The sequence below is a fragment of the Carassius auratus genome, chromosome 14 (assembly GCF_003368295.1).
Source record: "Carassius auratus strain Wakin chromosome 14, ASM336829v1, whole genome shotgun sequence".
In the NCBI taxonomy this organism is placed as follows: Eukaryota; Metazoa; Chordata; class Actinopteri; order Cypriniformes; family Cyprinidae; genus Carassius; species Carassius auratus.
The window spans coordinates 23252279-23497809 of NC_039256.1; the positions used below are offsets into that span (position 1 = coordinate 23252279).

General features: G+C 36.3%; 15 protein-coding genes and 2 long non-coding RNA genes across 37 annotated transcripts; 11 read left to right on the forward strand and 6 right to left on the reverse strand.

Moving 5' to 3' along the window:
- Positions 1-13872: 13872 nt before the first annotated feature.
- Positions 13873-17683, reverse strand: LOC113114511 (uncharacterized). Its single transcript, XR_003293754.1, has 3 exons — positions 16445-17683; positions 16191-16363; positions 13873-14918 (listed from the first exon to the last, which is right to left on the reverse strand). It is a non-coding gene; the product is annotated as an uncharacterized LOC113114511 (long non-coding RNA).
- Positions 17684-30346: 12663 nt separating this feature from the next.
- LOC113114044 (dihydropteridine reductase-like) lies at positions 30347-37209 on the forward strand. Of its 2 annotated transcripts, XM_026280741.1 has the most exons (7): positions 30347-30505; positions 30706-30798; positions 31529-31625; positions 32141-32281; positions 34745-34853; positions 35520-35603; positions 36615-37209. In XM_026280741.1, the coding sequence occupies exons 1-7, from the start codon at positions 30419-30421 to the stop codon at positions 36715-36717; spliced, it is 714 nt and encodes a 237-aa protein (XP_026136526.1). In that variant the 5' UTR covers positions 30347-30418; the 3' UTR covers positions 36718-37209. The 2 variants fall into 2 exon arrangements, with proteins under 2 accessions (XP_026136526.1, XP_026136527.1); XM_026280742.1 differs by lacking the exon at positions 30706-30798 and having other exon boundaries at positions 30349-30505.
- Positions 37210-50375: 13166 nt separating this feature from the next.
- On the forward strand, positions 50376-93537 carry ldb2a (LIM domain binding 2a). 2 transcript variants are annotated; one of them, XM_026280743.1, is made up of 9 exons: positions 50376-50642; positions 63428-63530; positions 77613-77785; positions 80766-80888; positions 83592-83675; positions 85238-85361; positions 87449-87502; positions 88139-88278; positions 93255-93537. In XM_026280743.1, exons 1-9 carry the CDS (start codon positions 50511-50513, stop codon positions 93483-93485), a joined length of 1164 nt encoding a protein of 387 aa, XP_026136528.1. In that variant the 5' UTR covers positions 50376-50510; the 3' UTR covers positions 93486-93537. The 2 variants fall into 2 exon arrangements, with proteins under 2 accessions (XP_026136528.1, XP_026136529.1); XM_026280744.1 differs by having other exon boundaries at positions 88139-88272.
- Positions 93538-100024: 6487 nt separating this feature from the next.
- On the forward strand, positions 100025-117320 carry LOC113114046 (transmembrane anterior posterior transformation protein 1 homolog). 2 transcript variants are annotated; one of them, XM_026280745.1, is made up of 15 exons: positions 100025-100235; positions 101401-101549; positions 104774-104892; positions 106110-106142; positions 109966-110128; positions 110370-110505; positions 110815-110912; positions 111055-111124; positions 112656-112736; positions 113252-113361; positions 113516-113575; positions 113701-113769; positions 114017-114093; positions 114928-115091; positions 115209-117320. In XM_026280745.1, the coding sequence occupies exons 1-15, from the start codon at positions 100040-100042 to the stop codon at positions 115451-115453; spliced, it is 1770 nt and encodes a 589-aa protein (XP_026136530.1). In that variant the 5' UTR covers positions 100025-100039; the 3' UTR covers positions 115454-117320. The 2 variants fall into 2 exon arrangements, with proteins under 2 accessions (XP_026136530.1, XP_026136531.1); XM_026280746.1 differs by lacking the exon at positions 106110-106142.
- A 1305-nt stretch (positions 117321-118625) lies between these two features.
- On the forward strand, positions 118626-163616 carry LOC113114047 (prominin-1-A). 11 transcript variants are annotated; one of them, XM_026280747.1, is made up of 30 exons: positions 118626-119164; positions 138063-138121; positions 139352-139378; positions 141073-141278; positions 148488-148608; positions 149550-149613; positions 149692-149781; positions 149954-149977; positions 150319-150536; positions 150637-150711; positions 151287-151350; positions 151943-152102; positions 152197-152349; positions 152422-152545; positions 152831-152934; positions 153206-153290; positions 154419-154565; positions 154661-154732; positions 154892-154984; positions 155189-155206; positions 155804-155857; positions 155963-156043; positions 156123-156191; positions 156306-156395; positions 157766-157881; positions 158765-158788; positions 159188-159256; positions 160856-160962; positions 161502-161536; positions 162240-163616. In XM_026280747.1, the coding sequence occupies exons 1-28, from the start codon at positions 118933-118935 to the stop codon at positions 160923-160925; spliced, it is 2709 nt and encodes a 902-aa protein (XP_026136532.1). In that variant the 5' UTR covers positions 118626-118932; the 3' UTR covers positions 160926-160962; positions 161502-161536; positions 162240-163616. The 11 variants fall into 11 exon arrangements, with proteins under 11 accessions (XP_026136532.1, XP_026136535.1, XP_026136533.1 ...); XM_026280750.1 differs by lacking the exon at positions 159188-159256 and having other exon boundaries at positions 118933-119164; XM_026280748.1 differs by lacking the exon at positions 149954-149977 and having other exon boundaries at positions 118933-119164.
- Positions 163617-165008: 1392 nt separating this feature from the next.
- Positions 165009-166942, forward strand: LOC113114512 (fibroblast growth factor-binding protein 2-like). Its single transcript, XM_026281423.1, has 2 exons — positions 165009-165791; positions 166202-166942. The coding sequence occupies exon 1, from the start codon at positions 165062-165064 to the stop codon at positions 165782-165784; it is 723 nt and encodes a 240-aa protein (XP_026137208.1). The 5' UTR covers positions 165009-165061; the 3' UTR covers positions 165785-165791; positions 166202-166942.
- A 7887-nt stretch (positions 166943-174829) lies between these two features.
- LOC113113323 (annexin A5-like) lies at positions 174830-183790 on the reverse strand. The gene is made up of 12 exons (XM_026279441.1): positions 183635-183790; positions 179504-179588; positions 179173-179267; positions 178683-178796; positions 178430-178520; positions 178007-178086; positions 176892-176942; positions 176317-176410; positions 176135-176230; positions 175548-175606; positions 175213-175335; positions 174830-175139 (listed from the first exon to the last, which is right to left on the reverse strand). The coding sequence occupies exons 1-12, from the start codon at positions 183788-183790 to the stop codon at positions 175080-175082; spliced, it is 1104 nt and encodes a 367-aa protein (XP_026135226.1). The 3' UTR covers positions 174830-175079.
- A 761-nt stretch (positions 183791-184551) lies between these two features.
- LOC113114048 (Bardet-Biedl syndrome 7 protein homolog) lies at positions 184552-190797 on the forward strand. Of its 2 annotated transcripts, none has more exons than XM_026280759.1 (19): positions 184552-185071; positions 185251-185316; positions 185808-185870; positions 186228-186403; positions 186543-186729; positions 186880-186952; positions 187038-187154; positions 187229-187359; positions 187443-187527; positions 187641-187743; positions 187855-188047; positions 188803-188877; positions 188970-189035; positions 189144-189283; positions 189365-189529; positions 189633-189742; positions 190004-190107; positions 190238-190352; positions 190513-190797. In XM_026280759.1, the coding sequence occupies exons 1-19, from the start codon at positions 185036-185038 to the stop codon at positions 190644-190646; spliced, it is 2139 nt and encodes a 712-aa protein (XP_026136544.1). In that variant the 5' UTR covers positions 184552-185035; the 3' UTR covers positions 190647-190797. The 2 variants fall into 2 exon arrangements, with proteins under 2 accessions (XP_026136544.1, XP_026136543.1); XM_026280758.1 differs by having other exon boundaries at positions 185036-185071; positions 190229-190352.
- Positions 190798-191749: 952 nt separating this feature from the next.
- LOC113114049 (cyclin-A2-like) lies at positions 191750-195098 on the forward strand. Its single transcript, XM_026280760.1, has 8 exons — positions 191750-191950; positions 193073-193313; positions 193406-193512; positions 193596-193819; positions 193905-194109; positions 194196-194309; positions 194487-194620; positions 194693-195098. The coding sequence occupies exons 1-8, from the start codon at positions 191750-191752 to the stop codon at positions 194742-194744; spliced, it is 1278 nt and encodes a 425-aa protein (XP_026136545.1). The 3' UTR covers positions 194745-195098.
- A 731-nt stretch (positions 195099-195829) lies between these two features.
- LOC113114050 (transmembrane protein 33-like) lies at positions 195830-199865 on the reverse strand. Of its 4 annotated transcripts, none has more exons than XM_026280761.1 (8): positions 199741-199865; positions 198975-199048; positions 198730-198824; positions 198013-198200; positions 197839-197906; positions 197613-197746; positions 196971-197054; positions 195830-196768 (listed from the first exon to the last, which is right to left on the reverse strand). In XM_026280761.1, exons 2-8 carry the CDS (start codon positions 199020-199022, stop codon positions 196639-196641), a joined length of 747 nt encoding a protein of 248 aa, XP_026136546.1. In that variant the 5' UTR covers positions 199023-199048; positions 199741-199865; the 3' UTR covers positions 195830-196638. The 4 variants fall into 4 exon arrangements, with proteins under 4 accessions (XP_026136546.1, XP_026136547.1, XP_026136548.1 ...); XM_026280762.1 differs by having other exon boundaries at positions 196548-196768; positions 198975-199045; XM_026280763.1 differs by having other exon boundaries at positions 196548-196768; positions 199762-199841.
- A 5136-nt stretch (positions 199866-205001) lies between these two features.
- On the reverse strand, positions 205002-207745 carry LOC113114052 (beta-crystallin A1-like). The gene is made up of 6 exons (XM_026280767.1): positions 207592-207745; positions 207146-207228; positions 206822-206940; positions 206565-206706; positions 205840-205982; positions 205002-205522 (listed from the first exon to the last, which is right to left on the reverse strand). Exons 2-6 carry the CDS (start codon positions 207218-207220, stop codon positions 205375-205377), a joined length of 627 nt encoding a protein of 208 aa, XP_026136552.1. The 5' UTR covers positions 207221-207228; positions 207592-207745; the 3' UTR covers positions 205002-205374.
- Positions 207746-208868: 1123 nt separating this feature from the next.
- Positions 208869-211617, forward strand: LOC113114051 (beta-crystallin B1-like). 2 transcript variants are annotated; one of them, XM_026280765.1, is made up of 6 exons: positions 208869-208968; positions 209322-209419; positions 209508-209626; positions 209711-209843; positions 209921-210063; positions 210936-211107. In XM_026280765.1, exons 2-6 carry the CDS (start codon positions 209327-209329, stop codon positions 211105-211107), a joined length of 660 nt encoding a protein of 219 aa, XP_026136550.1. In that variant the 5' UTR covers positions 208869-208968; positions 209322-209326. The 2 variants fall into 2 exon arrangements, with proteins under 2 accessions (XP_026136550.1, XP_026136551.1); XM_026280766.1 differs by lacking the exon at positions 208869-208968 and having other exon boundaries at positions 209327-209419; positions 210936-211617.
- Positions 211618-212007: 390 nt separating this feature from the next.
- LOC113114513 (calcium-binding protein 2-like) lies at positions 212008-219229 on the reverse strand. The gene is made up of 7 exons (XM_026281424.1): positions 219004-219229; positions 217812-218054; positions 213288-213318; positions 213064-213195; positions 212748-212857; positions 212520-212667; positions 212008-212254 (listed from the first exon to the last, which is right to left on the reverse strand). The coding sequence occupies exons 1-7, from the start codon at positions 219088-219090 to the stop codon at positions 212229-212231; spliced, it is 777 nt and encodes a 258-aa protein (XP_026137209.1). The 5' UTR covers positions 219091-219229; the 3' UTR covers positions 212008-212228.
- Positions 219230-223459: 4230 nt separating this feature from the next.
- On the forward strand, positions 223460-225340 carry LOC113114053 (uncharacterized). The gene is made up of 3 exons (XR_003293673.1): positions 223460-223608; positions 224452-224601; positions 224753-225340. It is a non-coding gene; the product is annotated as an uncharacterized LOC113114053 (long non-coding RNA).
- A 5646-nt stretch (positions 225341-230986) lies between these two features.
- Positions 230987-235286, forward strand: LOC113114054 (histone-lysine N-methyltransferase SETD7). 2 transcript variants are annotated; one of them, XR_003293674.1, is made up of 8 exons: positions 230987-231179; positions 231894-232023; positions 232722-232923; positions 233054-233243; positions 233407-233513; positions 233699-233816; positions 233939-234096; positions 234235-234253. XR_003293674.1 is itself a non-coding variant. In XM_026280768.1 (8 exons), exons 1-8 carry the CDS (start codon positions 231140-231142, stop codon positions 234434-234436), a joined length of 1122 nt encoding a protein of 373 aa, XP_026136553.1. In that variant the 5' UTR covers positions 230990-231139; the 3' UTR covers positions 234437-235286. The 2 variants fall into 2 exon arrangements, 1 of the variants encoding a protein (XP_026136553.1); XM_026280768.1 differs by having other exon boundaries at positions 230990-231179; positions 233407-233488; positions 234235-235286.
- Positions 235287-235451: 165 nt separating this feature from the next.
- Positions 235452-237775, forward strand: LOC113114055 (uncharacterized). 2 transcript variants are annotated; one of them, XM_026280769.1, is made up of 8 exons: positions 235452-235545; positions 235667-235733; positions 235825-235996; positions 236709-236768; positions 236861-236992; positions 237082-237228; positions 237327-237387; positions 237472-237774. In XM_026280769.1, the coding sequence occupies exons 3-8, from the start codon at positions 235832-235834 to the stop codon at positions 237576-237578; spliced, it is 672 nt and encodes a 223-aa protein (XP_026136554.1). In that variant the 5' UTR covers positions 235452-235545; positions 235667-235733; positions 235825-235831; the 3' UTR covers positions 237579-237774. The 2 variants fall into 2 exon arrangements, with proteins under 2 accessions (XP_026136554.1, XP_026136555.1); XM_026280770.1 differs by lacking the exon at positions 235667-235733 and having other exon boundaries at positions 235477-235545; positions 237472-237775.
- A 2396-nt stretch (positions 237776-240171) lies between these two features.
- LOC113114056 (ras-related protein Rab-33B-like) lies at positions 240172-243949 on the reverse strand. Its single transcript, XM_026280771.1, has 3 exons — positions 243816-243949; positions 243471-243707; positions 240172-242794 (listed from the first exon to the last, which is right to left on the reverse strand). Exons 1-3 carry the CDS (start codon positions 243825-243827, stop codon positions 242312-242314), a joined length of 732 nt encoding a protein of 243 aa, XP_026136556.1. The 5' UTR covers positions 243828-243949; the 3' UTR covers positions 240172-242311.
- Between the last annotated feature and the right edge of the window lie 1582 nt (positions 243950-245531).

A 245531-nucleotide genomic window follows, 5' to 3' on the forward strand; every position in this document is an offset into this window, starting at 1 on the left:
TGACTGTCGGCCATTTTGAATTTTGTGCTAAAATGCTGTATTTTAAGAACGCATCAGCAGATTGTTACGAAACTTGGTATGGTTCATCAGCACAATGTCCTGAAGGAGTGTGAGAAGTTTCAAAACAGCGCCACCTAGTGGTGATCTTCTTTTTTTAAATGCTTATAACTTTGGGTGTGGTTGACTTATTTTCACGAGACTCATCAAATTGGACTCCTGAAACCTTACCGAGTCCTATGATACCAAACATGCTTGGTTTTGCCTTTCGGTTTGTGTAGCGTTGTGATTTAGCGCTTAAAAAACATTTGGCTATATCTTCGAAACCGCTTGTCTGATCGAGACGAAACCACCGTCAGAAGTTCGGAAACATAGGTCGATAGCTATACGCCAATGCCCAAATGCCAAAATATTGATAGTAAGGGGTAGTAATATTCAATCAAAGTCAAGAGTCAGTCATTTTTTACGTGCTTTTTCATATAAATGTCTATAACTCTGAAGTGAATTGAGATATTTTCACCAAAATTGACACACATATGTATGGGCTCACTCTGAGCACACATAAAAAAAATGGTGGGACTGAGCCTCTTGGTGGCGCTATAATAGAACAAAACATGAAATTCTCATTGACTTCAATACAGTTTTGTGAAATAAAATGCTATACTAAACAAATGCATTGGTGTAATATTACGAAACTCAGAATGTGCCAACAACACCATCCCCTGAAGGTATTCAAAATATTTTGAAACAGCGCCACCTAGTGGTCAAAAGTTATAACTCAATTTACGTAAAGGCTAATAACTTTTGAATAAATCTGGCTATTGACATGACGCTGGTCTTTGTAGATTCCTTGGGTCAAGTCGAGAACATAGATACAAAGTTTTCCTTATTTGGCTGAACTTCCTGTCCGCCATTTTGATTAATGTTGAAAACCTACTTTTTCGAACTCCTCCTAGACCGTTTGTCAGATTTTCACCAAATTTGACGTGGCTCATCTTCAGAAAATGCTGGCAAAAAGTTATGGATTTCGTGTCGACATACGAAACGGTTCTCATTTAGCGCATCAACAAATCTGCTTGAATGGTGCCAAAATGCATTTGAGGCTGTATCTCTGCAAAGCTTTGACATATTTGCACCAAACTTTGTATGTGTCATCGACACCTCACACTGACCGTTCCAAACTAATTTGGTAACAGCACCACCTATTGGTTACACGTGATAAGCGAATAAATCCTATTACTAGTTGTTGTGTTGATTGTTTTCAAGCCATTTTGCCTAAAATAATCTTAAAACTGTCTAAATTACTCATTCCTGCCGTTCGTCTGAAGCTTGCTTCTGTAGTGCTTGGCCCCGTTATTGCTGCTTGCAGCTATATTTATTATTATTATTATTATTCTTCCGACTGGGAGTCTATGGCAGCCCATAGAACCGAATGCGGGAAAGTTGTTTTGGTTTGACATTCTGATAGAGGACAGTGCCAACATTAAGTACACCAATTTTGGTGTGTCTAAGACATTCCCTCTAGCGCCACCAACTGTCCGAAATGTCACTTTAATTTTGTTAATAACTTTTTAACCGTGAGGCCAATCAACAAAATTCTTTTTTCCTCTGATTTCTGAGCTCAAGCCAATTCGATTGCACCCTATACAGTCATTTTCCGTCATAGAAATATGGCCGCCATTTAGAATTTTTTTAAAAACATACTTTTTTCGAACTCGTCCTAGACGGTTTGTCCGATTCACACGAAAATTGAACCAGGTCATCTTCAGGCAGTGCTGACCAAAAGTTATGCAAATCAAATTGATTCGTCAAACCGTTTTTGATAAACGCTCTAACAAATTTTACGTAACGCTTACAAAAACAGTCGTAAGGCTGTATCTCGGCAACGACTTATCCTATTCAGACCAAACCTGGTACATGTCATAACAAGCATGACTTGAGGCTACTTGCTGCGTTTCGGCGCAGCGCCACCTACTGGTCCGGAGATATGGAAAATTGCTATTTTTGCTTATAACTTCTAAACAGTTTGTCCAAAAATCATAACATTGGTCTTGTTAGATTCAGGGCAACATGCCGAGTCGACTGATATCCAATTTTACCATCTCGGCCATTTTGACTGTCGGCCATTTTGAATTTTGTGCTAAAATGCTGTATTTTCAGAACGCATCAACGGATTGTTACAAAAAATGGTATGGGTCATCAGTACAATGTCCTGAAGGAGCGTGAGAAGTTTCGAAACAGCGCCACCTAGTGGTGATCATCCTTATTTAAATGCTTATAACCTTGGGTGTGGTCGACTTATTTTCTCGAGACTCACCAAATTGGACTCCTGAAACCTTACCGAGTCCAACGATACCAAACATTCTAGGTTTCGCCTTACGGTTTGTGTAGCGTTGTGATTTAGCGCTTAAAAAACATCTGGCTATATCTTTGAAACCGCTTGTCTGATCGAGACGAAACCACCGTCAGAAGTTCGGAAACATAGGTCGATAGCTATACGCCAATGCCCAAATGCCAAAATATTGATAGTAAAGGGTAGTAATATTCAATCAAAGTCAAGAGTCAGTCATTTTTACGTGCTTTTTCATATAAATGCCCATAACTCTGAAGTGAATTGAGATATTTTCACCAAAATTGACACACATATGTATGGGCTCACTCTGAGCAAAAATATTAAAAAAATGGTTGGACTGAGCCTCTTGGTGGCGCTATAATAGAACAAAACATGAAATTCTAATTGACTTCAATACAGTTTTGTGAAATAAAATGCTATACTAAACAAATGCATTGGTGTAATATTACAAAACTCAGAATGTGTCAACAACACCATCCCCTGAAGGTACTCAAAATATTTTGAAACAGCGCCACCTAGTGGTCAAAGGTTATAACTCAATTTACATAAAGGCTAATAACTTTTGAATTAATCTGGCTATTGACATCATGCTGGTCTTTTTAGATTCCTTGGGTCAAGTCGAGAACATAAAATACAAAGTTTACCTTATTTGGCTGAACTCCCTGTCCGCCATTTTGATTAATGTTGAAAACCTACATTTTCGAACTCCACCTAGACCGTTAGTCCGATTTTCACCAAATTTGACGTGGATCATTTTCGGACCATTCTGGCAAAAAGTTATGGATTTTGTGTCCATATAAGAAACGGTTCTCATTTAGGGCATCAAAAAATCTGCTGGAAGGGTGCCAAAATGCGTTTGAGGCTGTATCTCTGCAATGCTTTGACATATTTGCACCAAACTTTGTATGTGTCATCGTCACCTCACACTGACCATTACAAACTAATTTGGTAACAGTGCCACCTATTGGTTACACGTGAAAAGCCAATAAATCCTATTACTAGTTGTTGTGTTTATAGTTTTCAAGCCATTTTGCCTAAAATAATCTTAAAACTGTCTTAATTACTCATTCCTGCCGTTCGTCTGAAGCTTGCTTCTGTAGTGCTTGGCCCCGTTATTGCTGCTTGCAGCTATATTTCTTCTTCTTCTTCTTCTTCTTCTTCCGCCGCAAGTCTATGGCAGCCCATAGAACCGTTTGCGGGAAAGTTGTATAATTTGGCACACTGATAGAGGACAGTCCCAACATTAACTATAGCAAATTTGAAGTCTCTATCTCCTACTCTCTAGCGCCACCACTTGTCCAAACTTTCAATGTTTGTATGCTAATAACTTTTGAACCGTAAGCCAAAAAATGGAAATTCTTTTTTCCTCTGAATCCTTGGCTCATGCCAAGTCGAATGAACCCCAAAATTCAAAAATCGCAAGGTTTAGTTTTTTCGCTATTTTCAATTATTCGAAAAACCTACTTTTTCGAACTCGTCCTAGACGGTTAGTCCGATTGCCACGAAAATTGGCTCAGATCATCTTCAGACCATGCTGGCAAAAAGTTATGGAATTCAAGTTGATTCGTCCAACTGTTGTCGAATGACACGTAAACAAATTTGACGAAAAGCACGCAAACATGCACGTGAGGCTATATCCCGGCAACGGTTTGTCATATTGAGACCAAACTTGGCGTGTGTTATAACAAGCATGAACTGAGACTACCTGCAGTGTTTCGACACAGCGCCACCTAGTGGTCAGGAGATATGAAAAATGCATATTTTGGCTTATAACTACTGAATGGCTTGGCCAAAAATCACACAACTGGTCTCTTTAGATTCAGTGAGTCATGTCGAGTCAAAGGATATCCAATTTTCCTGTGTCGGCCATTTTAGGCGTCGGCCATTTTGAATTATGATTTAAAATGTTGTATTTTTTGAACGCAGCATCGTATCGTTTCGCAAATAATTACAAAAATATTCGGCTCCATGCCCTGAAGGTACTCAAAAAGTTTGGTGGCAGCGCCACCTTGTGGCCAATAGTTATAATGAAATATCACATAAATGCTAATAACTTTTGAATAAATTAGTCTATTAAAATTAAAATGGTCTCGCTATATTCTGTGGGTCATGCCGAGAGTATTGATACCAATAATCTGAAAATTGGCCTTACTTCCTGTCCGCCATTTTGCTTAATGTTGAAAACCTACTTTTTCGAACTCCTCCTAGACCGTTAGCCCAATTTTCACCAAATTTGACGTGCATCATCTTCAGACCATGCTGGCAAAAAGTTATGGATTTTGTGTCGATATACGTAACGGTTCTCATTTAGCGCATCAACGAATTTGCTGGAAGGGTGCCAAAATGCATTTGAGGCTGTATCTCTGCAACACTTTGACATATTTGCACCAAACTTTGTATGTGTCATCGCCACCTCACACTGACCATGCCACAGAAATTTGGTAACAGCGCCACCTATTGGTCAAGAGTAATAAACCATTCATTAACCATGAGTAATTACACTTTTTAAAATGCTAATAACTTTTTAATGCATTAGCCTATTTGAAGGAAACTGGGCTCAAAATATTCCCTGGCTTATGCCGATAACATAGATACCAAATATACCACGGTAAGCTGAACTTCCGGTCCGCCATTTTGATTTATGTTGAAAACATACTTTTTCGAACTCCTGATCAACCGTATGTCTGATTTTCACCAAATTCGAATCAAATGATCTTCAGGCTATACTGATTCAAAGTTATGGATTTTGAGTCGATAGACAAAACCGTTTTCGCATACCACATCGACGAATTTGAGGCACAATGAGAAAATGACACTTGAGGCTGTATCCTTGGAATGCTTTGGCATATTGACACCAAACTTTGTGTGTGTCATTGAAAAGACACACAGAGTACACCAAATTGATTTTATAACAGTGTCACCTATTGGTCAAGCTTGATAAACCAAGTAATCATGCTACTAGAGGTGGTATTGGTGTTTTTTTTTTTTTGCCATTTCAAATACAATAATTCCAAAATTGCTGTTATTGCTCATTAATGTATTTGGTGTGATGCTTTATGCGATGCTTAGCTACTACATTTGCCGTTGGAGTGCTTGGCCCCGTAATTGCTGCTTGCAGCTATATTTTATATTTGTAATTAGGGAAATTCATTTCAAAGACACCATTTTCAGCAACTACATGACTTTCTACAATTGGCGTTTCGTTTACATTTGAAAAACCTTTGTAAGACTATAATTCATATAAGAATGTAATAATTCCTGTGGTCTGCTTTGATTGGTTTTTAGTTAGAGAGTTGGAAACATAAAATAACTTAAGATGAAACCAGACAGATTGAATGTATAAAACATGAGGGTCCAAGACCTACAGTACCATAAAATGATTCTACAATAAATACATGTCCTCAATGATAGTTATATTGCAAAGGTTACCCACAAAGACTTCTTTTCATCTTTACAATATTGTGAAAATCAAGAGGGAAAATGACAATACATTCCATTAATGACATTTGCCACATTAATTGAATCCGAGCACTATGAGTTACAGAACAGCCATGTAAATTGTAATTTGTAATTCAGTAAGCTGCTGAAGCATGAAATCCATTTTTCACTTTCCTGTGAGAAGGCTCTTCAAATTCAATTTAATATATTTTTATGAAGGTTTTTATTTTCTTTGTGAATAACAAGAAAAGGTGTCTTGATGCAAATGCACTAGAGAACAAGAGGAATCTATAGTTATATATCTTGCCCAACTTTAATATGGAATTAAATAAATATATTTATTGTGCCCTGTATCATATTTTCTTTAACAGTTATTAATTTGTGAGGGAGGCATTTTTTTGCTTTTTACGCTTAATTATTAGCTTAGCACATGTAATGGAGAATAAGAAGATGAACCTAGTTATATCTCTTGTCCCACCTTAATCAAATGAAAATACATTTCTATATTATAAAAATACAATCAATGGCCACTTCATTAGGTATATCTTGCTAGCACAGGGTTGGACCCCCTTTTGTCTTCAGAACTGCCCTAATTCTTTGTGGCATAGATTCAAAAAGGTGTTGGAAACATTCCTCAGAGATTTTGGTCCAAATTGACATGATAGCATCACACAGTTGCTGCAAATTTGTCAGCTGCACATCCATGATGCCAATCTCACATTTCACCACATCCCAAAGCTGCTCTATTGGGTTGAGATCTGGTGACTTCGGAGGCCATTTAAGTAAAGTGAACTCATTGTCATGTTCAAGAAACCAGTCTGAGATGATTTGAGCTTTGTGACATGGTGCATTACTCTGCTGAAGTAGCCATCAGAAGATGGGTACACTGTAGTCATAAAGGGATGGACATGGTCAGCAACAATACTCAGGTGGCTGTGGCATTTAAGCGATGACCAGAGTGTATCAAGAAAATATCCCCCACACCATTACACCACCATCACCAGCCTGAACCGTTGAGACAAAGGAGGATGGATCCATGTTTTCATGTTCTTTAAGCTAAATTCTGACCCTACCATCTGAATGTCGCAGCAGAAATCGAGACTCTCTCTAAACATTTTTCCAATCTTCTATTCGTGACCCAGTGTGGTCTTCTGCTACTGTTGCCCATGTCCTTCAGGGTTCGATGTGTTGAGCATTCAGAGATGGTATTCTGCATAATTTGGTTGTAACAAGTGGTTATTTGAGTTACTGTTGCCTTCCTTTCATCTCTAACCAGTCTGCCAATTCTCCTCTGACCACTGACATCAACCATGTATTTTCGTCTGCACAGCTGCTGCTCACTGGATATTTTCTCTTTTTCGGACCATTCTTTGTAAGCCCTAGAGATGGTTGTGTGTGAAAATCCCAGTAGATCAGCAGTTTTTAAAATACTCAAGCCAGCCCGTCTGGCACCAACAACCATTCCACATTCAAAGTCACTTAAATCCCTTTTCTTCTCCATTCTGATGCTCAGTTTGAACTTTGGCAAGTCGTCTTCCTCACATCTAGATACCTAAAAGCATTGAGTTGCTGCCATGTGATTGGCTTATTAGCAATTTGTTTTGCAAAGCAATTGAACCGGTGTTCCTAATAATGTGGACAGTGAGTGTAATATACTGCATGTGCCATATTTTTCACAATGACAAATATAGAACTACTGTATCTAAAATATTTTTCGAATATTTATACAAATAATTATATAATCATACATAATCAATTATTATTAGGAATAAACAGTGTTTTAGGAAAGCACAGAGGATCATCTATGACTCAAGCCACCCGTACCACAGACTGCTCTCCCTGCTGCCCTCAGAAAGACATCTCCGCAGCATCCGATCCCACATTAGCTGACTGAGGGATGGCTTTTTCTAATACACCCTACAGCATACTCCCACTATATGGTGTGCCATACACTGCACTTTAACTCCAACACAGTTCTATACTGGACTTTACATACACATTGCACTTAATACAGTAATTTATCTATCTATAAATCTGTAAGTATGTCTATACTTAATTTTTTTCTGCAGCCGGGTTAGGGTTACTAATATTCTGCAGGCTCTAGCACGCTGCCAGGAATTTCACTCACCAAGGCATATGTGCTGTGACAATAAAAGCCATTTGACTTGATTTTTATATATATATATATATATATATATATATATATATATATATATATATATTTATTTATTTAATACTATCATAATATTAAATATAAGAATATATTTAATATTATTAGTAATAATATATATTAATTAATAAAATAAAGATATTTATAACAAAATATCTTTAAATTTAATTTATTACTTTGTGAGGGGTATACATAAATTCAAAACCCCAAAAATATATATTTATAAGAGACAGTTAGCACATTTTAAAACTTTAAAACATTTCACCACAGTTTACATTAATTTAAAGCTTAGCTGGAAAAGACAGAGCTTAATCGCTGAACTGAATGCAAGCACAGAGCCATTGTTTCAACATTAGAAGCTCTGGGCAGCTGCGTTTTCCTGGCACTCTCTGCAGGATGAGTCGCCCAGCTACCTTGACCCCACACTGTCTGACATTTCTCCAGCACTGGGCTTTCCGGCACGCCTGCAGCTGTCGAGATGCTCCAGTGTTTGGCAGGAGAAAAGAGGGATTTGAAGGTTCTGAAGCAGCCAGGCAGGAACCCAGAACCTAGACCCAATCCCATTGAGCCCCATGGGCACATGTGTGTGATTCCTGCGACCATCTGGGTGGCCACATGTCTGCCAGGAACACACTTCCTTACCTCCCACCTGTTAATGCTTTTTGTTCCCGTAATACTCTGATTTGCTGGTATTTTGCAGCCTTGTTCGTGAAGCAAATCCCTGCTTTTATTGAGGAATCCAGCACAGGTGGCAGCCGCCGTTTGCACTGGTTCACAGAAAGCCGTGTGAAAGATCTCCAGTGTTTTTAGATGTCAGACCTAATGAAAGAGTCCAGAGGGAACGTCAGAGAACAGCAGGGCGTCTCACAGCAGCCAGTGAAGGTGTGGAAGAGAATATGAAGAATCAAAAAATCACTCTAAACAAACACGGGAACCCTGTGGAAATATTTACACCTCAGGCCAGCACTGGTTAAGCTGTTTACTGAACACACACACACACACACATGGCTGCAAGTCAAGAGATGGTGGGGCTCACCTGCTCTGTGTCTGTGAAGTCTTGGCAAAACATGTGTTTGTGTCCAGTGCTGAGAGTGATTTGTTCCAAATAAAGTCATGTGTTAACCTGGCACATCTACACCATGATAGCTGATTTAAATTGTAATGCATTTACGTAATAAACTTACTGATAAATATAAATTAAAAGCCTACTCATGTTAGGATTTAGGATAATATTTTTATTCATATATATATATATATATATATATATATATATATATATATATATATATATATATATATATATATATATGAATAAAAATAGTATCCTAAATCCTAACATGAGTAGGATATATATATATATATATATATATATATATTATATATATATATATATATATATATATATATATATATATATATATATATATATATATTGTCATATGCAACTTAAACTAGCATTGAGTTTTCTTATGAAATAAGTTAAAATAATAAAAAACACAACTGAGTCAGTCTGTGTCTGTATTCATTATATAATTTAATTAAACAATATTTGTTTTTTTCTGTGACCATTTTGTCCTACTTTGTAAAAATAACACAGTTGAGAGAAATAATGTAGCAATGTGGCTTTCTGGAAAGCGGGATCACCACAGGCGGATGGCAGGAGGGTAATTTAGGCCGGTGACACACTGGCTTCGTGGCGTCTCTGCTGCGTGCTAGAAGCGTGGTGGCTGCTTCGCGTTTTCTGTGTCTTTACACACCAGAAGCGTGTCTGACGCAGCGCTGGCGCGCTGCTTCTGCTATAGATGACATAGAGAGAGGCCGCCGAAAAACCAGGCTCTTGCAAAATAGAGTATGTTTGACAGGTGCAATATTTGAAAATCGATAATTATTTATTTATTTATTTTTTTATTACATTTATATCTGAATTTATGCCAACCTATAGACTTTCAAATATCAAAATGTCATGAATTAATATGTATTTGTGTACATAATGACACAAATGGCATATAAACATATTTTCCTAGTTTATTTTGCCTGGAAACGCTTCCAACACGTGCGTGTTCGCGTGAAAATAGGCGTCGGTTCTATTTCTAGCATGCACGCATTTTCCGCGCGGCTCGAGCTGCGCCTGGGATGCGCGTCTCACGCAGGCAGTCTGCAAGCTCTAACCTGTTAACATGGGAGCCGAATTAAAAACAGACACGCCACGCAGCTGAGACGCTTGCGCCATGCATCCAGTGTGTCGCTGGCCTAACGTCTCACGTCACAAGAAAATCACCAGTCATTGGATGTATCAATCATACATCAATTTAAAGAAACATTAACATACAGTAATAATCATGACATATTTTGATTGGGACTCGAGTGGACTCGGGCATAAGTCCGATTCCTAATATGTTCGAGTCCGAGTCAATACCGTGTCAAAATGCACACGAGTCCATGACAAGACCGAGACCATTAAAATACGGTCTCGAGACCGAGTCCAAGACCGAGTCCGAGTCTCGAGTACTCAACACTGAAACAATGACTTTATTCAACAATTTCTTCTCTTCCGTGTCATAATTTGACATGCATTCATGATAGTATCATGACGCATGTGTGTGAATTCTCGTAGCTTCATAAAATCACAGTTGAACCACTGATGTCACATGGACTATTTCAATAACGTCTTTACTACCTTTCTAAGCCTTGTACATGGTAGTTGCATTGCTGTCTATGTACGGTCAGAAAGCTCTCGGATTTCATAAAAAAAAATCCTAATTTGTGTTCTGAAGATGAACAAAGGTTTTACAGGTTTTGATTGACGTGAGGGTGAGTAATTAATGACAAAAATCTAATTTGTGTGAGAACCAATCTTTTAAGTAACATATCAACCATAACTATTAGGCAGTTGTGGACTAATGGTTAGAGAGTCAGACTTGACAAATTCCTAGTATGGGTTTCCATAAATCTTATCCTAGACTTGCCCTTATAATTCAAATTCACAATTCATATTTAAGACTCCGCTGAGTTTATTTTCTTAAGCAAAAAACCTGATATAATATGTATAGTTTTGTGGTATTTTTATTGTTGTTGCATAATTTTTGTTGTCTTGTTTTGCTTTTGTATATTTGTAATACAGTTGAAATATATAAAATAGTTCACAAATACATAGTTATAGATAGGAGGACACTTGCTTTCCCCACTAGTCGTTCTTCTAACCGCTACCATGTTGACATGTATTGGTTAACAATTGAGTGAACACATTATGCAGTTACTTGAGCCGTAAAATTAACTTACTTTTATAAAGCGGCCCTCAAATTGTTCGCTGTTTGTGAAATGACCCAGATAAGGGTGAATTAAAGGGTTTTATCAGCTTGTCTCTGAAATAAACCTACAAGCTAAACTGTCAGCTGTGACGCATGGCGTCCAGGGCCAGAGCTGCATTTATTTTGCCATTTGGTGGATCAGATCGATTGACTATTTGTCTCTTTGGTCAGACTCCAGAAGTCAAGAAGGAGCAGAATTCTAATTAACAGAGGACAGCAGAACACGGGAAGAGGCACTTAGCCCACAGTGGAACAATATGAGTAGAGCTCAAAAAGCAGAAAAACATAGTTTCAACACAATTCTGGTAGAAAAATAAAAAAAAATACAGAAATTACATTTAATATTTTTATGGCTTAATCCCTGCAACATGTGCATTAAAATGTCTTACAGTACACTGGTATGGCTCTAAACCTGCCTGTAACACTTTAATGTTATTTGTCTCTTGTGGCTTCCTGTATTTATTGGCATAATTTGTTATCTTTTAAGGGAAGACTTATGACCATCTAAATTATAGTTCACAACCTCATCGTTTTGATAGGCTGGTCTCGGTTGGATCTTCTCCATGATCAAGAGGCTGATTTAAGTGATGGAGGCATAGTCATGAATAAGACATGTGCTGAAACACAGAGGAAGCTATGCTAATAGCGTCCTGGGCTGCAATACGCTGAGATGAGGTTGGGAAAAAAATTAAGGAATTTTGAGCTGTTCTGGGACCTGTGGGTGGGTTCATGAGGGCTAATAATGAATAAAAGCTTCCTCACACTGACAGTTATTAAGTTTAATGGCTATTTTAGAGCTCCTCCCAGGGCCACTGGATGGCTGAAGATAAATGAAATATTTCTTCTTCAGCAGTTAGGGAAATGTTCTGGAGTGGCAGTTGTAAGTATTTAAGATCAAATAAGATGAATTTGAAGTGATTAAACACATAACTTTGCATCCTTTACCTTTGTAATAAACAGTATTTGTGTTTTAGAGGAATGATACATATTATTAAAAAAAAGGCACTGGTTGGCAAATGTTAGGGGTTTCTTTCTGCAGGTTACTTTGTTACACCAGTAGGTGGAGGTTAGTCTTTATATGAGGAGGTTATGTCAATTAACGACTGATTCAATTTAATTGATTAGGGTTAGGGTTAGGGTTCATTTCCATTCAACCAACGCTGGTTCATACAGGAACGAAACGTAACCTGCCTTTGTAAGGGCTCTTTGAATCATTTGAATATTTGAATCATTCACATGAAAACAGTTATCCATTCATTTAAAAAACACCAGAACTGTTCAAAGACTATTCCTTTGAAACAAAAAATCCAAAGTAACTGAAAATACTTCAGCTGTAAGTTACTTAACAGCATATAACTTTATATCTTTTAAAAATTTGTACACAGCAATATCACATCCTCGATGTTCGGTTATCAACACTCCTGTGCAGCACTCATCTGTTTGAATTAATCCTTAAAATAACCAGATTATAAGAGGTATTCTTAGCTGCTTCACTTGTGACGCTAGATGGATATTGAACCGGCTCAAATGAATAATTTGCTCATGGATAAGGCTATTCCGCTGAACATGTTGATTCATTAAAAGAATCGACTTATGCAGATTATTTATATGAATAAGATTGCACTACTATTACGCTGAATGTTTTTGATTCATTTAAAATATCAGTCTCATTTGTTCATAAATCAAACTACATTTTGTTGCATGCTTGTTTTTGTGTGCAACCCGCAAACAACTCCATGCAGAAATGTTATTTTGCAGTACATTGGGTTGTTATTTTTATTATATTATATTCAATACAGGGTGCGAACTCACATTCACATTCCAATATAATTAAAACTGATTTGGCAGTATTAATCTATTACAGGCATAAAACAAGGATTATATTCTCCATGAAGGATGCACGCAAAACTGCCTACTTTGGCAAAAAGGATGATACTAAGTATATGCATAATTATTTTGCAACAGTGGTGTCATGAGTTGAATCTGTAAACAGTCGGTGAAGAGGAGCTTACTGATTTCTTGTAAGGCTTGTCTATTACACTGTTAGACTTTTAAAGGGTTTTTTACAGTAACTTACTGGCAACACTGTTGCCAGTAAGTTACTGTATTTGAGATTTACAGTACAAGAACCGCATTTTAGTTTTACAGTAACTACATGTTACTGTAATCATGTTTTACAGTAACTACATGTTACTGTAATCATATAATACAGTATTATTACCATTACTGTAAAAACACCTTGGTTAACAGTACATTAATCCTAATCAATCATTAATTCTTACTAAATTAAAATTACACTTTTATAATTTTTATCCTACACAAGTCCTGACATTTACTCCAAAAAGACACAATTATTATGAAACATGAAATTCTTTATTTAAAACATTGCAAATACTTAAAATTGAAAATGTAAATGTGTGAAAGTTCACTTTAAAACTTTCTCAATTCATATCTTATTTTCGAAAAAAAATACAAATAAAATAGAGCATGAATTTACATGGATAAAAGCAATTAGAGTGCATTCAATGGCAAAAACACTGCAGAAAATTGTTTTTAAAACAAAGTATCTGGACTATGCATAAAGAGCTGTCGTTAAAGATTCAATGCTGGGACAGTGCAAACATTTTTTTGTCCTTTGTCTGTATACTGGATTTAACATCCATTAACAAGGAATAAATTAAAGAATTGACAAAATAACATATTATTGAATGTGCATTAAATTATTAAATTCATAGGAAATTACATGAGAAATACGTCACTTAAGAATACTGTAAATTTGGTGTAAAATACTCATATACATGACTAAAACCTAAATGTCCAAAGCAAATATATTCTGAAAGTAGGTAAGTACTCAAGTTTCTCATCTTCTTTGGAAGTCAATAAACCTGGCACATTTGATGACTTGAAACAACCATGAATATTCTTCATTATGTCAAGGAATCTGTCAGAAGTCCCTCTAGGTAAGAATGACAAAGTTAGTCATAAAATTTGCACATTTACACAGAGAATTTAATTTTAAAAAATCCTAAAAATGAACCCTATTACATTTCATCATATAGTTAAACAGTATTTTATACACATGGTTAACACTTTGAGGTAAACTAACAAAACAAATGCTGTTTAATCCAGTCCTGCAATGCCATCATGAAGATTGTTGAAACTATTTTAGGGAGGTGGTGATTCAATGCTATGAATATTTTGAAGAATGTTCTTTGTAGTGATGCTGAACCTGATTCCATATTACAGAGAGGTGTTTTGGATATTTAGCTTAACAGAATAGATAATTAAATAGAAAACTGTCAGTAAATAATAGAAGCAGCACAAACTACATCCTCCAAAATCATCATATTACTGAATCACCTCAATTCAATTTAATCAAAAACAACATTGTAATCATTATTGCAGGATGAATTAAAAGTAAACTGCATTAGTATCCTCAAATTGAAAGTGTCTGTATACAGTAGATGTCCTGTTAAGAAGCATCTCACCTAGTCTGAGTTTCTCCACTCAAACTCCATTAGGTGGCGAAGAAAGGATGACACTGTTGTTGATTACTGTTGTCTTTCTCTTCACAACTTCCCCTGTCCTCCGACTCACTCCGGTTTTGGCGGTGCATTTTGTTCCCTCCTTTGGGTTTATCCTCACAAAAAACCTTTAAGTAAGAAACAATGAATGTAAGAACAAAAAACCCATCAAATTCTTAATATAAATAAAATTTAAAGGAAATTTAATTTTACTATACAATTGAAGTACAAAAGAATCTTAAAAACAGGCTTAAATATTTTTAGAGTCTGTGTGCTGTATTTCTTAAGCAATGAGCAAAAAAAGGCATTTTAGATTTCTTATCCCTCAGTGCCTTTGCTTTAAATGTTTTTGGTAACACTTTAGAATAATGGTCCTTCGTTAAACAGATAGTTCACCCAAAAAATAAACTCTGTCATCATTTATTTCATTTTGGGGCACCATTTACTTCCATCGTTTTTTCCCTACTATGGAAGTGAATTGTGCCTCAAAACTGTTTGGTTAAAAACATTATTCAAAATATATTATTTTGCATTCAGCGGAACAAATACAACTTGAGGGCTAAATGATGACTGAATTTTCATTTTTATTGAGTGAACTGCCTTTTCTAGGTTAATGCAGGAAGTAAAGCAGGACAAATGAGTAGTTCTACAGTATCACTACAGTTACTACCAATAACTTACAAGAAAAAAAAGAATAACTAATCAGTACATAATTGTAAATGTAGGACTGGGATATTTTTATTAGGTAATCAATAATTACTGAATGAGATTGGCCTCATTAAATACTAATGATTATGACAATTTTGTGAAATACCTTTTTAAGTGAATTACTAATCACAACATTAACCTGTGTATGAGATAAAACCACTGGTCCATATTCAGTGTAAAAAAAAAAAGAAAAGTGATAACGTCTAAGACACAGGTTAAGGTTGTGATTAGTAATTAATTTAGTAAAAAGGTATTCCATAATTATTAGTATTTAATGAGGCCAATCCCATTCAGTAATTATTGATTACCTAATAAAAAAATATCTCAGTCCTACTTTACTATTACTTACTGGTAAGTAAATCTTGTTTCCATATTAGTTATTAATCCTGCATAGTTACGTAAAATTACAGACCATCATTCTAAAGTGTTTTCATAAATTATATTTATCTGCCAAAACAATCCAAAGATTTTGTTTGTCAATGACTTAAATTCCACAAGATAATTTTATCTTCTGGAATTTTTAATTTTGTAGTTTATTTTGGCAGATGAAATATAATGTTACCTGGCTAGTTACAGCTACAAGAAAGTAAAAACCTATATAATTTTGTGATTTAGTTAAACAGACAACTAAACACGTTAAACTTTGAATTAACAGAACAAAACAAAGTGTGGAGAAATGAAGATGTACTTACTGTTTTATGAGTTCCAGTGTTGCACAGGCAGTCTCCTGGTATTCAATGTTGAAAACGTTGAAGAAGAAGATGAATACAGAAAGGCATCTGCACATCCCAGGTGCTCATCCAAAACATAGGCCACCTTTCCCTCAATGCTTACCATCCACTTTGTGGAAGAGAGAAATTGTTCCCTAAAAAAAAAAAAAATTACAAATGTTTAAAAGGCAAACACTCAACGAAGTACACTAAAATTCCTCAAAACCTTCTCTTACCAAGCATTATGAGTCTTGGTGTGGCTGGAAGGCTCATGTCTTTCTTGATGGATGCCTTTGTTGAAGCTGTTTTTAAAACACAAAAAGACCTATTATTACTACATGTTTAAAATGCAGCTTAAAAATAAAATTTAATGTATTTCACAATAGACTAGGCCTAATTCGTCTTAAAATAAATATTAACTTTGCTCGAAAAAAAAAAAAACATCTGGTTTTTAATCGTAACTCAATACACTCGTCTTTTCTTTTCTTTTTAAACGTTAAGTTTACCTCAGTTTTTAGCCCCAATGCTGAAAAGAAACCGTTAACAGAATCCAGAACCGTGAGCTCTGGCCTCTGCACTGCACTGTTAGTTCCTAATCAAATTCTTAAAGCATACTGTCGACCCAAATGTCAAAAATGAGGAAAAATATAAAAATGACACCGTTTAAATGGAAAAAAACACGATGCTATTACTCAACTAAGTTAGAAGCCAACGTTATTTACTAACTAACTTCGTCTTAATATAACGTTAAGCTTAACTGTGCTCGATAAAAAAATGCTTTTAATCGGTAATTCAATAAAACCACAAAATATTTTTGTAAATAAAACGTTAGGTTTAACTTACCTCAGTTTTTAGCCTCAATGCTGACAAGAAACCGTTAGTCTCCAGACAGAACCGTGAGCTCTGGCCTCGAGCAAAACTTGCGACTGCAAATACACGACGTAACAGTTCCGTGTTGTTAGCGGGGTTAATACAATAAATTCAACTCACAACGTTTTTTTATATATATAAAACATTAGGTTTACCTCATTTTTAGTGCCAATGCTGACAAATGTTAACCTATAAAATTGGGGTGCGGACAACCGCGGGCACACGCAGTCACACACATATTTACCTTGCTTGTTTGCTGTTCTTCCTCTTAAGGGATGAAAAAATCTTCGCAAGGTGTCTGTCCTTGGACGCAGCTCTTATTATGTTCTCCGGCATCGTCAGCTGATCACTCTCCTCAGGCAAAACCCTGCACTTGATGGTTCCTAATCTAAATTGTAAAGCAAATCCTGACGATCCAAATAGCGCCAAATAGTCCGTTGTGGTAAATACAGTATCATACTTTATTTTTTAAAAATACAGCAAATCACTGTATTTGGTGTTTAATGTCACAGAAAATTCCCATGATGCAAAGGGAATTACAGTTATGAACTGTAAAGAGAATTTACAGTATTATACTGGTTGATATATGGTAAATAACTGTAAAAATTACAGAAAAGTCTAACAGTGTACTCTGGCCTTGTTCTGACAAGCAGAACAGGATATGGTTTGAAATGGTCAGGAAATTATTGGTTATGACTGCTTGTGTTTGGGGAGCTGGTATAATTGTTCGGTCTCAACCAGAGATTTGCCTGACTTGCTGCTCCATAATGGACTTCCCATGAGTCATCGCTCCTCATCTGAGAGGTGTCTCATGAGCAAAGGGCAGCACTGCTGTCAAAGTCAACTGCTCCAAGAAGCTGCAAGCCCATTTGTCATCTCTTCCAACTGTCTCATACACAGTCTCTGCTTTTCTTTTCTTCTTTACCGTTTAACCACAGAACCCATGTGCTATTAGAACTCTCCTCTTGTGTGTGTGTGTGTGTTATAGGCATACATACCTTTGCCCAGGTAGCATGTTTTTTGTCTTTATAGAATCAAAAGGGATCTTAAATAGATCATCCAAGGGGTGTGCATATTATACCTACAAACACTATTTTACTTGTTGGACTATGATATAAAGACAGCTGTAATGGGCATTTCATGCAAGACAATTACAAAATGATTAAGGCAGATTCAATTTGCACTACCATGACTTGTTTTCCTGTCTTTTATTGTTTTCTCCTCTCTTTCTGTAACCTTCAGCTATGTTGCATCCTGCATGAACAGCATCCACCAATATAACTGCAGTTGGATTTCAAATAAATGGTGAAGGAGAGAACTGAATGCAAGGTGAATTTGCACAGGGTCTATACAATGAAAGCCAAAGGAAACTGAAACTATTTAGCCACCAGAATTCTTCAAAATTTTGTGTTCCACAATAGAAAGTAAGTCATACAGGCATGGAATTACATGAGGGTGGGTTTTAATTTTTGGGTGCTTTAAGAATGTTAAAATTAAAAATTAAATGTTTTAACTGAACGATGCAAATTCAAAAAATTAAAATATTAATTATTCATCCGCATGTCAGTCCAAATCTTTATTTGTGGAATAACAAAATATGAATTTTTGACAAAATATTCTCCTGGGCATTATTTTCAAAGTGGAATTGAATGAGGACCTGGGCTGTCAAGCTCTACAGTGACAGAAAAACACAATATAAATATCCTAAAAATGATCCACTATTTTCCAAGTCTTCTGAAGCAATACAATAGCGTTGTGTGAAACATAATAAACAATAAACACTCCCCCTTAATACAACGCACAGATCATATTGACTACTCTTATTATACTTTTATAGTCAAGTTTTGTTCTGTTTTTTTGTTGTTGTTGCTGTTGTTGTTGTTTTTAACAACACATCTTATGCACTTTATTTCAAGTCTTCTGAAGAAATACAATAGCTTTATGTGAAACATAATGTGAGACATTATGCACTGAAACCTTGAAACATTCTATCTGAATATAATGCACAAGTCATATTGACTATCAGCTTTATAGATTATTAAAATGTTCTTCACACCAAGAAAAAATGGATACATATAAAAGGAAAACTCCATTGAAAGTATCGTTAGGAAACCGTCAATGGTTGTTCTGGCATCATTTTGACCCCCCTTTTAAAACCTATAATTTTCAGAAAAAACTTGAACCCCCTAACACTTGAGTTCTATTTCCATTATAACTTTTTATTTATTATTTAAAAAATGACCCTCTTTCGTTCTCTATAATTTTTATATTCTATCTACTTTTTATTTTTATTTAAAAAAAAATGACCCTATAACACTATTATTCTCTATTCTTTTTCTGTTCTACTTGTTTTCTTTTTATTTATTAAAAAAAATGCTACGTTTACTTGCTTAGACTAACCTAAACTTGTCATAGCACTTACATACTGCTTTTTCATTGGTTTTGATTGCTTCTATTGTCCTCATTTGTAAATTGCTTTAGCCAAAGATTGACTAAATGTAGAGTGAGGTATTGAGTGTTAGGTTTCATTATGTTACCTCCATGTTGTTCTTTGACTATATCAAAATTAAATTTCATTTAAATTGGTAATCACCCCATTACTGATGTGGTAGACACAATATTATTATTATCATTAATTTTTTTATGTTTCTTGTGCTAGCTAGCAGTCATGCTGTTACTGCAAAAGAACTAGGACCTTGTGGCTAAGGTAAACCTCATAAAACTTGACACCAAAAGCTCCAAGAGCATGCTATATATCATACCAATAAACTCAACTGATCAGATACTAGGCCAGTTGTTCCCTAAAGCATTCCCCTCGTCTGTGGCAATTCATGAGCAATGTGAGCGTGAATCATGCTTATGTATGTATTAGCTATAAGGTTCGACATTATTATAAACAGGGATCAGTCACAATAACATTAATCTAACAGCGGCTCATTGATGCTGTCATGCACTCATTTACATGATGTAATTTTAATGACTTGGAGAATGAGAGAACAGGTGGCCATGGATATGCCTGAACTCTCTTTTATCTCTCCTTTTATCTGTCTGTTGCACCCGCTTCTTTGTTTCTGGCTCAGATAGTGGATGGTGGTGTTTGATAAAATGAGCTGCTCAGAAAATGAGAATAGACAGTAGTCACAGCCAGGCAGCAAAATATCTAAGTTCTGATCATGTAACGCCTGCCCTCTTCGAAAGGCAGTTGCTATGAAGCTTAATAAAGGATGCCGCAGCAGGTACAAACAGCCTGCTGAGGAGAGCAGATGGGAGATGAAGGGAACGAGAAATGGAGCCTATTTAGTCCTCTTTTGGGGGTATATTCTACGAGAGATACAGGCCTCATTTACCCACTAAATATCAACAAACAAAGCAAGTACCATCCAAAGATCACCCTAGTAAGTGTGGGTGGGTTGATATCAGGTTTAAAGCTCTCAGCAGGTTACACTGTTCACAGTCAAGATCAGACTGAAGTGTTTTCACTCGTGACCATCTAAGGCCTCTGTGAGTACCGCAGCGTATCACTGCAGACAGCCAGGTGAAGAGAGTCTCTAAAAAACAAAATCTGGACTTCAATTCCTGAAACAGCTTCTTACTCACAGCGGGACTGAAAGCTCACAGGGCTATTCATCCTTCTCTCTGTTCTCTTCCACTCTCCTATCACTTTTAGCCCGCATCACACCTCTGTAGATAACAGCGACCTCATCTGAATGCACTTGTGACATAATGTCGTATCTGCTCTGGACTCAGCTGGCCAGAGTTATCACCAATGACGGCAATAAAAGTGTTGACAAAAAAAATGACCATGTTATGTAAATGTGATTTTATTTTATTCTTTATTTTTTTCTGAAGAAATGCTTCAAGATGTTGCACAAAATCATAATTAGGATTTACATGACTTTTTTACATTTAGAAATTAAACAGACTGCTTGTATCATTGTTCCCTCTAAGATTTTTATATGTACTGACCACTGTAAACTCTAAAGTTATTTTTTGAAAATCTATTCATTAGATTTCTTAAATAGAATCTTACATTCTTTAGAATGGGCAAAGAGTTCATAATAATATTTGATGTAAGTGGGCAGTAATATGTTAACTTGTCTTGATAGCACTAATATTGTTATTGTTAACTTAAACTAAAACTATTAAAAGTTGATTTGTTCATTAAAATTTAGCTGAATTAAAACTGAGATCAGTAAAGTTCAAGTGCTTAAACTGTTCAAACTAAAAACAAAACAAAAAAAAATAAGCTATAGAAATATTTAAACTAATTAATAAGATATTATTATAATTCTGAGTATTGGTCACCCCCACTTTGCGGACCGTTATTATAAACAGTGCATGGTGTCTATAGCAAGAAACTGAAGGAAAGGCATTGTCATCTTAATATGAAACATCAGACATCATTCAATGCAATTAGCAAAAAACCACACTGAGGTTTGGGCAGCTGAGAAGCACCTTGGCTAGAGTCAAACACCAGAAGTAGCACTGACCAGTGGCAACCATCCCAAGCCGAGTTCTATTTAGACGGTGGGGAAGAGCCAGACAGAAGAGTGGCGAGGGAGAAAAGATTTAGTGAACAGATGGTGGTGTGAAGAGCATTTACCCCTCCGTCTCTAATCACAGAACTAGCCAGAGCTTGCTAAGAGTTTGTTATTTGAAGCTGTAATATTCAAGATGTCTTCTCAATGCTTGTCATAACTAATAATGAGAGTCTCACATAAATAGTATTTGTTTGAGCTATGTCATGAAAACTCATCTTTTTATGTTGTTTAAATTAGTAAATGTTTATATGTTGAAAAATATTTATTTAAGAATTTACGTGACAAAATCTTGTCAAAATTTAAAGAATTAAATGTTTAATTTTGTGAACGAGGTGAATATGCATGTGAAATAAAGTCACAAAGCATGTGTATATTATGTTGTTTTCATAGATGCCTTCAGAAATGGTGGTACAAAATGCTTTTTACATGTGTTAGACCTTGTGGTAAAAGGAACATCAGGGAGGTGTTATTTATAGTGTAACAAGTACACAATGAATGCGGAGACAGGAGAAGTACGCTATGTGTCTTGTAAACATCAGATCATCAAACATATAACATTAACATTTTATTCCTTATGACCCTGAACACAGAGTAAAAAGTACAAGTGCCTTTTTGTATGAAATGCAATACGGCAGATGGAACATGGCATTTGTATAATAGCGCACATTACTGACAGTGAGTGCCTCTATAAAGACTTTTTCCTCCAGGAGACCTTTTCGTGGTTGTCTTTACCTAATTCTCCTGTCGTATAAAGGTAATACATGGTGTAGATTAGTGTTGAACATCCCCTGCAGGAAGCATATGTCTGCTTTCATCAAAACAGCAATCCCAAGAGACAATGGCCAAACCCTCAGGTCACACCAGTGATAATTACTGCACTCGAGCCTGTGCAGGTAATGCATCTGGACAATGCTTTACAATGTGCACTTTCTCCCAACATGCTAATGAGATCAAGCATTTCTGTTTTCGCCCTTTGTCTCTGTACGAACTGTTGAAGTAGTTGCTTGGTGCTAGTACAGTGCAATTTCAATTGCATTGTACGAAAAAGCTTGTACTTGAAACATTCATTGATTTCTGAGGAATACTACAGCCTTGACATTTTAAACTTGACGTTATCTTACAAAGGGAATGATTTGCAATGTATATCAGATTATGAGTGGTTGTCAACACTCAATAGTTGATAAAAGTGCATTTGTGTATCTATCTATCTACCTTCTTTTGCAAAGTTTTTCGCAAAACTCTAGCCTTATGTATTTGTATAAAAGCATCTTGTACTCAGAGCATGGAGCTAAACTGTGTTCTCATAAGCAGACACATCTCACACTGATCTCCCTGCAATTCTATACCACTCCACGTTCTATTGCTGATCCTGAATGTGAAGGGACGGATGGAAACCATTTCATTCAGAAATGCAATTTTAGCACTGAGAGACCTTAAAGGCCCAGGTAAATGATACAGGGTGGGATGCATATGAAGAATCTGGCTTTAAAGAAATCAATAGAATGGCATGCAGGGGAAGGAATTACATTGCGGTGCTCAAGGTTACACCGAGCAACAAAGATGTGGGGAGCGAACATTTATAAGCACTTCTTTGTCTCTCTCAGCACTAAACAGTGAGGCAAGAATTTATTAGGAAAGAGAGCAGGGATCTTAAAGGCTATGAATATGACAGCAAGGTTGGTTTGAGAGGATGTTTTATGAGGCCGTTATGGCAGAAGTTGTGTAGTAAACAAGTCACTTCCAGACGTCAGTTTCTGTGGGGGCACCTGGCATTATTCATAATGATCGTTCCAAGTCTCATTTTTCAGACACACTTCCGGCCTGTCAGATGGTCCACCTTGATACCTGCTATTATTGTAGTTTTGTAAATTTGCATCAGGTTTTGACTGATTGCTGTACATATGATCAATAGTATAACAGTAATATAATATATGCATTTAAATAATCATTCAAAATATTTTTATGAAGCACAAGAAATACTAATAAAATGGCTTGCAAGGTCTTCAGTGCAGTTTTACAAAGTTAATACTAGTTCTCTTATTCAACAGTGTATTTTGTATCTTTCATCTTTACAATGGTAAATATGTTCATTTGGGCTCCCAGTGAGCTTCTATTTTGATAATGCACTGCACAGCAATGAGGTTTCTGAATGATTTTAGCAGAATGTTTTTTCCTTTTTTTTCAATATTCATTTGTTTCTAGTGTCAGAACTGTCACAGTGATACCAGCAGCGTGCTAAAGATAAGTCCTGTTGTTGCCTAGTTTGTGTATTATTGAATGGCTTTTTGTAATTGTGTGGTTAATCACTTGTAATCAGATTTATTTTAGCTCTGGCATAATTAATCAGTGTGGCCTATAAAGACTGGTGTGTTAAAGAGATCGATCATCATAATACTCGAAATAAACAAAGGACTGACCAATCAGCATAAAATGATGTCACAGCATCTATAATATTTCCACAGAAAAATATCTTCAGTAAACAAAAAGGTGTGTACAGTAATGCAAATATAGTGGTTATAAGGAACACATGTGGTTATAAGGAAAGGAAAAATTAGCCTTTCACTTCTAAACTTAAAGAAGCATAGTCACCCTCGCATAGAACGAACTCAATCAAAACCAAACAGGGCTTTCAACTCATTCATATCCCACATTTATGCATTCAAAAAGGCAAAGAACAGAGGGATTGATTGAGACATCTCCGTTAATTAAAGACATCCAAAAGATCTCGGTATGATGGGCCTTTTGAAAAACCTCACAACTCAGGCTTCAAAGAGCCATGCTAAGAGGAAGGAGAGGGCATCATGCTATATAGATCCGCCTTTAGAGCTCATTCAACATCAATAAGAAAAACATTATCAAAGTCCAGTGAGAGCCACCGATCTAGCCATCAGAAACTAGATCTCGGAGTCCTCTGGAAAGAAAAAGGTTGAAAAAGACTAAACTCAGTTCAACTATATTCACATTTAAGCTTTTGTGGTATATACGTTTTATTGGTTGAAAGGTATGACATAAAAACCTAAAAGATCTGCCAGGAACTTCTTGGATGGAAAAGTAAGTGGGAAGAGGGCTATTAAAATAATCTAAGAGCATAATTCTGTGCATCAAGTGTTGCAGAAGGAACAAATAAATAACTTGGAACACTTGGCAAATTGCTCCAAAAGAGCTTTTAAATCTTTAATAAATGTTTGTGCTGGAACTGAGCTACTAACAGAAAACCAGCCATGTGTGTTGCCAACAGATGCTAGTTTGGTAACACAACATTCGCTTTCACAAACACATTACCAATATATTAGTGTTTTAGCTGTGTGTGTGTGTGTGTGTGTGTGCGCGTGCGTGTGTGTGTGGATATTGCAATACAACTGTTAGTAAGCACTCCATTTTTAGTCCAGACATCTGTGTTGTCCTCCTGACCTTGATAGATCATTTAAAATTGATTTTTCTCCACTGTTTCCTGCTAAATGATATAGGATACATGTCTTATTAGCATTGACACAGAGACGAGCATGAAAAGCTGAAAGTGTAATTAGAAAATAGGTCTTGAAGTACAGTATCAGTGCTTTCAATATTGATGTATCAAGCAGAAGGGACAATTTATTTGTGGTGAGAGATTCTGAAATGAATTGCTTGCAGCACCTTTAAAATATTTAACCTTTCGTCTGGAATTATAATAACTTTAAATAGAAATGTTCTGTTGTTGGTGGTGGTGGTGTTAAGAAGAAGAATCCATACAGTGTTAACGAAGTCAAAAAAATTTATTTAGTGTGTATTTAGTGGAACACAAATAATGACAAAATTTTATTTCTTCCTTTCTTTTTTTCTCATAATATTTTAGCACAAAATCCGTGTGTGATCAAAAAAACTAACAAAAAAAAAACACGACTACTGCATGTGCTGCAGAAAAACTTTCAAGCCTAAAAGATTATTTGAGAGAAGCAAGGCAGGTCCCTTCATCTGTCCATCACAGACACTCAAAGCTCTATATTTAGTTCAGGTCAGCTGAAGTAGAGAGATGGTTCTGTGCTTTCAGGATGAAAGAACTGAAGAAGCTGGAGTTTGAAGCCCTTGATCTGGTCAGTGCAGCTCCAGTGGAGCAGGAGCACTGGCAGGACAGCTATGTGTCTGATGAAGAGAAAGTTATGGCTGGGTAATTATGGTTGATATTTACCATATATCTTGTTTACTAACTGAAATTGAGCCTCAATGACACCATAGGCAGTAGAAAAGTAATGAACACTCAGTGTACTATCTGACAGTAGTTTATGATCAAGGTCAGTGGCATCCACAACAGCAAATATATAAGCAGCGATGGAGTACGTTTGAGCAGCTTTCTAACCTTTCTCCAGGGACGAGCCACCTTCAGAGGTGTGCACCAAGCAAACATCAGAGAATGTCATCCATAATTGCTTCCCAGATTAATCTCGCTCTGTGCTCAACTCGCTGGCCTGGGTGGAGATGCCGTAGGCAAGCCTGTTTCACAGAAATGTCACAGCTGCATCTTGTTAGGGCTGCATGCTACAGCAATGATCACCTGCTTGGGCTAAATCGTGATTACTGTTGCTCATGCTTAGTGTAGGAAGTACTAAACTTCAGTTAAATCATATTAATATCTATTACATGTATATACATATTTACACTTACAACAGTTGTCATCCAGTGAAAGAGGGAGAAAATTATACAGTTCATTTGGAATGTCCAAGGAGTTTTTTTTTTTCAAGGAGTCATAAATTTGCATATTTTTAAATATTAATTATATATAGCTTTATATTATGTATGTTTAGAAAATATTTTTTTTATATTAACAACTTTTTTGTTTTTTTTTATTATTAATAGCCTATTATTATTACCCTTGCAGCGTTTGGCATCCTGTTAGAAGGAGAAAATTATCATAAAACAGCTCTCCCAGTGTGATGCCTATTGTCTGTCAGTTTAATTTAATTCTCCATTAAAATGAGTGACGGTGGGCACTAAATGAATCAGCTCAGGTTCAGACTCTCTGTAACTCATCTCACCGTTGGCCAGCAGACTCATTAAATCAGTCAAACCTCCGCCCTCGTTTGACCAACCTCTTCCATGACGCTTATGAATTTAATGAACACTCTATCTGCGTGAGATTAAGGGAGGTGTTCAGCAAGGACAATCTCACATAGGGGGATATAATGTTCTGTCACTTTCAGTGGTATGGACCATTTAGAAAATCATAAATTGAAAATCATGAATTAAAGATCATGAATTGAAGTATGCCAGTATAGTTTAGTTTCTACACAAATCTAATAGAGAAGACACAAAACTCCACTTTGGATTTTATGAGGCCATTAACTTCTATAGATTGCTAATCATAATCACTCCAATAGACCAGCGGTTTCCAATTCAAGAACTGGGATCCACTGCATTAGATACATTTCAAATGTACGAAAGTGAATCAAGTGTAAAGTTCATAATCTTTTCACTGTTTACTCGAGCGGCAGATGTTCTTTGAGGGTCTGTGCTTTTAAGACATAGAAGACAGCAGGCGTGCAACAGGCCAGCAATTCTCATAAGATGCAGCAGAGGACAAATATCTTGTTTTTATTGTATCCCTCTTCTTTTCTTTCATGGCCCATTAAGATGCACACAGCGAGAGATTCTGGTCTTCAAGTCATTGAGTTCATTGTAATCCTGCAACCTTGTGCGTACCATGGAGTGCTCCTCGTGTAGGCTGTCGATTATGCCCGCCACATGAAAGTCTGCTGAAATGTTTTGCTTGTTAAAGTCTGTTTTGCTCCAGTGCCGTGGTGTGTCAATTAAAGGTTCAAGAAGAATAGAGAGGAGGAGTGTGATTGTGGTCGTGATGTGATTTGTTTTCTGACTTCACTCATTAAAGCTATTTTTACAAATGCGCTTCAGAAGAGACCCTTGTACTGTAAATCTTCAGACAAAGTCTAAGGCCAGACACTCCTCAAACCCACTCACTACTTTAAAAAGATAAGAATTGCACAGAACAATATGTACTATGAAGACTGACCAGGTTTTATTTTTTTAGATTTGAGGTTTACTTTGTATGTGTATTTTCATGTTTTCAAAGAGACTTACTGTTGTACTTTTCAAGGTCACTTAAAACTCACTTATGTGTGTGTGTGTGTGTGTGTGTGTGTGTGCGTGCATGCGTGTGTGTGTGTGTGTGTGTGTGATGCTAGTGAAGTTACAGTACATTTAGAAAGTATTAAGTATTCTTACACACATTGTTTTGTTGCAGCTTTTAGATTAATATGGAAAAAATAGCATATGGCTGCATGACAGAAACACTGAAAAGATAAATGGTCTGAATATTATCTGAGTGCATTGTATATATTGTTATATAAACAAAACTTTAAATACGAGATTTGATGGGTAGAATATTTGTCAAAATCTACACAGCCTTTTGATTAGAAAATGTATTTTCAGCGGGCGTCCTGGCTAGATTGAATTCATCAAATTTCATAATCGTGAGGCCCACAGTGGCATGACTGTCAGCCATGACATCTTATTATCAGCCATGACGGCAAGCAATGAGCCCGTTAATGCAATAAGACAAATGAAGATGGCCACAGATATGATAAAAGACAAGCAAATCCACTCCCATGGCTTTTCTTCATAATATTTCACTCATAAAAATTCTGGCCATGAGCTTAGATGGTTTTCTGCCACAATAGAAATCACTACTGCGGCCACACAAAATAATAATAATTTCATTTAGGAATTTATTTCTAGCTGTTTTACAGGCATTTTGACTTCATAGCAGGCTTAAGTGGATATCCTGTATGTTTCTAATTGCTCTTAATTATATTCTGACAATTTAATTATAAGTCTTCTTTATCTCATTTACATTTCATGTATTCCAAATATAATTAAAAACTGCACAAAAATTTGAGTTTTTTTTTTTTTTTTTTTTTTTGCAAAGCATGAACCATTATAGCTGTTGCAGTGATATTCAATGTTTCCAGTATACTGTTGTTATTGTCATTCTCAAAAACATGATGTTTTCTCCTAATGTATTCATCAATCACGCCGGGGACCTGCAGAGCCTGAAGAAACTCTTTGGAGAATGCTGAATGTAGAAAGAGCACAGGTTCAAACAGAGAGGCTTCCCTTTGGGGTTAATAACTCTGCTCCGCTGCCTGTTGAGACCCGAGCGTTTGAATATGAAACCCAAAAGCCATCCAATGTCAACATGCTGCTGATGTTCTCTCTAGAAGATGCATAACATCCATCTTTAAAAGCATTTATAATTAGACTTGTGATCTCTGACACATAACTTAAGGCTGCAATGTGTAATGTGCTTATAGTATGCTTATTAGATAAAACTGCACAACATACTATTCAACAAATCATTAGAAATCATCTCTTGATACCCATTCTCACTCCCACCTATCTCCTGCTTGTGACGGCCCTGCTCAGGAGCACATGGGACGTGTTTTCACACCGTCTCTGGTTCTTCACAGGAGCATGCTGCTCTCTTGTGGTAAAAAATAGATATATTCAGCTTTAACAAGGAAAAAAGTAACAGCTTTGTATTAAATGCAAGTGCATGAAGCTTTACATTACTGGATTTGTGAATTAGATTACGGTTGCCATGTCTTGTTCATTGTTCTTCAGGTACTTTGACACCCCCATCCATTTCACTCTTTTATTTGTTATAAAAGTAACTGAAACTAACTGAATGCTAAATAAAGGGCCTTCTGATCCTATCTTTTTTTTAATTTTCTCCCCAGTTGTGATTTTGCTCTTGTAGCCTACAGAAAGGCTTGCTGAAGTTACATCACCATGACTTGGCAAAGGAGATGAGAGAACTTTGTACTTTATTATCTTCATGCTTAAAGGGCAATAATGTTGCTTTCGGTTTGTAGATATTGTAGTGATATAATTTTATTTTATTATTATTATTATTTTGTAATAAATTAAAGGGGTCATATGATATTGCTAAAAAGAACATTATTTTGTGTATTTGGTGTAATTAAATGTGTTTATGCTTTTTAGGCTGTCATTGATTTTTAAAAAGCTCATCGGTCTGAAAAGCGAGGTGTGCTCTGATTGGCCAGCTATCCAGTGCATCGTGATTGGCCGAATGCCAAGTGTGTGATGGAAATGTTACGCCCCTCACCATACTGTGATTCGTGTCCTGGTCAGAACACCAGCGCAACAGGACAAAAACAATAAAACTCATTACAAACGAGTCATTTGTTGCATTCATGGGGACACATATAATGACTGAGTCAGTGGCAACCGGCGGCTAGAGTGAGGAACGGCTGGGGTCTCCATGACATGGCACCGGTAACACTCCAAAGAGAAAGGAACAATTGAAATAGCATCATATGACCCCTTTAATATAGCTATGTTTTAGGCTATTGTTGTCTTTTTTTTTTTTTTTTTTTTCAGGTGTCAGGATGAGGGAAGTGAATTTGTTCTTCTGGGTAATAATGGTGAAGTGTTCAAAAGATAAGACAGAAAATTCATGGGAATCAAAAGTGTGACAAGTAGGACCTTATTAGGTAGACTGCAGGGTGTTTCTAATGCGAGGTGATGTGATGTTTTTTTTTTTTTTTTTTACTAAACTTTTCGTTATAATTGTTGAGGCCTGATTAAGCTTCATCTTTTCTCAAGTTGGCTTTCATTTTCTGTAGAGTTTAGGGCGGAATGCCGGATTGAACCAATCATTAGCTGCTACACAATCGAGTGTGTATCCCACCCTCTTTCTCTCTCTCTCTCTCTCTCTCTCTCTCTCTCTCTCTGCGCTGAGAGTATACTCATCATCTTTGCTGAAGCGTCTCACAGCGGAGAAAAGCCATGGCAGCTGCGAACCGTGTCCTTGTTTACGGAGGAAAAGGAGCTCTCGGCTCGGCATGTGTGCATTATTTTAAGTCAAAAGGCTGGGTGAGTAGAAACGCGTCTTTATTATGATTTTGTAGAAGCCGAGTCACCGTGAGTTGCCGAGTGTGTGGAAACTGACACCTGTTGATGCGACTGCGACTGGACTTTGCTTTCGCATTATTAGCCTATACTTGCAGGTTTATTTCAATTGCATGTATTTATAACTTGAAGCATAGCTAAAACGTGTTTCTCTTATGTTAAAGTGGGTTGCCAGTATTGACATCGTAGCGAACGAAGAAGCTGACGCAAACGTCCTGGTGAAGCTCTGCGAATCGTTCACCGATCAAGCCGCTCAGGTGGGTGGAGCCAAAGCCCTGACGTCACCACGCCGTGTGTCTGTCAGCACAAAGGGCTTATTAAATTGCTGTCTTGTTGTCAATTACTTTCCATTTACACTGCCAAAGTAATTTCCCGTCTTGCCATCACATCCCCATTGTTCTGGAGAAGCAATCTTTTCTCATTATTGGCCTTATTGTGTCTGCCATTGACTTTAGATGCTGTTAATAATAGTCTCTGTAATATGGCACCTATCGAAATTGTCCTCCTTATGCCACAGCATTGTGTCTCTCGTTTTTTGCTAATGTACCACTATTATGCTTTCACACTTGAAATTGTTAACCCTGGGTCATTATTAACCTTCCTCATCACTCCTCTTATAACACTTGCTCTGCTTTTGTATTCATTGGTCATGGCATGAATTTATCTGTTACTTTAATAAGCACATAAATATTTCATGAGGTATTTACTGAGACAGATTATGATTGGTTGTCAGTTCTCAAAACAACTTGCTGCAGCATTCTGTCACCTCATTATTTAACTCTGGATCATAACCCAAGGGGTTTCTGAACATCCCCTTTCAAAATGACAAGAGTGAACTGAGGGTCCAAATTGGCCTTGTGGTGTGTAGAGTCTATTTTGCATTATTAGGTTTGCAATTGCACTGTTGTTTTCAGTAAGCTGTAACTAATTACTATTTAAACAGAGCCTAGTAGAATATCAGCTCATCAATAAAGTGATTTGATGCAGGTGACATCGGATGTCGCCAAACTGCTGGGGGAACACAAGGTCGACGCCATTGTTTGTGTAGCAGGAGGATGGGCCGGAGGAAACTGTAGCTCAAAAGGTCTGTGAACCTATTTGTCACCCCCAGACAGAGTTTGCAGACTTTCTTTTTGTAATTTTAAACTTATTTTTTATTTATTTCTTTATCAATTTTACATTTAAATTATTTGTATTTGTATTTTTTTTCTTTTTTTTCTGTTGAACATGGTAAAATGTGTTGAAGAGATCTGAGAGTACAGCACTCTTATTATTGGTAGCTGAAAGCATTATCAATTTAGCTAAAAAAACAAACAAAAAATGTATTACATTTATAGATTTGTCAAATTTTCTGAATATCAAAGTAAGAGGGTGTCATTTTTTATAGATTGCCTGCTTATTTGATATTCCACTTTACTCAAGGGAAGCTAATAAAGATACATTTATAATCCATTTAGTGAGACCTACATGTCTGCTGCATACAGTATTTGGGATGCATTTTCTCTCCTAGGTTATTTTTTTAATAGTATATTTCGATTAGTTAATATTGTTGGTTTTACTGGAATAATATAAACTTTTCCTCTCTCTGACTCATTTTAGACTTGTATAAGAACTCTGATATGATGTGGAAACAGAGTGTCTGGACCTCTACCATTTCTAGTCATCTTGCATCGCTCCATCTGAAGCCAGGAGGCCTGCTGACCCTCTCTGGTGCAAAGGCCTCACTAGAAGGCACTCCAGGTACAGTAGAAGCATCCATCCCTATTCTCCTGAGATGTGCTGTCTACTGGAAAACACACTGTAAATGTATTTTCAGCACAGGTTTACCTGAAGACTCTTCAAATTGAATGTTACTTGTGTGAAGGTGCATTTATACCCCCAGAGCGGCTAACTGATATTATGTACTAGGAAAATACTTTAGTCTTCATGAGTTTTTCCCTTAGGTGGGTATAGTCAGTAATAGTGTTCATTTATAACAACAAAGCTTTTTCCACTACTGTTGAAAGTGTATATACTTTTGAATTGGCTGTCACTTCCATTGCACTTGATTAGTTTCATGTATTGCCTCAGATCCCAAATCTTTTCATAGCCTCAGATGTGAAATGTTCGAATCATGTCATTATGTCTTTAGTGACAAAACTCAATAAAGCACACAACAGAGGTCGCCTCCAGCCAATTCAAAACCTCCAGCATCAGCAGACTGCTCTCATTGGCTGAGGGGCCAGGGAGGGAGCGAATGAGTCAGCAGGTTTTTTGGAGACGGGAACACATGTGGACTGTGTTTAGGACTTTGTATTCCTTACCCACACAGAACTGATTTAGACAGGAAATGCCCTGCAGCGAGGTACGCTGCTTTGATATTAAATGAAGGGAACCTCTAGTTGGAGTGTTTGATGTATCTTGTTCAAAGAGACAGGAGCAAGCTCTGGTGAACGTTTCTGATAGGGCTGTCAGCTCTTACAGCCGTACATGATCAGTATCATGTGCTAGTCACACCACAAGCTGAAAACTGGTACTCTGATGACGGGGAGGTAAGACAGCTGTTATGATAAATATGGTTAAGTAGATAACTGAGTAATTAAGTAATGTTGCATTTCCTGTTTATATATTGTAATTTGGAATTTTGTCAAAAAAAACATTTAATTACAAAGCAAAAACATGCAAAAACGAAAACTACAATTACATACAATAAAGAATTAAAAGAAACAACATCCTAGTAGTAAAACACATTCTAAATAAAAATGGGAAATTTTTAATAATAATAAATTCATATATCCCACCAAAACCCTCAGAATATGTAATGTTGCATTATAAATTATTTTAAGATTAATTTATTTTTTGTTATAATCTAAGTTTTAACCATGCATTTAACTTATATATAATAAATATATATTATACCGTATAAAATGCACAGTATATTATAAAGCATAAATCTGCGCTGAGCCGAGATAGTTGCAAAGTCCTGGTTTGCAAGTTCAGTCTGGAAATCAGACATACCAAAGAGATGTTAAGCCAAATCCTGAGGAATGGAGCATGTGATTAAAATTGTGGCCCACAAAGTTCACTCAGTCATGAGGGGTCATGCAGTATGGCTGGAACGATCAAAAAACACTGGATTCTCATGTTTTAAAGAATATTAAAAAGAAAAAAAATATGGAGCTTCTCCACCCCTCTTTCTTATTGGCTCTGTGGGTTTAACGGGTGTTTTTTGGAACTGCTATCATGCGTTTTGGGTTTGAGCCTGAAAAATAGATTTTGAAAAAAGTAGCATTTACTCCTTTATTACATCAAACATGCTGGTTATATATTCCAGATGCCAAGCCAACAAACATCTAGAGAGGGGGAGCTGGAAAGACAAGCACATTTTAAACAAACATTACTTTCAAAATATCCGGAGTATTCCCAATAAAACCCCATCATGAAGTTAAACTATTTGTTTATCTTTAGTATTTAAAGGGATTGTATCATTAATTCATTAATTGTTTCCCCTGTGGTTTGATTATAGTGTAATACCAAAAATAATTTTCGTTATTTTATTGCAGAAAGAATAGAAAACATAATACAAAATGTGTTTGTATGAGGATTTATCCCTTCATTTTACAGTTTTCTTTCCCCCATCCACTGTCTAGAATCCTACGTAAATAGTTCTAACAATAAGTAAAAAATACATTTATTTTACATCAAACCGTAAAATGCCACTGGTGTAGAGAGTGAGGAAACATTTTAAATAATAGTTAACTCTTCACCCTCTCATTGAGGCTTACAATAAAAAAAAAAATGTTTTTTGCTGTTCCTCAAAGATTTCTGTGTAGGCGCCTTGTATAAAGTTTGAGTTTAAGTATCAAAGTAAATTGGAAAATCAAATGTAATTTCTAGTATTTCTGCATACAGAGCTTCACTTGTGAGAAAACATACTCTGACTGTGTGGGTGGAATCAAATTCAATTAGCTTATTTTGTATTGCAAAATCCATTTTATTCTTTGCTTGAGGCATCAAACCAAATGATTATTGACCAAACCTCAAAGCAACAGCTGTTGCCTGTGAGACATTGTTAGGCAGATTGTGTAGTTGGCACGCTCTCAAGTGCTGTGAGCGCATGCATTGTGTCCCATAGTCTGCTTTATGGAGCGAGAGCTGCAGCACTCAACCTGTGAAGAGGGCTCTGTGCTCCATTCACTTCTTTATGCTTCTCTCTGGATGCAGGTATGGTTGGGTACGGTATGGCCAAGGCTGCAGTCCATCAGCTCTGTAAGAGTCTGGCTGGCGAGAACAGCGGCCTTCCATCTGGAGCTGGAGCTGTGGCCATTCTTCCGTAAGAACATCTGTCAATCTATCATAGCTGTCTAGGATTCTTTTCACAGTTCAAAATACTCAAAACCTTAATATTTTTTTATATTATAAATGTCTTTACTGTCACTGTTTTACAATAAAAGTAAAAAAAAAAAAAGTAAAAAAAAAAAAAACGTTCTCTAAAAGTTTGAACAGTCAGTGTTATTATTAACCAGCGTTATTGGTACATGAACGTCAACAGAAAAAGGCATTTGTACCTCACTTCACTTCCATAACGTGACACATTACACAAAGAAACAGGAGATTTAACCATAAAAAAGGTTTAAAACTTAAGATCCAGGGCATTTTTTTTCTTTTTCTTTTTTTTTTTTCTTTGAAATAACAAAATGTTCTCAATAACACCAGAAATGTGCAGGAAGAAAGGAAATAGGGTCAGTTTTGAGACCTATATTTTTGTATTCATTAATCTGTGTTGTAGATATGTAATATATTAAAGAATTGCCTCTGCAGTCATTTGTACTGTTAGTGACCTGCGTGGTACACATTTGACTGCTGTCTGTTCGCATTAACTGAACATGTGGGGTGTGAGTTTTTTCAAAAGGCCATATTAGTCTAAGCTATTGCCTCAGGCTCTGTTCCACGGTCTCATCTTCCACTGAGATAACAACATTATGACATCATCCTCCAGGGTTACCTTGGATACACCAATGAACAGGAAATTCATGCCTGACGCAGATTTTGGGAGCTGGACACCGCTGGAATACATTGCAGAGTGAGTGCATGTTTCCCATGTCAACTGAGCATATTTCATTGTGCTGATAATATCATAAACCGCAGGTTTGACCTATTAAAAAGAAAATAGAAGTCTCAACAATTGGATTAATCAGAAAGTTGCAATTTCTCAACTGTAGAGGGCAGTAATGTTCTTTCAAAAGACACCTGATGTCTGCAGGATGCTATTTGGGGATGATCTGAATATTATGAAATATACATTAATCCAAAATCCATTGTTATTAATTATTTCACCTAGGTCTCATGTTAGAATTATCGCTATCCCAGATTTGCGTTCAACAGAAAATCTGACTTTCGGATCAACAAAATGTTTTAAATCGGGTCTTAAAAAGCATCTTCAAATGTTACGTTTGATTTGATTCAGTAATATTAATCAAAAAAGCCACAGGCAACTGTAAAAGCCTCTTAGAAGCAAACATGAATGATTGAATTACATCCGAATTTAAGTGAATAATGTCGAGCATCAACCCAAGAACAGACCTCTTAGAGAAGCGCATGCATTTATATTCAGCGGAATTGATATTAACACAAATGCCACTCAGAATGATTCTACCTGTTTAGAGGTTTAGCACTGTGAGCGATTGTACTTTTTTAGCGCATCTCTGTGCTTCGCTCGGATGTGGCCAGTCTGGCCAAATCTCTTCTGCCAGTCAGCACAGATTAGGACGAGGATTTGATGCAACTCCATAATCCCAGAGGAGCCACAGCAAACCCTGATGGATTAGAGACCCACATGAGTGAAACAGGAGAATAAATAGTCTTTGTGTTCGAGGTAATTAATGTGTATTCTCACTTCGGTTGCTACAGTTGGACTAAAACATCTTCAGTTTCTCCCGAATGTTCCAGAGTAGACAAGGCTTGTCGTTCGGTTCTTATTTTCCTCTCTCTCCGTCTCCCTCCTCCCATCTGTGTTCTCATTATCTAGCTCTCTCTCCGCCACCATCATTTTACACCTGTCTCTCAATCCCCCTCTCTCTTTCTGTCTCTCCAGAACCTTCTACAGCTGGGCCACTGGGTCAGGCCGGCCAGCCTCAGGCAGCCTCATACAGCTGGTGACTACTGGGGGGAAAACCGAGGCCTCGGCTGCCCAGTAAAGAGGGAACAGAGAAAAAATGGAAAAACAAAAAGATGAAGAGTGGAGGAGAGGAGAGCGATGTTTACCAATGTACTGTGCAGCAGAGGAGAGAGAGGTCATACAGAACGCTGATGGAAAATGAGAGATAGGGTAATTTCTATCATCCAGTCTCACTGGAAATACACAGTACAGTATCTCTGAATGGGTCAAAGGATTCATTTACATGTTTAATGTTGTGTCAGTCTATACATGAGAATACAGCCTAGATGATGAGTGTATGTCTGTGACTTTCTTCTCGACAACAAAAGGTGTGCCGCTGTCGTATGTGAAACGTACAGTCTTCTATTCAGAGAAGTGACCTTAGTTTGTGTTAGTGTGAGTGTGTGTGATTACTGGCTCTAATTTCATGTACGGATGCTGTTTCTTACGAAGTATTTTCTTCCCAGTGTGTCGTGGCTGCTGCTGTATGAGTATGGACCATACTTGCATAATAAAGAAAAATTAAAACGATCATTATTAATGTCATTATTTGAAAACGTATTATTTGCAGGAATAGATTACCTAATTTCTGACATTTACACCCATGTCAGTTCAAGCCTACTGTATCTATGCAGTTATTTTGTTTGAAACTGGCTACATTGTGCAAAGGAGAATCAATGTTGCTTTTGCATTGATGATATAAACAGTGGCACATGAGGTGAGAATTTAAACACAATCATAATTAAGATTTCTAAACTGCAGAGGAGGGGACAAATGATCAAATGACATCTTAAATTTAATGAAGTGACTTTTAATGTTAGTTTTGTTTATGCAAATCTACCATTTGAAGTCAGAAAACTTAACACAAGAAACCTTATGTGTTTTTTTTTTTTGTTTTGAAAATCTTTCATGTTATCCTTTATATGATATTAGGCATATCTTATATAATGGAAACTATTAATGAAAAATATTATAATTCTGTTTTTCTTTTATCTCGGAGATGACATAGCCTACCATTAGCCAATTAGCCTGCTAGCTTCCGTACAACTGATTGAAAAACACAAGCAGAAATTGTATTTTGATTTTTTTTTTTTCAAGGACTGAAGAAGAAGAAAAACTCCTTTTGTGTTCCATTAATATAAAATGAACAGCATATAGATTTCCAGACAACTTTGTGAAAATAATAAAATAATTATATTATGAGGTCATCTGTTCCTTCAATAGATATTAGTTCTACCAGATGTACAATGTAGTAGGTCAAATTAAGCCCACAGTAATATAAAAAAGGCTTTTGTCTTTCCTCATTAATTTATTTTCTGCTGGTTATTTGAACAAATAGTTTCTAATGCTTTGTATTCAGTCAGGATGTGCTGAGGACAAGGTTTGTCTTGTATCTTGTCTTGTTTTGTTTTGTCTGGCTGGTGGTTTCTCTTGGCTGTGCTGGGTTTTGTTGGCTAAATCTCTTTCTCTCCCTGCAGTTGTTGTTGTTCTGTCTGATTGCCATGTGGAAGCCATTTTGTCTGGCATGCGTGGTGACTGTATAAATGAAGAGCTTACAGATGGAAGTGGTTAGTTCAGCCGTGGTAACTTGAGTGTGAGTGTGTGTGAGAGTAAATGATACAGTACAAACATTGTTTCTTCCAAATGTTTAGCATGCGCATTTTGGCTGGCACAGGGCATTTGTTTCTTACTCACAAATGTAAACTGAATTGTTTGGTGTTGTACAATTTACAATAATCACAAGGGAACGTTCACCTCTTGTACAGTGTTTTCCACGACTTCAACTCTAGATGGCGCTAGTAAGCAACCGCGCTGACCTGGACAACAATCAACACGTTGAACTCTCTCTCTCTCTCTCTCTCTCTCTCTCTCTCTCTCTCTCTCTCTCTCTCCTGCTTATATCCTTGTCAGTGTGCTTTAGATTGTCCTCTGTCTCACCCTTTTTGACTTTTTGTTGGTTTGCCCTTACGTTTTGAATGTCTCTACGGAATTCTGCATTGGTTTGAACTAAACCAGGCGTTCTGTATATTTGAACCAAACTGAAATAAGTGCATGGAGGTCAGAAACCACCAAAGGCAAAAGCTATAGCAGATATTTCAGCTAGAAAACGATAAAGCCTTTTTAATTAATGTTAAATATGAATTCGGCTGGGTAAAAAGGCATATTAGATTGTTAATTTTAGCATGACCTGCTTCAAAGAGAGTCAATATCTAATGAATGTCAACATGCTGAGCAGTTTTCAACAAATCAATAATTTCACAAGCAGTTATGTGGCTTGTTGGGAAATGATTGTCTATATACTCTACATAAGAGCTAGTTATGCATAAAAGGTTTTCATAGAAGCGGTACGGCTTTTTATGCTCAAGTGTCAATCAAATTACGTGACAGATTCTCTACAAGCGTGACATGCTATAAATGGACTGAAGTCCTCAGATAATATTGTAGAGTCTCTCTTGACAGTGCCTGAGAACTGCAGAATGGTTATCAATTATTGAAAAATGCAAAAACTTCATTTTTCGGGTGTTAACTTTAACCTACTCTGCTTTCTCAGCACTGTCAAAACCAAAACTCTTCAATGCCTTCGCTCTGTGTATATTTAAATGATTTATTTTATGAATATTACACCTTTCTGAGAGAATATTCAGTTTGTTTTGAGACAAAAGTTTACATAAAATGTGAATGAAGATAGAGACTTTGTTCCCCTGTCTTGTAACTTTGGATCCCCCCACAGTTATGAGTAGAATTCACATTACATTTCATAAATATGTGACTGTCATAATTACATTATAGCTGTAAATGTAAATTGTTTTGACCACCCTTTGTACCCTCTCACCAAACTTACATTTTCCTGCAACAGACACTTGGGAAGAAGGGGTAAGAAAAAAATATTCCCATATTAGACAATCAGAATGATGAAATTTATATTTTAAGATTAAAAGAAAAAAAACTACCGTACAGTTGATTTAATATTAAAAACAATGATATCAGTGTTTTCATGTACAAAAATGTCTGTGAATTTTCCCTTCTAAAGTGTTGTCAAATCAGCATGATAGTAAATTTAACTGACAGGTTACTGTAAAACATCTATAACTTTGTATCAAATTGTACTATTCATGTACAAAATAATATAAAAAGAAACAAAAGCATCACCACAGTTTTTTAAGCAGTTTAAGGTTCAGTCCTCCATTATTCATGCTAATTTATGCAATAGAATATAAGCCTAATGATATTTTTGAATATGTAAGTGTCTCTGTCAGAGGTAATGAGATATGCAGATAATGATATGCAAATTTGGTGAATTATTAAAGAGGCAAAGCTGAAGATTCATATTAGTTCCCATTTTATTTCAAATAAATATCTTTCTTAATCATTCCTTGCACCATTTTCGGTGGTAGTTTACGTTGCTAATTAATTATTAAGCCATTTATTGGAATATAAATTGTGTGAGCACTGTATATACTGGAGAAAGAGCAGAGCAACAGTCAATTACAGCTAAACTCTATGCTTTAGATACATTTTACATATACCTGCTTCCTATTCAAGTGCATGGCAGTTGTCTGGTTATTTTGAATGCATGTCAGATATGTAAAGTTGTGCATTTGAAGCCTTGTTATTTATTCAGTGTAAAGAGGAGTATTGTCAGATTACAGTTTAAGTGCCGTTATGGCATCTTATTGCAAGCCGGCCGACGTATCTTGTTTGAAACAAGATAATGGTTGGTCTCCAAGCAATTTCAGGAGTTATTTTATTCAAAACTACATAGTTATATTTTATGGTTTGATTCACTGTTGATTTATTCATCAGTCACACCAACACTCATGCAGTCATTCTCTGCATGTTAGTGCTCTGCTTCCCTCTCTTTTTCCTCACTCTCCGGTTCTCTTCTCTTCTTTGGATCTCGGTTTAACTCTGTCACTCTCTTTCTCTCCATCTCCCCTATCTCTCTCCTCTTCCTGTGCCTCATTTGCAATGATTATGTTATCAGGGCAGCCAGGCAAAAGGGTGGAGCAACCATAATTTCAGCGCTGGATTAGGCTGAAATAACGAGGTCACCAAGTTACTGTTGCCTTGGCAACGGCACATCCAAGAACACAGGATGCCATTGCAAATCCAGGACCCAGGAAAATCTTTTTCCCTCTGTCTTTGTCTTTTTTTTTCTCTCCTTTTTTATTTTAGAAACAGCATTGTTTATCTTATAATGGAACAATTTGGCTTTGACACAGAAAAATGAGAGACATTTAGAAATATTCAATTTGAATTAATGAGTTTATTAATTGTTTCCTGGTACTGTATCATGAACTGCTCCTGTGCTGAGCATTCAGCATTGAGGCTGCGGTAAAATTATGAAAAAAAAAAAAGTTTATGCCTATTAACTGTAACAAAGTTCTATGGGGAAAAAAGGTGAGGGGAACAAAGTGACAAAATTAAGTCATGAACTCATCTACAATTTACCTAGACATTTAAAGAGGAGAATAAAATGTCCATTTTAATATCTTAAATCATAAAAAAAAAAAATGTTTTAGAAACAAATCCACTCATCCTGTCAGATTTTCAAATGTAATTAAGATAAGTTGAATCTTAATTACAATATATTGAAAAGACTAAATGATTTTGAAACGGTTTTGATATCGAAATAATTATAAAAGGTTTCGGAATGAAATAATTAAATAGGAAAATAATTTTATTGCATTTTGTATAATACAACCTATTTCAATGATCAAAACTACCAGTTTTGTTTGCAGTAAAACACAGAAAAGAAATAAGCCTGTTGCTCATGCCTCTTTCTCTTCACATACACACTTATTTTCATCATATGTGTTTGCCTCCTTGATTTGTTTTTTTCTCTCTCTCTCTCTCTCTCTCCAGTACTTTTTTCTTCTTCTTCTTCTTATTTGTGCTCTTTCCATCTTTGGCAGACATCTGTGTTGCCATAGGACCGTGGCCAGACTCAAAAGGATGAGAAAATGAGAGAAAGATGTTGAGCTTATGATAATGATGATCAACTCATTTGCTTTATTGCATACTGAGTTTTTCTTTAAATAATGACAAATGTTATATGCTTCATTATATAATGACTTCCTTGTCTGATGGAATGAATTCCGCACACAACAAAATAACTTTGTGTGATGTTTTAAGTGGTTACACAACTCGTACATGTTGTTATATGATGAAGCGGTTCTCTTTGCGCTCCGATTGAGTGAAATGAGCGACTGTGAGGCTGTGATTGGCCAGGGGCAGGTTTAACAGGCTGGCTTTTACCCCCTGGAGTGTGGTACATGGTCCTAAGATGACCCCTGTCATGCGGTCTGTGCTCTCGGTGCCAAACCGGCATCAGTGCTGGTCATTGTGGCATGGCAGCAGAGAGAAATGACCACCACACTCATACTGGGCACTAATGAAAAACATTAAGATATATGTGACAGGAGAGGAAAACAAATGAGAGCTGGGCGAGAGATCGGAGAGAAGAGGAATTCTGGAAAAGGAGATACAGCAGGGGAACAAGCTGGAGGGATGGGGGGGGGGGGGGTCAATGTTACTGTGACTGCACAGAAAAGCACAGAAAATCCCCGTAGGAATTTTTTGAAGGCTTAAATCCAAAAAGAAAGGGGGGAAAAAAACAGCAAGGAAACCCATCTTAGACTACACAGATAGAAACTGTTTGGAGCTCTGATGCTGAAATCACTTTATGTGCTTATACAGTAATGTGGATGGTCACACCTCCCCTGTTCTACACACACACTTTTATGTGTTTGCTTGTGTTTTGAATGATAAAACAATGAATATGTTGTTCAGATATTATCGAATAGATAAGTATTGTCACACGGCATATGTTCATAGTTAGTGATGAACACCTGTGGTTACTCTGCTACACTGTGAAAAGTTTTTTTTTTTCTGGTTACATAAAATGTGCATCATGGGGGAGCATATAAATTAACTGATTTTATTTTTGAGTTCTTTTTTAACCTCATGAGCTTACTTTTGAAGGACTCTAAATTAACTTTGCTGGAAAAAAACTGTTCTGCTCCTTCCATCATCTGATTGATAGTCTCAAGCTGTGAAAGTCTTTTTAGCATATTCGTCATCATTGTGTTGCATTGCATTGTATACATATTTTTACCAAAAATAAAACTACGGAGCTATTATTGGGAGATTTACATTTTAATGTATGCACTTTATGAAAGTAGTCCTCTATACTGTTATAAAGATCTCAATGAATCACATTATACGCCATCAGAATTGTATCCTACTTTCTGGGCATATAAATATCAGCTCTGATATTTATATAATCAATTATTTTTAAGATATATCAATATTTATATCTTTAATTATGCAATCCATATCCTCCTACATCATACTATATGAGCCATGAAAGTCTGAAGTATTTAATAGAATATTCTATAAAGGTTCAATAAACACTTTCATATTGTCAATTAGCCTTTGATATGTCGGCCTTCAAAGGGTTAAGTGATTTAGTGAAAATAATTCAATCTAATAAATTACCTGGACCACAAAACCATTCATAGTGGTCACTTTTTTGAAATTGGGATTTCTACATCATCTGAAACCTGAATAAGGCTGAGGATGCAAAAAAAATTAAAAATTCACAATATTGAGAAAATTGTTTTTAAAGCCAAGTAATGCATAGACCTTAGTAATGCATAGTCAAAAATTAAGTATTGATATATTTACGACAGGAAATTCACAAAATATCTTCATGGAACACGATCTTTACTTAATATCCTAATGATTTTTGGCATTAAAGAAAAATCGCTAATTTTGCCCCAAGAAACTTATTTTTGGCTATTGCTACAAATATATCTGTGCTACTTATGGCTGGTTTTGTGGTCCAGGGTCACATTTATGCATCTGGCACATGCTTTTATCCAAAGTTGCATTCAGAGTATACTGCACATTTTATCAGTTCACGCATTCATGGAAATCAAACCCATGACCTTGCCGTTTCTCACTGAATGCTCTTCTGTTTGAGCCTGAAGAATGTAGAAACAGATCTTTGAAGCAACAATTGCATGTTACCATTTATTTTTCAGTGTAGGGCATCTCTATGAACTTGAGCAAAATGACTTCATACATCCATTCAAAGTCACCTTGAGGCCAGTGAAAATCATTGTAAAGATGGCTCATAAAAGTGACACCAGAGAAATGCAATGCCGTCATTGGTTTGCAGATGCCACTCATTTTGTTATCTAATGCAATGACACGTCCAAGTGTCCAGATCCTCATTGTATAACATACTAACATGAACATCAGCTGCACATCAGATGCTGTTTTTCAGTCATAACTGCACTGCATCCAGATCAGGTCCAGTTCTGTGGACAGTCGTAATGTTCAGTAGAAGCAGACTGCTATCTTCCAACAACATTACTTCAGAATCTGCGAGAATGATAATCTCATCAGGGCTGCCGGGGTAATCTGCAATGTGTGTGTGTGTGTGTGTGTGTGAGTAATCTGTCGATACAAAGGGTTTTGTCTTTCTCTCACTCTCTCTCTGTATCTGAATGCCTGCAGCTCTGACCGCTGATGTTCATACAGTCATGCTGTCTGTGTTTGTGCTTGTGTGTATGTGCATTTCTTGTTGCAGAGTGGTTTTTCCTCATTTACTGTCTGCACTGCATCTGTTACATTTTATTGTACAGTATGCAGAAATAAGGCTGTGAACTACCGCCATTTTACCATGTTTTTACAGTTCAGAAGATACGTAGCATGCAATGGATCTATTTCTACACTTTCTAAGAGAAAAAGGCTTCATTTATGTAACATACAGTAATGTATTTAAATTGATTCAGGCATGCTATGCAGTATGTGCATTTATTTACACCAATTAATTTAGATGAAGCACATTTAAAATTGTTATAATTCAGAATAGAGGATTGTTTGTTAACTGGAATTGTTTACGGTTGCCAAGCAACTTGGCACATATTTATCTGCATTATTATAACAATGCAGCTCATCCAATTAGAAATGAGAAAACTATCCATTTTATAATTCTAATTAAGACACTGCGAAATCTGTTTGTGCTTGACTGTATTTGTTGCTCTGCTCATCAGCGTGGTGAAAAAATATTTTCCACAAACTTGGGAACTATTTTGGTTTTGTAAAGACAGCGGAAAACATATTGCCATCTAATTTATCTGTTGCTTGTCTCATTTTATCTTAAAAGATATTGTTGTCAGCTCAATCATCAGTGTCACATCTGGCAAATCAGGCGAACGGTATAACTTCAATCGAATACTTCTACTAGTCAGGTGAAACATCAAACCCTCAGATGTGAGTGAGATGCTAGTCATCAGGACTGCTTCTGAATCCACAGAGAGGTGGGAACGCGTGTCAACACATGCTAGTCATTTTCTGTTGTCTGGAATAGAAGGAATAATCATGACGCAGCTTTGGAGAACAAGACAGACAGGCTGAGAGAGAGAAGGTGCGTGTGTGTGTGTGTGTGTGTGTGTGTGTTCAGGTCTCCTGCTGAGGTGGAGTGTGGGTAAAATTCCACTCCCTCGTTCCAGCAACGTTCAGCCTGAGACTATTCCCTTGAGACTGGACTGTGTTTGCCCTAGAGCGACACACACACACACACACACACATAGAAATTACAGCACATACTCACAAACAATATGATTGCATATTTTAAACAGACATTTGTCCATGTGGTTGAACAGTTGTCGTATATGGATGTCTGTGGGTGTTAAAATATATGCCATGGTTTACATGCTCATTTTGTGTGTGTGTCTGTGTGTGCGTGTGTGCGTGTGTGCGTGTGTGCGTGTGTGTGTGTGTGTGTGTGTGTGTGATTCAGTCAGACTGTGAGGTTCAGGCAGGCTTCCTCTCTTATTAACTGACCTGCAGGGGGATGGGAAGCAAGCTTCAGGAGAGGAGAGGAAGTAGAGATGGGGGAGGGAATCGTTGTGTGTGTGTGTGTGTGTGTGTTGCTGGTTTTATAGATGTGTGTACTGTATTTGACATTCTTTCTCCCTCCCTCTTCCATATTCGCCATCAATAAAACTGGGTGTTTCCCAGTACAAAATGATGAAATCAAATCACAGGATACTGGGACAAAGTCATTTATCATGCTCGGAACAGATCAGCATGAGGCTGCTGTGTTAGTTGATATGTAAGTGTTCATGAAGGGCCTCAACCCCATGACTGAAATTGTAAACAGATGTTCGATGATGGTGAAGATCTATGTAGACTTGGAGACTGGGCAGAGGGTGAGAGTGAGTTAGTGAGTGAAAATGTCGAGAGGGAAAAACTGTGTGCTGAAGACAGAAAGACAGGAGACTTCAATACCGAATCAATGCAATGCCAGTTGTTGGCATAGTTCAGTGGCGTAGTGGTAGAGAAAGATTTTTGCAGAAACAATAGCAGAAGGATTTTCAGGGTTTATAAAGTACCAAATCTGTAGCAATTATCAATTTTGAAGTATAAAAATTGAAATTTATAACTTTGAAAAAAGATAGATAGATAGATGGATGGATGGATGGATGGATGGATGGATGGATGGATGGATAGATAGATAGATAGATAGATAGATAGATAGATAGATAGATAGATAGATAGATAGATAGATAGATAGATAGATAGATAGATAGATAGATAGATAGATAGATAGATAGATAGATAGATAGATAGATTTGGTATGTATCATAGATTTTGGCTGTATACCTCGATGTAGGGCTATCTGCCCCATAGGAAGCATTCAGTATAAAAACCAATCAGTTTAGTTTACTCTCGTGGTTTAGTAAGAATAATTACCTTGATTCTTTGAGTATAGCCTTGCTTAATTTACTTTTATGTCCGCTACTCAGGCACAAAATATAATGTATGTACAAAATACACAAATAAATTATGCTATGCAGCTCGCAACTAAACTAAGTCATGGTAATTGTTTCCCATAAATCACTCGGGGGAAGTCAACAGTTAGGTTTTGCAAGCCCAAGTGACACAAGTCAGACAAGCCAAGCATGTTTAACTGTGAAATTAGATTTTTATTTATTTATTTCTGTTTTTTATTACAGTTGAAAGTATAAAGGGTTTCCAGATCTCCAGGTTTGGCTTTAGAATGTCACCATCAAGGAAAAATGTGTGAGACTGAGATACTGGCGTTTGGTGACAACCAGCAGGGCCAAGTAAATATAGCTTTCACATCCCAAATATGTTATACGCCACTGAAATGAAGTCTGATATCGAAGTCAAACAAATGGAGACACACAATTACCACATGGAAAGGTCAACTGTAATGAAGTACGCAGAGGAGATTTCACATGCTTACAGTGAAGGCATGAGAAGAAATTGCCTAATGTGCATTAAAACAGTTGAAATGTACATAACAAAAAATGTTAGTCTTTAATTATCCTAATTTTGAGATAATATTGTAGCAGTCCTTCAAAAATGTGTTTGTGTTCCTTATTGCTCAAATGTCCTCAGGTGACACATTTGTTGCCTTTCCGTAGTTTCAGATTAATTGAAGCACAAACTATGATATTTTTGTTTATTTTGTGATTTCTTTTTTTTTATAATGAGAAAAAACTAAATATTGTTTATCTCAGCAGTAATGGATGTTTTCTCTGCAAATGCTCAACAACCATTTGTATCTAATAAAAGTAGGGAAACATAATTGAAAGGCGTCTTTCAATTAGAATTTATTTAACTTAAATAATGAAATAAAATATGGAGCTTCAAAGTTTTAGCTTTTTTTTTACCAACTCTCTCTCTCTCCTTTATCCAAAGGAAAAAAAATCACTCTTGGCAATATGCAAATAAGGCTGCAAGCTATTACGATGCTAATGAGATTCTCCAGCAAAACTAGCAGTTCCTCCTCGAGCACAGGGGTACATTTCATCCATATTCAGAAAACATTAGAGTGTGTGCGTGCATGCGTGTGTGTGTGTGTGTGTCCTAGGTCAAAATCACAATGTTCAGTGCCTCTGTTCTTGCATTTATCCCCGTGTCCTGCAGTGAAGATTTGTGTATTGAGTAAAGTATTGCTCATCAACAAGATCACACCATTATTCATTATTCATTTCACTAAGTTTGTTTGTGTTGATGGAGATGCTTTTTCATACAGTAAATTGATCTTACAGGCTTAATGATGCAGTTGTTTGTCATAAACTACTGTTATGTGTTTTGGAGCATTGTGGAAAAAACTAAATAGATGTTTGATTGCTAATTATGTGGATTTTTGCATTCAGTAAAGCTAAAAGTGGTAAAATCATGAACCTCAAGACCATGATCATTAACCACAATGAAAAACAAACAAACAAAAAAAATCATATAACATTTTTTTTAGGGCCCCAAGTCCGTGATTTTAGGATGCCTATTTTATCTATGCCCCAGAAAATAAATCAAGCCTGAAATGGTAGATAAACATACATTTTCAAAACAATAAACCCAGCAAGGAGATTTCTGCAGGTAAAAGCTGTGTTTATGTATGTGTGTGTGCATGTGTGTGTGTTTGGGTTCAAACCTGCCGAGAAGGCGGCATCCGCCACGCACCATGGTACGTTACCATAGTAACAGTAGGGAGCCTGGCGAAGGATTGTCTATATGTGTCCTGACCCATTTCGATTTCCCCCAGAAGTGCTCTTCTTCTTTCACCTTACCACATATATCTCCCTCAACACCACTAACTCCACGCTCGGGCTCTACTTCTAATTAAAAAAGAAAAGAAAAAAAACGCTCTAATTCCAGTCACTTTCTTCTTACACCCCGAAATAAATGTAGATGGCAACCAAAGAGAAGACACAAGGTTTTTTTTTTTTTTTTTTTTTCTTTTTTTTTTTAGCTGCATAGCTTTTGCAAAAAAGTGCTTTGGGCAAACAAGCCCATTCCTTCTGAAATGTTGAATGGAAACTTTTGAGATATTAAATAGTCATGTGATTTTTAATTAAGAGTTTTATTAATAGATTTTCACCCTAACTTTCATAATTACCTCTCTCTGTGCCTGGAGTGTTAGGAGTTGAACTTTCATTTGTCTAAGATGGTTGAGTCTCAGATACTTCAACAGAACATTCGATATAGGAATAAAAAAAAACAAATCTTATTATGGTTAATTAGCATAAATTGAGGAAAGATTTTGGAGAGCATTTTGTCTTTGAAAAGGCTTCCGCTGCTCAGTATGCAAAGGTATGTATCAACATCGGCATTAGATTAACAAATTAGCATAAAAAGAAATAGACATCAACCGAATCATTGTTCAATCCTGAATAACTCTAGCAACCTTCTTTTCAGTTTTCAAGCACATTTGTATAGCACTGTATCTATTTACTGATGCAGCTAAATCCGAGAAGCCTCAGGTGTGGCCATTATTCTCATATACTGTATGGCAGTGTTGTGCTATAACATTTCTATATTATATTATCTATATTATCTATATTGTTATTTTTGGAACTACAGAATAATGTATTAGGATTCTGTGCCATATTAACAGAAAAGGACGATCACAATTACAGATGAAACATACAGATGCCAAAGCCTTTCAGTGTGGGATTAATAGTGTTTTTGTAGTATATGCTGTGCATTTGTCAGTCTTATTCAAGGTGGGTCAACATGCATCCCAAATATTACATCATCTGTCGTTTATATCTGCAGACATTATAACCTTTTAGTGGACTTAGTTTTATTTCACCTTCTGTCTCTTTTATTTTATCTTTAATTTTTTTAATGAGATTTTGAGCACATAAAAACCCGTAGAATAGAATCCTTTTTAAGTAATTGAATTAATTAAATTAAATATATAAAAATGTATTTTAAAAAGAGTACATTTAACTATATATAATTTTTTAAGATACATATTATGTTTCAAATTATAAAAAAGATAATTGTGGTTATATTTTGCCCCCACATTCTGAGTTACAGTAGCATTTTTATCTCAGAGCCTCCATTACTTTCTGACACTGGCATCACTAATAATGTCCATCATTTTGACCCAGGAAATACAGATACTGTTCATATGTAATTTATGTTTATGTGGCATGTTGTCACAAAATATGGGAAAAGTTGTCACAATGAGAATCGATGCTTAATCTGAAACACTGCAATAAACGCATGTTACAATTTGCCCCAGCCTAGCCATTGCTGAGTATATTGTCCTAAACTTGATAATAACTTGAACTTAAATTATGGGCTAGCCTACATTTGAAGGTTTTTTTTGTTGTTGTTGTTGTTGTTGTTGTTTTTTATTTTTATTTTTATTTTTTACATTTACACAAAGCAACTTGCATTGCATTTAAAATATTAAATGCATTTGTGCATTAATTACATTCTCTGGGAATCGAACCCATAACCTTGTCATTGCTAGCTGTGTACACTACTGTTTGAGCAACAGTAAACCTACTTAATCTATTAAAATATGACTAGAAAACAAATCTGACGGATATAATTCACAAAGGATATACTAACTGAATAGAATTTTGAACAAAATGCTTAAAACCAACACTGCAAAGGAAACAACATTTTACTTAGCCTACTCCCCATGTGACAACTAGCCCCGGTTATGTACCAGGCTGCCACACTAATTAGAAAGTTAACCGAACACAAACATTAACATAAAGGCCAGTTGGTTTTGGTGGGATGGTAAGACTTGCCTGGCTCACCCTCAACAATGTTCCAGTGCAGCCTGCGGCTATCCAATGAGAGCCCAGCCCTCCTCCCCCTGCTCTCCTCTCCTCTCCCCTCCCGCCTCCTCCGCGAGCTCTCATCCCTCCGCTCCGCGTGCAGCCAGTGACTGCTGCTGTCTCGCGGCGTTTGGAGATCTTGCGGGCGCGCTGTATGGATGCTGAAGCTTTGGCGCTGCTGTAAACGCGACACTGATTCAACATGTCCAACCCTCCGCACGACCCGTTCTACTCGTCCCCTTTCGGACCGTTCTACCGGAGACATTCACCGTACATGGTGCAGCCAGAGTACAGAATCTATGAGATGAACAAACGACTCCAATCCCGGACAGAGGTGAGTTTGGAATTGCTCCACATGAGACAGTAACAGCTGTAGTTAGGGAAAAGTTATGTTGGCCAGTGCATTTGCAAAACGATTCTAATACTTTCATAAATGGACAGAACTGAGAGCGTGAACTTAAGTGATCAGAGTATAGCCTACCTGTGTGACTTTGTGAGCACTGTAAGTTACATAGATGCACAAGTGTAGCCTACTGTGCATTGTGATAATGCTGAGTGCATCATATTGCTCGGATTACTTGAGATCTTTTCGGCACAGTGATTCCTAAAAATTCCGGTGCACTTCCATGGAATGATTTCCAACTACGAGAAAACAGATGTGCGTTGTATACACATTTTCAGAACGTAATTCACATTTAAAGACATATTTAAGGTTTTCTCAAGCATTTTTATGAATTCGCATCATTTAGGCACTGTGTACAGAAGTAACATAAGCATCCACTTTGATCACAAATTAAGATCCACGTGGAGGCAGTGAGTTAATCAACAGCGCACGAGCGCAGAGCAATGATGCTCTTCTTCCAAAGCAACACAACTGTTTTAAATAAAGATTTTAAAATTAACTTAACAATAAAAACTATACAAGCGTTTCTACTAATAACCTGACTGATAATTTAAAGGATAAAGGAAATGAGTTAAACGTGCGAAAGATGGCAAAAGCACTTTATGGTAAACAGAAGCATTTGATTTGCCATGAAAGAGCAAATGAACATCCCACAAACTTTCCGCAAAAGCGATATCAGCTTTAGACTGAAAAACATAACTTGATTTTAGTATTTTAGATGCATTCAAAAATTCAACATCTGCCTGTCGTCATCCCCACCAAAAAAAAAAAGATTATCTTAATAATAAGGCTAATAATATATATATATATATATATATATATATATATATATATATATATATATATATATATATATATATATATTGTAGTCAAAAGCTGAAATTCCAAGGTAACAATTGTGGAATATGACTTTTGTCAGACTGAATTTGTTCACATTCACCTTTAGCCGATTAATTAAGTCAACAATATATATTTCATATTTTTCAAATTGTCAAGTAGCAACACAAAATATTTGAATCTTCTTTAAGCATTTAATCTCAGATCAGTTTTATATAGATGCACACAGACTTTAGTAGACAAACAAGCATAATAAGATTTTGGCATCACCACACAAAAGAACAGTGACAACCAAAACATCATAAATTCAGAAAACAGTAAAACAATAATCCTGTAGTAGTAAACACATAATTTATTTATTCCATTCTGCAGTGCATACTGGGGACTCACATATACACTTAGAAAATCAGCAGTATTGTTCGATATTAAGTTTATTTAAACAACTCTGTAGCTGAGGGAATATTGTTGGTCTAACATGTGCTTAGATTGAAAGTCATTCTCATTATCTGTGACTCAGAAAACCTATATGCTGGATGAAATGTAATTGCCTGCTTGCTTTTTTTCTTATTTTTTTAACAGTAAAATCAGTTTAATGACAACAAAACATGGACTGTATGTACTCAAAGCACCCTTTATACCCTTTTTATTGTACTTTTAAATAAAAAAGTACAACAGCTGTATATAATAGCTGTAAATATTTGTGCTGTGATACACAGACATGTCTATAATCCTGATCCAAATGGAAAATAGTTTTCTTCAAAGATCTGCTGGTTGCAATGCAAGTCTGCCCACAAAATCCCCTTGGGTCTCCTCTTGCAACTTCTACCTCCTAAAACCATCTCCAAATTCCACTCACCTGTCAAAAAGCAAGATAAATAAATTGCAGTATTTATCATTATCACAATCTGTCATACCCATTTGTGAACATCTGACAATTCTCCCTTGAAAAACAACATTAAATAAACTAATGAAGTGCACTGTCGCAGTTCTGGCAGGTGAGCTTCTGCTCATGTGTTTGATGGAGGTGTTGTAACTTTAAGGAGACCTGGGCTAAATGGAACAACATCATGAATAATGCATAAGCAGCAGCGGCCCGAACCCTGAAGACTTCTACTCGGAAACGCCACTTACCAAACAGCCCATAATAAACATGTGCCAATATATCATTTTAATCTTCACAACCTCACTTTGGCATAAAAGGGCATTTGCTAAGATTAAATCTACATGAGTGATTGATCTTGATAAGATATTTCATTGTGATGGTAACAATGAGTTTAGCTGCTGAATGTGGTTTGCCTCTGCAAACTGTTGCAATCTGGAACTCAAAAGGGGCAAAGTGAGAAAGCATAAAGATTTAAAAGTATAAAGTATCAAGATTTCCAAAACAAATTGTTATTGGAATAAATAATTGACTCACTCAAATGAACAAATATCTGCTCTATGCACACAAATCCATCTGGCAGATGCTAGAAATGTTTATAAAAGGTCTGATATCTTGTATCCTTTTTGCAAATTGTAGCACGTATTAGGTCTAGCGCCTTGCCACAGCGGCATAATAACGCAACTCTATTGCTGATATCTTTGCAAACAGTGAGCGCAATATTTATTAGCCGAGCACGCTGATGTGCATTTGAAGCCAGTGGTAATTTAGCACCGATTTTACAAGGGAGAGTTCCCCCCACAGCCATCCATCATGTAGACATGCAGACTTTCTTAGTTTAAGAGCTTTAAGCAAAAACTAAAACAACAAGGGGAGCGCAATGCTAAAGTAGCCACTGTCAAACAAAGTGTTTAATAACCACTTGGCTCTATATTTCTATGCATCAGTCATTTAATGACTGTACATTAACGCTAGCTAATTGATGTATTAGAGCTTAAAAACATGGGAATTACGCTTCATGGTGCACATCACATGACTGAAGTGAAAGTAGAATTGGACAAAAGCAGGAAGGAGCTCAGGAAAGCTAGACAAGAGGGCTCAAGAGTCCCGACTCTTGACTCGAGAGTTCTCGGTACAGAAGCTGGTGATTGATGTATTTTATTGTCCAGAGGCTAAAAATGGTCAGCCCATTTGCTAGCAGCAAACTAACTTCAGAGCAGAGCAGTTAGACTGTTGCATTTTAAAGAGTGCCAGAAATTTTTGTCATGAAAATGATATTTTAAATATTCTGTTTAAATGCTTTCTCCAATCCCAGTTTAATATGTCAAAGATGTATCATTCATTGGTTGATAAATAATGGGATCCTGTGATGCTATCAATCATCTGGTAGATCTAGATCTTTAAAATCAAAAGTTAAGTTTTTTGGCTATTAGTATGAATATGTTAGCCTTAAGTTTATTCATACGCTTGTATGTTGACAAATTTTGCATTTAGAAAATAAATCCATTCAAAATTAAGTTTCTCTCTACATATCAATGATTTTAAGTGTTCAAATGGTTTCTAGAATCTGAAGCTGCTGAAACTGAGGCTGAAATCAGTCGCTTGTTCATGCATTTACTATGTTCTGTATGGCAAATGACACACAGTGCACTATGTAAGAGATAGGGAGCAGTTCACATAGTTTAAAAATGCTTTCTATTGGTGTGAATGAAGTCTGGTTTTGTGTCGATGTCAAGCAAAACTCCACAGAGTGGAGGAATCATTTGCACGAGTTGATGCAGACCACCAAACATATCCGACCCACCTGAATTTTACACTGATTATTTTTAAATGCACTAAAATACACTTTTAAACTACACATCATCAGCTTTTTTAAAAAAAAGATCTCTATTTAATTTTTTTCTGTAGTAACAGTTTCAAATCTAAAGGGGGAGACTATTAGACTGATCGAATTCAGCTAAATAAAAATGCAGCTTTAACAGGCTGACACGTTAATGAAATGCTTTTGTAAAATGCTATTTTTAAAAAAAGGGAATGACTAGCTTCTCTGTTTTTCTATTCTATCTATTTGTTTTCTTTTCATTTATTATACAATTAACAAAAGCACAAATATAGGCAGCTTGCTATATTTTTTTATTCTATCGGTTTTCTTTATATTTATTCTATAATAAAAAAAAACACGTGAAAGCAATTATTTTTCACACTTAAACGTGTTAGTTGGTAGTGGTTTGTATTATGTAAAATAGAGTTAACAGTTGGGTTAAGGCTGTTCAGGAGTCTAAAACTGAATTTACTAATAGTGAATTTGCTATTCACTTCACAAGAAAGTAGTTAGCATTAATTACAGAAATTGATTTGCCTATGGAAATTTCCAACTTCAAAAATTTCCAAAATAGCAGCTTCTCTTGTTCAAGAACTTCAGTGCATTTTATTTTCATGTAAAGAAAACATGTTGGATATTTTCCAAAAACAGTCTATAAGGTCAAACCAAAACAAAAAACCTGGTCTAATAAAAGCTCAGAGATCAGATGACCAGCTAAATACTACACTCTCAGAAAGAAAAGTTATAGAAGCTGTTACTGGGGCTGTACCCTTTTGACAGGAATTAATATGTAACTTTAAGGAAACAAAGGTGTACATTTTGAAAGCATACTTTCCACATTCCATCCCCAGTAACTGTTTTTACACCTGAGTGTATCAAAAACTGTATGTACTGTACATCAAGATGGTTCACTCTTATTACTATGGGAGTAAGTATAAAGCACAATATGATAGAATAAGTAAAGTAACACCTTCCAAATGGTAAATTCATCACATCATCACAGCTGCTGCTAGAAATTTTAGAAGTTCATGTCAGATTCTGTTGCTAATTTAAAATATGTTATTTAAATGTGGTTTTTGCAAGTAGTTTTCATTTGCATGGCCAAAATGCTTGCTGCCCAGAGCCATTGCAAATAAGGCTGCTGAGTGAATTGACTTTTCCTTGAAATGGACTTTATCTTCTTTATCCTGCTGATTTTTGGGCACTTTCACTTGCAGAAAAAAATGAACCACGGGTAACTGTGAACAGAACAATTAAACAATAGCATGATTTTGCCTTATTCTGCATCCATGCAGTTCAGTTTGTTGTATCAGCCTGTACAACATAAACCAAACATAGTGTGCTTTTTAAATTTTTTTATTTTGTACTCTTTTAAACATGCATTTGGACATGTTTTCCTTTAGGCCTGCATTCTGAAAGAGATGTTTCCTGACATTTAAAATGTTTGCTGGATAACCTGCCACGTAAGCATATGCAAATAAGCATGCTGCTTAAGAATCAGAGGAGGAGTTTCATCAACCATAGCTGGTAAAAAATCATTAGCATAACACTTCTTAATATTCACAGGCTCTGAAAGACTGTGAAAAAAGGACAGGTCACTAAGAAGACAACAAATGAAAGACTAGCTTTATTAATCTGTCTAATGGTTTTGGAATGGGATGCATTTATGCAAAGGAGCAGTGTGAGTTCACAGTAACGTTTCGTTTTGATCTGAGTGCGATCGATAATGCATTTCACTGTGGAGAAACTCAGTCTGGTAAACCAATCATCTCAGCTCCTCCACAGTCCCATAAGAGCTTAAAATGGCACCAAATGGCAAATCAGTCTAACCATGTCCATCATCATTTATATTACATGCTGCCTAATTGATTTTGTAGGAAGAAGGTGATGGACAATGGATTTTTTTAAGAGCACGTGATAAGTCTAGCATAAATTGATGTGTCCAAATTGATGAGTTTTGTTAAGCAGTCAGCCAAATAGGATTGAGAAATATTTCACCATCAGTAATGTATCAGTGACATTGTTTTATTTTATTTTATTTTTTATTGGTAGCAGTGGACCTAAAAGTCTTTAAACACTATTTTGCACTCTCTATGGGATGAAGATAACGTACAAACCTCTTATCAATTGGCTGCATTATGCAAAAACAGGTTATGGGGTCCCGGCTGATCTGTGACATATTACATTGAAAACAAAACAGAAGTAAAAAATGGAATCTCTGGAACAATAAGGTGGCGTTTAAACTGGCAGGATACTAGGACAATAGTCCCACCTTTTTCCTGCGGCTTTCCCAAAGTTCCTTCCAGGCTACACTGTTGTGCTGATAACAGATAAAGAGGGTTCGCCCATTTTTACCAACTTCCTGTTTTCAGACTTTTTCTGTACAGATCATATTTTTGATTCCTTTTGTCCAGCCCTGAGCGATGATGTTTTTGAGGAGCCTCGGGTGTGTTATCACCGGCAAAACATCACGTTCTCATCCGTAAGTGTTCTGCATGGGTTGATTTTTCACCGCACTAGCTTCATCAATATTTGGATGGGTTGTGAACCTACTCTGTAAAAAAAAAGGGCATGTGCTGGTTAGGTATGTTATGAAGCATATTAGCCTGGTTTGAGCTGGTTGGTTGCTCAGGACCAGCTAAGGTCTAGCTTAAACCAGCTTAAACCAGCTACCATGCTTCAAACATTCCTAACCAGTATATGCGTTTTTTTAATGCATCTTTGCTGAATAAAAGTACAAATCTCTTCTTTTTTTTAAAAAAGAATAAATAAATAACTGACGGTGTATGTATTATGTTTAATGGGTGTCAAATGCAGTAAGGATTTTCTGAAGGTCTCAAGTTTACTTCCCATGCCTTATTTCATTTGCATAATTCAGATCATGTGCACTTAACCTTATAACAGAGCCAAATATTGTCGACATTCAGTTGTTCTTAAAACAACAGCAAAACAAGGACAAGCAGGCGAGAGTAGCTTGCTTAAAAATATCCATAGATGTTGTTTATACTGTCATTGTTTACTAAAATGAGGTATCATGAATCGATGCATGAATTGTTTACGTGCTTACTGCCATTTCTACCACGGTTTTGGCTTGTTTACGTCGTTAGTATTCCTGAGATCTGTCGGCGGCTGTCACTGATATGTAGGCGGAAGAAGTTCAACAGCAGTTGTACAAACCCTGCGCGTGATTGCCCACACACAGCTCTGTTCAGCTCATCAAAGACCTTGTGTACATTTCATGAGTCCTGAAAGGTGAGTCTAAATGGAGTCTGCCTGGCTGAGGACTTTTTAAATGTCAGTTCGCAGATGTGGATATATAAGGACAATTTACACCAATTCCCATGTCGCATGAACGATTAGGTTGCCTTCAGCGCAGTACCATTCAAAACAGAAATGTTGATACTCCTTATAGTACTATTAATGCTGGATCGCACTGCCTCTAAATAAAATCAATATTCCAACCATTCTGAAACTGACTAGTGGATTTAGGTGGTTAGGGAACACAACAAACAAACACCAACAGGAAGAACACACTGATGCAGTGCAGCAACGATCATTGGCTCTAAACTCGCATTTAAATTATTAAACAAAAACTATTATGAGGAAATATATTGTAATAAATTACTTTATTAATAATAATAATATAAAAGTAAATAAAAAATTATAATTAGTGCTGTCAAACGATTCTTCACAATTAATTGCATCCAAAATAAGTTTTTATTTACATAATCTATGTAGGTGTACCGTGTATATTTATTATGTATATATTATTATAATTACACACACATGCATGTATATATTTCAGAAAAATGTATTATTTTTACAAATTAAATATATTTCTTTATAATTTTTATTTAAATAAAACGTTTATTTTGGATGCAATTAATCGCGATAAATCATTTGCCAGCACTAATTATAATAAATAGAAATATTCTATTGAAACCAAATAAAACAAAAACAAACAAAAAAACTATAAATGTGCTCTACAATACTAGCAAATACTAAACAGGGATTACTGTAGTTTATGAATTTCAATTAATTTTGGAAGTTTTTTATTTTTATTAATATCATTAGCTTGATTGTTGACTTGAAATATCTAGTTGCAATATCCAGTTATAGACAGAACAAACTGTTGTTGATTCAGTTATATTGTTTACTTTATATTGTTTATTTGGTAACACTTTATTTTAAGGAACAATTCTATTAACTAATTACTTATTAGCATGCATATTACTAGCATATTTGGTTTATTAGTACATATAAAACACATTTTAATGCCTTATTCAGCATGACCATATTTTAGATCCATTAATCCGACCACATACCTAAACTTAACAACTACCTTACTAACCTGGCCCATTGTTTCGGAACCTGGCGCATTTTCCCCTTAGCTCGGTTTATTTGGGCATATGTGAACACGGCAATCACGCTCGGATCACGGCAATCACGCTTACCTTCATTTTTTGTACATCGCTAGTGGCAGGTAAATCTGACCCAAGCGGAACAATAATAAGACAGCATTCACAAACTCGCAAACAGCAGTGCAACCATCTGCATGAAACAAAGTAAATTAAAATGCAGATAATCTCAATTAAAACTCACAATGATAAAGAGCCACAAATCTGGCAAATGTAGCTTTTTTTTATTCATTTATTACTAAACTGCAGGTTTATTTTAAAAATTAATTAAACTAATCAAACTCAAAATGAAATATTCAATTTTTTTGAGATATTGATTTTTTTTATTTTCCTAAGCTGTAAGTCATAACAATCAGAATTAAAACCAAAAAACCTCTTGAAATATTTTGGTTTGACTGCAATTAATCTAGAATATAAGAAAGTTTGCTTTTTTGAATTTAATAAAAAAATAAACACATTTTCCATGATATTCTAATTTTTTGAGAATGCACCTGTATTAATGTGTGCGTGTGAAAAGAATACATATCAGTTACTTGGTGTGTGCACAGTTTGTTTTGAAAAAGCAGCCGCTATTGTTATTTACAAAGGATATGGGACGTTGTTGTTCCTCTAAGCTCTTGGATCTACTATAAATCTGAGCTGCTTGGCCCCTGCGGAGCGGTGACTGGGTCGAGAACCAGCATTGGCACATTGATGAATCCCTTTAGACGTTCCAATCAATACGGCTTTATCTTCAGGCAACCTGTGCAGACACCCATGTTAGTTCACCTGAGGTCCTGAAGAACTGATCGGTGCGCTGTACATCAAAGCTCACTATCAGCTATAGCACGCTAGACAGCTACAATCAGCACTGAAGGCAGGAACCTCTCATTTTCTATGTCAGCTAAAGATTACTGATCTATAGCCAACTCTCCCTTGGCTACAGTGTTATATGTCATCTTTATCAAACATGATCTATGTCTCTGAAATGCAGCAGCTTTGGTTTATTCCATCAGTCAGTCAAGAGCAAAAAATATTTATATAAGAACAATGCAACTGGGATGCACAGAACAGATATATCACTTTAAATGTAAATCACATGACTATGGAACTATGGTACAGTAAAAGAAATGATCCTATTTAACAGTAAAAACAAAAGCATTTCTTTCCCATTTCGGCACATCACATACCTTTACGCAGGTTTACTGATACTGTTTGTGAGGGCTGCTGAGGCATTAAATAGGGTTAATTAGTGCAAATGGGCAATCAGATTTCCTATTGATTGTGACAGTGCAGATTGCCTTCCAGATAAATGAAATCCTATAACTCTGAGTCCTGCTGCAGATACTGATAATGCTGTTAGCAGCCATTAATGCTCTTCCGTAATTAGCTTATATCAAAGTAATTAAAACAATGACATTGTAAAGTAATTACGTTACATGCTAACTCAATATTTCGTCTGTGTTATCTCAAACTATATGCTCGATATTTGGTTTTCAGAGCATAATCGAGGGCCCTTTCACCATTTTTGAACATGGGTCATTGTATTCATTATGTACCGAAGTGATTTAATGGAATTGATTTTGATTTACAAGACAAGGCTGAAAGAGGGCTAAAAAGATCATAGACTATATAATCATGAGTTATGTATTGTGTGTGTATATATATATATATATATATATATATATATATATATATATATATATATATATATATATATATATATATATTGTAAACACAATGAATGTTCTATCACAGTTATTTATCAGGACCTAATCTGAGGTCAAAGCTTCTTGGTGCTGATGAGGTCATTGGTGGTGACTGTATAGTAAGATGGATCCCCTGCGGGCCATTGACCCATCATCAGGAAGATGTTACAGTGGAGAAGATCAATGAACACTCAAAGAGAGCAGTCAACACCTGCTGATACAAACACTGTTTGATAAGCTCAGCTCAAGAGCGCCCATCAATGAGCTGCAAAGATATTGAACTGAAAAGGAGCTCAGAGAATTGTGGGATTTCAATCACCACTAGATTGACGCTGTAGATTGAGATGTGATGTGGCTGAAAAGGAGCTAATACTTACCCAAGTCAGTCAGATACAGGCCAACAACGTCTGTTTTTCAGACCTTAAACGGGGTAAGTTTTAGGACTGGGTTAATAATAGTATTCATTTTGATTAACAATTATCAATACTTAAATCCCTAGATCGTTTTTTTTTTTGTTGTTTTTTTGTTTTTTGCTGCTGTCTGCTGTTTTCAGTTCAGAAGCATGAACAAAACTTCACTTAACGTAATGTGTAGCCCACATTTTAGCCAATAATTAAAACATGCTTTATGTATTGTGTTTTAATATGTAACATATACACATCTTTAAAGTTCTGTTTATTTTATCATGAAATTTAAACAGTGAATACCATTTGGCACTCTTTAACATCACCGTAGCCGCCTCAGTTCAGTCAGCAGCATAGAAGGCATCTCAAGAAAGCCAAAATGTCCACAGTTAAAAAAAAAAAAAAAGATAGGTGCATTGATTAATATATCCAGTAAATAACATACTCCTTATATTCTTACTGAACCTGTTAGTGATGTTTCATTTTATTGTGTATTTGATTAACTCTGTCATATTTTAGTTATTTATACAAATTTGAGAATTTGAGTAGATACATATAAAAAGTTGATTGTGATTTAAATGTTTGTTTACAATTCAGTTTGTTTTATTTGAATGTTGATTACTGTCTAAAAATAAATAGAAACTATTTTGTTAATTTTAAACTTTCAAATTATAGTAATGTACCATAGTAATGTATAATAGTCTACATCAGTTATCCTTAATATATGCACACTTGACTTTAACTCAAAGCTTCGGCAACCCACAAGAGGCCAAGATGTGAAAAAAGGTAAAAACGAAGAAAGCAGGACTATCTGATGAAGTCATGCATCCTGCTGAGTGTGACTACGAGGTTTAATCACACATGCAAACACACATTCATTCACTTACTCACAACACATACACAAGTAAAAAAGCAAGGAAAATAGTTTTAGCCAAAACTGTGTGTCATGAGTGATAGTGTGGTGCTAATAACCAGCTGTGTTGGAAAACATCAGCGTCCTGCCTTATTGAATGGAAAAAACGATCACCGTTGTCAAAACTGATCACTCACTTACAGTGACTAAAACGGCAGGTTGTAATAGGGCACTGACTCACTCCCAAAACACAGAGCAGACGAGGCTGCTTCCTCCATACTGGAAAACAGCACTTCTCGAATATGGAACGCGGGACTAGAGGTCTCCAGGGTCAGCCTCTATACAATGTGATGCTGCCTGAAGACGACAGCCCTAATTGTAAACATCTGAGACGGCTTGTGATCTGTCACCAGGCAACATCGCCTAGATGGCAACATTGGCCTAAACGATGTCTGTTAGAATCAGAACTCTGTCAATCACAGGATGCCGCGGAGTCTAATTTTACATACGCTGAGTGTGTTCACAGCTAGCGTGCCATCTGATGGAGTGGCTTTAATTTAATTCAAGTCAATTAGCAAATCTTTCCATTAGCAGTGGATTTGGAGGATCTAGGTGCCCTGAATGTACATTATTTATAATGAATTTTGTTGTTATTGTCGACTTTTAATAACAGTGCGCCGGTGCTCTCTACATTACCTTTAATCTTTAATCAAGGAAAACTTGCATTTATAAGCACTGCGCTCATGTTATTTGAATGCTGGATCACAGAATGGTCTAAAAATGAGCTTTTAGGAGAAAAGAGCAAGACATCAGGGAAGGTACAGGCCTAGGCTATTTTAAACTGATACTTTCATGGTCACAAGAAAGCAAGTGTTTGGAGTTTCTGTGTTTATTAATTATGAATTGCTAATTCAAAAAGCACACAGAGGTACTTGTCAATGGATGATTACATTAATGCTGCTAACCTCAAGACTTTAAAAACACCCAAGAAATTACAAAATAAACATAAATCGTAATTTTCTATTTTTAGTGATGTTGAGAAGGGAAATATTTTTGTAGAAAGGATTCTTATCGTGTGCAAAAGAACAGCATTTATTTGAAATGGTTGGAATTTAACAATTTACTCAACTCACAATTCAATACAATTCATGATACTTATTCCACGGTTTTCTCATGATTTTTCTAACAAAGTAATTTTTAAGACAAGGTATGAATGAAAAGATGTCTTTTTACTATTTCTCAGACAAAATGCTGCATATTTCTGCACATTTGAAGCAGAATGGTCTGACTTTAACTTTTTGACTACAACAGCAGACGGGCTGAATGAGAACGTAAATTCACTCACTGCCAGCAGGTGGCACTTATGTAACAGCCGCAATACAGCCTTTCCTTGTTTATCGCTGTAAACAAAGCAGCTGCGCTTAACATTACTTTAATGGGCATTACACAGATGATAACTTTTCTGTAGAAGGTTAGTTCCCTTCAGAAATACATTCGTATAAACTCCCACCCCAAACAATCTCAACCGAATTTAATCGTAACATACAGTAGTCTATTTGTGTCGATTTTCAGCTGAAATCTCTAATGTAACATTATGAGTGTCTTTACTGCCAATTTAATGCATTCTTACTGAATAAAAGTAACAAATTTACTGACGGATGTGTATTAAATCACAAAAATGAGTGGAGTTATACACAAAATATAGTTTTTTTAAGAATTTTTACTCCTATTGAATAGACTTGTAAGAATGACAAAGCATATCACACAGTATAATTAACTCCCATTAATTATCCGTGACTCTCCTTCTTTCCCAGGAGAGTGATAGTCTGTGGTGGGATGCATTTGCTACAGAGTTCTTTGAGGAGGACGCTACATTGACCGTTGCCTTCTGCCTGGAGGATGGACCAAAAAGATACAGTAAGATTTAAGCTTTTATCATGTGACAGTGTCGTTTTGTCTGCAAATTTGCTTGTACTGGTGCCAGTTGAAACCAGGCTTGACGGTGCATGGCTGTATCTATGGAGTCTGGAAATGTAGAAGGTAATGATCCATAAAAATTTGTAGAGGACTTTGAATCAACTAAATCCAGCAGATCTTATTGACTTTTATTGGTCTTCCAGGAAATAAGTTCCCTAAACTTCCCATAAAAACAACACTATGTGGTTAATGGCCTTACATCTCACTATGGAAAAGTAGACTAAGAATGTGTTGTAATTGGTAAACTGACTTGCAAGGTTCATATTTGTGAATTATTTGTCCTGCAGCTCTGCCAGATTTTGTCTAAACACCTTGAAAAGCATGAGAGAGTAATTGTTTGCAGTGAGCTAGCTCATCTAGATTTGGCTGCATTTGCCAAAGCTCTGCTAGCTTGTCCATTTTTTAGTTTTTGTTTTTCCTTTTCTGCACACTTTCCCTATCTTCCTCTCTGATGATTTGAGCTGTGTTGTCTGTCCTTATTGAGTTCTCTGCTTTTGGTTAGTCATGCAGAACACTCTGCCTGTTGCAAAGAAACGTGTGAGTCAAACATTCACTGAAGCCCCCTCCCTTTCCGGGGGTCTTTGTAGTGCTGATAGATTCCGAAATATATACTTTTATTATGCAAAATGAATATGCCATTGGACTGTGCGGGCAGCATTACAATAGCCTCAGCTTTATCCTCTTCTTAAGACATGGCATTTTATTCTTCTTCATTTGGTGAGGTTTGAATAGTTTTAATTGAACAAAGGCATAAAATCCAAACACTAAAATGTTTAATTTGTCATTTAAAATGTTATTTCAGATGACAAGTTTCAAAGAGTTCTTCTTTGCATGTTAATTCGACATTGCAGCATGTAATATTTTGTAATTCTCATATACACCATTTAAAAGTGGAAAGACCAAAGCTTGCGTTGGCTCCGGAGGCCCATAGGGAACCAATCCTCCATATCGATTGAGGAGAGAGTTCAGTCCGTCTCTTGTGACAGCTCATCTTTAGTCTTCAGAGATGATTCCTCTTAGTTTCAGCCACAAACATACACCCTCACTCCATCACTGTCACTCACACACAAACACAAGCACTGCATACTACATCTGCTCAGGCCCTTTATAAATTTCTCAGTCCTCACTCCAGCAAGCATCATTAGGGATTTTCTGCATCGGTGTAGCCTCACATCAGTATGCTTGTTTTATTCTTGCTTGTCTTTGTATGACATGTTTACAGTAATCACTGTTCAGGTTCCATTGAGTAACTCATTCCTCTGCTTTACATTTCAAGACATCAGATCAAAGATAATCTAATCCACTTTTTGTTCACCATGTCCTGATTTAATGTATTTACTGTTTATGAATTATTTATTTGAAATAAGGTCATATCGCACACATCCAATGTCGCATTTTTAATGCACCCTCTAGAATACTTGATTCTGTGTCCATTAACCTGTAGAATTGATTTGTTGTCCAAGGTAACCTTAGCGGAAGCTTTAAGATAATCTACAAGTAAACTAATAAAATAATTGAATCTTAAATCAATATGTACATTTATCTGTTTATTTGGTCAGTAGCCAAGTAATAAATGGGATAATGTACAGTCAACAGCCAGTCATTATTGCCAGTAAACCTAAATATTGTACATTATCTAACTCTAATTTTGGAATTCTAAGGTCTAAATTTGATGTCTTAGTTAAATGATTTCTACATTATGTTTTAGATGATGTAAAAAATATAGATTTTCAGCATAGTTTAAGCTAGAAGATATCGGTTAGAACATTATTCTGCACTAAATTAAACATAATATTGTCCTTTCCATTTTACTTTTATTATTTTTCAGGCAAAAATAAAAGGCTTATGCTTGTATAGAGGAGATTCAGCTAAAAAAAAAAAAAAAAAAAACCCTCACTGTACAACATATATTTGACATTATTTATTTAAAAAACAGGGACATTTCTACGAACTTCAAGACCTTCATCACTGACCCGAAAGTGATTATTTCCTCATTATTTATTTTACATTCATAGTTCCCTAGATGACTGGTCACATTGCATTTTAACAGCTGTTTCAAATAAAGAAAGGTTCCTAATGATTGTTAAAACTACGGAGCCCCTCTGGTCCGACTTTGTCAAAAAAAATAATTAGCACTTTCTTGTGGCCTCAAGATAGTAACTCGTGGCCTCAAGATAGTAACTCGTGGCCTCAAGATAAGTAACTCGTGGCCTCAAGATAAGTAACTTGTGGCCTCAAGATAAGTAACTCGTGGCCTCAAGATAAGTAACTTGTGGCCTCAAGATAGTAACTCGTGGCCTCAAGATAAGTGACTCGTGGCCTCAAGATAAGTAACTCGTGGCCTCAAGATAAGTGACTCGTGGCCTCAAGATACTAACTCGTGGCCTCAAGATACTAACTCGTGGCCTCAAGAAACTAACTTGTGGCCTCAAGATACTAACTCGTGGCCTCAAGATAGTAACTTGTGGCCTCAAGATAGTATCTTAGTATCTTAGTATTTTTTTTTTTTTGGACAAAGTGGGACCAGAGGGGCTCCGTAATTACCCATTTAAAAAGGAAATTAAAAACTTAACATGATTACACTTAAAAACTCTTTTTATAGTTATGAAAACCCTGAGCAGATTATTTCAAGTTCTAAGAAATCTTGTCAGACCATCTCCAAACATATATAAAATATTAGTTTCAAACATAAAAAAAGAAGCATTTAAGAGACAAGGACTTTACACTTATATTCACAAACAAAGTCTGTGATGATAAGATGAGGGCGTTTTTTTTCACCACAGTACCATACCATTGTGGATGGATGGATAATGGAGGGATTATTGAAATGCATTAGTTTAAATGGCCTCACATTCTCCTTCTCTTTTCTCTTTCTTTCATTTTCACTCTCCAGGACTGAAGCTTAGTCTTTCTTGTTCTTCTACATATGTCTGTTCTCATTTCTTGTCTCCTGAAGTGATAAAAGATTTGCTTATCTATTGAATGTTTATCTGCATATCTAATTCAAATAATAAAAAATAATACATCTATAAAAAAAAAGGTCAGAAAATATTTAACACAATATGCTATTTTTATTAATATTAGGTTAGCTTAGTAACATTAGTTACCATCAAACTCCATTGAAATCAATAGTGGGTCAAGTCCCTTGTGTTCTTCACTTGAGTGTGTGGAGCGTGGAGCTGTATCGATGTAGACCGTTCTGAATCAGCCACTTATGCGTTTCCATTTCAGGTAGGATTTTGCCTCAGAAGGCAGATGCCTATATAGGCTACAGACAGCAGCCCACTCGCTATGGAGTAGGACTTACAATGTGGTTTAGCATGTACCACCCTAGTGACCTGATTTTAGCTTATTGATCTGCAGCACCCAAACCTGAACGCAGGACCATATACAGCCTGTTTCTGGAGCTGATTTCTGAAATACTGTGAAGTGCTTTGATTCAGTATTTTCTTCACATCTCTCCTCATGGACATTATTAGCGGGGGAATAATTAATATCTGAACTGAAACACTGTTCTTGTTTTGGGTTGAGGCGAGGAGAGTTTCAAAGCGTGATGCAATGCCCCTGCAACTGTGACATCCTAGAAAACTTCCACCACTGAAGCGCAACACTTCATCAGACAATAACAAACAAACCAGAGACGTATTTATTAGCAGATTTGGAAGAAGACTGTTGGAATCTGTTTTGTTTTTGTTTGCTGCTGTAGAATGGCATCAGTGTCAGTTTAAGTGAAGAAGAGCTGAGGATATTAGGCTCATTAATCAGGTTCGAGTTGAACTGAACAATTCATAAGCTCTTTTTGTTGATTATATTGATGCATGTTGAATATGCTATTCATTTGATTTATTAGCATACAGTTAAGTTAATGAAACATTTTAATCAATTGGCAGTCCTAGATTGCAGACATTTCTGTGGTGGAGAGTCTATTGTTTAAGATGACTTGTGAGGGAAAACACGGCAAAGAGAGATTGACAGTGTGGGGAGTTGAGAAGGCTCAGCTGTAGTCCGGCGCTGGCAAAGACACAGGTCTTGTTGACTGACAGCCCAAATTTCAAAACAACCTCGAGATGGTCTCTGTCTGCTTATATGAGCACTCTTATATGCTGTATCTGCAGGTCTGGATTGATACCGTTAAGATTACAGAGAGATGTTAAATGCATCTATGCACTGGATGAAGATGTGTATGTGTGTTTGTGTCTAATGCCACTGTTTCCGAGCATGTGCACGTATGTGTGGGCAGCAGGAAAAGAGAACAGCTGTGTGATAGGATGGGTCTTTCTCTGCTCTTCCTGCTTTCTGTCTCTCTCCAACTCCTTATTCAATGTCGAAACAATATCACTTGAACTGTATGTCTTAATTCACCTCCGGATCAGCGTCACACTTATGCGTGTTCATGTTCCAGAGTTTGCCTGATGCATGCACAGCCATGCAAAATATGCACACACATATCAAGGTATTATACAGATGTAGAAAATTGTGTCTCTGTTGATCGTGTCATCAGGTAACAGGTTGAATGTTTACTGTGTCCATTAAAGCTCAGTGAAATGAGCAGGGCACTGTTATTGTTGTGCATGTGTGTGTTTATTACACAGTGTTATACAGTGTGTGTGTTTTACCCAGGAATGGGAGCAGAAATGAAGTCACGCTGCACGGTAGATTTGGTAAAAACAGAGTCATAAAAAAAATAAGGAGTTATGAGGAGCCTGGTGCACTTTTGAGCCAAGAACCTTCCAGAAAGTCAACATGGCCCATGCATAATGAACGAGAGGTGCTCTCCTCTTATATGCTCAGAGACTGTATGGATAAGAAGCTTTGGCACGTAGTTTGTAGACATACACAAACTCTCACAGAGACACATAGCTAGCTATATTGATAATGCATGCATTTGGCCAGGCTCTTTTATAATGGACTAATGTAATTCTAATGGACGGAGAATATATGTGTGTGTGTGTCATCAGGATATTAAATGTTTATGTAGCTCTGTTTCCCCTCCACACCGCTGTTATGTGCCGAATATGGACTCGGGTTAACCTCTAGTATCTCGTTTTCCTTTTCATTCACTCCTGACCTCCCTCTTTTTGTGTTTTCTGCTGATGCCCCAAAGTCATGTCGTCTCAGTTGACTGCAACATTTTAAGATATAGATTTAGACTTTTTAAAGGTTTTTTTTATATGTTTAGTTTTGGGGCAGTACAAATAGTTTTAAATAAATGGAATTATGGAATTATTAATACACACTACTGTAAAAAAGTTTGTGGTCAGTAAAACTTTTTAAAATGTTTTTGAAAAGATCAACCATTTAAAATACAGTAATATTATGAAAAGCGTATTACAATTTTAAAATAACTGTTTTCTATTTTAATAGATTTTAAATTGCAATTTATTCAACAGCTGAATTTTTTTAGCAGCCATGACTCCTGTCTTCAGTTTAACACAATCTTTCACAACTCATTCTAATAAAGTAAAAGTAACATTTTATTATTATAAATGCTGAAAACAATTATGCAGTTATTTGAAAAAATATATATTGCATTTTTGCTGAATTAAATTTTACTGCCCCCAATTTTTGAACAGTATATTAAACCGATATGTTATCAGTTATCTTGTGCTTCTTCAAGAGAACTAAAATAAACATCAATGGAAAAGCTAAGGAACAGTTTTATCTTTGTCTCTTCTTCCATCCTGCTCTCTTCTTCTACACTTCTCAAGTTCATCCAACAGCTTCAGCTCCTTTTCCAGCTGATGTGTGGCTGTGTTCCTAGGCCTGGCGTCAGGTGCACGCAGCAGTAAAGCGTGAGGTTATTTAAACAAACCCGGCAGGAAACCTCCCCTCCCACTCCATAATTCACTCAAGAGGAATGGGAGGGAGGTGTTGGATTGATCGTGGCACAAAGGGAGGAATTACCTCTTGGAACAAGACTTCCCACGTCCTCTTTATCAGCAGTGGAGACAAGGCCATATCTGGAAGCATCATCTTGAGCCCAGCAGAGGGCTAAGAGAGGCTTAAATGCTGCACTGAATCCTGACAGTGACAGTGATACAGGCTTCAAGAGTCCTGTGGTGAGACAGAAACTTTGGAGATGTTTCTGACACTGGAAATACTTGATGGAGAGATTGCTTTAGATCACATTGTGCCTATATCTTCCAAGTAAAGGCTCCAGTTGGAACCAAAAGGCTTGGGTTTCACAGCATGATTATATTCCAGAAAGAACTTTTAATTCACTGAAATAAATTCTGTAAAACCCCATCTACTGTACTGATGCTTTAAAACCCAGAAACTCATTTCTTTTAAACTGTTTTTGGCTATACTATAAAAGTCGGTTGGGTGCAGCTTTTTCTTTTTTAGACCACACTGGCTTCTGTTGTATGGGGGGAGGAGTATGTTTTGTGTTCCACAGAAAATTGAACTTTGTACAGACTTGAAATGACAAGTAAAAAGACCTCTGAGTTTAAGATTTTCTTTCAAATATTCTTTCAAAAACACAGATGTTTGCATAGACTTAAATAATGAAAAAAGACTTGATTTGCCTTTTTTCCACATTAAATTTGTGTGAAAGGACCTTTAAATTGCAGGCTTACATGTTGTAAAAGGCATTTTAATATTATTTCTAAAAATGCCATCCTTCAGGTCATGGTACTCATGTCCATTGCTGTGATATCTTTAATAATTTTTATAATGATATTTATAATTTTATAAGACTTTTTAGGAATAATAATATTTGTTTTATTTTAAATTGACATTTACTGGACTGAAGCAATTCAGTATTACATCCATTCATCATTTTTAGAAAAATCATGCTAAAATGTGATTTACCGAAATCAGACTTTTGAAGAATGTTTATTTGTCCTTCTTTTAATCATCCTAATCCCCCACCCCAGGTTAATAACAGAGATGTGATCATAAAAAGCATTTAAATATCATCTTACTATGACATTATTGGAATATCCGGGAGTGTTAACTGATGTTTATATGCATTTTATGAATTTCATGTTTTTGCAGTTTGGACCTCTGAATAAAAGCCTGTATTAAATATGATACTTAACATAAAGCACATATGCAATTTTTTTTTCTTCAAAAAACTGTTCCAAAATAAAACAATATTTTTCTGACTATGATTTCAAATGTCAGGTTTCACAGGGCGAAATGTGCGTAAAACTTTGCAGCACATATTGCAATACTGAAAGTGAGATTCCAGCTTGTCTTATCGGGACTGTGTTTTCATGTCGATGGAGGACAGACATTTTAATAAATCAGATCTGGAAGATGATGGGAAGTCATACTGGTTGATTTGGTTGTGGTGGCATCCGTCCGGAAGCCCTTGAGGAGCTGTGTGCCCCATGAGCTTGCGGTGAAGTTGGGAGGAAGAGTGGGCCAAGCAAGCCTCTCCTAAATTATGGATGGGGGGGAGGGGGGGAGGTGTGGATCAGGACTCATGGGAAAAGCGCAGCACACATTCAGACACACACACACAGAGGCAGTGGTGTGAGGCCAAGCGTGTTGTGAGGGCGGTTGCGGGTGAGTGGAGCTGTTCGCCTGTGTCTCGTTTTGGCGCGGATGTCTTCGGGGATTACTGCTGGAGAGGGGAGAACTCCGAATCTATCAGACAACCTCCCTCTCATGCTATCTCCCATCCTCCGCATCAATGAGACCGAGATGTGATGAGTCAGAATATTCTCTGTGGTGTATCATAATCACAGCGCAATTCTGTCTTTTTATCTGCTGGATCTGTTTTCTAATCAGTCACCGTAGCACAGATCATTTGAGACACTGTGACCTTGAAAATAACAGAAACTCGCATCGAGCTGTGACCTAGAGTTTTCTCAGGAGCAGTTTACCCAAAAATGTAAAGTGGGTCAACGTTTACTCCCTCCCATGTCGTTTCAAAACCCATGGTTTGCAGTGGAACACAGAAACAGTTATATTGAGTCTGTTGAGCTCCAAAAAGACAAAAACAATAATAAAAAAAAAAAAACTAAAAAGCATCATAGAAGTTGTCGATTTGACTCGTAGAAAGCATTCAGATTCACTGGCAGGAAGAGCAGCCCAAGGGTCTGGGTGTTCAGGTCCTCCGGACAGACATTTTGTGCACATGATTGTTCACCCTATCAACCATACAGATGTCATCATTTCATGTTATCTCTCTTTTTTTTTTCACCAACAATATTTTATTCTTTGAGATCAATGCACTTTGACGAAAGTTTGAGGGAAAGGGAGAAAGGAAGGAAGAGAGAAAGAGGGATTGAATTAAAGTTTTATGAAAGATGAATATTTCATATTCTGGGCACTGAATTCCATACTAGTGTGGTTGTGTGTGTATGTGTGTGTATTCATTTATGTGCATTTTTTTTACCATTTCCTGATTTATTTCCTTGTTTTTATTATTAAAGTGATGATACCAGAAGTCTATTAGCATATAAAACCAGTTGTTATCTTCAATTTATATGGTATCCACAATATTAACTTGTTCACCGTTCATAGTTGTATTATAATACATAGCTGCATTCTGGTGATGATACCTGTCCTTTGCTGTAAGGTAATTTTATGGTTAATATATATATAACTTTCTGCACTAATTGATCTATATCCAGTTTTAAAAACAAAACTTACTTTTGATAAGTTTAATACATCCTTGTTTAAATTTAGACCCTGAACGTGTGAACTGTAGTGTATATATAAAATTGTTAAAGTACAAAAACAAAGAGGTATGTAGAATTTTATCTATAGACTGCATTTGGGTTTCGGGGCTGAATTAAGTTAATTCTTCGGGTAAGTCTTTAGATTAGGAAACAGTATTCACTATTAAATAATTGCTTATTAGCATGTATATTACTAGCATATTGGCATATTTTATTAGTGCTTATAAAGCACATATTAATTTTTTTAATGTCCTTTTTATGCATGACCATATTCTAGATCCCTAAACCCTAGTTCATATCAGAGAGAAAACTGAAAATGTGTTGCCTATTCTAAGTGTTATACTTGGTCATGCCGAAAGACTGGTATATGTTGTTGTTGTTTTATTTTTAATATTGATTTATTATTTGTGTATATGACAATAATTTGTAACTGCATTTTGCAAACAACAGAATTTTAACGGCTGCTTGAACTATTCAGCTAGCTAGCAAAAGCACTACACGATCCTTTGACAAATCATCTCTCTGGTATTATTATTTCCAGTTTCACCTCGCCAGCTTATCCACTGAGAGGGTTAGACTGTGTATTCTCACATCTCTGTCTGAACCAATACCTAATCATTATCTATTCATAATTCACGCTGACAATCTGAATGTTGTCCCATCAGAGAGGGTAAAACACAGAGTCATGGGAGCTGCTTTTGCATTTTAGCTTTAGAATTGATGTGTGCGAGAGAGAGAAAGCGAGAGAGAGAATGTAAGTGTGGGTTGTGTTCTGGAATGGAGCGATTGTCCCCAGAGAGATAATTACTGACAAGGAAGGGCAGAGAGCTGTTCTTCTCTTTTTTTATCCTTTTTTATAAACCCCGTTCTTTTTGGAACCCTCACTGTGAGTGTCTCGCGCCAAATGAAAATCTCGCATGCTTCTTGTAGTCAGTCAATATTGAAGTCGAATAACTAAAACCGCAGTTGTGGTGTTTGATAAGTTCACTGTTGCGCTGTGCTTTGAAACCCTTTCTTCATTTTTACTCGCTTACATGTTTGTTGCTACGACCTCGTAAGTTCTTATGGCACACTTTATAAATACTGAGTTATTTGTAATTGTGGAAATAAAGTTTAACTCTCTCACAGCGGGTGGGATTGTGCACTTTTTGGAACGCTGCTTGGAAAGTCACAGTGTGACCTAAAAAATTGTGGTGCAATATTCCCTTCCCATAATGCTGAAGCACAATTAATGATGCTGCTGTTGCAGTCCTTTTCAGCATTTCTCAGTTCTAAAAATATTCACCTGTTTTCTAATGGGATCTGGCTGTTTATTTTTTTGAGGCAGCATCCTAAATTAAATGAAATGCTTTATATTGGCAGCAGCTCTGTACATTATAAGTAGTGCTCTTCACACAAAGTGATTATATTTACTGTTGATTTCAATACAGAGGAGGTGTGTAATACTCTAAGAAGCATAAATACACACAGACAAATTATTGGGAAAATAATTGTTTCTATATTCGTTATTAATGTTATTAATATGTATATTAAATGGAATTGATCAAAAGTCACAGTAAATATTTTATTAAAGTTTAAATTGTTACAATTTTTTTTACTTTTTACTTTTCATCAAAAAATCCTGAAAAAAACTATCTTTTATGGTTTCCACAGAAAAATACTCAGCACAACATTTATAATAATAACAAATGTTTATTAAGCAGCAAACTGGCATATTAAAATGATCTCTGATGGATCATGCGACACTGAAGACTATAAAAAATTATATTTTAAATCCACACAATACTGTTTTTACCATATTTTAAATAAATGTAGCATCAATGATCTCTATTAATGACTTCTATAAGAGACTATCAAAACATTTAAAAAAGCTTACCAACCTCAAACCTTTCAACAGTTGTGTATTTACATGGTGCATTAATGGCAATAAAATAATCTATTCTTGTATAATTTAGAGGACCTGAAATATACTGTACTAATTATTTGGACCACTTTTATGGAATTTATGGGGCTTTTCTGTCTTTTATGAAGCCTGAAAGTTTCATTGTTATAAGATAAGAGCGAATGGTACAAGAATTTGTGTTGAGGTGGTGAGAAGGTAATCAGACATTTTTTATTTGAAAAAAAAGGGAAAAGGTGGACCTTTGTTTTGCATGTTTGCATGTTTGTCTCGCAGCGTAACCTTTCTGTCCACCCTCTGTGTCTTTTGACTGTCTCTCTCACCCTCTCCTCTCCGTCTGCTGTGCCACTTGAAACTGAACTCCTCTCTTGTCTTTTTTGGCTGCGAGTGTTGGCATCCGTTCTGGAGCCTACGCTCAGCGTGAATTAATGTGCCTAATTAACACGATGTTAATTATTTGTAAATTGCGTGTTTGGGTACACATTACTTGAGAGGCATATGTTGCACGACGTGTTAGCCGAAACAAGCGACTGCTTAATCCAATCTCTGGAGTGCTCGCTTCTGTAGATGGGCCAATCAGTCTGGAGTCCCCTCACAACTCGCTCAGAGGAAAAAGATTCACAAAAGCATGTGTGTTTTTGTCAGAATCCTGCTGAGGCTAACTTTTATTTTAAAAGAGAGGTTGTTTGAAGTGCTCCCTCTACAGGCAGCAAAGAGAAATCTACGTCCCAGCAGGACTTAGTTCGCCATTTTTGTCTCGTCTTTTATAGATGACTATGAATACATCATGAAAAAATAAACAAATGAACAAAGGTGTCAGAATAAAACTAAATAAGCTTACCTTGAAAATGACCTGAGGGAAGTCTTTGATTGCTTGACAAAAGAGGTTACGGGTAAAAACATACATTTCATATTGTAGGAGTCTTTTATTCCTACTTATAGAACCCCTATATTCTCTTCTTTTGTCTCAGTGGAGGTCAGTCTCTGGATGATATGGTGGTATTTCCAGATATTTTATGAAGTAAATGTCAGCAGTTAAAAACAAACAGAAGTCTTGGTGACATTACTGTCTATTTATAGTCTTGCCATGGGATGCTAATGGACCAAGTTGTCGATGTTTGCATTGTTGGAATAATCCAGTTAGTTCACTCATAGAGGGCATAACCACACCAATTTGATTTTCCATGTAAATAGTTGTAAAACCATGTATTCTGACTAAATACCTTGTTCACATTTTCTGGATACACTTTGTTTTGTTGCCCTTGTTACAGTGTTAAGTACTGAGTAATATTAATTCACTACATGGAGCACCAGCTGACTGACAGCTATTTAGAGGAATGGGAATGCTAACAGATAGCTTTCTCTAGGTATTATAGAGCTCCTTGTTTGTCCAAGCTTCCCTGATACCACACACACACACACGCTAGTCTCTTATTTTGGTGTGTGTCTGTGATTTTATGCCCCGTGGTTAGGCATATGGGCCGCTATGCCACAGTGCTCAAGAACTTTAGCGGGCAGTCAGGTGTGCCCTCAGTAACAACATCTCCCTTCAGCATGACACCCCTCGCTGTCACCCTGCCTGTCAGCCTTTCATTTTGTGTCTCTCTCACTTTCTTTCTCTCTGTCCTTCCCTATAGCACTTTATTTGCCTGTATTCTGTGCTGTTCTTTCATTCATGGGTATTTCATATTTATTTTCAGCATGCCTTCGAAGCACTCCACCATTCTCTCTCTCTCTCTTTCTTGCTCTCGCTCATTAACAGTCAGCTCCCGTCGTCGGCTCACTCTGTGTCTTAACCACTAGGGAGACCTTCATTTATACGCTCAAGCTAGGGCTCTCCCTCCCTCCGCTCTCTCCCCTTCTCCCATTTTTCTCACTCTTTCCCCCTGCCAAGTATTTATGTGTTGATTTAGTCATGCCAGACTTTAGCCAATTTAAGAAACAGGCCGCGTTTGCAGCCGTTTCATTTTCTCCTTCTGCCGGTGCAGTTTTAACCGGTGGCGGCAGTGGCGTCTGTCTTAAGGGAAGCTGGGTAAATGAAGTTCTCTCTCTCTCTCTCTCTCTCTCTCTCTCTCTCTCTCTCTCTCTGTCCCTCCACCACCCCCGTTCCGCTCCCTCAGGGCTGGTGGCACAAACATAATTTCTCTCAAAGGGGAGTTTGACTGTAAGATGGATTATTTCTGCCTGAAATCAGACGCTAAGCTGGATAAGGCTGCTCGTCCGTTCAGTTTCAATATTAAAATAAGTTAACACTGCAGAGCCACTCGCAAAAAGTACAAGTTGTTTCTGCAGGAGTGTCTGCTGCTTTCTTGGCCAGAGATGTCCTGATAAATGTGCATTAAAAGGGTTTGTAAAGCTTTTTAATGGGTGGCTCAGAAAAAGTTTTGTGTTTACATTTTTAATATGTATTTAAAATAAATATACACTACTATTAAAAAGTTGGAGGGGAACTTTCCAGAAAAAAAGAGAAATGAATCAGAAATGATGTATTAAATTGGTCAGATGTAAGACTTTAACATTGTAACTTTCCACCAAAATATTAAGCATCACAGCTGCTTTTAAAATGTATAATAATCATGTGACTGCAGAAAATTCAGCTTTAAATCACAGGAATAAATTACATGTTAAAATATATGTAATGATAATTCTGAATATCACTGTTTTTACTGGATCTTTTATCAAATAGTTGCAGCTTTGTTGTACATAATAGACTTCACAAACATTTTTTGAATAATAGTAATCAAAAATTAATTTCATTTTTCTTACCTCACTTTTATTACTCTTATTTTTTGGTAATATTTTATTGTTCATTAATTCCATCTAAATATAGTGACATCGATGTTAATGCTTTAAGCGTGTTTAAAACTAACTAACATTAAGATACATTTACTTATCAGTTTCTTTTTTCTAATTAATTAATTGTTGTAGTGTGTATGGATTCCATTTTTTTTTTTTTTTTTTTTTTATGAAGCAAGAATGCAAGCTAAAAAAAGAAATCGAACAAGATATACCTGAGGCCACAAATCCAGACAGGGGCTCTGTCTTTATTCGTTGTTAAAAAAACAACAGAAAAAAAAAAAGTTGCATAATTATCTCCAGCTGCAAGGAAGAATAAGTATTCCAACTCAACTTTTTGAAAGACCTCAGGCAGGTTACTGTAAACACAGTTTGCAAAAACAAACTATCGTACTTTATATCAGTTAGGCTAATCTATAACATTTGTTATCAAAAAATCCCAGTTGTACTATGTCAGTGCCGATGCCAATGCACGGTTACAACATTAGGAACATTTTTGTTCATTTTTTAAATCATACCAACTGTATCTCTGAAGTTGCAAGAAATTGCTAGGATGTAAATCTTACTTGTTAATAATGTACCGTAACAAACAGTGCGAAATTAAGAGATGCATAGACATTTCAAGTCACTTTAAGAATACATTAGACAAAACACAATACAATGTAAATGACATCTCGTTTCCCCCCTCAGCAATCGGCCGGACCCTCATCCCTCGTTACTTCAGCACGGTGTTTGAGGGTGGCGTGTCAGACCTCTACTACATCCTGAAACACTCCAAAGAGTCCTTCCACAACTCCTGCATCACTGTAGACTGCGATCAGTGCACCATGGTCACGCAACACGGCAAGCCCATGTTCACCAAGGTAAAGTAGGAGAGTGTATGTGTGTGTGTGACACCATATCCTAAACACGCACAACGATTTCAAATGAATGAATAAATCATGAGGTGCAGATACACTTAGTTTCTATGTTTGTCAACGAAACATGCATTCTTTGTTCTCCTTGTGCATTTTTGCTCATTATCGTAACCTCACATGACACAGTTATCTGCTTCCTTCAGTTCTTACACTCCCTGTGATAAACCCCGTAAACTGTCTGACAGAACAAACAAACATGGCAGGCGTGATAATTTACTACTTTAATCACAGCCAATATTCTATGTGTTTACTGATGGAGGTCGTTAGGAATCCGTGTGAAATATTTCTGGCAGCTTTGGACTCTGCTGAGAAAGCTCTTTATGAATCTATTACTCCGTACTCAGCCTGTGTGTTGTCATATACTTTAGCTTTTGATTCGTTTCTTTGTCATAGTAAAAAAATAAAAATAACAATAATAGAAACTGGTGAGATTTAATTTCAAAATCACAGTCTGAATTTGCTAAACAAGGACACAAAAGCAAGCATAACAAACATTTTACTGTATTTGAAAGGTGGAGAGCAAATTACAAGACATGGTTAATTTTTGTGTCAGTTAAGCATTTTACTGAATAAATATGCAGTTTGCCATTGATCTAAACCAAATGGGTTTATGTTATCGCTTGTACCATAAAGGTCATTTCCAGTTAACATTATTGTATTTCTATTATGCTTCAGGATAGGCTTACTGTACATTTTAGAATATAAGATAGAGCTACTTGATTCTTCGCCACTTTTGCAGCATCAATTCTTGCTGTCATAAATAGTCATAATAAAAAACATAATGGCCTATAAAAAGTACAGTCGTGTTGTCAAATTATGAGGAAGGGTCAAAGGTCATTGGCCCATTGTGGTTTGGAAGTAACATCATGCCCTCAGTTGTTACAAATAGCTTTTAAAGATCTGTCAGCTGTAGTGGACATCATGCATCGGAGGGTAAAACCACTTATCAACAGATTCTGTGTTTCCACCTTGTCCATCAAGCACTTTGGATTATTTTCACGCACTGATACGGACTAATCCATTCTAATCCATACAAGAGCCTGAGTACTTATCATTACAGAGGAATAGAAACCCACCGGTCTTTGAGCGACTGATTACAAAATCACAGCTGTACTTTATTAATCAAGTGCTGTATTCAGAGAGATGGTCAAAAACATAAAAGCAGGTATTTTAGTCACCTGTGTATTTGTACACAATTGAAGAACATTTTATTCATAAATGTAGCTCTTGTAATCTAGAGGCACTTTTATGTCCCAGGAGTTGATTGAATGATTGATTCATTTATCTGTTCTGTTAAAATATCATTATATTTTTTTTATTATTTATTTAATCAAAACTAACATATTTAAAATGTTTTATTTTTTATATGAGGGTAAAACTGTCTTGCAAACTGTTATTATTGTGTTTCTTTTATTGTGTGTATTTTATGTTTATTTTATTATTTTATTTTACATTATTTATTTATTTTTGGTATTTATCTGTAGATCTACTTTTACCCCATCCCAGAGCCAGATAAACAGTCATAATCTATGGAAGTCTGTTATGAAATGATCAATGTTTAAAACTATGAGAACTTGTATTAATTGTGTAACAATAATTTCAGATTTCAGACAAGTTTCAGCTGTGAACAATTTTTCACCCAGTAAAGTTTCATTCAAAAGTCAGTGTTCTTTTAAACCAACTTATTATATATATATATATATATATATATATATATATATATATATATATATATATATATATATATATATATTCTTTTTTTGCAAGAGCATTTCATTTGCAATAACAGTTTATTGTGCTCATTTAGAATACATGAAATGCTAACAATAAAAATAACCGTATAAAGACTAAGGAGATTGCAAAATGTAATTTGCCTCTTTATGATGAATAACTTGTTATATTCCTCAATAGTAAGTCGCTTTGGATAAATGCGTCTGCTAAATGAATAAACGTTAAATTATATTGTAAAATGTAGTTTCCTTCACAAAGTAAATGATGATTTCAGATATGGTGGAAATGACACGATCATAGTGTGAAAAAACATCAAGAGAATAGTATATCCAATACTGCACGTATGAAGAATCACCCATATTTCAGTATTCAAATGATTGGCTGGACCAGTTGAATTTTAAAGCAGAGTTATGGAGCAGTACAGTGAAAGACAGATGCTTTCATTTTCACTTAGCTTTTTTCCTCAGCATGTTACGTTGTTAAGAGATAGTGCCAAACGATAGATGGAACTAAGGAGAGCTAGAGAAAGAATAAGACAAACCAAAACAGGAGAAGCATACAGAAGATGAAAGAAGAGCGAGAGAATGTGAAAGAGTGTGGTCATGTGATGGCGCTGTGCTCTCCCGCCAGCCGCTTTTCTTGTTGATCCTCCAGAGACCATCTGTGCTGAGGGCATTGATTAGAGTGGCTCTGGCGGGATTACATCTTTGCTGTTGCCATGCCAACTAATCAGCTGATGCTCTCACCCCCCAATCCCCCTTCCTCCCCCTCCCTTTCTTCCTCCTCCTCATCCTCCGGTTGCCCCAGCAACAGAACACTGGGGCTATGAGTAGCGCAGCTCTAAATTCAGCAAAATGTTTTTCTCATCCTGTTGTTTTTTTTGTTTGTTTGTTTTTTTAAGTAATTGCTAATGGTTTATGACCTCTGCATGTATTCAGAATTTTGTTCTTTTGTGTTTGTGTAAGCTCTTCTCAAGAATTTCCATTACGTTGGCCTTCGGTTCAGGTATACAACATAAACACCTTTCATTAGGAAATGGCTTCGAAATGCTAACATCTGGTTTGAAAAGCCCAACTGACATAAAGTCTGAAAAATATCCATTCTGTCATGCTCAGAGCTAAAACGTATTTCTTTGTGATGAGAAAAAGACATAGTCTTTAATACATCATAGGTTTCTGAATGTTTGCGTTCTCAGGTGTGTACGGAGGGCCGGTTGATTTTGGAGTTCGCTTTCGATGATCTGATGAGGATCAAGACGTGGCACTTCACCATCAGACAGTATCGGGAACTTATCCCACGGAGCATTCTCGCCATGCATGTGAGTTTGATATCATAACTCTATCCTAGGGCTCTCCTGTCACATGGTTTGGTTGCAGGTGTGTGTGTAGTATATAGGCTGTAGGCTTTTCATTTTATGAAATGTAATGTTTAAAATGTTTGTTTTTGAACTCAAATGCTGCACTACCATTCAAAAGATTGAGGCCGGTGTGTTTATTTATTTTTTTTACGTTTTTGAAGGAAGTCTTTTATGTTCACCAAGGTTGACCATTGAAATATGGAGACAGTGAACTTCAGAGAAGGACAAGATACAGACTCTCTGCCTTTTTGTAACTTCTTATAATAATCATATATTAATTGCAATAATGACATTAATAATGTCACATGATGAGCTTATGTTTAAAAAGTTTAAAAAGTTTAAAAAATAATTTTGGCTGTTTAAATATCACACTTATACCAATAAAGGTCATTTTCATTTGACACTATCACTGACTACGTTTACATGCTGTTAAAATTCGGGTTATGGTCGGGTTAAGGTCACTATTTGGGTTTCTGAAACATTCGGGATAACCTGTTTACATGCGTGAGCAGAGAGAGTTACTCCTGTATACATGGAATGTGTAATCAGTCGTCAATATCCCGATGTAAACGGCGACGCACGGTTAGCATCTGGACGTAAGACGCAATATGCGTCATTTCCGACTCTTCTTCCTGTATCCAAAGACTCAAAAGACCAAGATTCCTTGCGAATAGAACATGCGCAGAACACACATTTTGATGGGGATATGCCGAAACGCCTTTACAAGACCAAATATTCGGGTTAGAAAAGGGGTACCCCAGGTATAATATCCCGGTTTTTAAAAAACGGGATATGAGCATATCCGGGTTTTTGCCGGTGTTTACATGGCTGTGCGCGACCGGGTTATTGCTAATATTTGCTAATATTTTTGAACGGGTTATTGGCTGCATGTAAACGTAGTCACTGTTGTGTTTCTAATAGTATGTGGGTTTATGCCCCTGGAGAGACTGTCTGGATCTTCAGAATATAAGCTACATGATGCTCCCCCACTTTTGCAGCCTGATTTCTTGCTGTCATAAATAGCTCTCTGCATTTGTCATTACTTCTGATAATCATATATTAATTATAATATAAGAATAATGATATTAAAAATGTCGACAAACTTATTTGTGGAATATTAAGACTTTTTAATGTTTTTTGAAAGAAATCTTTGGGGGTTTTTTGGAAACTTTTTGGTCACACTTTATTTTAATTATGACTTTTGCCTCAATTTACTTCCAGTTTGCTGCTTATTGTTGCTGCTTGTCTGACTTATGAATAATTGTATATTTTGGTTTGCGTCCATCAATGTTCAAATAAAAGGAAAAAATATAGTTACGATTTTTGGTTTGGATCATGAGTGCTATAACGCATGTCTACACCAGACACTGTCATAATCACGTCCCTGTCTATATACTGGATGCTTCAAAGCAAAAGTGCAGAATCCATTTCTTTACTGAAGTGGGTCAGAAATAGAATGAGGCATCCAGTTCAGATATTATATTGGGCTCTATTTGCATTTGTCGTGTCACTTCCGTCTGGTGTAAACGGAACTGACAAGAGATAATAATTATAGAATAAATTAAGAAAATATTTTTACAGCCAGTTTATTCAGAGATATCAAAGCTGTCTTGGATAGAAAAAAAAAAGGTAAAAAGTACAATCAAAAGGTCAAATGAGTAATATGTAATGAGTAATGAATACAGCAGACATACTGCGATGAAGGAAATAAAAGCAATTAAAAATCTGGGATTTGTTTATATTATTATAAACCTTAACTTTTAATGACTCATTGCTTATCGAGCTTTAAACCACACTTGAGTTTTAACTCATTTCTCCCCCTTGTAGATTCAGATATAGTGTAGTTTTAGAAAGTTTGTTCACTGCAACTTGTGAAATTCACATGCTCTTAAATTGGGCCCTTTGGGGCCCTGTGTTCTGGTGGAGAGGGAGAGAGAGTGAACGAGGGAGAAAGGGCTTTGAAAGATTTTTGACAAGGATAGTGCAAAAGTTACTGCAGCATGTTTGATCGTCTCATTCTCGTACACAAGGGTAAAGTTGCACAGAAATTGAGTCAAACTCATCTGATCAAGACTAATGAGGATATGAGCAAACTGGAGGAACCTCGTTTTAGATTCTCTATACTTTGCTATTTTACTCTGCCCTGCCCAATCAAACGACAGTAGCTCTATGATTGGCTGGTGTCATTAAACTCATGCTGCTTAACACAATTTACCTTAATGAATCTGGTCAATGATTTTGCCAGTAAGTACACAAACAGCTTTAGTTTGTAATTCATAGTGAAATGCACTATAACATTTCAATTGACATTTAGTCAATCAATATTAATTAGCAGCTGCAGCACACTCCTGATTCAATGCCCCAGATCTGAATCAAAAATGCATTCAGTGTAATCACAGTGATTCAGATAAATTACATCACTGGAATCTCTCCAGCACACAGATAGCATCTCATCCAGTGCCACAACCACCAGACGCTGAGAGCCCCTCAGAAATAAAGATCTGACAAGTGTGAATTTGTGGTCACATTCAGGGTCTCATAAAACACACATGAAGAACAAGCATCATATGTGTTGCTTTTGGTCAATATCATGCTGTGGATTTTGGGGGTTTGTATAAAGTGATTTTCTTTTTTTTTTTTCTTTTTTTTTTTGTCCACCTGCAGGCACAAGACCCTCAAGTCCTGGAGCAACTCTCAAAAAACATCACCCGCATGGGACTGACCAACTTCACCCTTAACTACCTCAGGGTAGGAGGAACTAAAATAGTTTGATTGTTCAATTTCCATTACAAAAAAAAAGTATTGATGCGATAGCATGGTGAGCTTATGGTATCAGAAGATAATACCATGGTGTCAATATGTATATACACACACACACACACACACACACACATATAAATATATGTATTAGGGAGTTCCTCAAATATTGTGTTAGACAATAGGGGCTCTTAAAGAAAAAAGTGAGCTCCAAAAACCCATGATATTATGGTATATGGTATGATATACTGTGGTATATGTCCAAAAAATATGATATCACCCTGGTCCCAACTATAATTTATCAATTATAACTTTTATATGCTTATGTTATTCCTTAAACTGTGCATATATATTGAAAAATGAATTATATATATTTGTAATATGTATTTGTACATTTATGTGTGACTGAATGTGTGTGTGTGTGTGTGTGTGTGTGTGTTAACACGGCTCAGAATTTATTAGCCAGCTTCATGGCGGCTTTGTTTATTCCCGTCATTTCAGTGTGAGTGACAGCTCCATTTTGCAAATGGGAGAACAAGAGAGGGAGAGAAAATGAATTGGATAAAGAAAATTAGCATAACATTAATGAGCTTTCCCGGTTGAAGTGCAGCGTTGTGGGTCTCTCTCTGCGCTGCGCTGGAGCTCAGCAAAACACAAACTTGTTTATAGCGAGCTACTGGGAGAAGAGAGGAAAAATGCCCTTTCAAGGTTTTCGGAACAACCGTTTTTCTCCCACTGAGTGTGTCTTTCTTCGTTGTTGTTCCACGCATTAAACGCACAGCTTCGCTTATAAACACAGAGTTAAAATGCAGCGGTGCTGCCTAAGCTGAATTGTGAATTAAATTTGGATTAGATGTAGCTCTTGTAACAGCAAGTCTGTGTGCCCTCAGCCAAATCTGCACCTGTTTTTTTATTGGACAGGACTCTGTATACTTCACTGCACAGGATCAGTATATAGTAAATACAGTCATGTGGCTTGTCCAATATTTTTTTTAGAAAAAAAAAATCAATGGGCTCTGAAAAAAGATTAATCATTCATAATTTTTTGCCTGATTTAAATGAGAGGTCAACCTCATGGACTTTAGTAGCACACTGTTATTCCTGTAAACAAGATTATTTTTCCTCTCACCGGGGTAATTTCTCACGATCCTTACTTTGGTGTGCTGTAAAAATACCTCGTAAAAGTGACTCATTAGCATCGCTTGAAAAACCTCCACCGCGTTTATCAGTAAATCCACACCGAGGACGTTTCCTGTGCTCGGACGCAACAAGACCACTGTCCGGTGAGATGGACAAGGAAGCTTGTAGGTTTCCTCACATTCAGACTAGAAATAGCTCTGCTCTGTGGGCCCGGATCCAGAGATTGTTTCCCTGGACCTGTGGAAGTGAGAGGATACAGCAGCGTTGGGATATGATCCTGTCAGTGGGAAGTGATTTGTGTGTGTGCGTATCCGTGTGAGTTTCTGTGTGATTTTACATGATAATATTGTTACATTGTTACATGACAATATGTTTAAAATGGTTAAACTGGTGACTTTGTGCGTTTCATTTAGTTGTGTGTCATTCTGGAGCCGATGCAAGAGCTAATGTCCCGACACAAGACCTACAACCTCAGCCCCAGAGACTGTCTAAAGACCTGTCTGTTCCAGAAGTGGCAAAGAATGGTGGCCCCTCCAGGTAACAGCAAATCACTGTCATCTGTATTACAGGACGCTCCTAACGGCAGCAATTTGTGCTCTATCAGATCTTTACGGATGTGTGTGTTTAATGCCATGGCCTTTGGGGAAATATGCTCTAATTCAGCACTTCTGTGTGACCTGTCAGGATCGAAGAGTTTTACAGTCTTTGGTGGACTAGAACAGATCTGCAAACTTTACAGTGACCCCAAAATGTATTTGGTCAAACAATGCATACAGTTGTGCTCATAAGATTACATACCTCTTGCAGAATATGCATCTATCTATCTATCTATCTGTCTATCTATCTATCTATATATATATCTCTATATATATTCATCTCTCTCTCTCTCTCTCTCTCTCTCTCTCTCTATAAAAATATATATATAAAAAAACATAATTATGTTGTAATAAAATGTATTACATTTTATATATATATATATATATATATATATATATATATATATATATATATATATATATATATATATATATATATATATATATATATAATGTATTACATTTTATTACAACATAATTATGTGTAATACAAATACATTAACAGACAATTAGAAATAAAAATAAAAACAAATAGCAATTATAATGCATAAAAACCCTGACAGCTGTTGCTAACAACAAGTGCTAAAATTAGCATCTGATTAAACATTAAATGAAAGACAGTAGAGGGAAAAAGTTAATAAATAAAATGAAAATAAAGACACAATGACACTTCAAGGATTACACTATGTTCTGTTATCTGCTGGATTCATACATAACATACAGTACATTCAAGTTATTTAAGGTAAATATGTTTCAGCTAGAGTCCATTTCTATTGAAAAATTTCAGCTGCAGTTTAGCAGTGTAGCTGTTCTCTTTTTTTCTCTTATCCTTTCTAAAAACTCTCATTTGGTAGAACGTGTCAGTAAGGATTAGACATCAGTGAATATCTCCAGCTTTTGATGTCTATGTAGGGTTCTCAGGGGGTCAAATCAATCAATAATAATGATTTAGACTTGTCTTTAGATCGCATGACGGGTTTACATATCATGGAATATGATTTAAACACTGACAACATGACATGTAAGAGACTGAAACATCCTCCATCCGCTCCCTGTGGGTGAAACCCTGTATGACCCCCGTCCAGTCGTCAGCACCGGCCTTCTCACAGTCCGTATCCAAGTGGATCTTCTGTAATTGTCGTTTCCTTATTAGCTTCGCTTCCCTCTTTCCTCCCATTCTTCTGAAATCTGGAGAGCGTTTGTGTTCAGAACAGGAAGGAAAGAAGGTTGCCTTTATATGCTGATAAGTTTTTTTTGCCCCTTTTTTCACCTGTGCATGTGTATCTGTGGAAACAAGGGCGTTTTAGTACGTCATTCACACACTCGCACTGATAAACATACAAAAATGAAGGTTCTTCTCCAGAAAATCAAAACAGATTTCCTTCTACAGTCTGTTTATTATTATATTTGACTTTATTTTGAATCTATCGTGTAGAAACATCTCCCTGGGTGTGGTTAGTAAGAACCTCCAAAATGTATTTCATTTTCAGGCATCAGTAATGACTAACAATGTGTCAAACGTTTTGATTGTTATACTAAAATTAAATTAATAAAATAACAATTCATGGCTATACAGTATTTACAGCTTAACAAACTATTATTTTCAGTCGATTTGGATTCATTCATACTCAAAACCAGTTCATATACAATAAACATTTGTCTTTTTCATTAATGCCATGTTTGTTTAATTTAATTGATCCTTGCTTAATTATTAATTTCTTTCAAAACCCTAAAAGTCGACTGATCCCAAAATTTAAGCAGTAGTGTATAAAGCAAAAATTATCTAATTAACATTTCTGCGAGAAATGTTCATACAGGGTTTGTGCACAAATATGTGTGTTTGTATGATTAGCATAAGAGACCCACAGATTTTGCCATACATATTTCAAAAAATTTCTGCTGTTGACAGCAAGCCTGCAGTCTTGCAGTTTACATTTGCATATGTCTTCTGGTCTTAGATATGCATAACAGCTTGATTTGTCATAAGTATTATCTTGGAAATAAATCTTGCTTTGGATATGATTTCAGCTGGACATCCACAGAACTTCAAAACGGAAATTTTCCCCTCAAATCACAAAAAAGGTACTCTTCTCATCTTTTGAATCGCCTTCTAATAGGCAAACTGCACTCTGTCTAAACTGAAACCCATGAAATACATGAACCATGAATACTCAGCATAGAAAGAGATATTTCAGTAGTCACTCTAAAAATGCAATTTGTTTAAAAAGCAAGATATTTGCTAAACGTAATCACAATTTTTTAGTTGCATTATTAAATGTTTTTTTAAGGATTTATCTTCCAAAAAGGAATTAGAAAACACTTTTTAATGATAGTGTTAGTGCTATTTATTGAAAGTAAACAGCATTTGTACATTGATGCTATAAGTATGCATGCATGACTGGCTGCAGAGACTGCAGTATGCACGCTTGAGCTTTTATGCAAATGAGGTTCTCTCTTACTAGTGCATGTCTTGGGAGATGTTTGAATGTTCTCTCTCTCAGAAAAAAATAGATGCATTTCTTTATCTTTTCCTATGTGATCACATATATGTGTTTGCATATGTTGCATATGAATATTGCATATGAAAAGTCTTTTTTCTTCATCTGCGTGAATGCATTTGTGGCATGTTCATGAGTGTGGATGTGTGTTTTATTAATACTTTTGATCTGTGTGTGTGTGTGTGGGTGTCTGCCTGCTTGTGTGTTTTGTGGAGAGCAGAGCCCACTCGACAGACCACGACCAAGAGAAGAAAGAGGAAGAACTCCGCCAGCAGTGCGTCTAACAGTAACCTTGGCAACAGCGCTGGCGGCAAGAAACGCAGCCCTGCCAACAACTTCAATCTGACCAGCCAGGTACCTGTAAGCATCAGATCTTCTTCTTTGCACACACACCTACATACACACATTGTAACCATCCAAAACGTTAAGACAATTTTGCTCAGATTGCTGTCCTAAGGGTATGATTATGCTGTCAAAACACATATAAAAAGGCGCTGTAGTTTTGATTCACAGCGATAGTTGTGTGACAAGAGCTTATTCAATCATATCCCTGTGACCTGTGTTTAGGAAGAGTTCCTTCCATAATGAAAAGCTTTTGTCATTTTTACTCAGTCTCATGTTGTTCCAAACCCATAGGACTCTCTTTTTGTCATGCAACACAAAATGTATTCTTTTAAGAAAGTGTATTTGCATCAAGCAAATTATGAAAACAGATGGCTGTCAATCTCCAAAATTGACACAAAAAAAGCCCCACAACATTGGCACACAAACCTTGTGCACTGTATAAATCATCTGACAGTTTGATTTTGAGCAAATACTTTTCATTAAATCATCTAATTTATTTTATAGAACTATTGAATGATTTGTTTGCATAGGTTTACAGTCAACTGAATAGGATTATTATTGAATGATGACTAAATTTTAGTCTGTTCTTCTAAAAAAACTACAGTATAGCTTCCGAAGACCTGTTCCACGGAAGAAAGAAACGCAATACAAGTTTGGAATTACAAGTTTGTGATTAAATTACAGAATTTACATTTTTCTGGGTGAACTATCCCTTTATCTGTGTCTCTCACAACTAATGAAACATTAAAGTGCTGTTATGACACGTTATAACAATGTTATGCCAGTTTTTTGGTCCGTGAAACAGATATAAAGCATATTAAATCCCAATGCCAAAGTAAATACTCTCTCTCTCTCTCTCTGCACCTTTACAGAGAGAGACTCCTTAGCCCTCATTTTCAATTCCTATATTACCCACTTACAGTGTTTAACCCCAATTCAGAGGCATTTATCCCAGAGTGCCTCTTTATCCCCCAGGCTTCCTCTTCAGGCATTACTCTGGCGGTCGATGTGTTCTCCCAGTTCACACACTACAGGGTCAAACACACAGCGCGCGAGTGCTGATGCTGTTTTTTTGGGAAGTGGTATTGTGAGGCGGTAAATTTGTTTGCAGATGGATGATGGGATTTGTAGTGCGTGGCTTTTCCCCTGGAGTTCAGGGAAACATGAATGCCGTAGAGGAGATTAGAGAGGAGAGACAGTCGCGTGTTCCAGCTCAGTTTGTCAAACCCAGTTTGTTTTCCTACTGGAAATGTATCAAAACTACATTTTTGACAAGTAATATGCATTGCTAAGAACTTTATTTGGACAGCTTTAAAGGTGATGTTCTCAATATTTTGGCGATAGTTTTATATAGTTATATATCTGTATCATGGTAATTTTACTATTATATATGATGTTATAATATTCAGTAATATTTTAAATTAGCTTTCTATTTTCATTTTAGACTACCTTTTAGAAATTTAGTTTATATAAATGTATTTAAATGTATTATTTATTTATATATATATATATATATATATACACACACACACACACACACACATATATATATATATATATATATATATATATATATATATATATATATATATACTGTGTATGTATGTATATTGCTTAGATTTGTCAAAGTTTTGTTTTATTACTTTAATTTAGGCATTTATTTTATTTCAGCCAGTTGGTTTCAGCTAAATTTCTTGTTTCTAATCCGATATTTATATTTCATTTATTTGAAATGATATAAAAATGTATTTTATTTGAAATTAGCTTATTTAATTTAATTATATCATATATTCCTGTATATGGCCATATAAAATGATTTATATATTTATGTGCATATCTGCTGAAATGAAATATTTTATTTACACCATATTTTCTTCTCTCTTGGGAAGTTTTGTCTCTCCATATATGTGACTCTAATTGCATATATTTTGTCCTGCTTGTATCTAGTCAACGTCCATCACTTGGGCACCAGACACATTCACACAAGCAGAGAGGAAAGTGTTGGTGTGAGCAACTGGCTCGGTGCCAGTGCTAATTATCATATAGATCCTCTCTGTGTGTGTGTGTGTGTTTCACAACACTTGTCATTTTGCTCCCCATTCGAAAGCAGCAAGTTTCATTGTAAGCAATGTCATGGAGAAGAACACACTGGTTACATATGTAGCGTGGCCACTTGGCTTTGTCTGTGCAGTCATCGCATGCTGCCTGATCGGTTTCCTACGTGAGCCCAATCACAATGAGCTGATCATGTGACCACCAGGTTTTGGGGAGGATGGGGGCTCAACAGCATTACAACAGTGCCCCCTTGTGGTTATGTTTTTGGGCTAGAATTATGATTTCAGTACTATTATGACAAGCTGGTCAGTCATGCATGTGTAACGTGCCTGGATTAGCACATGCATGCACATCTTCTGAACTCTTAAACAATGTCTAGCTCAAATGAGGGCTTTCTATGCTCCTCAAGCTCAGATGGAGGTGGATGCTGAGCTAGTCTTTGTGGGCGGCAGGTAGTCGGTCTGTTTTACTCTGGGTTTAGCCACAGGCTACATCTAATTAGACAAGAGCACCGGACAGCCTTTCCATTTGATAGCAATTAGAGCTCTCCGTCAAACCACCTGCTGGAAACCTGTAGGTTGCATGAGCGCGTCTGTATTTGAGTGTGCTAATGTTTGTGATCCTGGCCCTCAGTTTAACACCCAGACTGCAGGGAGACAATTGCCTTTCAAAAACAGATGGCAAATTCAAGGCTCGTTGGCAAGCGGTGTTCATTTTTTTTCTAATCTGAAGTATTTCAGCTAATGACTTAATTAGCTATGCAAATTGACAAATCAGTGTGTGGATATTGTTATTTAGTCAAAAAGCCCACCTTAATGAATGAGAGTAATTAAGAAGCAGAAGGGTGGGAAGGACTGACAGTGACTCTGGGTCACAGCCAAAGCTCTCACGAGACGACACGATAGTCAGCGCTCAAATAAACAGACAGGAAACCGTAAAAGAGCTGAATCAAGAGAGTCCAGTAGTGTGAAGGGTGCAAGGAGTCTCATAGCTTGTAACCTGGAGAATGAATGGGAACACTTTATGATCAATGTTCAGTTGGATAACACTAGTTAACCAACTTCATTAATCTAGGTTAATGGACATTTCTACATATATTATTGTTAATATATGTGTGGCTTAAAATGGAAGTCAATGGCTACCAGTACCAAGTACTTACCATACTATACTACTACTATAAAGTCTATAAAGGCTTCCAGAAACTAAAGTTATGTTGAAACTTAAGTTGAAACTTATTGTAAAGTGTTACCGGACTACTCACAGTTTCTTGATCTTTACATTTGCTATTTAATTAAGGGAGAATAATAAATATAGTGCTAAAATGCATTTAAGATGCAATCACATTAATTTTGTCTCACTGACATTCAATTTCATTGTGTCTGTTATTTAAAAAAATCAATTAATTTTAATGTCATACTAAAGTGTCACACGCTACTACACATTTCAGTTTAACCTGTGCCAATTTACAGTATGGCACTAAAGAATTTGACTGTGTGTGAATATTTCATTATAAACATCCTCAGCTTTTTAATGCTCGTTTATTTTAGACATTTTAATTAAAGCAACAAATCCAGTGGGAAAAATATGCAAACAAATTGTCTCTGCTTTTATTGAAAACATTCTGATGAGGAGTACAAAGTGCAAAAATATAACAAATAAAAGTGTTAAAAATAATGTATTAATAATCTTCTTGTTCACGTCTCATATGTACTTGTTTCTTGCTGCAGTGATTTTGTCAGCTTTTTTATTTGTAGTCACTTCTTGCATCTTGATCAGTTAGATTACTGTCTGATTGCATATGCAAATTTGATTTACACTTGGCCACTTTCATGTGTCTCAGAAAAACAGATATTATTGCAGTCTATAAACATGCTAAATGCAAATTTACTTGATGCTAAAGCTAGGCAGCAAAATGATCTGTTGAAAACACACACAAAGAAAATAGTGTTTGCTCACGCATGTGGATTGTGTGCTCCCAACTTATATATGCTGATGAGGTTCTCTACCATAAGGATCAAATATGGATCTTATATTAAGTTCCCTTAAATACGGGCCAATTCTGTATGTGACAGCTGGCAATCGTACATAGAACTGGAGCTAGAAGAAGAGCATACAGAGAGATAAAGAGCTCCCATGCCATAGACACACATGATCAGCGAAGCGTGTGCTCCAGTTAACTGATCAGTTAAGCCTGAAAGAGAGAGAAAGAACAGAAGACTGCACTAGAACAAAGCTCCAGATACAACATTGTGACTAATTAATCACACGATTGATTGCAATTATCACACAAAGAATCCACATCGATTTCATGTATTGTATTTTCATTTAAGATATTATAAATTAATATATTTTATACATTATTTAAACACATTACAAAACAATTGAAACATTGTAACTCCTCACAATTTATTCACAATTCATAACATCAGTTTTTAACACAAAAACATACTAATTACAGTTAATTGCACCTAATCAAACATTATAATCACAATCACATCTATTTTTAACATATTATATTTTAATTTAATATATACATAATATATTATAACAATTTTGATATTTTTTTAATCATTTTTAAAAGTTCCAACTAATCTATTTTTTATGTAATATTTTTCAATATATTTTTGTAACATTTTAAAATGCAAATAGTTTAAATTTGTTAATATGTATTACTTAAATAAATAAAAAACGAGTGTTACAAATAATGTATATAAATATATTTATGAATATATATGAATACTAATGATTTATCCGACTCTACGTGTAAAAAAATTTACATGGTAAATTCAAGGTTAGGGATTTCAAACAAAAAACAAACACTATCATATGTCTGGGTCTGGTTGGTCTGTTTTCTCTTTAACTGCACCCAAAGTTTCGTCACAAATATGAAACCTGTCTTATTTTGTTGTTTGACTGTCTAACTGTTTGTGTTGCAGGATGTGATGGTGGTAGGTGAGCCCACCCTAATGGGCGGGGAGTTTGGAGATGAGGACGAGCGTCTGATCACTCGGCTAGAAAACACACAATATGATGCCACCAATGGCCTGGACGATGACGACGACTTCACAAGCTCGCCGGCGCTCGGCAACAATGCTCCCTGGAACAGCAAGCCGCCCACAGGACAAGACAGCAAGCCGGAGAGCACGGCCTCGCAGCCGTCTCAGTAGGAGACAACATGCGCAATGCCCTGCTCTTTCTCTCTGACCTCACTTTTTACCCTCGATGATGTAAATCCCGTGTCATGGTGTCAATGATGTCATCCATTTTCACCAGAAACTGATGGTTCCACTTCTTATTTTGGGTAACATTTAAGAACTTCACAGCCCAAACTTTGGCAGCAATATTTGCTCACTGGATTTTTTCGAAATCATCTAGCTGTGCTACAAAGCATCGCAAGAAATGTGACTTTTGGAAGAACTTGATTTTATCAAGGCTGAGTGAGCAATCTGAATTTACAGAGACCTGAAATTGGGACAACTTTAGCCCAATATTCGATGTAAAAAAGCTTTCTGTCTCGCAGTTCATCACACATCTCCATAGTGACTCTAGCTGGCTACTACACTCGATATCAACCAATCGCTGAAGAGACGGACGTGTTGACTGTCTTGTCACTGGAGACCGGAACTGCAGAGGCATCCACCGAGACCAATCCCTGAACATTTGCATTTTTATTGGAAATTCGTTTGGCTATTGTCTTTTTCTCTCGGCTTTCAATTAAAAGTGAACCGCCTTGCATTCCTTCAACACAGCTGACTGTATTAACAAAGACGGATTGTACAGATCGTGCTTTAATTCCTAAATTCCTATTTGATTTCTGAGTCAATGTGCTATTTCAATCATTTGTGATTTTTCTGTATTCTCCTTGTACTGTACCATCGGGATTAGGAGTTTATTCACGGACAGGCAAGCACATATGAAAAGCATATTTGTCCATCTTCCGCTCTCCCTGTATTGACTTATTTTCATAATGGAATATGATATGTTTCTGCATGACATTTCGAAATCGGTAACATGCTTTTGAGGTCACGTTGGACTCTGGTTATAGATTTGGAAGCACAGTAACCAGGGTTGTGACTTTGACAATAAAAATGCTTTCTGCTTCATCTGATGTAATGTTACTGAAGTCATCAGACCTTGATGTAAACGGCAGCTGTTTTGACGTTTACTAGTTGTTGTTTGACTTTTTTTTTTTATCTGATAATAACAGATTTCATACTCAGGAATGAACACCATACTGAGAAATGAGAACATTAAATATAACTTACTGTAAATTCAGTCACAAATATACTGTTCATAAGCTGTGTATGAGTTTAAATAACATTCATCATGTCTAGCTTCAACCCTAATTTTAACAGGAGAACAGCCTTTTTATCTAAAAATCATTCTAAAAAATGCAATGAATGCCCTTCTAGCAAATCATGTGATCAGGTTTACACAGCTTTATGTCATTTCTGTAGCTAGAGACACTTTGTTTTTACAAAAACATTATATACTGTCCACTGGATTTGGAAATATTTCTTTAAGGCCCTTTAAGAGTTGTGTGCTTTAATGATTGAAAAGAATATTACGGTGATGATGATGATGATGATGATGATGATGATGATGATGATGATGACAAACAGCCAAATATTTTTTTTAATTAATCAAATTCTTTGTTGTTGTGTTTTGTCATTACAAAACATTTCCTGAATATTTTTTCCTGAACATAAGGTATTTCCAAAACCAACTAAATTGTATTACTGAAACTCTGCACAGTTTGTAAAATATTTAGCAGAGCTGTTTTTTTGTGTCATATCCAAAGTCTTGTACGTATGCTTTGCCATTTTGTGTGCCAATAAATTGTGCTTATAAAACCTTTTGCTGCAATATCTCTGCTCCCCCTTACTCAAGTTTTACTTTGCACATTTCCAAACATGTTCTTCAAGTCTCAATGGCGCCACCCTGTGTTCAATATTATGCATGTATTGCTTGTATTGTTTTGTATATTTAGATGTTTTATATTCCGCATTTCTTGCATATGTTATTTTGTATATTTACGTAGGCTATGTTATATATTGATATGATATATATATATATTTATACAGTGGTGGCCAAGATTATTAGAACTCTAGTATTTTCACCAGCTATGATAAATAATGGTTTAAGTCAGTTATTCTTTTGCTGTCTGTCAGTTAGAAATATCAGTTTACATTTCCAAACATTATTTTTGCCATTAAATGTAATAATCCAGTGAGATTTTTGTTTGCACAAGGAGTCTGACAGCAGACGGTGCTCCACACAGAGATCTGATCTCATCATCATCAGTCTATCTGGAAGAAACAGAACAAACTGAGACAGACTAAATTCAATTAATTTAATTTAAAGATTTTAAAACATCTTTTGCTTTAGGTGCACTTGCACATAGTTTTTCAGGTAGCTTTGCAGGTAGGTGATGTCCCTTATGAAACAAAAATATATTGCAGTATATTGGAAAATATCATGTAATAGGCATATTTTCTTATATGTGGGATTTAATATTTATTTTTTCCAATATATTGCAATATATTGAAAGCGGCAATCATTTGTATATTTTGCAATATATTATATAATATATGTATCATCAATATATTATTCAATGTATTCAAATATATAATATATTAGAAAATAAAAAGGAAAAATAATATATTACAGTATATCACAATATATTTCTTAAAATATATTGGTAAATATATTTTCCTTTCGTAAGGGGTTTGATTTAGTCTGTCTCAGTTTGTCAGGCACGTGCCCCAGTATAAATCTGCTGTGCCCCAGTATAAATCTCAAGTTTAAGATTTAACAGTTACAGAACAGCAATCCATGTCCGCACATCTTTGTGGCACGTAGCCTGGTGACGACACGCAAATGAGTTAGGCTATGAAAACATGAAGCTAAAGTAAGTCTCTAAATAAAATCGATTCTCTTATTTTGACTCGATCATAATGGGCTCCTGTATATGGACATCTGAATTTTCTTTGTGCAAATCAGGGAAAGGGAAGCGGAAAGGAGAGATGGTGAATTTGATGGAGGTTAGATTTTAACAAACTAGGCCTACAGTACGTCCCCAGCCAGACAGGTCTCAGACATCAGAGGAAAAGGTCTCAGGAAAACTTGGCAAGTCTGTAGAATTGCAATATTGCTGAGAAAAACAATTATGTGTTCTGTGCTTTCAGATATGAAATTAATATTTAATTCACTAGCTCTTGTTTAGGACATTACATAAAAAGTTGGAATTAACTATGGATGAGACACTGTAAAACCCGACAAGTTAACTTAACTCAAATCGTTTGAGTAAACCGATTGCCTTGACTGTAATACCCGACAAGTAAACTTAACTCAAACGGTTTGAGTAAACCGATATCCTTAAGTTGTGTTAACTCAAACCGTTTGAGGAAACCGATTGCCTTAAACCATTTAAGTTGAAAAAACTAACAGTTATGAGTTCTCTGAACTTAATTCAGTTGAGTTCCCTGAAAGAAGATATACATTGCAATTAAGTGATTAAGTGATTAATTGAGCTTTAGTGATGAACACCTGCTGTTAACAAACATAATTACTGAAGAAAAGAGAGAAAGGAACAACAGCTGACTTCAGACACAGCCTCACTCAAACCTGACAAGTTATGTTAACTCAAACCGTTTGAGGAAACTGATTGCCTTAAACCATTTAAGTTGAAAAAACTAACAGTAATGAGTACTCTGAACTTAATTCAGTTGAGTTCCCTGAAAGAAGATATATATTGCAATTAAGTGATTAAGTGATTAACTAAGTGCTGATTGAGAATTAGTGATGAACAGCTGCTGTTAACAAACAGAATCACTGAAGAAAAGAGAAACACAAGAACTACTACAACTGACTTCAGACACAGCCTTAGATGAAATCAACTGAAATAAAATACATGAAATCTCTCAAGATCTGATTAAACAACCCCACAAACAGCATCACCAGCTCCACTTATTAATAACCAGACTGACTTTATTTCTGTCAGACGTCTACAGAAGATCTTATTGAGAATGAACTAAGGTTTAGATGTTGATTTATTGTTTCATTTGAAGTAACCATGTTAGAGATCAGTGTTTGCTTTAGTTGGGCTCTTGACCCTTGACTTCTGTCTCAGTCTTTTCTCTGGCTGTTATAACCGTGTGTTTCTAAAACACATTTGTTGTAACTCAAAAGCCCAGAAGAAATGCCATCAGGTGTTAACCTGTACCTAGGTGTAGGTTGTTATACTTCATATAGGTGATGATAATTATTCATTTTTATTCACAAATATTGATCTGTACAGAGTCTGATATCTGAGGAAACAAATGTGTAATTAGTAGAAGTGGATCTAATACAAGTGACCCTAAGAGTCTGTGATAATCAGTTAACATAAAAATGCTTCATAAACATTTTGTACACATACATTTGTATTCCATCCCAGTAGTTGGTCAAACACAGACATCAATAATCAGAATATGAACCTCAACAATGGTGACAAAAAAACATGCTGCAATGCATGCTGGGTACTATTGTAGTACAAAACTAATCCATGGCTCCCAGCATGCTCTGCAGCATTTTTTTTTTTTTTTTTTTTTATGGTCACCATTGTTGAGGTTCATATTCTGATTATTGATGTCTGTGTGTGACTGCTTGACACCGTAGAAGACCACACTGTTTGGAAAGTCTTTGTATTAACTGATTATTACAGAAGCACTGTCTCTTAGAATCACTTTTACTATAACCAATCAAATTACACATCACCGATTTCATCAGAGATTAGACTCCAAGCAGTTCAATAATTGATGATTATCATCACCAATATAAAGTATAACAACCTACATCTAGGTACAGGTTAACACCTGATGGCATTTCTTCTGGGCTTTTGAGTTACAACAAATGTGTTTTAGAAACACACGGTTATAACAGCCAGAGAAAAGACTAAGACAGAAGTCAAGGGTCAAGAGCACAACTAAAGCAAACACTGATCTCTAACATGGTTACTTCAAATGAAACAATAAATCAACATCTAAACCTTAGTTCATTCTCAATAAGATCTTCTGTAGACGTCTGACAGAAATAAAGTCAGTCTGGTTATTAATAAGTGGAGCTGGTGATGCTGTTTGTGGGGTTGTTTAATCAGATCTTGAGAGATTTCATGTATTTTATTTCAGTTGATTTCATCTAAGTCTGTGTCTGAAGTCAGTTGTAGTAGTTCTTGTGTTTCTCTTTTCTTCAGTGATTCTGTTTGTTAACAGCAGCTGTTCATCACTAATTCTCAATCAGCACTTAGTTAATCACTTAATTATTTGAATGCAATGTTTTAAAACTTACATGGTTTAAATCAAGGCAATCTGTTTACTCAAACGGTTTGAGTTAAGTTTACTTGTCAGGTTTTACAGTGTAACTATTTGCTAGGCAGTACCATTTAATGGTCAGTAATAATAATAATAATAATAAAGTGACTGGATTCTTGAAATATTGTAATTGTAAATTCTTTACAAATATATATGTGATTATTCACTGTTATCAATGTGTAATGTAGAAGAATGGAGATGTGCAAGAAAGAATTCTCTCTGCTTTTATTCTTTCCACACAGGGCCGTATCCACCACTGAGGTATCTATTTATTTATTTAATAACAGAAGTTGTAAAATAATTACTTTATATTAATTATGCTTTGGTGATGCGAGAATAAAAAGGCAAGATTATGTATGTTCTCAGATGCCTCAGCGGTGGGGGTTTGCGATATAGCGTTGATATATATCGTCTGCGATAATTGTTATTTTAATAATGTGCGTTTCGACATTATGGACACCTCTACAGAGAGCACGCATATTACGTGAATTCTAGAGTAGGGCACGTGCGCATTTTGAGTGCGTTCTTCCACTGCATGATTCAATCTATTAAAATGCATTTAGAATGATCACAAATTCAAGACATGGGGGCAGAAAATGTATCTATTTATACCACTTTATATAGTTCATCAATTCCACACCAAGAGTGCCGTTTTTCATGATTAAAAATGTAATATATATTTTTACAACAGCTCAGTTAATTAAAAGTTATTTAAGATACTTAAGATTTAGACAACATAATACCTGTTTTTGCTCTATTTCGCATTTCGAGCCTTAAAACATCTTATAATGCACACATGTAGGTCAAGAAAACCCAAATTTTCCACAGTGTATGCAATTTATGCCTTAAACAGTGTTAGTTTTGATAAATATATTAACATTTCTATATACATGCATTGCCTTCCTCAGTATTTTTGCAATGTAGGAACATTGGTTAAAGCAACGCAAGTTTGTACAGTGCATTGTGTTGCACACTTCTTGCAAACAATGAGCTTTAGGTCTAGCAACGCCCCTGGTAAACACCATTGTTTAGCTGGTGAAAATAGTGTTCTAATAATCTTGACCACCACTGTAAATATATAACATCTAAATATACAAAATAATACAAGCAAGAAATGCGTAATATAAAACATCTAAATATACAAAATAAATAATACAAACATATTTCGATTTTTCAATGTATGCATTTTTAGTTTTAAATTAAAATATACTATAAATATACTATATTATCTATTTTGTAAAAAGAAAACTACTTAGAATGTAATATTTCTGGATTATTTATGTACATAAATTCTACTATAAGATGCTGCGCAACAGTGTACTTACTGTTTATCAACATCACGTGTGTGGTTTGATGACGCCACAGCGAAGATGGCGGATTCGCTGTGTGGCGGAGTGTCCGAGGAAAAAGATCCCGAAAATGACGATCATAAAGGGGTAAAATGTCCCTGGGCTGCTGCAGCTATATCGAGGAAGACAGACGTCTCTGGGTCGGCGGCGAAAATGACGGAAACTCTCGGATGCTACGAGAAGCCCGCCGTTAAAGACGAGCGGCACGAGCATTCAGGTGAGCGCGAGCATCTGACAACTGACCTTCGCCTTTGCTTCCAACGTGGCTTGAGTTTACCTGGATTTACGAATGCATGTACAAGTCTAAATTGGCCACATCTGAATTGTATAAAATGTTGTTTTGGCTAATATTCTAAAAGCGTTCTTGCTAAGCAGTCGTTGAAACAAGTTTTAATTTTACGCTGTGTTCTTTTGTTAAATAGCCATTTACATGACGCTTACTGTATATGCTGTTTTATTCATTTTAAACACATGCATCATAAATCTTTAGGTCTAGTCTAAAGTGTTTATGGGAAGCCTGAGTGGGTCATCTGAGGTCTCGTGTCTCTTAAACAGCCTGACTGGTTCTGGTCCAAACATGGTGTTAGGAACACATCCAGAGAGAAATGTGCACTTAAAAGCTGACCTCTCTAACGTTAGCTCTTTCCCAGTCTAGTATTAACCGTAAATCAGAAAGTAGCCTACTGCAGTGACAAAACTAGTACAAAGTTGTTGCTTGCATCTGTCAAAATATGTTGCAGGAAATAGCAGCTGTGAAAACGCATCTTGCTATCTACAACTCTGAAATTTCATTCTAGTGGTTGAACGCTTCATCTGTCCAAATATCAATGTGACAGAGATACTCTATATACACATAATACACCTTAAATAAATAACATAAGTTCAGAAAACACTTTAGTATTGTATCAACTAAAGTATTATTTCCCCAAATATAAGAAGTTCTATACAATCAAAAATGTTTTCACTTTTATATCCAAGTTCAGGAAGTTTTTGTAAGTTCTTGCATTACATTGTAAGTTATTGCTGTTTATTATTTCAAACCGCTTATACTAAATGGCCTAAAATTGGCTTTGCTTCATTAATGTAATGCCAACATTTCTCCATTTGAATTCTCCAATCAACCTTTAAAAAATAGTTCTAAAGACAAATGACTATAAAAACTTTTAAGTTTACTAAAAAAAATCAAAAAAATTTCTAAAATTCGTAATTTGACTCACACACTTGATTTATTTACTACTTGTCAGTTTGTTTAAATAATTGTTATGGATATATTGTGTTATAATTTTTCTATTTTTGCAGAAATGTTGAAATGACTCGATCACTATAAATGTTGACATATCAAGTTAATAGCATTAAACACTTTTTTTCTCTCTACCCCACAGACTCGAATGACTCTGACACTCCGTCTCTGCTGAGGTTCATGTGTGCAGAGCTCACCAGGGGCTACTTCCTGGAGCACAACGGGGCCAAGTACACTGAGCGAAGGGAAAGGGTGTACACATGCATGAGGATCCCCAGAGAGCTAGAGAGGGTGAGTCCCACAATGCCCTTCTTTCTTTTAGACTGTAACTTAAAAGAACATTATAAACTTCAACTTCAAATTTGGTCATACACATAGGCAAAAAAAATCCCAGATTGGTGATGGATCCACTGTGTAAGCAATAATAACGTTACATGCTTGACAGATAGTAATGTCTACAACGGACTGCTTTGAAGTAGTCTAAATGTAGGGCTATGACGGTTGCTGTGACAACCGCGTCACCGCGGTGGTCGGTTGCCACCGCTGTTGTCTAATGTCACCGGCGATAGTGCATGTGACGTCACACAATCTATAGCAAGCATAATACCAAATTTTGTATATAAGTGTAATAACTGTAATAGTTGCAAATTTTAAGTCTATGGTCATTAACAGATTACCTCAAACACACCGTTTCCTTTAGATTAGCAGATTTGAGCGCAGGAAAATAGTTTATGAATTCAGCACATTAATTTAGTGTTGAGCCATCTGCATTCATGTCACCCATCCGCGTTTGCACAAGTTCTCATGATCGCAAACGCTGGCTGGTGAGGTTTGGTGAGGCTTTCTCCAAACTGGCCAAATACAAACAAGACAGCGATAAATAAAAATAACAAGAAATATGGCAACGATTCCTATTTCAAAGAGAGCGCGTGCAGATGAGGAGTTATTGAGCTCGCTTGGTGGTGGAAAAGTAAACCGGATGCAACACCACCGCGATGCAACAGGTTTCGTGTCTACACAGGGCATTTGAACTCTGTGTCAGTACCTCACAGACCGGACGGGGATTTATCATGTCGTGTTGTGCTACATCCAATGTAGCATCACTGATTATAATGAGTATTTTGTCACGCTGCGCGCTCGCGTCCGTTAGACAGGGTGTATTTAATTTTCTTATTTAGGCGTCTTTCTTGTTTAACTGCATTATTTTTTTAAATATTTATTTTAGTGTTTTGCAGGCGGCGTTCACTGACAGAAGTTCTCAAATAAACACGAACTGACGAGTTAAATAGGATGTGTTAGATGAGTGAGACAATGCTGGGCTGATTTCATAGACATGTGCATACATATATATATATATATATATATATATATATATATATATATATATATATATATATATATATATATATATTGGCTATATATAAATATATCCTGTATATAATATATATATAAAATATATTACATGCATGTTAAACATATTTCTGTATTTTCCAACCAGAAGTATGACTAATGAGGTAAAATCTGTGGGGAAAATGCTCATGCATTTAAAATGCATGTATTTCATGCTGGAATACTTTCTCAAATTTCAAATTAGGAAAATTTATAAATATAAAGAAGGTCATCCAGCAATTTTTTGCCAAAAATAAAAGCTCTTTAGTTTAAGACTACTGGAACTGTAATTTTTCTGATTTGTAAAATAAAAATGATTAAATATTTTTTTATCAATGGTAATATTACATTAGTAATGCCTTTTTATTTTATAATTTTTATAAAAAAATATTTATTTAAATTTATTTTTGGGGGGTCCTTTGCTGATCACATGCCTGACTCTTATTTTTTATTTCATCATATTATCCATACATTTATTAAATGAATATACAGAGTGTGCCGAATTTTCTGCTTGTTCATAAGGCCTCATCAGTCGCATCATTTTACATTACATGTCAAGATATTATGATATATCTAATATTATAAAATATATTATAATATATTATAGACCAAAGCTCTATAATTTCAATGCTTTGTAGATGTTATCAAAATATTATTTCAGATTAAAGAGCCCGAATCTGTGAAGTATTCCTGCCTCACTCTTTCTCTAAAGGTGTTGAATTGTTGAATGCCACTAGATGGAGATATTTGACCAAGCTGGGTCAAACTGTATTCTTTTTATTTTATTATTCTTATAATATAAATGAGATGTTAATGATTTATATAATGGCAATATGTCTGAATTCAAATATTCACATAGCATTTTTTCGTCATGCTCAAGTCCTCAGGATCACACTTGGTTGGGGTTGACAGCTGAGGTATGCGCACACAAAGACGGCTCTGTGACCCTGAAGGGGCTCTGCCTCTCAAACCCCAGAAAGAGTTCAGCAAACTCTCTAAATACCAGTGAGATGAGGGTTCATTGATGACCTGTGAACAGTTTGTTCATTTTGTTTGCAATGCACTGGTGAGAGGCTAGATCTGGAACTTCTGATTCCTGGTCAGTACAGATGGACTGAACACCAAAACAAGCCAGAAACAGCTTTGCTGTTCTCCTCTCCTATGTTTCTGCATGCTTTTCTGGAAAAACCATCCATTTGGTAAAAAGTTGAGCTGCATACCTAATAGATTTCTACTTTGATTTAGATTGCTTTCAGCCAGTGTGTTCACTCCGAGCAGGTAGGGCTCTTGTTTTCATCATCTTGCAGAGCTCTACACTGGAGGAATGGCTGTTGGGTTCAGCTGATGAAACCTATCACCCTGTACTTTGTTTGTGTTTTTATTTTACACTTGTAAAAGTATGTTAATAAAGTTTTAGTGATCACAGTGTAACACATGTAGCTGTGCAATTTATGCTGTTATTGCAAAGAATAAGAATAAGTATAAACTATTTATTTATTACTTTCTTGTACAGAAATCATGAATGTAATGAGAAAAATACATATACAAATATGCAGAATGAAATCGCATGGAAAGTTCCTTGAAAATATAGTCTTTGCAAGCTCTTATCTGAACTACAGGCCTGCAGAACAGCTCCTCTTTGTTAATCCCTGTCTTGATTCATCTTCCATTGCCTTTTATTTTCTTTGTGCTTTGTTGAGAGGGTTCTAGTGGTCTGTGTTCATCTCCTAACAAACTCTCTTTGTTTTATAGCTGCTGGTAAAAAATTGTCCCCAAGGATTCACGCTCGTCCTTGACTGTAAAGAGCCAGTTGCTTGCGGTGCATGTTAATGTTTTAATTTGGTCTTAATGGTCTTTGTCTGAAACTAAGGAGTGCCTTCTAAAAATGAAAAATATTTTAAAGGTTACCGACTGCTGGCAGACATATTCAAAATCTCCTTCAACACATTACATGCCTCGGTGCGCTCAAGCATATGAAGCATCAGGATTCAGGGCCGAGGGCTTCCTTAACATGATGTCACAGTTATTTCTGTATATCGTGACTGAACACAATGAAAAACCAATGAATTGCTGCTTTGTGTATTGCATATCTGTGTGCAGGTGCTAATGTCTCTGTCTTTCTACAGTTGATGATCTTTGGGATCTTCCTGTGTCTGGATGCCTTTCTGTACGTGTTCACCCTGCTGCCCCTGAGAACGTTCCTGGCCTTTCTGAGGCTGTTGACGATACCCTGCTGCGGCCTTGGGTAACATGCAATACTCAATATCTCTCTCCAAAAAGAAAAAAAAAGATACACTGACATTCAAAAGTTTGGGGATTTTTTTTTTTTTTTTTTTTTTTTTTTTTTTTTGCTCATCTGTTATGCTCACAAAGGTCGCAAAAATACAGTAATATTGAGAAATATGTTAACAATATAAATTAGCTGTTTTCTAGTTTAATATATTTTTAAATGTAATTTATTCTTGTGATGCACAGCTAGACATTTATTCTTATTATGCATGTTGAAAACTGTTGTGCTGGTTCTCTCAGTGTTATTTGATGAATATAATTGAAAAAAGAATATGTTTACTGTCTCTTTTGATCAATTTAATCCAAGCTTGTTGAATAAAAGCATGTTACAAAATTTCTTTAAAAAAAATACAATCTTACGGACCCCAAACTTTTGAGCTGTTATATATTTTCAGCTGAACTTCTTAATTTTGAGGATGTTTCACTTCCAGTCATCTTACAGCTGAAAATTAGATTCAAATAAAGCCAGGTGCACATTGTGGCACATTTTTATTTTTATTAGACTAATTTTAGTAATTGTTAGTTTTTTGTTACAAAGGAGAAAGAGGAAGATATTTAGTTAAAAATGTTGGTACTAGCTTATCTACGTGATACTCTACAAAGTATTCATATCACATTATGATCATACCATCAAAATGACCTCAAGCTTTTGAAGTCCGTGACCTCTGTTGCCCATCCACAATTCACTCCGACAGACACTCCGACTCTTATCGTGCTGTTGTCGTCTCTCATGAACAACATTTCCAACATGATTGAGTTTGTGCAGTTTAACTTCAACTTCACATGTAAATTAAGATGTAATAACACATTTAACTAAATCATCCATTAAGTTGTTGGAAACATACACTTCAAGATCTCACTGGGGTGCTGTCATGCTATGTGACAAATAACAATCTCACAGTACAGAGTGTAAATGAATGCAGTACACTGCAGCAAAGCATCTTCAAACCACAAGAAAGGAGTGGGGTGTGTATTTGACAGTGACCCGACTCTACTCGTTAGAGATTTGTGAATCATTTTACAATCGGATTGTGAACAAATAAATTCTTATATGGTTTTAGAAACTAAATCTTCTGCCAGGTTCCTAATGAACAAGTGTGTGTTAATATTGACTTTTCCTCATATTAGAGTACAGTATAGTGCCTAATGTATGCCTCTCCCTCCTCTCATCAGCCCTAATGTTTGCCCTTATTGCAGACGGAGCAGGTAGGACACCTGCCTTCACCTTTTCAAACAATCCCATCCTTCTGTTTGATCCATGTTTTATATAACATGCATGTCACGAAGCATTTGCCATCCTGGTAGTGTGTGTATGTCGCTGGCAGAGATAATAAATCCCTTTTAGCTTATGATATTATGATGCATTAGTTTTAATTTGAACTCTCAGCTGCTGGCAAGTGAAGAGGTTTCATTTTGAACTGTCAAGTGTCAGTTTTGGCTGGCAGTGTTTGTTTCGTGACTGGTGTGTGTCTGGTGCCAGTATGACAGAGAAGTGCTACATTATACGCCTTCCTGCTGAAGAAAACAGTTTAAATCAGCCCAAGATGCTATGTAGAGTTTAGTTAGCTAGTTAAAGCGGATTTACTGTAGCTCGTTGGCCAACGGCTTTCCCAGCTTTACCAGCTGCCAAAAGAATCAAACTAGACTATTTTTTTGACCATCCAAGACCAGCAAACCACTATAGGCTGGTGTATACTGTTCTTCCCTGCAGAAAAGCAGGTAAAACCGGGGGGGGGGGTTTCACATTTTTTTATTTTTTATTTTTTTGCTCTACTTTGGTATATTTGGTGAGGATCCCTTAAAGGGTTAGTTCACCCGATAATGAAAATGTGTCCATCTTCTACTCACCCTCGAAGCATCTTAGGTGTATGTGACAATCTTCTTTCAGAATAATAATCCAATCAGAGTCCTATTAAAAATTGTCCTTGCTCTTTCAAGCCTTTTTTATTGGAGTATGTGGGTGTTTGTTGTCAACAGTTCAGAAGATGTGAAATAAAGTGCGCGCATCTGTAATAAAAATTCATGCATTTTTGTAAGATAAATATCCAGATTTCAAATGTAATAAACATTTTTTTTCTCCCTTCTGCTGACTTGGAAACCGGAAGACGTGCAGACAGAAGATGGAAGACGTGTGTGCGCGGCTCTGTGAAATGTAGGAGAAAAGGAAACAAAGTTTCCATACTTTAGCAAAGGAAAACCAGTCTCCTCTTGGCTTATTTTGAAATCCTCTGACGTTTTTCTTTACAAATCCTCATTTTGTGTTTCTAATTCGTGACCAGCGTTTTGTTTAGTTCTCTCTCCGCGCTCGTCACTAACCACGCGGTGACCAACTACTGCATCCGTCTGCACGTCTTCCGGTTCCCCACAGTCGGCAGAAGTGAGAAAAAAAGTGTTTATTACGTTTGAAATGTGGATATTTATCTTACAAAAATATATGGATTCACTACAGTGGGCCTTTATTCTCCCCTCGGAGCCGTGTGAGGGACGTTTTATCACAGATGCAAGCACTTTATTTCACATCTTCTAAACTGTTGACAACAAACACCCCCTAACCCCCATTGAAAGGCTTGGAGGGTGAGTAGAAGATGGACAAATTTTCAGGGTGAACTATCCCTTTAAGTCACAGCGGCTTTTCCCTTCACTTTAATCAAACTGCAAAGACTTTTAACTGAATCCTAAGATCCGTAGCTACACTTAAAGATTTTATTAATACCTCACGGTCACATTTCCAGCTTCAGGAGATTATGTGCCGAAATATTCCTATTTAAATGTAACTGAAGAGCTTACACGTCACACTCATGTTTTGGTCAAATCTTGATCTAATTTACCTTTACCTTAAGGACCCCCCTCATGATGAATAAGATCCTTCAAATAATATCACAGTAGCCTTTCAGGACAGTTCACTGCAGAATTAAAACCATGCAGCATTAAAACTCTACATCTCATTACTTCAGAATGAGTCAAGGATATAAAGGACAAAAGCTTTCTTACACATAAGCCTGGCTCTTTAGCACAAGCAGAAGCTGCCACAGATGAAAGTCAAATATCACTATGTGCTTAGTATGCTTTTTTATCCCAGCTGTCAACTTTGAGTATGAGAGACTTTATATGAATTTCATATTTAAAGTGTAGATATTTAAATATACATTTTTGAATTATAGTTATACTAATGTATAGGGGTGTAATGGAACACAAACCTGACTGTTCGCTACAATATAATAAACACTCGATTAAAAAAATTTGTATGCAAACATGTAAATTGCACATTTTTAAATTAACTTCTAAATTATGAAATTTCGGTTTGTTGTGTATATATATTTATTTACACTGTGGCTGTCATAACTTGTTTCATAGATTTATTAAACTGATCAACTGATTTATTTAAACGTTCATTAAATAATTAAGACATCACTAGTGGGTAAAGTAAAATATGAATATAGTGTAATGTTTTCACAAAATGCTCTTCTCTAGACTTCTCTTCTCCTAGCGAACTAATGAGCTGTAGACACTAATGACTTGCCTGAGGTAAATGAAATGCTACGTGACATTTTGATTTGACGCCTTTCCACAGTTGAAACACGCTGATTGAGTGATTACATGAGTCATGGGATGTTCATTCATGTTTATTTTGCGTTATAACTAGAAATAAGAGGAAGGGACGATCACGCTCACTTGCACTCTGCACAGCCGACTGAACCGTGATCTGTCACGAATCATCAAAGAGCGCCAAAACACCATTTATTGTTTGAATTTCCACAAGAAGAAAAAAATGCACTGGAAGATGAGACGTTGTTTCTTATCAAAAGTAGCAATATATAAAACTGGAATTTTCCATTGAAGTTCCATGCATTGGTTAAACCGAAAGACCCACATCGAAATGTTCGTATACAAATACATATACATTATACCCCTAATAAAGTAGTGTTTGAGCTTTTCTCAGATAGTAAACTATCTCTGATTTGTCATTTGCTTTGTCCAAAAACTTCACTGCTGTTCAAAAGTTTGGAGTCGGTAAGATTAAATTAATATTTCTCAAGAAGTATCCTTTAAATTGATCAAAATAGACAGTAAAGACATTCTACTGTATTTTGATCAAATAAATGCAGCCTTGGTGCATTAAAAACAAAAAAACATTTTGAACAGTGGTGTATATGTTTTCTTTTGGCTTTTTATTTGCCAGTTCTGAGTCTTGCTGTTTTCCTGAGGATGTTTGTGTAGATTCCTCCTCGCGAGTGGGAGTGTGATGCCTCAAGTGAAAATAAAACCTCCGTCTAGTTCTTTCCTTTTTTATTCCCCCACCCACACCCAAGACATCTGAATCACAGCTCAGCTCCAAGAATAAATCTGATACCTACCGTTCATTAGTTTTCTGCTGAAAGTGTCTTAACTGTGAACTAAGCAGGTGTGATAGATGTCAATGCTAAACTTGTGTTATTTTTGTTTCTCATTGTCTGTACATGAAGACCATACATCAGATATCTGCATGGGTTTTGAGTTGTTTTTCTCCGGGCGTTTCTTCAGCTGCAGGCCAGGCGTCTTTGATCTTGGGATCTCTTTTGCCAGTTTAATTGGTCTTTTGGCACGTCCAGCTTTCACAGAAAACACACTAAATATTTCACTTTGTGTTTGGCTCATCATAGTTTTGAAAATGTAAAAAAGGACCATTTCTAAAGGACTAAAAAATCTGGGTCTTGGACAAAGGAAATATAATAAATCTAGACAAAAATGTGAAAAGTAGTGAATGATGATATGACCATTTTAATTTTGACATTCGTACAAAGAGAGAAAGTGAAGTCTGTTAGTTAGTCCCTTGGCTGTAGTTGAAGAAATGCCCGTCTGTACATTTCTCTGGTTTGAATTGAAGCCAGTGCTTTCAGTGCGATGGTGTTTTGAAGTTGATGTGTGTGATCTTTGCATTTGGCCTCATTTTGTAAATTCATAGGGCTATTTATAATTAATGTGTTAATTAAGCTTTTTCTGCAACTTTCGGGCCTGTTTCATACACTTCTTCTTTGTGTTTGTTTATTAGTGGCTCTCGGTTCCTGCAGCCAGCTCAGGTGTGTGACCTGCTAAAAGGTTTAATAATGGTGCTCTGTTACTCCATGATGCACTACGTCGACTACGCTATGATGTACCACCTGATCCGCGGCCAGTCTGTCATCAAACTCTACATCATCTACAACATGCTAGAGGTATTGAACCACTCTCAAACCCTTTTCCTTTACTGGATCATGTGATAAAGGAATTAATCACTGAAAAACTTTTTAACACACTCTTGTTTTGTTTCAAACCTGTATGCTAACACAAAAGAAGAATGTTCATGCATTGTTTCCATATAGCATGAAGCAGCATACAGGTTAAGATGTGCATCAGGCTCTGCATTGACATTTTAATTTTGGGTGAAGTAAACGTCTGTGTCATTTCATCACTCAGGTGGCAGACCGTCTCTTCTCATCATTTGGACAAGACATCCTAGATGCTCTCTACTGGACGGCCACTGAACCAAAGTCACGGAAGAGAGCCCACATTGGAGTCATTCCCCATTTCTTCATGGCCGTCTTCTATGTCTGTATCCTTTTTTTGTCCTGCAAGTGCTCAGAATATACAATGTGTCATAATTTAATGTGGGTATCATTGCTCTATTTTCACATTGATGTTGAAAGTGTGGTGTAGGTTTTTTTTTTTTTTTTAATCAGCCCTGGTCATATGTGTCATTCAGTCAGAATTTGTCTGATTTCTTGTTTTGTTTTTTCTTATAGAGATTTTGTTGTAAATGATATTCTCTTGGATCTGATTCAGTATTATACAACTTGTAGCACAATATCAATGACAAAAGTATTTAAATACAATTGTTTTCCTCAATGTATATTTGTCTCAGTTCTGCATGCCATCCTCATCATGGTCCAAGCCTCTACACTAAATGTGGCCTTCAACTCACATAACAAATCTCTGCTCACCATTATGATGTCCAACAATGTAAGTATATATACACACAGACAAACATTTAATGTGCAGACAACAGAATCATCAGAATCATTCAGTTATTGTGTCACTATAGACATTTAAAAATTGTATGATCAGAGTTTATGGGCTTGCATTTGTTCACGTTGTTCCACAGTTTGTGGAAATCAAGGGAAGTGTGTTCAAGAAGTTTGAGAAGAACAACCTCTTTCAGATGTCCAACAGTGGTGAGTCAAAGTCCCAAAAACGACCTAGTTATAGTGGGCTCAAGTAGTTATTCAGGGAAAACATCACTTTTGTTATTACTATGATAATTTAATATCCAATTTTGTTTAAAAGTTTGGGGTTAGATTTTGGAAATAAATAATGTTCAGCAGGGGTGCATTAAGTTGATTTTTGTCATTACATGACATGATTTTTACCGTACATTTCTCCCATATGGACATCAACCTAAAATAGTCACCACTTGTAAGCTATTACTAAATATAATGTAGAAACTTACATTTTCTGTAAAGCTCCTTTGCAACTATTTGCATTGTGAAAAGAGCTATACAGATACTACTCAGAACTTGAGTAGAATTCAGTTGAAAAGTGAAAGTATGGGTATTTGTAATATTACAGGTTTTTTTTTTTTTAAAAGAAATGCTGTTCTTTTGAACTTATATATAATATATTAACTAACATTATCAAAGTTTTTTATATATATATATATATATATATATATATATATATATATATATATATATATTAGGCTGCAACTGTTTTCAGCATTGATCTGAGAAATGTTAGAAATGTTTCTTAAACATCAAATCAGCACATTAGAATGATTTCTGAAGAATCATGTGAAATTAAAGACTGGAGGAATGGCTGCTGAAAACTCAGGAATAAATGACATTTAAAAATCGAAAACTGTTATTTTAAATTGCAGTAATATTTAAAAATATTAAAAATAAATTTAAAAATAAATTCAGCCCTAGTTTGCTTAGAAGACTCCTACTGAATCCAAACTGTGTGTGTCATGGTACTATTGATTTACTATATTGATGTTATTTAAGGTGCTGCAAAGAATACTATATTACCAACCAAAAATTCTTCCAAAAAATGGTTAATTCCCCTTTTGTTGGTACAACATGCTTTAAATGTGGATTATACACTGGGAATATTACAGCAGTGTGCCTCAGTTCTGGTTATTCAAAGCAACTAGTAGGGTGTATGTCATCTTAATCACTTAGAGAGTCTTTGATGGCAAGGCAGGTGAAGGTGCAGCCTTGGACATTGTGTGTGGGCTGACTCAGAAACATTATAGCATCTTTTTGAAATGCTAATCAAAGCTCTCAAGAGCTTTCTGATAACGCTCTGTGAGGTGCTGACAGACTGTGGTGCCGTTTGAGTGCCTGTTTCCTACAGCGCCCATCCTCTTTATGAAAGCCACGCTGATATGCTGTAATCAGCACCTATTCTCCCTTCCGCTGTTTACTCTATCCCCACTTTCAAGCGGCCACTAAGTCTTGTGGTCAACCATTCAAGCCTTTGTGATGGAATAATTCCTCGAGGTGCTATTCATAAACAACGTGCTGCAAATAGTGCATGCATCGCATGGATTACCGTCCTTTGAAGTCTTCTAAAACTTCAAGCTTTATTTGTTGACCGTCGTTTCCCCTCACATTTTGCTTGGATTGTAGAGAGAGGGGCTTTGTGAATAGAACGTGCAGAATTTGTGTTCCTTATATGTTCTATGTTTATATTTCTGTCCTACAGATATCAAGGAGCGGTTTACCAATTACGTTTTGCTCCTCATTGTGTGCCTGAGGAACATGGAGCAGTTTTCCTGGAACTCAGGTCCAGATAAAGACTCTTATTAAAACTCTTAATTGAAAATGCAGGCATTTTTTAAAGTGCAGTCTGTTTTTTTTTTTTAGACCAGTAGTTGGTTTATTGTAGCATCATTATGTAGCTTATATATACTTACCTAGAGGAATAGACCTATTTCACACAAAAATAAAAAAATGTTGCTGAAAATGTATTAACCTCAGGCCATCCAATATGTAGATGGGTCTGTTTCTTCTTTAAAACCGAATGAGAGCCCAAATAGCTATAAAAAACATCAGTAATCCATGAATTAACCAGGATTATTGTGATGTTTTTATCTGCTGTTTGAACTCTCATTCTGACGGCACCCATTCACTGCAGAGGATCCATTGCTGAGCAAGTGATGTAATGCTGAATTTCTCCAATACTGTTCCGATGAAGAAACAAACTCATCTACAACTTGAATGTCCTGGGTATACGTACATTTTCAGCATATTTTCAACAGTGCTCGGGTAAACTGTTAACAGTGTTGATATTGCTCGTAGATCACCTCTGGGTGCTGCTCCCTGACGTCTTCATGGTCATCATGTCTGAAGTTACAGTTGACATCGTCAAGCACGCTTTCATCACTAAATTCAATGATATCACAGCTGAAGTGAGAGCCACAGATTACAGATTTGTACTTGATTTTCAAAATAATCCATCTCAAAATCACAAGTGCACATGGACAGGGCTGTAAAGTGCGCTGAGAACATAGCTCTAAATATAGGCACCACATATGAATTTGGCATTTCCATCATGTTCTTTAGGTCTACAGTGAATATAAAGCCAGCTTGGCCTTTGAACTTGTCAGCAGTCGACAACAGAATGTAAGTAGACGTTTAAATTATGGATGTGGAATGTACAAATTTTTAAATACTTATTTAAAAAAGAAAAAAGGTTTAAAAAAAAAAAAAAAGAATATAAATAGGAAATATGGTTGATTCATGGACAGGCCTACACAGACTACAGCGATTCAGTGGCAAGAAGGATGGGCTTCATTCCTTTGCCTCTTGCTGTACTGGTGAGAAGATATTTTCACTTGTTGTTATTACACATGTCTTTTTGGATTCATTTGTAAGGTAGCCAAAAAATACTTTCTGGAACAATATAATATTTCTTTTTTACTATTAATTTTCATGTTTAGCTAAATACGAATTCCAAATTGCAAAGTGACACATTAAACAACAAGTTTAATGTAACTGATATTATTCAAGACTAAATCATTGCATATGTGGTTCTGAGGATGGTTTTGTCTTTGTCTCCGTCAGTTGATTCGAGTGGTGATGAACTCCGTGAAGATCCAGGGCGCTCTCTCGTCTGTCTGTCTGCTCCTCTTTTACCTCGGGTAAATGAATTACCTCAAAGTGTATGGTATCACATAATGTGTAATTATGACTGCATCAGCTAGCATGCAACATAATCTCCACAGACCTAGAGTATTTGATTGTTTTGTTTTCAAACTGTCTAAATGTACATCTGTGAGCAGTTTTGGCCGGTCTCCTCATTAGAGGTGGTTGTACTGCTATAGTTCTTAAATCATGTAGCAATGCAGTATGATTAAGTTGCAGGGAAAGGTTTGTGGTGAGTAAATTTTGTTTATTTTTGTTCTGAAGAAATTACTATTTTTATTCTGCAAAGATGCATTAAAATTGATTAACAGTGTCAGTAAAGGTGCTGGACACATTTCAAGTATTTACATTTCAAGTGCTGATTCCTGAAAAAACATTTCCACAAAAATGTTAAGCAACCATTCGAAATGCATGATTGATGATCAAACCCACCATAATCAGCATATTAGAACGATTTCTGAAAGATCATGTGAAACTGAAGACTGATGAAAATTCAGCTTTGCCGTCATATTATGTTTAAAAAAATTTAAAAATAGAAAAAAAGTTTTTAAATTCCAATAATATTTCACAATATTACTGTACTGTAATTTTTTACCAGATAAATGCATAAGATTTGTTTCTAAATGTACCGAACGCAAACATTTAAATGGTAGTGTATTTTAAGTTAAAAACTGCTTAATGTACTGTAGTGTGATTAGCAGTCATTTTTAGCCAAAGTAGGTGATCGTAGAGTAGTTCATCATATTTTTGGCAACATTTTGTAAACATCCTGCCCAATGCAGATTGTAATTGCAAGCTTAATTTTTTTATTGTTTTGTTTGATTCTGCAGGTTGATTACAATGAAAGTGTTGAATAGTATAGTTATTCTGGGCAAGTCCTGTCACTATGTGAAGGAAGCTAACATGGAGGGTAAGCTATTTGAAAGACCGACTGCTCAGACCTCAAAGCAAACTCCCAAGAAAGCAACCCCTGCCAAATCTCCCCCACCCTCAGGTAACACCGGTTTGATTATTCAATAGGTCAGACGTGATTTTTATTTTATTTCTAGTGCTGAGGGAATTTTCAGAGAATCATGTTGCTCTTTTGCTTTGTTTCTTCACCTCTTTGTAGCTGAACCTAAAGTGCAGCGGCCCTCCACGTCCATCACCAAGCAGCCGAGCCCAAGAGCCAGGCCTTTTCCCCCGGCTCCGCCTCCTGTAACCGAGGTGACCAGTGACCCGCCCCCAGATTCTCCTCCTAAACCAGAGGAGAGCAGCAGCGAGACGCCACAATCTACTGAACTTAAACACAGAACCCTCAAAAAAGATCTGTTGGAGATCGACCGCTTCACAATATGCGGAAACCGTATCGGGTGAACTTCAACCCCATCACCATAGTAACTGCTCAGGAACGAAAGTGGAGAAGACTCAGAGTCTGAGTCTGAAATAATTGCAAAGGCCTTCAAATGAATTATTCAGAGGTGGCTACTGTTTAACTCTAACTGAAAAAAATGACTCGTTTTGCCGTCCTCTCTGCTTCCATTTCTGTGGAATATCTAACAATTAAATGGAAGCAGATCTTGTGCGTGAAGCATTTCAAATCAAAATGAGTGTGTTCACGCTCGGCAGCCTGGCACATCACATGACCTAGAATCTGCTATATGTTCCTTTAGGACATATTTGTCTCGATTTAATCCGAAAATCTTGAACTTCTTTCAAACCAGACCTTTAATTGGAAACTGAAAAGCATAAATTATTTAGTTTTTAAACACTTGAAAAAAATCAGTTGAGTAATTTACATCTGATGCATACAAATAGATGCTGTAGCTATATATATTCACACACTTTTGGCTTAGAATAACATGCTAAATGGGTTTGCCAATAATGCTGCCATTTAGAATTGGCAAATATTTATTTTTAGAACTTGAAGTTGAAGTTTGTATTGTAACCGATACATTTCTTTAAAACACATGACTCACAGAAAGGGAAGGTTTAGCTAATCTAATGCCAGGCTGCTTGATAATTCAGCTCTGTATAATATACATGGTGCCAATCCAGCTGACTTAACTTTGCACTGATTTACCACATTGTCTTAAGCTGTACAGAGTATGAAACAAAGTATGAAAGTTTACACCAGCTATGAAAAAGCAAATAACTGTTTCATATGAAGTGTAACAAAATGAGTGTTTTTTTTTTTTAATGCACATTGTAGTGTATTTTGAAATTCAAATCATCTGTGACCAATCATATACTGAGAGACTATTGTTTGATATAATTCATATTTTTGTTGTTTTAAATGTTACTAAATTATTATCCAGTAGTTAATAGTTCAGTATCATGTTTATACTATTTTATAATGTTGCTTGGAAGGTGAGGAAAGTTGAATGTTAATCTAAATATGTGCAGCCTATGTCTAGAATTTGCCTCCAGTAAAGTCATGAGGTGCATATGTACCAAATGACAAGCGACTTGAAAATGGATATTCCATCATTCTATTTTAACTGGAAATGTTTTTTGAGGTGTTCCTGCCATGATCTTGATGTGATGATGTGCATCTTTTGCTTTTCAGTATAGTGTATTTTGTTTTATAATCATTGTAAGCATCGAATTACTATTTTTGGAGAGATTCTGAACAGGGTTACACAGGTACTTATCCTCACAGTGTGTTCGCATTTTTTGTTTTTAAAAAATGTACCATAGTGCTTAAAAGTAGTTTCATATGTAAAGACTAAAGCATTTGTTTTTCTGTAATTCCGTCCCTGTTTTTGGGACGGCAAATAAAAGTTGTGTAATTTGTGTCATATGTTTCATATTACATGAGTTTACACAGAAACGTGTGTTTCTGGTGCTGTGACTCGTCATATTGTATTTGACAGTTTTTATTCTCCTTCTAGTTTTATCAGTCAGAATGCCTTCTCCATGCTGTGCTCTGGTATTAAAGTGTGCCCACGTTATCTGACAGCCTGAGACAGTAATCTGCCACTTTGTGACCTTCACTCCTACAGAATTCACCGACGGTGACGGACGGCTCGTAAATCTGCCCTTAGCCACCTCCATCTCCATTTCCATGTGTATGAGGTCATGTTTACCTCCCCTACTCCCACCTCAAACATCGCTGTCCTTATTCATCAAGACCTCCAGATGGAAAGTACCTATCTGATGCTAAGACATAAGCACGGAGGAGGAAGAGCAGTAGGTTGTTTCTGTATGGCCATTTAGAATAAAGAAATTATTTTGTATTAGATATACTTGATGGTTTTTTTTATCTCAATGTATTTATGTTGTTGAGAGTATTTTGCAGAACTAACCAGTGTGGTTGCCCTTTTTGATGTGACGATGGTAATCTGTCATTGTCCCGCTTGCCATGTCGGAAACTAATAATTTCTTGTCCAAACAGGCCGTCTGGGTTTTGACACTGTTGTATTTTGTCTTTGTTCAACACTGTCTGACAAACAGAACATTCTGCATTCTTCACAATATCCCTTAATCCACAGCTAGAAAGAGAATTTAATCAAGTGAAGTCCTGCTCTGATATCATGAACACACAACATTCTGAACCTCCCTCACATTCTTTATGAATTAAGCAGTTGTTTCCCAGAATCTAGAGAAGGAATAAGAAGCCTGGTTTAAAATGAAAGGAATTTAGCTGTAGATAAACTTCCACTGGCCTTGTGGACTTGGAAAAAGTAAAAAGTGACATAACAGTTATGGACTATAACTGGGATGTATATCAGTATTGTCTAATTAAATTAGACGTGACATTAGTGTAATATAGTCTCTGTGTATATGAATGAAATACACAAAGTACTTTGTGTGCTTGTTTATTCTAATGCCTTTGATGTCTTAATAAAATCAGAAAAAATGAGTCATGTTGTAAGAGATGTAAGCCCACTCAGTGGGTGAACTTATTGGCTAATACATGAAAAGCTGAACGAGTATAGAATCCAGAAGTTTGAAATGAAAATCCTCCATGTTACTTACGTAACAGCATCTCCCACATATCCCCCCTGCTGCACCTTATAACTCTGGAGACTGATTTTACCAATATTCCTATAAATAAAAATCTGATTTTAGGGCTTGAACAATATTTTTATCAACCCTGTCAATATCATTTTAGAGGTAGCTAATATTTTGCAGTAGGACTGTATTTGTTTGACAGGAACATTTGTTCTTCTGATGTTCTACTCAGCCTCTAACGCAAAATAGAGCATTTTGATATAAATTATTTCAAGTAAGATAAATAATCTTAAACCACAACATTGATTAAGTTAACAATAAATAATGTATTTTTTATAATAATTTAATTATTAAATGAATGAAATCCTTTACCCAGAAGTAAAAAAAAAAAAAAAGGTTAAAACAGGGGAATGGTATATCAGTAGCTACCTACTTGGTTTGAAAACACAATTTGTTTTTCGTTAGCCTATCAAATATTACACTTTTGAACTAAAAATGAGAGGTGTTTAAAAGCAGTCACTTTGTCTAGAAGTGGTAAAGTGCATGATTGAGGACAGCCTATCTTAAATCACTTCGTCTTTCATCTGTAGCCGACAGGCGGAGCGCCAAGCGAAGCTCCGGAGAGGAGACCGTTAACACACGGGGAGGGGATGCGCACGCACACAGCACCTACACCTCAGTGGCTCACGCTCATCAGCCGCGTTATTATCACCCGGGCATCTGACTGACCGGCCGCACCGTGAACCTGCAGGAGCCGCTCGCCGCGGGGGGACCATGATCAACATGAATCGCTCTCCGGACAGAAGAACTTGAGAAATCTCCGACACTGTCCCTCATAGTAAACCCAGAATTTCCTCCACTTCTATCACCTGGAATTGGTTTCAGCACCAGAACTAACCATGCTGTGGAAAACGGGACTGATTTTTCTGTGCTGGGGCTTGACGTCCGGGGAACTCCAGGACAGACAGTCCGCTACTCCTGCTGCTCCAGCGAGGACAACTTTGGATTTCGGCTCCGTCCCGTCCGGAGTTTACGATACTGTCGCCTATTACGAGCCTGGGGGCATTGGGATTTTATTTAACATGATGCACGCTTTCCTCTATGTGGTTCAGCCCAACCCGTTTCCTGAAGGTGAGCTCAGTCTTGTGATGTTCTTGGATTCCCCCCCCCCCCCCATGAATAATAATTTGAATGGATTTATTTTATATAGGCTTCCCCAATTGGAATTTTTTTAACTGCATCTACCATATCATGAGCAGTAGATGCTTCAGGTGTGAGTGGTGCCACCTGTGATGTCTCAGTGGTGGGTTAGAAGGTGTGAGGGGTTGAATACAGTTGGTCTGTTGTATTCTCCACCTCCTCCGTGTTCGTCATTATTTGGTAAATCTTGAGATTAAGATTGTGCCCCTGTGAGTCACTGCCCTAATGAGCTAAAACGCTAATCTGGAATGCCATATGCTGCTGTTCTTGTATTTTCCAGCCTGCCACAGGTGGATATAACCCGGTTCCTGGAGGTATCCCAACTGTACACAACCATTTCAGATTGTGGAGAACTTTAAAGAATTGAGTTGCATCAGGTGTTTGATTAGGTTGACATCCAAAAAATGTGTACTATTGGTGGTCCTCTAGGTTCGAGGTTGGGAACAGCTGATATTGAGCTGTTGTACTTGTCATCTTATACATTCTGCTATGTATATACTCTTCAGTTTCCAATGGTTCTCCTTCATTTTTCTGCAGCTTGCTCGTTTCTCATCTAGTGATGATCCCCTTCCAGCAGTAGGTCTAAATCATCCGTGCATTCATCATCTGAACGCATGCGTCACTGACAGGGTTTTGTTTTGTTTTCTCACTCTTTTTTTTTCTCCTTCATTCTCAAATAAAAATAACCACAGCTGTATCCTTTCAACAAATTAATTAGAATGATAAAAGCTCTCTGACAAGGCCTCCAGTATGATAATTCATCCCATTGCGTTTGATTTGCAAGAAATAGACAGCTGCGACAGACATAACTCAGATTCTGCTTGATTTGTTCTCTGGAACTACATATGTTTGTGCCAGTCTTGGAAGTCATTTCATAGCGTGTATTTTTCAGGCTGTTTTCCGTGAACTGATTTAAGCAGGCTGGTCAGACGTGCTCAAATCCTTTGATCCTTAAATCTGAATGGACTTTGACAAGTGAAAGTAAGGACACTGGTGTGTGTTGGTAACCCCCTGTCTCCTTCAAAAGAAAAGTGTCTTTAAACCTACGAAACTACTCGTAAGATCAAAGCATGCTGGGGGACGATGGTTCGGTAATAGCCTATTAATTGCTCAGTTTGAAGGTCTCTAGTTTCACAGAAGTGTATTGCCAGGAAATATATTAGAGAGCACTTAGGAGCTCTTTTTGTTCTCAGACACTGACCTGGCTGTCCTGACTGCCACCTTTTGTCTGCCTCTGTGAGTATGAAGTGTATGATTTCTGCAACACTAGCATCACCACTAGCAATTTTTGCACAGATTTCTCAAATATTCCCTCGTCTGCCACTGGTTCCACAAACAGATGTTTATTCTCTAAAATCGCACCATTGGTTGAGACAGGATGCTCAAAACTAATATTTTATATAACCACTGAATGGATTACTTTTAATTGGTTGTATTTGCATAATAAGTAGGGATAGGATAAAGTATTTTTATAACTTGCACTACCATTCAAAGTTTTGAGTCAGTAAGCTTCAATTTCTTTTTATTTGAATAATAATTTATTCAGCAAGGATGCATTAATTTGATTAATTGAAGTCATGATAATGTTACAAATCTATTTTAAAATCCATTTTGAATTACCACTTTTAATTTTTTATTAATCCAAGAATTCTGAAAAAATGCATCACTGTTTCCAAAAAAAAATTAAGCAGTACAACTGTTTTTATTGATTATAATGAGATGTTTGAGCGCCAAATCAGCATAGTATGATGATTTCTGAAGGGTCAAGTGACACTAAAATCTTGAGTAACGGCTGCTGAAAATTCAGCTTTGCCATTACAGAAAACATTACATTTTAAAATATATTAAAGTAGTTTAAGTTAAGTATTTATTTTAAATTAAATATATAAATAGCCTTGGTGAGCAACCTTTGATTGACATTTAGTGTATAATCAATTATAATTCCTGTTAGAGAGCTATAATAATATGAACACCCTCACGGTCCATCTCAGAATATACAACAGAACCCAAAACTAGCAATCCAGGTGATGAACTGACTCAGTCCATCTGAGGAAGACATATGCAGTGGAAGCAGTTGCCAGGGCAACATAACTGTATCCTAGTGAGTGTGTTTGAGTTTCTCCCATTGGCCTACATATGTCTGAATGCTGTAGTGTTAAACGAGGTGCGGGTATCCAATGCTTTCTGAGAGAAGTGCAGTGCTTTAGTGAATCTTAACAGATCCATGTTTAAGCACAGGACAACCAGAACTATTATACATATTTTCATGCTAGTAAGTAGGTGAAAGTTGAGAGATTTATGAGAGTTGTTATTTAATATTTAATAGCAATTTTAAACATACATTTTAACACCATAAGTCTGGTATCCATGTCTGCCACATTGAATAGGTTCAGATCTGTGCCAGCAGGGCTGCTGAAGGATGGAGCACCAATGTTGATCGCAGATGGCATCCTGAGTGGCATATCTGTGGCTGCCAGCTTGCTATGCTCCCCTGCTTTGCTCCTCTGCATCTCTAGAGAGCGTTACACCACACTGAGGCTGAGAGGGAATGAGAAATTGCACTTTCTCCTCTCTCTGTTGCTCTCTTTCCTTACCCCAGTTATCTCACTCTGCTTGACCTCTCCTCCATTCTTTCTCCTCCTTGACTCCACTAAACAAGCCCTGTCTTACATATTCATGTCTAAAACTCCTCAAAGGAGTTCTATTTAAAGGCTGGTGCTGTTATTTTTAGAGGTGGCTTAAAAAAGCAATGAGCAGTCATTACTTATAATTTGTTCATTTCTGATGTGCAACTTGTGACTTGAACATAAATCCATTAGAAGAGAATAGAGGGATATTAAAAATATATATATCTATTTTATAAACCATATCCTTAGATTAAAAATGCACTGTAAAGTAGCTGTGTCACAGTATATGATTGGTATTTTATGAGCTGCTGTGAAATATCTTGCACATATTTGAATGCAGTGAGTATTATTGATGTTTGAGGAGGAAGCTGGAGATGTTTGGAGTGTGTTATTTTTCTTGCTAAAGCGCTCACGTGTTCTCATGACTCCAGCATGACTGTGGTGCTCCTGGGTCTGGCACATGTCACTGGATTTCCTGGGGCATCTTCAAGCCAACATGAGGCTCATGAGCTCCAGTAAGCCCAGTGCACAGCTGTCAGCCTTATCAAAATAAGCTGAAATCCTAATATTATTCAAGTAATGTTCTTTATAAAAAAAATCCTGCCAAGTAAAATATGCATGATAGACTTGTGTTGGGTTTTGGCTGTTTTATTGTAGTGTCGAGGTCTTATCAGTAGCATATTGGATATAAGTCGATTTTAGTGCATTTGTATTGATTGGTTGGTTGCTGTTTTTAAGTATTGCATATTTCTGCACGCTCATTCCAAAGATGGCTTGGAGAGCAAAGCTAAACCATATATTGTCACGTCATATGCTTACTGTCATAACCTGTATTTTTGGATATTTAATAAATAGCCAGATATTTAAATAAATAACAGATTCAATCACCCAAGATTGACAAGATTCAGCTATCTGTGTCAATTAAAGCCTTGAATCACACTGTGACATTCAAATCTGCATTCGTGCTGCCTCTGATCCAGAGAAAGCAGTTGACATATGAAACATCTTTACAAAGTCTTTTGTATTGTTATTTCTGTGTTACAAACATTAAAATAATCACAGAAGTGCTGTAATAAAAAGTTTATAGTTCGGATATGAACACTGCTGTCTACAGAAGTGATCAAAATAGAATAAATCATCTTTTCGAAAGTGAGGATGATTCAAATAAAGGTGGTATCAGTTAATGCCAGTAGGTGGAGACAAGTAACTTAAAAAGAGATTCGTTCAGAAAATGTTGATTCATTCAGGAATTAAACAAGTGTTTATGAGCAAGTCATGAAGTTATGAGTTATGACTCATTTGTTTAACTTTTCTTATCAGTTCGTTGAATATTGTTTTATATAAATAGACTGCAGCCTTTTTTCTAGAAACTCTAGTAAATTATATGTTATTTTGTTATGTATTGTTTAGTATTAGTCATGGTTATATTTTAAAAATAAAATAAAAATAAAATATGAATACAATATAGTTAGTATTAATATGAAAAGTAATACTTTTTTCTAAAGACGTTTGTGAACTGTATTTGCTCAAGAATGTTTTTAGCTTTAGAATTTTGAGTTTGTTCAATTGTGTATATATTATATATATATACACAAGAAAGACTTCTATAAGTAATTAATTAGTAAATTAATCAGTTAATCTGTGAATGTGGCCTTAAAGTTAGATGATGCATTTTATGTAGTTTAAATGCTGAACTTGAGTACCCTGATGCACTGATACACTCCTGTCTGGATGTGCTCAAGCACTGCAGGGCTTGTAGCTGCTCTAAATCTTGCCCTCCTGAGCTGTAGACAGACACACACACCCACACACACACTGTCACCTTCGTGTGCTTTACCTGAGCTTCTTTGGCAGCTGATTAACAAGATCACTGCTGTTTGTGGCCATTGAGCTACATTGACAGTCTGGCTATCGACATCTATACTGTGTGATTCTCCAAGACTGATTACATAATGATGACCAGGTCATAAATTGTCATATGTTGGCTTCTCAACAGATAAATCATAGCTGTCTGACAGTGACATAACACTAACTACAGAAGCCATACTGAGATATAGACAAACTTTAAAGCCTTGCATTATGACTTGAAGAGAACTGACTTCATACAATATCTAAAAATGCCTGTACGACAATTTGGTTACAAGTAATTGCAAAAATGCTTTATAAAATTATAAATCCGTAATCATGAGAAAAGCTCTAGTATTTGTTTACAGTTGCAGCTTTGTTTGAAATTGTGTTATCAGTGCAATTAAAGTCATATATTAAGTGCGTCTTTGTGTCAAAATATGTTGTGTTGCTGTATTTGTGTGGCCTATTAGTGGTGTTTGTGTAAGTGTTGATGGTAAGCCTCTCTGGAGAGCTGCAGATTTGCACTGTCAAAACTAAAGTTCCTGCTGCTAATGTGACGGTCGCATTTACATTTAAACTCCAGTGAGCGTTTTCCTCCGCTGCCGCATGTTAGCATGGCATTACGGGACGTCAGACAGCAAACCCTTTAGGTGTTCTGTTCTGCAGCGTGGTTAAGAGGAAAGTGGGATTGGTGTGTAGACTCTGAATGAAATGCTTATATTTAGAAGAGCTACACACACACAGCTACTTTCTCTATCCAGCATGTTGTGTGGGTTGGATTTCTCTCTAGAGAGGGAAACAAAGGCCCAAACTGAGATAGAAGAGAGAGAGAGAGCAATGAAAGACTGGCAGTGGTCCTAAGCTATACGGCCCTTGATTATACAACCACTTTTAGTCAAGGCAATGAGGCTATTGAGGCTAGATGAAGAAGTATTTGGAAAGACTCTGGTCAGTCAAAATTCTGTTGTTCCTTTCAAAAGGTTTTTTTTTTTTTTAATCATAATTGGAGATGAATCAAGTTGCATAGGGTTGGTCATTACTATGTATATCACAATTATGTCTTGCAACTTGCTTCCCATGTGCAGTATTATAATAGTACTGAATTACATTACAAGAGATAAACTTAAGTCTTGTCCTCCTTTACAAGTTTAATAACCTTTTTTAAATACTTTTTTTATTAAAATGTATAAAGTACCAAATGTTTTAAATCATATTACAAGTGATAAAGAACACAACTTTAAATACTAATAATAACGAATCAAGACATTTTCAACGTGTGTGTGTGTATAGCTTTTATTGGTTGGCTTTTTGTAGACCAAATTAAAATATGGAAATATTTAAGTGCAGTACCACTGTATTTCTGCTTTTGCATACGTTCTGCCTTCTGTCAGAGAGTGAATTTGCTTTTTCATTCATCATTTCCACGCTTTCTGCCACAAGCTGTGGGTTTGGGTCAGATAGAGATTGAATGGCTCCATCCTTCAACAACAGTCGTTTTGCAAAGTGACAGATTTACAAATCATTCTGTGCTGAAATGTGCTGTTCAAACTGTTTAGGACAGATTGTAACAGTCAGAAACCCTGTGAAAAATAAAGTTCAACAGCTCTTTCCTAATGTTGGGATTCTCAGAAGCACATGTAGAACAGCAGGTGCCACATACAGACAGAAAGTTTGGATTTCACATATTTTATTTCACTTTTTTCAGTTTAGTAGTATCTAATATATTTATTAATTCTTAGTTTTTTCTGACAAGATTTGGTTCCTCATGATGTGACCTCTTTAACCAAAAGTGAGGCAACAAATACTCCTTATGAGGTGATGTCTGCAAGTGGCCTTGGATAACTGGCAAACAGAGCATGCTGGGACATTTCCAGGTAACACTAGAATGTCATGGGCATGAGGTCCGGGAGTTGCCGTGCTGTTGAAAGGGTGAGAGGACATCCCGACTGGGAAAAGAGCAGGAGAGGGTGGCTCAACACAGAGGTAAATCACAGGGCCTTCTGGGAAAAACCAGAGTGTTTTTTATGATAGGATCATATACATTATAAGTGAGAGCTATACTGGTGTACAATAATGAGAAAGAAAAAATCAAATGAGCTAAGGTGGTCTAAGAGAGGAGAGATACAAAAGAGAATGTGAAATGACAAGGGAATAACAAGAGAGAATAATTCGAGATAAATTTCATATTCGATAGCTGTAATTTTAGAGATGCTTCCTCTCCTCATTTCTTGTATCAGTCACATAGATTTTTTTTTTTTTGCATATTAAAATTTCCTTATTCAGGAATTCTGTTGCACACGGCAGAATCAGGACACAGTCTTTCCAGAACACATTATTGAAAAAGAGTCAAATTCTGATTTTAATTTTATATCTAATGAATCTTTGAGCATTTTCAGGACTCAATGAATAAAGTTCAAATGAACCGCATTTATTCTTTTGTGCATTTATTAGTATTTTTACTGTCAGTTTTGATCAGTTTAATGTGTCCTTCCTGAATACAAATATTAATTTATTTAAAAGAGTACACTGACCCCAAACGTTTGAACGGTCAAGCTGTTTACCTCATGGGACAGTTGGCTGCTTCCCAAAATCAAAAATGTACTCTCTTTATAGGCAAATCTTGGCCCACACACATAAAATCTGAATCCGTATATTCACACACACACTCCTCTCTTCCATTCACTTTGATCTAATTTAGCACTGTTTCAAGCATTCATCCCATGTGGGCTGTAGTTTAGAGTATAATGTACAAATACTACGGATGCGGATGTTTCCTCATTAAAATGTATGCTTTGGCATATCTGCTTACCATAAATTCACAGCGCAAGAGGAAGACTGCACGTAATTGCAATATCACGTGACTTGCTAGCATTCCCAGCTGAAATTAGCCTCTTTGCAGCATTTATCTTCTTGAGGTAATTTCAGATATATATGTCAGTAGTATATAACTCTTTGTTAAGTATGTTGATGTTAAGTTAAAATTTGTGGTTCCCAAATATTTATTAGAGTTCCTGTAGCTCAATTGGTAGAGCATTGTGCTTTCAAGCGCAAGGTTGGGGGTTTGATTCCCCGGGAACACATGATAGGTAAAAATTAGCCTGAATGCACTGTGAGTCGCTTTGGATAAAAGTGTCTGCTAAATGCATAAATTCAAATTTAATTTATTAGAATCAGTATGCCTCACTAGCATTGTGTGTTCTGTTCTTGCTGTTAGTTTACTGAGTGATTTTAATTGCAGAAATGTGCAATTAATTAAATCCAAAGTAGATTAGTGAAAACCACTGTGGACACACAAAGACAGACACACGTATAAAAACTAATCAGTATTAATCAGTAACACCTTCATGACCCTTATTTATCTTTATATCAGCTTTGCCATGATTAGTAAGCTGATATTAAGCAGGGATTGTGTTTACCTGATTGTGTGTTCATAGAGGGACTGTCTCAATTGCTGTTTTAGCAATTTACCATTTATGCACTGCAGTATTATACTGTAGATACAATGGCTATGGGAATACGTTAACTTGTCAAGTCTTTCACTGAGTGTTTAAGACCTAATTATATGATATTGAATGAGGGCAGAACAATCTGATTCCAGTTGATGAGGGAGATCATTCTCTTGTTTTTTTTTTTTTTTTTTCAAACAATTCAAGCCAGTGGAAAACATTACAATCCACTTTAGAATTTTGATATGAAGGGTGCGCAAAAATAATCATATTTGATCACCAGCACAGATTCTGCAGCCTACTTCATTAACCTTGAATGCTGACCTAAAAATACTACTAATACATTTTTCAAAAACAGTATGTAAGTAGGCCACAATCTGGTCAGCTGACTCATAAATTAGTTTGTAAGGACATAAACAGTGGGCGAGGAATCTTGATGAGTTTAAGCTTGCATAGTGAAGTTATAGTTTGAGGTTATGATTGTATTTGGAACACAATGGAGTATAAATCAGTACAGGCACCATTATGATACTCTTTACTTTTATAAATATTCAGAATGTCATTAAAATCTATAGATATATGACAGATGCCATTTTGGCAGATATTTGGCTTGTTGGAGAACTAAATCTCCTTGTATATTTAAACCGATGGACCCAAAACTACAGTAGGTGTTATGTACCTTGTGTCTACTTTTTTTCTCACAGTGACCAAGACTGATTTTCAAAACAATAAAAAAAAGAACAAAGATCGATAAAAAACAAGAAAGTCACACTGAGTTCAAATCAGTCTCAAGCTCTTCATTGGACCCGGGATGCTGTGTTTAGTTCCTTTCGTGAGCAAATGTGTTTCCTTTCCGCCCTGTAACCATTGTTCCCACAAGGAAGTGACTGTGGACAACAATCGCAGAGTTATCGTCACTTAGGTCTCCTGGGGAACTGAAAAAACAAAATTCTGTGTAGATGTAAACAAGCAAGATAAATGCTGCGACAAGAAATGGAGCACATACAAGAAAGTTAAGAGGATTAAGGCTGTTGATTCTATTAACATCATTCCAGTCATTGCTGTATAGGTTAATTCACTTTTACAGGAACTCTGATTAGGCATGCACTGATATTAAAATTCTGGCTGAAATCAATAATCTGATGTTTTTTTGTTTTGTTTCAGGTTGTTTGAAATCTGATAAATGGATGATACTAAAATTCTAGATTTTGTCTAAATAAATTCAGAATAAACTACACTGTAAAAATTGTTTTACAAGAAAATACAAAATATCATACAATATGTAATTTTTCCTGCTTTGATGTTGCCATTTCTTTGTACTGTAATTGTGAAATTTACTATGAATTTCTGAGTCAAAAGATCGGCTGAATGGATTAGAAAATGGTAAAACTCAACTGTTTAACTCTAGGGGAGTTGGAAAATGAGCCTATTTTCAAAAAAGTGGAGTGTTCCTTTAAGCATCACAGAGTTAAATGTACTGTGTGAAAAATTAATTTAGCAAAAATTACAAAATTATTTGTGCTTTTAGAGAGTAACTTAACTGAGAAATAGATGGTTGAATATTTATACATATAATAATTTATAATATTAATTTATAATAATTATACAATATTGGCCAACAACCAACATTGCACTAATATGTACCATGCATCCTTCATTCTGATTCTTCTTAGCTGTGGCTGTGTGTGTATTTTGAATGTTTGTGAAAGGCTTTATTTTGTTCACAAAGAACATATTGTTATCTTTTCACTGTAACTGACAAAAGCAGTGATAATGTGAGGATATTCTATATCATGCCTATACATTCTTATTTCATATACACACACAAAAACTCACCTTCCATAGCGAGTATCAGAATACAGGGCAACCCAAATTTCTGTTCATAGATTAATCTAAAGGTCCCGCTCTGTTGCAGTCTGAGCCTCTAGATGCTGTGAAGAGATTGGTGTGGTTTCCAACTGCAGCTTGAACTCATTCATGCATTTAATGCCGTTTTTATTAATACAAGGCTTGAAAGAGGGAACTGTACTTTTTGTACCCTCCCCTCTTTCTTTTTTATATTAGTTTTTTCTCTACCTCTTCCTCGTCCTTTTTCTTCTTAAAGTCTTTCTTCAGGTTCCCCTTTTTGCTTTATGTGTGCTTGAACAGATTGTTATTGTTAATGTTCAGGTACAGATTGTAACCCTCTGGGACTTTAACCAGGCACCAGGGAGCAGATGAGAAAAGTCATGAACACTGACTTCGTGGCATTAGGCTGGTGAGAAGTGACACGCTCACTCACTCATGTTAAATAGACAGCAGACGTCTCGAGGGACTCTGAAACCGTGTGAATATTCGAAACGCATCTGATCTTCGTCTCTGTGTGAAAGCTACAAGTGTTAAAAACCTCCGGCTAATGTCACCGAGTTGCATCTGAAAATGTTCAAATAATGGAGACACTAACGGCAGATGTTTACGTGTCACAGCTCAGGCTTATCATCGCTAGTGTAGGGTTTAGGATTGAGCTTGTTCTTGTGGTGCCATCGGCCAGTCAGTGGAGTCATGATATAAGATTTCTTTGACTCCAGAGGGATTGGCTAAAAAACTGTATCTGAAAATAAGTGCAACGATGGTAGAATTTAAACTGGGTACTTACACAGCCATTAGCTATGTTTGACCAAATTTGCAATTTGTGAATTAACCAAATTAGTCAGTTTTTTTTAATAAACCACTCTTTTGTATTTTGTGTTTTGTGCAAGCTGCTGTACTCTCTCTCTCCACTGTAATATATATGCTGCCTCTACACAGAAGGGCTCAGGTGGAAGCAATTTTTACAGAGAGAGACAGACCATATCAAAATTGGCAAATGAGACAAGACATGTACCTCCATCTCTGCGATTTGCTTTCACTGCAAGTACCTCAAAGATGAGCTGTCAGCATCCGAAAGAGAGTGTCAGTTGAGTTGTGATGCTAATTGTGGTAATTATATCACTGTGTTAAAAGTAGTTGTTCAGTTTGTCTCTGTACTGTGTAGATAAAATCTAAAAAGATGAATTATAAATGAGTGAATTTGATTGTTGAAAGCAGTTGTCACCTTATACAAGTGGGTACAGGACATTATAGTTTATTTATGTAAATGTGGATATCTATATGTATGACATTTTATACTCAAAAAATGTTCATACAATGGACTACCAATAAAATTTTGGATTGATTTATTCAGACACTTTGAACTCACTATGTTTTGCTTAAGTGTTTTCTTTAATTGCTAATGCATGCTTTCTACACCACAGACTGAATAAAATTGGGCATTGCTTGGTAATTGGTTGACCTACAGTAAATTGGTATTCTCTAATTGTGTACTTACATTTAAGAGTTTACAGCTATTTCATTACATACCTTCATTACATACCTTTCTATCAAAGTTATCTGACATTAATTATCAAGTTGAATTTGTTCTGACAGTTTAACTCTGACTTCTTGACATATTTTATTACTATTTTCTAAACTATAGTGAATGGACTGTGATAATGTGAAAATGTTGAAGGTGTATATTGTGATCAATATGTGTACAGAAAATGATGAAGCTTGAGCAGTATTTTTGCTGTGTTTGACACTGAAATGTTATTTTAAACTGAGAATCCTCTGACAATTCTGTCTTTGAGAACCTGACATTATTTAACAAGTAAATTTGTAACAATTGCTGGCATGTACAAAATTTTGGTGTTTTGTAAGATTTTTAAAATATTTTTTGAAAGAAGTCTCTTATGCTCACCAAGACTGTATTTATTTGATTAAATACAGTAGTATTGTGAAATATTATTACAATTTAGAATAACTGTTTCTATTTCAATATATTTTAAAATGGAATTTATTCCTGTGATGCAAATCTGAATTTTCAACAGTCATTAATCCATTTTTCAGTGTCACATGATACTACTATTATGATACTATTAATACTATTATTAGAAATGTTGAAAATGAATCTTTTAATGAATTTTGCATGTTGAGCTGAGTCTTTCCTCTGTCATGGTTTAATATCGATCTCACAGCACATTTAGCCAGTTTCTATGCCTCAGTTGCTGAGAACTGATAGCTTTGTTTACGAGAGACGTCTGGCAGATCTAACTCTCTACGCATCTCCCTTAGGCTTTTGGCAGTAAACAGGATACAAGAGCAAAATTCAGAATGCCCTTGGAAATGTATCTCTCTGATATGCATTTTTTACAGTATAATCCTCTTATCCATGCAGTTCTCTTCGATGTCTGTTAGGGCTGTAAACCATGTAATAATAGTAATGCCTCTCAGAAATCTTTGGTGACTTCGCATACACTTGGGTCATTCTTATCGTTGACTTAGTATTAGCTCAGTTTGTTTCTAAAATTATTCTTTTACTTCTCCATTTTGTCTTCCGCAGGAATAATGTCATGTGTGCAATTACAATATAATAATAATGAAAATGAGAAATTATTCTGAATATGTAGAAAATATAGTTAAAATATAGTCAGTAGTTTGGTCAGTAAGAGTTGTATAGAACATGGACAAATTAAATTGATCATAAGTGACAGTAATGACATGTATAATGTTACAAAATATTTCTGTTCCAAAAAAAAACAACAAAAAAAAACATGCTTTCCAGACACAACTATTCTGCGTAAACACATCTGATTGTTGGAGCCACATGCAATTTACAAGAGATAAGCATCTCTCTTCATCAAGCAGCTGCACAAACTGCTACAAATGAAAACTACTGTTCAGCATCGCTTCCTGAAAATGCAGTCTTTATTAAAAGTGGTGAACTCTAAATTCTCTCAGCAGTGCTGTTGATGCTTTCTCAGCTTTTGCAGTTTCTGATCCTGAAATCAGCTGATGATAAATAAAAGGCAGGGCATGGCTGTTGCTTTCGGTGATGCGAGACACAATTATGAGGCCAAGAGTAAATGGAACAGTTTAAACAAATCGGATAACCGCCTGATCAGAGAAAATACATAAAGTGACAAGTGTAAATACCATTGGTCCTTTGGGTGCTGATTTGACACGGTATTAAAATTTTATTTTTTGGAATGGAATCAGGCATTGCCCACTCTGATTTCTGAAAGAAGAAACATGACTTAAATGAAAATAATTCAATTATATCCGAAAAAATTATAATGCCTTGGGGAGGCCTATGTGGACAAAATCCTATATGACAAATATAAGTAGTTTCATTTCACGGTAACAATATACATCACAATTTAGTTGTTTTTACTTTAAAGCTGCAGTAGGTAACTTTTGTAAAAATATATTTTTTTACATATTTGTTAAACCTGTCATTATGTCCTGACAGTAGAATATGAGACAGATAATCTGTTAAAAAAATCAAGCTCCTTTGGCTCCCAGTGGTCCTATTGCCATTTGCAGAAAGTCATCCGCTCCCGGTAAGAAACAACCAATCAGAGCTGCGGTCCGTAACTTTGTTTGTGTTCAAAATGTAGAAAAATGTATATAATAAGCGAGTACACCATGAATCCATTTTCCAAACCTTGTTTTTAGCTTGTCCTGAATCACTAGGGTTCACTATAATAAGTGTTTATATTCGGACTATTTTAGATTGCTTCGAGGATACCGCGGCGGAGTAACCCAGTACCTTTGTGATTCTTCATAGACATAAACAGAGAGAAGTAGTTCCGGCTACAATGTTCTTCCGCAAGACGCAAGCAGTTCTGTTTATTAACCGCTAGAGCGTCAAAAGTTCCCTACTGCAGCTTTAATTAAGATCTATATGATATCAAAAGTTTTATCATTTTTGTTACCAGTGTCAGTATCACCAAAAAAAAGGCTCAAGCTCACTGAAGACAAGTAAACAGTCAGCGATTGAATAAGAAAAAGAAACTAATTACAAGACTGCTGTCACTTTAAGAGCTGTCTTCAAGTAAGAGGGTTTAGTTATTATTTAGCCAACTGCCTTCAGCGAGATAATAATTTAAACATTAGCAGAGCTAGCACATAAAATTTTCAATGTGTTCCTGGCATCAGATTGATCGTAGCCTGCTAACATACCATTCTTTCCATCGTTTCAGCTATTTCATAGAACATTTCTGAAGACTCATGCCCTGAAAGGGCATTTGTAATCACTCTCTTTCTCTTGACAGATATAAGTCTTAGGTCTAACTGATGAGATGTAAAAACCCTTAGAGAGTTTCACGTCTCTGGCATGCCATGATAATGTGAGGAGATGTGGCTTACAAATGTATTCAAGGCTGCTTATCTCCATAGCCACCTTGGGGAGATCTCATGATGAAATATTTATGAAGATACGGTGGGGTTTTTTACTTTAAAAAGAAAGAGTGGCATACTTCTGAGGAAATCTCTTTCTCTTGTCTGCACTAGCCGAGAAACATCTCATAGTCGTGGGTGTGAGAGTGCATCCTGCTGGGAGGATGAGAGGAGGAAGGAACGAGTGCCGTGGAGGATGGAGACAAAATGGCAGCATCAAAGAGAAGTTTGCGCTGATGAAAGAATGTGATGCATGCCATTACAAGACTAGAAGTAATACATGCGTATGTGATGTGTCATGAGGTGCCATATTTTTTTCAGGACACAAATTGATCTATAATGAAGTGGTTCTTTAAGTGTGGGCTGCACTTCCTTATGTTCAAATCATCTGTGTAGAAGATGTACACAAACTTCAATGAAGTATGTGCACCTTTCTTCTTCTCCTCCTCATGTTGTCTAGTGCACTTACTATGCTGCACTTGTGTAAAAGAAAAAAACAAAACAAAACTTATGTTGGTCCTCACACAGAGGTATTTTATAGCTTCAGAAAAACTTGGTATATATACTTGTATGTTGTTACTCTAACCTTTTATTCCTTATACAACAGCTTTTTTGCAATTCAATGACGAAAAAAGTATAATTATATTTATTATATTTGTATTATGTTCTATATTTTTTATATATTTGAAATACCATCTTTATCAATCAAATCATTAAAATGATAGTTTAATTAATTATTTTTTTTTTTTTTTTTACAAAAAGTACTGGCAACAGTTTCAACTGGCAGCATGACAGAAAATGAGAACCACTGCTATAAACAACTGTCTGAATTTAACCAGCGTAATAGAGAAAAATTGGAATGCAGCTATTAACGTGAAGCAAACAAAATCCTGATTATAGCTTAGGAAACATGACTATCTTGTGCAGGAATTTGTGTCAGCACACAAGGCCTGTGGCGATCATTGCATGCCAGTGGATGAACAACAAACCCGCATGGACATGCAAAGACAGAGTCAGATGTTCGCCATTTACCACATGTAATTCTGTCAGATTACTAACAAAGGCACATTTAGAGCAACCCTCTGCTGTATCTTTCTGCAACTCGGAGCCGGATCAAAGGACACTTTTGTTCAATGATTTGGCCTATCATTGGATTTACGTCTTCATTTAAGGGATAGTTCACCCAAAATCGAAAATTCTGTCATTTATTACTTTCCTTCATGTCATCCCAAACCTGTAAGACATCCCAATTTTAATATTTTTGATGAATTCCAAGAGCTTTCTGACCCTGCATAGACAACAACGTAACTGACATGTTCAAGGCCCGAAAAGGTGGTTAGGACATCATTAAAATTGCCCATGTGACATCAGTGGTTCTATCTTAATTTTATTAGATACAAAAAAATGTTTTTGCGCAAATGCACAAAGAAAGCAAAAATAACTTTATTCAACTTTTTTTCTCTCTTCTGTGTAAGTCTTCGACACTTGTTCACGAACGATGCATGTGTGTAATGTTGCAAACACAGGAGCTATTGATTTCCCTCTCAAATTTAGAAAAACATACAAAAATACCAGCTTGTGTCATCACCTCAGGGTACGGCAAGTATCCCCCAAGAAATGAAGCGGGTAGCAGTGTCCACTGAATTGTGCTTCTCTGCACTGGTATTGTGAGTCACTCAGCGCTTTTGGTCCCTCTTTTGTTTACCACTGAGCCCTGGAGTTTATTTACTTCCTGTTAGATGAATGAAAGCACAGCCAATCAAACCAGGTCAGAGAGAGAGAGTCGAGAAGAGGTACTCACAAAGGACCCTGAGAAAACAGATCGGGCCTGAGAAACTGCCAGCACAGTTTGTTTAGCCTTTATGAAGTTCTTGGACACTGCCTGAGTGCCACTGCGGGTGGGATGGATGGAGGGTAGACAAAAAGTAATTATTCAGATGGTTATCATTTATTAAACTAAACTAACTAAACTGACTATTAAATTAAATATTTAAATGCATTGGAATTCACTGCATCACATAAAATTGAACTTTTCTTAACCTTGTTGTATCCCCAACGGTGTCTGCCGGTCATGTCACCTCAAATCACCATCTCACATTGAAATAAAGACTTCCAGTTGTTTGTCACTCCAAATCGCTGTCAGTGTGAACGCACCCTAAGATGTCAGCTGGCTTGTTGGATAACAATTGGAAATGCTCGAGATTGTAGGGTGTTTTTAGATAAAGTATATGCTTCTGTATGTGTGTGTGCTTCTGTATTTGTAAGTGTGTTAAAGACAAACTATCGTATGTGACGGCCCCAATTGATCTGTGAAGTATAAGAAGAGACACGCTTCAAACCCTCTCTTTTCTAATCAACTCATCTCTCTCTTCTCCACTCCTCTGTTTCCACCTCTCCACGCTGATCTTCTTTTTCTCCTCTCTGCACTCCTCATCCTTTTTGTCCTCTCTTTTTTGCTGAGAATCAGAGTTTTCTGGAAGAGACAGCTGGAGGACTATGCCCCACTGATTCCTTACCCACAATCCAATCTGCCCACAGACCACTGAACTCTCTCGCTATCTGTCTGTGTGGTAAAATGCTTTTTGCTTGTTAATTTTGATGATATGCTTGACCAGCATAAAATAATAAAGTATATTTGGTTGTTGACAAATTTAAGACAAAAAATACTTTGTAAAAATAATCAAAAGCAATTTAAAATTGATTTTACATGTAGCACACCGTGGAACATAATTATATTGCAATAATGTGACTAATCAATTAAATAAGTGTGTGTGTGTGTGTGTGTAATGGTTCCATGATGGTTTTATAATCGAACTATGGCTAATTATGGCTAATGGAAAAAAAAAAGTTGGACATGATGACTGGGGGCTGCAAATTTCTTTGAGAAAGTCATTCCTTTCCTGTATAATTAATTCCTCATTGTTGGATATGATGCAAAAGTAAGGCAATCGTGTACTGAGGGATTTTAATGAAGGCGTATTTCTTTGAATTAAGGTCATGCTAATTAACCAGGGACTTATAGGAACCAGCAAAATAAAGCTAGACAGGGTAATGCATTGACGGGTGATGTTTTTTCATGGCCATATATGATTATCTGCTAAACTTTGGTGCTTCTGCCTGCCTTTGAAGATGAGCAGGCCTTCAGGACCCTTTGGATTTCTCTGTAGAGAGTACATGAAGCCAATTAGACCATAGTATTGCAAAAATAAGAGACTTGTTACTACAGGTACAGTGATGATTGTTTAAAAAATATTAGTTTTGTTTAGAGGCCTGAGTGTTTCAGAAATAGCCATATTGACTATTTCCTCTGAAGGAATAGAAATAATATGCTTATGAAAATTCTGAAAAACATTTAGTTGAGTCCATTACTGATTCTCTGCTACTCTTTAAAGAACCAAAAACCCCTGCAATGCAGCAAATGAAGGATGTAACTCTTTTTTTCCTTATGATGTTTTCAACATTCTAGACTTTTAACAGAAATGTGGCCTACTACAAATGTGACACATTTCTGTTTGAAATTGGACATTTCATGAGTAAAATCTTTAGGATGTGACTCTATATGAATTTAATTTAATTTAATTTATATGACGGGTTGTTTGAGAAGAGTGTCTGTAAAATAAGAAAAGACTCTGCACATTATTACATTCTCATGACGGCTTACAAAGACAAAAAAAATCTAGTTGTTCATTTTATAGGGTCAGTTTTGTTACACTATATCATTCAAATATTAAATCACATTCCCAATGCGTTGCTGATATTCTGCTGTATTATTTATGATGGAATGTGAAAGATATATTTCCTCTGTTTCTGTGATGAGCTATAGGACAGCAGACCATTTCTTCAGTATGTTGGGATGTTTGCCATCCTCGCACCTGTTGTTTGTGATGTTGTATCCAGGTGATTTGTATGTCGTATGCTGGTGGTTATTAGACTATGGTGCTATGGGAATGGAAAACCTGAACTTATAGAGTGAATCTGTAGAGAGTAGTTTTCTGTGAAAGAAATACTCTGGAGCAGATTCAATTCAGAGTTAAACTAAAGTCTATTTAAAGGAACACTCCACTTTTTTTCAAAATAGGCTCATTTTCCAACTCCCCTAGAGTTAAACAGTTGTGTCTTACCGTTTTCGAATCCATTCAGCTGATCTCCAGGTCTGGCGGTAACACTTTTAGCTTAGCTTAGCATCAAGGTGTCTTACCTCCCCCTTGTACTATGCCTGACTGAACTTTTTATCTCTGCTTTTGAATACAATGCACAGATTTTTATGTAACAGAGCACTGCTTCCTCTTCTTTTGCAATTCTAATAATGTGCATTTGATTTGTCATTGCTCGTACTCCAAACCTTATGTTTAATGCATTATAATGCAACTTTTATCAGCACAGTCATACTCAACTAAACATTGCTAATACGCGCCCCGAGGAAACTTTGTGATGTCTGTTTGTATGAAGACAGCTAATATTTTCTCTGAAGACTGTGATGATTGTGATCGTGGCGGCAGCTGGGGGCTGATCACTGATCCCGTACTGAAGGGTTACGCTCATCCACCGTGGGCTCATTGATGGTGTTTTGTTTTTTTTCAGCTGGATGTTGAATAACATTACGTAACCTGTTCTGACGTGGCGGCACTGTAAGAGGCCACAGCATGCTGACTTAGTTTTCTCCTGTCATTCCAGATCTCGTCGTTAGAGTGGCAAAGGATAAATTCGGAGCCATACAATCCGAGTACCAGAAGGTAAGTGCATGTGACTGTGCCTACCTGAACCTCTGCGCTATTACGTGCTCCGCCACCACAGTTACGTTTCAGGGACAATGTCTCAGCGCATCTATTACGAAACAATATTTTAATTGCGTTTGAAAGCCAAGGAGACAGCCTTGCCCTATTATGTGCTTATTCTGGAAGAGCTGTTAATTGCTTTTGGCATTATCGCCTGTAGTGAACAGAGGAAGAAACTATTTGTTGCTTTTTAGTAACCGAGTTTAAACAACAGCTCTTGCTTTGAAGTTTCAGCATCTTCCTCCTGGGAACAAACAAGCATATGGGGCAAAACTTAATGAATCAGTGTCACCGACATTTCTTGTGATGGTTAGAGGAAATGTGAGTTCAGAGATACACAGCCACCTATATTATATTATATTATATTATATTATATTATATTATATTATATTATATTATATTATATTATATTATATTATATTATATTATATTATATTATATTAACATTTGGGGCCTGTATATTTTCATTTTTGAAAGAAATTAATACTTTCAGTGAGCAAGGACACATTTTTCAATGACATTTAACACTTTCCAAAAATGTCCATTTCAAATAAATGTTCTTTCTTCGAATACAGCCAGCGAAAAAACTTCAGCTTTTTATTACAATAAAAATGCATTACATGAATTAACTACATTTTCAGCTATATTAAAATAGAAAACAGTTATTTTAATATTTCACAATATTAATGTTTTACTCTATTTTTGATTTTAAAAAGACTAGTACTGGTAAATATAAGACACTTCTCATAAAAAACATAAAAAAATACCAACCACAAACTGTATATGCGATACAGACAGACATCATTTAGTTTTGTATATTTTTTATATTAAAGGATCATCACTTAATTTAGTATTTTAAGCTTAAGCTAAAACTTCATGAGGATAGCATAAAAAAAATGATGATTTCAAAATGGTCAAATCACATTCACTCATTCTTTTCAGTTTTATCTTGTTTTGCTCTTGAAACATTTAAGATTGTGGAGAACTGGATATGTATGTAAGTGTCGGCCAAATCCATGTTCCTCTCAATATCTGGGACTGTCCAAATGGGTCTGGTTCCCAGAACAGAGTTCTTAAGTTATTTTATTTGCCATTTGTTTGACTGTTTATTTTTATTTTACTTACCATCTGTTCATTTTTTTCTGTTTTTGCTGTCCTGCATGCCTATCATCACCTGGCTCCTCCCAGCCAGAAAACATTGTTCTGACACTACAGGTAATTTGTGTGTCCTGCTAGAAGATCCAAGGGCCAAACCCAACCCAAGTCTGACCACCCTCATTCCTTAGTCGCCCCCTAACCCGTTCAAAGCCCAGCCGTTCGTGTCTGTTTCAGTGTTACTCTCCAGTCTAATCTCGACTGTGGTTGTGTCATCCTTGTGGAGCGCTGGGAACATTACACTGATTTAAATTATCTAGATAAACATTATACTCTTAGTACAGTTTTAAAACTCAGAATATGTTCATTTAATTTTTTCTTGACCATCCTGTATTAAAAGGTATTCAGTTTCTCTTTCATATCTGTAATTGCTAAGATAATCACAGATACACACATTTCCTCATATTAAGCTATCTGCAATTTTTAGCTCAGCCATGACCTAGTAAGAGGAGTGTAACTACGCTAACAGGGATGATGTTGTCCCTAGATGAACCTGTCTAAAGCTTAAATATGCTGATACGAGAGAAGCACATCAGACGGTCAGTGAGAGGGAATGACCACTTATAGTAGAATTGTCAATAGCCTCATGCCCTAAGTGCTGCATGTGTGAAGTCCTTCATAAAAGCCTTTTGTGTCATTTCCAGCAAGACTTCAGTTCTTACTCGCATAGGCATGAGGGGAAATGAGCTTTTAAAACCACTTTTAGAGAATTTTAAATATGGAAAGGCTCTACCCTTGAGGAGAAGCGAGGGTATTCGGTGACAGACAAAGCCTCTGGTTTATTCAGCGGATTAAGCTTATCCACAGGCTAGCCGGAGGACAGCCCTGCTCATTCAGAAGTGTCCATAATGCCACGGGACGTGTGCAAATGGATTCAGTGGCAACATATGGAAAAAGCATTTAACATTATTCCGTCATGTTACATACGGCATGGAAATTATGCAGAGCACGGTTTAATTTCCCTCACTTCAAAAGCCCTTTTAATGGAAGGCTTTGGAGACAAGGATATTTGCTTTACTTGAAAAAGAGTGCAAAAAGCCTCCACGTCTTGTTGCATTTTGTAAAAAAAATATGAACCGTGAAAATATTTTGTAGCTCATTTAAATATATCTTAGTGTTGCTTTAAAAATAATTTGTAATAATAATTTAAACGAACAGTTCACCCGAAAATAAAAATCTGTTGAAAATCTACCCTCAGGCCATCCAAGATGCAAATGAGTTTGTTTCTACATCGGAAAATATTTGAAGAAATGTAGCATTCCATCACTTGCTTACCAATGGATCCTCTGCAGTGAATGGGTGCCGTCAGAATGTCATCACAGTAATCAACATGACTTCAGTCAATCAATTAGCATCTTGTGAAGTGAAAAGCTGTGAGTTTAGGATATTTTTTTACTTCACTTCTGGTTAAAATGTACGTCCTCTATCCATAATATTACTTGAAACAAACTCATCTACATTTTGGATGTCCAAGGGATGAGTAAATTCTATGAGTGAACTACCCCTTTAATTTGAGTACTCGCTAGTGTAACTGTAGTTCTAAAATAATCACATATGGCTCTTCTTCCTTCCTTTTACCCACAGAACTAAACCTAAACGTTAAACCTGTATAACTTGGATGGTTCCCTGGATGCAGGTTAAGCCATAACTGAGATTTATTTACCTTAACCTCATTGCAGACCAGGAAACCATCTCAAATAATAACTCCTTGTTTGTTTGCATTTATGGATCTTGTAACTTTGTGTTGTGTGCAGGTGATTTATTATGAGCTTGGTTTTGTGGTGTGTGCGGCCCTGGGCCTGCTGTTCACCGTGCTGCTACCGCTGGTGGGGCTTCTCTTTTGTTTGTGCCGCTGCTGTGATAACTGCGGCGGAGAGATGCACCAGAGACAGCGGAAGAACGCAGACTGCCTTAGAGGACTGCTGACCACACTGTTACTCACCACCACCTTCATTATCACGTAAGTTTTAGTGTTTGTCTGAATGTGCACGTGTGCTTGCATTAATAAAGTAAAAGCCCATTCACACAAGAATGATAACCATAGAAAATCAAAGTCTTAACTTAGCAACATGATTTCATCATGCTCTATTCAAATCAGTTACGAATTAGTGGAAGCCTTCCAAACTGGTCACTTATGAGGTGCCACTTAAAACGCAGGAAGCAGACAGCAAAGGCGGCTTAGAAGGTTTTGGAATAGAGCCTAAATAATCCAAAGCAAACTCAAAGCTGATGATCATTTCAATAAAAGTCCTCAACATGGACACTCCTTCTTTCCTAAAGTTACCATGTTCCCAAAGACATATTGTGGACAAGTGTACACTCCAGGAAGAAATAGAGCAGAATTGTACAAAAGCAGGAGTTCCAGGATAGTGACGACAAACTGAATAGGGTGTTTGATGTTCCTCAGCTTTGTGCATTCAGCTGGCTGGCTCTTTATTAAAGATTCCACAGCACATGCCCGGCTGCCTGGAGATGGCCATGTCTCCTCATGTACAAAGCTCCTGGGATTTCAACCTTCATGATTCTGATGAAGCTGTAACAGGGGCTACTCTGCACATTCCTCTGTTCAGTGCTAGATTAAAGAGGGTCAATCTTGTTTAATATGAGGCAGGCGCCACCAAGTCTCTTAGCGAGAAGTTTAACTGAAAATCAATCAAATGCTACGTGATTGTCCTGAAAGGAATCTCAAATAGAGGTTATAGGAAATGTCTTGAGTTTGGAGCATCTCTAGGGGAGGTTATGAGTTGGACACTTTCTGATGTGTTTTGAGAGGTGCTTGAATGGTGTTTTTTTTTTTTCATGGTGGGGTGAAACCAGGGCTCTTGTTCTGTAGTCTTGTCTTTTCCAAACTTTTATTATAATTGCTTGATAAACTCAGGCCACTTTTCTCAGGGCTCTGCTGGTTTCACATAAAACATTGGGCATGATTTAGGCTTGATGAATAATTAAAGAAGTGATCCAATTATGACAAGAAAACTCCTCATTAGTGCCATCTCACTCTTAAGAGAAAAACAGCATTCCTTAGGGACACTGTCAACCCAGTCATGAACACAATGGTGTGATGGTCAGGCAGCATAACAGCTTTAGGCACGTATTACTCATATTTTTAGTTTAATTCTTGTAAGACTTCCAGACTTTAGATCACTGGCATCCATTACTATCTGTTTGGTATATGCTTAACATGCATAACAAGTTGGCTGCAAGTAGTTTTATTATGCGTCTTCATAAAAAGATGGTCTGTCCTAAATATATACTATTATATGCTATTTATATATATAAATTCACTATACATTAAGTTTGGGATTGGTAAGATTTGTAATGTTTCTGAATCACTGATGCTTACCAATACTGCATTTATTCCTGTGATTAAAAAAGCTAAATTTTTAACAGCCATTTCACTAGTCTTCAGTGTCATCATTCTAATAAGATGATTTTGTGTTTAATATAACATCTATAAAATTATGTTGAAAACAGATGCTGCTTAATATTTTTTTGGAACCTGTGATACATTTTTTTCAAGATCTTATTATAAATAAAAAGTCACAACAATTTGAAATAGGAATCTTTTTTAACATTATAAATGTCTTTACTGACACTTTTGATCAGTTTGACACATTCTTGTTGAATTAAAGTGTTTAAATCCTACTAGCCATAAAACTTTTGAATGATAATGAATATATAAAACATATGTTTTCTGTTTTACAATGTAAATGGTGTTAAGTTGCCATGTGCCATTGTACTAAAAATAGATGCTATTGCCGTTATTTACAAATGACCGCACACGTAAATTTGTGTCCTCGTTCTGGAGAAGGCTGCCCTTTAAAAAATTATGATGCTGTCATGCTTTTGCTTGCTGTTTTATTATAGATGTATTTAAATGTGTATGTGTATTTATATTTAATTAGTCCTCAGCTGAAGATAATTAATTAATCTATTCATTTTAATGCGTTAACACAGTTGTCTTATCCATGTCAATGTAAAATTCATGGTTACTGTATCTTTAAAATGGACCATGAATTTTACATTGACATGGATAAGACATCAGGGTTTACATACATTTAAATGATTAGATTCATTCATTAAATTCATTATCTTCAGCTGTGTAGAACATCTCATAGCTCATAGGTTGTTTTTTTAATTCACACTTAAATTAATAAAACCCTTTTTCCTTATAGATCTTTATCTTACATTTCTTAAGGGAATTAAAGATAATTGCTCTTTTGAACAATTTGATGAGAAATATGGTTCACACTGAAATCTCTAGGTCTTGATGGCACACAGTTGGAGACATGGGGTGGGGTGGAAGGTTTCACTCATCTGACTGTTGTTTAGCTGTGATTGGATGCAGAGCAGAAACCCCGCTGCTACTCAGAAGGAGTGTTACGCTCAGGGCACTGAAGGTCACCGGGGCCGCTGCTCCTCTGCCAACCCCAGGGCTCAGCTTGTAGAGACGGCCTGTCAAATCTAATACAGTAGAGCCTGTGAACCCACATGACATCCATAGTGCAGCTGGGCTGTGCAGCGCTCACACATTTCATTCATTAAATCACGCCGGTTAGTCATAGAAAACCTACATTTGCACATTCGGTCTTTTCAGCCTTGAAATATCATAATGCATGGATAGATTGGGATTCAGTCTTGATAATTAATCATTACAGGCACACATGTGTAAATGCATTTTTTACTCTAGAGATTGCTGTATTTTCGAAAAATCTGGCCTCACTCCTCTACAACGGTTCTAGAAGTATAAAAAAAATACTGCAAAATCTTAAAATATATATATATATGGGGAAAAAACAGGACTGCAAAGTTGACAGTGTGAGAGACTTGATGAAATCATTTGCAGTTTCTATAGTAACAGCGGCAACTCTGATTGGTGGATGTCTCTTTAGGAGTTTGAAAATTGTGAAATTGAAATCACCCCAACTTATGAGGTCATCAGACAGTTAGGGGTTATGAAAGGGCTCCTTTGTGCTAATATGTTTTAGAAACCTTTATTTAGGTTATCTAGTGCCTGAGGATGGTCTGTATATCTAGAAAATGTGTGAATGTGTTTGCGTAAGCGAGAGAAACCATGGTAACAGTGACAATATGTCCTGATGTGACTGCATCAGACTCTCTGGTGTGTGTGTGTGTGTGTGTGTGTGTGTGCGTGTGCGTGTTTTAGTCAGCATGTGGTACGGTTCAGTTGACTTTTTATCAGTGTGATTGCAGGGTTGTGATTGTTTTCTGTAAAGCAGCATTTAATAGATCCATCATAAGATATTAATGTCGCCAGTCCACTGTATACAAATGTAAATCAGTCACCGTCAAGAGGTTTTTCTGTCGGTAACCATGATGTATAATGTGTATTTAAATGTAATATTCAGCTCAAAGAAAAACGGCCACAATATTTTGGTGTAGAGAATAGAGAGGTTTGTTTGTGTGGTTAATCATGTGTCCTCCTTCTGTCCTACACATGAATGGAAAAGAGAAATGATTGTCTCACACTTCAGTTACCCGCCCGATCTGGCCTACTTTCACTGCACACACATGGGGCTTGCCGCTTCCATTTCCACAAACACATTCAACTTGAAACTCGTGGGAACTTTTTAAAAGGAACATTTCAATTTCTTCTGGAATAATGAAACTAATAAGAGATGCTTTTTAACTGTTGAAGTTTCCTGTGTGTGCTGGACACTCATTGGCTGTTTATCACAATTAATCCATTTTCAGTTGTTTAATTGAAATTAACTTACCCACAAAATTATCATAAATTCTCACATATCCCTAGCGAAAAATACAGAAACTAAAATGTATTTAAAATACATTTTTAATGCTAAGCATACTACAAATACATTTACATATTTATGTACTTAAAAAAATAACACTTAATTCTACTTTGAATATAAAATACTAATAACTGGAATGACTTTTAGAATTTTGTACTTTTATTGTGTGGAAGTAGTGCCGAGGTCCAACTAAAGATATACTTATACAAATTAGTATTTGAAGTGGAACTATTGGAACTAAGTAAACAAGTACACTTTAAATATCTTGCATTAAACACCAATATTATTTCATACAATATCATACAATACTCATCAATAGTGACATTAAAACACATTTTAGGCAAGTAGTACTACAAATAAAGTTTAATTATCATTTTTATACTGTATCAGTAAGTCTCGAGCAATATGTCAGTAAATATGTTAATAGATTTGAACTACACTTAGTATGAAATTAGGTATATTTTAAATATATTACTTTTAGGGATAAAATCTGTCAAATGGGCTATTTATTGATACTTTTATAAAGAAATGTATGTAAAAGCACAGTACTACCTTAACTGGGTAATATAAATTAAGTCAAATTTTTTAATCGCTGTGCTTGTGTTTTATTTTGTGGTAATGGTAGTTCAACATTAATAAGTAGTAAAAGTACTCGTTTTCCAGTTGACAGTGGCTGTCTTTGTCTGGGTCAGTAGCTTGGCAGTGGTGGGCCGATCACGTTACAGGTCTGTCGAGCACAGAGGAATCAACAGGTAGACCTTGAACGCCTTCATGGTGAAATCAAACCCAGTGGGTCATCTTCTGTATAAAGAGGCAGTCAAGGAGGTCCTCACCCCCAACCTGCTCCTCAAACCCCCACTGAGGCATTCATAGACAGGGATGCTGTGGGAGCAGCCCCACGGTCCAGTCTGGCTAAATACAGCAATCATTGTGGGAGTAACGCGATTCCTTCCTCCTTTAGTCTTTAGAGACATTCTTCAGTGCACTGAACCAACCCAAGTTACAAAGCCTATTTTCAACATGATGCCTAAGTCACCTGAAAGCCGTTTTTTAAAGCAAGACTTAATAAAGAAATGCAAATTTAAATTTTGTTTTATTTATTTATCTATTGCTGGTTCATATGAGGTGCCCTGCAGAGTTTAAGACCATCTCGGTGCCCTCTGTGGTGAATGCACTTTGCCATCTTCAAAGCCTCTTTGTTCACTGCTGCTATGACCTTACGGAGCAGAGCAGATAGCAGCTTACCAGACAGAGAGAGGAGGACATGGAGAATAAGGGGGTGAGAAGGAGGAAAAACAATAGGCCTTTGTAGCCAGCCACCCATTTTGTTTCTCCATCAGTCTGTGGTCTGTTTCTTACCCTGATACCATTCTGCAATGCCCATTATCTGCATATAAAGCACAACATTTCATCACGTTTGCTATTATAAAACCAGTGTGCTATTTGCTCTTTCAGACCTAAATTGTAATCGAATTTGAATAAAGGTAGCAAAACAGAATTCAGAATTTATTTTAAGAAAACAGAATAAAAAATGTAGTTCATATAATTATTTCAAATTTAATTTATCTTTATTAGTTGTAATTCTAGAATATAAAAACACTTATGATACAGTATATTGTAAAATTAGGCTATGTTGCTTGTAATTCGTAGTAATATTAGTATGCATTACCTATAAAAACATACAAAAGACACACACATATTTATATGTGCATATTATTTATATAATTTATGGATGTCCATGTGTGAGGAACACTTCATTTCCCAGAAAGCTTTTTTACATTTTACAATTTGTCAGTTGGTCAGTGTTTATTAATTTATTCATGTTCTGTCGCAAAACTTGTGTTGAATGATTGATATTCTTCTGTTGAATTTATTAAAACTGCAATTCAGTAAATTCCTCTTCTGTCAGCTCAGCATCCAGTGGGGCATGTGGCCAATTCATTTTAAGTGCCCGTCATGAATTGAAAGGGAGACACTTCTTGTATTCTGAATGTTGCTTATCTTTGGTCCTTGTGTATTAAACATAATGCGTCTCTAACAAAAAAAGCTATGTTGCTAGAGAGAATAATAAACTGTACAGCTAGTGCTGTCAAATAACATATTTGCACACATTTTGAAACTGTTTTCGTGTCTGAGGAAACAGGAAGTTGCCCATGCCCCACATATACATCTATCTTCAGTGTTGCTAGTAGCGATAAATCCTGCAGAAGTGTGTGAAAGCATTGATGCATTTCATACGCAGCACCCACAGATCCATCTCTGTATGATGCAATCATATGTATGCACAAAAACCAACAAAGAGTGATTCACACATTTTGATATAATGACACACAAAGACTTCCTGTTTGCACTATTGTTGCATAAGTCAATCATGGCTTTTGTCCCAGACTGCAGTGAACACCTAGCATGATGGTGCTGCCATCGTTCAGTGGCTCCCACAGTAGCCATGAGCACAGCCCAATTATGAAGCGTGAATCATGAATAGGTACTGAAATATGGCTGGCTTTTCCTTGAAGTGGTTCTCAGTCTAATTTAGGAGAGTTCATAGTCACCCTAGTTTGTTTGAAGTTCTTTGCCAACTGTTCAAGACGAAGGTTCCTTTGGATTTACTCACAGAGTTGCATAACAAAAGCGCTCTCTTCCTGTATAGAGCTGGAGCAGTATGATGTTGCCTCTTAGTTCTCAATAAAAGTTTACCAGAGTATGAGAACATTCCCAAAGCACTGCAAATTAAAGGTGCTGTAGGGAACTTTTGTAAAAAAAATATTTTTTACATATTTATTAAACCTGTCATTATGTCCTGACAGTAGAATATGAGACAGATAATCTGTGAAAAAAAATCAAGCTCCTTTGGCTCCCAGTGGTCCTATTGCCATTTGCAGAAAGTCCTGCGCTCCCGGTAAAAAACAACCAATCAGAGCTGCGGTCCGTAACTTTGTTTGTGTTCAAAATGTAGAAAAATGAACATAATAAGCGAGTACACCATGAATCCATTTTCCAAACCATGTTTTTAGCTTGTCCTGAATCACTAGGGTGCCCCTATAATAAGTGTTTATATTCAGACTATTTTAGATTGCTTCAGGGGTACCGTGGCGGAGTAACCCAGCACCTTTGTGATTCTTCATAGACATAAACAGAGAGAAGTAGTTCCGGCTACGATGTTCTTCCGCAAGACGCAAGCAGTTCTGTTTATTAACCGCTAGAGCGTCAAAAGTTCCCTACTGCAGCTTTAAAGTCTCCTAAGAAGAGAGAACAGTTGTGAGGAACGTGCGTCTTGGGAGTGTGTTGTAATGCTGCCCCCTACTGCCATTCCAGAGACATATGTTCCTATTCTTGTTTTTCTAGCTTGAATCTGGTTTAGTTTGTGCTGTTTGAACGATTCTGTTTTTAATCATCAGGGCAGGGGTCCTTTGTGCATATGCAGCCAATCAGAACCTGAGTTCTCAGCTGAAGAGCATGAGGAGGCTGGTGAAGAGTAACCTGAAAGACCTGCACACCTTCGCCAATCAGACCCCGGCAGTGAGTTATACAACCAGCACTATTACACTGGGATGGATGGATGGATGGATGGATGGATGGATGGATGGATGGATGGATAGATAGATAGATAGATAGATAGATAGATAGATAGATAGATAGATAGATAAGATTGGTGGTCAGTTGGATGTTGGATGGACAGAGAGAGTTAGACAATGGATGGATGATGCATGGATGGATAGATAGATAGATGGATGGTTGGATGGATAAGTAGATGGAAAGATAGATGGTTGGTTGGTTGGATGGATGAATAGACAGAGAAAAGATTGATGTCAGTTTGTTGTTGGATGGACAGACAGAGAGATAGACAATGGATGGATGAATGAATGGACAGAAGATGTTGATGGTCGGATGTTTGTTGGATGGACAGACAGAGAGATAGAAGATGGATAGATGGATAGATAGGTGAATAAATAGATGGATGGATAGAAAGATGGATGAATAGACAGACAGAAAAGATTGATGGTCTGTTGTTGGATGGACAGACAGAGAGATAGACGATGGATGGATGGATGGATGGATGGATGGATGGATGGATGGATGGATGGATGGATGGATGGATAGATGGATGATTAGACTGAGAAAATATTGATGGTCGGTTGGTTGTTGGATGGATGGACAGACAGAGAGATAGACGATGGATGGATGGATGGACTGATAGATGTACTGATAGATGGATAAATAGATGGATTGATAGATGGATGAATAGACAGACAAAAAGATTGATGGTCGGTTGGTTTTTGGATGGACAGACAGAGAGATAGACGATGGATGGATGGATGAATGTGATACATTTTCAGTTGAACAGTTTAATGTCATAATATTTGATTTCATAGTGGCAAAAGTTTTCATCAGTATATGTCTTAGTACTGGCAAGCGAGGTTCTGTTTGCTAAATATATGGCTGTGTTGTCTCCCCTTCAGCAAATTGATTACCTGATCTCCAGGTATGACACCGTGAAGCAACATGTGCTGCATGACCTGGATAGTAAGCATGCTATCGATCATCTGGAGTGGAATGGAAGGTGTTTCTGATGTGAGGACTCATGTTGTGGTCTTTCTTTAGATGTAGGTGTGATCTTGGGTGGAAGGATACATGAGGAGTTGGGAAAGGACGTGCAGCCCGCCCTCGATGGGGTTCTCAGCATGACTGGAAGTATGTCACTCCCCTTTGTGTGTGTTTTTTCCTTTCTTCTCTTTCTTTCACCTTTACCAGGAATACTATTACTATCATAATATATTGTATATCCTATGTGAATGCAATGTGGATATTCAATCCATTGCTTTAGGTGGTGTCTTATTTCACTGTTTTGTTTTTGATTTGTTAGTTAAAGTGGAGAAAGCCATTAAAGGTAAACTGTAATAGACTCTTACTGGTCCTTCCCATATCTATCTGTAATAAAGTTGTGATTGATTCCTTATTTCTTCCCACAAAACCTGGCCCAGTTATTTTCCCATGTCTATTCTTGAGTCTTTCCCTGGTGGAACCTGCCCATCATGTGTCTTAAAACCAAAATTAAATGCACTGAACGATACAAAGACAATCTCATCTAAATGGATAAGATTTAGAGTATTTTCAAACTAAATATGCATGTTTGGATTTTATGTCCTTCGGAATTAAGTGTGCCTTGGTTATTGTCTTTGTTTTGGAATGTTCATTTATGCGTGTTTGCTCGTTTGTTTCTTCTCTTAGCAATGCGGGACACTAAGGATGCTCTAGAGAATGTGAGTTTGAGCTTGGAAACTTTGCAGGAAGGGACAGTCAAACTGCAGGCGAACCTCAGCCTGGTGCGTGGCAGCCTTAGCAATGCCCTCAATGATCCTGTCTGCACAGTTACGATATCGAATGAGATTTGTCGCAACATACGAAACACCCTTCCCAAACTAGAAATTGCAGCCAACTACTCATCGGTACTAAATTGATTTCTCATCTTCTCTTCCAACATATTGCCACCAACATGGTTCACAATTGTTTTTTTTTAACTATATAAATATATATTGTTTTTTTTAGTTGTCTGATGTGACCGACCAATTAGACAAAGTGAATGAAGTTCTAAAGACAGATCTTGGACAGATTGTGGAAAAGGTATGATTTTCTCCGATTTCTCATGACATGTTTGGATAGATTCAGGACAGAACATAAACAGGATATTCAACAAGAGAAAACTAAAAATTATCCTTTGAACATTGATTTGATTCTGACAAGTGGTCATATATAATGAAATGAATCCAAGAAGTTGGAGGCAGGGGGGCTGAGGTCAGTTTAATGTGTGTGTATAATAAACACAGTACACAAAGATATTATGTAAACAAAAACTTAATCGTGATTAGTTATCTGACAGCCCTAATTTATACTGTATCACAGTTTTAATCAAATTAAAATAAGACATTACCTGAGCTCCAAATTAACATGTCAGAATGATTTCTTGCTGAAAATTAAGTCTTGCATTACAGGAATGAATTATATTTTAAAATAGAAAAACTTGGTGAGCATAAGAGATTTCTTTCAAAAACTCAACAAAAAAAAAATCTTACCAACTACCTTTTGAACATTAGTGTATATTTAAAGAAATTAAGCAAGGTCAGTTTGGATTTCATGTTGGTATTAAAAGAGCATATCAGCTTTGCTCACTCTCTCACCATTTCATCTGTGTCCCACAGGGCTTTGCATCATTCAATCAAACTCCCAACTTGGTAACAGATCAAACCCGAAATATTGTGGAAGGTGAGTTCAAAGATTAAATCTAGATTAGAATTCAGATCATGCAGATTCATGCAGAATCCCCTTTGAGTAATAAAAAAAAAAGCATTTTCATATTTTCATTTACTAAATTTAAACAGTCACACTATTACTATTATTATTATAAGGTTATATACTTGAACATTAATTAATGTACTAGCTAATAATGAACGATACTTTTATTTTATACCTTTCTTTTTATTTTTATTCTAGTTGAACGTAACTTCCATATATATTAACACATTTTTTACATTTAAAGTTAGATTAATGCTTAGGTTATGCAGTAAAAATGTACTAATGTTAAACTAATGTTATCCAGATCAAACTCATTTAAAAGTTGCCTTACTAACAGAGTTTAACATGTAATCATTTAACAGATTTAAAGAACATATTACTTGAATTGTAATATTTAGCATTTGCACATTCCTTGTAAGGCCTGAGGAGGACGCAACACAAGTTTCACAACACAACACGCTCAATTTTCTATAAATTGCATAGATTATAAAACAGTGTTTTACACATAAAAATTGCCACTTAATGAACAACATTTTCTTATACTGTTGTGGCTCTTCTGTAGGGATGAAGGTTCTTCTGGAGGATGTCGGATCAAACGTCACCACTTTCACCAAGCTCTTCCCTGTTCACAGCACTCTGACCAACTTCACCAAAATGATCTCTCACACACACTCGCAGATCGAGGACATATACCCTCAGGTCGATCAGATGGATTTCTACAGGTACTTCAGAGGACTCAACTCACCTAGACAAAAACATTCTTGGCAAAAAGTCTTTCATGTGCCCTTGACGTTGTTCATCCTTTTTTATTTTCAGGTGGATCTGTTGTATTACCCTGTGCTGTATGGTTGTGCTTATCCTCGCCTTCAATTTTCTGGGTCTGTTGTGTGGTATTCTGGGATTTGACAGGCACGCCACTCCAACCACGCGTGGATGTGTCTCTAACACGGGGGGCAACCTGCTCATGGCGTGAGTTTGAGTGAATATATAGATATACAGCCTCTTCTGCACTCATTCACACACTCTTCCTGTGTCTCTCAGTGGTGTGGGCTTCAGCTTCCTGTTCTCCTGGGTGCTCATGGGAGTGATAACAGCTCTCTTCTTGGCGGGTGGGAATTTAGAAAAGCTTGTGTGTGAACCCTTTCAAACCCGACAGCTGTTTAAGGTAAGAGAAACAACACAGTTTTTGCTTTCATTAAGGCACAAGATCTCAAATCATGCTGGAGAAAATGATCATAGAGCTTGACATGAAATCATACTTTTATATATTATATTATATTATATTATATTATATTATATTATATTATATTATATTATATTATATTATATTATATTATATTATTTGCATGTGCTCTTTGTAAGTCGCTTTGGATAAAAGCATCTGCTAAATGACTAAATGTAAATATTATGTCTCGAATATGTCTCATTCAGTGTGATCATGTGTGTGTAGGTGTTAGATACTCCCAACTTGGTCAACTCTGCTTGGACAAACTTCATACCAGGATACCTGTACAATGATCCTGAGATGGACCTTACAGCATATTCTCTCTACAGGTAACCTTGTCATGAATATTTAATAACAGTGAACAATTACATAACACTATAGTAGTGTTTAGTATTGATGCTATCAGCACAAGTTTTTTTTATAATAATAATAAAAAAAACATTGGACAAATTTATGAATTGAGTGTATTAAAAACTTTTCTCTGACCTTTCCTTGCTGAGCCATTTTGCTCCGAGTTGTCGTTGTCCTTCAGTGGTCCAGCAGATGGCAGCAGAGAATAAAATATCAGAAATGAAAATATATTTCACTTCTCTTTCGCAGTAATTGTAAGGACAACAGAGGGATTTACTCAGCTCTTCATCTGGATAAAGTCTTCAACATCTCGGCCTTCTTTAACACCAGTGTTGTGAGTGGATCAAGGATCTGTTCATGTGCACACACAAATCACAACTAAAGTTACTTGGACATTTATAGTCCCTCTTTGAGATTAGTAATGCTACAGTTTTTTTTTTTTTTTTTAAAGAAGATATTACCTTTTATTTGCCATGCATCATGCCTTTTGAGTCATTTTTGAGTCAGTCTAATTTTACTCTGAAGCTGAATAATCCTGCCCCGACGCCAGGACATGTACAAACTCTGGCATCCTTCCTATAATTATTGAGGTTCAAGGTTCAGTTTCTGGGGTTATAGCTTCCATCACCACAGATGTGTGGATTGTGTCTTAAAGGAAATGCACACCATTCACTTGTTTGTTAAATAACACTCTTGAAAAAAAAATAAAAAATGAACAGTATGTTTTTCCAATCAGTATGTTGTTTTTCTCTCCGTTCTTTGGAACTGGCAAAATATCTTAAAACGTTTCACGCATGACCATTTTAAATATTTTATATATAGCATCTATAAATTCCTTCAGTTCAGCAGAAAGAGTTTTGTTTTCATTTAAACAGCTTCAAGCCAGCATTCTTGATCCAGTGTCACAAAGGAGCCAAAAATCTGAGAGCACATTAAATGGAAAAATTCGAGGATTTGTATGAGATGTAAAATAAAGAAATTAATGTGAACTGCTTGGTACAAATGGACAGATCTTTGTGCTCTCAATGAGGCATACTTATTAGATTTTTTAAAATCATGTAGGAGAACATAATTCAAAAAATTACAATAAAAAATTTAAACTTTACAAATTTTCACAACAAATGTTAATAACAGGATAATAATAAACGTAATAAAAAATATAATTTAAAATGTAAATGAAATAGCATTTGGTATTAATGGGTTATGTACATGTATTCTTTATTTTTATCATTTTATTATATATTGTATATTATTTATAAAATAAAATAAATAATAAAAGTGTCTAAAAATGACCATATATATATATAGGAGAACATATATATTTGAAATAAAGTTGTTATTATTCTTTACTAATGGTCCCACTGGTCAGATTATTTGTTGTAGAATATTTCCTCATGGCAGTCCATCCAGATTTCCTCGACTCGCGTCAGACTCTTACACAGAGCCTCTTTTCTTTCTGCAGTACTCCAAGGATGTGTCGAGGAAGTTTGAAGGGATGAAGGTGGACCTTCGTGGCATCATTCTTCTGGAGTCAGAAGGCAAACATAATCTCATCAGCTTCACTGAAACGGGCATTTTTGAGATTGACTTCGCTGCCTATTTGGAGGAGGTACACACTTGAACACATTTTGATTCAAACTTTGAAACCACAGGCTTTGCCTCTATATCCTGTGGGTTCTCATGTGTTTCTGCTCATTTTTCCAGGTTAATAAAAAAGTGACTCGCATTGATCTAATTGATTTCGCAAGTCAACTTGATGCTCAAGCTGATCAGTTGGTAAGATTTATGAGGTTTATACGATTTATGTGTGGTCTAATTAATAAGGAGTTACAGTGTAAAATATTATTCCTTATTTCATTAATATTACTTGCAATTCAGTGTCATGGCTACCTGTATGAACCTTTCTTCTTTGCCCTGTATCTCTCTCTTTTGCAGTCTAAAGGGACCTTGCAGACCTCATTAAAGGGACATGCTAATACTATAAGGAAGATCCACATCCAACAAGTCATCCCACTGGAGCAGTCCATGGTAATCTAGCCCTGTCTCACTGATGTTACTTTCATTGATTCTGTTGTTGAATCTTTTCTTATATATATATATAAGTATTACTGATTGCAAATGAAAAACTGCAAGATTGAAAGTTCATTTTCTGTTCATATCCTGAATGATTTTCAACAATCTCTTTTAAAAAAATTTCTTTTAACACATTCAACTTGATTTATTGCTTCCCAGAAATATGTGAAAGCAAGGGTAAGCCTAACAGTAATAGCTGCGTAACCTACATGTTGTTTCCTTCCATCATGAAAAAAAAAAAAAGCAGCTTCATCTTATCTTTGTGCCATTGACATTTTTTAAACTTCCAAATGTGTAAATTTGAATATTTACAGATTCATAAACCTGTCAAAAGTGAAGTGTTGAATTTCTGCCCATCTAGTTGCATCAAACAGAAAACTGATTTTTTTTTTCTGTTGTTTTCACACCATTGGTTAAAGCATTTGCACTTGCAGCACTGGAACATTTATTTTCCAGTGCATACTAACATATCTATATGAGATGTGAATTATAAAGTTAATAAAATGATTCCCACTGCATGTTAAATGTGTCATATACTACAACAGTTGTGTGTCATGTTCTCTATTTATTTGTGACATGATGTGCATGTGATGCATGTAATGCTCCTATCAGGTTGCATGGCATTTTGTCACCCTGCTGATTCCCTTGAAATGTCATCTTATGTTTCCAACATGGTCATTTACAGTTTTTGCACCTTTTTATAAGCATTTCAGATTATAAATCATTTGGACATGATTCATGCTTTCTGTGTGTCTATTATCTTTCTTATTAAAGAGCACACTTAATCAGAGCATCAGACTTCTGGAGAGGATATCCTCAGACCTGTCTGTAAGTTGTTCATTTTAAAACCAAGCTCAGTTTAAAAACATCACGATAGATGCATATTTCAGAACTGATGCATTTCCGATGAGCAGTAAACACATTGGTTTTCAGGTCAGAGTTAGAGACGTACTAGAAGCTGTTGATGCCGCCCAGTACCTAATTTCCCATAATTCAACATCTGTGATCAATCAGGTATTGTGAAAGAAAAAAACATGTCTGAATGATTGGTGCATAGTTGTATTGTGCTGATGATTAATATATGCTTAAACAGGAAACCGAGAAATACAAGCAGACTATTATTGGCTATTTCAAGCAATATATCGACTGGATCAGAACATCTGTGAGTATTTTAAACCGTATCATCTATCAGAAATAGTATTAGATTGGAGGCGATTGGTCAGTTCTTTTGCATTGTTTTTGCTTGTAACCCTTTTGTTTTGCTGCCTCATTGTAGCTGGCCCAAGAGGTCGCTACCTGTAAACCACTCAGCAACATTGTGGACACGGCCGAGATCCTGGGCTGCAGTTTCCTGCTGGATTCAATGGTAAGACAGCCATCAGCCACTTGAAACGAAAATGTTCTCAACATCATCTAATGTCCTTCATTACATTTTGACATCCATGAAATAAAAAAGGGGTGTTTAGTTTAAGATACAGTTAATATGATTGGTGATTTATACTGCCAAAGCTTATTTAAAGGAGTACAAAAGGCACTAATAAAAACAGCACATAAGAAGGCCAAACTAATTATTCACTATATATATTCAAGTCCTCTGAAGCATTTTGTGAATGTAATTTTTATTTTTATTTTTTCAATTTATTTATTTATTATAATTTATTTATTTTTTGAGTGTCAAATCAGCATATTAGAATGATTTCTAGAAAAACTAGTAATGGCTGCTGAAAAGTCATTTATAAATTCATTTTAAAATATTAAAAACATTTATTTTGAGCTGTAATAATAAATCACACTATTATTGTTTGTACTGTATTTTAATCAGATAAATGCAGCATTGGTGGGCAGGAGACTTCTTTCATAAATCCTAAAAAACTTTATAGACCACAAACTTTTAGTAAACTTCAGGGTGGGATGGGCTGCACTGCTGTGCTTTGCACGTGTGTGGTCAAAGCCCCATGGGTGGCCATGAGGAGGAAGGGAGGTGCCAGGTTTTATCTGAAATTATAGGCAAGTGTGTGAAAGATTTGTTAGGAGTGAAACGAGTGTTTGACCCCGTCACACAAATCCACGTGCGAATGGGGCCCTGTGTGTTTCACTCTTTCCTCTGTACTCCACTGCACATGTTTGAATGGCTACAAAGCGATGACATTCTATGATTGGGATCAGCTTAACTGAAGTGATCCATTGGAAGATTTAGTTTTGGATAGGATAGGACTTCTATGTCGTTTACTTCATTTTTGTACTGTTTTTAAAAATAAGGGTCACTTTTGGGTACAAATTTGCCCCCAAAATGTGGTTAATTAGGTACACACACACACACTGGTTTCCATGTTTACAGATACATAACCTTTCAAACACAAAACTTTCTGCATTTTTAGATTTTGATTTGTAAGTTATTTTCCTCCTGGGGTCCAACAAAAATGTCCCCACAAGGTCAAAAGTTTTACTGTATTATTCAAGTTTATTTGTATAGCACTTTTCATTTTTCAAAACATATTGTTTCAAAGCAGTTTTACAGAAAATGCTTGTTACAGTTAACAGGGATTCAAAGATGAGTGTTTCAGAATAATAGCCAGGTGTAGTGACTGTCTGAGAAGTATGAAAAGGAGTAATATATGAAAAATCTTCTTGTCAGGACAAATAAATGTATGGAGAATATGTTGCTCAAACATGTCATTTATGATTAAGCAGAGGGCAGTTTTGGGGTGGCTTTAATCTTGTGTTTATTTGTTGCAGAACACATTCTGGTTTGGATTGGGCTGTTCCACACTGTTTCTGCTCCCTAGCATTATCCTGTCCGTCAAACTTGCCAAGTTCTACCGCAGAATGGACACAGAGGATGTCTATGATGAGTAAGTATCCCAAATGTACCAAATATGTGATTGCTATTTAGCACCCCAATGATTACAGTTCTATAAACAAAGTTCTGTCACGACACCAAGACTTGCTGCTGCCAGTACATCCACAGAAACACTGCTGCTGCACATATAACACACATGAAATAACCCCTCGTAAACAGCATACATGAAATCACCCCATAGCAGAACTATGCAGGTGGAGCTGGGGAAGATGGTGGGTTTCTGAAGTGCAATGCAAATGCTACAGCGAGTATTTGAATTTTGAGCAGCGAGCTCATTGGCTGCTCATACGAAAATAAACCAATCAGCTGCGCAATGTGCATAATGATGTAATTATATCCGTTTGCGTTAGAACCTGGCCCATCTGTTTCTTGACAGAACTTTGGATTTAATAATGTTTGTGTATTGTTTTACGTTTCTAATGAAAACAAATGACAGGACCAGACATAATGAATAATACACATATGAAAGTGCAAATACCTCATTCTTTTCTTTCTTTCAAGTAGTTAATAAATCTTTTTTCTCTCTCTCTGTGCTCTTTTTTTCTGTTTCTTTTCTCTGTTCTTTCTAGTTCCTCTGTCTCAGGGACTTGGCATTTCACGTTATGATAACCATTATTACTATTTTCATCTTTCTTCATCCTTCATCTTTCTGTCCAGCACTTTGCACTTTATGAGAATAACATGTATATATTGTACAAACAGTGGTTTGTTTTAGCATTTTTCGAGCATTCATGCGTTTACAGTCAAAAATCATCGCGATTGATATGTCACCAAGTGTCTTGACCAGAGACGGCCATTTTTGACATCTGTGTGATGTCTCTGTACACCACTACAGTGCATCTCTGTAACATTTTGTGCTTGTCTTATCTTTTTAGCATTGAGACAATTCCCATGAAAACGTAAGATGTTTTTTCCCTCATACTTCTGCTGTCGACTTTACTGCTGAAACGACATCCCTTTCCTGTTTTGTACATACAAATTTCTGCTTAATGGTGCTGGTTTAAGCTCTAATACCTTGGAATGCTTCTCGGGTGAAGGGCACTGCTTGTGTTGGTGTGTTATCTTTGAAGCTCCCTTGTTTAACATGAAGGGCTGTTAAACAGAGACCTTAAGAGCACACCTTAAAACTATTGCTGTACATTCTACAAGATACGATTGCAATTTCATACTCTTGAGTATCTTGAGTGTAAAAAATTTTAAGAACGATTTAAATTTAAGCTTATTCATAGTCGCATGCCATTTCTCTCATGTCACATTATGTTTCGTTTAATTTTTGTCTATGTAATGTTTTATTTCAGTATGGAAATTGGTATTAATGGTTATTATAATGAACATTTAGAAGGTATCCAAAATCCTGTAATGGCAAGGTAATCAGAACCATATCCCCATATACACCCTTCTTGTGGTACGCTAATAAATTGCATGCATTGGGGAAACAGATCGATTGAGGTGATAATGAGGTGTCAGGGCTCCGATGCATGCACAGTTTGAAATTGGCCTTTGCACAAAGAAGCACCTGCGAATCTGATTTTTTTGTTGTTGTTGTTAAACTAGTGCTTGCATGCTGGCTTATTCAACAGCAGTAATGCATAATTTGTGCTTTGCACTCTTGCATGATATTTTAATTTATATTAACACTGCATGCATTAGATATTACAGAATTTATTGATTGGCTAAATTCACATTTGTGAATTTATTCAAATTTTTTCTACCTGTGTGACTCTTGAAATTTATGCTGGGCTGCTATGGCTGTGAATGGTCTTTCTCTCTAACTCATCACTAATGGCATGTAACATCAAAACATGTAACAGAGCTCAGGATGGAGGGCGAGAATGACACGGAGCTTATATACATACAAACACTATCATTCAAATGTTTGAGGTCCATGAGATCTTTGTAGGTTTTTGAAATAAGCGAGCATTTATTTACAGAAGAGGATTAGGGCCAAAATAAAAGATTTAATATTAGAAAAATAAAGATTAAAGTCATTATGTTTTGAGATAAAACTAATTAAATTTCAAGAAAAAAAGTCCAGATAACATGTTAAGAATTAACTCATTGAATTATGAAAAAAACCCTTAAAGAATTTTAACAATTTTAATCTTGTATTGTAATGACTTTGATCTTGAGAGGGTTTTATTTTTCTATTATTGCTTATTCCTAATCCTATTCTCTATTTATTTGATCAGAAATATATACTGTCATACTGTAAAATATTACTACAATTTAAAATAGATGTTTTCTATTTAAATTTTACATTTTTGTGATGGCAAAGCTAAATTTTCATCAATCATTACTCCAGTCTTCAATCTCACATGATCCCTCAGAAATTATTCTATTATGCTGATTTGCTGCTCAAGAAACAATTTTAGCATGATTCATGTTGAAAGCAGATGTGCTGCTTAATATTTTTGTGGAAGCTGGGATAAATTATTTTTCAAGGTGCTTTAACGAACAGAAAGTTCAAAAGAACATATATTTGAAATACTCTTACTGACCCCAAACTTTTAAAAGGTACTTAATGTATTAGCCTAGATGTTACGAGTTTAGACTTAATATGCCTTACCACTTGTGCTAAGATATAATAAAGCTATGAAAAGGTTTTTCACATTTTCAGGTGTGGAATTGCTTGATTAGAATTGAAATTGAAAATAGGGATACTAGATATATATACTAAATATGCTGTAGGTGATAACGGAGAGTTTCTAATTGGATTAGTGTTATCACAGATACATGTCATTTCTATCAGTTGGTAGCACATTTATAATGTGAAGCGTTCTAAATAAAAATCACCTACAGAACCTTTAATTATTAACCATAGAGCTATATGTGTTGTCATTAAAGCCCCGTCCTGCTCTTCTGTTGATGGGTTGAAGATGGATGGAGAGCTGATGGAAGCATCTCAGTGGTGTGTGTGGATTTTAAATACACTCTAGGCCTAACAGTTTTTCCCTTTGTGCCTTAAGCATCCCTACTTATGACACTATGACTCGATTCCCACGGGCCTCTGCGCCCCCGCGCCATGCCGACTGGTGACTCTGAGGAGGACGGTCTGTCTTGAAACTACAGAAAGGTACTGAGGGCTGCAGATGAGAGCAAATGGACTTGATCTTTCTCTCTAACAAGCATCTTCCTGCTGTCCAGACTGATTTCATATTATGCATTTGTTTGATTGCCTCCTAACCTTTTCTCTCTTGTATCCTCTATTGGCATGCACTTTAAAATATTTCTGTTTCTTCTTTTTTTTCTGTCATTACACCAACAGCATGTTTAGTTTTTGTATCCCATCTTCCGAAGCATTCAGCCTGGATAACTGGATAACATTTCTGTAAAGCTTTGTGTGAATTGTGTTTTTAGGGTCCATCACTAACCACTCACCCATCTCATTGTGATCCACCAATGTTTGACTTCAAACATTCCTGACAGCTCTGCAAACAGATATATGCCACCACTCTCTGTGTGTTTTGTTTCTTTACCTTGGTCTAAAATCTCATCTCCCCTCTCACATTTTATGTGCACCAGTTCATTCACATCAGTCTTTGCCATTTATCATTCAATCTGAAACTGCGCAGCGGGTGTAATTCTGCTATATTTGTTTCTTTTCTCATGTAGTGATATTGGAAACTGGAATTAAATCTTTGTGGAATGTAAGTTGTTTAAATTGACCTTGTTTTACATTAAATCAGTGCTTCTCAAACTTTTAGACCCCAAGGCCCCCCACTGTCCACAACAATATTCCAAAGCCCTATGATTTTTACAGTTGTTTGTGATTTACTGGAAAAGGATAAGGATTTTTGTTTCCCACAATTTCTACCTGATGTAATATTTTACAGCTAGAAAATTGTATATTGATTAAAAATTCAAAGAGTTACATGTTTTTATTATTTGACATGACCATTCCAAATCTGGAAAATGGTTATAGTTAAATTAAAGTAAAACCATTACAAAATATAAAATTATATATAAACCTAATTAAGCTCGTTGCCAAGACAAAATGTAATTTATTTTAACCTAATATAATTAAAAGTAAAATAAAATAAAGTGTAGTAAAAACTAGATATGCATGCTTTAAAAAACTAATAAAAATTACAAAAACTAAATTTAAAATGAAGTGTACAGGAAAGTTAATTCAAAATATTTAAAAACTACAATAGTGTCTTAATTGTACTAAAATAACACTATGGCTTGAGTTTTAGGTTATTTAAATGCTTGTTTTGTCTTATTTTAAAACACCTTGAGGCACGGTCGTCTGGTTGAGAACCACTCAACAGAATAAAAAGACTCTATAACTATGGTATGCATTGTACAATACTAGAATGGCCCTCTCACTGACTTTCTTCTTTACCACAGACTCTCTGTCAACGGCAGGCTCAGCTCTTAAGAAAAGGAAACTCACACACTTGAAGCTCGGACCTGTTGTCCATGTTCCCATCACATCAAGATGACTTTTATCGACCCTTCTGATTATGGACTGTCCCCTCAACGATCCTCTGAACTCCCATCCTGTCATAGTCAGGGAGGCTTCACAGTATCTGGCTGTTTTAACTACTACATGTGTCTTTGTTTACAGTCATTGAAAAATCACGTGTGATGAGCATAACAATGCTTCGACTGCCGTTTCCTTTATTCTTTTAACAATGTGGAGAATTCAACATGTTGCCGAGTCTTGTCCACTGAGCGGCCGAATGGGTTTTTATTGGAACAGATCAAGCCAGCCACCCATGAGCCACAAACATTACATGTAAACAAGGATATATAGGTTTTCAAAAACATGCTAAGTGCTAACTAGTATTAATTCGGTACAGATAGATGTTGTCAAGCCATTTTAAGGGTGAATTTATTGTTGCCTTTCCAGACTTTTAGCTAGTGAAACCTGTTAGCCACAGTTCACAAGAGCAGGTCTTAGATTAGTTTGAAGTGGAGATCGCTAAACCACATTTGATACCGAGCTGTGGTTAGCAGTTTAAGACATCTATATACGTTAATGCTCACTTTTGTACTGAAAATTTAAGATATGATGCATCTGTATTTAGTAATACCCCTAAAAGATCTTGCTAGTTTTACGTACTTTAGTTTAGCTGAATATATCAGTTATTAATGATTTTTCAGTTCCTAATTTTGCTGACTTGTACTAATGACTATTGTTCTCCAACACGTTGTTGGACACCAAATCGTGTTTCATTGTAGGTCTCAGGTTTTAGGGCTTTCTGTTTACTTGATATAACAATATTTGTGGAAATACATCTGTCGGTATTTAAACTTATTGTCAACTTTAAAGCAAGTGAATGTACCCCAGAGAGACATTTGCTTGTACGAGGGCAAGAGAAGACCGCAGAGCCCATTCACAACAACTTTTACGGAGCCTATTTAACGCTGTCATAGTCATTGACAATAACTCCACCAAATATTTCAACTGTTTAATGTTAGAGACATTATGTCTGGTGCTACATATTTTTGCTCAGATCCTTCACTCATTGTGTATATGGCAGTGTTATCAGGGCCTCAGGTAAAATGTTGTACTTGATTTATATCCAGAAAGGTCCCGTCACCTCACAGTCTCACTGTTTTGCCATACTACACGTAGCATGCGCATACTTGGTGTTCAAGCTTGCTCGAAGATGTTTAGTCTTGGTGGGCCTGGTTGTCAGTGCCGTTGGTTTTCAAGTCCATGTGGTTAGGCTGGCTAAAACTGTAAAATATTGTGAATAAAATTTCAGATGAAAAATGTTCTGGTGTTGTAAATTTACAATTCAACTGCTGTACATAGCATACAACTGAGTTCACAAAAGATCGATTAAAAGAATAAAAGGAGGGATGTAAAAAATAAAAACAGGGAAGTACTTCTATATGTAAAACGAGTATAGCTTACAAAACCTACAATGTCACAAAAACACTTTCAAATCTTATATATATATATATATATATATATATATAGGTCTATAATTTTGACAGTTAATGGAAAAAATACTAGGTTAGTGTACATACAGAAAATGACTATGACAGTCATGAACTAAAATATTGTGAACTACATCAAATTATTATATAACAAATGGGAAATTTCAAATATCTGGGTCACTTTGGGCTGATTTCTACCCATGATAACTGTAATTCCTTAAAGCAGGATGGATTCTGATCAGTTGTTCTGATTCAGTTTTCATTATTCATAAAGTGTGAAAGTGATCACAGTGATATAATTCCTCTGTGCTGTTATTAAATTTACAATAATTTTTCAACTATATTTTATATAAATCTATCTATTATTATAGAGTTACTGGCCTTTGTTTGAGTTATGGGCCTTAACGCTTGTCATCTGTTTCTCATCCTTCAGTTTTCTCTAGAAAAGTCTCCATTGGTTAGACAGGCAAAGAGAGTCTGGGACTTGTGGAAACCATTAAAACGCAGCAAAGGAAGCCAAAAATGAAAGCTGTAATTGGCCTCTCACGCATCCACAGATCCTTTGATTCCAGTTGAGTTGATTTGTTCTGGATGTTTATATTTCCATTCCTACATCAGTTACAAGGACCACCTACTTCCAGCTACAAATGACTGTTTGACAAATGAAGATGTCATTAGTTCATGTCTATCATAATTCAGAAGTTCAGACACACTTTCAGAAATGACCTCTAACTCCATGCCTCATCTCTTTAATAGAGCATAATCATTAATGCAGAATTTTAAAATCATTTATTTTGAATTAAAGTAAATACTGTATGTTTAGTATGAAACATTTCCAAAAAAATTATTATATTATTATAAGATTTATCTCAAAAAAGTCCACTGAACTGGTTCTTATTTAAGTACTGACATAGCCCAAGATTACAATTTCTGGGAGGGCATGGACAGACTGTTTCCCAACATCATAAACATAAACACTGACTAGAAAACTAATATAGCTGCGGTGTACTGTGAATTATACAACCAATGCCAAAAAAGATTCAGAATTGAGATTGTAAAGTGTAGTTCACAGTTCCACTTACTGTGTCTAAAAACAATTGATTACATATGTGTGCCTGCTTCTTATTGGCAGTCACCAGATGGCAAAGCTAACAATACATTCCCCAGGCAGAACGGCAACTTGTGGTGCAACTTTTTTTAATCTCAAAATACCTCTTGACCAAAACATTTAAATAGTGGAGTTAGAAGTCTCTCCGCCAGTGTGAGCGCCTCACAACATGTGGACAATCACAAGCACGCTCCTGCTTGCATGCTGCCTCCAGGCAGCTCTAGTTCAGAGCCAGGACCACGACGACATCGAGCCAGGACACACGGGGAACGTTTGGGAAGACATGCTTGACTTTTTCACCAGAGACACCAGAGATGAATGCAGCATGAGCGTAAGAAGACAAGATGATCTGATGAAGCTCCGCATCACTTGCCTGGGCATGGAGCGCTCTTACTGGTGTGAATATCAGGGCAAGCCTCAGGTCTGCCGCACGTACAATAACAGACCACAGCATTACTTCAGGCAGATCATGTGGGACCTCCGCAAGCTGACGAATGCTTGCCAGGGCCAGCGTGTCCTCAGGCCTTTAATGTGCAGGAGGGCATCCAACGAGGCCCAGATGGTCTTCACAAGCGCTTCCTCATCATACGCCGAGCCACAGGACAGGCACTACAGACCTGTGCAGGTGAGACCACAACAACGGGAGCAGAGGCCAAAGCCTACTACACCACAAACATTAAGAACCCAACCAGCCAGAATTATTCAGGACAAACCAAATCAACCCAAAGCTGTCAAATCCACCACACAGAGGAGAATCATTACACCCAAACCTACTGTGTCACAACCCACTACGCAGGTACCCTTGAGTGAGGCCAAGAAACTTGCCCAGGATTACTGCTGGCGCTCATTTCGGGGAGTGTGTTCCTTTGTCATAGGGTGGTTCAGAAACTAAGAAAAAGGTAGGATTTTTTTAAATGGCCCAAAAAAAATTATCATCACATCATATCCACATTATTTTGAAGAAGTGGTTCATACTTTTGTAAATTGAATGTACAAGGCCTTCCTGTGTCATTCGCTTCCAGTTATCTTACCTTTCCAAAAACTTGGTTGCTTGATATTGCAGACTGGTATTGATCATTTTGTTTTAATTCATTATTATAATCTTAAATATTCACTGGTTTACATCGCAAATATTTTTACAGCACCTTGTTATTCTTCTAGTTATTTACCTAATGAAATTCAATCTTGCACATTAAAAGAAATCAACTTACTTCCTCCTTGCAATATAATGGAAACTTACATAGATATATAAGTGTGTGTATAAGTTCTGAATCTGAAACCTGTGTTTCCTCTCTTTATATCACTGCAGCCAATCACAATCCTGCAAACAACAAAACCCCATTCAAGATTACTCCAAATGTCTAAGAGCATGAAGGTTTTGGACTAACAGAGAGAAATGGAGGTGTGTGTTACGACTGACATGACTCTGAGAACACCATCAATATATTCTTATGTATTGTAAATGTACAGACTCTGATCTAATCTTGTTATCAGAATTGACAAGATTACACTGCTAGTTATCAAAAAAATTAGATGTTGAGCATAATGCTGGCATGTTTTGCTATATGATGAGGAACTTCATGTGTACTGAATACTATGTGTATTAATCTTGCTATGTTATATATTTATGAGTGCTGACCAATTAATGGTCAGTATTTCTGAAAGCTGTGGAGTCGCAGGTCACTTCAGACTGTGATATATCAATTTGAAAAAGGTGTAATGTACATTAGATATATCTCTGTTTCTAATACATTTTATAGTAGAGTAGGTGATACTCAAATGTATATATGTTTTTTTGCTGAATAAATTGAGGTTCTTTATCTTTTCTTTTCGTGTGGGAGTGATTTGCATGAGCGTGACAGTAGAGGGCGCTATTGTTTTAGAAAATACTTCGTTTCTGAGAACGGTCTTTCAAGTGTAGGTCTGTGAGGGCATTTACCATACAACATTATGATAACCATAGTCCACCACAATACTGTATTTACTTGTTCATACAAAATATGTTATGCTATGTATTTTATTACTGTTTAAAAAGTTTAATTCATAGAAAGATGTCACCTTTTTCACTTTTTATAGCAGGGCAGGGCACGTAGGCTATGCCTATTATACAATGTTTGTACAATATTTTGGTTGTTAACATACAGATAATTTTATAATGTGAGAGTGAATTAAAATACATATGTTTCAATAATAAATTGCTGTCTTGAATAACATTAATTTTAGTTATGACTGAGATCTTTGGATATATTTTTGATACCTAGCAGAGTATGACATCCGAGATAAGATAGTAAAAGGCCCTAGTTCGCAGATGGCCAAATAACTTAGCCAGGACGGAGAAGAGAACCGTTTCATTAGTGCATGGTAGGTTATTAATTTTATACAGCTGTATTATTTGATTTTGTAGGCTGTTGAGTCTTGTAAATTTGGTCATTGTTGCATTATTGTAGCATTTACCTATCGTCGTCCATATTCATCGTTTTTCCTGTTTTCTCCGAGTCCGCCTGTTCAAAAGAACCAATTCGCATAAATGAATCTCGGGTCGGAACTTACGTGTAGCCTTGCGTTCTTATTAACAGTTTGGCAGAATATTAACATGAAAGCTACCGTTTTATGGAGTTATTTTTGAACTATGATGATCACTTATGAATTATAAATAAACCTAGACATGCCATCAAAATCATCGATTGCCAAATTACTTAAATCCATCCAAACAAGACACGTGTAGACTGAGGGAGGTGCGTGCGCGCGAGGTGCTCTATGGCAGTAACGAACTTAAGGTGCAAAACCCAAGATTTCACAGATCTGTTGTATTGTTTTCGGAAAACCCACAAATGTCACGTCCAGTTTTTGTTCTCTGAAAAAGCAGAGGACATTGTGTCGCGACTCTTCGGCGATGGTTAAAGCCGGTATGTGCCGGAGCGCGCCCGTGGAAGCGCACTTCAGATTGAAGCACACGCGACCCTCCTCCAGAGTCCCATTACCGACAACCGCTGGGAATAATCAGTGTCCTGACCGGATGGAGAGGCTGAGAGTGGCCGAAGAACACTGCAGCAGCGCCTGGTCTTCACTGTGTACATTCCTCTTCTTGATGCTTGAGAATGATGAATGCTCGTGACTGACTTTGAAAAGACTATGTTAATTTATGAATTAAATTAACTTGTTGCACTACAATTATTTTCCTATTTTGTGATTCATTATTAGCATTTAAAATTAACTTTACATATATATATATGGCCATCATCCAAAAGAAAAAGGAGACATTAATTCAGAAGCTGGAGGTTCATCCCAAAATATGACAGTGTAATTACCTTTTGGTTTGCATAACATGAAAGTAATATGGTGACAAAAATTGGAGAGAAAAAATATGTGGTTCTTCTGAAACTGCAAAAGAAATAAAACCTTAGATAACCAGTGCAGAGAAGCCGATGGGCTCCTTAAGATAAAATGTCTAAAGAACCATACCAAATAATGTCTTATCAAATAATGTCTAAATAATGAACAAAAATGTTTAAACGTTTGTTTGAAATATCAAAATTCAGTGTCCCCGTGCACCATAACAGAAAAAAACTAAATGTGTGTTTGTATGTTTGGTGTCTTGAGACATAGTTGAAATGGAAATGAAATGTATATTGGTGTTTGTAATCATACTGAGTGATCTCTGGAATAAAATGGCAATAAAATGAAAATAATAATAATTATTATTATTTTCTCTATTAGCCTATCTCTTATCCTCATTTGAATATGAATATTCATGATAGTTTGGAAAGGTTGTTCTAAGCATGGAAACTAGCTTAAAGGGTTAGTTCATCCAAAAATGAAAATTATGTCATTAATAACTCACCCTTATGCTGTTCCAAACATGTAAGACCTCCTTTTATCTTCGGAACACAGTTTAAGATATTTTAGATTTAGTCTGACAGCTATCAGTCCCTCCATTGAGACTGTGTGTACGGTATACTGTCCATGTCCAGAAAGATAAGAAAAACATCATCAAAGTAGTCCATGTGACATCAGAGGGTCCGTTGGACTTTTTTGAAGCATCGAAAATACATTTTGGTCCAAAAATGGCAAAAACGACGACTTTATTGTCTTCTCTTCCGTGTCTGTTGTGAGAGAGAGAGTTCAAATCAAAGCAGTCTGGATATCCGGTTCGCGAACGAATCATACAGTTCACCAAATCGAACTGAATCGTTTTAAACTATTTAAACCATCTCTAATACGCATTAATCCACAAATGACTTAAGCTGTTCACCTTTTTAATGTGGCTGACACTCCCTCTGAGTTCAAACAAACCAATATCCCGGAGTAAATGCATGCACTCAAACAGTACACTGACTGAACTGCTGTGAAGATGAACACCGAGCCGAGCCAGATAACGAACAATAGACTGACTCGTTCACGAGTGAAGAACCGGTTGCATCGGTTTTCGGATCACCAGTAGTTCTTTCGGACAGTTCGATTCAATAAACTGGTTGAAGAAAACGGTTCACCGGTTCCTTTGCGCTCGACGTAATGGCGTCATTTGTGATGATTGCCCTTGATTCAAGCGCGTCTGACAGAAATCGGTGTTCATCTTCACAGCAGTTCAGTCAGTATACTGTTTGAGTGCATGCATTACTCCGGGATATTTGTTTGTTTGAACTCAGAGAGAGTCTCAGCCACATTAAAAAAAGTTAACAACTTAAATCCATTTGTGGATTAATGCGTATTAGAAATGCGAATCGTTTAAAACGATTCAGTTCGATTTGGTGAACTGTATGATTAGTTCGTGAACCGGATATCCAGACTGCTTTGATTTGAACTCTCTCTCACAACAGACACGGAAGAGAAGACAATGTTGAATAAAGTCGTCGTTTTTGCCATTTTTGGACCAAAATGTATTTTCGATGCTTAAAAAAATTCCAACGGACCCTCTGATGTCACATGGACTACTTTGATGATGTTTTTCTTATCTTTCTGGACATGGACAGTATACCGTACTCACAGTTTCAATGGAGGGACTGAGAGCTCTCGGACTAAATCTAAAATATCTTGTTCCGAAGATAAAAGAAGGTCTTACATGTTTGGAACAGCATAAGGGTGAGTTATTAATGACAAAATTTTCATTTTTGGATGAACTAACCCTTTAATACTTTACTCTGCTTTGACCCAGATAGATCTCAAACCATATACTATTTATGGAGGTATTTAAATCAGTGCATGTGTGTGTGTGTGTGTGTGTCTCTGTGTGTGTGTGTGTGTGTGTGTGCAAAGTAGGGATATTATTGTTAACCAAAACCATTAAAAACACCATTAAAAAACTTCAGATAAAATTTAAATAAACTGAAAAAAATAAAATAATAAAAATGTAATAAGCTATAACTAATAAATGAACAATGAATATATACATTTAAAAAACATATAAAAGAATAATTCAACTGCATCTCTGCATGAATTGTAGCTTTATCTCAGTTGAAGAGTGGCTGTTTTTTTCTTGCATGTATTTTCAAGTAGAAACACTGAATGACTTGATTTAAACCCAGATTAATTACTCCAACAGTGATCACTGCATTCCAGCTGAAGCCATGTGCTTCTTTCCTACTAGTCATTACAAGAATTCTTGGAAATTGTTATTCTGCAAGCTACAGCTGGTGAACAAATTAAGTATAGAGCCCATGTTAACAAAGTTCAGAGCTGGAAAGATATCAAGACAATATGAATATTAAAAGCCTAAATTAGCCTTAAAGGGATAGTTCACTCTCAAATTAAATTTTGATATGTTTTAGCTTAATTCGAGGACATCCAAGATGTAGGTTTCTTCGTTTCCTCAGTATTTCCCATTTTGATATTTTTAGGTCCAACCGTTCTTGTCTGTGACTCACATAATGGATGTCTATGGTCACCACCTCAAAGAGCATGCACAGAGGAGTCAAAATTAAACAATTCCTGAAATCTGTGTAAACCATAGGCAGTAAGTGTAAACAATGAGTGATGTACACGCGCGAGAGATGGCTTCCAGCGCTTTCCGCGCTTGCGCAGACTAAGCCAGAGCGCGCGCGCACGTCACATCAGGAAGCACTCGTGCACTTAGATCAGTTGGACGTGGTTGTGTACAAGAGGTAAAAACTATATAAATACTGTCCGTTTTCTTACACAAACTGCTCATTTTGTGTCTTAGGTCATCAATGTGTACTTACGATGGGGAATTGTTTAATTTTGACACCTCTGTGCATGCTCTTTGAGGTGGTGACCATAGACATCCATTATGTGAGTCACAGACAAGAACGGGTGGACCTAAAAATATCAAAATGGGAAATAGAGGAAAACTGAGGAAACAGAGAAACCTACATCTTGGATGTCCTTGAGGTAAGCTTAAACATACCAAAATTTAATTTGAGAGTGAACTATCCCTTTAAAGGCGCTATATGTATTTTTTTCTCAGCTAGAGGGCGCATATTCAAATGATGCTGTAACTGAGTGTGGAATCATGGGGGTTGTCAGTTAATCCCAACGACTGACACAATCCGACGTGATTCGGGGAGAAATCACATTCATGTATGAGCTAATGATTTATTAACGTAAGATGAAGCAGGGTAAGGCTGAAAGTCGTCAAAGCAAAATGTGAAAGACACAGCTCAGAAGCAGTGGAGCTTTTATTATGTTACAGTCGACCACTTTCGCTCCTTCAGATCATGCGTACGTGGGGGGGGGGGGCAGCACTGTTTTATCATAGATACATTTGAAAGTTCTATTATAATGCTACTCTGTGCAATCCATTAAATGCACAACTTATTAAAGCATCTTTGGTTTTTCCAAGTTTTCTCCAAAACAAAACCGGAAATCGAGGGTGTATGATGTCATTGGCAGGCGACACAATGACACTATGGACACGGTCATATTGTGCCTTTAATTAATATTATTGTTAGTATTTTTTTATGATTGTTTGGATATGCCAATATAAAATTTTCCTCTTGCGATTAACTGCTCATGCTTTTATCACAGTATTTTATTTTGAAATTTAGTTTAAAAAACGTGGTCATATTACAGTTTAACAGGTTAAATAACTTTTTTTCATAACAAAAACAACTGAATATTTGACCCATAGGTATCACTTTACAATAAGATCTCATTAGTTAACAATTAACATTCACAATGAGCAATAGCTACAATTGCTACATTAGTTTATTTGTAAAAAAAAAAAAAAAAAAGTCTTAGTTCACGTTAGCTCATTAAATAACACAATTGTAACTTCAGATTTTAAGAATGTGTTATTAAATATCGGAATACCTGATTAATAAATGTTCAGAAGAACTTTTAATTGGCATTTTATGTTAACTAATGAATTAACTAATGTTAACTAATGAAGCCCTAATTTAAAATGTGAATTAATAGTAATGAATCAAAAAAACATTCAAACATTATCTAGGACATATTGTAGTCCAGATTAAAATGAAGAAAAAAAGTTTTAAAATAAATAGTATTAAGTCTAAATACTTGAGTATTTGGCACTGTGATAAGCATCATAGTGAAAACCCAAACCTGAATGATTCAGAAAAAATTATTTAAATACGTTTTAGAAAGTAGTGCAGATGCTTTATTTATGGGGTTTCCAGGGTAAGGGCTCCATTTTCTGCAGTTTAGCGCCATCTGATGTCAGAGAGGGTATGTGCTTTCATTCACCACGTCTCTCACATGTTCTCCCATGTGCTTCTCATGCCTGCTTATTTACATCAGTGCCACAGGCATTTCAAGTAACATACAGTGGTGTTATGCATTTTGACCACTTGATGGGAATAGTATTCTTAAAATGCATCCCAAATCCAGAATAATTTAGAAGTGCCTACGATAACAATATCGTGCTTACCGTAATATGTAATTACCATGATATATAGCATTCCCGAATACCGGCACATGTCTAGTTTGGCATAATTACTGTTATTGTAATTGGAAATGGTTTATTTTGTTATATTACAGTTTACTTTTACAGTTTTACTGTTCCTTATGAACAAACCCTCTGAATTGGAGGGTTTGAATATGTTCTATAGCAATACATTACTTTTTTAAAGCTTCAAATACATATTTCAGGACGTGGCTCTCACTACAATCCAAGTGGTCTGTCATGAACCAAACATTCAAGCTCACAAAACTGATTTTAGCATCTTGTGGGTTTTTGGTTGCCATACCAGCCTGTGATTACGAAATTAAACACACTCACGCATGTTGTGGCCTCTTCTTTCCAAAAACATAATTCCCACCAAAATTATGAACACGTTCAGAATCCATTATTTCAGTTTGCTGATGTTTTCAGTCTGTCATTTAAAGAAAATCAACCAAAATATTTCTGGACTTCTAACTTGCAAGAAAGATAACTCAAGAAATAAGACTTTTTAATAGAGATAAAGTTAGATATTGTAAAATCTGCACACACACCTTTGGCCATTGAGTTACAGAGGGGAATCTAGTACAGCACAAATACGCCCAAAACTGCATCATTTTGCCCAGCCTAAAACAGGTATTTGCATGAAGAATTAATTTGCCTCTATAGTTCCCATATAAATACTTGTTGCGTGACATTTAAGAATGAAAGAATAAGAATTGATAAGATTTCAGTTCTTTGCTCTTTTCATCTATTAATGAAGGTGTGGTGCTTACTTAAATAGGATGCTGAGAGCTTTCTTCTCCCACTGAGATTAATTCAATCACTGCTCTCATGTAACCTCTCAAGGGGATCTTTTACTTCCTGGTGGGTCCTGCAGGGTGTGGTTTCCTGAAGGTTTTCATATGGCCTGAGGTGGCCTGATCTCACACCCTGACATTCTGAATACTGATTGGCTAAAATAATGACCTTAATAAATTCCATCCTGGAAATAGTGGATTCCTCAGTAGAAATTGGGGGCTTTGTGCTGAAAGTGCCAGCTTTGGGATTTAGTAGAGATTTAGAGCTATGTACATTCCACATTGCACACATAATAAAAGTATGCAATCTTTATAAGAGTCTCAACAATCTTTGTAGCTCATACTGAGTTAAGTCATATAATATTCAGCTGTACACTGTAGAAGTACATGTAACAGTCACCTCAACTAATATAAATACATCTTCTTTGAATACCTCAGGAATGCATTTATTATCAGGTTTTGTATGAATGGTTTCAGTCTTGCTGAAGTAAAATATCTGCGATATTAGTATATAAAATATCTTTGACTCCACATAATATCTTAACAGTAGCATCCAGTGTCAATGGTAATGTATGACGTCGTAAAAGATTCGATTTCCCGGTGGGCAATTGACGCTGAAAAGAATTGACGTCAATTTGACGTCAAAAAAACAGGTCAAATATGCAAATCAAAATGACGTCAAAAACCTTGAAATGATCCTCGTATGTGTAAACATACCTGGCAGTAAAGCTCATTCTTCTTCTTCTATGATGTTGATTTGATGTAAACTTAATGTCAAACACATGCCTACATACATCAAACAGTTTCAGTGTGGGATTAACTTCCTATTTTCACCCAATTACCACAGGAAGAAACTGCCAAACTGGATTTAAAAAGGTGTTACAAAGTCTTGACTAATATTTGATGTCAAATTATTATCAAGTTGTCCGCTGGGTTAGATGAAAATTACTTTGTGAATTTTGTTCGTGTGCGTGCATGCGTGTTCTCAGGGAAGGGACATTTATTTTGTTAACTCCCTTGCTTATCCCTTCAGTAATTTTCATTTGTGGGACTTAAGCTGTTGTAATTTTAACTTTAGCAGAAAAATGTTTTAGAATGATAATATTAATGCAGAGGAAAATCATCTCAAGAAAAACTGCGCTTTATAGGTACTATGCTTACGGAAAATATTAACTATTTGTTAGAGTAATATTGCCATCTAGTGGGAAAAGTATTATATTTGCCACCAGAAACAACCAGAGGAACTGCAAATGACTTTACAAAACATCTTACGGTCCATAACATTTTATTTTCAAGTCTTCACACAGTTTTGAAACAATAAACCAAAAACAATTCATTAACTTTTCTGAAACCATTAATTTCTGTTAAAGAATCAGTCCACAAACATCACGCCAAAACCATTACACAATACCCTCTTATTCTCCAACACTGTAACTACTTATTCTCAAGTCATGAAAACATAAAATATATGAAATTAAAAATAAACCAATGTGCACAAGAAACCTGATGTAAATAATAAGCAATTTGTTTTTTTAATCATTACCACCACACAGGTAGAGAAGGGCCTTCTGGTAATCTCCATCAGTGTCCTCCTAAAAATAAGGGTTAAAAACAATGTTAAGATTTATTTGTGTTTGTGACAAAGTGTGTGTTTGCATAACTTGCCTGTATGGTGCTGTAGAGTGATTCTCCATACTTCTTCTTGTATACCGCTCTGATGTCCAGCATATCCCGTTCACTCCTGGACACCATGATCCTTATGAGAGTCTCATCATCAGTGCCAGCACGCTGTAAATAAACAAACCAATAATGTGTGAAATCAGTTGTTTCATTATTATTCAGACCAACACATTAATTTAATAAACAGGCCACGAGTTGTTTTGATTTTTCCACTTGGGAGTGTCAGCAATTGATAATCCAAAATGAGCAGCAAATGATCCAATTCATGATCAGAGCAGGAAAAAAACAGATGAGATTCTCATGGAAATAAGCCTTCATACCCGCATAGACTCTCGAACAGATTCGGCAAAATAAGCAGGCACGCTTTTTGCACACTTAACTAAAGGAGAGAGAGAGAAAAATAAGTTTTACATTACAAAAATAAGTTTTACAGTTAAAGGGACAGATCATCCTCCAGTGTCATTATTTACTCGGCCTCATGTTGTTCTTAACTTGTATGCTGTTATTAAAGTTATATAACATCAACAGTGATCATAAATATCATAAAAGCACCTGCATGTCTGGAACAGACTGACATTCAGGTTGTTTTTCACATATTATCTCCAAAAGCAATATTGTCAGTAAATTCATTCCTCACAAAAAATGGCTTCAGAAGACTTAATAATTGTTTTTGTTTTTTAGTTAGAATATGATGGTTGAACTGGAATGACATGGTGAGTGTCACTTTTCTTTGCATTTTCTTGGATCTTGTAATCTCCTTAGTTCACATTTTTTATTCAAGCAATTAAATCTATTTTACCAGACCGAACTTTGCATTAACTTTTCTTTTAAGTTTTATCATAGAGTGATGGTCGAGTCCATCCAAATAGCAAATTTACTTTTAGCCACACAACATGGATTTTCGTACCCACAGCCATCAGCAGTGCTTCCAGGTTCCCAGTGCACTCATCTTTTATGCTCTCTTCAATGTCACAGCCGGCAATCTTTTTGTAGGCATCAAACACTGAAACAGGGACACCGAAGCCATTAGGATGGCCCTTCACGGCAATTCTGAACACATCAAAAGTCTTTGAACACACAAGCGTGCACCTCTTCTCAGGTGTTCCGCGCTCCTGTTGCCGAGTATGTTGATGAACTTGTCCTCGTCCGTGCCGAATTTCTCCTCTCCGGCAGCAAACAGCTCCTGAAACACGATCAATGAACAAACACCTCTAAGGTTCGCAATTTAAACCTGAGGATCCAGTTACGTATTTTCCATGTTTACATCAACATACATACGTACATACATAGACTAGTTTTTTAGATACTTTTATGGGGCTTTTTGTCCTTTTTGGAGCTTCACACCATAATTCACAATCAACTTATAATAGATGCTTTGATATTCAACCTAACGTCTCCTTTAGTATTTCACAGAAAGAAAAAGAAAATATTACAAATATGAGGGTAAGCAATTGATTAAAATCACGCAAAAGGAAAATGACTCTTTTGAGGAACACAAAAGAAGGAATTTTGTGTTAACACTAATGTTTTAATTCTGTTTTTTTTTTTCAACAGAATAAGTCATACACTTTTGAAATGGTGTGAGGAGTAAATGTTTTATTTTAAGGGTAAACTGTCTCTAAGTAATTCATAATACTGTATTCACTCATGACTAGTAACTTTACCTTTGCATCTTTCTCCACTCTGCTCTCATCCACTCCCTCCTCTCTGTTTCCCTGAGTATAGAAACATAACCAAGATCAGAGGACGTCACAGAAACATCAGCCCTCCTCCATCACCGCAAATCTTGAGACGGAGTGTGGAATTTTCCCTAACCTGGTAAACTCCAATATTGAATTACCCACACTTAACCCCTGAGAACCATTTAATCTTCTCAACAACATTAACTCAAGAGCTGTTTTAATTACTTAAGGATGACTTCACTGGTGCTCATGTTATCATTCCAGGAGGAAGCTGCTCAGTTTCATCTCTCTCCCATCTCTTGCCCTAATCAACACATTGACTGAAATTGTATATCACAGTATGATACATTTTATATACTAGAAATTTAGCATTGATAGATGTATCATGACAATAGTTATTTTTGCTGGAAATTATACTAGAAATTGTTAATATGTGTCAACATTTCTGATAATCCAGTGAATTAAATATTTTACAAATTAAAAGTACTAAATACTTTATTTGATTTTCTGAACTTATTTTATTACTTTATTCATTTTAAAATGTGCTGCACAAAATCAAAGATGATTATAACTATTATATACTTCATTCTACTTTTTTATACTCTTTCTTGTGCTCTCTCTATCTTTGTGTGTGTATATATACAATATATATATATATATATATATATATATATATATATATATATATATATATATATATATATATATATATATATATATATATATATATATATATATATATACACACACACACACATAGTGTTTAGTATTTTCACCAACAAAATAAGGTTTTAAGTCAGTTATTTCTATGTTTTGCTGTAGTGTGTCAGTAGGAAATATCAGTTTACATTTCTAAACATTATTTTTGCCATTAATTGTAATAATCCAGTGAGATTTTTGTTTGCACAAAGATTCTGACAGATCTGATCTCGTCATATATATATATATATATATATATATATATATATATATATATATATATATATATTTTTTTTTTTTTTTTTTTTTTTTTTTTTCGGTACCGGTATATATGATTATACATTTCTTTTGGCTCTCCTTTTTTCCCCTTCCTTTTAAACTGATAGCCATTTCTTTACCTGTGCAAGGATCACCAGCAACCTCTGGTAATGTCCTGACGTATCACCCATGATGTCTTTTTCCAGCTTGCTTCCATATTCTAGGTCAAGACACATGAGACAGGGTCTGTTGACAGTTTACACTTCTCGACAATTGCCGCTTATTGGTCCCTTTGGATTACTTTAATGGGAAGGGATCAGTTTTAACAGTGATGCCTTCTAGAGAGTCATGCTCCATGAGGCCTGTTTGTTTGCAACACAGAGAGTAAGGCATCTTTGAAGAAGGGGAACCCACAGTAAAAAAAAAAAAATCGACCCTTACCATTTGAAATGTATTAGTGGAGTGTTCAAAGGAAATATTAATAGACACGATCATGCTTCAACCTTACAATAGTGGGATATTTTCATCTCAGCCATACATTGTGCCTGTATGATGAATGTTACCTTTTTTATAAGCTTTGGCAATATCTTTTATCTCATCACATGTCCTGGATGCCATGATCTCGATTAAAACTTCGTCCTCTGTACCCACTCCCTGTAAGAAAATAGACAATTAAAAAGATAACCAATCTAAGATAAGTTCAAGTTTATCATAATGGAAAAGCATTTTCATAACAATGTGTTGTTGTTGTTTTTTATTCATTCTTTTTCTAGTTTTTAATTATATCCCATAGACGATGGAAATGTGTGATGTTACCTTGATGGCTTTATGGAGTTCATGTGCATCATATAATATGGATGGATACATGAGGGCCACGATGAGATCCTCTAACTTTCCTCCCAGCTCTGACCGTAAGTCTTTCACTAGATCCTGAAAACATGAGCCAAGAAACAGAAGAAAATATATTGCCCATTAAACTGAAGATGTAAAACTCATTAGCATTTTAACATTGTTTTAGATGCTCATGACAGCACTGAATTAAATAAACTTCAATATGAGGCTGTGTGCAAAACAACAGCTCAAAATGAATAATCTTGATGTACTGCTATTGATGCACAGCAGTGCTTCTAAGCGACTGAATGGAAAAATAATCACGTTTAAATATTTTTCATAACTTTGAACAGCATTTTTTTTGTGTATTATCATTTTCAGAAGATGTACTTAAAGTGAAAAGACATTTTTACATAATTTAGATTCAACAAACAAATTATTCCTTATTTGACACTAGATAATGTAATTTGCTCACCTTGCCAAAAGCCTTTTTATAGGCTGCTTTTATTTCCTGTCTCTGGCCATTACTGCGAGCTGCCAGTAACATGAGGATGGCATCTTCATCAGTGCCTGAAAATAAAGCATTATAGGAGAGGGCGAATGTAAGATATAGTTAAGAGTGAGCCGAAGTTTTTCTTTAGTCCACTGATCAGTATAATTAGCTAACAGCAATTAGTAGTTATCACTGCGTATAAACAATTACCACTATGTTCTGGCTAATTATAATTGCTTATTATGAAAGGAAAATCCACCTAGATCATAACGAAAAGGGGTGAACTCTTAAAGGTCTGCCTTGACAAACTTACCAATCCCTTTCATGGCCTTGCGTAAAACTTCTGCATCATGCTTTGCATTGAAGTTCACAAAAGGTTTCACACTTCCTCGGGATGCCTGCAGAAAACACAAAACCAAAATGAATCTATTGCAAAAACATACATGTTGTTCTATTCTAAAATGCATTATGTGTCATGTTAACTAAAGATATCCTTTGAAGATTCAACAATAAGATCAAAAATTATTTGCAGCCTTTATTGGTTGCCAGATATGTTCTCACATCAGAAAAGACAGTAGCTTCATAAAGTATGCAGGACAAAATATTTGTTTATATCGAACCAAAGGCACAACACCAGGTTTTGTTATTTGCAGACTGAATATGAAAATGTCAAACAAAAATAATTAACATACATAATAAGTCAAGGCACTAAAAAACATGAAGACATGTGGAGCAGGTGAATTCTGAATGGATTAGCCAGCGCAGGTGTTTGAGAATATGAGAAACATCAACCTCATTTATTAAACTCATTCATGTAGTGGCTCGTGTCATGTCTCTCATCATTACCATGTGCAAATATTGAATATATATTTAGCAGACAGATATGAACCAATAACAGTGGAAACTGTTTGCAATAATTGTTCTCTCAGTCTCTAAATGACCTTTCAAAGGCTGGAAGCAACCATTTCCACATTTCTTGTTTACATTGCGATTGTATCTTTCTGGTAACCCTTTAAAACCTCTGTAAACACTATATACGCACAGAGTATCTGTAATCCATACACGACTGATTAAAGATAGACCAAGATTGCAGCGCAGGTTAATGATAGTGCTGCGGTGAAGAATGAGATAAGGTATAGGGTTTGGTTTTAGGGTTCAAGTTCAGGTTGAAAGTTAGGGATCAGTTAACCCCGAGACCTTCAGTCTGATTTGAAATCAAAGGCAGTAGCGTTAATCTTTCCTTGCTCTTATGATTTCTATAATAAAGTGCTATGACAACACACATACGTCTTAGAATCACACCAGCCAGTGTCATAGCATTAAACTTTAAAGAAACAACACACGATATGCCAGCCCAAGCATGGCTAATCCTTGTAGATGTACTACAGTATATGGGTGTTGTGTTTATTTGGTTCTGGCAGGTGTGGGATGATAAAGCTAGTGACCTGTTTCAGTGGGTATCCTCAGTCTGATCTGATACTGGTCTCATCTGCTGTAATCTAATCATCCATCACTTTAACCACCACCGCGGTGACTTAACCGTCACCATGCCAACATCATGTTACGGTTGGCATTACAGTAAATTAGAATTCAAGGGTTAAGTTATCAGATCTATGCCAACATAAATCTGATAACTTAACCCTTGAATTCTAATTCATGGGAATTAATTTATGTGGAAACTCCCCCATTATTTATTTATTAATTTGTTTGTTTAATTATGATACTAAAGATTTCTACAGTTATAATAATACTTGCATTTGTATACTTATAGTTAAAACATTAGTTCTAATAAAAAAAAAACAATGTTTTAAGCTTAGAGTTAATCCAGCACAACAAGACACAAGACAAAGACCCAAATTAGCCTAATGAAACTCATCATAAACTTAAATATTAATATTAATACAGATAGTGGTACAAATGCAAAATTATACAAATGCAGCTCAAAACTCACCATTTGTACAGGTACAGGCAGTACTATGTTCAGTTCTGGAAAAGAGTAGGCTACATGAAGTTTTCATTATCAGAACAGTTATTGAACAGTAATTGAAACTCTTTACGTTGTGAAATTGCACGTCCTAGAATCCACAGCATCTTAATGGCTTTAAGACTGTACATAAATAATTCCTGTCATTTACTCATGTAAGCTACGCTTTTACAATACGTTATCTATTCTGGACAGCGAACATGCCTACCTGTTGCTGTATTCAGTCACCTGTGCGCGAGAGGTCAGACTTCTGGGGCGTGTCAACAGTCAGCGAAGTTATTGTAGCTGGATGAAGGACACGCCCTCAAAACCAGCTGTCAATCATACTGACTGACGTGGAGAACAGAGTAAAAGACAGTAGTTATCACTGTAGGCTTTATATTCTGTGTCCTTGTCTTGGTGAATTAATATATCTCATCGTTTAGTAGACAAAGGGGTTTTAATTATTGCTATTTTATTATTATTTTAATTATAAAAAAAGTTAATATAGGAATGACCATGAGATGCTTAGTTCCGTTTAAATTTCTTTTACAGCAAAACTCCAAACGTCCACCAGTGGTCAGTACAGAGCTAAATTTGGGCACATTTTATCGTTATGTTTCTCTCTCTCTCTCTCTCTCTCTCTCTCTCTCTCTCTCTCTCTCTCTCTCTTTCTCTCTCTCTCTCTCTCTCTCTCTATATATATATATATATATATATATATATATATAGCCTACATGTAGTTTTGGAAAATTTCATAGCTATCAAAATAGTTATGTAATAAAATAGCAATATAAAATATGTAATTTTTGAATAGGCTACTATGACAAAATTATAGCTAGTGTACTTTGGTTCAGCTGTATAAGTTGTTTGTGTGCAGACTAAAGATATTCTTAATGTTTTCTTAAGATGACGTTCAGATGATGTTTGCTCAGCTTTGAACATAATCAATAGTTTTAATATTATTCATTATAGAAGCATCAGGCTTTGACAGAAGTAATCAGCAGAACACGGAGAACCCCTCTCCGAATACTGATTTATGGGCAATACATGAGATATATTGCTTTGGCCTTCCTTAAAGAATTATGTTTTTGTCAGAGCCTTTTAATGATATGCTTATTTTATTTATGTGATTTATACACCACTTTTACACAGCAAAATAAACCTTATTTTTCTGTTTTAAGACGATGTGTAGATAAGCCATACTCATTGCTTGCCAGGCAAAAGAGAGACAGCGATTAATAATTATCAATCGATTACTAATGTGTCAGTGGCTAAAGTGCATCAAAGGTCACTCACATGTAAGTATCCCTCATCAAATAGAAGAATCCTGCTGTTTGTTGGGCTAAATTGCTCAAGTATGCAGTGTGGTGTGAATTAAATTTTCTCATTTGCGTCATGCACGGCAACACACAATGTGAATGGTTTAATAAAAGCAACAGGGTTGACTTCATTGGGATTCATGGCTGAAGATGTTTTACTAGCCTGGTGAATGATATAATGATGACTGAACCATGCGTACACACATACATGCAAAGTATATCATTTGTTTTAGGTTTATTTGGTTTATTTAACTTTAGTGTGCCAAAGAAAGGACAAGAAAAAGAGAGACACAAAAGCAGAGTAAAAAATATGAAAAGGCACACTTATTTGTTTTACAACACAAACATTATGTCTGAACATTAAACAGTATTGAGTGTGACAGGTCTCCATTGTTAGTTTCCAATTCCAAAAGGAGTTCAGGGTTTCATAATGGAAAATCGTTTTTCAATTGAGACATTTTCTCAATATGCAACATAATTGATTTCTCTTTTTATTCATAAATAACCCTCTTCACGCCAAGAACAAATGGTAGAAAAAAAATCTATTTCTGCACTGAAACTAGTTAGCAGACATATTGACTGACTTATCAATTAATCTGTGTGTGTGTGTGTGTGTGTGTGTGTGTGTGTGTGTGTGTGTGTGTGTGTGTGTGTGTGTGTGTGTGATTTTGTGTGTGTGATTTTGTGTGTGTGTGTGATTTTGTGTGTGTGTGTGTGTGTGTGATTTTGTGTGAGTGAAAAGTATTGGCTTTACAAACTGAATTAATGTTATTGAAACTATGTCTAGTCAGAAATCTATTTTTTTTTTTTGAAGAACTCGTGTCAGAGTAACATTTTTATCAGTAAAAGAAAACACATTTCCTAAACAGAATTGTGTCTGCTGAAACATATAAAGCATCTGCCATACTATAGATTAATAGTCAGTAAATAAATCTCACATTTCCATTGCAAAGCTTTAAAAGTCCTCGATACAGTTTTTCATTCTTTCATCCATCCAGTATTAGTTGTCACTTCTTTGATTGTCCAGCAGCTACAGAAATCAGAGCTGTTTGCAAATGCTCCAAAAGTCCCCTTTTTCATCTTTTTCCATGATGCTTCTCTCTCAGAACACACGATGTCTGCGGGAGCCCAGATGTTGCTGAAGGGTGCTATTGCCTACAGAGTTCCTGAGCTGTTTCAGCAGCATCCACAGGAGAAGTCCCATCAGAACCAGCAATACTGTGAAGAGCCCCACATACACACTTAGGTTCCAGCCCCATCCCGCTGTAAGAGGCAAGGAGGTGGATGCCACCAGGAACCTCCTCGGGGAGGGCATCAGTTGCAATAAAATTGCATAAAACTACTGCAGCTCTTTACGGATTCCTGAGTGTGACAGTTCATTCACTTGCTGTGTAAGATTTATCCATGACAGGTGCTCTTCAAATCCTTCATTAAATCTTTATAATCCAAAAGGAAGCATGCTGTGTCTCTTTTGTGTAGTTCAAAATGAGAATGATGCTTGAAGTCCTCTCTGCAGCTGCACCCCCTCCTCAGCTGTTGAGTCACATCCACACCCCTTCATCCACTCCTGTGTGTGTGATTGAAATCTCAACACAAAATAAAACCTTAAACAATGTTTATCTGTTTTTCATAAATTATATATATATATATATATATATATATATATATATATATATATATATGCTACAATAAAAAGCTGGACAAAATAAAAATTAGAACCAAATATCTGGTTAGAATCAAATATCTAGTTGGAATTAATTTTAAGATTGATTAATTAATTTAGACTCAGGTTTTAATTGTTTTATACAATTTTAATAAATTATTTCACATTTTTAGGGCACTGGGAAAATGGAACTAAAACATGATTAAAACATTTTATATAAATTGATATAATGTTTAGGAAATGATTTAATGTTTTATAAATATTTTATGGCATCTGGGAAAAATGCCTTTCATATAGATAGATAGATAGATAGATAGATAGATAGATAGATAGATAGATAGATAGATAGATAGATAGATAGTATTTTCACTGTTTTGAACGAATCTCATTACGTTTTGTGTTACTATGGAAACCAGAGATGGTTTGGGCGGCTGACAAACATGGCGCTGCTGAGGAAACGTGTTAGCTGCAAACAAAAACACGTTTGATGCTGCTGTACGTAGCCGGATTAGTATTCTTGTCCGCGAAGGAAAGCATATCGTTTGGATAAATTTCTATTAAAAGGCGGTATAGTTGTTATTCCCCTAACGTTACACGTTAACGTGACGTGAATGCTCTTGTAAACACAGCTAACGTTAGCCACTTCATCCGCAGCAGATCCAGCCACTGACTAACTAATCCGCGAGATAATCCAGTCTGTGACGACTAGCCAGGAATACTGGGTTATATTTCCATCAGAAAATCTCGGAATTTTTCAAAGTACTTTCTTGGGGAATGGTTTAACAGAGAGCTGTACTGGAGCATCTTAAAATATCAACGCTAAATAGAAAACGGTTAACGTAAGCTGTGACGATTCAAACGGATCTGTGTAACTTAGTGATTATTTTAACAAACGAGATGGAATTGAACTTAAGCCACGTTGATTATCTCCAGGTAAGATTTCAACATCTCTGTATGTATTTGTACATCTGCTGTGATTTACAGTGGCGAATGGGCACTTGGTTATTTAAAATGCAAACTAGTAAGATCTGTGGCTTAGACTTTTAGGAATCTTAAATATAAATTATCAGAGAGGAAATGTATTAATGGCCTTGTCATCTTTGTTTTCTCAGGTTGGAGTGACATCTCAAAAAACCATGAAACTTCTCCCAAATGTGGGGCGAAAAGCAACTCAAAAGGTTTATTTTCATCCATTTTAAAAGAATATTCCAGGTTTAGCGTAAATCAGTCTGTTCCCAGATAATAATTACTACCATACATCCTATAACACAAATAATATTACTCATTCCTCACAGTGCTGACAGTTATGAAAAACAACTACATTAAATTAAAAGTCATTTCATTGAACAAGGAATATTATTTTAACAGGAAAGTCAATCTTAAAACTCCATCTAAAACTATCATGTCTAGAAAATAAGGTATTAATATATGTAAAAGAAATGTACAGTCTTAAAACTTTATATAGTTGCAAGGTCTTGATGACCTTTCTGCTATAGACAATTTATGGGCTTAATTTGTAAAACAAGGGTGCTAGAGATTAGATCTCACTTGTGAAAGAGCATGCGACATGTCCTGTTTATTTGAGCATGTGCTTGACATTTCCCCCACTCAAGCAAACAGGGAACAAGCATTTGTCTTTGAGCAACCAGATGGCATTTTCTCATTTCAGGTGGCTGTTGCAGATCATGATGGTGTTGTGACTTGTTTTGGAATGAAAAAAGGGGAGGCTGTGGTATGTATCAGAAGTATTTCCTGTTTTTAGTAAACACTAGCATTCAAAAATTTGGGTCAGTAAGATGTTGAAATAAATTAACACTTTAATTCAGCAAGGATGCATCAAATTCATCAAAAGTGACAGTAAAGTATGATGTTAAAAATATGTCTGTTTCAAATAATAAATGATGTTATTTTGAACATTCTATTAATCAAAAAATGTATGTCGTTATCTACAAAAATATTAAGCAGCACAACTGTTGATATTGCACAAAATTAATAATTATTAGAAATAATTATTGAGTACCAACAAAACAATATTTTTTTTCCTCATTGGGTGAAAAATCTTTGGTCTTTTTTTTTTTTTTTTGGTCAGCCTGTGTTCAAATCACTCCCAGGACAGAAGATCTCCAGACTTGAGCTTGGAGGGGCTTTGGGAACCCCGCAGGAAAAGATCTTTGTGAGCTCAGGCTCTGAAGTGAGGGGATATACTAAAAAGGGCAAACAGTTTCTTACGTTTGAAGCCAACCTAACAGAGAGCATAAATGCCATGTGAGATCTGCTTCTTGTTTTTTTTTTTTTATCTTTCGACTGTTCATTTCTATATTAATGATTAGCATATTTGATCATACATGTAATCCATTGTCATTTTTGGATGCTTCACTTTTGTTTGTGCCTTATTTTCCCACAGGCATGTTTCAGGAGCAGATCTGTTTGTGTGTGCCAGTTACATTTATAACCATTACTGTGACTGCAAGGATCAGGATTATTACCTGTCAGGAGACAAGATCAGTGACATCCTGTGTTTACCTGTGGAGACCGTGGGCCGCACTGTGCCCATCCTGGCCTGCCAGGACAGAGTACTTAGAGTATTGCAGGTAGTCTGAAACACTCTCCAGTCATACTGGCCACCATTTATACGTCCTTTGTTACATAATTATACTTTAGCAATCACAGGTACTCATTATGTCTATTACCTGGTGTCCATATACAAAACTCGATGCATCCCATACTTTGTGCTCCATCAGGGCTCTGACCTTCAGTATGATGTAGAAGTTCCTGGACCTCCAACTGTTCTGGAACTTCTCAACAGAGACGGTGGTATGTGCTAAAAATTAATTTTAGCATGAAAGCATGAATACGTTAAGCCTGAGAAATTGATAATGCATGAAATCTTGATCCTTAGGAAAGGGTGGTGAGGAAGTTCTTTATGGAACAGCTGATGGGAAACTAGGTCTTGTGCAGATTACCAAATCTGGACCCATTACTGGTTGGGAACTGGATAATGAGAAGAAAAAAGGAGGTAGGAATTAGATAGTGAGAGGCTATTACATATCAAAAATTTAAACTGTGCTAATTTTTATTGGTCTTTTCAAGGTGTGCTTTGTATTGACACCTTTGACATTGTTGGTGATGGTGTGAAGGACATCCTGGTGGGAAGGGATGATGGGACTGTGGAGGTCTACGGGTTGGACAGTTCAAATGAGCCAACGCTGCGCTTTGAGAATGTAAGTGTCTGTGAACCATTAAGTATTAACCATTCAATTCTGCTACACTACACTTGTGATAATTGTCTTACTGTGTTTACAAGGTTTTATCTGAGAGCATCACATCAATCCAGGGTGGCTGCGTTGGAAAGGAAATGTATGATGAAGTTCTTGCAACAACTTACACAGGTTAGCCGTGACTGTTAGATAAAATACTTTTACTGTGTGTTTTCTGAGAAGTATACAGTAAACAGTTTATCATTCACCTGTGTTGACTGGGAAGTCATGTGGCTGTCTACCAGGATGGGTGTCTGGTCTCACCACAGAGCCTCAGCAGATGGTAGCAGGCCCAGGGGATGAGATCAAGATGAGCCGGGAGACCCAGGGCAAGGTGGCTGCACTCAGGTACTGCACATCCGGCTGAATAATGAATCTAAAACAGCAAAGATCTCTTTACTAAACTGGCCTAGGTTTTGAAATGACATGCCTAGTTTGGTCATGCATGTGTTTGTACAGGGCAGAGTTAGAGCAGCTGCAGGTGAAAGTGCTGCAGGGGAGAGAAAAATACCAGCAGAGCTCTCAGTCCAGCACGGCTGTGTCCTCTGTGCCAGTCTTTAGCATCAATGACAAATTCACATTGTGCCAGGATGATGCCAGTTACAGCCTCACACTAGAGGTGCAGACCGCCATTGACAACTTGCTGCTGCAGGTGGGAGAAATACACCAATTCATCTTGCTTTTATTTATATACACTACTGTTCAAAAGCTTGGGGTTGGTTTTGGATTTTTTTTTAGCATTTTTGAAAAAAAAAGTCTCTTTCGCTCACCAAGCCTGCATTTGTTCGATCAAAAATACAGTAAAAGCAGTATTATTGTGAAATATAATACAATTTTAAAACAGTTTTCTGTTGGCAAATGTGAATTTTCAGCAGTCATTATTTCCGTATTCAGTGTCATGTGATCCTTTAGAAATCATTCTAATATGCTGATTAAACTTAATCTTTTTGTGGAAACGTTGACACATTTTTAAGGATTCTTTAATGATGGGAAAGTTCAAGATTTTATTTCATTTTTTTAATATATATAAATACAGTTTCAACTCACTTTTGATTAGATGAATGCAAGCTGAATATTATTATTACTAATTTCTTTCAACAAAATCTTTTGAGTGTTTGTACATGTATGTTACAATTTACTTAAAGGTGTGCTTGATTAGTTTACAAGAAGAAATATTTCATTGCAGGGTAACAATAACGTTGTTCAATGGGTTCTTTTATATAATACAATTTAATATGTCTGGAATTTGTATTGACCAATCAGCATACAGAACTAATAGTATCAATTTTAATTAAAGATGGTTTTCTGATTTGACTAATTCAGCATCATTTTTTACATGTTGAAATTCCAGCATTTTAAGACTGAAGTTTCTTTACATTTGCTTACATACGTTTTTGTCTTTGACAGAGTGATGTTCCCATTGACCTGTTGGATGTCGAGAAGAACTCAGCAGTTGTCAGCTTCAGTGAATGTGATTCAGAGGTAATGCACCTGTCTGCCACATAATTAACCTTAATACATGACCACATCACACGTGTCTGCAAAACTGTCTGTTTGTTCATCTAACCCCACAGTCAAATGGGAACTTCCTCCTTGCCACTTACAGGTGCCAAGCAAATACCACTAGGCTGGAACTGAAGGTGTCTACTTTGTGTCTGGATTATTTTCAGTATAATGACATATATTTACATTTTCTTGAAATTGCAAGGTAGGCAGTATTTGAGCACTTGTCCTGATTTTGCTTTAAGGTCCGGTCTATAGAGGGTCAGTATGGCACCCTTCAGGCTTACGTGACTCCAAGGCTTCAGCCCAAAACCTGCCAGGTTCGACAATACCAGATCAAACCGCTCTCACTCCACCAAAGGACACACGCAATCGATCAGGAGCGGTGAGCTTAGAGAAATGCAATGCTTATGAATTCTTATCATGCATTTATTCAACCAGCTTAACATTTTCTCTTCATGACTAGGCCCATGAACACTTTGAGACTGACAGGACAGTTCAGTTTTGCAGAGATCCATTGCTGGGTTGTGTTTTGTCTGCCTGAGGTCCCAGAGAAAACCCCAGCAGGAGATGGCATCACATTCTACTTTCAGAACACTTTCTTGGGAACACAGCTAGAAGCCACCTATTGGTGAGGTCTTCAGTATCCAAATATACTGCTACTAGATGATTGCGTTATTAGAGGAAGCATTGTAATCAATCTTTATAATTTTTTTAACATAATTCTTTTCCAGTAAAGGTGAGGCAAACTTCAAATCAGACAACATTTCTACCATATCCATACTGAAGGATGTTTTGTCCAAAGAGGCCACTAAGCGAAAAATCAATCTGAATACATTCTATGGTAAGTTCACCAACTGATCTTTTAACTGATGTATGTGGTCTAACAAATGAGATTCTCCGATTGGTTAGTCTAATCACAAGTGGCCAGCGGAGATGCATTTGGGTTGCATAAGGATACTAGCTGTAAATGGTGATCTGTCTTGGCTGACCACTTGTGATTGGTTCTTCTGAGACGGATGTTAATGCCAGATTACAGGGAATTCTTCATGCATCAAGTATGATTAATATGTGTCTGTTGTGTTGGTTGTTATGTTGCTTTCAGAGGTGAATGAGGACTCTGTGAGCCATACTCTTCGAATGATTCATCCCAAGCTAGAGTATCAGTTGATCTTGGCCAAAAAAGTTCAGCTTATTGATGCTTTAAAGGTAAAACATAAAAAGACTTTTAAAAACCCTGTTATAAAAAATAAAAAAAGACTTCTGAGTGTGCGTGCGTGCGTGCGTGCGTGCGTGCGTGCGTGTGTGTGTGTGTGTTTATTGCATGCAGGAGTTGCAGGTGCATGAGGGGAATGCAGATTTTCTGATTCCAGAGTATCGCAGTATACTGGATGAGTCTGCCCAGCTCTTAGAAGAATATAAGAAACAGCCAGCTCACTTAGAAAGATTGTATGGTGAGTGAATTCAGATGAGCTGGGGAGATTATTTTACAATATATTATATATGTTAAATTATTCTCATGTATTGCAGATTTACATAAGATTAATGTAGTATATTCAGATGATGTCTTTGCAAAAGAATTATGAGTAAACAAACCATTTTGTTTTCTTGCAGGTATGATCACTGATCTGTTCATCGACAAGTTCAAATTTAAAGGACAAAATGTCAAAACAAAAGTTTCACAGCTACTTGCAATTTTAAACAACTATGAACTTGATTCATTGATGGAATTTTTCAGTGAAGCTTAATGGAATGTAAAATGTAAAGCACTTTTTAGGAATGTATTTTGTGAATTTTGTTTTTTGTGATAAACTTTTGGTATTCTATAGGAGCTGAATGTACCATTACAGATTTCAAAGTAAAATGTTAAGTGTTCAATAAACATAAAACCAGGTGTGACTGCAGTTGTTTTATATATTTTTAGAACTCTCATCCATTGTCTTAGTTGCATTTCTACAGAAATAAACATTTTCATGAAGGTTTTGTGTCTGTTTTCTTTGTCTTTCAGTCAGGACATAAACTTTCAATTAAACATATTTTGAGACAATTTTTTATTTATTAAAAAAATTTCAGTAGTATGAGAAATTATTTGCTACAATAGAGATAACTTGCTAAAATAGTAGAAATTGTGCACATAAATACTAAAATATGTAGAATTATTTTTGTTGTCATTGATGTTGTTTATTTTTCTTTAAGTACTGCCTGGGCAGAACTGTTCCCCAAATGTAAGATTTACCCCTGTATATTTATATACTTGTAATTATTTAGTATATATATAATGTATAAACGTGCCAGCATCAGCTTAAATTTTACATTGTGTTCAAACTGTTTCAAAATTCCTTTGACTTTGAGCCAATGAAAGTTACCCTCAACGGCTCGATTAATAAAAGCAGAATCGCATTTGTACTTCCCAGGCTTCCGTATGGTCAATGACGTTTGGGTAGGTAGCACTCTGATTGGCCCGTTTCAATAGTCGCGGGCTACTTGAACTGAGACAGCCACAATATCAAACCAAGCAGCTGCACAAAAAAAAGCGCAAGAAGGCGCCGTTTGAGTTTATAGAAACAGCTTTTGTGAGCTCTTCGTGCCGTGTTGAGGGGTTTTGCACACCGCTATGGCGCGATTTCTGTAGGATAGGACTGCTGTATGATTTATTTTCGAATATCGGGTTTGTAAAACGCCGCTGGCAACTGTTTATATTGTGTTTTTGTCTGGATTTCAACAGCTCACGTCTTCCAGTTCCCCCGATTATTCTGCTTATCCATGCTTTGTTCGTTATTCACGTGTGTGGTGTTTGATCAAACGTGTTAAACAGCATCGAAGGCCGAGTTGAGTTGATTTTCCTGTAAGGATGTCATCTGTCGATCAAACACAAGGAGACTCGGGAGCAGATACTCACAATCAAGAAAACATGCTTTCACGACTACGAGGCGCAATGAAGAACAGAAGTGAAAATCGGGAAAATGTCAATCCTAAGCCAGGCAACAGGACCGTGCTGGGCGTCCTGGAGAACCATCAGCGCCGCCAGCCCGTCCTGCGCGGGGCTAAACAGGTCAGACACGCATGGCACATCAATGAAACGTGCTTCTGTTCTAGACCGATTTCATCCGCCTGTGTGTAGCATGCATTAGTATTTAGTTTAAAAATAATTTTGTTTTGTTTTTAACAAGGTGCTAACTTCATAATATTTATTCGATGAACTGAACGTTGCTGTAGTTGAACCAGTCAAAGTGCTTGCACTCCTTGTCCCTTTGAATCACGAAAACCTACATCTCCTTCCCTTTTTTTTCTTCCCTATTGGGTAAAACTGCATTTATGGCGCCACAAGTTCAAATATAATGCATTGTTAAATTCCCGCAGATCATTCCCTCCCAACAAGCAGACCGCCATTTTGCACACCATTCACTGCTCCACCACAGTAAAGCAGCTGTTCGCTAAAATTATAACTATTGTGGTCCCTAATTTTCCAGATGTGTCTTGATTTTTTTTTTTAATGCACATTCTGTGTGCAATAAAAGATGTTTGTGAATGAAACTGTCATTCTGCCAAACATGCCTTTTTATTTCCCACATGAGTTCATATAGTCTGGTTACATTTTCCACTTCCCAGCGATCCCTTTATTACTGCGACAGGTGCTGGTTCTGAACACACACAGAGACAAAATTAGTTTGTTCAGGAACAGCACTTGGGTTCAGTTTTTATGTTTTTTTTTTTTTTTTTTTTTTTTTTTTTTTACTTCAATATTTAATATGCTGCACACACACACACACACACCAGTAAGCTTTTTATTAATTTTTTTACCTACATTTCAACTTAAAGTAACGTTACTTGTGTGCTTTCCTGAGGCTCAAACAGTTCTCATGACACTGGCAAGATTGTGGGTTAAATTCCCAGTGAAATTAACATACATGAGCTAGTTTCTTCAGATAAAGGCATGAGGTAAACCAATGTAACTACCCTCAGTTTAGTTGACAAACTGAAAAACGAAGAGTCACTGACTGAAAAATCAGATGATAAATAAGTCACAATTTCAAGAAAAAAAACTTCCAGTATTTTGGACCACTCAAAATTGAAACTGGTCAAATAGACCTGCTACCAGATGAAGCTACTGCAAAAAGGGCCTGTAGCCACTACAAGATTATTAGCAGCATTTTAATCCAGTTTTCTGTTTCAGGTCTCTGGGCCCCAAATAATTGCTTGCAAATCTGAAGAACATGGCAGAAGTTTTGGAGAGAAGCCTTCCACCAAGCAACCTGCTTTTCAGATCCACGTGGATGAGCCCGATGGTGCATGCTCGAAGAAACCATCTACCCAAAGAGCAACCATGGATTGCTCCCCTCTCACACTAAATCCCACTGTGACCCGCCTAAGGCAGCCCCTCGCCACTATCAATCTGCCAATGGAGGCCAGCTTTGGTAAGATAAACAAGTGAAATTCAATGCCTATCCTATCTTGTTGCGCTTTACAGAAAACATAACCCACAAAATGTACAATTCTCAATACATAGATTCTCCTATGGATATGTCAGTAATTGATGGTGAAGAAAGGCCCACAGATGTCAATGCAGTCTCGGATTATGCAACAGAAATACACACACACTTGCGGGAAATGGAGGTGAGGAAGTTAAATGTGTTGCGTGTTTCAATGATGCACATTCTCTTCTGATTTGCTCAATGATTATGCTTCTTGTAACGTAGGTCAAGTCGAAACCAAAAGCAGGTTACATGAAGAAACAGCCGGACATCACAAACAGCATGCGTGCCATTCTGGTGGACTGGCTAGTGGAGGTGGGAGAGGAGTACAAGCTCCAGAATGAGACCCTCTACCTGGCCGTGAACTACATCGATCGCTTTTTGTCTTCCATGTCTGTCCTGAGAGGAAAACTACAGCTGGTTGGCACAGCTGCTATGCTTTTGGCTTCGTAAGTATCATTGCTTTAAAGCCCCAGACTGCACAAGCTTCCCCCATGCTGCTCTCCATGCTCACACTTCTCTGTTTGACTGTAGGAAGTTTGAGGAGATCTACCCCCCAGAGGTGGCAGAATTTGTTTACATCACTGACGACACCTACACAAAGAAACAAGTGTTGAGGATGGAGCATCTGGTGCTAAACGTTCTCTCGTTTGATCTTGCTGCTCCAACAATCAATCAGTTCCTCACCCAGTATTTCTTGCACCAGCCTGTGAGCAACAAAGTGGAAAGCTTATCAATGGTGAGAGTGTTTCCTGCAGTTCAGTAGTTGCGTTGTGTGGTGTATCCCTGTTATCACATGAAACCGTTTTGACACACTGTTTTCAGTTTCTTGGTGAGCTGAGCTTGATAGATTGTGACCCTTTCCTGAAGTACCTCCCATCCCAAACCGCTGCGGCAGCTTTCATTTTGGCCAATCACACAATTGCAGGTGGTTCATGGGTAAGTGCACAATCACCTCGGGCAATAACTAGGATGTTGGTTGTTGTTGATGTCTAGGTAGAAAAGCCCTTAGCTACCTGCTTGGCTGATCGGTCTGTGATTTCAGTATCAAATTGTTCCAGTGTGTTCATGCTGACGTGGGGTCTTGGTTTTTCCTCATAACTCTGTCTCTTGCAGTCGAAGGCACTTGTTGAGATGACTGGCTACACTTTGGTGGATCTTATGCCTTGCATTCAGGATCTACATCAGACATACCTCGGTGCTGCTCAGCACACACAACAAGCGGTTAGAGAGAAATACAAGGGCTCAAAGTAAGTTTGCTTGGTCTACACGTTCAATAGCTGTGTTAGCAATGGCTAATGTTTTCCTCTGGTTCCCTCCAGGTACCATGAAGTGTCTCTCATTGAGCCTCCAGAGAAGCTGATGCTGAACTAACCGCTTAACAACATTGTTCATTGGTTCCATACCTCTATGGGAATTGTGCACTCTTTTTGATGCTTAATTTCCATAACTCCAATAACTGAATCCATAGCCTCAGTTTTATGGCAATGGTGAGATCTTAGTGATATGTACATTTTTATTTGCAGTCCTTAAGGATTGGACTTTTTGTTTTTATATATATAATGCTTGATACAACCAGATATTTGTACATTAGGTAATCAAGCATTGTTTTAATATTTCAGTGTTTTGTATTCTATTTTTATGAAAGACTCCCAGCATTGCACTTATTTTTTTGGTTTCTGTAAACCCTCCTTTTTACATCTTAATAAAAGTGCAGCTGGCCTTTAATGTGTTTTTTCGTCTCTTGCTTCTATTAAGCATGTGTGGTTGAAGTGGGAGGGCAGGGATTAAACTGATGCTGTCTTAAAGTCACTTAAATGCTTACAGGCTTTAAACAACCTGTAAAATTGGGTACTACAAGAATACTACACAAATTTTGTGTAGAAGAGGCAGTTTTGTCATGGTTAAAAGGGCATCGTTAGGTGCACTAGATTTTACAACTTGAACTGATTTATTTGTACAGTATATTATCAAAATGGTTACTTGTAGTGACAATTATTAAGCACTGCTTGTGGCATGACTAAATTTGAAGACTTATATTTTTCCATCTTTTTTGTGATGTCACAGTAATGCAAAAGTATCATACTATTGGCACAAATGGGAATGCAAAAAAAAAGTTATGGTTTGACTACCACATGGCTATAAGTGTTGCTTTTAGACACAAATTAAAAAGGTTCATTAAAACGTCAGCAAATTCAGTAGGGCTTCAATCTTTTGCTAAATATATATTTGGTTAGAGCATGTTTATACAATATTATGAAGAGGATATAACCATTTCGCCAGCAACCCAAGCTGCAAATTTCCTAAGGCATTTCAGGAGGTTCTGTGGACCTGTTTAATGGGTGGTTGATATTTTATCCCACAGAAAACTCAACCTAACACCTTACAGTTTTAAGGTATCTATATACCAGCTTTATCAGCAAAAACTTTAAAATCTGAACTTAAACCACACTTGGTAGTTACAATTTAAGATCATATTTTATTTTATTCATCTACATAGACCATAGTTAAAAACAGAGGCAATAAATATAATTGTGACATGCCTTGAACAAGCAAATAATTGACAATATCTCAAATGCAGTTACAACTTCCCCTGACCATAAACCGCATTAAAGGCAAAAAAAGAACAGTTGAGTGTAGGGCTCTATACAACAGATGAGAATCACAGAATATTTGACAACACCTCGATCATATGTTCACATGAAAAAGGCATCCTCAAGTAACATCTGAAACTTCCTGAACCCAAATGGCATTCCGATCATTGTCAACTATTGGGAAAGGCTCAGGGCAAGATACATTAATATTTTCAAGGTAATCCAGTACAACGAAAAGAAATTAGCAAGAACATTTAAAAGTGGAATCAAAAAAAAAGAAAATGGACAAGCCTAGTGACAATGTGATTTCTCAATGTTGTGTTTCATTACATCTTGCTATTAAGAGCTATATCTATTTACCCTAGCAGTTAAGATTAGATTAAACATCTCAAGGGCTCCACTCTACCCCCTGAAAATCAATATGAATATAAAAGCTGTAATGAACTGAAAACAGTTGTACCCCTTTATCAGACAACTGTGTACAGAGATACATCTTGCTGTTTTGTTTTTTGGATGTAGTCTGTCAGATTGATAGTCTCTCCAAACATAGCAAATGCTTCAGTGCAGAGGAGGACATCCATCTCGGAGTGATCAGACTTGGCCTTCTTTGTTTGTAAATCAATCTCAAAACTGTCCCAATCTGTGAACTGTGTGTACTAGTGTGTGTATGTTAGTTAGACACCGGTGGGAGCAAGGCGGCTAACGAAGGCAATGCTGTTGAGGCACATCCTCCTGAAGAAGGCTGGACAGCTGGGCTTCATCACAAAATGCTCCAGTAAAATCCTCAGCTCCGTGAACAGAGTCCTGACAGGACAAAAACATAAATAAAAAAACAATTCACATTATCATGTGAACACTGATATTGGACTTTTTTAAAAACAACCAAGCTCAAATTAAACCTTTTTATTGGAATTGAGAACAACATGCATTACCCCATATTTTGAGTAAAGTGTGCATGTGTACATCTAACACTAGTCAGTGTGTACACGAGATACAAGACTCTTACCGGCAGTATGGGTTGCGTCTTGAGGAATAGCGCAGAGTGAGAAACCTGTAGTAGATGAATGGCTGAAGCAAGCTGCCTTGGCCACTGTGAATCACAAACCAAACATCATTCCCTCTTATTACAAGAAACACGGCATGGCTTTAATCATGCTTTTCTCCAGCAACAAACCACTACTTTTTCTTAACTCAATAAAGCCTACCCTGTCATATTTGATAGATACATTTCTAAATGTATTAAAATTATTATTAATTCTTATAACTTTGCTGAAAAACCCTGCAATCTTGATTATACTTTTTACCAGCTTTAAATGATCAAACTAGCTAAATGTGTCTCAGGTTGTGGTACTCGTGTTGTTTTGGTGTGAAATCATATGGTGTTTTCACTTTTTATCAAAAGAAAGGCCTGGCCTCACCACTCACTGTACACCCCCTGTAACACCATTTTTCCCCGGTCATATAAATATTATTTACCACAAAATGAAAATGTTTGCTTGGTTTGGGTCTCTCCTTCTGTATGAACTCTACATTCTCCTTTATCTTACTACATGAAACATAAAAACCTGATATACACACATATACATATCTCAAGCGTCGGGATTTAAAGGGTTGAAAACAAACGTAACAGCTGACCATCAGACCTTACCTGAAGAGCATAAAGACTGTGGCTGGCATCAAAAAGATCTCATTGCAAGCTATAAACTTTAAGATGTTCTGCTGATTGGCTGTGAGCTTGTTCAAAAAGTTCCTCACAAACATAAGGCTGTTTGGACCCAAGGTCTGAGAACAGATGAAACAGACACACAACTCAGGATGGAATTATGACAAATACACATCTCACAGCAATATAAATGAAAAGGGCAGAGACTTACATCAAGGACTTTTTTAGTGTAGCTGGTGGCATGGAGAAGTGAGAAGAGGAACACTGGAAAAATGCTCACTAAGAACAAAAGTCAAGGATACATAAAGACAAAATGATTCTATAACAAGAAAAACATATTTCCCCCAAGATATCTCCAGAGGAAGATGTCTTTGAGAAAGGATACTTGTGATTGGGTAGGAGTTGACCAGGATGAGGGAGTAGAGAAGATAGTGGCAGCTGTCCTCCTGTAAGGCCTGGGACAGGAAGGCTCTGCTCAGCTGAAAGTGAGGAAGTCTCTGGTGCAAACGCAGAGCGCTGGTCAAAGCGTTTGCCAGCAATGCCCTCTGATAGAAGTTAGTAGCTGCTTGAGGCCTGAGCAGAGAAAAAGCAATTCTTCTTCTTCTTCCAATCATTGACTTAAAAATAAATCTGTGAGTGTGGATGTGTCCTTACTACCCTAAATAGTCCTCATCTTACTACTGAAATCCCATCAAGTACAATATTGTTAATGCCTATTGTGTTGGGTCAACTTTAACCCACACTTAATTTTCAAATTGCTTGAAATACTGATATTTCTTCTTGGATTTGTGATATGAATGTGCATGCAAAGATTCAATACAGATATGTGTTTTGGAAAGGCTGTACAAATGTTGTGGTCAAATATGAAATGCATGAGAACTTGTGAAATATTCAAAATTGAGATTTGTCTTTTGAATCATCCAAGGAAAATTAACTTCAATAACTCACTTCTTAATCTAGCTGGGTTTCACATTAAAAGACTATTCAAAGAGTTTTGGCAAATGAAAATCAATTTGGTTCAATTTGAAACCCAGTTTTTGAACAAAACAGAGTGGTTAAAATAAAAGCTTGTGAAAGTGCCTTGTAAAAGATGACGACTCACCCAAGCAGTGGCAAAATAAACATGATGGAGCAGTAGACAGTGAACAGCCGTGACAGCCACATAGCCGCTTCCAGCTTATTACTCAAGAGGAATTGCTGCAATACATTAATAAGATCCTCCAGTCAAGGTTATAATGAATATACAAACATATATATATATATATATACATATGTGTGTGTGTGTGTGTGGTCATTGTATAGTAACTGGAAGAAAGGTATCAAAACCTAAAAAGTCATTGCACTTACCACAGGTCCTAACTGAGGAGGTGGACTCCTTTGCTCTGTGTCTGCCATCTTTCAAATATTACAAGGCTCTGCTTCTTAAGAGAAATAAACATTATAAGCTTGCATGCAGAACTCCAGAAAATAAACAGTGCACATTCATGTATCCAGGTTGCTTATTAACTTCAGGAACAAAAAAATGACAAAGTGACTTCAGTTAATCTTTGTAGTAAAGCCTGAAACAGTTCTTAAGCCGTTAGTCTTTGTGTATTTCGCCAGGTGTGGGGGTGGACTAGATCTATGCTTTTTGATTATGCTTATTTAAACATGAAGTTTCTTACAATTTGTTGACAATTTTTTTTATTGTTTATAACCAAGGCACTATTACAAATCGGTGGGAGATACATTCATGAAGTCAACCCAAAGCAGAACTACACTTGTCAATGTAAATGCTGACTGACTTCTTATGACAACAGAAAAATCAACCGGCAAAAATTACAGATTTGATAATATTATTGAACACATATTATTGTCAATCGTTTCCAGGTTTCGTAAAATACTTAAATAAATGCAGACGAATGATCAATCATGTAGTTATAAGTAGCCTATTCACTTCATTTGAAATACGTCGGAAAAATCTAGAACACTTCATTACCCAGAGGAGCTAACAATGTAGCCGACAAGCTAACTCTTCACACAGCCTCTGACTACAGCCACTGACAGCCCTGAAATACCTGCAACTTATCTGCGTATTTACATTACCAATATATAATATGAAATTTATCGATACCTGTGATATATTGTTGATTACCAGGTTTTGTGAGAAGGTAAAATTCGGCTTTATTTTCACCGCTCGGGGCGCACACGCTTCACTCCGGAAAAACGCAAAGGAGGTTGGTCAAATGAGTCGACCTCACGACCTCTGTGGATTACCGAAATCTCGCGATGTTTTGGCCCACATGATTTGCTAAATTCTTTTGCACTTTGTTGTCAATCAGCTGTCAGTTGTTGTTTTTTTTTCTGTTTCTTTATTTCAAAAATCTGCTTTAATATTTCCAATATACTCTATAGTAAAACTATAAATATTAAATAATTATGATCCCTTTCATAATAATGATGAGTTCTCTGTTACCACAAACACTAAACAAACACCCACATAGCAGCCATCCAAACCAGTCAGAACCACTGATCTATAATATAGAACATAGATAAATCAGTGGTCAGAACATATTCAAGCGCCACTAACATTTTCTTTAGGATATGTAAAAATGCAATTTTGCCACTCTCCCACTATCACGCAGGCGAAAAAAACCTCACTTGTGTAGCTATAATAATAATAAGAGTCAGTACGTTGTTGTAGCATTTTCTCGTGTCATAACAACAAAAGGTCAGATGTTACTTTTTATTCGCTAAGACTGTTTTGACTGCAGCTGGGCTGGTTTATATATACAGCATGGGATGTTTGTAGTCGCTTACACACAATTAGATATTTATCTTTTTTTAATTTCCATGCGAGTGCATGAAAACTAAATCATGTTAACAACTGTTTGCATCTCCCATGTGAACAGCGTGCACGGTGCCAACCCTGGCTGTCTAGTCCTGCACAGCTGCACGGAGACACGACATTATTCAGTATTTTACAGCTTGCATGTTTTACAATGCTTTGGATTTGGTTATGTGTAACTCTTCAGATGTTGGCGTACCAGACGCTTCTCATTAAAGAGTTGCAAAAACAGTGGAGCAGGGCAGAGTTCTGTGACAGTGTGCTACAGACTCGAGGTTTGACATACAAAGTATGTCATTTTTTCCATCGTTCATTTTGTTTACTGTATTTTCTCCACCCTGCCCAGGTGTGTCAAACCGAGGCTGTTTCTTCTGAATGTCAAAACCCCAAAGAGACCATTGAAAGTGTTCGTCTGATCGAACATTGCCATGGAGGACCGATCAGGATCAGGGGCTCTGCACATACACCGATGCACACATATTCCCCTGGCCACACTTCAAAACATCCAGGGTATTCCAGAGAACATGCCTTCCTTTCAGGTCATGGATGTGGGCCCTGAAAATGCAATGTATCCCACAGCGAGTGGACCGGCCTGCTTGCCCCAGGTCTACGTATGTGCCCCTTCAGCTTCATACCAACAGCCTCCAACCCCTCTGCCACCTCACCCTTACCCTTCTCAAAGTACAAATGTTGAGCCATTGGCAAGAGAGGGCCAGCCATCATTGGGGGTTGTTTCAGAGAGTGAGGAGTGTGTTTTAGAAGCATTTTCACAGTTTGAGAACAATATCCCAGGTTTTATCAATTACTTTCTTGACACCAACATCGCACAGGGCACAGGGCAAAAGAAGCAGAGTCAGAGAGGGATGAGAGGGGATGTCAAACCTGAGGGAAGGGCTTTGAGGGTGTGGAGGGAAGGAGCACGCATTGGATTTGCTTTGAAGGGAGAAGGATTGAGAGTTTGTAAAAGAGAGCAAAATATGAATAGGTGCGGAAGAGTGGTGAGGCCGCCTGGATGGGGCAAAGTGAGGGTAGGGTTGGCAGGATGCTAGACACAAGAGAAATGTTCAAGAATAAAGAGAAGCTTAAATGGAGACGACAAGGCAGAGGAGCGATGAAAGAGGAAGGAGAGGGAGGCAGAAGAAGGGAGAGACCCAGGCAGAGACAGACAGGAAGCAGAGGCAGATTGGTAGAACCAGTGTGTCAGGTAGGTGTCTCACGACATCTTCAGATGAGGAGGTATGACAAAAAGAACAAAAATCTTCTGTTTTTATTCATTTCTGTTTGAATTAATGATTTAAATGGGTCATATCATAAGCCATTTTATTTTTCTTGATCTTTTGAGGAAGAAGTGTTGCTTTGGATAAAAGCATCTGCTATAAATTCATGAAAACATACTGTAACTTGGAATGTTCAAAACGTTCTCTCAGAACCAAAAAGTCTGTTCAAGGAGACTAAAATGTCTCGTTCTGATCTTCTGCTATGTCAGACAGCATTAATGCAATGATGCATGGCACGTATATGCCAAATTAACATTTAAAAAATATCAAAAATACACTCAGTTTGGTGTCAGCAAGACCACCAAGAATGCGTTAAATTGAACAAAAATGAAATTTATAATGTTGCTAAATATCTATTATAATAAATGCTCTTCTTTTGAACTATGTAATCATCAAAGATTAATGAAAAACAATGTTTACAGTTTCCACAAAAATATTAAGCTTTCCAACTGTTTTCATCATTGATGATAATAATAAATGACATACTTGATAGTTTTCTGAGAATGTTTGAGCAACATGTTGGTGTATGTGATTCAGAAGTCCAAGATGAGATGGTGCCCAACTTAATAGATGGAACCCAGACCTGTAGACAGAGTTACACAGTCCTCACAAATGCACATGCCACTTCTGTGAACACAACAACACAGCGTCAAAAGCCTCATTATCCAAGAACACACCACAAGTATCATCTGCAGGGAGACCTCAGAAACCATAAAGTTTTTGGCAGGTGTCGGGTGTGAGAATGGCGAAATCAACACAACAGCAAAGCCGACAGAAGCCTAAATCTGGCAGGATGACCAGGAGCCAGAGTAGGAAGAGGAAGCTGGATTTTAATGAAGAACTGCCTAGGAGAGACGAGCTTCCAGCAGGAGATAAAAAGAAAAAAAGAACAAACGGATAAGACAAAGGTAGATGCTTATCTAACAAAGGAGAAAAAGAGAAGTAAAAAACTAGCTTGCTGGATAGTGAAGAAAAGTGCACCAGCAGAACAGCTGACTCAAGCTGCTTGTAATGCAAGTGCATTAAGCGAAGTCATAAAAACAGCTAGTGGCCAAAATGTGAAGTGTCTCACGCAAACGACCAAGCCTTTGGATCGGTCAAAATCCTCAGAGCTGCATGCTCACAAAGTGTCCAGTCCCGTAAAAGAAAAACAAGTGGGACATGCTAAAAGAGACACAACTGAGACTCTTCTAGACGGAAGGAAGTTAAAGGTGCAATGCAGGACACAACCCAAGCTATATAAAAGAGGCTGGCAACCAGAATCTGCAATCAGCTAATGGTAAGATCTCAAAATAATTCCACCCTCTGTCAATATTACAATGGACATCCTATTTTACAGTTCGTATAGATTTATAGATCGCCTTTGCTGCCATCTAGTGTTCACATAAAATACATTTTCAAAAACCCAAATAATCTTTGGCAAAATTATAAAATGAACCATGAAAATTGTATTATATATAATAATGCTTGTCATGTCTAAATTAACTTGTAGCAGTGTTATTTATTTATGTACAGTTATAGTATACATAATTTTAAATTAATTTCAGTTTGTTTTATTAATTTTGCCTATGTGCCTTTGTCATTTTTTGTGTCTTTATTTCATTTTATTCCAGTTTTAGTTTTATTCATTTTAGTATTTAAGCTTATTTTATTTCACATTGTTGTCAAAACAACATTCTGTTTGTTCTTAAGTATTTAATCTTATATTGTATTCTATTTCAGCTGGGTTTTGATTAACAGTTATTTTTAATAGTTTTCATTTTAGCTAACAGTATTGATTTATTTAGATAAGATGGTATAAATTAAACAGATTGATCATTTATAATAATAAGCTTTTATTAATACTACCCTCTTGTAATAATTATTTATTCACAGGTTGCAGCATGTCAGGAGAAGAGAGACTGATGGAGGATGTGTAGCAATTTATGTTTACAACTGTTTAGCTTCAGAGTACTGAATAAATGTGTGTTGGTGCATATTTGAAACACCGTTTCAAATTATCAGAGACTTAGAACATGGTATTTTTACCTGTGTATTATTCAATACATATTTCACACAATGTGACACTTGGCAGTATTTGCTCTTTCGACTTTGGTGACTTCAGTTTCAGGCATCAGAAATTTTATAGATTAGGGTTCTGAATGTTAAAGTTTATATTTTGTCACAGCTGTGCCTTTTAATGATTGAGACTGATATTAATGCATGCAGAGTTTTCTTGTAATTTGCTGTGTTTCGTAGCCATACTCAGAAATAAAAGTATGGCTCTTGTTTAAATACAGGTTTCCACGTGTTCAAAGGGTGACCGGCAAAACTCAGTAATACAAAATAACCATTGGTGACATTTTACAATGAGGTCTTGTTTGCTTAAGTTAATAAGCTAATATGCCCTAACAAAGAGCAATGTGTTTTACAACATTTATTAATATTTGTTAGTGTGACTTCACAGTGCATTAAGTGACTTTAACATACAACTTTTGATTTTAAAATGTTTAGAAATTAAACGATAAAAAAATACTTGTAAACATTTAATAATCTTAATTTAAACAGGCTAAATCTTACTGTACAGAACCTTGTCATGTATAGCGAAAGAACTGTTGGTGTTATTGTTCGTTACCAGTAAACTATATTATCACCCAGTTATATATTAAAAGTTGGATCTATAAGTACATCCTATACTCACATAAAGGAATATATGCTATATAGCACATTGCAGCTGCAGGATTGTATATATTTTGACTAAATGTGTATATACTATATAGCAAATCTGAAATATTCTGTGTCATGTATTAATGAAAAATGTAAAGTGTATTATCGCCCAGCTCTAATCTGTTATTTGCGACAATAAGGCATAAGGATTTTAAATTATTAATTAAAATGAATAAGCTGAATCAACAGCTTCACAGTTTATCCGTTGACTGTCCTATCACAATAACCACACACAAAAAAGCAAAAATTCAAACATGAGTGCATAAGACCCTAGTGAAACTGAAATATACTAAAACGTATTTGAAACATTTATTTCCTGCTAAGTATACTACAAATACGTTTACATACTTAAGTACTTAATAAAACATCTGCAATTATACTTTTAGTACTAAACTGGTATATTTAAAGTCTGCTAAACTAGAACAACTAATTTTGTAAATAATGTAATATATTCCTTAAACTATATACCTACTCCTTGTGGTCAAATACTAGTGATGTGTACAATTTTAAGACATAATAATGAATGTACTTTGTGTAACTCACACACAATAATTGAACAGTCACTGGAGTGAAGACAAGTTTATTTATTAAGCATTTATTTGTCTGTGATTTTTTTTTTTGTCATCCTTCTACACATTACACCTGAGCTGCCCTCGGCCAGTCCCCCTCCAGGGATATGGCCTAACTTAGCTTTGGTTTGCACTGGTTGTGTGGAGCACCTCCAGAGGGTGTTGTTTAGCACCTGACATTAGTCATAGTCAGAAATGTGATTGGCACCCTCCTGTAAACATGATGGTATGTGTGCAGTGTAGATGTGTGTGTTCCTAGCAATAAAAAGACACTCGTTAGGAAAAACAGTATCAGCGCATGTATGTGTAAAGTGTGTTTGTCGGGCGGCAGGGTGATCGGTGAAGTGTCCCCCGGTGAGCCTGAGCTCTTAGTGCTGGATTCTGCGGATGGACTGGATCTGAGGGGTCTGGCTGTGGGAACCCCAGTTTCTCCAGTGCTGAAAGTCTCCGCTGTGCCTCTCACACTCCATGATGTACTGCCTTCCCCTGTATCCTGGGAACTCGTAACACACAAAACTGCACACAGAGATGGAGAAATGAGGGTCAGGTATTTCTGTGTTGAAAAGAGATATACAAAGATGCAATCCCGCACATTATCAATCCTTGCAATCCTTTACAAAAGCAACATTTCGATTGGATTTCACGTGTGCCGGATATGTTGCCGGATCTGGGCCAACACTATGTTGCTGTCTGGGAAGGCATCTTTTTATATTTTGGACATTTTTGTGGGAAATTTTTTCCTACGCACCAATCATTTTTTTCTGGTGTGCTGAGTTTGTGTTGATTGTGTTGAAAAGAAATAAATAATGGGAAAACACAGAGAAGAGACTCACGCGCCGCACTGCACATGCATGGAGCCCACTTCAGGACCACACCATCCCATGGCCTGCAGAGAGGGGTAGTCGTCACACAGCTCCACACAGCGGCCCAGGAAGTTCTCCCTCTCGAAAATGGTCATGCGACTGCTCTGGTGAGACTGAGGGGAGACGAGAGAGAGAGATTGACCTCACATATCCACATATTCAACTGATTATATCAGTGCTGTTGTTGTTAACTAAAACTATTAAAAATGTCTAAAAATTTATTAAATTAAAGCTAAAAAATAATAAATAAAAAAACACTTAATGAAACATGTGAAATACTGCCTTGTTAAATTGCTAAAACTAGAACTTAAAGCTAAATAGACATACAAAATATTTAAAGGTAACGAATAGTACTAAAATAAATAGTGAATACATAATAGTTTGGAGCAATATGTTAAAATGATGTATGATCATATGATAGGAAGACTCAAGTCATACAAGTATATCCAATAAGTACATCAAACTCTACCTGAATACATGCAGTATGCTTGCATAAAGAAATATAGCCAATCTCAACTTATTGAGACTGACTTATTGAGGCTGCCATGTTGAGAACACATGATCAGTCCAATGCAACTTGCTTTATTTCAATAAATCCTGTAATGGACACTTGTTGAATAAATATTACGTTATCCAGCACAAAATACTACATGGCTTTAAGATTTCTAGCATATAAAAGGGAGTGAATAACTCACAGCGCAGTAGATAGGTCTAAAAGACATCAGTCTCTCCACGTGGTAGGACAGGTTTCCACTGTAGGCATCCCAGTGAGGATACTCTCCTCTCTCCAGGATGAACTGCTGTCCCTGGAAGTCGTGGTGCTCATAACCCACCCAGCTTTTGAAAGAGAGAACATCCAGTCAAACATGGGCATACGCAGTTAGATGAAAACTCCTTGTGTTCATCCTGAGTATCCTTGGCACACATTCAATTAACAAACACTGTAACTCACGCGCCACTCTCAACGCGAATAGAACGGATGTTGTCGAAGCCACACTCCTGGATGTTGCAGCATTCTGAGGTGAACTCCTGACATTTTCCCTGGAAGTGTTCCTGCTCAAACACAGTCACCTAGCAGAACAAAAGCAAAGGTTAAGATTGTGGTGTGATTTTGTGGAAGTGTCTTCCTATAATATACATGCAAAAATATATTGATTAGATGCTTTAGTATAATAACTTAATTATTATATTATATATATATATATTAAAGTCCTGGATATTTCAAAAGGGACTTAAAGTATATATGAGTGTTGTGTGTGTGTTAATGGTAGTTTACCTTGAAGAAAGGAGCCATTCCCATGCCATAGTTGATCATGGGCTGCATCATGGCGGATCGAGTGAACCTGTACATCTTTATATCTAATTTTTTTTAAAATAAATAACATGATAAATACCAGTAATATTAGATGTAAACTGTGAAATGAATTCAAATAAATAATCATATATTAGCTAATAAACAGAACAACGTAGGCTATTATAGTAAACTGTGTTCTTCATCATTAGCCTATTACAGATTTAAAAAGTAACTTAAACATACAATAATCGATGTACTATAGGTAATATAAAATAGCTATTTAATTAATAAAATTTAAACACAGTTGTTAGATTTAAATCTATTAACACCATTCGCAAGATGTGGCCATACTGAGATGTTTATAAAGTAAACCACACCAAATGTATAATTGTGCCATGAGCTCCGTGAGATGTAATTTGGGCTCTTACCGTTTTAGTCACTGAGCTCGAGTGTGGCACGCGCCTTAACGCCGGTTTCGCGTGGAGCTTTGAGAGAACCTGGCGCTTCGGTTTTATACCGACCGCCGCGTGCCGTGCGCGTGAAGTGCGTCCTGACGGGCGCGCGGGACAGACCACAGGGTCGCCAGCTCAGCAATTAATATAGAAGTGCAACATGGCTGTTGTGAGCCCATTCACTGGCAAGTGCAGTGCAGTGTTTTGGGTGAAAGCAGGGCACACAAAGGGTTTGGTCCCAGTATGTTCGCGCAGGTCAGCACTATACTCACAATGAGAGTAAAACACCAGGATTAACCGAGTGAACCTGCTCCAGCTGAGTGAGGGTTTGAGTTGCCGTGGGTGCAGTGAGGACAGGAGAGCTCAGTTTTCATGCAAGTTACCATTTTAGCTGCAAGGATGTAACATTTAAGACTGGGTTGACCAAAGACTCTTACAATGTAACCTGTTTTCTGGGACATCAATAGATGCATCACATAGCTTTATTGCTGCAAGACATAAATACTATGTATCTGCTGAACCGAAATCATCTCAATGTATTTAGTTTACTTTTTTTTTTCTTTTTTCAAATCATCTCCTCTTGCCTTGAATGCTGTAGGATACAGTACAAGTAGGGTAAAAGTAAATCTTACTTTACTTTATAAATATATGCCCAAAACATGGTCAAACCTATAACTGACCCAAAGGGGATCACGTTCACCCTGTTCATGTTAAATTAACAGACAATTAATCTCCAATGTCTTCTGTTAAGCAATTCATTTAAACATTTATTTTAAACATTTATTTTAGACTTTTGCATGTTATTATAACAATTATTATTTACTCTTATTTCTTTATATAATGATTTGTAGAACAACCATATTTTGCATATGTGTAAAGGATAAGACTTTTATTTTATTTTATTGTTTTATTTATTGTATTTTTTAAATAAAATACTACATATGTGATACATCCTTAGCCCAAAATGTACTGAAAATATAAAAATGGTCTAAACCACTTTCGTAAAGTAGTCTAAAAAAATGTTTTTTTTTAGTTAGTTATTAGTTCATTTATTACAATTTGAGTTTCTCTAAAAGCAGATGTCCCCCAGATTACTTATATATTAGGCTCAAACATCCAAGTTTGTGTGGTGGATGAATTATTTTCCTCTCTGGCTCTCGCATACTCTCTTTCTCACGCTGTGCTGATGATGAGGGGCTTCTTTTCTGTGAGTATGCTGAACACGGCATGTTTCATTGTTTCAGTGTAATCCTCACAGACTCAGCGCCAGGGTATAAGAGCTGAGAGCACGGTCAGACGCAAACACTCTCAGAGTGAACCCTGGGTACGGACACACACTCACTGAACACACAGGTAAGACATCAAAATATCCACTCACACATTAACACTTTATCCACTTACACATGAAAACTTTAACCTAATAGCTATAGAGTACAAGAGGCTAGTTTTGATTTGCAACACCATCATCAACACCAACACCCCACACTACCCTTCGCCCCTACCACTTTAAAATAGTTCCCCCCCCCAAAGACCCCTTACATCCATTCCAAACATATGTTTTTTATATTTTTCATCTCCTAAACTTAATCCCTCTCTTCCAGCATCAAATACTGTATATTATAGTGGTTGCCCGTGTCATTTCTGAGATATATTACAGTTATATGAATATTCTTTCTTTTAATTTTCTATTATTAATTTTACCTCAGGCGCCATGTCTTCCAGTGGAGAAAAAAAGACTGCCTCCCAGACCGACGGCAAGGCAGCCCAGAACAAGAAGTCTGAGATGGGCATGATGTCCTACAGGGTAAAGCTTTCTAATAAATATACACATGTGCAATTCTGCTTGGTCATTGATTTAATATGATAATAATCAGTTTCTCTCTTTCTTTTAGATGTATGTGTTCGACCAGGAAAACTTCCAGGGACGCATGATTGAGATTAATGCTGAATGCATGAATGTTTGTGAAATGGGCATGGACAGAGTTCGCTCACTACGTGTGGAGTGTGGCCCGTAAGCACCTCTGCATCTATATTAAACACTCGTGATTTACAGAGAATAAGATATCTCACTCAGCTCTTTATGTGCCCTCTGCAGTTTTGTGGGCTTTGAGCAGATGAGCTTCTGCGGTGAGATGTACATCCTGGAAAAGGGCGAGTATCCTCGTTGGGATTCTTGGAGCAACTGCCAGAAGAACGACTACCTGCTTTCCTTCAGACCCGTCAGAATGGTGCGTAAATGCTCTCACAATTCTATGTCCATTGTTTGAATGCTTTTACAATGCATTTATTGTGTTTTCTCCTGAAGGACCCTGAGAAGCACAAGATCTGCCTGTATGAGGTGGGCGAGTACAAGGGCCGCAAGATGGAGATCATGGATGATGACGTTCCTAGCCTGTTCTCCTATGGATTCACCGACAGAGTTGGCAGCATCATGGTCAGCTGTGGAACGTAAGTGCAAAGTGTCTTTAGCCAGTGAGGTTTCACTCTGTCAAACCTCTGTGCACTTGTGGCGATCACAAATGCTTGACAGTATTGACAAATGTGGCTTTCAAGCATTTATTTAACTGTAAAATAGAGGTAATACTTTATAGAAATAATAGAGAAAGATATAACAATAACATCTTGCACAACAAGATGCTTACAATACTAGATGCATAATTGAGATATTTTATTAATACTATTTTTATTATATTTATATTTATATTTTTTAAATGTCTATAGGTTTTATTCATTTTTATTTCAGCTTTAGTTATTTTACATCAAGTTAAGCCAACTGAAAAATAGTAATGTTGCCTTGCAACTAGCTGAAATAAAATAATTATATTGTACAAATATTTGATTTACATATGAACATATATTTGTGTACTATAATAACCCTGGTTTAAATATATAAATCAGTTTATGCATGGTATAATCAAGGGTCCATTAAGGGTGCAAAACTATATAGTATTTTATTTAGTTTATTACTTATTTTTTTATATTTTAGTTACGAAAAGTGTTTATATTTATAGTTTTCATTTTAAATTGTTATTAGTTATTAAGTTATTAGTCTTTTTTCAAACATCTTGGTAGTTTTTAGTCATTTTTATTTGTTTTAATTTTAGTTATTTTAGTACATCAAGTACAACTAAAGGAAAAAGAGAAGTTTTGCATTGGAATCTAGCTAAAATAAATGAATTAAAAATATTCAAAAATATATAGTAAAAAAATAATTATATATATTTAAAGTATTTTTTTATGGTTTTAGTTTAACCCTGGTTTAAATACTAAAGCTAGTACACTATCAAGGGTGCACAAACGAACCTCTTTGTTTTCTTCAGTTGGGTGGGCTATCAGTACCCCGGATACCGTGGCAGCCAGTACCTGCTGGAGAAGGGTGAATACAGACACTTTAACGAGTACGGCGCCCGTTGCCCTCAGTTTCAGTCTGTGAGGCGTATCCGTGACATGCAGTGGCACCCACACGGCTGCTACACCATGGCCAGCAAGTGAGGGCCAGACCAGGAGAGGAAGAGGAGAGGTGGAGTAGAGGGAGAGGGGCGCAAGAGGAAGGAGAGGAGGAGAGATGTCTGAGAGGCTGCATCTTCCCTGTGTTGCTGCTATGAAGGGGCAGATAGTTTTGGGATGACAGACTTCCTGGCTCACATTGCAGTCTGTGTCTGTCGAGCTGTTAAAGCCCAGCGGTGCTGTGATTCTCCAAGGCCTCTGAGTGACTCTGTTTGGGACAGGGGCACCAATAAAAACAATTCCCTCATCCTCCCTATTTCCTTTCCTCTCTTTCTCTCCTGCATGGTTTCTCTTTTTCCTTCCATAATTTATTTCAATTTTTTGTCATCTGTTCTTTTCCCGGCTCACATCCCCCTTTCCCCAGGAGGATGGAAAGAGAGAGGGAGAGATGAAGGGATGAGGAGAGGAAAGCTCCTGTGCCCCAGAAATCTCCCTCTGCCCGCTGTACAGAATCCTGGTCACCTTTTGAATAAAATGCTAAAAGCTTGACACAGACTTTTGTCTTTGTGAATCCATCATCATGGCTGTCAACAAAAATCTTGAGAAACTTGCAGTAATAGAAATGCAAAACCGTAGTGCATTTTCATAGGAACGTGAAACATGATGTTAGTTTACACTTTGTAGACTTACATCCTAATTGTTAGCATTTTAATTATGTTCGATTATTTTAGGCCTATGATAACTAAATTATATGAGAAATAATTTTACATAAACCAGCAGCCATCTTGGATGTTTATTGGAAAAAAATTGTTTTTATTGATTTCATAACTAAATAGTTTGCTCACTATGATAAGAAGAGACACAAACAGGTAATTAATAAATCACTGTAATCAAATGATTTTATAAAAAAAAAAAAAAAAAAAAAAAAACTATACAAATTCAGTTCACTCATAACCGGACAAATATATCTTTGAAAATACCAATTAAATAGTACATTTACAGCATTACTTTATTAAAAGGAGAAACAGCTCTTAATAAAGCTTACATCATAAATAAAATTAAAAGTAATTTTTACAACTGGTATCTCTTGAGCCATATCGAAAACATTCAGATAGCTGCACCATGTGACCCTCTTAGAGTCTCGTGATGAAAATAAAGTCTTTCTGTCAGCGTGACATCATCCTCACAAACTCTGGAAGATTGAGTGAGGAAGAAGAAAACAAAAAGAAACATTCAGCAAGGTAAACTAAAAATGTTTAGAAAAGCAAGTATTAAGCTGATGATACATGAGGCAATGTTTTGAGCAATGGAGAGACACAGGGTCCACGACCGATCTAAATTAGCCACATAGAAATTTGTCACCCATTCTCAATGAGAAAGTGCCCAAGCAAAATTGCTCAAAAAGTCGACCCGTGTAACATCAGCCACTTGTCATTATTTTTTCATCAGTCCTTTACCTTCAAAATCAACAAGTCCGTCCCCATTGAGGTCGGCATCACGAAGTATATCGTCAATATCCCTGGGATTCAGCTGCTCCCCCATTAGCTTTTTCATGGCTTCTCTCAGTTCTGTGACGCTGATTTGCCCATCACCATTGGAGTCAAACTGCACAGCGGGGAATTGTCGGTAAGGACACTGACAGCTGCAGTCAACACAGTGGTACATGTGTAAGTGAGTGTGTTTACCTCTTTAAAGGCATCTCTGAGCTCCTTGACTCCGATCATGTCTGCTGTCTCTGCCAGCATTTTGGGCCCCATGAGCTCCACAAAGTCCTCAAAGTCAATTTTACCCCCACCTAAAAAAATGCAGGAATCTTTCATTTAATACAAATATATAATATTTATTATTATATTTGATTTATTTTTGACTTCCCCCACCCCCAAAATCCTACATTTTCACAATCTCAAATTTCCTCAGACGTTTGAACTATAATACAGCAAAATAATGTTTGCATGAAGGCACCCAGATCATAAATGCTCTCTGCGTGAGGAAGTAACTCACTTATTTGTTGACTCAGTTCAATGAGTTCCATCTCTGTCGGCATGTATCCCATCGTCCGCATGCATTCGCCCAGGTCCCGGCAGTTGATGTAACCTTTGTTCCTATCAAACTCCTTAAAGGCTTCTCTTAGTTCTGCATGAACACAAGGAAAGAGGTGATGAAATGCATGAACAGGATGTTTTCCAATCTGAATCTTATGTGAGGTGTGTGCTTTCTATGAATACCTTCTATCTCCTCTGGCCTCAGCTCCCTGTCCTGTTAAATCAAGACACATCATAAGATGTTTAACGTTGATGCATTTAAAGACATGTCTCGGTTTGACATGTGTCTTTCTGAAAAAACAAGCAGATTCAAACTAAACATATGGGTGGGTATGTGGAAATGAGAAAGTTGGACAAAATGTGAGTTTAAGGACTGGTTCCAGTTCATAATAATGTCGTGACACGGGTAGTCACTAGATTAAACAGTGAAGGTTGCCTGGCAACAGCTAAAAGATAAGAAGATTTGTGGGGTTTAACTTGAGGAGGACCCAGAGAAAGACGCAACACATTGTCCAGAGTGCGGATGAGGTTAAACAGAGTGCCACATGAGAAAATCCCACAGATGATTCTCTTTCCCATTTACAGCTTTGGGTATAATACCCAATACCATATAGTACACACACACATTGGCATAAACCAGTGGATTACATATGTCATACATCCAGTGCTAAATACTTCAGTTAAACGAGTTTCTCCACATGACTTGAGCATTGTAAAAATGTGTCATTCATCTCAATAAGAGACGATTTTTGTATAAATATGGATATAATAATATATATAAATATTTTGCCGTCAAATGATTATTCGCTATTAATTGCATCCAAAATAAAAGTTTTTACACAGTCTATATTTATTATGTATATATAAATAATAAACAGTCCACATGATCTTTTACAACAAAGTATTGGAGGGAGTGAAATGTAGATGATTCACAATCATGATGAGAAAACCGCTGAAATGGCTGAGATGATGTGATCTTTTGGACTAAAACATGGAAGAATGTAGATGCTGAGACACTTTGATTTTAGTTGTCCATAGTACATACGAGCTGTGACTTTGCGAAGCCCTGTCTTAGGAAGATGCATGCTGGTCCAACGATGTTATGTAGCATGGTGCAGTTTTGGACTAGTGCATTCAGGGGCCCCTTAAACTCAGAAGTTACTTCATTTTCTCCATCTGCTTCTCCGGGTGGGCGGGGCTCTGGTGCCTTTGGCCCAGCCCCTTTACCCTCAGCCACACCCTTAGGGTGGGGCCACATTTTACTTGAGACATAATCTAATTAAGCACAGTTTAGTCAATTTGTTTGACATGTCCTACTGAAGTGTAATAATAATATAATATTATTGAAATACTGATTATACTGTCTTTACAATATATCTACAAGTTATTAAGCTTTAAAGTATGATTCCTGTCAAACTCATTTCAATATTACAATTAACACTCAGTCCACCAATACATAGGCCCTGACTTTTGAATATATTTCTCTTACCTTGTTAATTTTGTTTTTCATGGATGGCTTGGTGCAGTTTCCCATGCTTTAGTCCTCAGTGAAGACGTTTCACACCTCTCCTCTTCTGCCCTTTTTATATAATTAATTTATCGAGTGGACAGACAATACAACACTCACCTGCTTCCATATTAAACTACTTAAAGTCCACATTGTTTAGTTACTAAAACTAACCTAACAAATGTATCTACAAACCTTTGCATTCTTTCTCATCTCGGACCCTCTCTTATAACTATCCCAACAAAGCAAATCACAAATAACACTAACGTTTCATAGAACAAGCATACTTTTAACTATTCTTGCCATCTTTACATCTCATATAATCAATCTCCACGTATCTCCCTCTCTACTCACTTTCCTTACAGATTGCAGTCCCATGGAAATGATTTTGTTTGCTGGCTGAAAGAGAGAGATGAAGAGCGGGGGAGGTAAGGGGAGGGTGAGAATTAGACGAGAAAACGAGAAGCTTTTTTAATCCCCCCAGTTCAGATTAATGACGGAGAGCCATGGCATGATGTACAGAAAGAGCACAAGGGGATTCGAGAAGAAATAAAGAATAAGTGCAAGAAAAAGCAGTGGTCAATTAATCGGGTGAAATTCTGCCATTTTACAATTTTCCATTGACCATTTTTTTTCTTTTTCAGAGAGCTTGAAGTACATATGGTGCAAAATAAATGTACATTTAATTCACTCTGTAATGTTCAACATCAAATTACCATTAAAAAATAATTTATAAATGGTCTGATGTCTGACATAAAAAAAAGTTAAAAACAAAGTTTCAAGACAACATTTTTTTCTAAACAAAGACACTATACAAAATGAAGAAAAATATAGTGGGAATATAGTAAAAGCAGTGAAAATGAAATACTGAAAATACAGTTGTGTACTATACTAGATCGCTCATCAATTCAATTTGTGACACTTTTCATGGAAAAACATTTGTTCCTTTTAAATGATTATCCCAAAATCATGCTGGAGAACATCATTAGGCTTTAGCCAAACCTGCGGAGTCCACTATTAAAGAAAAACAAAGGCAAACCAAATAGAAAGATATTCTGAAATTCATGCAAATTTTTTCAGCTGAAACATTTACTCAAATTGCTGTGGTCAGAATATAATTTGCATTAAAAATGGCAGCATTTCAGATTTCACAGCCTTTATATAGGTAGACCACTCAGAAAGAGTGCTTAGCTAATAACATTATTATGAAGAAGATGAGAGAGAAAGATACCAAGTTGATAAAGTTGTGTGTGCGTGTGATAATCCAGTCTAATCAGAAAACACCTTTGGGCAGATGAACAGAGAACCCTTCTTTAATCCTCACTCATATTTTACTAAAACCCAGCGACCCAGCCCTGCGTTACCAGCCTGTCAGAAATATAATCTTCTCTAATCCACACACACACATACACGTTTGAGTCCTAAAATGTGTTTCTGTTCCAGGTTCGTCGTTTAAAAACGATGAGCAAATACATGGATGCTGCTGTTTATTGTATTATAGTGTATAATAATAACCATCATGATGCAAGTGTGATGTGTATGAGGAGGAATTTATTTGAGTCTGCATGTTTGGGCCAACAGCTTAGAGTCAAGTCAGATGAGGTCACTCTGTGAGCAGCAGAGCATTGTGGGACTGGAGTCCCAGATGTGTTTGTGTTCACCAGCTGCTGCTCATGCAGACTGAGTGAGTAATAGCAATCGTATCGTGTTCTGTGTGTAGTGACAGAGAGACACGACAGGACAGAAGAAAAATTATCCTTTCAGGTTATACTGCTATAATCAGTGGGGTTTTCTTTGACATTAGAGATAAAAAAGAAAAAACTCTACACAGAGATGCAGAACAAGTGTTTCAGAACAAGGATCTTAAAGCAGTGGCCACTAGGAGGTATTGCCAGGCTAGAAAATATTGGATTTATATGATATAAAATATTAAAACATGTTTTAATAATTAAAATACTGATTGAATTGTTCAATAACAATAGGGTTTTTTATGTGTCCTTGGTATCAAAAGATTTGAAAGCCCCTTTCTTAGACTACACTATCTTAAAAAGTGCATTAATAGCTATATAGAAACTATTCAAATTCATGGTTATAAAAAAAAAAACACCTTAATATGTTGTAACGGTTCAGTTGGCCAGAGATGGAAAACAAAACCTGGCTATCAAACTCTCTGTAGTTTGAGATCCTTGTTTTTGAAGACTGCCATATGTGTAGCGGGGATTTCATTTATTATTAAATCGATTTAGAAATAAAACACTGTCTTTGGATAACCCACGCATTTAAGTGGAGAGTAGCCTATACCTCACATACACAGTTCAAATGCCCTGCTCTATTTATAGACTTAAGGATAATCAGATGTCAGACTAAACTATGTGTTAACTTTTATCTAACAATACCTATTCTCAAGTGACTTCAACTAACGGATAGAGTTTCAGTGAATGCTCTAATTATATCTACTGAGCAAACTAAAAAGACCAGTTTAGCATATATAATAGATCATTATTTTTTTTTCATGTAGTAAAGAAAAGCAAGAAAATATGTTAATTCACAGCTTAGGCAATGACTCAGTGAATGCATCATCCTAAATTAGTGTGTAGCTATCTATGTCTCCAAGCCAATTAAATAATTATGACAATAACAAGCAATGATCCCTCTTCCAGAAAGGTGAGTGGGCAAGATTGGGTTTCTAGTGTGCTCACCACTGGTGATTCAAGCTCAATATCAAGTGATTAGCATTGGGTGCAAGGTTATCCTAGTGTGGGAACGCAACACCACAAGGCTAAGACCAGGTCATGAGCGGGTGAACAATGCACGAGGGGACAGATGTGCTTGTTAGGACAGCACCTTAACCTGTCATCTCATGCCTGACAGTCACCTAACCACCTATCAGCTAATGAAGTAAGTCACTCTGGGACAAAAGTACCTTCCCAGAACATTAATGTCAAAAATGCAAAAAGTATATACTGTAGAAAAATGTTTTCCCAGGCAAAAAACAAAAACAAAAAAGTACATCATATGGTAACATGAACTGGTTTCAGTCAAGTCAAAACTTAACTGAATAGGGTTATTATTAGCGGAGCGTCCATATGATGTATCAACAGTTACCTAACAGAGCACGGATAAGGAAAAGAGCATGACATGAAAATATGTGCATGGGATATGAAGGATGGCCTCCAGGGGGTGATCTTGTGTACTCTTACTTGGCCAAAAACAGAATCAACGATAGGGCCGAGGTCGAGTTCTTCCTTCTCCTTTGGTTCCCCAGTCTCAGCAGGCTCCTCCTCTTCTTCCTCCTCACCATCTCCTCTTCTGCTGGGTGGATGGATGGGCTGGTTCTTTTTCTGTCCCATCTTAGGTCTTGTATTACTGTTAAATGCCTCCACCACACCCGTTTCTACTTGCTTCCTCTGTTTCTCCACCTTCTTCTTGATTGCGGCCTGGACCTGTCAGAAGACACAGGAGGTTAGACATTCTAAATCAAGCGGATGATTAATTAGCAACCGGGAACATTTACATATCTAATTATAACCATAATTGCAATTACAATCTTTGTAATGGTAGTGAAGGACACAAAAGGTGTGATTATAATGTGTTATTTTTAAGAAAAGAAAAAACTTACAGTGGGTGGAGCCAGAGCACTGGCTGGTCACTGTGGATGGAGCTAAAACTAATCAAGATTTGACTGACAGGTTCTTCAACAGTCACTCTAGTTTGTGCGCACAAAATTTCTACAAACATTGCAATGGTCGGAAGAACAGAATTCTACATATAATACATCCAAAATGTAAAAATGTTATCTAGACCTACTTCACTTTACTGCAACACTCAAATCCTGCAGATTTAAAGTTTGCACTCTTTTAATTCAGCTAAGAGGCCACACTGATCTTCAGTCGTGGTAAAAAAAAAGTATAGTGTGACTGGCCCTTGTTCCAATCAAATTAGACTGTATTGTTTTAATGACAATATAAACAGCATGCTTCACAACACATCGTTTAACTAATCATCCAGTGCAATTACAGACTAAACACTTAATTGCAATTTCAATCTAAATCTGCACTAAAGTTACTGAACAATCTCTCCGTCTTCTATTGGTCGGTCAAACAGGTAGCCCCGCCCCCAAACTTATGTCATTGATTCTGTCACTGGTCAGAGTGCTCCAACAAACAGTACAATGTTCTGATCGTGCCACAGAGTTTAAGCTTTTCATGGAAATCAATCTAATGATGGTTTATGTATAGTTGTCTGTGCATATTAAGCTGGGATAAAATAATGTATTTTAGCATTACAAAAATGACTGACTTTACCTTTTAAGCATATTATATTCAGAATTGAATATTTTAAAGACAAATGTCTATAAAATGCACATGGAAGCACACGCATGCAGAACTCTACCTGTTTGGCTGTTCTCTCCGGTGGAGCGTTCATGCCGCTGGTACTACCTGCCCCTCCTGCTGATCCTTCTCGAATAATCATGAACATCCCTGCAACAATGGCACACTCTCTCTTTCTCTTCCTCTTCTTTCTCTCTCTCTCTCTTTCTCTCTCTCTTACAGTAAGACTACACCTGTTTTACCCCTCCCAGTACAGGCCTATCTGAAGTTTCTTCCGTGCAATTACAATTGTTACTCTACTGTGAATTTCTCAGAACTGTATTTAGTAACTCAAGCTCAATTATGAAGAGGTGGCAAATGTGGTAACTGTTCTTTAAAAAGCAAAATAAATTAATTAATGCTTCTTTCTGTTTTTCCACATCTTTCAGTCTATACTGACACCTATCTCTTTCTGTCGGACTCTAGCATCCGCTCCTCCACACAAGTCTATGGTTTTTGATCCCTCTCTCTTCCCAGGTGTGTTTTATCCAGGAGGGCAAAGAAAGACTGAAGGATACCGTGTCTGCTTTTTGGCCTTCTAACATTCAGGAGGTGACACTCTATCCATCCGATACCTCTCCTTATCTTTCGTTTGCCCTTTCCTGTCTGAGTTGCAGGCTGTTTTCTAAAGTGCATTGGATTGGTAAGATAAGGATTTCTGTATTAGCAGTAAAAAAAAAAAAAAAAGGCAAGCTAGCTATCAAGCAGCAAAGGATTTAAATGAAATGGTCTGTCTGTCACACACATGACTGTCCATGTGGTTTATGAGGATTGTCCTCAAAGGCCAAATGGTTTTTATACTGTGTAAACTGTATTTTCCATCCCATAAATCTAAAATTACACCTCACAGACAACTGGAGACATATTTTTTTATTTCAAAAAACAAAATGTTTTTTTTAAGTAATTTAGTTTATGAGGACACAGAAACCATGTATTCAAGCACACACACACACAACCTATACACAGTGTTTCTGCTGTGCCTATAGAAATATCAGATATTATTATTGGCTATTATTTATCTGTCACATTACCAAAAGTGATGATGAAGATTACGGGGAAATTAAGGTTTTTAACTGACTTGGAATCTGTAAATTAATTATTTTTAAATAAAGTGCAAAATCTAAACCGAAATTGGCAAAGAGGTGCTCTGAATAACACACTTTATATCAACTATTTTACTGTTCATCTCTGTGCTTTGACACAATCTGCATTGTATAAAGTGATATAGAAATAAAGTTGAATTGACTAAATCATTTTAATTTATTTGACATGATTGAATATTATTACAATAATCCACCGGTGTTTGTGATCTCTGTTACAGTCGTCCTGTAATCTAAACCTGGATCTGTTCTTATCTGATGCCACAACAATCAACCTCTATTTCTTCTGTTTCTGTTGTTGGAGTGATGTGGAAGCTTATGTTTAAGTAAGCTTGCAGCATGTTTTATCAGAAATGTGAAAATTGCACTGAAATATATGTACACTAGAACCTTGAATAACTTTTACTTGATTCCTGAAATGCAATTCATGTGGGATTATGCCAGGGTATGTGCTGTGGCAGTAATAGCATTTATAAAAAATAAAAAATAAAAGTTTTCCACTGCAGATTTGTATGGGACATAAACCATGATGACTCGGACTTATTTCAATGTTAATCTTTCTAGATCTGATCAGTACACTGAAATGTATTTCCCAGCTCTGCTCAGTTTATCCTACCCTTCATATTTAAACAGATTCGATCATTATAGTGCAAAATCTTGTCTCTGTCTGTCACCTTCACCTGATGTATAAATTATGGATAAAGAGCTACACTCAGTCGGGGAGGAAGAGAAAGCTCTGTAACGGAAAATGAAAGAGGAGAAAAAAACAGGGGTGTATTTGTGCGTCAGACACAGTGAACTCAGGGTGAGGGGAGAAGAGAGGATCCCATTGACTGATGACAAAACTGAAATGTAAAACTGAAGGATTGAGTAATGACTCTTTCTGTATTTTACAAGGATGTCTAATTGTGATCTATCAAATGTAAGGGAAAACATAAGAGGAGAGAGGGATCTAAAGGGAGAAAGAGAGACTGAAAGAGTAAGGAAAGGGGTAATTGGGTATAAATAACAAATAAGAGAAATTAGATCTTGTAAAGTAGACAGGATCTATTCCTTATTGATGATCAGTCATATATATTCAATGGCTTATGTGCACATATCTTGTAACCATGCATGTTTTCTGTTATAGGAAACTGCTATAATTATCGGTATGATCAGGTTTATATCTCATATTGTGTTAAAGCCTGCTATAGTAGATATCATATAATTCATTTGATCAGTTTCTCTTGTTGAAAACAATCATGCACATTTCACAAATATTATGTATGAAACACATCAAGTCCATATCCACCCCTAAAATCAAGATATTGGCCTGTGCCACTGCCGAGGTCATGACCTTTCTCAATATTATCATTAATAACAATAATCTGATCCACTGATATTGTATAATTCAAAAATATTTGTAATATTATAGTTGCTCAAAAAAATTATAACTATCATAACAGCAGTCAAATAGATTGCATGCAACCTGTTACAAAGAAAATAAAGTTTCACCTTTAAATTCAGATACTCAATAAATATTTTATTTTTTTGTAAGAAATATTTTATAGTATTTATAATGGTAATTTTAAATTTCATCTTATACATTTTGTCTGATTATTACATTATTACAATTTCTTAAAGATATGAAAAGAAAAAAAAAACTGATAGGATTATTCTCTTTTGTGTCATGTTCAGGGCTAGAGATTATATCTTGACCCAGACATGCTTGACAGGTGAACTGTCTCGTTTAGATGAATTAAACATCAGAGGGCAGAGGGCAGTCTGACTCTCTCAGGATCACTTGTCCCACTGATTCAACACTATGAGAGCAGTGAATGTGCTCACATGGATGCTTTCTTGTTTTTAAGCGTTAATAATCCCTTGTTACAATTCAGATAATCCCACCATCATTCAAAAACAGAGAGACGAGGAAGATCAGTTCATATAGTGCAACAGAAATACTGGAAGTTTAAAATGTGATACACTGAGACCAAAGAATTTGGCTGACATCTGTAATAACTGTATTTCCCTTTTATCGTAAGCATGGCATAAAGCGCCATAGCCCTAAACATTACCACTACTTCTGAAATTAAAATATATTCACACTGAGCTCCAAATGTCTGAGACTACTAGTGAAAATGCTTATATTCTGTATACTTATTTTATTTGTTTTATCAGCATAGCCAAAAAGTTGAATTGCAAACATTAAATCACATGAATGTCAGAATATCCTGATATTTGGTTTGTTTTAAAAGAAGCACATTTTACAAACGTGATGAATGTGTGTTTTATCTCCCCCTAGCGGAGAAGCAACAACTTACTTGCATTCCAGGATGACAATACTAACACTGTCCACACGGGGGCTAGAGAAAAGGATCTTCCTTAATTTCACAATATATGAACACAAGCCCAAGATATCCCCATAGCCCACTGATGATGTTATTTTATTGTGTTAATTGTTAGTCTTTGGTTACGCTGTCATGTGGAGGCATTAACTGTAATTTTTATTCCTAAAGGGCTATGTGTTAAGGATTTGTGTAAGGTGATGACAGAATTGCTTCCTTGTTCTATTAGAAATATACACTGAATTAAACACATTTAATAATATATGTGACCCTGCACCACAAAACCACTAGAAACAATCTGAATCATCTGAAAGATGACAGAATAAGCTTCAAACTGACATGTGGTTTCTTATGTTAGGACAATATTTGTCTGAGATACAATAATTTGAAAATCTGTAATCTGAGGGTGCAAAAAAATCTAAATATCGAGAAAATCGCAGTTAAAGTTGTCCAAATTAAGTTCTTAGAAATGCATATACAATAACTAATCAAAAATGAAGTTTTGGTATATTTACAGCAGGAAACTTACAAAATATCTTCCTGGAATGTGATCTTTACTTTATCTTAATGATTTTTAAAAGAAAATTTTGACCCATACAATGTATTGTTTGCTACTGCTACAAATATACCCATGTGACTTATGACTGGTTTTGTGTTCCAACATCACACATGAAGTTACACACTCAGAAAAACCTTTTCAAATACTTTTGTACATTTTATATATGTACCTTTAAGGTACCAGTATAGGCCCTTTACAAAAAGTGTATCTTTTGTAAAATAATACAACATGTTAAGGTTAAAAAATGACGAGTGTGGCAGCAATGCTTCACCATGGTTTTGCATATAAACAGTGAAACTTTTATTGATGCAGTTATGCCACACTTTGTTTTACAAGCTGCAGTGTAGATTTACATAGAGACATTTAGCAATATCACTCTATAAAACTTCACCTTATGACAAGGAAGAGTTATTCATTAAAACAAACACCCTGCCTGAAATGGATAAGCATATTGTGCAAGTCCTACAATGAATATATTTCACTGACCGGCAGGGTTGTGTTGACAGTCATTTGGGTGTGTCTGCAGTATATCTAGAACTGACACAGTTCCCCAAAATAATCTGGAACAGAGAAGGACCTGAACTGAGACGAGATTTGTGATATTTGACTACTATCATAACTGCATTTTCACTGCTAATAAGGTAAGTCAAAAATAATGCTGTGTGAATAAATTCATAAATATTATTTTCCAATATAACATTTATACATTACATTACATATGGCACTCATGCCTTTTATCACTGGAGCATAATGTGATGCTATTCTAAATTATATTAATGTGTCATGTTTGTACTCATTGTTTATAGGCCAATTGTATTTTAAATCATCACCTAATAACTTGTAAAACTGTTACAAATCTATTCTGAGTAGTCATTTATTAGCCCGTCTGTTATTAAAGACTAACATGACGTCAGATGAAGTGGGGGACAGTATGTAACGCTAGTTGAGCAGCTATGCATGCTTACTCTTTCTGCCTGGGTTCTTGAGGAAGAGACAGATTACATAATTATGTATTTCCCAAAATGACCTCAACAAGTTGCACATTTTAAGGCAGTGATAACTTCTGGAAAGACTTTAGTGGGTAATCCATTATGATGAAAGATCTTGCTGTTATTGTGAAGTTTTCGCCGTTGCTTTGTGTATTCAGTGCATAAATTAATAAATATGAACTATTTTATCAAAATAACTTTAACTTCCTTTAAAAGCTGACGTGAGTAATGAATACTTGTTCTTTTTTCTTTATTTCTGTCTGTTTAAGTGTTCAATGACATTTTGTTAGGTTTATGCTTAAAATTATAAATGTAAGAAAAGTTAACGGCATTTCTAAATTAACTCCATATTTCCTTTTGTAACTTGTAAGAGCATGAAACAGAGCAGAGTACTGAACGTAAACAACACGTGTGGAAAGTTTTTAATTGAACTTAATGCCAGTATCAAAATAATCATAGTCTTTCATCTAAATGTATTTTTACAACTTTTCACAGTTGAACACAATGGTTCAAAAGACGATGGTCTTTCTCTTCATGCTGATTGGAGGGTCACAGACTTTTCCGTACCACAATGTCCCCACTGAGGATAAAGTAATGAAAGATGCTGACAAGATGGAGAGAGAAAGAAGAGATGTTATGCAGACTGTAAGTGCCACATTTGTGTGTGTGTGTGTGTGTGTGTGTGTGTACTTCTGATTCCCTACGGTATATTATGTAGTTTTACTGCTTCAAGTTAAACACATAAAGTTACTGTGACATTTAACTTAAAGACATGACATTTACATTTTTTCTTTAGGGTACTGATTTCACTCCACCAGTGTGCCGTGTGGTAAATGAGAGTTTGGACTGTTCTTCAGGTGGAAATGAAACCTGGGAAGTGAATTATATCATGTCAGATGGTGGTGGTTCAGGAATTGATTCCCCCCATTTTGACGCCGACATCAACTGTTGTGAAGGCAACATTACCTTTTTTAATACTTTAAATGTGACTGTAGATGAAAATGGCAACAATGCAATCACTGTGAACTATACTGGTCCTTGCTGTTTACAAAATGTGAAGATTTCTGTGGTGGACAAGGCAGGAAACAAGGCAAATTGCCCGTTTAATATCAAACACCCTGTGACAAATTGCAAAGATCCTTTGACCACAATCAGCCCAGAGACGGTCAGTCCCACGTCCAGCAGCTTCACCACAACCATCTCTCTTTGGTCAAGTTTAATACTGATGGCACTGAAATCGATGTTGCTTTAACATATATGTGCATTTTCTGTAAACATGCCCTTCATGGAAATATGTTTAATTCTTTTTCTCATTCATTTTTCATGTCATTTCTCTATTTATGTATCTGGAGCTTTAGAAATTACAGTCAAACATATGAAAGTTGTATGTATTACATGGTCTATCTTTCAATGTACTTTATAAAGTGCTAAATAACCTTTAAAAAACATATGATTTATTTAATTTAATCTCATGTAAAGTACTGATCTCAGATTCATGCACTTTAGTTTATTTCTATTACAGTGCTCAGGAATTTATTTAAAAATCCACCCTGCTCATGTGTAAGAGAGGCATTTAATGCATTCATATAATTAATTCTGCTAAATGCATAAATTTTACATTTAATTTAAGCCTACTACTTACTTTACAGATAAGTTTGCATATACATATACTGCTAGATAAACATCACTTCTAAAAATGAAGAGGAATCATAAACAGGCCCTTATGTCTATATTCATATTCATTTCTCTAAAATTCATCAAGTCTATACTACTAATATTAAGGGACAGACAATAAACCTTCATTATGAAAAATTTAAATAAGGCATTATGTTATAAAACACGTTAGGAGTTCATAATCACTACATTGAATAAACAGTGCCCTAAGAAGTCCTATAGTTTTCCTTGGTCAAGGTTCAGAAATATATGAACAAGGATATAATTCCCATTTTTAAACATGGTTTTATCATTTACTGAATTAAATCCACTGATGTAAATTGCACATTTAGTCTAGTCCCACCTAATCTAATATACATTTTCCCTTTTCACAATATTTTAGCAGTCAAACTGTATCCAAACAAGTCAAAGTCAAACATTCAGATAACATTAAATGACAAAAGCACGAGAGAACGTGCTGTTCATTGGAATGTACTCTGATTAAACATTGACAACATTGTGCAAGAAATATGTTCCGCTGATAGGTTATGAATGTTTATATGTTTGGGTGAGAGGTCTTAAGTGTGTCTGAGAGGAATGACATAACAAACTGATTTAGAAAGGACAATTATCTAAAAGATCTTCATTGAGGATTCATCCTTTATATATTTGTTGATTCATTTTAGTCAGTTATTCTCTGCTAAATACTGCAATTTAAGACATTTACATATTATATGGTTGTGGAATAAATGTGTAATGTAAACTAAACTTTACTCAAATGTTTAAAAAAGATAAAAACTTCACAGTGGATCAAAATTGTTCAAATTACAAAGACACTGGTCTTTCTCTGCATGCTGATTGGATGGTCACAGGCTTCTCCACATCATGATACCTTCAGAGAAAATGAAGCGATCAAAGATGCTGACAAAATAGAGAGAGAAGGATGAGATCTGACTGTAAGTGTCCTCATATGTCTGTGATGTGAATGCTGATTTCCTATTTCAAACATCTGAAGAATATGAATCATTGTCAAGCTGTACTGTAACCATAACTGTTTCAAGCATAAAGTTACTATGACATGTAATTAAAATAAATATAATTTATTTTCTTTCTTGGTCAGTCTGAGTGCCATTTGTCATTCATATGTATAAATGGAATAATTTTAAAGTGACTTTATCATGACAGATGGAGATGGCTCAGGAACTGATCACATCAAAGTTTTTGCTAGTGGTCTTAAGTGTTTAAGCAAGACAACACAAGATTAAGGTCTAGATGAAGATGGCTACAAAGCAACCTATCTGTATTATTCTGTATGTTTTTGTTGTTGTTTTTATAAGTTTATTATTCCAGCAACTGCTGCTATGAAGATGTCGAGGTTCTTGTGGTGGTGGACCAGGCAGGACACACATTCAAGCCAATGACTGTTAAGACTGTCAAACTCACATCCAGTAGCTCCAACACAACCATCTCTCTTTGGTCAAGTTTAATAATGATGGCACTTAAATCTATGCTTCTCTAAGATGGATGTGCACTTTATGTAGCTATATGTAATTTAAAATGTAGGCTACAATAAAATGTACAACAATTATTAACTGGTATAGATTTGAAGCAATTGATGTCATGTCAGTGCTTTGGTTTATTGCATGGTATATGAAAATGTTTTTGCTTGGATATTTTTTCTGCATTCATGTGGTTGCTATATGTTGATGTATCATAAGAGATAAAGTCAAAGTTGTTAAAGTAGCCATATGTATTTCTGTTTATTCTAGCTTTTATTCGACTTCATAGACTGCTAAAAAGAAGCCTTCATGTTCTTCAGATCACGGGGGCTGATCGCCACAAACCATTTAATTTGTTTTTGTGTTATAGCGTCACCAAGTGGCCACGCCCATTTACTTTTTCTGTGCATCCTCAGATTGATAGATTAAAGTTTCACATACTGTACATGAATGAAATCCATGAGACTGTTTTTGTGTGTTTACATTTTTTTATTTTAAGTAATTAATTAATTAATTTTAATGTACAAATATTCATTGAAATTTATGAACAAAAATGCGGGCGAACATACGTTGGCATTGTAAAAGTCAAATAATAAACAACAGTTATCTATGATTTAAATATCTTGATGATCATATAAACATTTTAAGAATCAAATTCAAAGACCAGCCTGATTTGTTGCTTATAAATCAACTTATCTTAAAAATATAAACAAGTAATTAATAATAATAAAATAAAAAATAAAAACATGAGTTACATTGAAATAGCGAGAATCAAACATATTTTCAGATATTTTAATTCAGCACTAGCAAACCTGAGCTGATCAACATGATCCTAATAAACTCTTAATGATTTATACTTTTTCTGGTCCTGGTAATGTTGAGCTAAAGCAAGTGCATGTGTAAGCTCATTTAGAGAGATCGTATATTGACTTATGTGATAAGGATGTGACACAGTGTGTTTGTCCTATATTGAATTTATTTAAAAACAGTAGCAATGTAACTCATACACATACCATACTTGCCATTTTCTGAATTAAAATTAATTTTGATATTTTTGGGGTGCATAAAGACGGTGATACAATTTGTTGATACCATAATGAAGGAAAATTTCTTGAAATAATGAAAAGCTTCCACATTCGATTACCAATTTACTAATTGCTTTTAAATTCAACTCATCAGTTTTAAAATGTTTTACAAATTCTAAATTCTAATGCAAAGCACCCTAAGATCTAATTTCTACTCGAACGTTCTATGTTTCTGATAAATGCTAAAGAAAATGTATCACTTAAATTGCATCTAGCAGTACTGAACTATATTAGTGGTAATCTGCACTCAAGCTATTTCTATCTAATACAATGTGAAGGTTTAGTGACCTAACTTAAACACCAAAACTAAACTTAAGGGTTATACATATTATTTAACATCACTTAACGTACTGAAGGTCCTAATGCACTTAGTTTGGTTCAGTGGTTTTAGTGTTTATGCAATATTTATTTCTTATAGGCATACTTAGCATTATCCATTCTAATAATACTATACAGCCTGGAAGGCATTACATTACAAATGCACTAGAGTAATTGCTATTCATTGGCATGAACATGGAGTCCAATTAATCATTGATAACAAATTCAATTTTGTTTTGAAGGTTCAGCATTGTGCAAGTTATGTTCCACGGACCAAATGTAACAATGTTAATTTTTGTAAGCGTGTCAGAGACAGGACCGAAACATCTCAAGAAAATAATTCAGATAGAACAAAGAGAGATTTTCAATACTTTCCACTAGAGGTTTCATCACTTTCAACAGTAAGTAAAAAAAAATCAACAGTTTATTTTACTGAAGTATTTTGATGCAACTTGATGCCTTTTAATTTTGCTACTAGAATATAGTATTCAACTCTATTTTGTTTTACTCACAGTTGATCGAAATGGTTCAATTAACAAAGACAATAGTCTTTCTCTGCATGCTGGTTGGATGGTCACAGGCTTTTCCACAATGTGATGATGTTGTCAGTGAGAATGAAGCAATGAAAAATGCTGACATGGTAAAAGTAAAATGTAAGTACAACATCTGTGTTGCAGATGTACAGTAAACATTTGTAAAATGTGAAATTCAACTTTTCAAATTACCTGTTAATATTCTCTACATATTTACCTCTTCAAGTTAGATGCAGTTATATATTTAATTGAAATAAATATTGTTTCTTTTCTTTTCAGGTAACAGATTTAACTCCTCGGTGTGTCATGTGGAAAATGAGAGTTCACACTGTCTTTTGTCATGTGAAAATACAATCTTGGAAGTTACGTATATTATGTCAGATGGCAATGGGTCAGGAATTGATCACATCCAAATTAAGTCTTTTGGTGTGGGTCAGGACAAATCTGTCAGTTTTGACGAACTAGTTCTCATACTGTACATACTTACAAAATATATTAGCATTCCAATTCAGTCCAAATGACATCCACTTAAGATCATGCTTTCAACAAGTGAATAGCAGTAATTTAGTCATTTATAGTTTATAACTGGGTCCTCTGAATTAATACTGTAATATAAATCTTAGAATAAACTGACACATAAAACATATACACATCAAGTTTTTCTGAAACATGCATAATGTGAGTATACATTTTATATGACTTTTGTTTAATAAATTGATGAAAACTATTTTGAAAATTTGAATTAAATTATTCAGAAAAGTCTGATGTTGAGATATTTGTTCCTTTTTTGGTCCACCATTAAATACTGTATTGCTTTATCATTGTTATAGAAATAATTACAGAAACACACTATTTAACCTAACTTTATTGAAAAAGATGTCAGAGATCCACAATACCACCAAGAATATGGAATATGACTCTACACTATTCTGGCTAAAGAAAGAGTGGAAGGACATATTTTTTATATTTTATGATTTGTTTGTACAGGGTTAAAATTAGGATTACCCGTGAAAGCTGGCCAATCAATCAAGATTTTTGGGGGGTTACATATATATGATTTTTCATGAATGAAAGAGAGAGAAGTGTGTGAAGTATGAGAGACATCAGTGATGCAGTTTGGCTTTAAAGATCTTACTGTGCACGAAACGTCATTTCAAACTCAGGTGGACCAGTAACAATAGGTGGCGTAATTTTATGTTTCATCCTTGACCAGCCCACACGTCTTGCCTGAAATGCTAAAGAAATTCAACCGCTGTCATTATATGTTTTACCAAACTTTGCTACAAAAAAAAATGACTAATAGTGATGTACCTAATGAATGATTTCAATTGCATTATTACCTTCATAATCATACATGTAAACATTTATTTAACCTTTCTGATTAATGACAAGCTGTAACTGCAGTTAGCTTGAAAAAGCTCACTATGGCCCTAAATCAAACATTATTTGAGTAAACCTTGACCTCATCTGATTTACACAGTAGACTGGTGTTTATGAAAAACTAGAGCTCATTATGTTCTACAGAGACATGACATTGACTTTAGCGTTAAGAGAACAGGTCTTTTCAGCATTTAAAATTGTCCTGATGCTTTAGAATTTTACATTCAAAAAGTTAATTCTAATATATTAAATAGTTATTTAAAAAAGGATCAGTGTAGCCTATTTAAAACACATATAAACTGATTAGAATAACCTCTAATTTAACAAAAATGAACGAAAATCGAAAAATCGGGGTTAACGAAATCGAACCATGTTAGGGATGGATTAACGAAATCAAAACTAAAGAAAACCATATTTTTTCCTAGGGATCCCGATATTAGTTTTGATGAAGATTCAAACAAATCAGTGAATCATTTTTTTACTAGTTGATAGAAGCGATTTGTCCGAGTGAACCGATTCGCTAGAATGATTCGGACTCTCCAGCGCCGGAGCACAGCGCTCTCTTGTGTGTAGCAGGAATCTGTGCTGTGCGTTCGGCGCTGATGATGTCAGCCACTGTGCGCCGGGAACTGTCAGCTCTGCGCTGCTCGCTTCCGAGACAGGCTTATAAAAGCAGACTATTATACCTCTAATAAACAACAGAGGAAGCGCAATCATGGACAGCGATGATGACAACATGGAAGAAGTGGTGGAAGGTACGACATGCGTATACACAAACGTAGCATGAATTCGTTTTTGTCTTCTCGGCTGTCAGGCTGAACTTTTATGCAGTCTCATTCCGCCGAGGATTAGCCTACCGTCAGCTTTCCTCCGTACTCGAGCGGTCAAGTAACCGAGGCCTGTAAGCTTGGGACTATTTAAATCCTCCTGGTGACAGCGAGTGTTATTTCTGCTTTTAGACTTAGCTACACTTCTATCTGAAGTCACATGAACTGATAGCACAAACGGAAAGAATAAACGTATTTAGACAAATAATTTCTCTCAAACTACCCTTCATTTTTATTATATTACATATAGCATCTTTTAAGAAGTCTGTAAATGCCCTATATATAAGCTAGATTCGTATTTGGATTAACTTAATAGTGTTGTTAAAGCCACGTGGTTGAAAAAAAAAAAGTGGGGTGTTGACAAAAGTTGCAAGTTCAGCTTTAAATCTTGATCCAAAACTGCAGATGTACATAGTTCTCAGCTCTGGACTAACACCATTAAACCAAGCACTTAGTGCCCATCAATTAGTGTATTTGTGGACTTTGCTTTGTAAGAAATATTTTTGCTAAATGTGAAGTATCTAACTAAACTGATTTTATCAACCTGTCCATTAAAATGAGTGTCATAATTGGGCATGCAGTGCATTAGTTGTTTATCAGTCTGTTACTTAGCTTATTGATAAAAATTTAATGACTTTTTAGGACCACTGGATGAGGATGACCAACCTCATGGATTTTGCACTGTGACTTACTCCTCCAGCGACAGATTTGAGGGGCACTTTGTTCATGGGGAGAAAAATGGAAAAGGAAAGTTCTTCTTTTTTGATGGCAGGTATGAAACATTATGTTGGCACCATTAATCTATTATTGATTTCTATCCTATGATTTAATAATGTTAAAATATAATTAGTCACTGTTGATCAGACTCAGATTTCATTATTTAAATCATGATAACTCTTAAAATAGTTTTATTGTTTCATTCATAAGGATGTATCGCAAGTAGGATTGTTCTTAGCGGACTAGATCTGCTTTGTTGCTGCTAACATTAGGGAAAGATTACTGTTGAAACATGTTCTGAATTAAAGGGATTAGTGTACATGCTGTTGCCAGGTAAACTAGGGGAAACCCCTGTAGCACTTCATGTGGTGCTGGGGAGGAGAAAGGGTAACAGATCTGTACCAGGTTGAGGTATGTAGAAGGGAAACTTGCGGGTAATTAGTACAATGGCTGCACTGCCATTGTATTAATCAGCTGTTCCGGAGACTTTCAGTATTGAACTATATTCTGATTGATATCACTGTGAGTCGCAGTAATTCAAATGCACATGCAGACTCATGTATCGTCACCAGCAGTATTAGATCTAATTAGCATGCATATTTTTTCCTTCTCCATAATTTGTTTGCTTCTTTTTGGGGTCTAATTTTTATAATCTTGCATAGTAAAAATACTTATTTTTAATTATTTTGATAATAGCGGACAAAGGTAATTATATTTCACCCAAAAATCACCAGTTTTTTTTTTCCTTAATAGTACGCTGGAGGGTTTCTACGTGGATGATGCTTTGCAGGGCCAGGGTATTTATACTTACGAGGATGGGGGAGCATTACATGGGACTTATGTAGAAGGCGAGCTCAATGGACCTGCTCAAGAGTTCAATCCAGAAGGTCAACTGGTCTTCAGGGGCCAGTACAAGGACAACAATCGTTATGGCATGTGCTGGGTCTACTACCCGGTATGTTGTGCCCAACATCATGCACTTTAAATCACAAATTAAACTCTTATTGACCGCATTATAATGTATTGAATTGACAAGTTCCAAGTTTATGTGTATGTAAATTTTCTTTTTGCTCTGCCATCTACAGGATGGCGCCTGCGTGGTCGGGGAAGTGAATGAAGATGGAGAGATGACAGGAAAGTCGGTGGCTTATGTTTATCCAGATGGGCGTACTGCTCTGTATGGCTCCTTTGTTGATGGAGAACTGATTGAGGCCCGAATTGCCACTCTTACCACCCGAGAGAACGGCAGACCACACTTCACTGTTGATCCAGATAGTTAGTTTATTTTTAGTTTTATTTTTAAGTTTTATGTACATCTTAAAATCTTCATTTTAAAGCTAAAAACCCAAATCTGATCAGTACAAGTTCGTCTTGGTATAAGAATAGTTGTAGGTTAATCTTTTTTTTTTTTTTTTTTTTTTTTTTTACTCTTTTGTAGGTCCTGTTTACTCCTACGATAAATCCACCTCATCATGTATCGCTGGTCATAAACTGCTGCCCGACCCCTACGAAAGTCAACGGTTGGTGCAAGCTGTGATCAACCATGTAAACCTCAATCTATCAAATCTCGTTTTGAACAAAAAAAAAACATATATTTGTTTGTTCCAGTGATGTACTGTCTTGTCATTTCGTTGGGGAGATTCTGCTGGTTCTCTAGGCATAAAACAGTATTTTTCATGTCATCATCTTGATGATTCAGGCTGAAAGATGGTCTTATTTTGGTTTAACAGTGTGTATGTTGGACAATCACTTATTTCTGGAGCTGGAGAAGGGCTATTTGCAAAAACTGAGGCTGAGACTAACACCGTGATGGCTTTTTATAATGGTGTCCGAATTACCCATACAGAGGTTTGTCTGTCTGCATTTGACATTATTCAAGGCCATAATGTAATACTTTAAAACATATTATAGGATGCGTGGTGTGTTAAATTAAAGGTGTTTTTGTAATCTTTTTATATTCAATTTAACAGGTGGATTGTCGTGACTGGTCCATGAATGGGAACACTATTTCATTGGATGAGGACACTGTGATTGATGTTCCAGAACCTTTCAATCTGATGGAGAATTATTGTGCTTCTCTAGGTCACAAGGCCAATCACTCCTTCACTCCCAATTGCAAATATGATCCGTGAGTGTTAATGTTCATTTTAATAATTTACAGAGATGTAGTGCTTTTGTTTCCTATATTAAATTAGATCTATTATTTATTTAAATATAAACCAATCATAATGGGTTAGTCATGTAACAGCTGTGTTTGCCTGTCAAGGTACATCCATCCTCGTTTTGGGCAAATAAAATGCATCCGAACAATCCGTGCTGTGGAAAAAGATGAAGAACTCACGGTTGCTTATGGTTATGACCATGAGCCTTCAGGGAAGTCTGGTCCAGAGGCACCAGAATGGTACACAAAGCAATTGTTGGAGTTTCAGCAAAAGGAGTCTGAAAAAGGTGCTGACGAGACCTGTTAAGACCCTCACCACCGCCTGTCTGAAAAAAAACATGATCTCCTATCCCAGCCTATAACTACCACCAGAAACTCTTAACTTTATTCTTTGACCTTCTTCGCAGCTAACATTAATAAGTAATCACTCTTCTGAACTGATTTCTGGCATCGTCATCAGTTTACAAGGATTGTGACTGTGAAATCCTCGCTCTCTGAGCAAGCTGCAAAATTCTATGGTTCTACAGTGTGGAAGGATTAGTATGTGTGTCAGTTGGTGACTGATTTGGTTACATTACAAGAATACAGAGACTGAAAAAGAGCAAGTCATTTAAAGGCATTTTGACTGAAATCCGTGGAGAGGAGTTTGAAAGTATTTAAGACAGATGTCACGATTCCTGGAGGTATATGTCCTCTTTATCACAACTTGTGAATACTATGCAGTATTAAACCAGTATAGTGTCTTTTTGCTGCTCTGCTCATGTTTCCCATGAAAACTGAAAATATAGATTTTTCATGTTTATGTTACCATCAATTATTCTTGTAAAACAATTTAATGTCCTTTTGCATCTGCGAACAGCTTCAGTTATCTTTAAATAAGCTCTAGTATTCTTGAAGTACAGTATTACACAGACAAAGCTGCTTATTTCTTTCTGTATTGTTTTTTTTTTTTTTTTTTTGAAAAACTATGAAAAATTGACACCATTAAAAGAGTAAGGTGTATTGTATGTGTGTGGAAAAGATTGAACAGAACGTACAGTATTTGGGAATAAGGCACAAGGTTAAGAGAAATCTTTCTACTGAGCTAAACTTCAGCCTTTGATATGTAAAAGCTATCAACAAAGATTTATCAATAAAAACTCCAGCATAGAGCACAACTGGACTCATCTTTTCAGTGTTCTTGGCTTTTAATATTATTACAAAAATGTTGAAAATATGAATCAGGTTTTCTCTAAACAAAAATGGAGGAATATTCTGTGCCAAATTAATTAGGTCAACACTGTAAATATCCACGCAGTGGGGGCGTGGTCATCGTGCTGCACCTGCGCGCGCGCCAGGTAAATGAGTGACACGCTGGGTTTCACCGCTTGCTTCCAAACAAAAGCGGTCCGGAAGTGATAAGCAAAAACGGCACCGGTAAATACTAATTTTTTTCTAATTTATAGGACTTATACACCAGTTTATACATATTAAATCGGGCATAGCATAGTTTAAGTATAACGTTTAGTAAAATTTGGTTAGTAAAGTCGTTTTGTAGTTTCAGAATCAACGTGGAAAGCGATCGTGACGATTTCAAGTCATTAGACGTTTGATAAAGGATCCAGGTCCGTTTGGAGACATACAAATGAAGGATTTTTCTCATTTAAATGATATATCTGAACGTGAAAGTCATTACCTCTTCTCTCTTCGCTGAAGGCCTGAGATGGACCGTTACAGGTATTTCATCTTCAATCAGAAGAGTGTGGTGGTCCTCGGCATCCTTCAGGTGGCGTGCGCGGGGCTTTGCGTGGTTTGCGGATTTATGGACGCAGTCTTCCGCAAGAGCACTACTTTGAGTGAAACTAGGGCTCCACTCTGGTCTGGACTGGTGAGAAACATTAAAACTTACTATTTATTTACTTTAATATGACTTAACGTAATTTTAGTTCCCACGTTAATCTATAATGTCCCATCCCAGTTTTCCAGTATGTAGCAAACTGGGATAGAGTCAAAGTCATTATAGGAACCTCAGAAACAGCTTTTGTAGCTCATATTAAAACAGATCACATTTTGCTATTTTATTTTGTTAACATGACTTTCCTTCATAGCTAATTTTCCCACTGCTTTAATGTGGTTTAGGATGAACTTAATAATGCTGATTTTTAGTGATAGAAGACTACACATGATGAAGAAGGTTAAGCCTAGGTATCCCACTTGTATTCACCCTCTTGTGGCATGTGTCTGCACTAAGAGACAGTGATTCTACAGGGCCTCAAATAGGACTGGTGCAAAAAAAAAAAAAAAAAGAGATGGTGGGGAAAAAATGCGTTTGCAGTCTCTCTGTAAGATTACATTCCCCAGAGAAACTTTGCATTTTCTTGCAAAAGTTCTGAAATATACTTTTTCTCATATTATTTCCATCACAAAGGTTTGGTTGCAAATCTGAAGTTTCTTGGGGGAATGTGAAAGTTTTGTGAGAAAGTACAAAAGAATTTAAATGTAACTTTTTTTCCCCCTCACATCTCTTTTTATTTACCATCACCCTTGAGATGCCCAATATGATTCTTTAAAGTTTATTTCACTTTTTCCTCCTCTTTTAGATTATGGCTGCCCCTGGTGTACTTGCCCTCTTTGCGTCCCAGAAGAAAAACCCAATTTTGGTAATTTCTTATCCGTCTAATGCACAGTATTTCTCCTGACGGTTGTCTCTTTCTACCTGTTGCTATTTACATGTTCTCATTAATATGTTTAGGTAAACGTCATGATCGCATCATCTGTGATGTCACTTTTTGCTGTTGTGATTGTCTTCGTTTATGCTTGCGTCACTCTCAGCTATGGAGAAGAGGATGATGAGGTCTTCCACGCCCATCCTATCCCTGAAGTGGTATAGTTACCCCAGTTCATGTTTACTCTACAATACGTTAAACGCTCTGATTAAAACACACAAATGGTTGATAAAGCTGTCTTGTGCAGAGGTTTGTGCTCAGCCAGATGGTGAAAGGAGCAAACAGCACCCTTCTAGTGGCCTGTGTGGGATCTTTGCTCTTTTCTTCTCTCATTGCTTATGTTGGCTTCCGCAGTCTGCCGCTTTGTGGCTGCTACGACTCCACAAATGGCATGGTGGGTGAATTTTTTATGTAAAAACAAGAAAATGCAGTATTTTGAAGTTGGTATGCAAGATTGAGCTGGTAATTACTGCATGGTTGTGTATTTTACAGGATTTTCTAGTTCCTCAAAATGACCCTGTTACTCCAACTGAACTTGTATGCACTTGGCAACGTAAGTGAGAGATGTTTTTTGAGTGGCTTTGGCCACTGAGATAACAAAATCATATTTCATTTGATTTTATTTTGCCTCTTGCAGATGGAGATGAGCGAATCTTTAACTCCCCCATGTCATTCACGGATAGCTGTCCTGAGCAGGAACAGCAGAATCTCTCCACGCTTCCGCCATATAGCAGACTAGCTTAGTAATTTATGTTTTTTTTTTTTTATGTGAAATACTGGTAAATATAGTTCATACATTTTTTTACAAAAGAGCGAAAAATGTCCAGATTTCATCAAGCCTGCTTATTTCAAATCAACTTAAATTTGTTTCTTGATGTTTAAGTTATCAGTGCCATATTTTATATTATCTTTGTGTTTTTTTGGCTTTATACTTTTTAAATGATAGACTGATAGGTTTGCGCACGTAAACCTATATTTTACAATAAAAAATATATAAAAAATTAAGTATTCTATTTGCCTCTTCATGAAATTACAAACCATTCATTTCAGTGGATGTTCAGATAACATACCAAGGGACAGTATCATTTTTGCAATGTTATTACTTTAAGTCTCTAGTCTGAACATAATGTTCCCATATGTGATCCTGGACCACAAAACCAGCCATAAGTCAATCTCTTAAAATTGATAAAATTGTTAAGATAGGACAATACAGGTGCTGGTCATATAATTAGAAAATCATCAAAAAGTTTTTTTTTTTTTAATGCCAAAATTCATTAGATTATTAGGTAAAGATAATGTTCCATAAATATATTTAGTAAATTTCCTACAATAAATATATAAAAACTCAATTTAATATGTATTGCTAAGAACTTTATTTAGACAACTTTAAAGATGATTTTCTCAATATTTAGATTTTTTAGAAAACTCAGATTCCAGATTTTCAAATGGTTGTATATCAGCCAAATACAGGTGCTGGTCATAGAATTAGAATATTAACAAAAAGTTGATTTATTTCACTAATTCGATTCAAAAAATGAAACTTGTATATTGTATTCATTCATTACACACAGACTGATATATTTCAAATGTTTATTTCTTTTAATTTTAATGATTATAACTGACAACTAAGTAAAATCTCAAATTAAGTATCTCAGAAAATTTGAATATTATGAAAAGGTTCAATATTGAAGACACCTGGTGCCACCCTCTAATCAGATAATTAACTCAAAACCCCTGCAAAAGCCTTTAAATGGTCTCTCAGTCTAGTTCTGTAGGCTACACAATCATAGGGAAAACTGCTGACTTGAAAGTTGTCCAAAAGACTACCACTAACACCTTGCACAAGGAGGGCAAGACACAAAAGGTCATTACAAAAGAGGCTGGCTGTTCACAGAGCTCTGTGTCCAAGCACATTAATAGAGAGGCGAAGGGAAGGAAAAGATGTGGTAGAAATGAGTGTACAAGCAATTGGGATAACCGCACCCTGGAGAGGATTGTGAAACAAAACCCATTCAAAAATGTGGGGGATCCACAAAGAGTGTACTGCAGCTGGAGTCAGTGCTTCAAGAACCACTACGTACAGACGTATGCAAGACATGGGTTTCAGCTGTCGCATTCGAGCCACTCTTGAACAACAGACAGTGTCAGAAGCATCTTGCCTGGGCTAAAGACAAAAAGGACTGGACTGCTGCTGAGTGGTCCAAAGTTATGTTCTTTGATTAAAGTAAATTGAGCATTTCCTTTGGAAATCAGGGTCCCAGAGTCTGGAGGGAGAGAGTAGAGGCACACAATCCACATTGCTTGAGGTCCAGTGTAAAGTTTCCATAGTAAGTGATGGTTTGGGGTGCCATGTCATCTGCTGGTGTTGGTCCACTGTGTTTTCTGAGGTCCAAGGTCAACGCAGCCGTATACCAGGAAGTTTTAGAACAATTCATGCTTCCTGCTGCTGACCAACTTTATAGAGATGGAGATTTCATTTTCCAACAGGACTTGGCACCTGCACACAGTGCCAAAGCTACCAGTACCTGGTTTAAGGACCATGGTCTCCATGTTCTTAATTGGCCAGCAAACTCGCCTGACCTTAACCCCATAGAAAATCTATGGGGTATTGTGAAGAGGAAGATGCAATATGCCAGACCAAACAATGCAGAAGTGCTGAAGGCCACTATCAGTGCAGCCTGGTCTCTCATAACACCTGAGCAGTGTCACAGACTGATAGACGCCATGCCACATTGCTGCAGTAATTCAGGCAAAAGAAGCTCAAACTAAGTATTGAGTGCTGTCAGGTGCTGTACATGCTCATACTTTTCATGTTCAGACTTTTCAGTTGGTCAAGATTTCTTAAAATCCTTTCTTTTGTATTGATCTTAAATAATATTCTAATTTTCTGAAATACTGAATTTGTTTTCCAGAGCTGTCATTTATAATCATCAAAATTAAAAGAAATATATCAGTCTGTGTATAATGAATGAATATAATAAAGAAGTTTTACTTTTTGAATCGAATTAGTGAAATAGAAAATCATCTTTAAAGTTGTCCAAATGAAGTTCTTAGCAATACATATTACTAAACAAAAATTTAGTTTTTATATATTTATTGTAGGAAATTTACTAAATATATTTATGGAACATTATCTTTACCTAATAACCTAATGAATTTTGGCATTTAAAAAAAATGTTTTTGATAATTTTGACCCATACAATGTTTTGTTAGCTATTGCTACAAATATCGGGTATATTTGTAGCAATAGCCAACCGTGCTACTTAAGACTGGTTTTGTGGTTCAGGGTCACATATGCACTCTTTTATTAGACAAATAAGGCACAACACTAGTCAGCTGAAAGTCAAAGATGTGGTACTTTATTTCTTTTAGTAAAACACTGAAACAGTTAAAACCAAAACGGCAACAAGCATTGATCTTTTGCACTCCTTTGAATATAGTGCATTGATGGTTTGTTTATTTTCCCAAAACTATGTCACTCTAACTCACTGACCAACATTGAAGGCATGAGTTGTATCAGACAAGTGACTAATAAAGATATGTTGTGCATGCTTGAGTTCTGGCATTGCAAGGTGCTATTTTATCAACTGCTGACCCCTGATATCAAGAACTTACTCATACACTTTGGTCGCAAAGATGCATAATTATCCCAAGAATAATAAACAATTACCTACAATAAAAATGTAACACTTAAACATGTTAATAATATTCAATACGTTTTCTGCAATTAGAATTGTCAAGCCGTTTTGTAGATTTTTGAGATCTACTCATATTTTACATTAACTATATTATTAATGTGTTAATAAAGACAGAAAAAAGCAAATTCTGAATGACACTTAAAATGGTACATTGGGTGAAGCGAAAGAAAACAGTGGATAGAATCTAGACCAAGAGTATGTTTTTATCAAGACCAGTTCAACATGAACCTACAAAAATCATCAAAGCTCATGTTCTTTCTGGCAGAGAGATTAGATATGAACCTTCTGTAAGCACCCAGAGTCAAAACGTTAAGCACAAATAGACAAGTCTTAGTGTGCATTTCAACATGTTGCATTTAAATATTTAAGAGCCATCATTAACCGTGCACAATTCCTCAACTAATCACATGCTCCCCCCTATTATTGTACCTGAATCAAACAACGCAATGCATCAGCTAACCAGGCCCTCAACCAACCTACTTTAAAAAAAAAAATAAGCAGAAATCATAAGCAAAACCTCTTTTTGGCAATTCACTATAAAACAAAGAAAGCATGTCATGCCTGAGCTTCCTTCATGCACTCCACAGGACCAGCTGTGGTTACATCAAGTTATGTGTGAATATTCCCTGTAATGGACTGAACTCTGTTCTGCATATCAGTGTTGGAAAGAAGATTGCCGAAGGGAAAGACAATTTAGTCATTAGCATATCTGTATATTTGTACTTACAGATTACATACTGAAATATAGACTGATATCAGAGCTTTTGTTCAGATTTATGCCATGCATGCACAGAGCAGATGCCATGAATAATATGAGGTACTAATCTGTGATTATACAGTACAGATCACTTTAATTTTGCCTAACAAAGCAGTACTACATACAATTCCTGGCTGTAGATACTAAAGTAAATATTGTCAGCGAATTCTTGTCCCTTTTTACCTAACTTTACTACATTTTGACATGATTCACAGGAAGGACTGATTATCATGCATAACCCAGATGTCTTGTATGTACAGTATTTTATATAGATGATTGGCTGCTAGAAGAAACTAAATTGGCAATAAATAAAACACTGGCAGTGGACTAGGACTGGCTTTTTTTTATATTATTGTATATCAGATTTATTTTACCTTTTAATTCAGCTAACATTTGTCTAAGATCTATTAGCAGCACTTATAAATAACCTGCATTTAGTGATTGTTCACCAGTTTCTCTTTTCTCTTGAGAGAACTGACAACTTTCACAGGAAGTGTCTGCATGTGTGTGGGTGACACAGAATGAGAGAACAAACAACAAACACACAGTCTAAACCCGATTTACTTCGGAGGCTGAAGTGATTTAACAGAACAGTTTATCTAATTGTGGCAAACATTGTTTAAAAAATCTGATGAAAAAGGCAACATATTACGCATGAAGGTTTCACTGTTCAATTCACCTGCAGAACTGACTAAATCTAGCTGGAAAATGTAGTGCATGTTTGGCAGTGGCATATGATGTGAACTAGACAGGCTGACACATAATAGATGAAGCTGGTATATGTAAGCAAATAGGCCTACATGCAACTTCTCAAAGCCTCTTGTTTAAGTGATGGAGGAAAGTTTTCTTCCCTTTAAAATAATGGCCAGATCAGATACAAAAAGAAATCTTGAGAAAAGATGCTCCTGTGTCCTCAACCCTTCCCCTGGACCTTCACAGATAACACTAAAGCATCTGTGAATCTGCTTCTTTAAAGGTGCTTCACCTTTGTCATCTCCATCCTGTAAGGGGTGATTCATTCATTAGCTCTTCCAACATCCACAGCCCCAAGTTCCCCTGTCCTCCTCGTCCTGCCTGAGAGTGACAGTATCTCCTGATGGTGGTTGGCTTAACACCAGCGGCTTCTGAGATTTCAGCTTGTGCGCCACCGTCATGAAAATGGCCTCTACGTGGTCACTATTATTCCGACCACCGTCATCGTTTCCGTAGGGGTTCTTGGCAGAGGTCTCAAACAGAGGCATTGAGTGTGCATCAGCGAACTGCTGCGCTACGTCGGTACTTACTTGAGCGGCATGCCGCAGGTCACATTTGTTGCCGACCAAGATTCTAGGCACCTCTTGGCCCAAGGCATGTTGACGGCACTCCTCGATCCACAGCGGAAGACTTCGGAAACTAGCAGCATTGGTGACATCGTAGACAAACACCACAGCGTGGACGTTGCGGTAATAGTGCTGTACCATACTCTTTCGAAAGCGCTCCTGGCCTGCAGTGTCCCACAACTGGACCTGGCAGAGGGGGAATAGGGAGCGCTATTAGCTGTCAACTTATATCATACATGCATATTTGTTCTTTTAAAGGGATATTTCACCCAAAAATTAAAATTGTGTTATTAATTACTCACCCTTGTGTCGTTCCAAACCCATAAGACCTTCGTTCACCTTGGGAACACAAATTAAGATATGTTTGCTGAAATCCACAAGCTTTCTGACCCTGCTTAGACAGCAACGCAGCTTAAATGTTCCCAGGTCCAGAAACATAGCAAGGACTCCATAAATTTACGGTTGAACCCCTGATGTTACATGGGCTATTTTACAAAGATCCTTGCTACGTTTCTTGACCTGGGAACATTTCAGTTGTGTTGCTGTCTATGCAGGGTCAGAAAGCTCTTGGATTTCATCAAAAATATGTTTATTTGTGTTTTCCGTAGATGAACGAAGGTCTTACGGGTTTGGAACGATATGAGGGTGAGTAATTAATGAGAGAATTTTCATTTTTGGCTGAACTATCACTTTATATGTTATATATGTTCATAAAACACAAACTTTATTCACTCTACATGTAAAGGTTCAATAAACTGATCTTTTTTTCACTGACTAATAATACATGTCATGCTTTAAAGGATTACATTAAAACATAGAGTACATACGCAAAATAACGTTCTGAAATCAGAAGCATCCTCACCTTGATTTTCTCGCCGTCTATTTCAATAACCTTCTCTCGAAAATCCACCCCTATAGTGGCCTCAGTTTTATCTGGAAACTTGCCTGCACAGAATCTATAGGTGAGGCAAGTCTTGCCAACTCCAGAGTCTCCTATCACGATGATCTTAAAGATTCGAGTCCGTGGGGGAGGCAGCGAAGAGCTGGTCAAAGATGAGCTAAATTCAAAGGAGGACTCGATATCTGCCATGCTGTCTTCCTATACACGAAAGTGCCTCAGAGAATGGCACAGTGAAAATGTGTGCTGATGCTAATGGGTCAAATAAATAATTCAAACGCAGGCTTAGTTAAACCTTCAGCCCTTTACCTCAAGCTTCATGTGCAAAAACGTCGTGGACTGTTTTTGACGTGCTGACCGGTAGACTCCGCATTTTGCTGATGCATTCCTGGCGGAGTCTTCTTACACTGTTAGGGTCTGTCTGTAGCCACGTACGACGTTGACATAACTGTAATCTCGCGAGAAGTCACATAATACCGAGAGCGTTTTGTGTGGTACATCCAAAAAAAGAGCATAACAAAACTGAAACTTACCAATGTAAGCAGTGTACACACAAAAACTAAATAAATATGGGAGTTATTCTATTATATTCTATGCATGTATTATAATTTATTATAGTTTTTTACTTCTTTGCAATGACTTGATATGATACTGAAGTTGCAAAACAGAACAGAAATGCAAATATATATTACATACTAAACTGCACTGAACACAGGAAATATTTTATTTTTGTGTATACAGTGATAATAGTTTATTTGCATCAATGCATTTTTTCTGCCTGTAACTGCATTATTGTTCTGTTCTGTTGTAGATTGATTTTGAAGATGGTAACTGCCCAACATACCGCAATCAAATAAAGGGTTTTATAATGTTTATCAAGCGGTGCACAACCAGTTTCAGGGTCTTGAGTCTAACTCCTGCTACTTGTTTTGTCAGAAATGTAGTGAATTCAATATTCTTTTAACAGAAGAATTCCATCAGATTGGTTTGGAAAGCATGCATTAACAATGTGTTTAATTTTCTCTTAAACAGATGTACCACCCATTTCTCAGGCTCTAGTCCTGAAGCTCCGCCCTCGAGCATGGTACATGGTGGAGCACATGTTCTGTTGTACGGTTTTAAAAATTTTATCAATTTATAACAACCCCTTTAGAAAAGAAAAATTTACTTTTATTTTTTTTTTTACATTTCAGCAATTTCTCATAGACAACATTAAGTGTAAATGTATAGAAAAATTATACTTTTGCTTGTTTCCTTCTTTAGATTGTTCTTCTATAGAAAAAACCCAGAGACCTCACATGTGATACAATTTCAAAAATGGCTGAAACTCAGATCTAAATTCAAGATATTTCAGTGAAAGCCATTCATAATAAAAATCGTCACTTTAATGTTATAGTTCTGTACTCTTAATCTATGTCAGTAAATGTCTCATTTGTGTCTGTTTATATTGCTCCAAATAGGTTTTTGGAGAAACATCTGATTCAGATTAAAATAAAAGATAACTGAGAAATCTCTTTAGCTGTAAACAAGCTAAATCCTGCATAGTAATATATCCTTCTTGGTAGTGTGTAGTATATGTACATCAGTTTCTCGGTAGGTGAATGGTCGAGAGGTTCCAGGTCCATTGTTGATTTTGGTCATAAATGCATGGATTAACATTTCTGCATTGAGAGCATAGGCCGTAATTTAGATCTATTTTTCAGATGGTAAAATGCAGTTTTACAAATACTAGAAATGTGGCTTTCTAAGGAAAGATTGCTATCAAATAGCACACCTAGGTTCCTAACTCATGACGAGGAATTGACAGAGCAGCCATCAAGTCTTAGACAGTGTTCTATGTTAATACATGCAGAGTTTTTAGGTCCTATAATTAACACCTCTGTTTTTTCAAAATTTAGCAGTAAGAAATGACTCGTCATCCAGTTTTTTATATCGACTATGCATTCCATTAGTTTTTCAAATTGGTGTGTTTCACCGGGAGATAAAATATAGGGCTGAGTATCATCAGCATAACAGTGAAAGCTA

Coding starts and splice junctions, on each gene's coding strand:
- LOC113114044 (XM_026280741.1), top strand. CDS start 30,419: ATGGCAGCTGCGAACCGTGTCCTTGTTTACGGAGGAAAAGGAGCTCTC. Junction 31,626..32,140: donor AGGAAACTGTAGCTCAAAAG/GTCTGTGAACCT, acceptor GACTCATTTTAG/ACTTGTATAAGAACTCTGAT. Junction 34,854..35,519: donor GGAGCTGTGGCCATTCTTCC/GTAAGAACATCT, acceptor ATCATCCTCCAG/GGTTACCTTGGATACACCAA.
- ldb2a (XM_026280743.1), top strand. CDS start 50,511: ATGTCCAACCCTCCGCACGACCCGTTCTACTCGTCCCCTTTCGGACCG. Junction 77,786..80,765: donor GCAAGCCCATGTTCACCAAG/GTAAAGTAGGAG, acceptor TTGCGTTCTCAG/GTGTGTACGGAGGGCCGGTT. Junction 87,503..88,138: donor CCCCTCAAATCACAAAAAAG/GTACTCTTCTCA, acceptor TGTGGAGAGCAG/AGCCCACTCGACAGACCACG.
- LOC113114046 (XM_026280745.1), top strand. CDS start 100,040: ATGGCGGATTCGCTGTGTGGCGGAGTGTCCGAGGAAAAAGATCCCGAA. Junction 110,129..110,369: donor TCATCTACAACATGCTAGAG/GTATTGAACCAC, acceptor TTCATCACTCAG/GTGGCAGACCGTCTCTTCTC. Junction 113,576..113,700: donor TCAGCAGTCGACAACAGAAT/GTAAGTAGACGT, acceptor ATTCATGGACAG/GCCTACACAGACTACAGCGA.
- LOC113114047 (XM_026280747.1), top strand. CDS start 118,933: ATGCTGTGGAAAACGGGACTGATTTTTCTGTGCTGGGGCTTGACGTCC. Junction 149,782..149,953: donor GGTTCTCAGCATGACTGGAA/GTATGTCACTCC, acceptor TTGATTTGTTAG/TTAAAGTGGAGAAAGCCATT. Junction 159,257..160,855: donor CAAAATCCTGTAATGGCAAG/GTAATCAGAACC, acceptor TTGTGCCTTAAG/CATCCCTACTTATGACACTA.
- LOC113114512 (XM_026281423.1), top strand. CDS start 165,062: ATGTGGACAATCACAAGCACGCTCCTGCTTGCATGCTGCCTCCAGGCA.
- LOC113113323 (XM_026279441.1), bottom strand. CDS start 183,790: ATGCCCTCCCCGAGGAGGTTCCTGGTGGCATCCACCTCCTTGCCTCTT. Junction 176,411..176,891: donor GAGTGGAGAAAGATGCAAAG/GTAAAGTTACTA, acceptor ATCGTGTTTCAG/GAGCTGTTTGCTGCCGGAGA. Junction 175,140..175,212: donor CACTCTACAGCACCATACAG/GCAAGTTATGCA, acceptor CCTTATTTTTAG/GAGGACACTGATGGAGATTA.
- LOC113114048 (XM_026280758.1), top strand. CDS start 185,036: ATGGAATTGAACTTAAGCCACGTTGATTATCTCCAG. Junction 185,317..185,807: donor GGCGAAAAGCAACTCAAAAG/GTTTATTTTCAT, acceptor TTCTCATTTCAG/GTGGCTGTTGCAGATCATGA. Junction 188,878..188,969: donor TCAGTGAATGTGATTCAGAG/GTAATGCACCTG, acceptor CTAACCCCACAG/TCAAATGGGAACTTCCTCCT.
- LOC113114049 (XM_026280760.1), top strand. CDS start 191,750: ATGTCATCTGTCGATCAAACACAAGGAGACTCGGGAGCAGATACTCAC. Junction 194,310..194,486: donor CAATTGCAGGTGGTTCATGG/GTAAGTGCACAA, acceptor TGTCTCTTGCAG/TCGAAGGCACTTGTTGAGAT. Junction 194,621..194,692: donor GAGAAATACAAGGGCTCAAA/GTAAGTTTGCTT, acceptor GGTTCCCTCCAG/GTACCATGAAGTGTCTCTCA.
- LOC113114050 (XM_026280761.1), bottom strand. CDS start 199,022: ATGGCAGACACAGAGCAAAGGAGTCCACCTCCTCAGTTAGGACCTGTG. Junction 198,201..198,729: donor TTTATTTTGCCACTGCTTGG/GTGAGTCGTCAT, acceptor TTCTCTGCTCAG/GCCTCAAGCAGCTACTAACT. Junction 197,055..197,612: donor ACAGTCTTTATGCTCTTCAG/GTAAGGTCTGAT, acceptor TGTGATTCACAG/TGGCCAAGGCAGCTTGCTTC.
- LOC113114052 (XM_026280767.1), bottom strand. CDS start 207,220: ATGTACAGGTTCACTCGATCCGCCATGATGCAGCCCATGATCAACTAT. Junction 206,707..206,821: donor ATTCGCGTTGAGAGTGGCGC/GTGAGTTACAGT, acceptor CTCTTTCAAAAG/CTGGGTGGGTTATGAGCACC. Junction 205,983..206,564: donor TTAGACCTATCTACTGCGCT/GTGAGTTATTCA, acceptor GTCTCCCCTCAG/TCTCACCAGAGCAGTCGCAT.
- LOC113114051 (XM_026280765.1), top strand. CDS start 209,327: ATGTCTTCCAGTGGAGAAAAAAAGACTGCCTCCCAGACCGACGGCAAG. Junction 209,420..209,507: donor TGGGCATGATGTCCTACAGG/GTAAAGCTTTCT, acceptor TCTTTCTTTTAG/ATGTATGTGTTCGACCAGGA. Junction 209,844..209,920: donor CCTTCAGACCCGTCAGAATG/GTGCGTAAATGC, acceptor TTTCTCCTGAAG/GACCCTGAGAAGCACAAGAT.
- LOC113114513 (XM_026281424.1), bottom strand. CDS start 219,090: ATGTTCATGATTATTCGAGAAGGATCAGCAGGAGGGGCAGGTAGTACC. Junction 213,319..217,811: donor TTGATTCTGTTTTTGGCCAA/GTAAGAGTACAC, acceptor TTGATTTAACAG/GACAGGGAGCTGAGGCCAGA. Junction 212,255..212,519: donor CGGACTTGTTGATTTTGAAG/GTAAAGGACTGA, acceptor TCAATCTTCCAG/AGTTTGTGAGGATGATGTCA.
- LOC113114054 (XM_026280768.1), top strand. CDS start 231,140: ATGGACAGCGATGATGACAACATGGAAGAAGTGGTGGAAG. Junction 231,180..231,893: donor CATGGAAGAAGTGGTGGAAG/GTACGACATGCG, acceptor ATGACTTTTTAG/GACCACTGGATGAGGATGAC. Junction 233,489..233,698: donor GACCCCTACGAAAGTCAACG/GTTGGTGCAAGC, acceptor TTGGTTTAACAG/TGTGTATGTTGGACAATCAC.
- LOC113114055 (XM_026280769.1), top strand. CDS start 235,832: ATGGACCGTTACAGGTATTTCATCTTCAATCAGAAGAGTGTGGTGGTC. Junction 236,769..236,860: donor AGAAGAAAAACCCAATTTTG/GTAATTTCTTAT, acceptor TAATATGTTTAG/GTAAACGTCATGATCGCATC. Junction 237,229..237,326: donor ACGACTCCACAAATGGCATG/GTGGGTGAATTT, acceptor TGTATTTTACAG/GATTTTCTAGTTCCTCAAAA.
- LOC113114056 (XM_026280771.1), bottom strand. Junction 242,795..243,470: donor TAGACGGCGAGAAAATCAAG/GTGAGGATGCTT, acceptor CCCCTCTGCCAG/GTCCAGTTGTGGGACACTGC.